General features: G+C 39.4%; 4 protein-coding genes across 8 annotated transcripts; 1 reads left to right on the plus strand and 3 right to left on the minus strand.

The window, feature by feature from the left end:
- Positions 1 to 32,558: 32,558 nt before the first annotated feature.
- Positions 32,559 to 72,418, minus strand: epb41l5 (erythrocyte membrane protein band 4.1 like 5). 2 transcript variants are annotated; one of them, XM_044365872.1, is made up of 26 exons: positions 72,224 to 72,418; positions 70,444 to 70,659; positions 63,661 to 63,765; positions 62,544 to 62,586; positions 62,219 to 62,297; positions 61,775 to 61,819; positions 60,404 to 60,456; positions 57,266 to 57,386; positions 56,670 to 56,757; positions 56,369 to 56,457; positions 56,188 to 56,257; positions 53,161 to 53,330; positions 51,559 to 51,665; positions 49,583 to 49,601; positions 48,620 to 48,665; positions 48,142 to 48,260; positions 41,331 to 41,482; positions 40,724 to 40,821; positions 40,319 to 40,453; positions 39,536 to 39,603; positions 38,474 to 38,596; positions 37,190 to 37,271; positions 36,786 to 36,866; positions 36,442 to 36,504; positions 36,047 to 36,189; positions 32,559 to 35,077 (listed from the first exon to the last, which is right to left on the minus strand). In XM_044365872.1, exons 2-26 carry the CDS (start codon positions 70,621 to 70,623, stop codon positions 35,008 to 35,010), a joined length of 2,349 nt encoding a protein of 782 aa, XP_044221807.1. In that variant the 5' UTR covers positions 70,624 to 70,659; positions 72,224 to 72,418; the 3' UTR covers positions 32,559 to 35,007. The 2 variants fall into 2 exon arrangements, with proteins under 2 accessions (XP_044221807.1, XP_044221808.1); XM_044365873.1 differs by lacking the exon at positions 36,047 to 36,189.
- Positions 72,419 to 74,506: 2,088 nt separating this feature from the next.
- On the minus strand, positions 74,507 to 156,810 carry ptpn4a (protein tyrosine phosphatase non-receptor type 4a). 3 transcript variants are annotated; one of them, XM_044365167.1, is made up of 27 exons: positions 156,273 to 156,810; positions 121,742 to 121,896; positions 111,047 to 111,154; positions 110,643 to 110,685; positions 109,717 to 109,795; positions 107,774 to 107,818; positions 107,304 to 107,356; positions 102,457 to 102,577; positions 101,917 to 102,004; positions 100,568 to 100,656; positions 96,242 to 96,305; positions 94,531 to 94,703; positions 93,209 to 93,277; positions 92,923 to 93,060; positions 92,417 to 92,578; positions 88,664 to 88,823; positions 87,660 to 87,743; positions 87,430 to 87,486; positions 87,045 to 87,201; positions 85,218 to 85,384; positions 84,747 to 84,837; positions 84,429 to 84,490; positions 83,000 to 83,146; positions 82,284 to 82,412; positions 80,452 to 80,600; positions 80,147 to 80,282; positions 74,507 to 80,039 (listed from the first exon to the last, which is right to left on the minus strand). In XM_044365167.1, the coding sequence occupies exons 2-27, from the start codon at positions 121,877 to 121,879 to the stop codon at positions 79,623 to 79,625; spliced, it is 3,126 nt and encodes a 1,041-aa protein (XP_044221102.1). In that variant the 5' UTR covers positions 121,880 to 121,896; positions 156,273 to 156,810; the 3' UTR covers positions 74,507 to 79,622. The 3 variants fall into 3 exon arrangements, with proteins under 3 accessions (XP_044221102.1, XP_044221104.1, XP_044221103.1); XM_044365169.1 differs by having other exon boundaries at positions 92,923 to 93,057; positions 156,273 to 156,809; XM_044365168.1 differs by lacking the exon at positions 156,273 to 156,810 and adding an exon at positions 144,074 to 144,174.
- A 2,095-nt stretch (positions 156,811 to 158,905) lies between these two features.
- tmem177 (transmembrane protein 177) lies at positions 158,906 to 162,818 on the minus strand. Its single transcript, XM_044366579.1, has 3 exons — positions 162,716 to 162,818; positions 161,325 to 161,589; positions 158,906 to 160,936 (listed from the first exon to the last, which is right to left on the minus strand). Exons 2-3 carry the CDS (start codon positions 161,523 to 161,525, stop codon positions 160,205 to 160,207), a joined length of 933 nt encoding a protein of 310 aa, XP_044222514.1. The 5' UTR covers positions 161,526 to 161,589; positions 162,716 to 162,818; the 3' UTR covers positions 158,906 to 160,204.
- A 16,974-nt stretch (positions 162,819 to 179,792) lies between these two features.
- mrasa (muscle RAS oncogene homolog a) lies at positions 179,793 to 206,015 on the plus strand. Of its 2 annotated transcripts, XM_044366033.1 has the most exons (7): positions 179,793 to 180,028; positions 191,200 to 191,471; positions 192,384 to 192,537; positions 195,973 to 196,072; positions 197,241 to 197,320; positions 198,977 to 199,044; positions 205,899 to 206,015. In XM_044366033.1, the coding sequence occupies exons 2-7, from the start codon at positions 191,279 to 191,281 to the stop codon at positions 205,976 to 205,978; spliced, it is 675 nt and encodes a 224-aa protein (XP_044221968.1). In that variant the 5' UTR covers positions 179,793 to 180,028; positions 191,200 to 191,278; the 3' UTR covers positions 205,979 to 206,015. The 2 variants fall into 2 exon arrangements, with proteins under 2 accessions (XP_044221968.1, XP_044221969.1); XM_044366034.1 differs by lacking the exon at positions 205,899 to 206,015 and having other exon boundaries at positions 179,803 to 180,028; positions 198,977 to 202,949.
- The last annotated feature ends 42,866 nt before the right edge of the window (positions 206,016 to 248,881 follow it).

Here is a 248,881-nt window from a genome sequence, read left to right on the forward strand (position 1 = left end):
TCAACTACAAATACAGAATTTGCATAATGGGCATCACCAACCCAAATAAACAAAATCTAATAAGTAAAATCCGAAATTTGCATTTGTGTAAATGCATCAACATTTTGGCCTCATTGAGGCTCCACATAACATGCTGAAGTATTAATGTTTCTGTGTGAGTTTATGTGGACTTACATGGATTGTGTGTGCAAAACACTGTTAAGTTTGCAGAAGCACAGTTGATTTGTTTATCTGCATTATTGCCACCTGAACTGCCTTCAGCTCAGATTGAATCTACCGGAGCAAATTAATGCACATAGCACAGTTCCTTTTATCCTTCTTTCCCTACATTGCTTTTTTTTTTTGCACCTGTTTCCTTTATACTTCCAGCCCTCCAAATTATTTTTCATTTACTGAAATAATTGTCTGTGTGGCAAACAATTTGGCCAATTATTTGTTTAATTTTTTTTCTCCCTCTCTGCCTTCCTTTCACTCCGTCTTTGCACCTGTTCCACATTTTTCCAATGCTTTCCTTACTTGCAGCTAATTCCTTCAAATTGATAAACTTATTTGAATGTCATATTGAATGTACAAAGCAGCACTGGTATTAGCAAAGAGGGGATGGGACTGAAAAGCTTTTTTTAAAATAATGAGCCAACGTACAAATTTAATTTGCTTGCCGTGCAGTGTCTTTGTGGAAAATATAAGTAAGCTAACTGCGAAATATCTCCTTCACAGACTGTATAAAATGCATTACATGTTTTTTTTTGTTGTTTTTTTTTTAATCTCCCCCACCTGGGTGGACGTCTGGGTGAGAGAGCCGCTCATGGTCTTGGCAGCTTCCAGCGCCCTGCTCTCTTAATGTCCCGAACTCACTGGTTGCATGCTGCTAAATCAAATTACATTTCATCAGACAAAAGCTTTTCTTCTCACTACACCAGTACAAATAAGATTGTTGTAAATCTAATCACAGCATAAGGTTTATTGCTTTCTGATTTCTGTGTTTTCATTCTTTTGGCTGTTATCCAGGTGCTGGCGACTGTCCATGAATTTTTGCCAAATTAAAAAGTTGCAGTAAAGCTGCAAGGTTCACCTGAAAAACTAGTTTATCTTATAATTAACTTTTTTATTTGCATCTTTTCTTTCCTTGACTCTCTTCTTCATCCATCCTGACTATCCTTTTATCATCCATTGTTCTTCTCTTTTTCTTTCATTAATCCTTTACGTTATTTATATTTCTTCCTCTCCGTGCCACTCTCCTCATTCAAACATCTCTTCTTCTTTCCCTCTTCTCTCCTTTATAATTTGCTCCCTTATGAAACATTTTTATCATTATACATTAGAAGCACTGTCATCCTTGCTTGCTTCTTTTCTTTTTTCTGTTTTTCATCCCTCTAGATTCATATGTAAAACATTTCATCACTCATCATCACAGCGAGAGCACATTCTGTTATGATGATATCAGTTTCTCCATTCAGTAGCTTTTGGCTTATCTTAAACGCTGCTGCTTAGCTACAAACACTTGTGCTTTTAGAGGTGGTTGTTGACATTAAGACTCTTGAACCATCCAAGGCTGCGAGTCCCTCCCGCCTCCAGTGGATTGTGAGTGAGTGAGTGTATGTGTGTATTGAGTTATGAAGATCTATGAGGCTTTTTTTTTTTCTTATCTTTATTCGAGAGCGTGGTTTTTCAAGAGAGCATGATTTATTGATTTCACATTCAGATTTTGTCATTCTTTCCCTCAAACCCTGCCCTCGCACTCAAATAGACCTTACTTGCTCTGCTTCTGCTCAAACTGTGTGCTTGCACTCAGATATATTGTTGCTTGCACGGATTTCCTGCTCTCTCCTCGCACTCAGGATGCTTCTTTGCTCTCAGATTTCTGCTCTGCTCTCAGATTCTCTGTGCAACAACCCTGTCGAAATTCCCCGACCAATAGAACGCCAAGTGTAGCGTTGACCAATGAAATGATCCCTGCCTCCTTGCGGGAGCATTCGCTTTACGTCTTAGAGCATCTCGTACGGGTGGTTACTCTTAAACTGGGTTCATCCACTCCTGCCCTCCAGGGCTTCATTAAATGTACTTCCCTTGTTTTATTATATATACCAGTGCCTGTACTTTTTCTTCTTTTTATAGTATAGCACAGCAGCCTCCGGTTTGTGTGCTATACGGCTATTTTAATGGTGCTATTACTTCCTTCAAATTGAATTGATTAAGTCATATTTGCAGCACAGGAATGCATCCATGATAATATGCTTGGATTTCAAGTGTTGTACAATACGTTTTGCTAGGTAACTAACAACAAAACAGACGCTGCTGTGTTTCCTTTTTTTTTATCTGTATTTTAGTGTTTAGGAATTGAGAAAAGTACCCACAGAAAAAGTAACCAGCTAACACATTAAGACAGTAGAGAACAAAAGTAACTTTCAATAAACAATGGTGAACAGCATTTGAAGAGAAGGAAGACACTTTGATATAACTACACAATTCACAACCTCAACAGTAGCTCAGTGAGGTCACTTTTCCAAAGAAAACTAACTGTCCTTTTATTCCAGGAATCATACAAGAAAACAAGAGAAGAACATTTAATAAAGCCCTAGAGGACGGGAGTGGATGAGCCCAGTTAAAGAGTAACCGCCCATACGGGACGTTCTAAGAAATAACGTGAACGCGCCGGCAAGGATGCAGGGATCATTTCATTGGTCAACACTACACCTAGCCTTCTATTGGTTGGGGAATTTTTGACAGAGTTGTTGCACAAAAAAATCCGAGAGCAGAGCAGAAATCTGAGAGCAGACGTCCGAGGAGAAAAGGCTGAAGCTGGAGCAGGAAATCTGTGCAAGCAACAATATAAATCTGAGCAGAAACAGAGGGAGGGAAGGGTTTTGAGGGAAAGAATTACAAATTCTGAATGTGAAATCAATAAATCATGCTCTCAAATTGAAAGACCACACTCTTGAATAAAGATAGGGAGAAAAAAAAACATCCAGCCACAGTGAAAATGAAAACCGTCACACAGGCACATACACACATTCTCCTCAGAAATGGAATATACAGTAAGTAAACATGAACACCAGGGTGTGTGTCTTACAGGAACAGACACAAAAACATACACTACATACAGAAAAGCACACACTGGCACTGCCTGCTGACTCCTTATCCCATAAATAGCAACAAAAGCCCTCAACAGGACCTCTAAGGGAGCTGCAGAGTGGTCTGCCACAGAGCTAACACTTTCATCTAGGTAGGTGGCATGAATGTGTGTGTGTGTGTGTGTGTGTGTGTTTATATGTTGCAGGGGGTGCTGGCACAGCAAAATGCCTGCGTTTAGTATTGTGCTCACCCACACAGAACACTTTAACTCACTGCAAAGACTCACACATACCTGTCAATATGAGTCGGATCAAACCCTACCTGCCTACTGAGCAACCTCTCCCTCTCCGTGCTCTTCAGCGTTACGTGAATTGAACAAATGTGAATTCACTATCAAATCTCCTTATTGAATCCACTTAAGTTTAGCTCTCAAAGTAGCTCTCAAAAAAAGGAGAAACACAACTGGGCGAGGTTGTTTCACTAGTGAAGATTCATTGCTTTGTTGGTCTCACTGAACTGTAAAGACGAACCCTTTTTGACGATTTTGCAAAATTTGGGATTACGTTCAGTGTCAGCTATGTTTTGTTTTTGTTTTTTTTGGTTTTTTGCTTTCTACAATATCTGCGCATAGGGTTAGGCAACTAAAACACTTGGGTAATGTTGGGGAAAGTTCTCTGTCCTCCTCTCCTTGAGGGCGTTTTCACATCTATAGTTTGTTTGCTCTGGTCCGAATCAGTTCATGAGTTGGTGAACTTGATACGTTTTCCCTTTTGGTTCAGTTCCTTTTCACGCAAAGAAAAATTCAAGCAAGTCAAAAACACCACAAACGCCACACGAGAACATTCACTTCACTCATTGGTCAGATGTGTCTGGGGTGGGAGGAAGAATCTGAACGCAGGAAAAAGGTCCTGAAGGAAGTCCACTGGCCAAATACGATGTATTACATTGTACTAGCCTAGGTCCCACCTCTCATTCTCCAGCTAGTTGTTAGCAACTGTTCAATTTGCTTATCCGCATCCCCACTCTGCAAAGCTCACCCGGCTTCGAGAGCTGTTTCGATCAAACTTGTGGAGTCCACCTAGTATTTGGCTCGGATTGAGGTCATATCACGTTCCCACCACAAATGAACCACTTCAGAGTTCGTTTGGGACGTTATATAATAATTTGGGAATTTTTCTCCATGGATGAACATAGACGAAACAAAACAACAAAATCCAAATTTCACATGTAAACTAGAGACTTCTTTTTAGGGTCATGATAGTTTTAGGATGTAAAAATGGACGACATAAGACTGAGTAACCTTACAGTAATTCAGTTTTACATTTTAACATCAAATGATTACATGATCACCTGAAAGTTTGGAGCTTTCTAATGCTTGATTTGATTTGATTTGATTTGATTTGATTTGATTTGATTTGATTTGATTTGATTTGATTTGATTTGATTAACTGTCTTCATAGGGAAAGGCTCACACCACTGATGACCTCCAATAATTACAAAATACTCTGAAGCCACATAAGCATCCGACCATCAGGAGGGAAGATAATGACCCACAAATTCACCTCCCCAAAAAAAGAAATACCAATCTCCAATCTCCTACACTAAAAAAGCACATACTGTACAAAACCCCGTCCAACATTTACACACACGTTGTGATCTGCCAGACGAATTAAGAGGATATAAGTCAGGTTGGAATATTTTTTTCAGGCTGTATGATTACAGACTAGTCATACAAAAGCCCTTTAAAACTCCAGCACCAGATGAACTCTAAAATGCAGTGTGGTCAATCTGCATAAAGGTGACTGTTGCCGCCTGACAGCGAAAATTAGCCATAATAATTCCCTTTGTTCTCTTTGTGGCATTATTTAGAGCAACAAAGAGGCTTCTGGTGAACTGTGATATTTCGTTGAAAAATGTCACATAATGAAACAGAAGAAAAAAACATAAGTAATGATGTAAACCAGCCCTGTCATGAGGTTTCTAATAATGCCTCTCTTTTCCTCTGTGTGTGTGTGTGTGTGTGTGTGTGTGTGTGTGTTGCACTCTTTACCTCTCTAAGGGATGAAAGTCCACTATCATTAATTTTCTAATAATGCCCCTTGGCTTCACATGTGAACAGAGCCCCAAAGAATCAATCACAGCTCAGGGTGTATGAGTGTACAGTACGTGCTCTCGCTCTCTTGTTTCTGCATGTAGAGGGGGTGTTACTCGTGTGTTACTCGTGTGTTACTTGTGTGTTCTTCTGTGCGTGTCTCGGAGTCGCATTTTTGTTGCATTTTCCAGGTTGGGGCTCGGGGGCAGCGTGTGCTTATTGGATTGGTGGTGGATTGGTGGTGTATTATTCATCACCTGATGGAGAATGACAGATGACTCCCTTTATGAGTGCGTGCACGTGTATCGATGTGTTTACTTTAACGAGTCGTAAAGAGAAGGTGGCGTGGATGTATTTTTGTTTTAGCTGTTGTATATCTGTGTACTTTATGTATTTTGTCTGTGCGGAAGGCAGAGACAAAGAAGAAATATATGTGTGTCTTATTATAGAAAAACAGAATCTACCCAATTAATAGCCATAAAGAGAAAGAGAGTAAACATGTGTTTCCTGTCTGTATGTAACTATCAGTGGTAATGTAGTGCATTCACTCAATTATTACACTTATGTACAAATTTGTGAGACTTGTATGTTTTATGTCAACATAATGACTAAACGCTGGTTTCTCTCATGAGACAAAACAACAAAAGGACGAGTCGTTTAAGCAAGTGCCCTAAAATGACATTACATTTATGTTCCAGTGACAGAAGCCCTCTAGCAGCCAAAGTAATTATGAGGGGAACAAAAGAGAAAATCATGTGAAGTTATCATAGAGAAACAAAGAATGGATGGATGGGTCTAAAAAAAAAAATCGGATGTTAGGATGGGATGTCATTGTTCATTTCCTGTTTACAAAGGCGAGACAAAATTGTATTTTTAAAGAAATTATAATATTTTTGTAACCATGATGACTAAGGTTTCCCAACATTAACAAAGTATTTACTGAAATCCAAACCATGATCTTTCCCAAAAACCTAATCCAGTTGTTTTTCTGTGTAAATCTAACCAGACTTTAATCATAGCGTTGTCATATCATGAAACCAACACACCCTCATAATTAAATGACTAAATTGGTTGATTGTAATCAAATCACTGTAAAAAAATAACGATGTTTTATGGTGTGACAACATTGTGGTTAAGGCCAGTTGGGATTAGGCACAAAAAAAACACTTGGTTCGTGTTTGGGAAAGATCATGGTTTGAGTTAAAATGATCACTTGAAACATGGTGTGGGTTAAAGTTACTACTTCCAAAAAAGTTAGGCAACCTTCGTCATCATGGCAAATACCACAACAATCACTAAGTGATTACAGTTTTTGAAAAACTGGGTTGGAAGCGTGACACTAAGTGATGCTAAGTCACTATCTATCTAGCCATCCACCCACGCTGCCACTTCCTGGGAATTTGTCAGCTAATATGGACATCATCTGAACTGCATCACTTCTCCAGGTCATAATTACTACGGCTTCTACATGGCGTCTGTCACACAAACATGACTAAAGGTTTGGAAAGCACAGAAAAATACTACAGATAGGGGCATCAGATAAGACACAACCCTTCAGAATCCACATCTATCTGATCCATTCAAAACCTTCACAGTTTCAACCACACGTACTGTATAACATGAATCCCTTAACAGTTTAAACTCAGCATCAGCACAAGTCTAGTAAATCACCTCTATCTGCTAGACTGGAGGTTCCTCCATTTCCTGCTGAGTTAAGAGAAGGTTATTAGACCCTGAGCACCTCCTGCACAGCATGATGTGTGCGTGTGTACGTGTGTGGTGTGTAAGCTCTGCTACATGGTGCATTTCTGTGGGTTTTTATGAGTGTGTGTGTGTGTGTGTGTGTCTATTTGTGTCCTTCTCTTGTCTCCTCTCAGCATGTAATAGTGAGTGGCAGCTGGTGATTTTGAGCAGCAACTGTTGAGACCTGAGGAACCCCAGTGTGCAGCTGTAAATAAAAGCTCATTCTGATTAAAACAGCGGCTCTAAACCAATTTGGCCTTGATACTTTATGTCCTGCTACTACTCAGCGGACAGCTGTTTCCAGCGTAAAAGCTCTAAAAGCCCACTATATCCTACCTGCCAGCACCGAACGGCAGACAGACAAAGTTAGCGACTAATTTGTGAACATAGTCGAGCATTAGCAGATATTTCCCCACAGCAGCTGATGGGAACGAATACACAGCTACATATTCTGTAAAATCTTGCCATATTTCAAAAAATATTGGTATTGATAGCTTTAAAAACTCACACATATAATTATAACATGAAGGCTATTCCAAAACTGCGACAGCACAGACAGTTGTTGGCTCATAATGTTGCACCTGACTATAATTAGACTGGATACATCCAACAGACACACCACCTGGGGTTACACATACACACATACACACACACACTCAAAAAGCTGCAAACACATAACAACCAACAGGTGAAAATACAAATACACACTGCACATAAAACTGTCAGAATAATCTATGAAACATGGGAAATGAAAATGCAAATTTCTATTTTGCTAAATTTGCTGGATGGCTTTTTTCTGTGGAACACAAGCAGGAAGAGTTGACATAAACAGGCAACTTTCTATTTTCTGACAATTCTTTGTCTTTTTATTTCAGCTGCACTTTGTCTCAGTGATTTTATGGTTCTCATTTATTTTTTTTGCTTGTTTAAAGATCCCCTCCAGACATGTTTTGGGACATCTAAAAATCACCTGACATGTTTTGTCCACAAAAAATGTTCAGTTACCTCATTAAAAATCCTTAGAATGACACCTACTGCTTCTCCCTCATTAAAAATACAGTGTATGAAAATGCAAATATGTTTAAAAGTGTTACCGCTGGACACAAGATGTCTCCTACTGCACTGTAAAGTCCATTCTCAACTCACTCGTGTAAGTTGTATACCGGACCATGATTGGCTCCAAACTAATTGTGATATCCCAAATCATGTTCGTAAGTCAGCTCCTTAAACTCAGATTCAAAGTGAGCGCAGAGAAACTTTCCTCCTTCGGCAGATAAATGAGAAAACAGCCTTCTAGCATCAAACTCTGCACATACATCATTCTGCACAGTGAAACTCAAACATACAACTGAAGGAACAAGAAGAAAAACATATTTTTGAGTGGCGGGGGACTTAGGTAGACTTTAAGTAGTATATCACTCAGACCTTAGAGAGCTTCATCTGTGTTCATAGAACTTGAATTATAATACATAATTATTTATTTCTCTCCTTTACCAGTACTGCGCTTGCTTCACACTCACAGGAAGAGTAAAAGTTCACACAGCCACAATGCTAGCACAGTGTATACGTGTATGCATGTGTGATGGTATGGGTAGGTTTTTTTTTACAAGTCAACACACCTAAACTACAAAATTGACTGTCTATCAGTGGCTTCTAAAATAACCCATATGACCAGTGCTTAATATTACCATTTTATGATCTGCCATCTCAGATAAGATTTAGTTTGTAGAGGTTGGGAAAAGATCATGGTCATTGTTTAAAAAAAATGTACATTTTTGCTTATCCAAATGCTTTTTGATAACTGTGAATGCCTGTGTGTTTCTTTGTGTGTGTCATTATCCCTAATAGAGCCACAGATGGCTCTATTAACCAGTGTAAACACGACAGCTAACAGTGTGTTGCACACTGCCAGCACTGAATGTATGTACATTATGTGTGTGTGTATAGGACCAGTCAAAAGTTTGGTAACACTTCCTCATTCCCTCGAATGAGAAAATGTGTCCAAAACTTTTGACTGGAACTGTGTGTGTGAGAGAGAAAATCAGAAAAACAGAAATGTAGAACACATGTGCAGAATACATCACTGTCCAAACTAAGTTGCTAACGTCTCAGAGAAGACTGACACTCTATAAAACTTTACGGTTTCATTTCTCTTGCCTTGAATTTCTTGTATGAAGTAATGTTCATACTATTTGTTGTCTTTTTGCCAATATTGTAAACGCTGTATGAGTTTCCTAACTGATGCACTGTGTGTATATTTCTGTTATTTGAAGGATTCACACTGGATGTGTTGTCGTTGCAGCAGCTGAACTCTGGCTCAAATCCTTTTTCTAAAGCACAAATCTAAAGTATTGTTGTTGTGGACGAGTTTACAGTAATATTTTAATCTTATTACATGTTTCGCTGTTTGCTCAGTTAACATTACACAAGCCCTGATCACCTTGTTCCAGTTCACATTGGACCAGGGATCTTTATTGCATATCAGTCCCAACTCTCTTCCCCATATTTCCTGTCATCTCCCCACTGTCATCTATCTAATAAAAGCATGAAAATGCCCCCAAAAATACTTTTAGACAGGCTCTTAATGAGTATCTGTCCCCAGTCTACCTGTCACCTGATGACAACCGTGATGATAGGTGGGGTTAGGCGTTCCACAGACTTACATCTTTCAAACCATATCTTTTATCTCCATTCAAGATTACATGTCTAATTACCATTTAAATATAGATGATTAAAGTCTCTGAAGTTTAGTCCTCAACAATCTGTAAAAGTGATAAATTCTGAATTCTCTGCTGTCACAACAGCATAATAGATCTTGTCATGGTTTTATAACTTTATTTCCATGTTGCAGTTCTCTTACTAAATAATCAATTTGAACTTCAATTAAACTTTGTGAAGTTCACTGATATTAGAAGCAACAGTTCAATTTTGCCATTAAGTAGACTCCCAGTGGATTAAGACCCGCCCTGACTGAATTGTATCATGCAGGTGGATTCAAGCTAAGAAAAAAATGAGATTTTGAAATGTTGGGTTGCATTTGGGTCTAGACCTTCACATTTTAAATTTAAAATGAAACACTAATTTAAAGCTTTTTATCCTACTCCACAGCCTTCCCTTGTTTATTATAAGTGTGAGCTATGTCTTTTAAAAATAAAGGATTGTTTATGGTTTCCATATTACTTGTTTTAGTTCTGTTGAAAATGCATCATTCCTGCAATAGGCCTTGTATTATTAAATATATATAGTTTTGCATTGTAGCAGAGATAAATTATAAGACATTTTTTCATTTGCCAAGACACCTACATTATTCATGACCACACACTTACCCGTATGCCTTATTTCTGCCACTCACCCTTGATTTTTTCCTTTCCTCGAGCTCTGTATAAATTTCTCCTCTCCCTGCAATCTCTGCTCCTCTGTTTCTTTTTCCCCTCACATACTTTTGTCCTCTCTGTCTTACTCTCCCTATAGGCTACGGAGGCCCTTTTCTTATGAGAACCCTAGATCTCAGTCGCTGCTTTACAGAGGCTCAATATTGTATCATCTATCACTCCGCGCGGAGCTGCAGGCAGCCTCAGCCTCAGCGGACGGGAAACAAAATTTACTACAGAGGACGACGCCCTGCGTGCACGGTGGGAGGAGGAGACAAAGGGAGATGGAGATGCAGATGGACAGAAATTAAGACTGAAATGTGGCAGAGACATGCAAATGAAACAAACATGAATACTGGTCAACAGAAAGAAGTGAAAAAAGGAAGAAAAGGTGTTTTTTTTTTGTTGTCAGGAGAAGGTGCAAGCTAGACACGGAAGCAAAGAGAAATGAATGTGAGAGGAAGAGAAAGATTGATGAAGTGAAAGATAAGGCTAATGAGCTTGAGTGATTGAGAGTATAATGTGTGTGTGTGTGTGTGTGTACATGATAGACGTAGTGCTTAAAGGCCAATGCCTGGCTGTGTGTCCATTAGGTGTTTAATAATGACTGAGGTTGTGTGTGTGTGTGTGTGTGTGTGTGCCTTCAGTAATCATCTGTGTCAGTGTGATTGGTGGTTGACCACAGTCGCTGTTTAAACATTTAAAATCTTTCAGGACAGAGGAACAGGAAGGGAAGGAGGAGAATGATGAAGAAAAGATGTGAAAAGAAAGATGGGGAGAGAGCAGAGGGTGTTAATGATTCAATTTAATCTTACATCAGCAAAAATACACGTCAACACCATCGCCGTCAAACCTTTCTTCACAAGCTCTGTTCACACTCCTGACCTATAAAAGCTGAATAGTCCCACATGTAATAATACATCCTGAGTTTTAAAGTGCTATATTTTGTTAATGACTCGCCACATTTCATAGTAGGAAAAGCTCTAATCAAAGCCAATTTCAGCTATTTAGAGTGTAAGAAAAGAAAAACTAGCTGCTGCCATATAATCCTGAGTCTTGTTTTAGTTTTCCGGCATGCAACATTACTTTCTGATTCAGTCTGACTGCCCTCATTAGTGTCATTTCCAAACACAACAGCTTTCTGTGGAAAAAGCTCTGATAAACTCATTGAACGCTACCTGTACAGCACCAAATAGCACAGAGGAGAGTTAACATGGTGGAGCGTTTAGCAGCTAAAGAGCCAGATATTACACTCAGAAGTTGGTGGAGACCAAAAAAGAGCTAAAAGGAGAGTGAATATTGGACTTACACTGATCGGGTGAACAGAAACACGACTCTTAAGGCTCTGTATCTGCTGGATAGGTGCTTTAATACATTCGCCATATCAACTTAAAAGATAATACATATATAAATATTTCTCAGTGTTTTGTTTACAGCTAGTTCCTGCCACCAAAACAGAAATATTTTTAGATTATTGTACTGACAAGATCTTTGTCTTACAGTTCTAAAAATTACTTAAATGTTCAAAACAGGGTAAATTTACTATGGAATCCAGTTCATGAAAATATATTGGCAGCCCTGTCATATTTGAACCCACCTGTATCAGGTTCATGAATATTGCTGGAGGCAAAGGGGGAGGCAGAGAGGTCAATTAATAGATGTTGTGTGTGTAGACTAGACAGAAATAATAATAGTAAAATTACAATATGATGAAACTAAATGACAATATTAGGTAGATAGAGTGCAAACATTTCTGAAGAAGATGGATCTGTGAAGATCGAGCAACTTCCAGGTGACACCAAAACAGGCAAGACCTGAGCCACATGACCTCCTCTCTACCATGAACACCTGGAAACAGGACAGACTAAATAAACACTATATCTTCAACAAAGTTAAGTTTTGCAGATAAATGACCTTTTACCTTTGACCTTGCCAACCCCATACAATGGAGGTTAATGGACTTGATGTTTGTGGTGTTCAAAGCATCAAAACCTATTTAAAAAAAGAAGAAAATTACCACCGACTGGAAAAATATATATTCTCAGTGGAGTTTTGGATTGCTCGGGCACCATAATGGACTAGAAGCTGTTTTCATGCACTGCAAGGGTGGTGAAACTGTTGTTGGAGGAGAAATTTGATCATTGAGTGTTTAGCCAACACTGGTGGAAAACATTGGATGTTATAGAGAAAGCTAACAGGTGTGGGACACAGAGGTGGAAACAGTGGGAGGACTGGGGGCAGAGGGGAGAAGTCACAAATAATAAAAGAAGAATAAAGGAAGTAAAAGTCGCCGTGGATGACAGATGGGTTAGGAAAAAAACAAGTGTTTTAGAGAAAAAAGGCATGAAGGAGAGAGGCGTGGAGAGGGGAGAACGAAAAGAGGAAGGGGAGACGGGCAAGTAGACTGTACGTGTGTGTGTGTGTGTGTGTGTGTGTGTGTGTGTGTTCATGTTCTAGCCCCAGACAGACAGTCACTCCACTCCACTCGAACAGTCTGGATGCTCGACTGTTCTCAGGCTTTCCAATATAATTCAGCCGTTCCGCCATGTCAAGTTCCCCATCGCGGCCCTGTAGGGCCCGCCACGCCTCCCTTTCTCCTCGCTTCCATATATGGGCATCCTGTCCCCCCACGGTGCTCAAAGGGATTATTATGTTTATGTCTGCACTGCTCCAGTGACCCTGTGACAGAATAGAAGAGAGATTGTTCATGCTATTTCCATCCTGCTTTCTGGGACTGCAAGCCGTCTCCAGGACTTCAGTGTTAGACAGATGTGTGTGTGTGTGTGTGTGTGTGTGTGTGCGTGTGTAGACATAGAGATAAAGGAAAGATTAAAATATCAAATACACACAAGCACAGACACTTTAAGCAATTGTTAAACATTTTGGGAAATACGCTTATTTGCTTTCTTGCTGAGAGTTAGATGAGAAGATCGGTAATCCAGGAAGTTACTGCGCCCGGCCAAGAAATAGTCCGGCACAAAACCCCTTGGTAAAACCCCAGCTGGTCTTTTTTATACTGTGGGTTTTGTATAAATTAAACAAACAAGCTATAACATGTTGATTAGTGACTTTTGGAGGTGCTGGAAGGCCGATTTTGTTACTTTTGGAAAGAGCCAGGCTAGCTGTTTTCCCCTGTTTACAGTCTTAATGCTAAGCTAAGCTAACCGCCTGCTGGCTATATAGGCTTATATGCAACAGTCAGTACAGACATGATATCAGTGGTATCTAACTCGCCAACAGAAAGCGAAAAAAATGTCCAAAATGTTGAGCTATTGCTTTAAGATACTGTTTGTCCTCAGGCTTTTGAGTAACTTGTTTTGTATGAGATACAAGTGTCTGTATTTTTTTTTTTTTATTATAGATATTGGTGATGATGTACTATTATATGCATTCAAATGAAATTACAGTATTTATGTGGTATGTGTTTGAAAGTTACACTCTGGCAAACAGTTTAAAGTGCTTTTTTTTTGTGATGTACAGTCATGCCAGTGAAGTAACTGAATTAAATCCGCAAGAGAAAGCGCAAGAAATTGAGACAACGAGCGAAGAAAAAGGGAAGCTTGAAAAGAAAAAAAAGAGGAGAAGGAAGACTGGGGGAGAGCAGGGTTTTTAAATGAGTCTGTAGAAAAGCAGCCTGGCAATGGAACAGACACGCCCCATCACACAACAGTCGAGACATTAACTTCTCTACTCCTCTGTTTTCCCGCCCGCCATCACTCTTTTCCTCCCTCCCTCTTTCCTTCTCTCCATCTGCTCTGCCACTGCACCTGGCCTCTTCACTTTCTCTCACTTCATTTCCCCCTCTTTTACTCTTTTTTTTTCTTCTCTCCTCTCCTCATCATTTCTCTTTCTTTTCAACTTCGCCCCATCTTACCCTTGCAACTGAATAGTCCTTTCTCTCTTGTGTATGCGTGTGTGTGTGTGTCTTCGTCAATCTGTTTCTTCTCTCCCATCCGTCTCTACTTTTGGCTCTTTTCACGACTCCCTTCTTCTCCCTGCATCTTTTTCCTTTTACGGCATCGAACATTATCTTTCTTGTTCTAACTCTTTATTTTTCTTCCCTTTACAGACCGCTCTTTTTCTACTTCCACCCTCCCCTCTTTTTCACCATATCACTATCTCTCTCTCTCTCTCCGCGTTGGCCCAGCATGAGTGGGTCACGTCTGGGCACACGGAGCCAGGACTACAGGGTGACTCTCCAAAAAATCCTGGAGGGGTCTGACACAGTGGCCATATGGCAGAGCACTGAGCAAGCAGCTCCACACACTCAGACGTGGAGACACATCATAGCCTCCGACAGACGCCCAGTGTGAAGGAATGGCTTGTGTCCCTTGTGGCCAGTGGGCATGTCCACCACTCATTAGTTTCCCATGGAGAATTGATATTATTCACAAAGCTGCTCGGCCTTTCTCGGATCACAACCCTGACCGCATGAATAGGTGGATGACATGTGTGTGTGTGTGTGTGTGGGTGTGTATGTTTATGTGTGCACAAGATAAGAGGAGGATTTAGTGAACTACTGCCATTGGTTCACCATTTGGTGTCGGCCTCACAGGAACCTTTGTACATTTGTTTACACCCACACTTCGCTAAAACCACAGAAATGGATCTGAAATTTATATCACTCCACATTTCATAGAGCAAAGGATAAAGAATAAGGAAAAAAATAATGCATTTTCATATTATTCACTCACATTTACAAGATGTGGAATCACTGCCTTCATATCAGGCATTCAAGCATCTCATTAAATAAATGTTTCAGGAGGAATGTAATTGTTTTGATTGGTCAAGTTTTATCTCTGGCATGTTTTTCAGATCCTGTATTGTTGTGTTGGATGTGATTGTTGTGACACCTATTGTGCGTTGACGTCTTGAGAGAGAGATTTGAGGTAAGAAAACAGTAAACAGTATTCATTGAAGGAGAAGCAAGAAACCCTAAAAGAAGATGTTCCTGGTCTCTATCTAAATAGTAAAAGGTAATATTCAGATGGACTAAGAGTAAATATTTGACTCCAATTACATATCAAGCAAGCTCAAAATGTTCAATTTGACTTAATTTGTGATTGAAATGTTTCTATGAGTCAGTTTGCACAACAGCTGACCCTCATTGTCTTATAATTATTCCATTTGTTTGATATTTTTTTGCAAATGTTACTGCAGATTCAAAGTGTTATGCATCTAAATACATTTTCTATCTCAGCTGTGACCACGCTTTTTTCTCTTCTCATTGTTAACAGTCAGTTTTCATTCTTTTCTTGGACACAGCTGGCATGTTATTTGTTTTCATAGAGAAAAATGATGCAATATATGCATATATGTATATATACATATATGTATATATATGTATGTGTGTGTATGCAATAGTAATAGTTTTAAATGTCACTGAAATATGATGCCTTATATCACAGTATGAGGTACTGGAAATGTAGTGATGTATTCATGTATTCATGCGTCTGATTCTGCTCTATTCGGTTTGTTCCTCGCCATTACACACACACTGACTAAATTAAAAAGATTATTCATTTTTGACTATTTCAGTGTTTCTTTTTTCACAGCTGGCCCATCACAGTCACAGTTCATGAGAATGATAATGTCTGCATCCAATAGAAACCTTGTCTATCTTGTTTATTTTTGTTTGTTTTGCTGTCTTCTAGAGTAATTGACAGCTGGCCTGATAAAAGATGTTTGATCATAGATAACCACCTTTTTTTGGCAAGATGCAAATCTTAATTATATAAAATCATAATGCTCACCGTAGGGCAGACTACCAAACCAAAGAAAGTGGAATGAAAATTGTGTCTTTTTTATTAGTTAGTGGATAAAGCCATTTTTTACTCTATTGTTGGTTGTGATATCCAAAGATGATCACTGAATGGAGGTTATAATTTAAGCAGTGGCAGCTGGCCAAAGGAAGCGCCCCACCAGCCATAAAGTTAATTCAGAGTCAGCAAGGTTAATAAATTATTTCTAAATAAGCATATAAATTAGTTTTTACTTTTTAAGCATGATTATATTACTTCAAGTTATACAGTATGAAATTAATCTAAAAAAAAAAAAAAAAACCCAAAAACAAACATGAATCTATTTTGTATTCCTCTTCCTCGTGGGCATTGTTCCAGCTGTGCAATACACACTAATTCAACATTAGCCTGTTTCTGATCCCACCTCCATGTAATTCAAGTAAATTGGTGTAAAAAGGGGCACAGAAGGAGGTCTGTTACTATCAAGTCAATTTGACTTCGCTCGCCCAATATTACAAATCACATATTTGTCTCAAGGGGCTTTACAATCCGTACAGCAAACGACATCCCCAATCCTTGGACTCTCAAAGTGAATAAGGAAGAACTCCCCCCTGAAGAAAAGCTTATTGATAAAGAAGCATAGAATTTTAGCCATTCTTTTAAGAAATAAAGTATTTCATTAGCTCTCATATTAACTACTGCCAGCTCCACTGATCCAGTTCAACAGATGTTGGCACCGCACCAAAAAGGAGCGGCCAATAGTGAGACGGCACGGTCGGCTGAACTGTAGGCTGCTGCCACTTTTTATACGTCCTATTAAATATTTGCATTGGTGTAACTATCACAGAAGCAGAAGGACTTTAAAAGGATAGGTTCACAATCTTTCAAGTCTATCCTAAAACAATAGTCAGGTGCCTGAATGAACACTGACAACTGTTTTTCTTGCTGTAATCATTTATCCTGTTCATACTGGCCATTAAGAGATTTCTTCATAATGCACTTTCAAAGTAAGTGATGGGGGACAAAAGCCACAGTCCTCCTTCTGTGCAAAAATGTATTTAAAAGTTTATCTGGCACTAATACGAAGCTTCAGCTGTCCAAATTAGTCAAATCAAGTCAGTATCTTTCAAAGTTACTGCCCTCTTAGTGCCAAATTTTCTTTTTATTATGATCCTTCCACTGTAGCTGAAAAGGAAAATATAGTCCATCAAGACACAAAGAGGTTTTTTTTTTTTTTACTAAGACTGTAACTATGAAAGATATCCACTTTATTTGACTTACTCAGATGGCTGAAGCCTCATATTATCTTGAGATAAACTTTTTAAATACATTTTCGCTCAAAACGAGGGTTTTGGATTTTGTCTCCCATCATGAAAAACTAAAGGAATTAATGTACTTTCACTATTGTCTGTTTTGTTTTCTAGAGGATCTCTCTGTTTGGTGAGAAAAGAGACAGAACTGTTAGACGGAGTTTGCTTTCTGATTCGATTGTTGTAACAATCTTCTATAGTTGAGTTAAAGTTTAGTGGACCAAGCCAGACAACAACATTGTTAGCGTGCAAGCAGCAGAAGCCCCTAGTGCCTGTTAGCAACACCCAGGTAAATAATCACAAGTCGCTACTAAATTTGATTCAGCGCGGGGTTGTACCTTGTAACACATTACCTTATAACTGTACTGCACTGCCATTTGATTTTCATTGATCAAATTACATGTACAACCAATCCAAATAGTTCTCAACTCAATACCTGCAGGAAGTTTGTGTAAAAGTAGCAATTTGCTCTGAACTGCACTGCACCATTCCTGATTTCCTGAAAAGAACTTATTATCAGCTTTTCAGAAGCCTCGACACAAAGTACATTTTATTTTTGATCTTAAGAGTAGAAAGTGTGAGTGGTAGGACTCTTTTTTTTCAGCTGCACGTTAAGTTTATACAGTTTGTTGTCTACATTATGACTTTTATCCCTGTTCTGTGGGTGTACTGTGTGTGCTTTGAAATGTTAGCTGTAAATTTATGCAGCAGTTTCCCAAAGTCCTCTGTATGTATTGCCCTTGGTGATTAAAGTACCTCTGAAATCCCCGACTAACGCTGTGTATGCAACCACATTTGCATATGTAAAATTTGTATGTACGAGTGTTGTTTTGAGACTCGCGCAGGCTCATAGTAGTTTGAGGAGCAAAGCGTCGAGTTTTAACTGGGGCATCTAAACACACAAACAAACACGTGACAAGGAAAACAACACTGTCTTCAAACAACAAGCAAACTCCACACATCTACTTCTTCTTTTATGCTGAACCATCAAAGCACATCGCCTCTAATTCCTGAGAACAGACTGACACACGCACACACACACACACACACACACATGCACACATACACACAGATGACAACAAACCAAGTTCAGACTGACTCATCCCTATCAGTCTGTATTTCTCTTTTGGGATCTAATGATTCATATCCTCTGCTCTTCCATCGAAATACAACATAATAAAAATACAACAGAAATGTTTTGCAACAATGCAAACATGTGTGTGTGTGTGTGTGTGTGTATAACTGGACCATTACCCATTTGATTGAACCTCAATTTCCTGTTCCAACTTTCCATCTCTCTCTCAAAGTCAGTGTCTCACAAAAGTTAATATTCCATGCACTTAGTTGGTTTGCTTTCCTACTAAATATAATGTCCCATTTCCTTTTTAGTGTGTGTTTTTTTATAAATGTGAGTTTTGCTATACATATATATATTTTTAGATTTATAAAAATACAATGTCCAGTTTATTTTGAATTCATGTCATTCATGAGCTACCAAGCCTAATCACATTATTATAGACCTTTTTCAAAGCAGACATTTTGACCTGAAAAGCACAGGTGTTACTAATAACATTTTAAGGTTCCCATTAAGCCCTGACAGTGAGCCAGCATGCACAATACAAAGACCCCGAAACCCAAGCAGCAAAATGTAATTCAGCCGTCACTAATTGAATTATTTACACTTGTGCTTTCCCTACTATGACATGTGAAAATGTCTTCCGTGAAAAAGATCTATTGTTAAAGGACCTGCACACCTACGCAGGTGTTTGTACTCTAACTGATTAGACTGCAGCTCAGGTTGAAGGTGGGCACAGTTGAACCAGGAATTACCAGTCAAAAGTTTAGAGACACTTACTCATTCAACGGCTTTTCTTTTTCTTTTTTTAGCTGAGCGATTCTTGCAATAATATGGATCATGACAGTTGTCAAATAGAGCTATTTATTGTACACCAACACTACCTTGGCACAACACAACTGATGCTCTCAGAAGGCAAGAAATTCCACCAATTAACTTTTGACAAAGCACACCTGTTCATTGAAAACCGTTCCAGGTGACGAGTTCGTGAAGCTGGTTAAGATGTTGCCAATAGTGTGCAAAGCTGCCATCAAGGCAAACAGTGACTACTTTGAGGAATCTAAAAAAAGAGACATATTTTGGTTTGTTTAACACTTTTTTGATAACTAAATAATTCCATAAGTGTGATTTATCATAGTTCATAGATCATAGTTTTGATATCTTCAGTATTAAAGTAATAAAGAAAAACCCTTGGATGAGTGAGTGTATCCAAACTTTTGACTGGTACTGTATGTACTAATATCAAATAGTAACACCGTCTGTACACTTCCTCATCATCCTGAGAAGAGTTCTAATCTTGTGATACTGCCAGTTAAATCTAAAGTCTATAAACAAAATTGCATTGCTGCAGGGTCTCACTGTGCTCCTCATGTGAATAGATGGGCACACAAGCGCTCCATGAGTAAAACGCCAAGTGCTCTATGTCTGATAACCATGGAAACGGCTTCTGTGCATTACTGTATCCCCGCTGGTACAACTGTATTTTCTTTATTGGCTCTAGCAACATATAGAAATATATCTTCTAGAAATATGGAAAGAAAGAGTCTGTAAGGAAATAACATAACTACTAACTTTCAAATTAGTTCAGTCAGTGAGTTCAATAGTGAGTTGAGTTGAGTTGAGTTGAGTTGAGTTGAGTTGAGTTTAGCTAGTTTAGCTAGCTGAGTTGAGTACGCTAGCTTGTTCTCTGTGAGTTGGCCTAGTGTTTAGTTGAAGAGTGCTGCTCCAGCTGTGTCAAATCCTTAGATTATATTTAATGCACCAGAGAAAGCAGTGAAGGTCATTGTGGGTACATCCTGTCCTGACTATGTCCCGATAACTGTTTAGAAAGCAGTGATATAGCTCATGGAACTCACAAACGGCAAGGATCTTATCCATTGATTTGCACTGTGCGTTGCAGAGAAAAGAAAAGTTCAAGACAATTCAACTCTGGCAGCAGGCGGGCGTGTGCATGAGACGAGCACAACCATGACAGTTTCATGAGATTGTCCCCATTTGTCGTTCCACCTGTCAGATTGCCCCCCCCCCCTGCACCTCCCTACTCACCTTCTCATTGAAAATGAATTACTTAGGCACATCAATCGGTCCCTGTTTGAAAAACCATTAGATGTAAATTCCAGTGGTCACCAAAGTCACTACAATTCAACCTGTGTTGAACATGAATGTCTGTATCAGATTTTGTGGTAATCCATTTAGCAGTAATGTGGTAGTGCACATATTTCCTTGAAAAATCTGAAAACTTTGATCTGTTGGTGCCACTAGAGGAAAAGTCAAGAGATCACAAAAGTCACTAAGATTCATCCTCTGAGGACTCTAAAGAGCTGTACCAAATTTTGGGGAATTCATGTGTTATGGATCCCACTGCTTTTCTTGGCAAGACCCACTCCGGTCCTACTCCGCCTCTGACTGGCTTATCCTGATATTCTTGCTCTAACCCTAACCAATCTCACTCCTCATGCCTACCCAAGCAACGAAGGCAACAAGTACTAGCTGATGAGAAGCAGACTAGGGTGTGTCTTGCCAAGAAAAGCAGTGGGATCCATAATAACCTGGAATTCATCCAATATTTTACTCAAGATGTATGAGTCTAGATCAAAGTTGTGGACCAACTGACATTGCCATCCTTTTGAGCCCCACTATGCTAACGTGTCTAAAATGGTGCTACAGTTGACATACAACTTAGGGAAAATACCCCTCAACTAATCATACTTATCATAAAACATGTTATGCTTCTTCTTACATTTGCAGATTGTTTCTAAAAGGTGCCCTGATGAAGATGCTCTTAGAAATGAACAGAACTTTTTTTATGAAGCTTACACACCTGCATGAGTCAGTGCCTGTTTTTTTGTTGTTGTCGTTGTTGTTGATTTTGTTGTTATTTTTGTTGTTTGATTACATCATTCATCTTCACACTTCATCTGAACCTCTGATGCTCTTTGTGAACAAACTCTTGAGCAGTTTCGTGTCTCTTAACGAGCTGTTGCTGCACAATGAACCCTTATGTCCTGTTTCCATATCAGTGTTATTTTTAAAGATAAAACTTAAGATAAACCAGTGTGTATGATTTAGGGGGGGATCTATTGGCAGAAATGGAATATAATATTTATGAGTATGTTTTAATTAGTGTGAGTTTGTTACCTTAGAATGAGCCCTTTATATCTACATAGGGAGCAGGTCCTCTTTCACAGAGCCCGCCATGTTGCACTGCCATGTTTCTACAGTAGCCCAGAGTCGACAAACCAAAAACTGGCTCTAGAGAGGGCCTTTCACATTATTCGCGAGTTTCGTGGCAGGGTGCGGGCAGTGGTTTCAGTTGGTTGCAATCTGTAACCTCACCACTAGATGACACTAAATCCTACACACTGATTCTTTAATATAAAAAATATATATAAATAATAGCTTCTCCTACTTTGCTGTTGTCACAGCAGATGGTGTCTCCATGGCACATTCACAGAGAGAGACCCTCTCTTTAGGCCTGCAGACTGACAGATCTGCACTTCGCTAATTAACTTGAATAAAGCAGCTTGACACTCTATCCAGAAAGTGATGCACTGCTATCAGTGAGTGTGTGTGCGTGTGTGTGTGTGTGTGTGTGCGCACATGTGTGTGTGTTTGTGTGTGTGTGAGAGAGAAAGAGTGAGAGAGAGAAAAGACATGATAATAAGTAACTAATCATTACTTTCTGGTTTAATTGGTGGAATAATAACATCTTCAGTTAAGCAAATGTGACCCATGCTGTCATTGAAATATTTATGTGTGTGTGTGTGTGAGAGTGTGTGTGTGTGTATGTTTGCAACATTTGCATGGACGTTATGTGTGTCCATAGGCTTGTGCATCTTTCCCTTTTGAGTTAATTGACACTCTGCACAGGCTGCAGTTGACTGTCTCAATAATGGTTGTCATGGAAACGATGTTTGGTGTGACAGATGCATTTGTGGCAATCAGGATACGGCAAACCACAAGGGACACACATGGATTTGGATGAAGTGCTGGCAAATAGATAGCTGAACAATACAAAAGAATAAAAACACAATGCAAATTCATCACAATGGACACAGTGAATGAACACATTCATAAAATGAAAAGGGATTATTAAATGCCAACAAACTGTTTATTCATAATATTGTTCAAAATATGTCAATCTGCATTATTATTCCACCATATCAGAGAAAGAGGCTTAATTAAGTATACATATTATGAATCATAGTATTAACCAAGTGCAATTAATGAAAATTTCAGCCATAAAAAAGGTTTCTCTTGTGTTATTTTATTTAGTTTGAGACATTTAGATGAGACGTGTAAATATAACCAAGGCTTTATTTTTTTTATCTGCCTTACAAACACTAAACACTGATAACCAAACAGACTTTAAATTGTGTTACAATGTTTGGCCAAATGCTTAGTTCAACTGATCTAAACTATACTTCTATCAGTAAGTGTAGCAATAAAGACGATTGATTGCATTTACTTCTTGATGTAAAATCAGGAAAAAAAGACTGATGGGGCTGGATATGAATGGAAGTTTTGACTTGAAGTTGTCAGTGTGGTTCTGAAAATTTTTGGAGTCACACAACTTCTAGAAAATACCTCTAACGAGGGGGGAAACGGAGAAAACTGGCTCACATAATTTGGCATGGTGTGACATCAGCTCACTACTTTCACCAGGTGCACCACATTTAATGATGAGGGCAGCAAACAGCAAAAAAGTTTGCCTGATATCAGACAGAATTGTCAACTCGTTACACTCCATTTCCATCTTCAGTCTGACATCGCCTCTGCTCTAACCGATTTCTATGTGGGAGAGGGATTCCAATCACGAGAGACCAACGTATCCGTCTGAATGTAACATCATTTTAAGTCGACACTGATGCGTAGCCATGACAACATTATCGAGAAGACGTGTCGTCTATGTAAAACAAATGTGTTAATCAAGGGGGTCATATCAAATTCAAGAATATTATTCAGCAGCCCAAACGCAACAGAGAGGCCATTAAGTGAATGTTTCAGAGATGTCGGGGTATTTCTCCCATGTAGACCGACTGGCTGTTGCATGAAACTAGTTTCAACTGGTTTCACAAAGCTGAGAGTTTAGCAACTGTTGCGGCTGAGTTTCAGACAAGTTTCAATTGCGTTGCACCATGCAACTCAAGTGATAGATAGATCAAATTATATAATTTTTAACAACTTAAACTCAGACACCAGGGCCTTTAATCAGATGAGTTCAACCTCCACATGGTACTTACTGTTAATATATAAAATGAACTTCATCCACAACGATATGGAACAGCTTCTCTCAGTAGATTTCAGCATGTTCCTCCATTTGTCGTTCAGTAGCCATGCCGCAGGGTGCCGAAAACAAGCAAGCACATCCCTGTCGCTCTGCACACCAAGCTGCATCGCCGTCAAATCACTATTTGTTTCTCCTGACCCATTTCTTCAATTACCAGAGGGGCAAGTCGGTAGATGAGACTCCTACCGAATCCAGTGGGGAGAACACAAAAAAACATCTCCCTTTTGAATAAATGCCTTCAAAGCAGAGTGCTGTTCGGATTTCAAAGTTATCGGTACTTTTAATCAATATAGAACAGCCTCAATAGCAGCATCTATCTTGTCTGTAACGGCCACCATTGTTGTTACTTGATGTTACATTGTTTCCAACGGTTCCAGCGCACAACTTGACAACAGTTTGACAATGGCGTTAGTCCTGCCCGTGGCGCTTATTGGCTCGATCGCTTTTTTCAACCAAGAAACCACTGTTTCATGTCATGATGCCAGACCAACTGAACTTGGTTGAGTGGGCGGATTCAAAGGTTTGGACCCAGGCAAGCGAAAAGCTTATTGACCGGTGCTTGAGGTTGAGCAAGTGAGTGTTACAAAGCGAGGAGAAGGTGTGGACAACACAGGGAGGAAGGCCTCTGAAAGTGTTGTTGTCGTTATTCTGGTGTGTGTGTGAGAGAGAGAGAGGGTGTGTGTGTTTGTAGATGGAGGGAGTCTCCCACCTCTGTCTTTCTGTGTGAGTGACACCTGCTCCCAGTGTGTGTGTGTGAATGTGAGAGAGAGAGAGAGAGAGAGACACACACACACACAGACAGACAGAAAGAAACAGACAGCAGCAGACGAGCATGCTGCATCACTTACTGTGTGTATGTGTGTATTCCAGTGTGTGCGTGCAGACTCTCATGCAGGACTTGCTGCCAGGTGTTTGTGCGTGTGTGCGTGCGTGCGTGTTTGTGTCTGGTCTTGGTGAGTAGAAGTATGGTCCCGTCGGCATGCAGGATGATTGGCAGCGCCCATTTGGGCGTCGTTGATAACACACAGGAGGGTGACTGCCACACATGAGCTCTGTCAAGCTGTCTGCCTGTCAGACACCCACACATATTCCTGTACTCTCTCTTTCACACACACACACACACACACCTACAACTCAATTTTTTTTGCCAGTGACTTTTGAACTGACTCTTGTTTGTGTTTAACACTGAAACACACACTCGCATGCCTAGAATCCCCTCTGTATCCTCTCTCTACACACACACACACACACACACACACACACACACACACACACACACACACACACACACAAGCTGTCAGCCAGCCCTGCCTGCCATTGAACCTGGTCTACTGATAACAGCAACAACAGCCCTCTCCTCTGCAGGGAGAGACAGTCTCATTCATATGTATCTTTTGATGTGCTGGGGAATCTCTGTCACTTGTTTGTCAATGTGGGCAGCTTGAAAAGACCAAGCTGACATTTGGAGGGGTGTATTTCAATACAGCTATTGAGACAAGGCAAATGGAAGTGCTGTTTTGATACACAGGCATCCATGTTAATACCGTATTGTCTGTGGTGGAGTTTTGGTCTAAAGTAGGAGAATTGCATCGGTGATGCTCTCTGGTCCTGTTGTTGTTATCAAACTTATGTAACAAAGAGGGAAACTGATAGAAGGGGTAAAAGTATCTGTGCTGAAACTGATTCCACAGCATTGGTTGACCTACGTTTACATTTTTCTTATAAGCAACCTCCTGTGGTCGTGAAAATAATGACTGTTGTCTGTGAGAGGCAAAGACAGTGACTTTGTTGTAACTGTTTAGTTTAGATGATTGGATGTACAAAGCTTCCAGCTGGAGACCGCTGTTCGCTTCTGGTCTCCTACCAACAATTAACATTTGTTGAATTGAACAACCACAGTCGTTCTTTAACTTTACCCATAGTAGCATCAATTTACCTAAACATTTAAACAGTGTTAGCTAAAGAACAAACTGTAAACACAGCATTAAAATACACAGCAACCAACAAATGATCTAAGAATAAGGGTCCATTAAAACAACAAACCTACTGTTAGCAGCTGATTTATGTGAGCAACATTAATAACATTTAACCACAGAAAATATTAAATTGCTGGCTATAACCTCTACAAACTTAGTTACTCAATAGTAGTCAAACTGTCTACTTGTTTCTGTTGGTAATGATGATCCCATTTCCTGAGTTGGGAAGTCATTCTTCTAACTTCAGTGTGTTCAAGAGCTTTTAAGTCGTACTGTGGAAACAACATGGATGCTATAGAGAAGATGTGTTTTATTTTGTCCCAGACTTGTTTCTGCACCATTACATTCTCTAAAACCACTAAAATATTGCTTTACTTGACTTATTATCAGGGTTAACGTTAATAAAGAACTTTTCTAACTAATCTAGGTCACTCTACGTGGACAGCAACTAACAGTTACAACCTAATATCATTTTACAAATTACATGTGAGCAAATAATATGATATGCAATACATGAATTAGTAAAAAGTTTCTTACCATCAACCAAACATTTACTTACATCCGCCATGTTTCTGCATATACGACGTCAGCTTTCGGCAAGTGGAGAACCAAAATTTCCTAGTATGAATATTCCCAGTTGGGAACTTATTTTTCCAGTCGTTCCAACACCACATGAATGCCACATCAGGCTCTGATGCTGCTGTTTTGAGTAATTTTGTTTCTAATAATGTCTGTGCAATGTATGCTATCAAATGGAAACTGTAACTACACATATTCTTGGTAGTCAAGTAGGTTGTGAAAAAACAAAACATAAAAAAACACTGCTTTGTTCCATTTTCAAAAATGGTGAGATTTTGAGGAATTACAAATGAGAAACGGAAAATCTACATATAAAAATAAAAAGTACCTTCCACACGCTATGATATTTTAAAAACACAACAAAACACACTGACATTATATAAGTGGTGAACTTGTTAGCAAACAGACTCTTTACCTGTCCAGCAGACATGGAGCAACATTAGCATTCCTTTGTTTACCACCCTTTTAGCTCTGCTTTGGTCTCCACCATCTCCTGAGGGAAATATTGTCTCTTTAGCAGCTACATGCTCCACCACGTTCACCTATAGTGGGTTTATTTTTCACTGGAGACAGCAACCTGCAGGAAACAGGGTTGATGAGAGCGGTGAGACTGTTCGTGTATTACGTTTGTGTGTGTACAACCGTCTCCAAATATGTGTGTGGTTGCATAAGTTGCTGCTTAAGTCTGGCTGCTCCGTAATAAACAATAATACAATGCTCAGTATATGACAGATAAATAATGAGCTATTCCTAAAGACAGACACAATGCTGACATGAAAATTGCCAATTAAAAGACTGCAGTGTGTGTGTGTGTGTGTGTGTGTGTGTGTGTGTGTGTGTGTGTGAGTTCTCCTATAAATAATGAGGCTTTTTACTGAATCTGGCACATCACCATCTCACCTGGCACACACATACACACACAAATGTGCATATACAGTACACACTTACTGGCACAATGCAGCCCTTTAGGGATCAATTACCGCTCACTCACATCTTTATCATCTCAAAGCTTTGACTATGAATACCTCCCCACACCGACCAGACACACACACTCTATCTTACACGCTTACACACACACACACACAAGCCAAGGATATAAACCCATTTTTGATAGTTGAGATGTATAAGCTTCTTTTCAAAATGCACTGTCAGAGAATCCTATCTCCCGCAACAGCTAGCCAAACAACACAATAGCCTTTATTGTAATGACTGACAGAGAGAATCCCATCTCTGTGTGTGTGTGTGTGTGTGTGTGTGTGTGTGTGTGTGTGTGTGCATCTGAGACGGGCTTTCCCTCATATCAGAGTTTACCTGTTGAATTTTCAGGACCTCTGGATACACCTGAGACCAGCTCTCTTGAGAAATGATAAAACATAAATGCACACACACACACACATACACACACAAAGCTGTATATTTAGCTCTCACTGTTTCTTCCGCTTCATATAATCCACCATTTGTTCATCATTTGTAGCATGAAACTTTTCATCAAGGTCAGTTTATTCTGCAGAAACAGGGAACTTCATCAGGATCTGACAGCCAGAACAGAGAGAGTGATAGAGACAGATTGTAAGGGCAGGAGTAGAGTATGTTTCATCAGCATCTGGATTTTACCCAGGATGTGAAAAACATGTTTTAATTAATGTGACTAGTGTGCTACACAGCAACAGGAACAACCTGCTCGATGCAGAATCTGGTTATTTTCACTAATGTCGGCTCAACAGATGAAAAAGCATTTCCTATCGCTCATACTTTCCTTCACCAGTCTTCTCAGATTTATGAGAACCTCTACCTTCACCTTTGTGTTTTAATAACTGACCATCACCTGTAAAAAATAGTTTTTCCAGTCTGTCTTAAAACAATACTCAGCTGCCCAAATGTACATTGAAAGGTTTTTCTTGTCATAATCATTCTTCCTGTTCATACTGACCAATAGAAGATCCCTTCATAACACACTTACAATGTAAGTGATGGGGGTCAAAATCCACAGTCCTCCTTCTGTGCAAAAATGTATTTAAAAGTTTATCTGAAGCTAATATGAAGCTTCAGTCATCCACATTAGTCAAATCTAGTAGGTATTTTTCAACGTTTTTAGTGCCAAAGTCCTTTTTGTTTACTATACTGCCACCACAGCTCAACAGGGAAACACAAAGAGGGAATTTGATGCTAAAAAGACTGTAAATGTGACAGATATCCACTTGATATGACTAACTCAGACTGCTGAAGCCTCATATAAGCGTCGCATCGACTTTTAAAAGCATTTTTGCACAAAATGACTGTGTGGACACACTGTGGATTTTGGCTCCCATCACTTACATTGAAAGCACCTTTTAAGGGAATCTTTTAATAGCCAGTATGAACAGCAGGAATGATTACAGCAAGGAAAACCTCTTTCACTGTTCATATGGGCACCTAACTGTTGTTTTAAGACAGACTTGAAAAATTGTGAACTTATCCTTCGTCTCTCGTATTAATTTAAAGAAGCTGTTTTTAAAAATACACCGTACACTAAGCCAGGAGATAATCATGCAAATAGATTTACAACTTTCCAGCTCCGGTAGCCTGTCTGGACAGTTTCCTACCATTGGTCGTAAAAGAGTGAGTGAAAAACTAGCAAGAAAGCAGCAAAGTTAAAGTGGACAGCTAAAAGTTCTGGATGAAAGTTTAAAACGTCCAGCTTCTGCCACTCCAAGTGGCAGTATCACAAACTTGATCAAACCTACTGAAAAAAGTAAAATGAGACAAAAAAATCAAGAATTCCACAATCATTATGTCTTGTGTGGATCCACCACAACCACTGAAGCCACCTCGTCTATTGAAGAGGTATGGGTGAGGTTACTTGAGCCCATCTGATAGGGATGTGGGACAAAAAGGTTGGGAACTACTGAACTGTGAACACTGTGCCTGAACCCTCACTTTGTCAAGTTACAGTCAATCACAAATCATCTCCTGACACAACACAATACAACATGTTCCTTTAAAATACACAGCAAATGGTCCAAGAATAAGAAGAAGGCTCCAATAAAACAACAAACCTACTGTTAGCATCTCATTTATGCCAGAAACATTGATAACATTAACAGCAGAACATATTAAATTGCTGTGTGTAGCCTAAACAAACATGTTATGCCACTAATCAATGCAATAACTGTTTTCAGTTGTACTTTTGTTTCTGATGAAGCCTTCTACAAGCTGTGATATTTTAAAAAATGTCAAGTCACAATTTGGGAACGCTTTGTGAGCTTGCAGAAAATTTGTAGTTACGAATTCTTGAATACCACATCAGTGAATTTCTTTTTTTAATGGCCTCTTCTCATGAAACACTTGAATGCACTCAACATCCTGTAATGTGTAAATAACCAACAAATAACCTCCTACAAATGCCTTAGGAATGTTATTACTGAACAACAGATGCAAAACTGACATTTTGCTTTTTTCTTTTTGATTTAGATAACAGTTCTGATTTATTTTTTTTTCAGTTTTATGTGCTCTGCTATTCTTTAAACTTTGGTTTCATGAATCTCTCTAATACCAGACAGCTGGTCAACAAGCTATAAAAAAGGTTAGTAGTTTAGAAAGAAACATAAATTTGCGTTTCACCCCAACCCCAAACAATAAAAATCTAAGAGAGGACACATAATGGTAGCTTTCAGATGAATCTGAGCTGGTGACATCAGGGCATGGGCCCTGCGCCAAAATATCCATGAATCCACCCAAAGCTTTGAGCATGCTTAAGCAATCATGACCTGGCATAAGGTCCATGTACGTAATCAATTATTCATTTGGAAGGCGGGGGAAAGGCGGCCCATCTGCTGAGGGGAGCAGTCCTGGCTGAGTTATTGAGCTGTAGGCTGCACTGCTGTTTAATAATGGTCCATCTATGTACTGGTCTGTTGCATGGACCAGTCGGAGTCAATCAATTTCAAATCTCTTCATTCCAAATGTAAACCAGTATGGCAATTCACAAATACCAACAGAGTTAGTGGTTTATTTGTCTTGCCTTTGAGGAAGATAATGAATTTTTGTTTTCTTGTTGATGAAGCAGCTGAAACAATGACGGGCGGCTCATTTGTAAAAAGTAGCCTAAACTACATGGAGGCAGAGACCCTCGAATACCGATCCACTCTCACAAATACCTCCTGCCGCAGATCCCTCACATCAAATCTGATTAACAGATTTTCTTGAGCAAATGAGACACTAATCTAGAACCTGGAGATATTAGACTGTGATTTATAGACATGGCAAAGTATATCCAGGGGGAAATATCCACTGAAATCTGTGATCAGGTTTGTGTAGATGTTTAATAACGAATCAGATAAGACAATAATTCCATATGTGGATAAAAAGAAAGATCCACTTGTACTGAGAGCCGGCTCGCTCACTCTGGAGCTACACTACACCCTAGAGGTTAAGACAAGCACCATGCAGTCAGCAGGTGCTGCTGTTACAGTGGTACTGTATCTACTTGATCTGCTTTAACTCCTGGCCTATTGCAGGAGTTTCAAAGAGGACGTATTTAGCAACAATATCTGTAAGTAAACGAATGAGCAGGAGGGTCAAACGCTCCCTCTGACTGTTAAAAACAAACATTTTGGCAATTTCTTTGTCATCATGTCACAATGCATGGCAGTATTGCAATAGTATGGGTGATATTGCACCATGATTACATACAAATTAAGCATTCAGCAGTGCTTTTTCATAGCTTACAATTTACAGTTTCATTTAGCAGACGCTTTTATTCAAAGCGACGTACATCTGAGAGCTGATGCTGCAACGACTTGCCTGTTCAAATTCTACAGTCACAGTTATTCAGTAATCCAACATTTTTAATGCCTTACAAGTTTGATGGTAGTGGCATCACTTAAAGCACACATAGTTTTTAGTGAGGTTGAATTCTTCATTGGAGCGTCGATGGCACTGAAAGAAAAAACCCTTTGCTCAACTGGTCTCCACCAGAGGTGAAAAATATTACTGTGCTGCCATCTTGTGGTGAATTGGTTAATATACGGTAGAGACTGAATCAGTTTGGTGTAACTTGACTTTGGTTTCTTTACAGCACAGAGACCAACACAGCTCTCTACGGTATTATTCTTTTAGAGCTACATTACTGGCAATTTAATTAAGATCCCTTCACACTGCTGAGTGAAAGTCTCCTATTAAAGTGCAAAAGTTAAGAGTCTAGTGCCTGTCAGAGTAACGTTCTTTCATCCACTTTATATCAAATAAATTAATGTTGAAAAGTCTGGTCTGAAAAAGGACTTAAAGGTGAGAGGTAATTTCTCATTCAGTAAGCTTTCCTGCTATTCACACCATTTCTGCAGACTCATTTCATGTTTTTCATCTTTTAACTTGTGTATTACCAAGTGTGTATTGACATGTTTTATGCCTCCTCACTTCTCAGGGCTATGTTAGTATAATAGACCCTTTTCATAGATGACATTTTGACACGTCACTGTAAGACGAGCGCAGGTGTAAATAATAAAATTCCACATAGCTGCTTCTGTTTCAGTTTGCTGACTCACTGTCATCATGGCTTAGTGGGACACTTAAACAGAACAGATCCATCGTTCATGTTATTAGTAACAACTGTACTGTCTGTTGTCTGAATAAAACAGCCTTGCAGACTCTCTTCTAAACCCTTTTCTTAGTTTTGTAGTTTTGCTGCAACACTCGCTTAACAAATACCAGATTCAGACACCTGCTGAGTGTCACTTTACACCTCTACAGTGTTAGGTTGTTGAAAACAACTGACATACTTCTGTCATTTCCGCAAGGATTTTTATAGAACTTGCATTGTACAAAATATCTACCTAAAATACAGTATATTCAACACATTTCTGGATAGTAGATGAATATACAGTATGTGAGCAAAAATCTACAGTACCAAAAGGAAATCTCCCCAAACATTTAACTTTTCATGTTGTTTTTCTAATCAATAACTGATGGAAAGCTGAATGTATGTTGGGCCCCGTCAGCATCACATTTACTATCAATGAAGCCTGATGACTTTGAAAATTAGCTCTGACTTTACTGATCATCTCAGATTGAACTAACAAGATGTAAGAAAACTATGTGATTCATTTTGAAAGCCGAGGTTTTCCTTTAGACTTCAGTGGATGAATGATGCTATAAAAAACTATAAATATATTTAAACCTTCTGAGTGTCGCTCTGGGAAACAACAAACAAACAAACAAAAAAAACCCTCTTTGTTACTTAAGTAACATACTTCATTGGATAACAAGGTGACAGTTCAGATACAGGCGATCACTTAAAAAAACTGCTTGAGTCAGTTATTATTGCTACATTTCTGATACAGACACAAGAGCTTTACTTATCACAGAGCGAACAGATTTAAAACAGGAACACAGAATCTGGTGTTTTACCTTTCATAGCTGGATTAACAATGAAAAAAAAAAAAAAAAAAAAAAAAAAATCACATCTGGTCCACAGTAGCAAATCAAATTGTCTGGTCTTGCATAATTCCAACTGTAATCAGTAATAACCTTCTTTCCAGGCAAATTATTTCAACATTATCCAAACAGTAAAAACAAATGAAAAACAATTGACTCCTAGCAAAGCTTTACTGAATCATGATCAGGTATTCCAGGAAAAAAAAAAAAAAATTGTACAAAATTGCATTTGAGACCTCACAATCTCAACGTTTTCCCCATCAGTTTGATCAGTAATACTACTTCTTTTGTAATTAGAAAACACCTCAATGCTGAAATTATGTGTGTAGTAACAATACTGCCAACATCATTTTCAAAAAAAAAAAAATTTTTTTTTTATAAATCTACTTCATATCTACAGCCAGCTGACACGATCATACTGACAATACATTATAACTGTAAGCTAAAAAACACGCTTTAGACAACATGTAATATCTGAGCAATTACACTGAGTGGTAGCATAACTAACTGTCACTGCTAAGAAGACGTAAAACAGTCAGCTTCCCTTGTTCAAGACAGATGAAAGAGACATCATAATGAAAAAAACAGATATAACTTGAATGAGGGTCCAGATTTAGTGATCACAGGATTTCTTATTTGTTTAAAATTCATGAGATCTACATCTCTACCTTTAAAGAGTCAATGCGATACAGTATACTTTATTAATATACTCAGAAAATGTAGAATTAGGCCTCAATTTCTCAAGTACAAAAGAAGCTTTTAAGTTTTCCTCCAGTTACAAACTATATCAGCAATTGTGGATTTAACATCGACGGTTGTAAAAACGACGTACTGTGGCATCTCCAGCAATCTCAGGTGAGACTATTTGAATACATTCATTTCCATAAGGCAGGGTAGTAGCTACAGCATGTTACTACTAGGAGCCGTTTTCTACAACAGGGTGAAATTACAGTGTAAAATTAATTCAGATATCCAGTTAGATGAACCCCCAAAACCTGCACACACCCACCAGTGTGTACACTCCAGTGATCACAGTTAACTTGATGGTTTTTCAACAATTGAAAGAAAGAAAAAAAAAAAAAAAAAAAAAAAAAAAAAAAAATCGACCAGCTTTCACTTGTGCAATTTACATTCCTACAGTAATTTCAAAGTTAACATTAACGTGGATGAAAGCTGCCACACATGGAAGCAGTGGTTTCAAGTGGATTCATAGTGTAGGATCACAGTCTAGGCAAAAAAAGTTCAAACTTCATATTGAACATACAGTAGATGGTCTAAAGACAGTAACAGAATTAACTCATGATGCTGGTACCAAAACGTGTGAATTCACAAAGTACTGCGATGGGAAAAATAAAAACATTAAAAAAAAAAAAAAAAAAAAAAGACAAAACAGTAAAAGCGGGATAATAAAATCAGTTGGTCATTTCTATCGTCATCCGTTGGAAATAATTCCTTATTAAAAAAGGTCCAGTGTTGCAAAGATAATCCAGTGATTCTTGGGAGATGAGGGAAAAAAAAAAAGTTTTCATATCCAGTGGCTGCAAACAGACGAGTTTCACATGTAGTACCGACTGGGGTTTAAAAAATATTTGTAGTGTGCTACAAGGACAGTAGAGTATCATATCCATGTTATATAAGAGTCCAGGTGTTTTTATCTCTTGGAACCAACACTTTAAAAAAGTCACTGTCTTTTTAAGTCTCTTTTTTTTTTAATAGACTCTTTTCAGTCCGTGATTCAGCAGCTCTACATGCTGTGTGATCTGTGAGTGTACAAAAAAAAAAAAAAAAAAGCTCAGAGTAGCAGATATCCAGTGGTATGCATTACTAGTGATAAAACTTACAACCCCGAAAAAGGGGGAAGAAAGCAGCACTAAGAGAGAGACAATCTACCATTTAAGTCATAAACTGCTGGTGGATGCACTGTACCTTACAGCATCATAAGATCATACATTTTTAGTGTGTGAGCCCCGACTTGACCTCTGCAGCAAACAAGTTGGATAAACAGCTTCAAAAGAGATGGTGCTGGTAGTAGAGACCGAGGTTTGGTAGACTGGATGGATTCAGTAAGCGGCAGGTCAATTAGGTGCTCTAAAGAGGTCAATACTGGAGCTTTTTTTTTTTTAAACAGTGCCATGTTATCATGAAAAACTATACTCAATATTCCAGTTTGTCAGTGTGGGTGCAATTAAGAGTGTGTGGTTGTGGTGCTTGTAAGCTGCCTCTTCCCTGGTTCCACCTTCTTCTTTTAGCCCACAGTGTTCAGCTTAAGTTGTGTGTGAATGGGTGAAGGCGGGAGAAGCTGTCAGGGAGACTAACGTTGTGATGGCTGCTCTCCTCGTTTCCTCCATCAGAGCTCAGTGGTCAGGAGACCTCTGGGTTTGGCTCCATCTTCTGAGGCCGGCTGCTGACCCACAGTGCTGTGGGACACGAGAGAATCACTGCATTAGAGGATGACACGTGTAACATCTACATCAGTGAACATCAGTCCAGGTTGAGCTCAAAGGGTGGTCAAGCTTTTGCTGTACTGGCTCCTCTATCTCAGCTTTTAAATCCTACAATAACACTTATTTGTTTACATAATACCACCAGATTTTTAAGCCTATTTAAATTGTCTTTCTTGTTTTTACATTAAGGATGATTTTATTTCTAAAAATGTCTTAATGTCTTTTTGAATGTGATTGTATTTTGACAGTTATTTTGAGACCACTGCTACATGATGAGCAACTTATGCAGTGACCAGCAGTGTTTTAGGCCTGAAACTAACAATTATTTTTATTATCAATTTATCTGTTGATTGTTTTTTTGATTAAACTCATTAGTTGTTTGCTCCATAAAATGTCAGAAAATGGTGAAAGATGTTTATCACTGCTTCCAAAAGCCCAAGGTGACGTCCTCAAAAGGTCTTGTTTTGTCCCGACCAACAGTCCACAACCCAAAGATATTCAGTTTATTATCATAGAGGACTAAAGAAACCAGAAAATATTCACATTTAAGAAGTTGAAATGAGAGATTTATAGTATTTTTATGTATTATTTTCTTTAAAAAATGACTCAAAATGATTAATTAATTGTTATCAAACTGATTAATGGACTAATAGTTGCAGCTCTACAGTGTTTTACATACAAAAACAATGTTGAAGCCTCAAAGTGAGCTCATGATTTCTCAAAGTAACAAGGCAACGTGATTCCAACCAAGTGGACAAGCAGCTTAACATCCTATTTCTATTTCACCTGCTGCCCACCTGAAACTCTTTTGCATCGGGATTGCCGCCGAAGGAGACGTTTTCCCGCTCAATAAGCAGGACTCAGCATAACTACCAAGCGCTTGCTTTAACAACAAATGTTCAAATCTCTTCCAGCAAAGGTACATTTGCAAAGAATTTTTACCTGGCGGAGATGGTGTTACGTGTGTGAGCGGGGTGGTGGGGGAGGGCTGGGGTGAGAGCTGCTCCCCCATCTGCAGGGAGAAGAGGGGTGACCTTAGCAGGGGGGTCAAGGTCGAGCAGGCCGTTAGTAAAAACGCCAGGAGGCTGCATTAGAAGGGGATGAGGGAGAAGGAAGGTGGTCAGTCTCTACATAGCTTTCTACATCAGCCGACGTGTGCAGCAGCTATGCAAGTGCACATAAAAAAAAAAAAAAAGTTCATCAGCTCTAGGAAACAAATTAATTTAACTGCAGATCAAAAACTTCTAAAAACATTTGACAAAGAACCTGTGGAGGACACGAAAGCCAGATAAGACAGGTAGAGTTGAGCAGGAGCAAAGTTAAGACTCGTCACTCACAGCAGATGTAGGAATGATCCAGCGAGGGGTGATGAGAGGTTTGGGCTGCTGCACCGGTGGTAGCTGGAAGCCGACCAGAAAAATGTTATTACGCTTTATCGATGGTACAAATTTACAGGGCTGAGTCACAGAAAGAGACTTGTGACTACAAACCTAGTTATAGACACATAAAAGTACCCAATTAAATTTTGTTTTTCAGCTTGGTTTCATCTTCATGCTCTCTCTCTGACTCAATATGTCCTTCCTTGAACTCTCGGGTTCTTCCTCTCCTACTGCAGAGGAGGCTCACGCAATTATCGGGAAATTCGATATTTATATTACACATACAGAAGACTTAGACCTACCACAGGAGTTGGATCAGTGAAGTCGATCAGGTTGTCAGACAGCGGGGCGGTGTTTGGAAGGTCAACCTCCTCTGCTTTAACCTGCAGAGAGACACAAACAACTGTTTACCACAACATACAAACAATAAAGAATCGGTTCACATCGAGTTCAACGTGACACATTAATCAGTGGAGACTGTAGTCAGCAGTCGGTAATTAAGATCATCTGGTACAAGTTCAGGCCACCTTAAATATTAAAGCGTGTGACTTTCATGTGAGTCTGATCAGGTGATACCTTCATATCATTCAATACAACAATATTTATTCTCATGCCTTCTTACAACACTTTATATTTGTGTAAAGGGGTTCATGTTGATTATTTCCATGACAACCGATAAAAATGCACCACAATAGCTAATGGTTACCTTTAGTGCCATGCCCTCGCTGGTGCACTCAGAGGGCATCTTGGGAAGAAGGGGGTTCGAATCTTCAGCTAACCTCTCGGCACTGATGAAAGAAGAAGAGAGAAAAAAAAATGAGCAAAGGACAGAAAATGTCAGATTTCTTTTCCACTTGATAGAAAAAAAAAATTCATAGAAATGTATTTTAAGTTCCTTGGCCTTGAGATACGGAGGCATTGAAAACATATTTCACTTTGTAAATTGTGTTTTTTCTTGTTCAAGTGATTCAAGAGGTCATCATTATCTGAGTCCAACACAAAAAACAACATTATAAATCACAGAATAGTAGAATTGCACATTTGAAAAGCTGCTTCATAAAGGACTTAAATGATTAATTGAGTATCAAAAATGGTTGCCGATTCATTTTCTGTGATTGACTAATTGATAAATCAATTTACTGTCTCGGCACAGCATCGGTCTCCAGTCTGTAGTAGGAGGACAGTCTGGATTTTATCACCGTTTTCTGCATTGATGAACATACGGCTCTTGTGAATTGCCTGGTCAAGCGTCTACCTGTTTTTTTTGTCATCTTACTGTAAACACTTATTGAGCACGAACACCGGCAGTATCCAGGCAGAACTTAAGTCATGTGACTCAACACACCCAGACACACGCACGCACTCCTCGAATATACCAACAGATGTCAGCAAAGACTATGAAAAGAACGAGCATCACTTCTGTGTGTATTATTCATATTTTGTCTTTTTTTTCCCTCCCTCCGTGAGCCATCTTAACGTCCTTACTTCTCTTTTCTGCCTTCCTTTAATTTTTGTTTTTCTATCTTTAGATTTACATGGTAAAAGCCTCTTTTTTTCTTCCTGCTTTCAATCCCTGACAGCTGAGGTATGATCATTATGTTAATTGATTTAAAAATATGGGTCTACTTATTGATAAAATAAAGACAGGACAGTGAAATACATCAATTTTGGCAAAACTCATCATAACTTATATAACTTACACAATAATATCTGCAGGATTTAATGAAGACAAAGTCATTTAAACTTATGGTTTGATATAAGAGAGGAGAAAAACAATAACGTGAGTTTCTGAGTCATCTCGGAAGGATTAAAAATCAGCAGCTACTGTCAAAGATTCCCTCCTCCGCTAATCTGTTCTCCCTGTTTCTCTCTCATGTTCTCAATAAGCACACACACAGTGGTGTATAATACCATACATACAGAATTTTCTATTTAAAAACTGCACACAGAGGAAGTATTTACACACACACACACACACACACTGCCTGACCTGGTCCCTGCTGATGACACCAGTGAGGCTGGTTTGAGCAGGTCCCAGGATTCTTGGATGTCGGGGCGACTGCTGACAGTCAAAGACGAGTTGCTGCCCATTCGGCCTGTACGCACCTTCAACCTGGAGACAGACAGTACATGTTTTTATTTGCGCTGAATCAATACTAATACACTGAGTAAAATCTCCCCAAAGTAATAAAAAAAAGGGATCACAATCACATCACAAGATTAGAATGGGGCACAGGGGAAATAAGGCAACATTTAAAAGGTTTTTTTTTTTTTTTTAAATCAGACTATTAACAACAAGAAAATATGGTTTATATAGTATGATGTATTACTGATTTATTTTATCAAGGTTTTATTTTAAGTTCATTCATTTCTAAACATAATGGATTCAGTAAATCCTTTCTATTTTCACACAGTATCTTGAGGCTATGAAAAAAGAGGTAACTTTGTCTAAAAATAACTGAATTTATGAAATCTAATATGGCTCGTTCTCCGGTTATCATCCCGAGCCATTTACTGCCTTTCATACGAGAGACGGGGACTGTGGAGCCTCGCCTGCAAGGATGAGCTGCAGGTGATGTAATGTTGTGAGCTATGCTAACAATACTCATGAATATTCAAAGAAGTTAATCAGCTCTAGCAGCAGGGAGTGGCTGTGATTGGCTGAGACAATGCCTTGACAGTTGGCATGACTCAGGAAGATGGAGGAGGAGGAGGAGGAGGAGGAGGGAAGATGCCCAGTTTCAAGACAATGAGACATGAGCGACAATGGCTTTTCTCCTGTCCATATGTGCTCTGTACTGACAGACTGTACTGTGCTGGTTGCTTAAAAATGACCTTTAAGATGAAACATATTAAAAAAAAAGAAAAAAAAGGTGTATAATGCTGCAAAAACCTATGATTTTGCATTTTTGAAAATAATTTGGGAGCCAGAGCAGAAATATTCTCTAAAATTTTTGAGTTAAGTTAAGAAATCTTGTTTTTTCTTTTTCTTCCATTCATTCATTATCATTATTACAGAGTTGTGAACTTCGTAATTACTGTTTGTTCATACCTGGTGGAAGCCTCCTGCAAATTACAGTTTTTATCTCCAATCATTGCAACATGTTCCTCCAAAGATCCCTACAGAGAGGAACAGAGAGAGAGACATGATACATTCAACTTCATAGTAGAATAACAAGGACACTGACATGGATATTTTCTTAAAACGTATGATATATCTGTGATCGTTTAACTGTGCTGAGACACAGATACTGTTAGGACAATCTCTAGCTTTAGTCCTATCACAGGAGTTGGGGAGGTTTAAAAGGCAGATATCTCAGACAATAACTAAAACAGTTTGCTCTTTGCCAGTGTAGGAGAATTATGGGAATACAAGCTTTCACGTAAAAAATGTTGAACGTGACAAAAGTTACTGATGTTCAGTGACTGAATAAAGCAGCACAATCATAAACGACAAAGCAGACGCAGCAACTGGAAGTCCATTTGATTAATTTAGTTTCACTAATGTTTTACATTCATCACATTTGAACACAAACTACCTGGAAGTACTAATGTCACTGAAAACAGCAAGGTGCAACCATTTCCAAAAGCTTTCTGATATTATATAATTTGCTTTATTCACTGTAGTTAAACTTGAAAAGCAAACTGTTACCAGTGATTTATTATAGACATGTTAAATATGATCACTAAACAACCCAATACAACACTGAATCTCAATGGTTAGTGCACTGCAAAGTAAACATACTTGGATAATTATCACATTACTGTACTATCTTATATATTTGCTCTTCCTTATTTCCCTTTTTTGTCAAGTTGTGCAGAATTTGTTCGTCACCTTGAGGGCTGCAGCCTCCGCTTGTGCTTTCAGGATGTTGCTCTTCAGATCCTCTGGGGTGCGCAGTGGAGTGACAACTGGACTACCGCCTGTACTGGTCAGACCACATTTCTCTGTGAGCTTCACTATATCCTCCTGTTGGAAGAGGGTTGAATGGGGCAAACATGACATACAAACAGAGGGAGAGAGAGAGAGAGAGAGAGAGAGAGAGAGAGAGAGAGAGAGAAATGAGGTTTACAGTTTCTTCACAAGCTTACATTAACTTCTCCATGTTTCACTACGCTGGAGTTTGGACCAAATACAACATGTGTTACTAGTTTATATTATCCAGAAGACACAACAAAAGTTTTCACTAGTTTTGGTTTTAGGTCCTGGGATAAAAGTAGAAGATTAACAGAAACCCACCTGATTATTCATAGCCATATTGATATTGACGTTATTTCTTTGAGTAGCAGGAAGCGGACTGCTCTCCAACTCTAACTGCTTCAGACGAGCTGCTGTTTCTGAAAAGACAGATGAAGTCAGATACATGTAATTATTCATGTTGCTCATCACTCAGATTCAATGATTTCAACCCATCATGCACACAAAATACCCATATCTAACATTATTACTGCAGCAAAATTACAAGTGGTATTTATTACATTTAAAACATTACTGCACCTCTCTAGTTTACCAAACATTAACAGCATTTTAATTAACAGCATGTTAGATGTTTGTTGGAAATAATGTGAGAATGTGAGATGTGTGTAAACCACATGTGAGTGAGTGGCGGTTGGTAGATGACAACCTTCTCTTAAAAACATAGCAGGATATCATCAACCACTGTTGCCCGTCACCAAATACATTATCATACATGCATTGGCGATGTAGAGGACTTCAGTGGCTTATTTTACAGATAATCTTCAGAAAATAGACATTAAGTATTTTGAAATTGTTGCATCTGGAAAAAAAAGTTTCCAATAAAATGATCTATTTTGTGGTATGTTTTCTAGTTTTTATGTAGCCTGACCAGTGAGGCTGAGCGACTCTTCCCCGGTGGCACTGGCAGTAGAATAGGCGTTACTTGGTCCCGGCTCCTCTGTAGCGGTCACCGCGGGAACAACCTGAGCCCTGAGGACATCATCGATGCACGTCTCCATCAGGTCAGCAACCATGGGCAAACTGGAGCCAGAGAAGAGTAGAAGGAAGAGGAAGGAAAGAAAAAGGGAAGGAAAATAGAAAAGCAATGGCAGATTAAGATGATGATGATTACATTTCAAATAGAAACACAAACAAATACAATGTCAGTGTTTAAACAAAATGACACCAAAAGGAATCAGGATTATACACCTGTATAACTTACCTGTGTAATCCATAAAAATATGAATGGATGCTGCAAAGATGGCAAATCTGTCCCATGTAGTATATTAGGAGACATTTTAGTGTAACATACTGAACCAATATACAAAAAACTGACATCAAGTTCCCATGAACAGACAACAAAGTGAGTATATCTGAAATAATAACTCTTTGAAAAAGCTTCTGGGAAAAGTGAATCATGCAGGTTCGTAGGTGCTCCAATGTATTTCTTTGTTACAGAAAAGAATTACAAAGAAGAACAAAACAGTTATTTATTACTTTCTAGTGTATCAGTAATATTCTGGAGTTGTGTTTCCACTAAATAAAGAAACAAGATTTAAAGAAGCATAATTCAACCCATGACAATAAGTCTTCAAACAAAGTAATAATTTGTGTGGGAAATGATGCGGTGTAATATTCTCAGAATATTGAGGTGACCTGAAGCAAAACATTTGATACATGGATTTCGGTGGAAGCTTTTCCAACAGCCTGGTAACTACTTCATATTTCTGTAGCCTAAAGACAAAGTAAAACATGAGAAGTATATATGCGTACTGCCCGGAGAGACCGGCGGCTTAAGTTCAACATACAACAAAGATGTAAAGAAAGGCACAATGCTTCGCCTGAGGACGCACAAACCAAAATTTATATAAACACTCCCACATGTTAAGTAATCCATGAAGTAAAACCGAGAATGGACAGTGAGGCTGAATCCAAAACCCCCATGTGGGCAAGAAACAAAAACAGGAAGGGTGAAAAAGCATAGAGACACATACCGAGGATGTACGGTCTCCTGCCAACCAGATACTAAATAGCCACACTTATTCAGTCCTCACACACACGAGCATCCAGAGTTCACGAGGAGGCCAGTTACACTACTTGCCTCCTGCTCTTCCACTGGTCACTCATAGTTACTTTTTAAGGAATTAATGTATGTACATAAAAATGCAAATATAAGAAAAATGTGCTTAATGTGCTTCATAGTCAAGAGCAAATATCTGTAATGTCTCAAACAAGACCCCAAGCTCCTTCTACAAAAGTACATAAAACACACATGTATACACAACACATATACTGTAGCGTAGCATGCGGCTCAAACAATCATATGTCAAGAGTAATCCAGACTTTATTCTCTGAAATGATTTTTTTTAAACATACAGTTCAGAAAGATATACATCCTTTGGTCACACTTATGTTGTAAACATTCAACTAATTATTCATTTTATGAGATCATCTTCATTGGTTGAGCTGTGCAAGGAAACAGTTATAATGGGGTAGTTAAGGTGTAGCTAAGCGTTCAGTGAATTTTCACCTATATACACATTGCTCCACATATTCATCAGCCAAACATATCATTAACTTACACTGGATGGCTAGGTCACTGCATAATAACCCTTTCAACTGTGACTGCACCGCTGCAGTTGTGTTTAAAAAAATAAAACAGTTACAGTAGTACAATAAAATAGATAATACATTTCCATTAAAATTCGATTCAGTTTTGAACTATTTCATGGAATTGTGCTTATTAGATTTCTTGCCAGAAGTTGGATAAGAAGGTCGGTATAAATTTCATTTCTGTGAGATCAGCACAGAGTCCAGCATGTGTTTAGAGTAGCTTAATACAGGAAGCAGGGAGGAACAGCTAATCAAAACAAAAGGGAAAAAAAAAAAAACGTCTGCCAACTTTTCTAAAATCCTTCTATTTACATCTATCTTGTTACCTAGAAATACATCCAAGAGTCAGGTGGGTTTGGTCCAAACTAGAGTTATGACACAGTGCAAACATGGCAGATGAAAATAGGACTTCTGAGATGCTGCGTGCATGCATTAGGCCCAGTCGATGTTGATCAAATCAGCTCCGGTGTGAAAGCTAAATGCTCATTAAATCACAATGTTTCCTTTGGCATTTCTACATGTGTTTAACACACAAGAAACAATGTGCAAATATAACAGATATGGAGTTTTTGGAAGGCACCTGTGACAGAGGTAAGGTAGCTCTTTCCCCTTGCTTCTGTTCTTTGTGCTGAGCTAGCAAAGAACATAGTGGATGAAAAAAAAAAAATGAATGAAAAATAGACAGAGATGAGAAATATCTCAATCTTCTTGTCCAACTTCCTTTTAAACAGAGAGCGACAGATCCATGAAATTTGCAGAACAGATTAAATACAAAATAAAGAAAATCACATTATTTTTCTTATAAAAATCATTTGATGGAATTCAAACTAAATGAATACAGAATACAGTGTTAGCAATATGACAAAAAACATGAAACTATTTTTTTTGAAGAATGAAAATAGGGAACAGAGCAGGACTTGGTCGAATCCTCGCGGAACTATGTGACCTATTTGTTGAGTCGAGAGCACAGCCGAATTCCTAAGACTCACATTGATACCACCTCACCCCCGCCGGTCAGTTTCACCGTGTGACGTCAGGAGTCAAGGGCAGGGGAAGGACAGAATGAACAAGAGAGACACAGAAAGAGTGAAGGGTAAGAAAAGGGGGTAGAGGAGAGAGGGGCAAAGGGAGGAATTGAGGGGTATAGGAAGAGGCAGGAGATATAGAGATGGACACTCAGAAGAAAAAGGGTAGTACCGAGTGTGACGGCAGTGTGATGGCAAGTTCAGGGGAGTTAGTCAGTCTGTGAGGGTTGTTATCAGACTTGAATGTGTGACACTTTGAGTGGATTGTGTTGAGGAATGCTTCACTTAAAAAAAGGCATACAGTATGTGCATTCACAGCGAGTGTGTCCTTCCATGTGGTACAGTCACTACTGCAAACACAAGACGTTTTTTTTTCATGGCAGAGTCACTGCTGCTGAGCCTTCCGCGTTTATTAGTGTGTTGTCCAATTCATGTCAGTACAGAAGGTGAGACCGTTGCCGGTTGCTTCGGATCTGCCCGACTCTCCTTGTGGGGAGCTTTGATGAGACATGAGCGAGGAGGATGGAGGGAAGAAGGGGACCTGAGGAGAACGAGGTGGAGGTGAGAGAGAAGGACAAGCGGGATGGGCAATGATGAGAGACGGGAGGTAAAACAAAAGCCAGATTGGAGGGTAGCGATGAATGAAAACAGCGTAAAACGAGAGGAAGATGTATGCGAATGAATGACGGAGAGGAGGATAATACAAAGAAACAGCTTGTTTAACATGAAGAAACGTAAGAAAACAAGGGGAAAGCAAAAGCAGCAGAGGAAAATTGGAGGCAGCTGATAACATGGATGTGAAAGAGAGAGCTTCATTCTTTGAAGTGTCATTCATTGCATATGGACTGACATGCAGGTTGACTTTGTAGTCTGGCCCCGGTATGTTGAGGGTTTTCTACAGCTGGGTCAAGAATAAGGGCTCCCCTTTTACTCTGTCATAGGACATCATGTGCTCATTTAGCCAGGTAAGGGCTTTGCCAATGATAATCACAAAAATGTTATAGTTAGTGGACAAGAAACAACATGAATAAATAAAAGGCCCGGCAGTGTCAGGGTAATGAATAAGCCATGCAACTTATAGTACATTGCCTTTGCTACACTGTACGCTAGTGTGCATTTAAGTGTGCTGTGACAAGTGTTGTGACATGAGCACTTGAGTTAAGTGAAGTGGACGGGATGTCTCTGGAGCGTCAGTGACCTGGCTTTGCACCTCTACGGGCTGAGGTCTGATGGCTTGTGTCAAATCTGTGTTTATATATTCAGCACTGAAGGGCCCCGAGTTGGAAACTTTTATTCATGATGACAGCTTTACTGGGAGCGTAGGAGGCGAGGGGGGCATTACAGTTTCCCATTGCCATTGTAAAACAGTGACTTACTTCATGATCTTTGGCTAAGATGGTCTGCAGATGACCTTTTCTATTATACTATAGATAACAATAAAGATTTTTTTTCCCCCCCAATGGCATTGATCTATTAGCTATATAATCTAACTTATGATAATATTACAGAGAAGTAGAGAGAGTAACACAGGAATGAGAGGCAAGCGTCAGAGAGAAGGCAACATAAAAGATAGGGATGAGGAAATATATTGCGCCATTGCAAAAAAAGTAAAATGTATCAAAATTAACAATCATTTCTACATTTACATTTAAGTTTGGTTAGGAACTATTTGATGTTGTTGCACATATGTCAAATAGAACATAGCTCTGATTTGGACTATTTCTATAAATAATTTGTCAGTGGTTTAATAGTTAAGTAGTATATATTAACCCATTGGACCATATTGTAAGCATTAAAGCATCGTGTCACGACTTGAAATGTATATGTAACGGCTGTATGGATATATTTGCTTACATTATCAGGAGGATAGCTCAAGGTCTGAGTGCTCCATGCAAAAATCAACTGTGAAATTGTACTAAAAGCAAGAGGAGAAAGGCGTAGGAGGAGAAAAGGACGAACACCAGGGATTAGTCTGAAGATATAGCAATGTCTCTTTCGATGCATCCTCCTCATGTCAAGTGAGTCAGTTGTAAACTGTTGACATGGATAAATAAGAACTCAAGAGGTCATCTGACGGTAACATCTTGTGCTGATACACAGTGTTGGTAAAACATTCTTTTTTATCCTCGGAGAAGTTTCTGAAGGCTCGACAGCCTTGAGAACACTGGATCAAGACCTCAGAGCAATATGGGCCTCTACCTGTCTTCTCGAAACATGTCTTGAAAAGCCTAAGAAATGTGTTTTATGGAATGGTCAGCAATTGCAGCCTTTAGGATTAAATTTTACCCTTTCAACAACAAAGTCTGAAAGATCATTAGTGTGATAGGTCGTCACTCTGTATACGCAACGGCCTTATCCAAGGTCATGCCTGTGCATCCTGCTTTTAAGTGTAATAAACAAAGAAAACAAAGAGCCTCTGCTCTACGGTGATGACAGGCAATCCTCTTATTTCAACTGACGAGAAATTTACTTTACTAGAAGCAGGATCAGTCTGAGCTGTAAATCTAAATGAGCTTTTTTTCCCCCCCAGAAGCCAGAGTAGTCTGGTCAGGAAATAAGAATACTTAATCTACGCTGGAAAAAGGCATGTAGGGGGAGTAAGGTTTTCTTACCATCTAACCACAAAAAACCTGACATTTTCTTGGTTAAGGCTATAGTATCACTAATATTTTGGCAATAAAATGACTCATTTTTGAATTTTGTTGCAGTATGTTGTACAGCAGTTTCCAGCTGGAGGATAGATAAGAGTTTTAAAAAGGAGCAGGTTGTTCACAGGACGTTAGATGACTGAAAGAAAAGACACACTAGAGTGCACCAAAAGTCTTAAACGGAACAGATCCAAAGCTGAAATCGTATCACATCACTGATTCATGATGCCGAGCATAAGATCCCCACATAGCATCCAAAATCATCACATTATTTCCTCCACCGATTAGGTTGACATTTCATGCTGATCAAAAAGTGGACAGACAGCGAATCACAGGAGACGATTCCACCGCAAGAGAGCCCCTTTTCCAAAGCTGAAATCATAAAGACCGCCACTGCACGGAGGATTGATTTGTTAAAGCAAGAGCTACGGCGAAGCTCGATGTTTGATGGTACCTACCTGGCCTGCCTCCAGACATTTCCTCAGTACATGTTAATACTGGAACACACAGGGGAACATTGCAGGTTTATAACAGAAGATGCATACATACCAGTATGCGTTTGTACATATATGTATGGATTTGCTTGTTAAGAGCAAGGATATAAACTGTTCAATCCCCTCAGCACATGAAAAAACAAAACAAAAACAAAAACAGACATATGGTACATTTACACACACTGCTTTTTGACTGAGGGGACTGACGACTGAGGGAAACAATACAGCAGAAAACAGGAGACAATGAGCTGTGAGATACAAATCTAAAAAAACCCAAACAAATAGCAAATACAGGTAGTACTGAGGAGAAGTAAGCTGATTACTTGGATTGTTTTTGTATCGAATGAAAGGCAGAAAATCTGTATCTGTATAGCTGCCTACTGCCCGTCTCTGTCTGCCTTTGTATCTGACAGCTATCTGTACATCTTTCTTGTGTTTGAGTCTCTTCTTCTGTTATGCTGCAGTATATTACACACACATGCATGCATGCAGACACAGAAGTGACTCCTTCCTTGGATAATCATGTTTGCGAGAAATACAACAGCCAAACATGGAAGGTATACGCAGGTGCAAAAAGAAAAATGCACAGTTTCTCTCTGCCTCCCTCCCTCCTTTCTTTCTTTCTTCCTGCCTGCCTGCCTGCCTGCCTTCCCTGGGCACAACCAGGCCGGGTCAGTGGATAAGCCATATTAAGCCAATGTCATGGCACCTATCAGCCTACTTCCTACAGCACTCAACAAGTATTAGTCGGCCTGCCCTAACTTTTCCTCATCTGATGTTGTTTTACTCATCATTACTGAGCGGTTATAAGCTGCCTTTGGTGAAAGGAGATCCCAAATTAAATTAAAATAAAATTTATAGCCGTTTACAAGAATCAACTCTGAACCAGAGGGGAAGACTTAAATTATCCAGGTACCCACCTCCTCTTTTCTCCTCCGGGACTCCTGGGTAGAGCCTCTATTTCCATCGTTCCACAGGCAACAGCAGGTACCGGGTTGACCACAGGCACGCCTGACCAGGCACCTCTACTGGGAGAAACCTGGAGGGGGATTGAAAGAGAAGAAATACGATACTGAGCTTACAAGTTGAAGAGTAGGGACACAGAGATGGGCTTAAAGAAGGATGAGATTGGGAAGTATTTAGGAGATTTAGGAGAGGAAGGAAGTAATTACATAAAATAATACATAGCTGAAATCTTCTAATCATTATACTTTACTCTCACTTTCTACTGTGTGTGAAAACATCTACAATTGCTGGCTTTGTGTTCTAGCCTGTAGTTTGATTCTCACTTGATACTCTGGGTTTCAACTGTGGTTTCAAACCCTGCTTTAGTTTGTTGCACTGTTCACTTTTGTACAATGGAGGAGGGATTTGAAAACAGCAGTTGGTCTCCCTTACCTTGTTGTCTTTGCTGGAGCTGACTCCGTTGCCTGAGGAAAGAACCCTGAGGAAAGAAATAAATTGAGATTTTATTCAAAGAACAAATGGGCCAACACCTCTGAAGAATTCTTAATGATGTATATGGATTTATATTATAAAGAAATGACTTTGATGGTCAGATTTTTGACCACACTTAAAAATAAACTCTGTAAGTCTCCTAACTGTGTCTAGCATTAAAGCCATAATTAATGAGCTACATTTTATGCCAATGCAAATGGACAACTTTCCTAAATTCATTATTATACTTACTGATTATGCTTGTTTTGTTTACAGTCTACCAGATTATCCATGAGCCAATTTGCATTTCCCCCCATCCTTATTTAAGACACCACTGCTAAACATTTTCTACATGGCATTAAATATTGTTGTTTTAAAAAAAGACCTGAATTTTTACTGTGTAGGTCTGTTCAGTCAGATTGAATGAAAGGTCATAGGAATGCTCTCCTTTATCGTCGAAATGCTTTGACTCAACAGATCCCATGACTGCTTGAAAGTACACTGAGATCATGTCTTTAGCCCACACACATATCCCTGTAAAAAAAAGGCTAACTCTGTAACAAGATTATAGCCAAGCAATGTGTGAGTCATAGTACTCTAGGCAACAGTACTTGATACAGTACATGTGAATACATTCATATTTTGTGATTTAACTGAGCAATTTCCACTGAAAACATTCCACTGTTGTTTTTTAATCACAAAGTGAATGTAAAAAGCTAAAAACCTCCCCAAACAAAAAAACAAACAAGAAAAAACAGGATTACACAGCAATCAATGTATAAAATAAGATACTATTTCTACACAAATCAACTGATATGGATGTAAACACTAGTCACCCTGGTGTTTACATCCACAGATAAAAGACAGAAAGTCATTGAAACACTCAATGGTGCAACAACATTGTTTAAATATCAGTGTACTCACTCCTGGGGGTTGAATGGTCCTGTAAAAACACAAAACAGAACAGACAGTGAGTGTTATGTCCAGACTGATACTAAGATGTAAACATGAAAAACATCTGCATGCAAGGGTAATATGTCAGTGTGTGTATAATGTATACTGTGTATACATGAGCTATGTTGAGCTATGAAGAGGTGAAAATCACAAGGCCACAGATGTCTGGTGTGCGATTTGCAGTTTGTTTATACTTCTTTTTGTCTGATTTCTGGAAGTACAGCCTCTTATTGTTTAATTCATGAACAGATTCTTCTGTTGCTCAACTGTGGCTGACCAACATTCGGACTGGGCTTTCATGGCTTTGCTCACAATCACTGATTCCTGCATTTGTACCGTTAGCAGAATCTGCTGCTAGCTAGCAGTGGCTTGTTTTTAGCCAAAGTAGCTAGCTTGTGCTCCGAGACAGAGACTTTCACTGGGTCGTATTTCTGCAAGACTCTGGAATTATCTCGCCTGTGTCAGTCGAGGTCCGCCACTGACATGAGATTGACATCCTTCTCCCTCACAAAAGTCGGATTGTATCTGGATCAGATACAATGCCCTGTGAAGACTGCCAGCTGCTCTAAAAGGCAAACAGGACCGCCTCTGCCCAGGCTAAAAAGATATCAGCGATGATCTCCGCTATATCTCACCATTCTGTGAGATCCAGTAACCCGTCTGCAACCCTCCTCCTGCCCGACTCCCAATCACCTGGCTACCTGGACCGAGGTAGTGGTCAGGGGCTGCGAGAAGAGTAGTCACCAGGCAGTCTCACCACCTCCCCTCAATCTTTTAAATTGCTTCACTGAACGAAGCACCAATGCTTGGTTGTTTGGTTAACCTGCAAAATGCCTGTCAGACGGTCTGAGACAGTCTATGCCACCATGAGGTAATCCGCACACACGATCAAAATCATGCTCACTGCCACTGTAAATTTACTGGTAGGGTCCCTGTTACAAGTGAAATTTCTGCAACATCTGGCTAAATTCATCCCCTACCACTCATGAGACATGGACTGTCAAACTCACATTCAGCTGCTGTACCTGCAAATCACATCCCAATCTGTCTAAAACTCAGACTCCTTGAAAAGGTAGTTTTCAAGCTGTCCCATCTGGCTCAAAACTGCATTTCTGAAAAATTCCTAATTGGTTTCAAAACTCTTCACAGTACTGAATCTGTATTAATAAGAATAACTAATGACTTCTATCTAGCTGCTGACTCAGGTAACTGCTCCTCCCTGTTTCCTAGCTCTAACTGCAGCCTTTCACACAGTAGATCATTCAACCAATGGGCGGGGGTCTCCGGTTCTGCCTTAAACTGGTTTTCTTCATATTTATCCAACAGATCTTTCAATGTCTCTATTAGAAACTCTTCTTCTTCTTCAGCCCCCCATCTCCTGCGATGTCCCCCTAACTTGGTCCAATCCTCTTCTCCATCTATTTGCTTCAGCTAGGCCATATTATTTAAAAACACATTTCTTTTCACTGTTATGCAGATAATACACAGATCTATCTCCCCCTAGAGCCTAATAACTACAACAAACTAACTGATCTCAATAACTGTCTTCAAGACATCAAATCCTGATGTTTGTTTACAAGGTGTTAAATGGTTTCGCCCCCTCTTACATTGCAGAACTTCTGTCCTCATATCACACTGTTAGAGAATAGCTCTGGTATTTCTCCTGAAGTCTCTGTAGGTCTGTGTTGTCACTTTGGACTCTCTGTGACCATGTGCCTTTACTATTATTATCATTATTACCATCATCATTTTCTCCTCTATTGTGTTTCTTTCCTTCTTTTGTTTTTGTTTTCCTGTGTGTGCGCTGTGAGGAACTTTGGATCAACTGTATTTTGTAAAGTGCCATATAAATAAAGTTGAGAGTATGTGTATATATGTTGCTATATAATGTTGATTGTTATGTACATGTATATATTTACTGTGCAGTGTTTGACGGTTGTGCTCACCTCTGTTATGCATGGTTCTTCTGGAGTAACGTCGACTGGGTCTTCTCTCAAAGGAGGCTGACCGCCGTGCTTTATTGGCCTTGGTTGTCTGATACTCTGTATTTCCACTGGCCACACAAACACAAAAACATATTTTACACTTGTAAGGCTTTCTAAATGCTAACTGTCAGCAATACAGACCAAACCATTAAATATAAAGGAGAACTTTTCCTAATGATTTCTGGATAAATTTGTCCCAGAAACAGCAGGGACAGGGATGACCCTTGCTGAACTCTGGAACCATCCAGGCGATAACCTTCTACTAACAACAAACTCTGTAACCCCTGTGTTAAACCAACATTACTGCCAATGCTTATCCAACTGGGTAATGTTTAAACACACAGAGAGGAGAACTACTTGGCTACTGCAGTATGTTGACACTGAGTGCCTGTCCTGTACCATTGCAAGTATCTATGTGTACACATGTGGGGTATTTTTTTGTATGTACAAGGAATGATACTGTACGTCAAACTGAGATTATCTCTGTTGGTACGTTCAAACACACGGTACAGAAACACACGGCTCTAAATTTGTGGGCCTTAACTTGTCCGCTTCCCCCCTCTTCTTTTAAACAAACCCAACTGCATTTGTGCCTGACACCAGTTTCATCTGCATTTCTATTGTCCCTAAAAGTCACCAGTGCTCAAGACGTGCTGCCCACAACACACCAGACGCAGAGTACTCATGGTGACTACACTAATTTTTATAATCAGACTCTGAAATGTCAAATTGCAAACAAATCTCTACAAAATTAGAAACAAAATGGCTAAATATAAATAGTTATTAATTACATATGAAATAATTGATTGCATTTCATCTCCTTTGATGTCAATATTTATTAGCAGCACCTATAGTAGCAGTTAGGTTGTAGGAGCTATTTATTAGTTTGCTTGTTGTTTTATTAACAATAATAATACTACGGGCACCTGAGGTTATGTACAGTAAGTAGGCAGGCAGGTGGTGGACCAGCATGCACCTGGGTGGGCCTATGGTTTCTTACCAGAGAAAGAGAGGCAGTAGGAACCACACTCTATTTGTTTTTTTTTTACCCTCACTCTCCTTGTAAACTGCAGCATGTTTTCTTCCATAATTTCTTAAAGGTTTGCTTCAGTGAATTCAGGCTTACACTAAACTTACATCTCATCAATAAAGGAACCTTTTCCACTTCTCACATTTTCTATATTCCTTCTAGCAAACTTTAACCAAGACATCATGTAAACATTTTTCAACAGTAGCCTTCTCTTTGCTACACCACCATACAGCTGAGACTGGTGAATGCTATTTTATAGGCACTGTAAGCACTCTCACCTGTACGGCTTCAGACATACTGAAATGTTGTGCCGCAGGGCTGAACATTATTAGGCAAAACTCATTCCCAACAAAAACTTGTGTTCTTACTGTTGCCGTGGGCATAAAGTTTATTTTGTAAATCTAAAAAAATTGCCAGAAAAAAATTTAAGCCCTCTGTATTTGATACCAAAGGATATTGGAACACTTATGTACTCAGTCTGCCTAAAAAAAAAAAAAAAAGTGCCTGATCTTTCAAGTACATCCATCTGTTACCTATATCTGAAGCGTGATCCCATGCGTATGAAACCAGAGCGTGCAGAGTTCTTTTGTACCGGCCCTCTCAGCCTAAAGAAAGCATGATGTTCCACCGCACACTTCCAGAGGTGCTTACAGGCCTTGGGGTGGTCCATCCTGAAGACAAAGGTGTGCTCTTGTTCTTTGCCCTGGAGAAAGTTGGTGTGGGGTTAGATTTGATTGGTACAGAGGAGAGGAACATACAACATGTACTGTTAATACTGGACATCTCCGGTCAGAATGCAACAGTGGCACAGTTTTTGTATCATGCTCCACTCAGGTATAAAAGATCAAATTCAACACAAACTGAACAGTCATTTGAAACTCCTTCAGTGCTAACATTTTCAGTAAAAACAAAACTAATGTGCTAGCTCCTACTTGTGGAAGGAGGCTGATATGTAAAGAATGAATGGCTGCACTACAGTGTGCAGGTGCTGACTCATTAATCTGATTTCTCATTGTGGCCTAGATAAAAGCCTCCCTGGCACCACAGCCAGTAACGAAACTAGCGCTGGAGCCGTTCCAGTGTCACAGTCATATTTTTTTTTGTACAGTTCTTTGTTTCCCTCTTTTCATTGGTTTTCAGGAATACTTCTTGTCTTCCACAAATGCACCAAAACACAGGGATTAAACTATATCCAGCTCAAAAGAGACCCTGCCCTGACCATCTCTCCCAAAGCTGGAAAACACCCCCACAGACTTTTACACAAATTAAAATGACAAACCAAGATTTGTACAGAGTGCCAAGTCCACAAAGCACTTGCAGTTTTCTTTTTTAAATACTTTTAATGAAGTTCTAAACCAGCTAGGAAAACCTCTAAATAAAAACTGGTGAATTTAAAACACCCATGACTGCCTGGTTAACTTCAACAATTCTCACTTGTAACAGGTTGGTTTTTATAAAGCCCTTCAAAATTTCAACAAGGATGGCTCCCTAACTCGACCTAGCCACAGTAAATTCAGCAATGTCTTGCATCTTTACTGTTCAGCTGACAAGGTAACATGTCACTCATACCATCTGATCCCAGGTCCTCTCATACCCTTTTATGTCTAAAGTAGGACCTGACCACTGCGGTGAACTCGAAACCAAGACTTGGTTCAAGTTAGAGATGCAACAATTACTCAAGTAATCGATTATTCCATTGAAATAAATCGCCAGCTGTTTTGATCATGGATTAATCGTTTTAGCCGAGCAAAAATGCCAAAAATTCTCTGGTTGAGCTTCTCAAATGTGGAGATTTGCTGCTTTTTTGTCATATATGAAAGTAAAATTAATATTTTTGGGTTTTGGACTGTTGTTAGGACAACACAAGACACTTCACTATTTTCTGACAACTCATAGACTAAATCACTAATCAAGAAAATAAAGATAAATAATTGATAATGAAAATAATTCTTAGCCCTAGTTCCACTTGGGTCCTCTGGTTTTTAGGGAGTTGAATCTTCCCAAAGACCTCTAAAAGTAATGCTCAAAACCACATTTAATACCCAAACAGAGAAAGAAGCAAACAAAAGCCAGACAAACTGTGCATTCTGTGACATTATTATTAGTCACCTGTTTGTAGAACTTTTTTTTTGACAATGGGACATGACCATTTCACTTCCTCCATCTGATGTTACATAGAGAAGACAAGATTTACTCTCTAAATAACCAACAACTCTCAATGCAATGAAGCTCTGACAAGATTCACAACCAGTTCTCGCTCTGCTGGTTTCTTCAATGAAGCCGCTGCTGTATGTGTGACAGACAAGCATCTTGTTAGAGAATCCAGGTATGTACAGTAAATTCCTGTGGTGACAAGACTAGCATACAGTATATAACAGCTGAAGACAGAGTTAGGAGGCTAGAACTATGTGTGTGTGTGTGTGTGTGTGTGTGTGTGTGTGTGTGTGTGTGTGTGTGTGTGTGTGTGTGTGTGTAGGAGACTGGTGCATACCAGAAATACCAGAGGGGGCAGGCTTCTTTATTAACCTCACACACAGACCTCCGGGATGGACAAAAACAACCTCTCCTGCTCTCTCATATACACTAGCCTCTGGGTACTACAATACCAAGTCTTGTTTCATTTTGATTTGGAATAAACCTCTTTTAGGCCTTGGGCACTACTTCAAACAAAAGGTTTTCAGAGGACTATTCCTTTTATTAAGAAACAAACAAAAGAAAGCTCTGTATGTTTTTTACATGAGACAAGCCATCTCAAAAATGACTCGCACGGTCTGAGACTAGAAAGCGAGAGAAGGAAGTCATGAAGATCAGATCTGTGGTTTTACATCTATTTGTTTAAAGTTGTAAATAATGTGGTGGATTGCAGCTGTAGTCAGTTTGGATTCACAGGGGTACTGTGGTGTGTATGTTTACGATTGTTGCACATGCTTTTGTTGTTTCAGCTCAGTGCACAATCAAACAAAATCTGTGCGTATGTAGACATAATTTGTCATATATTCACCAATATTTGAGTAAATGGAACATACTGAACATACAGATGGAAGACAGAAAAGTTGATACTGCTATAGGAGTGATTTGAGAAGTCCCTATGCACATTTAATGTACTTTTTTTTTTGGTCATGAAACTGTGTCAATATTGGAATCCACTGGAACGACCTTAAATCCAATCTGACTGAACCATTTATGAACTATTTGAGCCTGGTAAATGTTTGATACGTGCATAAGATGGTTAGGTGCTCTTTCAAATTTCTTCACAACCCCACACCAGCATAGAAACTACCACAGTGCTTATGATACAAACCATAATTAACTGCAATGAAATGGTAATACACTGCGGTGTGGTGTTCATTTTTATGGTCCTGACTGCAACAGGAACAAAGTGAGGGAAGTACAGTACATCCATAATAATTATGAGGTGCTGTGTATAGGGAGTACTGAGATTGGGTCATTAATATACTGATTTCAAGAGTGATTACTATGAGAGATTGAACGTACGTTCTGCATTTTCAACATCACACCATATGGCGAGTATCTGAGTGTGTGTGTGTGCTCATGTTCACCTGTTCATCATCCTCCACTACCACAAGAGTCAGTTTGCTCTTCTTGAAGTCCAGACGAGTGATCTTGGGCCTAAAACAGCAAGAAAGAAAACAAAACGTACACACAGGAAGGAATGAAAATTCAAAAGCTGCGTCTACAAGGCATTTAACAGTTCATTACATGAGGTCATAACCAACATACCAGAAGAAGAGCCCGATCTTGGTTTCTCCTTCAAACACCAGAACTCCAGTGGGTGTCAAACCCAGACTGTACTCATTTCCATCTCGTGCCTGCAGGGCAGAAATGGAAACGAAGATGGATGAGGAAAAGAAAAGGAAAGAAAAAAAGAGACATCAAATAAGACAACACAATGACTGTGTAACATGTTTATGTTGTTATACACATTCACTCTACTCCCTGTCTTTCATTAAGTGCACTTCCTGTTTGAAATCCCAGCTAGGATACTGGTATGCAAGAGTGTGTGTGTTTGTGTGTCAATTACCTTGACCATATGCATGTCCACTCCATACATTTCTAACCATTTTGCTTTATTCAGGTAGTTGATCTCAGCTTGCGCAGGTGTCTGACCCCTGAAGAAGAGGAGGGAAAACTGGCGATAATATTCTTTCAAGCAAATGCCTACCACTATTAGGTTAGCAGTTGTTAACAGGTATGACTAAGGCTACAGGAAGCTGTAGCTACATTGCAATAAAAGCCTTACAATGGTTGGCCAATGGAAAGCTTTAATTGTGAGGCAGTGATGGGAAATGTTACAGTATGTTAGCATGAACAAAAACAACTTCAGCTCCAAGCTGAGAGGATGAAAATAGTTTGCCACCAGTATTATTGTTGGAGATTAGCGGGCACTTGGTTACAGTTAGAGGGAAAAAAGTGGTGTTGAAGGCAATAAGCTATACTATAATATTACTGCAGTGTTACTGGTAAGTGTCCAGGCCCAAACCTGTACAGCACACAGACTACAGAATAAAGCAGATTTCTACTATCTGTGGTCATTTTTTAAATACATTCCTCCTCATTAACATTCGGTTTAACTGACCGTCCAAAGGTACAGTAGTTTAGTTACAATGAAAAGCTCACCTGCACTCTTTCCATGCGTTGTATATAGCCAGCTCCACATCCTCTGTCTGGTTGGGGATGAAGCGAAATTCTGACACCAGGTCCAGACTATGTTCTAATGGGTCACAATCACCTAGCTCAGCTGAAAACACACAGACACACACATATTTATCAGTTCATGGTGTGAGCAACTTATAAAGTCATCAATAGTTCCCTGTACTGTGCATTTAACTGGTTAACTGTTAGTTAGAGACAGTATATATAATGGTATGTGCCCCAAGGAGACAGAATACACGATCAGAAACACTTTTATATATAATAAAAAAACTACAACCTTCAAGAAGTTCCCAATGATTGCAACAGCTATTTGATACTATGTGAATAAAAAGAAAATAACAAACAAACGCTCCCCAAATGTCACCACACAAAACCTTGTGTAGCATCAGCTCAGGGACTGATGGGTATATCTCATCTGTTTCTGGACATGAGGTCATAGATTTTATCAGGTGAAAAAAAAAGAGAAAAAGGCAAGAAAAACATAAATAATCACTAGGTGAAAAAGAAAATAACGTGTTCAGAACAAGACAAAGTGAAAAAATCTTATCTCTGGAAGTGTAGTCGAGGTTTCCATCCAAATCTCTTTTACCACAATTTCAGAAAATTGATAAAAGAAAATGTGAATTAATGTGCGTTTCTAAGCACTACAGTTTTGTGAATATTAGTAGTTTTTTGTGGTGCTGATTCTCCTATCGGGTGCAGTAAACCACAAAAAGAAGATGGTGCAACACAGTGATGTAAGTAATAGTGACAGTCAAAGCTGAAGTGATGGAAAATGTGATACAAATCCCAGTGATGAAGAGCATAATGGACAGCAGAAATGGAGAGAGCAGCCAACATCACAGCTTCTTGCTTTTGGAAAGGTTTTGACAGCCCTGTGTCAGTTGCCCAGAGATGAAGAAGAGCTTAGGGACATTTAAGTCACATGCCTCCTGTACCGCACCATTAATTTGCTAAATCTGTTTCCATCGCACTCTGTCGCATTTACTTTTATCAATACATCAACTTTTCCACTTCATTCAAGCGTAAAAACTTTTTTTTGCCATATTTTGACTTTTCCAAATTTCCAGCCTTTTCACTCACGGTTTTTTATGCGCAAATAGAAAAACTGCATAAAAAAAAGGGTGGATGAAACCCATCTAATGTTTAGCTAGTCCAGCTGTGAGTAAAGCCTCAGGATGTAGAGGAGAGAAAATATAATTTTATCCTCTCTTTATCCTGGTAAATGTCTGTGGACCAACAACATAACTCTGAAAAAAATGGAAGATAAAGAGAGAAAGCTCAACTGAAGTAGAGAGAAGAGAAGACAGAAAGGGAGCTGGATTAGGGGGCCTCTGAAGAGGATGGAGCACTAATGAGCTGGCATTTACCCCACAGTGACTGTGTGTGTGTGTGTGTGTGTGTGTGTGTGTGTGTGTGTGTGTGTGTGTGTGTGTGTGTGGGTGTGTTTCCAAGAGTTTGGTTTGTGCACGCAATCCCATTCCATAGACATCTCCACCAACTCAACCTTTGTTCCTCTGAAGCAGCATTCTTCATATTGCAGGTAAACATTGTCGATTTAACCATTAAAACCATTAACTGTAAATATGCGTAGTCTAAAAGGTATGGGCTCTTTGCTGCTCAACATTTGGTGACAGAGACTGCTCCACTAGTGCATTCCTAAATGTACTGTATGAAGCTAATGAAACATTAATTTCCCTGAAGTGGACACTAGACTGTCACACTCTTACTTTAAACTTCCAAAATAAGCAAATATTGCCAGAAAACAGGTGACATTATTCCTTACACAGATATATGACTGATGTTACCTTGAAGACTTAATGGAGGCAAGAAGTACAGTAGCAGCAGAGATGTCACAAACAAATTTAAAAGTCTACAAAGAGTTTCTCTTTCTTTAGTCAAAGAGTTAAGATGAATTACCCTTGGATCCAGGATCATCTAAATACGTTCTCTAATTTCCACTAAATTTCTGATAATTCTCTAGTTTCAACTTCTTAAATGCGAATATTTTCTGTTTTTTTAGTAACCTGAATATCTTTGGGTAGTGAACAGTTGGCAGGGGCAACCAAAGACATTTTGAGGTTGCACCTTGAGCTTTAGGGAACTAATTGATATTTTTCACCATTTTCTGACATTTTACAGACCAATCGATAACCGAGAAAATAATCAACACATAAAGTGATAATGAAAATAATCCTTTAGTTGCAGGCCTAAACATATGATTGCACCAGCAAAGGCAGGGAAGAAGAAGGCTGCAAGCCAATAAACATGATGTAAACAATGTAGGTTTCAAAATGGTCAAAAAAACAAAAACAAACATCATTGCTAATGTTTCATGAGGAAGGAAGTGCATTCAACAGGTTTGTTAGACCTCAAGAATACACACAATTCGTTTTGGTGGCTAGCGCTGCATGTAAACATAAACTTTGGGTACCTTGAATGCAGAGGAGCAATGGTTCTTAATGTTATATGTCACATGTGTCTGCAATCTCACGCTGTTGTTAGTCAAAGCTACACTACTCCTTGATTTGCAATCTTATTGTAGTGGAGGGGTTAATGTGCCTCTGTGACCATGTTGCCAGGAGTGAAGGGTCACCCAGAGCAGATGGTGATTCACAAAGACAATCATGACTGGTTCAAAAAGATCAAAAATACATTTGTGGACCAGGGAACAGAAGGTTCCACTCCTGCAGCCGGGCTAGTGAGTGCATGGTGATGTCAGGTGAGCGTTTGGTGAGACACAGCTCAAATGAGATGTGGGGACATTGTTTTATAGGCTCACCGGTTATAAAGTAATTGTAGAGGTTGGCAGCAATGCCTGTTGGGAATATGGGTGGGTTGGAACAGATTTAAGCTAAAGCTAATAAGCTAAATAAGAATTTAGTCACTGCAGCTAACTAACTAACTACATGTGTGCTACACAGGCCTTTTGGGGTCCTGTGCAACCAAGACAGTACATGTCTCAATTCTGCAAAGCAGTGTATGCTGCAAATAAAGCCCCCCCCCACACAAACAATGGACAAACAATGGCAGCTGTTACAGAGGTGATCCCAATTATCAAAAACATGGTGTGAGAGATTCCTGGAGACCTGCTGAGCTTACCTTGTAGTGAGAAGGCAGCCAACTCCACCGCTGTTTCAAATGGACATTCTAGCCTGAAAATACATGACATGTTAAGAGTCAGTCACAGCTAATTTAATGAAGCTAAAACACTGGCATAAGACAGTCAAATTTCTCTCTGACTCCCAGTGAGACCTACTGGTCTCTACCACATCCTGTTAGTATTTAGCCAAACATGACTCTGACTACTGACACAACATGTCATCATGTATGAAAAAATGTTAATTAATACACAAAATTCTCAACAGGAAAAACAACTGATAAAGAAAGATATATTGTTTTGTTCAAGTGATTTGCAAGTTAGTTGTGAGAAAAAATAGAATAAATAATAAGATAGCAGGGCTACTTTATTATGACAAACGCATTAGTCAGCAAAAATTAATGTCCAAGTGGCCAGTAAAAAGTTCAGGCCAGTGATGAGTTGGCTATTTGGGCCAGCGGTTGAGAAAAAAGTTGAATTGTTAGTGTTTCTAAGCTTACTCTCTGTTCCTGTCTGCTCTGACATTGGCTCTGTGAGTGTCGGCTCTAGCCTAGGTGGTGCCCTGGTCAAGGTCTGTGCAACAATATGTCTACTGACTGATCATCCGAGCGTGCTCAGTATCAGCTTCGATCACCTGATACGTCATAATTACCGTGGGAGAAAATATTCTAGGAAATAAGTAACCTATATTTAAAATGTATGTTATTAAAATTCTATTGCCTAGTTGACTACTGAAGTTTTAAACTGTTGGTACAAGCATATAAATAAATCATTTTTTGGAATTAGTTTCTATGACTTAAATTATTTGTAGGACATTATTATGAACACAACTTGACAGCTGTGGCTGCTTGTTAATTGATAGCGCATCACATTGCTGCTGGCGTCGGTGTTTTATCTCTATTATTGTCTATTCAGGTTGACCGCATTTGGGATCGGGTCTAATTATCCTCGGATCTATCCTCTAGACCCCTAGCAGAAATCATTACTTGTTTTTTTCTTTCTAACTCTCTGCTGTCGTGCATCCCTACAGTACTTTAGTGCCCCAAACACTTGCCTGTACTGCCTAAACCAGCAGCCGGCTCTGGGATCACTCTGATCTACACTTCCAATTACTTATGCATACAGTAATCGCTACAACTGCTGGGAGCATCTAAACTGTTACATATGTAGCTGGTGAGCCCTTGTCAGGTCTCTTTAATGATATGGCGAGTATGATAATAGAGAAACATCAGCCTTAATTTAATTGATCTGTCTATCTTTGTTAATGAATATTTATTTGGAGTACTGTGACACCAAGAAAGAGTTTTTTTCTGTATACATTACTTCACTGGAGGTGGATGGTATTTAAATTGAAATGCAGGAAAATGACTTACTTTCCACTGAGGATGTCTTGCTTTAACTGTAACACAAATAGGTATCTGAAAGAAGAACAAAATGATACTGTTAAATGTGGTGATGTGGTGAACCTTAATGAAATATAATGACAGAAACAACCAACTGGTAGCAAGGAACACTGGATCAATGGGCAAATATCTGACAAAATGCTTACTACAATGCTTAAGTAGTAGCTGATTCATGAGTTTGAGTAAGCAGGAGTCCTGCATGTACTTAGTCAGCTCACTTCATTCACTTTATTCATATATTTACTCACACACACCAAAGGAACAACCTACTTATTTTTAAACCTATGTATTACAAATCTCTTCTAGCAGATTAACAAAATAAACAGCCAGAAACCCCCGTTACACAGGGGTTTTTAAACATGTGAACATAAAGAGTAAATTAGCTAGAAAGTTCACGTGTATGTCTTAACTCACCTGGTGAGCTCCTCGTGTAGGTTGTTCGGTTCTGAGGAGTAGAACTTAACTCTCATGTGAAGGCAGTATGGTGGGCCAACTAACAAGAGATTTCAAAATAATAGTTTAGTGTGAATGTTATTAAACTTTATAATCATATACTACATATCGTAAGAAGTAGCTGAGAAAGGGTAAAAAATAAAATGTAGTAAACTTGTCTTAAAGAACAGATGCACCACAAGCACACAGACACACACTAAATATACAGAAGTGTACAGAGAAATGTACTTTACAGGATGATGTATGTGAAGTGTGAGAGGAGTATGTGGGACCTCTGTATACTTACTTTTCACTTGCTTTTTGATACTTTTTGTAACGTCGATCCAATGCTGAAACAAAATGAAGATGGTAACAACTTAAAAAAAAAACACAACAGCTCCAACAATGCAGAGACAAGTTACTTTCACATTTGAGCTTTCACGTCTGTTTCTCCACAAGGATTAAAGTATTACAAATATTTATGTCATTAAGATGTGTTCAACTGAATGAATGAACAAAAACTTAAGTCCAGGAGGTCTTTTGTCAAGATGTATGCACGCATGCGCGCAAACATACACACCAAAGTCAGTCTTCTGTTCTGTGCTGTAATTCTTCTTAGAAGTTCAGGCTCTATGAGGCATGAACAATGTCAAGGAGGGTTGGTGGTGTGTGTGTGTGTGTGTGTGTGTGTGTGTGTAAATTAGAGAGAGCGAGTCAGAGAGATAACAGAGGAACTCTAGTCTCCTCTCCCCCACATTCCTGGTTACAGCCCTCCCTCTCTCTCTCTCCCTCCCTCCCTCTCAACTTCAGCTCCCTCTCCAACCCTTTTGACTCTCCACCTCCACCCCTCTCCTATGTGTCCCTCCCTTCTGCTACATCAGTCCTTCAACCAGTTCTCCCTCCTTCCATGGCCTTCACAGAGTATCAGTGTGAAGGAACAGGGTCACTGGCAGACCGGTAACTTAAAACGGTTTGTCTCGGAGCACAGCCTGACTCCCAGAGCTGACAAGAGTCCCATAACCAATCCCTTTAGCCCATTCACTGAAAGGGGAAACGTCCCTGCCTCAAGATTTACTTCAAATGAGCGAATAGTGATTTGGACTGAAATCTGATGAGAAAACTACTTGAAACACTTCAAGCAGGAAGCAAAAGTACCAACGACATACATTCACAATTCTGATTATTTCACTACAGTAAATATTGTGATGAATTAATTACCAGTATCAACAATCACAGGGACATAAGTGCATTGCAGGGTATTTTTGATCATATTTATTTGTCCCTCATGTTTCCATATTGTCTAGGAGCCAATTTTCTCGATCATTAATTGTGGAAAAAAACAACAAAAAAAAAGAGGCTACCTGCGGTATGGCATGAAAACAAACAAAAAAACAAACAAACAAAAAGAAGTAAGGATCTCTTACCGGCACTTGTGCCGAGTCCATGAAGCGCAGTCCAAAGTAGTCTTTCTCTACAATGTCCAGATGGTACATGATCTGGTCAAACAGCTCCTCACCTTTGGCTTTTTTCTGATAATGGAAGCACATAAACAAACAAATACAGGACTTCAATAGCGACAATTTTTCTGGGCAACACAGTCATTAAAAACTACAGAGCTGTTATCTAGTGATGGTGTTTAATTGGGCTTAAAAAAAACCCCAGACATTCACAGTGAGAATCTTGATACTCATGAATATGGTCGTGTATTGTCCACACTAATATTGGATGAGGATGCAAAGGAAATCTCAGGAAGGTTAATGTATCAAAAGAGTCCTGAAGAAAATGTGATTCAAAAGGTTACATTAGGAATCTGCTATATGATTTTGCTGCTCTTGTTGACAATTTTTCTTCCATCATAAATGAGATCTTCTGAAAGAACTAAAGCAGGGTTAATAAAAAAGTTTACATTTGATTTGTCTGAAGAGGCACTTAAAAACATTGAAACTCTTCTTCTTCTCTAAAATGTTGCTTTGAGTGCAGTGTTCTGTGTTTGGTTTAACTTTCCATGCTCTGAGTTGTGTTTTATGAATTTAAATACAGGTCTGAGAAAAATATTAACGCGAGTACAAAAACTTTGAATAGGTGCCGTCCTTTCTAACAAGGCCGTACCAGTTACTGCCTGGGTTCTGCCTGGGACTGGGAGATCTCTACCTCACATGTGCACTCACACTCACTCGCTCTCTCTCTCTCACACACACATACACACACACACACACACACACACACACAGGCGTCCGTCTTCCAAACCCCAACATGAGGCACAGCGACAGGGTTGCCATGGTAACGGGGGCTAAAGTGCCCCAGACGCCCAGGAGCTGAGGGAAGTGGGGTAGCTGGACACATAATGTGATCATCTGACTCTGTTAGGAAAAAGACACCGTCCAAGATAAGTCTGCAGCTGCATTTCTTCCTCCTGTCTTAATTTTTTTCCCCCCCTCTATCTTTTCTCTCTGATCAGTATTTTTTTTAATCTATCTTTGTTCTTGTACTGAAATGAGATTTAACTCTTTTTTTTTCCCCCTCACAGCAGCTACAGTAGTAAAAATATTTTCAACAATCTTCCTGAGAATCAGAAGGGTATTAGTCAACCACAACATCTCTAATTTATTGCCTCTTTAAGCCATCATGTGAAACATCAACAAGTCAGGAAAAAGTATTTGCACACTGAATTATAGCTCCCAAAGTCTTTTTCATCATTGACTGAAAAAAGGCAACATTTCAGCCTTACAGGATCTTCATCAGGCTAACGGCTGACGTGACGGAGAGCGAGACATATAGACACCAAATTAGTTACGTCATGCCAACGTCATCACAAAGACGGTTTCTGGCAACCATCGACACATGATCAGCTCGTTAACCGTGACTGAAGAAGGTCACAAAAATAGTCCCCACAACGGTATATATCTAAAAAATGCCCCTATGTTAATTTTTCAAAATGTTTTTAAACAACATTGTATGACCAAATAACAAAACATTATCAATTCCAAAAGAAGGAAAAAAAGGGGGGAGCAGTCACATTTAACTATTCAAAACCACTCCAATACATATTCCTAATCTCCTTAGTCTAACCGTTAGTGTCACTCTGAAAGATTAAACCGATCGATCTATCAAAAAAATAAATAAATAATGTTGTAAATCAATCGAGTAACAGGTCAAGGGCTGAGGCTACAGGAGGAGAAGTTTACAGAAAAGACTTTATATCAAAATCCTGCTAAATAATGCTAGAAAAATGATAGAGTTGCTGTTGGTAGTGCTTAAATAAAATAATGGAGTGTTATCAGAGCAACATAAAAACAAACACTGAGGATTTTTATATGCTTATTGAAAAGTTGCACTGACCACTGTAACTCCTGTGCCACCAGGTGAACAACACACAACTACACAGCCTCTTTGTAGCTCTTTTTTTCAAATGAACATGAATGAAGACTGTTTCTGTCTTTCTATAAAAGACATATTTGATGCATACTGTATGCAAATCACACAACTCAGTTCACCGAGCTATAACGGCGGACCCCATGCTTTTATGTTTGCAGCTCTACCTTCAACTGCTTATAGTTTACTTCTTTGACTTCTAAAAAAAAAGGTTCATTTAAGTGATAGGGACCATGGGTGCCGTAGAGGTTTCCCCTGCGTCTCCTACATGCGCACACTCACAGTCCAAGAGAGCTCCTGGGCAGCTCAGGGGGGGCTGGCCCCATGCTAGTTGGCATAGCTGACAAGGCATACCGCACCCCTACAGTACCCTGGGAGTGAGAGTACAAAGGACTCATTGTGAATGTGTGTGTGTGCATGTCTCTGTGTGTGTGTGTGTGTGTGTGTGTGTGTGTGAGCGCAAGGCCTTGTTATAGTGCCTGCAGTATTGTTCAGCTGTTTGTGGTCTTTCTGCCTGCGAGCATACGGTTCTGTCTCTCAGCCGCTGTGTCCTGATCTACTGCTGTGCAAAAGTGCGTTAAACCAAGAAGAAGTGCGGTAATGCATCGGTTTTCAAGAGCCAAACCACAATGGATGAGACAAGCAGAAGTCTAGTGGATTATAAGAAGGAAAATCATGCTGTTTGGTGGATGTTTTTATGCACTTAACTGTACTGTAAACACACTTAAAATGGGAAAAAAAACGGGAATAACAACCTTAACCTCTAATTTCAGGCCCATTCCCCATTGCACTGTAAACTAGAAGTTAAAGAAACCTTCTGCCTCACCTCACATGCCCATTTAAGTACTTTGTGTGACTCTGCAGATACCAAACTCATCTAGTACAGGGACACAAGGTGACCACAAGCTTCAAAACTTGCTTTGAATTATCGCAGACTAGCCACAAGATTTAAATGTTCTCCAGAGAGTCCTGACTCCATCATGACTGTACTTTACAACAACGATGCTGCATCTCACAGGCACGGTTCAACCATGGCTATATTAAAAAATTGGCGGGGGGTATCTAAACATGGCTGCACGTTCACCCTCATGAAAGCTGCTCAACCAATGCATAGACCTATTTCTATTTGATAATGTAACTAAAGTAAACTAAAATGGAGAGTAAGGGGTGAAAGATCAAAACAAAAGGCAGAGAGGTATAGAAATGAAATGGAAGGAATGTGAATGTGAAGGCTTTGTGGATTTATGTATGGTCGTTGGTCATGGATGCGGGCAAACAGAGGTATCCTAGGAGACAACTTTGGGTGGCCTTACATATTAGTGACACATACACACAGTTGGAAAGCCAGTAAAGCATATGAATGGGCCCTATTCAGTTTTAGATTATGCCTTTTTTTTATTTACAACCACTTGAACATCTTAAAAGAAAAACAAACTGCGGGGGTCCCCCCCCAAATTTCTGCCAGCTGGAGTTGCCTTGACAACTATTTAGCAGACACCTGGTAGTATAGAAACCATATGATGGAACCAAATGCTTAACTGTGTAACAAAAGTCTTATTGAGCCAAAAAGAGGCAAAAACATTTTTATGTGTTTTGCAGAACAATGTGAAGTAAGACAAAAGATCTGCACACTGTCCTGATAGAGTGAAACGTTGCTCTGTTCATTTAAATGTCGCTGGGAGCCATCAGTTAAATATGGAAATATCTTTTGTCTGGCCTTTGTCTTAAGTTTGCTTTTTGATCCAGCACCTGCCTGGAAAAGTTTTTTTTGGATGTGCACACTCCACATTCAGGTTGTCTTTTGCAGAACATTACATTATTAACTCAAACTACAACAAAGCTATAGTCTGTAATTGACGACCAAATTGTGTGCAATTTTTTTTAATAGATATAATCGCTCCTCCTCCATCATTGCTAGAGACATATGTTATACGTAACGCAAAGACAGACTGTCAGCAAAAGGCTGTAATGTGCACAGTTAACTTTTTTCCCCCCTTTCCAGAGTCTGTTTAACTAAATGATAAGTCTGGCAAATGATAAGTCTGGCAAATGATAAGTCTGGCAGAAAAGCAGATAGTGGGAAGCTGCAATGTTTCCCTGCAACGTTTCTACTACTATCACAAGATTTGTTCTGTATGTTCACACTGGTCCTTCAGTGTTCTTCATGTTACCCAGCTAACAGAGCTTAGGAACAGTGGCTGTTTCTTCTAGCACAACAAAGATAAACAACGACTTGAAATTAGTCTAAATTAGAAACTCCAAGTCACACACACACACACACACACACACACACACACACAAAAAAAATCATTCAACAAGGCTTTGATGAACAGTCGAGTTCTTATTTTATTTATTCTTATTTTTCCTGCACTGCTTCTAGCAAATGTGGCAGACCCTCACCCACGACTTCAGGAAAGCCAAAAACGCTGAGCATTAAATTTTTCTGAATGGTGATGCAAATGTGCTGCCTTAACAAAGTGTTCCCTCCCAGTTTCAGTAGGCACTACAGTATCTGTTGACACAGGCAGGCTTTAGCCTGATGAAAGGAAAGAAAACTGACACAACAGAGAAGAAAAACCTTTGATTATATCTGATTAACGTTGAAGGAGAAACTCGTTTCAACCAGACTTACGACATCCGAGTGGGACTGCCTGTTTTTAAAGATGTAAGGGAAGCTGCAGTAAAGGAAGAGCTGAGCTAAACGAGGGATATTAAGGAATATAGTGAGCTCATATCCATCAAGTGTTGTCTGAGTTTATTTTCTAATATCATTTTCGTAACCGTCTTTAACTAAAATGAGTCGTTTTATCGATGTCTTATCCTCACTTCTTCCTTGGTTGTGTTGAAATACTGTTGGTGATGTTGACATTAGTGTGATGGATGTCCAGAGGGCAAAGCGTTCAAACAGAGCAAAGCGCCAAACAGTAGCAGAGATACAGCTGGATGATGAGACAGAAGGGGAAACACACAAAAAAAGACAATTATGAAAGCTAACACAAAGCCAGGTTCCTCCAGGAATGCGTCAAGAAATCCGAGAGATTTTAAGGCATGAAAGTAAACTTCAATAGAATCCATCAATAAAATAAGGAACAAAAAAAAAAAAAAAAAATCACAGCTAACAAAACCGACACTGGGAAAGAAAAGGTGGTCCAAGCAGATGACACTGAACTAGAAGAAACACTTAATAAGAATCCAACCTCTCTATGCACACAACGCTCAGCTGACAGAAAGGGTTTAAATGAAAAGGATTTTCAGATCTTACATTTAGACTCTAAGCTGAAAAACGGTGTGACATCACTGGTGAGACGTGCTGAATGAAATATGTTTACACATTCTTGTTTACTGAGCCGGTAAGGAATTCTGAAATGCTGGTTGATTTGTTTTCATTCACCAAGTCTTAGTATCACTGCTCGGTCTCAGGCATAAAATCGGAATGATCTCCTTTCACTTTTAGGAAAATAAACAAAACCGGAAAAGGAAGAGAGTTTTTTTGTGGTTGTATAAAAGTGAATCTGGAGACAATGACATGACGGATGTAGTAATAATGCCAGACAATAATCTCTTCAGCACATAATCTTTATAATTTACGCCAGACGGCTCAATTTCAAGATTAGATTAAGTCGTACAGGATCCTTAGATACCCGACTAGCCTCACTGGAAAGCTGCAGGTTTGACACCTTGAATGCACAAGAAACACAAACTCAATGTCCAGGGAGAATAAAAATCAATCACCTGGAATAAAATATCCAGATATTCATGCCCTCAGCTCTAAAATGACACTAAAATGTTACACACAAGTGTAAAACAACAGCATGTTTTTTGACTCAGGAGTATCACTGGGTGTGTGTTTGTCTCTATAAGAAGTCATAGACTGAGAAACAAATAGAATAACATGAGAAAGAGGGAAGCAAGAAGAAGAAGAGAAAGATTTGGTGCCTGTGGGAGAAAGAGGGACAGAAGAGGAGAGGTTCTGCTCTGTGTCCACTCAGTGATGAGCCCTACGTGTCATGTGATGCTGTCATGTGATTAAGCGTATTCTCCAGAGAGGATCATGGAATTACAGGTAATCAGCAACACTACTGCACACGCCCACACATGTACATAAGCTTGAAAGACTGCTCTACTGACACAGCTACACTTTGGTCACTGGAGCAGCTCTTTTACTTTCTCTTTCAGCAGACAGACACTGAAACTATTAACCCAGACAGCGATTATTACTCCTAGAATGTATTTATGAGCCAAATCTCCTTTTACAGCTACAAAAAGCTCTGCTGGAATGTTTTTGAAGTTTGCTAATGTGTTGAAAATCCCAACATTTTACCAGTAATCATTACAACACTATCCTGCTAACCAGCTGCTTGTTTACTCTCAAACTAATTTTATTGCAATATCTATCTAATTCAAAAGTAAGGCTGCAACTAACGATTATTTTCACTATCGACTGATCTGTTGATTACTTTCTCGATTAATGAATTAGTTGTTTAGTCTACAAAATGTCAGAAACATTGAAAAAATGTCATTTTCCAAAAGCAACAACAACCCAAACATATTCATTTTACTGTCATAGAAATCAGAAAATATTCACATTTGAGAAGCTGAAACCAAAGAATTTGGACATTTTTTTCTTAAAGAATGACTCCAAACGATTAATCGATAACCAAAATAGTTGGCAACTAATCAATTTATCAACTAATCGTTGCAGCTCTAAAGTCCAAATGTTGTGACACTCTGCTGTTCACAAGTATAGAAGAATGTGCAAATGACCTAGCTGATGATCACTGGGAACAACAAATAAGCAAAACCCGACAGGCTCAAACTCTCTGGGTCCTCCTTACCGGCAGGTCAACACTGACGTCCGTCCCGTCCAACAAGGATACACGGCAGGTGATGATAGACTTTGCATCCCCAGCAGCAGGGATGTGCGTCGTGGCACGCTGGGCCTCCCGTAACCGGGCTTTCTCTGCATGTTTCCGGATGGAGCGTCGCCCCAGCGTCCTGCGCAGGAAACTCAGCATGATGGGGGGGGGAGAGGGAGGGTCAAACTACCACACCTGTGAGGAGACAGGGAAGAGAGACAAACAAGTCTTAATTTTCTATTTGTAAACTGAACAGGCCTTCGGAAATGTTACATATTTATAACATGGTGGACAACAGGTGTATACTAGTGCCAACTAAATTGTTGCTCCATCAGATTGTAGGTTATTATGTCAGCTGACATGTAGAAAGTTATCCACCATGAATAACTGACTCAGACTGGAATAGCATTACTTGTGGTTCATATTATCATAAATATTGTCATAATTAGGCTCTTATTTAATATTTTGGGTTCAGATGCTGAACCTAACCACTATTTATTTGTCTAATTTGGTTATGTTAGCTTTGCAATGTTACCTCTGGCTGTTACCCGACAGCTGACGTCAGAGGTGAGTCTTTTTGTTTGTTTTCTAAGTGAATATTTTGGTGGTTTTTGGGAATAATTTGTGACACAATAAAACCTAACCAAACCAGAGGCAACTAGGACAGTGGTTACCATCTTTTGCTTTTAGATATTTTATTACAAAAATGAAACCAATAACCAAAATAGTCATACAATCTGTCATTGTGTTACTTATAAATGGGATTATGGTGAAAATAAACGATTCCCCCTTTATGCTGGGGACCCCTGGAACCCCCCAAAAGGATCCTGTGGGGTCCCAGGACCCCACTTTGAGAGCCACAGGACTAGAATATATGTTGACTATCCAACTTTTGTCAACTTAGCAAGTTAAAAACCTGATGAAACATCACTGGATATCACTTATTATCAGCTGGGTAGAAGAGGAATCAATATATGGAGTTGACCAGTAACCCTAACGCATGCTTGTCGCTATCTCACAGGTTAATGCTTCATATATTATTAACAGTAACGGTATGTGGTTGAATATACTATAATTTCAGTGCTAAAATGTTACAATAACATAGCAAACGTTAATATAGCAAGAGTAACAACACCTGCCTGGCGATAACGTTATTGAAAAACACTTATATTGAACGATAATTAAGCAAAAAAAAACACATAAAACTAAACCAAAACAAAATAAGGATAAAAGTGTGAGAGGTCGTTAATGATATTACACTAATTAACGCTAAATGACTGAAAAAGTTAGCTAGTAGTTAGCTAGTTTAACGGTTACTTCAAGGATGTTTGCTCGGTGGCGTTAATTGTGGTTTCAGGTCAGCCAGGAGAGGAAACCGCTGAGATGGACTAGCTTAGCTCCAAGAAAACCTCAAATATTAAAAACGCGTCAGAAAACAAGTAGGATATTTGCTGGAAACATTTTAGCAAAACAAAACAATCAGTTTAATCCTTCGCTTCACTTGTAGCCAGCTACGGCCCCGAAGTACCTGGTGTAAAGCAGAAAGCAACAGGTGTGCGCTCGATTTCAACGCAAGAGCTAACCGTTAGCGGTTGCTCGCCTAGTATACTTCAGGCTCCGACCGTACAAGCGAGGTCCAGTGCAGCAAAACAAACGCCGCCTCTAGCTCTAATGCAAGCTGGATCCGACAAACACTTGCTCCGTGTAACAACAGCCACTTGTGGATCCGAGGAGGAGGTGTGGATGAAGGGATACTTACAGAAACCTCCTCGTATGGGGAATTCACCGCGAAAGCACGTCCGCTTGCATTGCAGACGACTAAACGGCAACGTCGTACACTTCCATGGTTTGTTAAATTGTCCCTCTATTCCTTCTGATTTTCTACTGCGGGATAATTTTCTCTCCCAGGTCCCAACAAAAAAAAAAAGTAGGAGGCAAAGCTCTCCTCAGGATGTGACGTCAGGATAAATCCCTAACAAAAACTTGATTAGCATTTTTAAAGCGACACACGTTTTCTGAACTGGTGTAGTCTAATTAAACTTCTCGTACATGGTATTATGTTCTCACCTAAAAAAAACAAAAAAAAACACACACTTAATTATACTTACATCTGGTAGTTTGCATTCAATGTTTTCAATTATTATGTGTAATGTGTTAAAACAAGGCCAGAGAAAACAAACTGCTATACTTTTGTATAATCAAATATGTAAATAACCACACATTCATGAAATAGTTGTAGTGTTGCTGTTTCAAACTTCCAGTGGTAGAAAATTGGCCTTCTCATTCATTTTCTGGTTTTCAAGCAAACTTTATAGTCTCCCACTTCCATTTGACAAAGGCACCACCCTCTGGATACTTTGGGAATTAAAAAAAAAGTGTATAAATGTGTCCCAAAAGACAACCAGAAGAGCTGTGGTGCATTTAGGTTTCAGGGGTCATTAAGCATTTATTGTGTACAGAGGCAGTGTTTTAAGTTCCTGCCCCATCAGCAAGTATTTAAAAAAAAATATTTTAAGTGTCATTTTGAAGCATACTGAACATAGACTCTGCTTTGAAGTGTATCCTGACCTCTCTCTGCTTATTTTAGATTTTTTCATTCTGACAGTCTGAAGCACATCGGTTCATAATTGTGTGCGTTGGAAGCTTTGCCATCAATAAAACCCCAAATCTGAATCTTTATGGTGCAAGAATGGGATGATCAGCTGTACTAAAATGTATACATGCATGTTTTTGGCTGTTTCCTCTTTGAAATGTCTGGTTACGCTGCCTACAAAATGCACTGTCTTAATAATCTCATCCTAATGAAGTAAGCCTATCATATAGTGATATACAACACAACTGTACTGTAAAAATGATGGAAAGTACAGTATGGAGACTGTATTATATTGTGTGGGCTGCATGTACAGTAGTGTTACAACTGTGTGCCTGTGATCCTCCTTTCAGGAAGTACAGTAGCATGCATGCATCTTTTATCTGCTTTGGGGGCTTTAATGCACAGTAATAGCTACCGCTGTGGCCTCTGTGAGTACTCTAATCTATAAATATCTATAAATCTTGGGCTTAAAATACTATTATAAAAGGAGATGGTAGATCCAAAGTGCCTTATCCATCACTTCATCTCACATTATCATAAATCTTTAAGGTTTAAGGCTTATTGCAAGACAGCGCAGAGTTGTCTGTTAGGCAATTTATTTTCCTAGAAAATCCTATTTTCACAGTGTATCTTATTCTTTCTTTTTGGACAGCCACTATAGTATAAAAAGTGTTTTTGCCATTTGATCTGGAGTTTGATATTGCAGAGATTGAGCTCTTTGGCCACCTCGTGACAAGTTGCTTCACTTAACTGTTAAATCTAACAAATTTAAAAAGGCTAAATATGTTAAAAAATAAGTGATTCTGGTCATCCTAACATTGCCAAACCTCACTTTTACAGTGTGGAAAAGCAAGGTGATCTGAAGCCACGTCTCCATGCTTCGACAGACAAGCTTTAATTGTTCACAATCAAGCTTATAGACATGTCCAAAGCACCGTAAAACCATGATACCAGAAAGAAACAAGCAACTGAGAACAAAAGTTGTTTTTTTTTTATGACACAGGTAGGAGTTAACCAAGGGTATATAAGGTAAAACATTTCTTATTATTTTGTGTTTCATTATATATACACTCGCTGTTATAGATAACGTTTCAAATAAAAACAAATTTTTTTTGAAATAGCAGTCTTGAAATACACACCATTTGTGTCACATTTGAATCATCCAAATGAGAAAAAAAAAAAAAAAATTAAAAACAAAAAAATATTTCTGCTCACAAATGATTTTCCCTTTTATTTTAAAGATTTTTTTTTCATATACAACATTGTATTTACATGGTCTAGTATTATTTACACAAAATTAACAAGTGGCACTGTGTAGTTAGGAGTTCTTTTCTTTTTCTTGTTCCCTACAGGTGTCTTTATTTTAAAACAAAATAAAAAAAAAATGATAAATTAAAAAAAAAAAAAGGAACAACTCATTTTTTTAACAATGTCTCCAACTTTTTTAAAAATTTTTTCAGTAGCACTACCTGCCACTCAGCCTTCTACAAAGTGCTGTCCTTTCCCTACCCAACTAGAACTGTTTTCATCTTTGCAAAAATACAACTCGACTAACCCGAACCCTCCCTATTTCTGGTCCCCTCCATGCTACCTTTGATCAGTACCCTAAACGCACCAATTATGTGTCAACGACAAAACACTTTGAACACAGACAGCTCGTTGCTGGACATTTTGTGCAGATGGAAACTCTTGGCAGCCCTGATTGATCAATTATTAACTTTTCTCTGCAGGGCCAGTGTTTTATTTTCTCGTTAGAAATTGCCAAGGTTTTTTGAACTTATTATTGATGCCGCTATCAGGAGGGCTTCGATGTTAATTAATTTAAATTTGGTGGTAATTTGATTTAGTTGGCCCTGCTGCTGAATACAAAAATTGCTGGAAAAGAAGCCACTGGGTGTTGAATGGTGTTTCTTTTGATTACAACCTCATACATGTAGAGTCTGCAATGTATTTGTAACTGTCAATATAAATGTTTAAACCAGTTATTCGGTAAGTCATTCACTGGCTAGCCTCAGTTTGTCCCCCCTGTGGAGAACAAGCTTGTTTGATACTGCGCTACTGTACCAGTGGTATTCTGCTCAGATGTGTCATTTGCCTGGAGGCCATGCAGAGAGAGTGGGATCCATGAACAGAGTTGGAAATAAGTACTCAACATGTCAACATGTTTTTCATTTAACATATTTCCAGTGCAGCTATTCATATGAAATTAAGACCAGACATTGGTATTGACTCAATAAGACAACACAGCTAAAGAAATCATAACATTGCAATCAATAAAAGTTATGTGGATTAAACTGGAATGACACAGGAAAACAAAGTATTGAACACGCAGTAAGAAAAAGCACTGAACCATGTAATTTCACTAATTAGTCCTCTAACCTGTGCTGATTAGAATCAGCTGGGTTAGTGCATGTGGCTGTTAGTACTTCCACTCTTTTAAAAAAGGGTTTGCCATCTGCGAATCCATCATTTCTTACCGAGCATTCATGCAAGAGGTAGAGGCAAGGAGCTCTCTCAAGACTTTCGCAACAAGATTGTTGAGCAACAGAGGAATGGCACAGGTTACTGCCTTATTTCTCAACTCCTAAATGTTCCCGTAAGAACCGCTGGTGCCGTTAACCACAAGTGGAAGAAGCATCACTCCACTGTCAACCGGCCAAGCACAGGAGCTCCTCGCAAGATTGCTGACTGGGCAGTAAGTAAAGAAGAGTGGCCCGAGATCCAAGGACCATTAGAGAAGGGCTCCAGAATGACCTGGAAGAAGCAGGTAATGCACTCCACTCCGGTACTGAAGACACGTTGAGGCTCGTTTGAAGTTTGCGGCACAACATTTGGAGAAGTGTGGTGAGACGAGACACCAATTGAAGTTCTTGGCAATAATACTACGCGCCATGTTTGGAGGAGAAATGGTTCTGCATGACCCTGTAAGTCCCATACCTACAATGGAGTTCAGAGATGGAAGCATTATGGTATAGGGGCTGTTTCTTCTTCTCATGGTACCGGCAGAATCTAAATTGTCGAAGGAAACATGAATGGAGCTGTACATCGGGATATTCTTGAGATGAATCTGTTGCCATCCACCAGGACAATGAGGATGAGATGCGGGTGGACCCTCCAACAGGACAACAATCCAAAACATACTGCAAAGGAGACTCACAACTGGTTCAAGAGAAAGAAAATAAAGGTGTTGGAATTACCCGATCAATCACCCGACTTGAACTTAACAGAACATTTGTAGAAGCAACTGAAGATTCACCAGCAGCCCCCCCCCCACCCCCCCGAATCCTCAACATTTGAAGACTGTCTGTTTAAAAGAATGGGCCAAAACCGCCCCTGGACAATGTGAGAGATTAGTGTCTTCATACAGGAAGCGTCTTGAAGCCGTCATTGCAAACAAAGGCTTCTCCACCGAGTATTGAATACATTTCAGTTAGCGTGTTCAATACTTTTTTTTCCAGTGTCATTCCAATTTAACGCACATAACTATATTTATTTTTTTATTATTATGACTTCTACACACACTTCTGTGTTATGTTGAGTTAACACCAATGTCTGGTCTTAACATGTGAATAGCTGCACTGGAAATATGTTTACTGAAAAAAAAAAAAATGTTGACGTGTTAAATACATTTTCCCCCCACTGTATAATGATATAAAAGGGACATCTGGGGAAGAACAATGAGAACGGACTGTGGATGTTGCGTGGGCTCTACTGAAATGACTGATGTTGCCTGAGAGAAGGAGTTAAGCAGACTTTTGCGAGAGGACTGCAATACAGAGGAGATTTTAAAAAAAAAAAAAAAAAAAAAAGAGTGAAGAGGAAAGCAGTTTCTGGGCTCTTCTTGATCCCACCTCTACATGTGGCCAAAGTACAGTATGATTCAGCTGTTAAAAAGGGAGGTATGGTTTGAAATGTTGTTTCGCAGGCAAAGATTCAGCCTGGTTCTTAGGACAGTCCTACAAAAAAAAAAAAAAAACTCTCCAAGAGCGCTCCGTCCGCATTTCTTTAGACAAAACTTGAGATCAGGTTAGATTAGGTTTGTGGCATTATGTCACAACCTTTCATTCCAGTTAACGGACAAGCAGGCTTTAACCAGACAGCTAAAACAATGTTAGAAATGGCGGCGGAAGGAGTGGTACACAGAGAGAGATAGATAAAGACAGAAATCTGAATACGCAAACACACTCTCTCTCTCTCTCTCTCTCTCACACACACACACACACACACACGCAGCAGTAGGTTTATCCAGCAGAATCCACTGAAAGAGCCGATGACAGCAGGTACTGAAGCAGCCGATAAGAAAAATATATCTCAAATTATGACGAGGCTACACTCCATACTGCTTTTGAAAAGTACAATGACAAAGTAGCCTGTACTCGGACAAAGAAAAAGATAACAAGCAACCTGATGCTGGGTTTTGTGAATTCAAAATACAAGTCAGACATCATCATCATCATTTAGTCACTTATCACCCATAACATTATCCCGTAACATCATCATTATCTCGGCTTTTAAAAACAACATGTGCCTTTTTAAAATGACGAAGTACCATTGGAAAAGATCAAATAAAAAAAAAACAAAAAGTATTGGTTGAATGTTCTGTTTGGGCTGCTTCTTTGAACTGTCAGCTGTTCAGACAACATGGAAAATAATTAAACAGCAAGGGTTCGTTTAAAGCTCTGCTCCAGTGACCTCTGGACCCCACTGAAAAAAAAGAATTCCTTGAGGAAATTTCCTCTGAAATGCAAATTATTAGTCTTACAAAATGTAATGCTGGGGTCACATGATTGCTTGCACAAACAGGTGACAGTAAAGTCCACCAATCTCAACTGCAAACGTGTAAACAGGGACGTAAGGTTTGCTCCAATTTACAAAATCCAAATGTCTTGACCCTCTGGATATTTAAAGAAAAAAAAAAAAAATAAGTGGGGAGGTCAGTGGAGGGAGCCGTTTAAGTTCTGTTTTTACCATTTGCACAAAGGTTGAGATCAGTTCACTGTCAACTCTGTCAACAAAGCAAGCAAATTTTCTAAAAAAAAAAATTGGGGGAAAAAATGTATTGCATGAAGCTACTAGCAGATTTCAATCACTTACTTAATGTCTGTTGAACAGTATGACCCCTATTTGTTTCTCAGGTTCTATCATAACGACCTGTTGCAAAGCATGGAAGAAATATCTGGGTTGTACGACGGCGGTCATTCAGATGATGGAAGCCACAGCTGTTTGCTGTCAGTGTCTGGTTCAAGGACACTTCAGCAGGGAGGATGCTTCAAGACCTGGGGACACTCTCTTCCCTGCTCTGTCCTTTGCAAATAAACGGCAGGTTTGATTTAAACACTGAACGGACTGCGTATGAATTTGAAGAGAGAAGGGAACTGACCTCAGCCTTGTTTCCTAGCTTCATCAGCCACAACAGCTGGGAAACAGCTTAGATTGTAACTCAGTGAGGTCGTGTGTTTACCGAGCCCTCTCTTTTATGACAACGTCTTTGTTCTCGTGTTGAAACGACCGTGCCGTCGAGCGACGTGAGAGTTAATATCAAATAATCGATGCTGAAAAGTTTCGATGGGAGATTTGCGATAACGCAGCGACAGTAGCTGCTGTGACGAGCACGAAAAAGTGAAAGAGAGGTGCCCAGTGAACACAGGCCCTGAGGATTGTAAACCAGTTATGTTCTTCTACCACGCCAAAACAATGGCCACTTCAGAGTATGTGTGTCTGTAAGCTCAAAAACACAGCACAAAGCAGGATAAAGTATCCAACTTGCCACAGCATTGAACAAGAGGTGAGACACAAAGTGCTTTCGGCTGTCCATCTGTCAGTCTGTGCTGTCAGAAACTTAGACAAGAAAGCTGAGAAAGATAAAATCAAGTACAATAAATTAAATCACTGTTTTTTTTTTGTTTTTTTTTCTCCACAAAAAGCAAAAGAAATAAAGAAGTAGTTAGAAGAAGAGGAATCACACTACTTTACTACCTAAAATTTAATCAGGAAAGCATGAAGCTCTAGACTCATACAAACAAACATACAACTTTTTTTTTTTTTGTTCAGTGGACAGGGTTTGACACAAACTAAAACACAATAAATACTCTTTCTGAGGAACAAAAGATAAGGTATATCTCTTTATCAGCTAAAAGGACACTAAAAAAAGGCAGGTCCGTCTGGCAGACTCGCTCAGAAGGGGACAGGGCGACCCTTTTGGGAGAGGGGAAAAAAAAGGGGGGGGTGAGGGGGGAGCTTTTCATCCGTGGGGGGAGCCCTTCCCCTTCGTACTTATGGCACTACAGCAATTCCCCATCCACATTTTATTCTCTCATACTTTTATCTTTTCATTCTTTGTATACTTTTTTTCATTACCCTGAACATACAATATCCTCTAATGGTACCTAGTCAACACAGCTGGATTTCTTTTTTAAATTCTAGTTTGTCCTTGATTTTCACGTGTGTGTTTGTCTTTTAGTTTTTTTTCCATTTTTGTCAGCATAAAGTGCAACAGTGCTTTTGTTCTCTCCTCCGGCCACCTGGCCTCCTCCTGGTAACCCCTGATGACCCCGAGGGTCAAACGTCACGGGTTAGCAGGATCGGGGTCAGGGTTCGCGCTGGTCTCGCTGGTCACGCTAGTGGCGCTAGCGACGCTCGGCTCCTCCACCTCCTCCTCTTCTTCCTCCTCCTCCTCCTCCTCCTCCTCCTCCCCCTCTTCTGTCACTTCTCCAACGTCTAGCACCTCCACCTCTTCGTCGTCGTCGTCCTCTTCGTCCAGACCTCCTTCCAGCAACTCCGCCGCGACGGCCGCCTCCCCGTCCTCCGCCGCCGCCGCTGTCTCTTCTTTCTCTTCTCCTGCTTTCTGCTGTTCCTTCTTCTCCTCCTCCCCCCGCTCCTCATCCACCTTTTCTCTCTGCTGGTAGAGGGTGATCTTGAGTGGTTTGACCAGACCCTCTTCATAGACTTTCAGGATAGCCTCACATACAAAGCGGTACTGACTCTGATGGAGAGAGAGAGAGAGAAAGAGAGAGAGAGAGAGAGAGATTTTAGCTGATGGATTAAAGTGGGTGGAAGAAGCTGGACAGACAAATGGATGCGTCTACATACGGGTGTCTGTATCATCATAGCCCTCTGGTCTCTCATGGTTCTGACGATATCTAGAGGATACACTGGCTGACCGCACTCCATTAGACACAATGCCGTCTCCATGGTGATCAGAACCCCTGTCCGACCAATCCCCGCGCTGGAAAAAAGCGGCGGTGGGGGGGGGGAAGAAAGAAATGGATGTTTAGTTACAAAACAAATGCAAACTGTGAAAGTGTGAGGCGACAGAGAACGGAGGGAGAGAGGACTGATTCAAAACACACAAAACAGTTTCAGGAAATCAGCTGTTGTAAGAACGCCGGCCATACCTGCAGTGTACCACCATCGGCTGGTCCTGTCCAGCCCGTTTGGTCCGAACCAGAGCCACAAAATCCAGGAAATCAGTGGAGTCATCGGGGACGCCGTGGTCTGGCCACGCCAGGTACTGGATCTGTGTAAGCTCTCTCTGCTGCTCACTCTGAACAAGCACACACACACACACACACACACACACACACACAGAGAGGGAAGAGAAGAAAACACATTTAACATTAGAGAATCTCTTTCAGAAAGGCTTCTTTAATATTCGAGGCCTCGGAAACAACAACACGATGGAATTAATTATTCTTTTATAACACTCAGAGACCAAAAAACAGGTATTGTATTTCATGTGGGCGACCTCCAAGCATGTTTCATCAAACTCCGTGTCCTACGGGGAGAAGATTGCACGCAACCCCGTTTGCGTAATTATGACCTTTAAAGATGTTATGAAATGAGCAGTGTGGATGATAAACAGTGGTTTTATTCTTTTCAGTCCCTCCCCCTCCACTGGACCACTTGGTGATCCACACGATGCTATTTCCCAATTTTATGAATCACCAGATACTTCAACGATCAGTCGATTGACAGAAGATTAATTGTCAACGATTCTGATAGTCAGTTGTTTTTAAGTCTGATTTTAAGAGAGGCCAAAATTCTCTGGTTCCAGTTTCACAAATGAGTATAATATCATATGTATGAATGTTTTCTGGTTTATTTAGTCTTTAGTGATAGTAAACTAAGTATCTATGGATTTTTGACTGTTGTTCGGGACAAAAGAAGACATTTGATCTGTAAAGATAATTCAAACTTTCTCTGTTGTTTCATTAAAAGGGAAGTGTCGCAACAGAACGCACGCTCGACGATAAAAAAGTTAGCGAGATTTAAACCCCACAGGGATAAAATGATGACTTAAGCATAAACACACAGGATCTACAGCAGATAACACTTACTGACCACTGTTTCATGTGCAAGTCAGAGGCTCTTCAATATAACCCTCGCTGCATTGCCATGGTAACACATCTATCTCCATAGCAACAATCACAGGCAGAGGAGAATGCTAATTGCCTCCTCCTACAGCCATATATTTTAAAGGTCATGATACATAAGGCAACACGCAGGGAAGTAATCAGGAAAACACAGACTGCAAAGAATTTGATCCTCCGTTAAAAGTCAATTTTATGAGTTCTGAAAAAAAACAAAAATAAAAATAATACTGCCAAAAAAAAAACCCAACATTATTACAGCAAAGACTTATTACAAAGATAAATTAACCTGCACTATTCTGCATCCATAAACAAACAGAAGTTCTTTCATTTAGAGGGATGCAAAATGTTCACTGTGACATGTTGGAAGTTAAGACTGCAAAAATAAAACAAACTTGCTCTTCTCCCGTTTCTGTTTTTCCATCGTCCCACTCTCTGTTTGGTCTCTCTCTCTCTCATGCTCTCTTTTTCAGCAATGTGACTGACTGGGGTGGTCTGGTTGTCATGGTAACCAGATCCCAATACGTGGCCCGCATGCAGCAGCGGGAGCCAGAAAAAGAACAGCCCACACTGGTCACTATGGCAACACACCTCCTCGGGGTCCTCAGCGGCTCATCCTTCCTGAGACACTGGTCCCTGTCTTTTTTTTGATTGGACCGCGAGCGCCTTTCTCTGCGTTTCCTCTCCTCTGGCCTCCTCTCTAACCTGCTCTGGTAATCAGCGCGAACGATCTGGCTTCACACTCCTCGCTCCCTCGTTTCTCTCTTTTTTTTTTCGGCCTAGCTTTCCTCCTCTTTTTTTTTTTTTTTTTTTTTTTTCATCCTCTCTTTTTTTGAGCGTGTTAACAGTCTGGTTACCTGCGTGTGCACGAGAGTCATTTCCCGGACCAGGAAGGCAGAGTTGCCCTCCTCGTTGTGGCACGTTACGGTAAAGTCTCCGTAGGTGGCGCTGCTGTCCGGGTTGGGCCAGTACTGGTGGCACTTCACCTAAAAACAACACAGATAACGGATTATGTTTATTTACTGAACAGGTTACTACTCTTATTTTCAGCTCAGAGGTCAGAGGTCAATCCCCCATTACTCCTACTCCAAGCTAAATAATGCATATTCTTACTCTTCAGTCCATCTGGAAATAGTGAGTTGCATAATAAGAACATCCACTAGTATACTAAAGGTGATGATTCTCATATTTTCTGTCACAGGACAATATAAACATATTTCCTTTTGCAACCAAACACTGTTCCTATTGTAAAACTGAAAGTCGCATCATTTTCACAGTAATTTCACTTCCTTATTTCATGTATTTAATATGTTCAAATTAAGAAAAAAACATGGCAGAAGCCTCTTTCCCACAGTGTGCTGTAAATAATAAAATATTTTGATCATTTGAAATATTTTGACAGCAGACAATCTGGAATCTCTACTGATGGTTAAAGCTGTGTTTTGCCAATTAAGCTCGATTCAAAAAGGGGATACAGTAACGTCACGCATGGATTCACTGACAACCTAATTTTTTTTTGAACATGCTGCAGTCAGTATGTTGTTTCCAGTCTTTGAGGGATACTTCTACGTACCCGCCCCCTCTCGACTTGTGTTGTCAGCATGACCACCATAGACGAGCCCTGCTCCCAGGTCATTTGCCAGAAGTCGGCGCAGGTGTTGGGCAGGGGGCCCTGGCATGCTATGTAGCGGTTTATCAGACTGGAGGCTGGAATCTCCATCTACAAAGAGAGAGAGAGAGAAACAACAGACAGATTGAGATTCAGAGGTGTTCGGTTGGTTTGCGAGGATCTTTTTCTTATTATTTTCATCTGAGAGGATGTGATTTTTGTGTTTTCGGCAGCGCGGAGCTAAAAGGTACAGACCCAAAAAATTATTTAAGCCCCTCTTTATTACTTAAACATGTGTTGGCGATACTACTTGAAACTTATCCTGTTTGAATAAGCTTACATTTACAAGGTCAGACCTGCTAACAAATTCTGTAAAACTAAAGTCTGAATCGAACACAGCCGCATGATGGAAAGACTAAAAGCTCCATAAAGTCAAATAAACTAAAATAAAAACTACATTTGCATCTTGCTTCAACTTCTTAGGAGCAGGGTTAAAAATGTCTCATGTAAGTATAATTTCTTGTTCACAAATCAAGTAAAGTCAGCTAATTTTAAAGTTGTCGAGGAAGTTTTTCATCAGCCTATAAAAAATGTGTTTTCATTGATATTTTTTGCCTTGTGGTGTGCCAACTGCTCAATGCCAACTGCTTACGGTATGAATATCAAAACACTTACACTACATACAAAGCAAATAGGAATGAAATGATAAGCAAGAGAGTGTATTCTATCTAACAAAGGATGATATGGATGAGAAAACTCAACAGCGAATGTGGAGGGTTGGTTAGACGAGTGAGAAGCAGGCGAAGTATCCATTCGGGCTACAAATGGTCGTTATTTATATTTGAATATAAACAATCATTCAACTGTAAAAATACATTGTTCAAGTCTCTCACTGATGCAGCCTGGGAGAAAGCCAACAAAACTTCTTCTTCCTTTATAATCATATATTATCCATCAGTGCTGTTATTGGTAACTCTGTCTCTAACAGTCCTGTCATGTTTGAATAAAGCAGATAAACAACATATGTGTAACAGAAACCTGTGTTTGAATGCCAAAAAGCCAAAACCCTTAACAGATGGATGAAGCCAGTAATGTCTGAAAATGGCTTAAATTAATAAACATCACAAAAAAAAAAAAAAGAGTAGCACTTCACCTAAAACATCTGCTGACAGCTGTTTATGTCTGGATGACTCAAAAACATGTAAAACATTAACTCGCAATGTTTTTAACTTTAGCTCGTTAAACTTCTTCACTATGGTGGTTCATACATTACTTCACCAGCGTGTTTCAATATGTGTTTTGATGGTTGGCAAAAAAAAAAAAAAAAACAGACCACCCACCGAGCCTCAAACAGAAACATGAAAGACGAAAATACAAGGGGAAACCGACTCACATTGATGTAATTTGCATTGATGTAGTCATCTGTGCTTTTCAGAATGACCCGTGTGGCATCATCTGCAGAGAGAGAGAGAGAGAGAGAGAGAGAGGTTGGTTAGATTATAGATCGAGAATGATGACATAGAGAGAGAGAGAGACAGACAGCGAGAACAGAGAGAAGAAGAAGAAGCTCAATTGACAAAGGAAGAAACAACAGATCAAGAAGAAAACGGGTGAAGAAGAAAGAGAGCGTGATGCGGTGATACATTTTTAAACACACACAAAAGCTAAACAGAAATAGACAGCCGTATAATCCGTATAAGCGAGCACGTACAAGGAGAGATGTCTCTGTAGCGATTTTTGGAAACGTTCTGAGGTAATTTGGCACACAGCATGGTCATCCCCGGCCTCTTCCTGTACAGTTGCTGTAAAGAAAAGGGAACACAAATTGAAATTTAGCTTACAGTAATCATAATAACCGTTTCTTTGTCCACTTTGTACATTTACACATGTGAAAACACACTTCTAAGTGTTTTTGAGCGCATGAGAGCTTGCATTCAGTGACCCGCGTTTATGTGCGTGTTTGTTTTTTAATATAACATTCCTCTTCGCTAATAGCACAGTAAAAGAGTTTGAACAGGAAGCTGTTAAGTGACGATGATAAAAGACAGGAAGTTATTGGAATGCGGAGGAGGAAAGAAACGTGTGAGAAATCCTCAAAAACATCTCGTTAAAAAAACCTGCAATTCCTCAAGTTTTTTGTGTATCCACCCCATGAAAAGTGTGTTTTTTTTCCCCCCCTCACATCAAACTGTGCCAGTATGGCTCCGCTGCTCAGGCCTTCTTTCAGGGTGACCATAGAGTCCCTCAAAGCATGCTGGTCTAGCTGGGCGGGATCCTGAGGGGACTTCTCTGGGATGTACTGAAAATCTGGCTCCGAGTCCGCCTTCTCCTCCACCACATCATAGATGGCTGGACCGGTAGAAGAAAGAAAGAAAAGTGTCACAGTTTACACACACATGGCTGTTTATGTAGGCTGAAGGCCTCCAGGGATGGATTTATTTAAGCGCCGAAGATAAAGAAATATTTACTGATGCACCGGACCATAGGAAATATAGTTCACCGATGGGATGGAAATATTTATATGCCTGAAATACAAAAATACCGCAAAACACAAAATGTGAACTGACAGGCGTTCAATACATTGATGCAATCTTATATGTGCTTTGATGTAAGAGAGGATATAATGCATAAATCCCTCTCTGACCCAGTTAAAATGTCAAGAATTTCAATGTTTCATCATCTTCAAACGCTCCCCCCTCCCCACCTCCCTGATGCTGATTAAAAGGAAACGCTTTGCTTTTCATTTTCGACGCCGTGGATACATATAGCTGAGATGTACAGAAAGCAAAAAAAAAAACCTACGACTCATATAAGTGAGATTTGAGCAGTCAGGAAAAATACCAGAAGTAGAATCAAAGCTGGTGACCAGATGTGTAGCTGTTAATCTCCAGGAGTGGCATACACCAGCTGTTCACATGTTCAAATTTAGCCTGGTTGTAACGGAAATGTTTACCTAAGTGAAGATTTGTTGTTACTACAGAAAATATTCACACCCAGTAACTGCCAGGAGCGACTATAACACAGCAAAGCAAGTGGGAAAAAAAAATTGCTTATTAATAAGTGACCTTATTTATGACAAAGTTCAATATGTGGGTCACATGACGACGACTAAGATACAGTAATCTCCATGACAACGGAGCAAACTATCAGCTGAGGAAGACCGTGAAATGCGGGTCATAACTCGCATTTCACAACAACATAGCAACATGCTATAAGGTCAACACATCTGATTTGATTGAAAGTATTTATAATATGCAGGCTCCACTTTCAAACAATGACAAGTAACCTTCATTAATTATTAGTAATTAATTAGATATGCCTTATATTTAAATAGAAAAACACTAAGACAACAAACAAAATACTCCTCAAATTGCAAAGCATTATATATGTAAATATATATAAAAAAAACCAAAGTCATACCTACATCTAAGACTGTCAGGTGAGTTTAATAAATCACTTTATGTTATCTTTGTTACAGCTGCAGCGACTTCCTGTTTACACCATTGTCTCGCTTTTAATCGGGAAGATGCTACAGATGTTTCCCAGCAAAAGATTTGCACATTACTAAAAGGCCTTTACAGTACAAGCCGAGACATTCCTAGTAATCCCGTTTAGTAAATCACTAGTATGGAACAAGGTAGTTCTAATTAGTAAGCAAAAAACAAAGAAGCTTATACACTTAGTAAAGGAAACTTGGTAAAGGATTTATGAATAGCTGGTTCACTAGTAAATGGATTACATTTCCTCCTGCAATTCCTCACACACTGGATAGTGTTTTAGTGTGTCAAAGCTGAAACATACAGGAGGCGCACAAAATAACAGGTAAATCAAATTTGATCAAATGCTGTCTGATAAAAAAAAAAGCAATAAATACAACCCACTTATGACGTAGTAGTGTTGTGTTGCATTACACTGTTAAGACTTTCCAATTATTTTGTCCGTCCTTTGTATTTGTCAAAGATTAAATTTAGAGTAGTTACAGTAGATCCAGCCAAAAGGTACGACTCACCGTTTGGTCTGACCAATAGGATGAGCTCCCCAGAGTGACTCTCACAGCTGGCCTTGATGAACATGACCACCTGGTCATGAGTGTGGTCAGAGATGTCCCGCCCATTAATTAAGACCACCTGGTCGCCCTCGTTAAGGCGAGGCACACACAGGTCAGCCTGAAGGGGAGGAGAGAGAGAGAGAGAGAGAGAGAGAGAGAGAATGTTAGTAACATGTTTAATTTAATAAAATGTTTCTAATAGGAGAGAAAATGTCTTCAAATATGAAAATACTAAAATAGTGGATATTTGTGGAGCTGCATTTGTTTTTTTATAAACTCAGCACCAGTTGTAGAAAATATACTGTAGTAGTCATCTACTGACTATATGGTGTAGTTCTTGACTTACAGATGTTCCCGGAGCCACTCTGGACACGATGATGGGCATCTTCTGGTCAGCACCACCCTGGAAAACACCCAGTTCAAGATCAGTTAACAGCAGAAAGACTTATACAAATGCAAAAGGTTAAGAAAGGTTTTGACTACTTTGCTTAAAAAACAAAGAAAAGTTAGATGGTGAGTTGAGCCAAGGAACCAAAAAGACAGACGGGCAGTGAACAGACTAGTATCCCTCTTTACCTTAACATTGAAGCCGAAACGTCCATGTTCATCAGGTCTCATCTTGATCAGGACCAGATTATCATGAGGGACAACTCCATTTAGCTGGAAGAGCAAAGTTGAACAGATACATCAAATCCACATCCTGTTTTCTTCCATATAATCCTCCTCTGGCACATTAACTACACAAAATCATTTTATAAAAATAAAAGTCATGTTTCTGGCCACCTGATGAATGTAGGACCAATATTTCCTTCCTTTAACGTCTCCAAATGGTCCATTATGTTAACCAGGATGCATTAACTTTGTCTATTGTTTGGTGCTGGACAGGAAGTGTACAGTGTGTTTATCAGTTTGTTTGCCGGAAATAAGTGACGGTTGATGGCAGCTGCTAAGACTCAATCATACGGAGGCTCTTTAAAACCAAAACAATGAGCTAAAGGAGGCTAAAAGCTTCCTTAAAGTTGAAGAATTTGGTGTTTATTCTGTGTTTTCAACATTAGGAAGCCTTTTTACATTATACAAAGTGGTTTTGTTCAACTTTAATATCAAAAGTAATATTGATTAATGCAGGTTTGAGATGTAGTCTTTTTCCTCAATAAAGAATTGTACTTCAGCGAACTGCAAGAAACATCTTAAAGAAGATTTGTAATCGACGATTGCCATGGTAACAGTGTTCTAGCTCAGATTAATCAAATCTTTGCAAACCAAACCATTGTTGATTCTGCTGAGTGGTTTTTTTTTTAGAGTGGTTATATAAATGTTTAGCTACAAATGAGAAAAAGTGTACTGAGAGAAAGAACATGATTTATTTTAGTTCCTAAGGATGTTTGTGTACTGAAAAAACGGACTTCACAACGCACTCCTGTATACAACCATCCTGAGACCATGTATCTGAATTTGTGCCAAGAAAGATTTTCGAGGAAATGAAAGAGGACTACCGAGAAGATGTTTGAGATTCTTACTGTACTAAATTTTCTTTATTGTTAATCTCATGTCGTGAGTGTTTGTGTCGCCTCACTGACCGTGGTCTTGTCAGCGTTGACGGGGACGTCGTACATCTCGTTGAGGTGGTTGTCCAGGAGGCTCTGTTGAGAGTGGGCCTGGATGATCTGGCTCAAGGTCTTCCTGCTCAGCTGCTTGGGGGGCAAAGCTGGAGGTTGGCCGTCCACCCCCTCTGGAGACCTGAGAGTGGCGGAGAGAGAGAGAGAGAGAGAGAGAGTAGAAGGGGGCGTGGGAAAGCAAATGTCAGGGACAGAAAGAGAAAGACAGAAAGGAAGAGCAAGAGATAAAAGTGTTTATTTCGAAAAATCTGAGAAAAGGAATGTTCTTTCTGTGGTGCAGATTTCCCTTTTGCATCCCTATTCAACATTTGTATCCAGTGAGGAACAAAACATGACTTCATTATAACTGTAAAAAGTAGAAAAATAATCTCACAAGTTGCTGTTTAGTAGCTATGACTGCTGATGAAGGAGGGGTCATGGCCTGGCACTTAAAAGATGGAGGGAAATCAAAAGCACAAACATACAGGTAAAGAAAAACACAAAACAATTAATGGCCTAAGCTGAAGGTCTGCCTGTTTGTTAAAGAGCTGAGCTTCGGAAGAAAAAACAGAGAAGAACGGAGAGAAACGGATAAAAAGGGGAATGAGACAGAAAGAGATTGCAAGAGACAGAGAAGCTTAATAGCACTGTGTTAGTCACAATGCATTAACCTCAATAAAAGAGCTACAAGAGGAAGTAAAACACCCCCCCTCCCCTCCATCATCCAGACAATAAAAGGCAGTGTGTCTCAGTGTGTATGGTGAAACAACATGGTCCATCAGGTAAGGCTTTCGTGTGTGTGTGTGTATGTGTGTGTGTGTGAGAGAGGTTGCGCACAGACACTCCTTAGGGGCGGGAGCACCAGTCAAAGAGCATTGACTTTATTTTGGCTGCTGCTACTGGTGCCACTTTGCGTCTTAAACACACACACACACACACACACACACACACACACACGCAAACTAACATTTATTATGGGTCAACACCAGGTCAGGCTTTCAGAAGGAGGGCAGAGTGCACACCGGGCCCGAGCCAAGACTGCACATCCTCCTACATCCGTACTATGTTTCACAACACGGCGCAGATGAGTGAAACGGATATCTACATACCTTCACATACGTTAGCTAAGGGCCCCGGGGGTAAAGAGATTTAAACCCTAGTCGACATCAGACACGAGCGAGTTCTGCTCTTAGTCATCCTTTAGTCAAACGCTTTTATTGTAACTAAATCATAAATGTCTACTTCTGCTTAGAGAAGACTTTAAAAGCATCACAGAGGACTGAACTAAATGAGTGCGGACAGTGATGGAGGAATCACATGCGGCTACGCGGGGTGACCCGAGTCTAAAACGAGCTGCAAAACAACCACCATGTTGCACTAAAAGCCATAGAGTGACACTTTCAACGCACAGGCTTTCAGGCACAGTGTTTCAGTATGAAACACCGTATGATTATAGCGTACGCAGTCATTTATCATAAAATACCATACAGTTGCATGCCATGTTGTGCTACACTATTCTGTATAATTGTAGCTTTCTGCTACTCTGAGACTGTCATGGAAATGACTGCGTTTTTTAAAACCATCACTGTCAATGCGCCGGGATTCGCTTAACAGCTCAATTTCACCCTACACGACTTAAAAACAGGACATTTTACAGTCAGGTTGTCAGAGACTTATTGTTTTGCTTTGTGGAATTGACACGACGTACAGAAAAACTGCTGCTCTGTAGGAAAAACAGTAGATTTTAATTTAGTTTTGATGGAGACTGGAGGAACATTGGGGAAGGTGATGCTTATATGTAGTCAATGTATATCAGTCTTTAAGATTAGGGATGCCTGATTCTCACCAAAGACAATCCAGAATTAAGTCTAGCTGGCACAAAGAGGTGGTTATTACATACAAGGTTTAGGACTGATAGCTCCCCAAACTGTAATCTGGATTTGGACCAAATCTTTTAAGTAGACATCACAGTGGGGATGGCAGAAGAGGTTATTCAGAGCCACCGAAGCTAAAAGAGATGATAAAAAAAAAAAAAAACATCAATTTGTTTCTTTTGACACCAGTATACTTTAGGAAATTGTAACCAGTAAAGTATTTTTTCAACATTTGCAGCCAAGTGGTAATATTTGAGATTAGGAAGGTCCAGCAGCCCGCCCTTTTTTATTTTTCTTATCCTTGAGTTTTTCATGGTTTGAATAAAGCATAAACTAATCTTCTCTAGTCAGCAAAAAAAGTAGGCACAAAAAATTGGGAAATTGGGGAAGTGGGACATTAAAACTGACACAAGAATTGGAAAAATAATAACTGCCACGAAGGACAAAACATACACGGGGCCAATAAAAGCCAATAAAATAACACGCATGGGTAATGTCTGAGGATGAGAGAGCAGGTGATTATGTCATCTTTTGGCTCTGTAACAGACGGATGAGCCAATAACTCGGTGTGTGTGTGTGTGTGTGTGTGTGTGTGTGTGTGAGAAGCTTTGCCACTGTATTGTTACTTAACCACTCTGCTTTCCAACTGAGAGATGTTCCTTCTTGCCATCTCTATTCTCTCTCTCTCTCTCTCTCTCTCTCTCTCTCTCTCTCACACACACACACACACACACCTACTAGAAGAATGCATGCCATGTCTACAATGCATTTTTTGCCTCATTCAGAGAGAAATAAGCACAAAAGCACACACAGCCACATGTGTGTGCGTTTCCAGCTCTGCAGAGCACACAATGGTCCAGCTGGAAAATCTGGCTAAAATATAATAACTTCATATTTTTTGTTAACACTGATTAAACGACTTCACGACCAGATTCTTACTGTCAGAATGATAACTTTCCAGCCTTTGAAGCAATTATAGAGTCACACGGGCCAGTGAAAACATTCTGTCACTGAACATTTTTTAAGCATTTTAAACATATTTTAAAACACTTAAAGCACCATCCGACTGAGTCAGAGAGCAAAATGACTACTAGCACAGTTAAAAGGGTTATTTTTAAGTGTTTCCATCAGGTGTGTAATAAATAAACCAACAAATACCAAAAGGGCCATGCTACAACATTTTGAGACGGCATTTGTAACAAAAACAATCAGAATATGAGGCATAACAAGTAAAAATAAGATTTCAGATACCAATGAGACGACAGTTTCAATAAGACTTTGATGATTTTTTGCATCTAGAGTTTCAAAATTCACTCACACTCCATTTAACTTTAATTCAAAGGCTTTGAAAACACACACACACACACATACTGATTCCTAGTTCAGCTCTGCTGTACTACCAAGCAACCCGCTCCAAACATATTTTACGGGTTGTTTTTCCAAAGAGTTCATCTTTCCAAAGGGGCCAGCTAAGTGACACTGGGAGAGGGTGTGAACTGTTGGGAGAAGCCACAGACACAGACAGAAATTTAAAAAAACCAGTCAACTCAGCACTACAGTCAGACAGAGTGGCACTAACGCTGATGAGTTAAATTAAACTTGAAAATTAAAGGGCGGCTGGTTTTTTTTTGATGTCTGCTTTATATATGAGGCTGTGAATTTACTGTGAAATCTATTATGCTGCCACCGAGTCCAACGTTGATGTCCCCCCCCCCCCCCCCCCCCGAGAGAAACAGCTTTAAAGAAACATGGGAACGTGCATCAAAAATATAATGAAAGAAAAAAGGAAAGAACAAGACGAGAGCGATAGTAAGACGGTCGTGATTTCATCGAGCGTCACGCGGGGGAGAGCGAAACTTACGGGGTGGAGTCCAAGCTGATGCTGTTGGCCTGCGTGGACGATGCCGACTTGTGATTGGAGGAGAAGACGGGCAAGCTGGGCGAAGCGTGTATCACGTGATCGACCAGGTGGCCGACGGACGACGGGCGTAGTCGCGTGCCCTCTTGTACGAACAGCGAGTTCCTGAAAAAAACACAGACAAAAAGGACTGAGTATTCAACCTGAAAACCTTTTATGCATTTATCAGCACCAAATATATGTTTGTCATTACAGTCCAGACGTTAGAAACATGAGGAAAAAACTGTATCAATCAAATATATTTGCTATAAAACTATATCATACCTCCTTTTTAACTGAATGAATGAATCACTTAGTTGCTGTGATTCATTTGCTGTCAAAATCATTCATTTTTAAATACACCTCACCGTGCTGAATATGATTACATTAAGAAATCCACTGCCAGAAGTGTTTGAAATTAAACTGATGTGAACTCCTGGCCTGCTATGAACCCTGGAACATGGACTCACTGATTGGGTGTCCCAGGTGGCGAGCGGGTGGGCAGGCTCTGGGTCTCCAGTCTCTCATCTGATAGGCTGTTCCTGCTCACCGACTCCCAGTCAGTCCCGCCCACCAATTTCCTGGCTAGTGGCTTGCTGGGAGATCTGCTCAAAAGGGATGAAATGCAAGCAAACGAGACATGAATTTCGATTGTGGTGAAATTTAACAAAAAAAAAAAAAAACATATTACTATTCCTGTAGTTTTTATTCCTCAGAGGCTTCTAACTGCTAAGCCAAGAAAGTCATGTCTATTACCTGGCAAACACTCGGTCCTTGATGCCCTTCTCCTTTCCATACTGCACAGACTGCACTTCTGTCCGCCCGCTACAAACAGAAACAAAAACAAAACTGTCAATGGACTCATGAGAAAGAAAACTTGAGTTAACTGTAAATGAAATGAACTCTGAAAAGGCCTGACAAGATTAGGATCAGCATTAAAAACTGTTTACTTGAAGTTCACTTTCACATCCCGGTATTTACTGACTATTTCCTGAAAATAAGATACACGGGGTATACGGTTCTCCTTTATTGTTTCACTCCGCAGAGATAAGAACTACTTTGATGGCATCAGTCCCTGAAACCTTTTCTGAAACTTGCTGCCTAAAAAAATGACCAAATCATTCAAAACTAACACCAGCATGAAGAGTTGAGCTGTCATCAGGTGTTGTCTGTAAGCCAGAAACAAGCGCAACATATTCAACACGGGCATGTTATCATTCAATACACTGTTAACAATATGTTAAGAACACAAAGTCCAATCTAAAAGTGTTCTCTTATGGGAAAGTCAGTCAATATTCTCGAGGGCCAAAACACGCCCACACACACACACACACACACACACACACCGTTGAGCCAAACATCAGAGCGGGGCTCAGTCGCTGCAGCTCAATAATGCATCACAAGACCTCCGACTCACATCTCTCACTCACGTTTCATAGAAAAAAAAAAAAAAAAGGAGATAAAGAATTCTACAAATGAAGTTAAACTAAGTTGTCACAAGGCGATGTCATCATACATTATGGAGGAAAGTCTCTTGAGAAGTTCTTTTATTTTACTCACAGTCCACCTTCCGACTTTAAAGTTGCAAGGTAGAACACAGTTAGTTTCCCTCTTTTTTTTTTTTTTTTTTTTTTTTTTTTTTTTTTAAAAGGTAAACCATAAATAATTAAGTTGTGGTGTTCTGGGGGAAATTGCCTTCCAGTGTTTCAGCTTCTAAAACCAAAGTGAAGCAACTGCACCGACTTCCAAGCGAACATGTACTTCTGTGATGTTTCCCAAACTGGGATTAAAGGTTACGTTCACATTGCAGGCCTTAACGCTCAATTCTGATTTTTTTTTTTTTTGTCAGATTTCTTTATTTGTGTTGATGGTTCACATTCATGTTTGTAAGTGACATGTATCTGGCTCCAGTGTGATCACCGTTGAGAGGGGGATGACCACGAAAAAGAAGACAGAACCGCATCTCGAGACTGTGGACGTTTGTGTTGCGGTTTCGGTCTCTGTTTCAGAACCGTTACACCCCTTGTGAACGTAGCCTAATACATCTGATTCGTACGTGTGTGTTCTCTTCCTCTTACCAGTATCTGAACTTTGAGCCCAGGGTGAAGTAGTGGGCGAAGAAGTTCTTCTGTGGCGGGATGGGTCTTTCCAGCCTGAAGAAGGTGTGGTGCTCCACGCAGGCCTTCCATAGGTTCTTACAGGCCCGGTAGTTCACCATGTTGAAACCCAACAGCGTCTCCCGGGTCTCGGTCTGTTAGCGTTAGGGAGGAGAAGACGACGGTTAAAGTAATACGCTGAGATCATCTGAAATTCAACTGTAATTTATTCAACATGCAGTTAAGACAAGCTTTGTGTATATTAGCTGAAATTATATAACATAAGCACAATGTTTTAAACTATCAGGGATGACGTTTCCATGTTTTTTCTTTTTAGATGCGAAACAGTTCATGTACTTTGCAAAAGCGGCCTGTGTACAGATACAAAGGTCACAGATCCAAAAATAAACGTAGCAACATTAACTTTAATCAATTTATTACATTTAATTTGTTTTCCATTTACAAATCCCCAACTTATATGACTGAAACACATGACATACATACATTTGTTACTTAAAAGTTCAGTCATTCTTCAGTGTTAGCAGAGATTCTCACCACTTATACAGTGACCAGCAGGGCAACATTCAAACAAACATACTGTATCATTAAGATTAGAGGCATTTATTCTGGACCAGAGGAGCATTTACCAAGAATGTTTATTTAATTCAACTGACAGAGAAAAAGAGAAAAAGAGGATGGAGGAGTAAAAGGGACAGAATGAAATTCTTGGCATCAAATTACTAGATGCAATCTATTTATTAACAGTTAAATGAAACATTTAACAATAACAGCCAGCCTCAGCTCTCTAGATGCATAAAGAGAGAAGGCAAAGAAGAGAAATTAGAGAGAAATAAAGCACCATATCATTTAAATATTACTTATAATCTCAATAATGACTCCGGTATCAGAGGAGATGAGAGGAAAAAAATTAAGGAAAGCTTTTTATAGAGATAGATTGATGGCAAAATGACTGAATATTTGTGGTTGACTCAGTGATGAACTGTCTGTAAAATTGTTTGTTATGTTGGGAATAGAACAGAGATCCACTTGCTTAAACAGGAGATACAGGACACAGAGGGGGATTAAAGCAGAGACAACCAGGACACAGACAGCAGGGGGTTAATCTGACACAAGCCCCTTTTACAAAGCCTGTTCAAGAAATGTTGCGCCGTTAGTCCGCCTCGCCGTTCTGTATTAAAGGTAAGAACAAAGAATGAGGAGGGGGGGGGGGGCATTGTTGTTCTGCAATTAAGCCAGCAGTGGAGATAGTCACATTGCCGGATTGACGTCTGTGTAAAAAAGGACAGCCGGCATGGCAGGACTACACACGCTAGACGCCAACGCTGTTGTGTTACACGTCACGCTTTTGATTCCAGAGCGCCAGCATGCTATCTAAAATTGCACATGGGGCGGCGTTATGCCAGCTTTGTCTTCTTTACAGCAAGACTGCAGGATCTCTGTATAAAAAGGGGCTATAGATTACACACACACACACACATATATGCAGACACAGCTAAACTATCATCTATGGACCTGTAAATACAAACATTTAAACAGGATTTTAACAGAAAAAGGTTAGAAATAGATTCAGGTTAGGGTAAAGGGGGGCTAGAGAATGCGTTACGTCAATGAGAGTCCTCACAAGTGTAGAAGTACGATCGTGTGTGTGTGCGTGTGTGTGTGAACAACCTACCGCTTCTCTTCTCAGCTGGATGAAGAACTGTTTGCACTTGAAGGAGATTTTCACTATTTTCAACCTGGAGGCGAGAAAAGACAAAAATGCAAAAGACTGCTTAGTGTATCTATAATTAATATGCCCATCAGCTGCATTGAATCCATGATGTTTACATTTTTTGTTAGTTAAAGGCCGGTCTTTGTGCTAAAATACCAGTAGTAGTCACTCACTAATATACAAAACTGAGTGACAAACTTGAAGAGGATTACTATAATAATACATTTTGATAATTTTGCTAAAAAGGGAATAAAAACCAATCCTGTTCTTGCTTGCAGTCGGTGAACACTGTGCTAAATATTCAACACCGGAGGAGCAAATGTGCTGTGGCTATAATTGGGTACAGTTAAGATGTTTTCAATCCTGACTCTGATTCTGCTCATAAAATTCTGGTTCTTATCAAATCCCAGTTGTGATTCTTGTCATATCATCTGAGTGAGTAAAATAAATCAAATATGTTGAAAGCAAAAAACATCTTTATTTCAACAGGCCTCATAAATTATGACATATTTTGAGATTTTTTTTTTTTTTTGAGTTAATTCCCTTTACATCTAGTTTTCCCCCTTAAATTCCCCTTATGTAGCTTTAAATTTGGAAAAATCATCTTATTCCAAACTGTCAGACAGAATCATATATTTTTTATCAGCTTGCTCCAGCTCCTCATTGGAGATATATGATGTTTTAACTCGATGAAATATTAAAAGACAAAACCTCCCAAGACTCCATGAAGTTTTCCATGGCTGCACCGTTCCATCAAATGAAAAAATATTTTAGATGTGCATCACTGCGTACACATTTGCCCTCGATCTCATCTTAAAATATTTGGTATCTTTGCAAACTTTGTAATCACAACTAGAATTTAAAATTAAGTTTTTGTGGGTTTGAACCGTGTTTGCTCCGCAGCGTGAGTTCAGGCTGAGTTGATGAGCCGGCGATGTAAACGGAAGCGTAACTAATCCAAACGTCACTTTCAGGAGTAAAAAAAAAAACAAAAAACTTCCCAAAAATGTGGAACCTTTCGCTGAATTTCAGATGTCAACATTCTCACCAACTAACCCATGTGTCACACCCTGTTTGACCTCTCACCCATTCCTTCGTCCATATCTGGAGGAGAGTACGGCAGCGCCGGTTCTTCTCTCATTGATCTATTATCTAGTCACGCGTCTAAAGAAGCTGAAACATTATAAAATAATGTTGAAATAAGAAGACCACACACACAAACACGGCCACGGTAAGAGGTCTGCTGACGAGCGGCAGAGTAACATAATCCTTTCCTAGAGCTCTGCTGCTGCTGCTGCTGTGACTCATCGCTCCCTGCTAAATATATTTTACGTACTTACTCACACACACACACACACAAACACACACACTTGCATGGACAAACACACACACGCGCATGCTTATGCAGAGTGTGAGTCATGCCCCATCTAAGTGTGGCTCATTTGTCAGGCTACTGTGAACAGAAATTGGGAAAGAGGCAAAAAAAAAAAGGCAAAAAAAAATCTGCACGTCAGTCTACAGAAATCTACACACAAGAAGAAAAGAGGAAAAAAAAAAATCAGAAGCAGAGAGAGAGACGGCATGAGAAGTGACGGGATCAGGGAAGATGTAGAAAGAATTCATTAAAGAAAGAAAGACAGAAAGAAATAAAGAAAAAGGGTAATCAGTAACTATAGGACTGAGAGACACTGTTGACTTCTCTCTCTCTCTCTCTACACATGGTAATGGACAGCTGTTGGGGACACCACTGTTGGACTCTAAATTTAGTACAGCCGACACACACACACACACACACACACACACACACACACAAACACACACTTGCTTTTGGAGAGTGTTTTTTCTCCATTTACGAGGCCTTTGCTCACATCCTGGAAATTCATCAAAACCCTAAACAACAACAAAAAAAAAAACAAATCTTAACCCTTATATTTTTGTCCCGAAACGGGAGGAGAGTGTCCAGATTTATTAATCATGTGTAACTCAAGGACACACACACACATTTCAGTCATTCTACACACTGGCACACACTCAAAACTCATCTTATCACAAACATCTTTCAGTCATCGGACATATATACTCATGTCCACACGCATACTCGCACACACACACACACACCAGCTGCTATGCACATTTGGTCAGGGTGTGTGTGTGTGTGTGTGTGTGTGTGTGTGTGTGTGTGTGTTAAGCCTACACATGAGTGAATTATCTTGCCGAGTTACAAGGATTTGAGTAGTTACTATCCCACCCCCGGCACCCATTAACATTTAGCCTCCCACCGTGCAACGGCAGAGTACGGGAGATTTCCAAGAATCGATGCTTTTGAGCGAGAACGAGAAGCAAGATACATTAAGAGTGATGAGAGTAAGAGAATTACACGGAGAGAGAGAGAGGTGAAAGGAGGACAAAGAGAGAAAAGCGAGCAGATAGATTTGATGTCTATAATATTTCCAGGAAAGCTACTTTAACACGAAAACCCGTCCCCCCCAGAAACATCTGATGGAATCATCTGCATAATTCTGTAAAAGATCAACTGGGGCTTAAACATTAATATGCCATGTCAATAATCACTATGTGAGAGGTTACCAAAATATTACACAGTGCATTTCTCAGCAAAAAGGGTTCCTGGAGGCGGTTCAAGTGGAGCTGGCAGTAGACTGATGGCAAGAGAGGTGGGTTTGTGACTAGAACATCCACAGTTTGATTTCCCAAATGAGGAGAAATCTGGCTAAGGGAAACGATAGAGACGCGCTTTTCAACTCTCGTCAACAATCGCAGCCTGAGCTGCAGAGAGCAGAAGCAGCAAAGATTTGACTGTTCGAGAGGAGCTGCTAACACTGGCCCGCGGTAATGTGTGCTGTGTATGAATATATCAGTGGAGAATGCTTGCAATGTCCTGTTCCTCATCCACGCAGTTCCACTCGTTCTCACCTGTGAGCTGCCAGAGTTTCTGTTGTTGGCCGCAGAGTAGATTCACTAAAGCAGCTGGTTTTCAGTAACCTCGCTCGTGAGCTCCCAAGCAAGTGTAACTGAGACTGTTGGCCTTCTGATCACAATCTTCTTTAAAGGGGACGTATCATATGCATATTTCCAGGCCTATATTTATATTCTTGGGCTCTAACAAGAATATCTGCTTGAATTACAGTTGTAAAAACTCCTTATTTATCTTATACTGGCTCTTTATGTAGCCCCTCAGTTCAGCCTCTGTCTGAAACAGGCCGTTTTAGCTCCTGTCCCTTTAAGGCCCCGCTCTGTTCTGATTGGCCAGCTTCCGGAAACTGCCCCTTGGCAGACTTCCGGAGGCTCGGGAGGCCACGTAAACAAACAGTAATAGTAGGATTTCACTTATTTTTCTCCTTTAATCAAAATGGAAACTTCACAAATACACCCATATATATTAAGAGTCGAAATTCAGAACGGACGGCCACTGGCGGGCATGCACGAACATTGTGATGTCATCACGAGGAGGAAGTAGTAACTTTACAAATGAAGCATTCAGAGCAGATTGAAGCCCTGGATTTTGACTTTCAGGGAGCATTTTTACATATGTCAACTTTTGGACCTTTAACCATGTTTCACATTCACATCCGACATCAAAACAGTATAAAAATAACAAAAAAAATCACAAAAAGCTAATATGTCCCCCTGCAGTTTGTTTGCAAGTATACACTCTTGTCCAAAAAGTATGTTTTGTTTCAGTTGTGATCTCTCTCTTTTAATATTTCATAATAAAACATTTTATTATTATATTATAAGAATTTTCCCACTGGCTATTAACTGTTTAAAACCTCAGCATCATCAGTACAACTCTCTCTATCACCACTGTTACTCTGTCTCGAGGTGTCCCTCAGGGTTCTGTACTGGTCCCGTTCATCCTTTATGTACTCCTGCTCATAATTTCATCCGTTGTCATCGTCTCCACTTCCACTGCTATGCGGATGATTACATATTCACTAAACCCAACTCCGCTGCAACTCACTCCACCCTGACCAACTGCCTCACTGAAATTAAATCATGGATGCAAGCCAGCTTTCTAAATCTGAACTGTGACAAATCTGATATGATCATCATTGGTCCCGAAGTAAGCTCTCGCCAAAACCACCCACAACTTATCCCTCATAATCAAAATCTCTACTCTAAATCTTCATCAGTAACATCTCATTGGAACAACATGCAAATCACATCACAAAAACTGCCTTTTTTTCCACTCGGTTTGGTTCTGGTTTTGTAATTTCAAATGTAATTTTATGGTTTTTGCCTGTGTGTGTGTGTGTGTGTGTCACTCACCATGGGAAATAGTTGATCCGTACCCTGTTCTTGTAAACCACAATGCCGGCGGACATCACCCCGATGAGAATTTCTGTGTTACTCTGGTCCTGAAAGAGGGAAACAGGAGTGTTTTAAAGAGTGTGTTGACTGAGCAGGTGAAGGCACGGGGAGCCAAGCAGAATGGAAAACCAGTCAGAGGACTGTTAAGTTCATAGTGACGATTTCTCGCTGGTGAACCCATTTCAGGAGTGGCTTTCATGTTTTTGTCTTTAGTGTTAAACACTGCTGCATTGCTCTCTTGTAAATGTTGATGTTAAACTAAGATTCGTAACACATATATGTTTTATAAATGTTTTTTATTCTACTGTAGAGCTGCAATGATTGGTCAACTAATTGATTGTCTTAACTATTTTGACAATTAATTAATCTTTCTGAGTCATTTTTGGAGCAAAAATGTCCAAATTCTCTGATTCCAGCTTCTAAAATGTGAATATTTACTGGTTTCTTCTGTGATAGTAAACTGAATATCAGTCTGGACAAAAAGAAGACATTTGAGGATGTCACCTTTGGCTTTGGGAAACAGCGACTGACATTTTTCATTGACATTTTTGGCCATTGTATTGGCAACTAAGATGAATTATGACAATAATAACTAGTTGCAGCCCTAGTCTACTCCTTTGCAAAAGTCTGCATTTTGAAACTTCTATAGAAAAGGTCATAACATAAAAAGAAAAGCAAGCCTACTCCTCACAAAATTGTGCAATAAATCTGAACTCAAACGTCATCTCATGACCTCTGAGCATGTTTATGACAGTCAGTTTGTGGACAACTGTTCTTAAAGTGTCTCCAACTTAAAAGTCACGATTAGAGTCCCAATCCATAAAAAGGTTTTAAGCATCCTTTCCATCCCACCATGACATCATGGTTGATACCGCACGGTTCACATTTCCTTTCGCCAGCTGAAGGGCCAATTGCTATAAGAGGAGCTGGAAATGATATCAGGGTGGAGCCACGTTCAGCTCTAGATGTGACAGGTGGTCACTTGGCTTCATGTGATCTTTTCACACAACTGTATAAAAGAAATATATCAATAGGATGGTATGAGGGAAAACCTTTTACAGATTGGGACTTCCTGACTGAAGGTGGATATAGACTAAATCATCCTGTTTTGGACAGGTTTTTGTGGGGGAGGGGAGGAAAAAGTGATGTCACAGATACAGTGACATGTCTAACAGGAAACATTGCTTTTGCTGGGAAAGCATCATGAGGAACTAGATAAACAGAAACAAGCAAACACAAGCACAAACTATACAGTAGTCTAACACACACAGAGGCCTTCACCAGAAGCACAATCAAACCTTACTTACCCTTGCATAGTGCAGCTCTACCCCGTAGAGCTCCAGCGAGCGTGCTGTGTTCAGATAATTAAACTCTGACTGGGCAGGAGATAGACCACTGAGAGAGAGAGAGTGAGAGTGAGACAAATAGCAGGTTAAAGACACAGACAGGGATCGGTGGTGTGTGGAAGCGAAAGGAGGGATGATGACGGAGTAGGTAAAGAAAGAGAGAGTGTGTGTGTTAAAGAGACATATGGAGAAGAAGAGTGAGAGAGAGGGAAGGGCAAAAAAAAAAGAACATGAAATGGGTAATAAAAGAATGTAATGGCAAGGAAAATGTCACATAAACTGTGGTGTACTATGAGCCATTTGAGTGTGTTTGTGTGCATCTATATGTGTAGGCGCAAATGGCAGAAACCATTATTTTCACTGCAACAAACGGTGTCATAATAACAATATTTGACATGACAGCAGCACCGCACATGCCTGAGATGAACAGACGCTCAATTTTCAGTGGCTTTCTTGCACATGCATGGTTCCATATGTGTATATGTGTTCCTGTGTGTTTACCTGTGCTGCTGGTGATGTTTGGCGACCTCTTTGTGGAAGTCTTGCGGAGGGTTGGGGATAAAGAAGAACTCGGACAGATAACCTTGAGAATGCTCCGTTTCATTGTAGTCCCCCAACTCAGCTACACAAAGAGAGAAGGAGGAGAAATTGATATGTTCAATGTGTCAACACTGTTTCAATCTGCGAGCAAAGAGGAGGAAAGAGAGAGAGAACACAAGACGGAAAGGTGTCATCCTGACAGAGAGGATAACGCTCGCTGTGCACAGCTGCGCTTCAGATTTATCCCTTTATGTGTGACGCACAATTAGTTGAATTTTTTTTTAAAGGTAATGTCGGATATACTGGAGTAAATGTGCCTAGTGCTAGGTGTTTGGCTGAAAATATCCACAATAAACTGCAACTAATGATTATTTTCTGTTAATCAATTAGTAGTTTAGTCTCTAAAATGTCAGAAAATAGTGAAAAATGTCCATCGCAATTTCCCTAAATCCCAACGTGACGTCCTCAAATGTCTTGTTTTGTCCCGATCAATAGTCAACAATCCAAAGATATTCAGTTTATTATCAAAGAAGGTTAAAGAAACCAGAAAATATTCACATTTGGAAAGCTGGAACCAGCGAATTGGTTATCAAAAATAGCGATTAATTTTCTGTCAATCGATTAATCGATTACTCGTTGCAGTTCTACATACGATTATGATGTTTAATCATAATGTTGAATTTAATTCTGGTCAACATTATTTTTCTCTATAAAGATGAGAAACTGATTAATCTAAATTAAAACAATGCGTTAATAAGAAGAAGTAAAGACTAAAACAGCATAAGCAAATTTTTGGTTGTGTAAACCATTTCATCATCATCTAAACTGTCGATAACAACTTTGTCTTTCGGTAATTCAGTCAGTGAAGTGTTCAATTTTCTTTCCTTGATTTGAAAATGTCTACAGCTGACAGCTTATTTGTGGCCAATTGGAAATGAAAACCATTTACCCAAATCTACCCATAACCATCTTCATTGATCTCATCTGACAGCTAGAAGAGCGTGCTCAGTAGAGTGAAGATCTCCACCAGGTGTGTGCAGTCAAGATCGCGGCAAAGAAAACAAAAAAGGGATTTATTCATCTCGTATCGTGCCGAACTTTAGAGGATCGTAACATATCAGGCATGAGATTCATCAGTAGATGCTCCGGTTCAATATGAGACCAAACATTTCTATGGATGTCAGTTTTTTTAGCCATGACAAAGGTCAAAATGTGGTCTACACCAGACAGGTACAACAGGTCAGCCTTGTTTTTAGCCTAACCGACTACTGGAAATGCCTTTTGCTATGTCGAAACGCATATCGAAAAATGGAAAGGACTGCTGAAAAGATGACAGTTTAAGCCTTACTATAGGCTCATAAGGGATGGCATAAATTGTAAATCACCGCAGCCACAAGAGGTCCTTGAGCACACGGTCATAAATGTGCACAAAAAATATTAGGCTGATGAGTCCAGTAGTATGCAAGATTAGCTGTGGACAGACACACAAACACACACTCACACAACCAAGTGCACAATCCCTATAGAGATAATGAACGGTTTGGTTCATTCTTAATATCTGAAATAACACCAAACTACTGACATACAGAAACATTTCTGTCATCATCTTTCGTTAAATTTGCACTTGATGGTTGACGGTCTCTCTCTACACTTCCTCAAATAGTCATCATCTCACACTTCACAATGTTCCTGCCATCTTATTTACTTTGTGATGTGCATTTTCTTTTATAGGAAGGAGTTGGAACAAATAACCAAACAACAGTGAAGAAAAACTAATTAATCTTCACACCTTGGCTGCATATTTTCTCATTTTCTCACAGCCTCTGACAATCTTCTTCTATTAAGAAAAGTGTACATTATTACTTATTGTGAAGACGTTGGATATACACTCAGTATTAAAGAATATTTACAACACCAGGAAATTAGAAGTGCTTGCCATATGGTGCAATAACACCACCATTATTTTAATTGTGCATGTGAGTGTTATTACAAGAGATATTTTATCCTATTATCAGACCAGCTAAGATTCTTTAATGTATGAACAGAAACCAGGGTGGTCTGATACATGTCATGCCACACAGCCACAGGCCCAAGAGCTGGTAAGACTGTGTGTGAATATAACAAATATGTAAAAAAAAAAAAAAAAAAAAGCAAACATAGATAAATTGGGAATTAACATTCATATTTTGGCCATTTTCTAACAGATTATTTCATACAGCAGATGGCCAGAGACATTTAAATGTGGATAAGAAAATCAAAGAATAAAAAATAAAGATGTTGAAAGGAGTGATTGTAGATAACAGGCGGAAACATAAAGAGAGCGAAATGATTCTTAGATCTCTGGTCACTTTCAGAGCCCTCAGAGACATGGAGCTCAAAGCAAATTCCCAAAGCCATTAGCTCACTAGCGAACAGTTGAAGCTCAAAAAGCATCAATTCACTCAAGTAGTCCCTGGACTAACCTACTAGCCGGTAGCCTAAGCATATTGACCAACGAATCAATTCCAGCTCACCCACTTATTGATGTGCACACGGCTCCAGGGAGAAATGAATGTACAGTCGATAGCTTAAGTCTAAGAACAGTAAGCTAATGTTGGTTTTATTTTATACTGCAGTTATTACTTTAAACACAGCTCGATGTTAAAGGCATTTTAGAGCACAAACCTGATCTTTCATTTTAGATTTTATCTCTTGATGTGAAGTCAAAGGTAGATTGGCTCAACATAGGGGAAGACTAGCTTCAGCTCAGGCTTCTAATAATGACCAATATCTCTCCATATTGGATGATACATGCAGTGAAGGTAATTTAGTGCACGTATGTATTTATGCTTCTCTTTTCACGATTAACACTCGACTTTACTCACACACAATCCACCGCTGTCAATATAAATAAATGACAACACCATGCAACTCGATGATCTCTTAAAGATGGAAAAAGTGTTTGCTGATGCAACATTTTTTGTAGACATGAAAACCTGCAATACACAAGTCAACTAATGCTTTAAATTAATAAACAAAAATGGGTTATTACATTTTTTTTTTTTTTAAACCAAATTGTTGTTATTTCTGTCAAGAAGGGGTTGCTGCAGTTTTCAGACGGTATTTGGTCCATTTTAAACAAGAAGGTAATCCACTGCAATGGATTTGTGGTGTTTTGAGAATGCAAGCTTTAGTGTGGGATTTAGAGTGATCAGTGCTGGCACTTGGGCCGAGCTAACTGAATTAGCAGCATAGCAGCTGCTTCAAGCCCGTTTTTTTTTTTTTTTTCCCAAAGCAAACATTTATCTTCATAATCTGAGCTGGCAGAGAGTGAAGTGACAACCTAGCTATAGAGTGTGTGTGTGTGTGTGTGTGTGTGTGTGTGTGTGTATTTGTGTTTTTGTGTGTGAAAGCAGTAGTGTGATGATGTTGGTAGTCTAGGCCAAATCTCCTCTCTGACCTATATAGTGTAGCAGTGCAAATTCCCCACAAAATACGGCAGAGAGGTGGAGGACAGAAAGAACGAGAAAGAGAGCGGAGAGGAGGGGGGGGGGGGGGGGGGTAATGGTGAGGGGGACGTGAGCCTCCAAAAAAAGGGATAAGCAGAAACCTATCAAAAAGACTAAACAGAGATAAAAGAAAGGACAAAACAACAGGCTGCGTGAACACAATGAGCAGCAGTAAAAGAGAAAGACTGAGTGAGACAGACCAGTGTGTCGGGAGTCATTATTCTGACGACAGAGGGGCCCAGTCAGCATTTAACCCCAACGTTAAATCACAACAGTAGATGAGATCAGCGGTGACGCTGAACGTCCACAGACGGACTGGTCTGCAGGTCTGCAGTAACATTTTACAACCGGTGGGTTTGGTAAATAATTAGGGAACTACAGTAGGGTACTATAATTTATTCAAGTTGTACAGCTGCAGCTAAATTTGGGGTTCATATCATGCTAATTTCCAGATCTATATTTTTATTCTGGGACTACTACGGGAATATCTTTGCCTCATTTACAGTTCAAAAAAACTACTTATGTATGTTATACTGGCTCTTTATGTAGCCCCTTCAGTTCAGGCTAAAACAGCCTGTTTCAGACAGAGCAGGCTGTTCTGCTCGGACTTGCGGCGGCTCCCGAGGCTACGTAAACAAACAGTAGTAGTAGGATTCAACTTCTTTTTTTTTTTTTGTTCTTTACTCGAATCGGAAGCTTCACAAATACATCCGTACACGTTCGAGCCCAAATCTGATCCGAAATAAGCGAGTGGACGATGTGAACAACAGAGTGGACGGCTGTTTTTGGGGCATGCGCAAACAATCTGACATCATCATGGTGGAGGAAGTGGAGGTAACATTCAGAGCAGGCTGAAACCTGGGCTTTTGAGTAGCAGGGCAGCATTTTAACATATGTTCCTCTCAGGGTTGTTTAACATCCAACATCAAAACAGTATGAAAAACAACAGAAAGCATGATATGTCTCCTTTAATAGACTTTACACCTAAAGCATTTACTTATTCATCATTTCTGCACATGGACAAGGAGGCTTAATGCATGTCTGCACCAGTTACCCAAAACATCCACTAGCCTCTTTGGTTTTCATTTGCCTTTGTACAATATTTGGACTGCGAAACCCAAGCACGCTGAATATTTATATCACTGCAGTTAATATCACCGCGCGGCTTAATTGAATTGTAATGGCTTCAGAGTAGCAGCTATAAATACACTGGAGCGACCACAGTCATTACATTTAACAGTGTGAGTAGCTAAAGGGAGGCCTAATGAATTGTATTTCCATTGTTATGTAGAGTGGGTGTACCCGGGGAGCGCTACTTACATTGAACAGCATAGGACGCCAGCAGTGCGGCCGTGTTGTGTGGACAGGGCAGTCTGGAAGCAACAAGAACACACACACACACACACATAAACACATTCACAAGTAAACAAACACTCAGCTTTGAATCAATACAAAAGATATTATAGCTCTTTTCAAAACAGCAGAGGTTGCTCAGTAATTATAGTAACAGTGATATAGAAATGTGACAAAACAACATGACCACAGTGTTTTTATGTGAAGAACCAAGAAAGAAACATAAGTCATGCTTATTGTCATTAACAAAAAAAGTTAGAGGTGTTTATATATCTCTATATATTATTTTCTCCGGATATACACCTCATGGCAGAATTTAAAGCCACCAACGCTGATGCAATGATAATAATTCTGTGAGGCCGTCTGGCAGTTTTATGTGATACAGACTAGGCCCACTATACAGCAAAGATCTAATACACAAGGGACGACATGCTCACCTTCCAGTTAATATATCCTGCTTGATCTGGAGAAAATATTGGTACCTGAGGGGGGGAGGGAAGAAAAAAAAAAAACACACACTGCATTAAAATAAGAGACCAGTGAAGCGTTCCCTTTGTTTAAATGGAATATATGACGGCAAAGACGAGCGACAGACAGATGCCTGGAGGTCAGATTATGATGGTGACACTTCTGATGTAATTACCTGTTATGTAAAATGAATGGACACCTGTTAGAAGAGGCCTTTGTTTATTTGGTAGTACAATAAGCTCGTTTAGCACGACAGAATTAATGATCTTCTAGAAATTTTAGTCATGTATAGAGTCCTTTTATAACAAATATTTAAGAAAATTAATAGTAGTTTTAAGGCTTTGTTTTATTAAACTTCCAAGAGAGGAAAACTTACCCTCCAGGTATCAGATATAGACATATTCCGACAAAGCTCTCACGAGTGTGTTTTGTTCGTGACTTGAGTGTACAATAAAATCAGATCAGCGTGTCAGATCTGAGGCTCTCTGTTCAGCGTCACATGCTGTATACAAAGTGTTGATAAGGCTCAGGGAGTGAGGCCATGGCTGAGAGGCTGACATAAATACCAGGCAGAAAAAAAAAAAAGGGCTCTGCGGTGCCATGACACCTCCTCTGCACCGCGTTAATGTTAAACGCAGAGTTGCAGACGTTATGTTTGCCAAACCGTGTGTGTCGGATTCCGTCTCGTGGACTTGTTACAGACATACCGGCTTCTAATTTTCTTTAATGAGGGAGGAAATGAAGATCTGGTCCCGGAAATCATTTGAAACAGTTAGGTCTCAGAAGCCGTTTTTATAAAAACCAATTTATATATCGTTTGTTATTTAACTTTAGATCTACAGAAGGGGAATATATTTACTTTTTTGTTTTATTTTTATTGTGTATTTTTATGTAATAAAAGCTTAAGTCAACAACTATTATATTTCTTTTCTCTTGGTTCGTTATACCAATAGTTTCCCTCAGTGACAGGTAGGCAGCTGTTTAATCTGATGAGAAATCTGCTATTCAATAATCCTACAGATACGGTAGACTTTACTGGTTGTGATGGTTGTAAATCTACCAGGAGTTTTGACATATTGGACAACGTTTTGCCATTTTTACCATGTCCTACACTGAACTTTATTCATAGTAAGCATTTAAATACTTACCAATAAGTATTTTAAGGTTTACATTATCTTACAGAACGCCAATTGCTTTCTCACTGTAAAGCTGGATTCATACTTGTGCGTTCAAAGGTTACACCAGACCTAGAGCTTCTAACATGCGCAGGGTCTGAAGCTATACTTTAGGCTACGCCGAAGCTAACACGCACTTCCTTGAAAAATTACCTTACAAGTTGGGACAACGGACGGCGGTTAGAGATACCCCGCGGGGACCGCGAGGACTGCGATTGGCTTGCTTGTGTTCGTGCTACATGTTTCTGATGCCGGTAGAGATTGTTCACAGTGAATACAACAAAAGACAAATTGAAGAAAAGACTCAGCAGTTTTCTCCTTTTCAGTAACAGTAATCTAGCAAAGCCATCTGTACCGCATATCTTCTGCTCACCATGACACCGGGCTCTCCATTTCTCAATGAGATAACATAAATACAACAACTGCAAGACATTAGTCTCGTATTGTGAGAGTGAAACAACACCGCTGCTTGTATGACAAATAGGATGAATTAATGTGGGGGATATAATTAGAGCACGATAAGGCCTGATCATGTATCATACACCCGTTTAGTGATGCTGTGGTTCTATAAATGGGTAAACAACGGGGTCAAATATAGATCCAAAGATCATATGCTGTAGGTATCTACAGCGGGACTCCCATAAATCCTTTGTGTCAAGAATAAATCCAGCTTAAAACCCTTCCATCGGATAATACTGAACATTTACAAGGATAATAATCAGTATTAAAACTCTTACCGTGTGTACTCTTCCTGAAGTTTACCGGGGTCTGTCACAAAGAATTTGACTCTGAAGCTCAAGTTGTGGGGAGACCCTCCTGGAAAAATAATGCTTAACAGTTAAGAGGGGAAAAAAAACACAAACTAGCAGACTTATGAGTGAATAGAAGTGCAATGAAAGGTTTTACACGGTAAGACCGGATTTCATCTGAAATTCAAATGCCTGATTGAGAAAGCATGTGGGGCTATACGAGCTGAATACTTGATTCATTTCATTCTATTATGATTATGTAAATACTGTACGTACAAGGTTATGCAGAGTGTGACACAAAAAAAAACGTCTGAAAATGAGAAGCTCTACCCCTTTATTTTATTTATGTAGGTTCCACACTTATTTCTTTTTTTTTGGAGCCGTTACTGGATATAAACAGATGGAATAAAAGTGTTAAAATAAGCAAGCTTACATGAATACAAACACATCCGAATATATTCATTTACTGTGTAATCCTGATAGTTATTCCTCGATGAGTCAATCACTCAGCACAAAAGCGGAGTTGAAATACAGTTCAATAATTGCTGGAGGAGGACTGCGGCTCTCACAAGGGCTACTTCTTAATTGTTCTGCATGTTGCAAATTCTATTACTCATTGTCGAACACGAGAGCACGGTTGAAATGAAGTTTAATCGTTGCTTAAGGCAGATGCAGAATTTGAAAACACACGCTCTGTGTGGACTTCTCGCTTGAGGTGAAGTGTGGATTTTTAACCGTCACTGAGGCCGGACTACAGTCTGCTGCTGCTCCAACCGGCCGGTAAATTTGAAAATTCGAGGCAATTAAAGACGGACTTGAGGTGAACTTGCTTTAGGACTTTCTGATGGATTGCTAAAAAAAACGGTCTTGGAGTGGTTAGTTAAGGTTGTGTATGTGTTGTGGATTTCACCTACTTTTTAACTGTTTCCTGATGGGCTTGTTGGGATCGAGCCAGCGCTGTAAAATATTGATTAAGAGACACTTAGAGACACCATAGCACTTCCAGGGCATGACTACACCACTTAAATTATTCACCGCTGGCCGCACACACATACACAACTGTCAGAAATACTCAAACACTGCACGTACGGATACAAACACACACCAATATACTATATACACAGACATAAATGGACAATCTAGTTGTAATTTATATGATTTTATGATTCCTGTTAAGGAGAAACACATGCATCCTCATGTTTAAAGATGACCTTTTGTTTGGACTATAAGATATGTTTTTATGGCTGGAACATCCTTCATTCCCTTACAAACACACACACACACACACACTCCTGGAGAGTCGAAATATCATACTGACCGGGGCATCTGAGGAGTCATCAGTCAAGTGCAGGCCGAAGTAGTCTCTCTCCGTCAGCTCCAGGTGCTTATAGACAGCATCCTGCAACACCTGGCCAAGATCCGACTTCTACAAAGAAGAACAGAAAACACACACACGTGAATTAGAATTAAATTTCCACTGTAAGAAAAAAGGTAGAAAGAAGGGAGGGAGAGAGACGGGGAAGAAACCGGGCGCATTCCTTTGCAGAAACATCACTGAATCACGCCCCTTGTCCGTTTGATGTTCCTGAACTCCTCGACGAAAGGTCACATGAGAGACAGCGCGAGGGCAACGAGAGAGAGGAACCGATTAAAAGCGTGGAACGTCACCGCTGTGTGTGTGTGTGCGCCATATCGTAGAGGAACATTAAAGCGTGGTGGCGGCGGCGGCGGCGGGGACTCCTCGCAACACAGAAATCCCTTTTTTTTTTTCCTTCCACACGTCTAAATTATTTAAACGGTCACATTTCAGCAATTAAGATTCATGTGTGATTCATCCATGCTAAGTCCTATTTAATATCGCTCTACCACAGGGGGAAGAACATGTATGAGGAATTATGTTGATGCGTGCCTGAGGGCTACTGTCATATATTTATCTAGTTTGCAACTTGATTTGTGCAATGACCATGTAACGCTATCTGACATCTTTCTAGCAATGAAGCAAAGTAAGATAAAAAAAAAAAAATAAACAAAAACATGAAATGTCAGCATGAAAATTTAACAGAGCGTCTGACAAACAGTAGCGTCTCCTGACGACGTGCGGCTTCCTATAAGGCCGTGTGTCCCGTTGAATCTGAAAGCCGATAATAAATAGACTTAATTACATATCAGCTTGTTTAAATGGGATCTCAGTTCCCACGTGGACCAGCTGTCTTCATGTCTTCTTGGAAAAAAAACATTTGGTGACTTGGCTTGCATGTGAGCATCTGATTCATAAAGCAAATCCCCGTCTTAACAATAGAAATATTCATATATATATATATAGAGAAACACTACAGAAATGATTCCTGCAGGAGTTTGTTCTCTAGTCTGTGCAAGTCGTTTCCATGTGAGGAGAAGGATTACATGGCTTGTAAGAAAAACCACCGCTGCGGAGTGAAGATGTATTTTACGACGTTTCGCTCTGTTTAACTAATAACTGTTCAATAAAAAAAGACACCATGTGTGCAGAATAACTTAATGAAAGTTGTGGTAGGATTCAGAAGAGTCAGGAGTTAACTTATGAGAGACACTTTTATTGTTTATTGTTTTATTAAAAAAAAAAAAAAAAAAAAAAAAAAAGTCACTGTGGTTAAAAAAAAAATGGAGGAAACTGACTTCAGTGCAACTCCGAGCTTGCATAAGGCAGATGCTCGGAAAGAGGAACGTTTATAAGAAAGAGACAGAGTTCAGAGAAGTGATTCAAGTAAATCAATGAGCATGTGATTTAATGAAGTTACGTCATTTAACATCTACAAGGTCTGCTTTCAGAAAACTACTACGCAGAATTTCGACAGGAAGTAATTACTGCCGCTCGGTGTTTTATCTTTTTTTTCAATCGGTTACTAACAAAGACTCTTTATACAGACGATAATCCTCGTTACCATCAAACAGGTGGAAAGAGAAATAGTAACTCTCCTATCAGTTATGATCATGTTTGACTTTAGTATTTGAGACATGCAGCTGCAGCACTAGAGACTACTTTACAGCGAACCACCACAGGCCCTCACAACACATGCGATCCAGTCCAGTTGAATCCGGTAATCCAAACCACTTTTTTGGAAAGAGGAAATGAAGATAAAAGAAAATCTGAACCTACTTTATTTACCACCAGTTAAATGTGCAAGTAGTCTGACATAAATGAATGACTATAATGTGCATGTTTGGGGTTTGGTAACCTTTATCTTCATTTCCAAAAACATGTGGGCTGTCGTTGTACAATTGCAATGAAACCAGTGACTAAAATGTCACAAAAATAACAATAGGAACAGTTGACTAAAGCAACAAAACGAAGGCCGAGGTTGTTATTATCTTAACGTACTCTGTGATAAGAGCCGCTGAGAGAGAGACAGGGTGGAAAGAAGAAGAGAGAGATGATGAGATGAAAAAAAAGGGGAAAAAGTGAGAAATCGTTTATCGAATACGTCATCGATACAAATATCGTTTCATGAGTAGAGTAGGTGGAGCGAGAGGATGAACCGTGGGAGCGCACGTGGAACGGAAATTCACACCCGATCCTACTACGACTTTTGAGAGGAGGAGGGAGTGTGAGCGTGTACCTCCATCAGCATGCAACACACACACACACACACACACACACACACACACACACACTGCTGCTGCTGCTTTCATCCACCTCTCCTGGTGACACACTTTTTACAGCCCAGCGAGTGTGAGTAAAGAGTGTGTGTGTGTGTGTGTGTGTGTGTGTGTGTGTGGAACGAACGGAATGATAGTTGACAGTTGACATGTTGACATGGCAGTCCTCTAGGCTCACCAGCAGTCTTTTAGCACTGTGTGTGCGTGTGTGTGTGTGGTCTGTCATAGGCTACTTCTGGGGACAAATTACAGACTTACTACCAGTTAATTGGGGACGGCTTGTCCGACTGGGGACAAAAGCCATGTCCCCAATTGGGGGAAAAAGCTGATTTTTGGGGTCAGTGGTTAAGGTTAGGGTTAGGTTAAGGTCAGTATCCAGGAAATGAATGTATGTCTGTGTAATGTCCCCAAAAAGTGAGCATGATCTCATATGTGCGTGTGTGCATGTGAGCTAGCGATCTGCTGCTGTCAAAAGTGTGAGTCAAGTTTGATACCCTCCGTGGGTCTTGCTTCCTTCTCTTCTTGCTCACTTCCCTACAGCTTCACCATGAGAAAACCTTTAGCTTGCGCGTCTCAGGATAGAAATCTCATACTATATTGGGAGCGTCGGTGGAGGAATTTTACTAAATCTGATGAAACGGACGAGCAGACTCACTGGCATGCAGGCCATGTCCACACCAAGTTGGCTCGATGTGAAAATGTTGGACTTCCAACACACTAAATTGACTGTTAAATATGCAGCTTTGTTAAAAAAAAAGCTCCCCGATGTGGCTAAATCTGAAAATGTTATTGGTCTTGCGTCGTACTGCGGTCGAAGAAAACAGACCTAAAGACAAGCTCCTATTCCACTGTCATGAGATCTCTGTCGTCTGATTGTCATGTGATCTATTCTTGATCGTGCTAATTTGGTGCGCTCCGAAAAAACACCAACACTTAAAAAAAAAAAAAAAAAGGCATGAAATCAACTGGAAAAAAAAACAACAACATTTTTCTGTTGTTTTAGGTTAGAAAATCAAATATTCAATTTTAGACAGTCATCTCAAAATATTTGTGTGGACAGAAAATGTCTCACTTGACGTTTATGTCACAGAAAAAACTAAATATGAGCGGCTGGTTGACTGACTGTATGATGAATAAAATATTAAACAGACTGGCTTGAAGTCAAGTTGGCAACGCAACCAAAAGGGTGACAAAGGATGACAATGTTACCAGCTGACTGATCTGTGGACCGGGGTCACACTGACAAAATGAGGAAGTGAAGTAACATGCAAGCTAATCCATGTTTCCCAATGTAAGACTATTCATAGACATGTCTGAGAGACTGTGTGTGTGTGACCACTGCTTCCCCCTTTGTATGAGGCGGCTTTTCAAGTTGGATGTGGGAGCCTTCTGTGCACTTTTTATACTTTGTTCCCAGGAAAACCATCACCACTATGTGTATATATATATGTGTGTGTGTGTGTGTGTGTGTGTGTGTGTGTGTGTGTTGGTGCTAGCCTCCTCTGGTATTCTAAAAGCATGTGCGATTGGGAGCAAACAGCCATACATTGTTAAAACCGAGCCGGGAACATAGGCGCAGGCAAGCCTTTCCACGCGCACACACTCGTGCACGTTTTCACACATTCTTTCTCTGTTCTTTTACACGACACACTACAGCAGTAAAACTCCATATTGTGGATAGTTCACGGGCTGGACGCTGAGTGAGAGAAAAGAGTCACAAAGACAGAAAGAGTAACACAACACACACTGAGAGAGAGAGAGAGAGAGAGAGAGAGAGAGAGACCAACAAAGAGACAAGAGAGTAAGAGGAAGACAGAGAGTCATAGAGAAACACAGAGAGAGAGAGAGAGAGAGAGAGGAAAAAAGCGAGCAGGGAAGAAGAGAAAAGGAGTGATTGACGATTCGGCCCGGGAGAGACAAACGCTCTTTGTGTTGATCTTCATCAGTCCACCAGCACCACTGACTGAAATAGTGTCTGTGTGCGTGAGAGCGAGGAGAGGAGATGGAGACATGGTGATAGAGAGCAATCAGAGCACAAGAGACCGGCTGATAGAGAGGGAGATGCTCTAATAAGTTTTTCACTCTGAGGGTTTATTTTCAGACCCCCGTACATCAATAACACCGAGGAGAGCTCAAGTCCAAAGTCGCACTCGAGGGAAAATCCCGGTGTTTTTACGATAGGTCAACAAACAACACGAAATGTGACTTTTTTTTTTTTTTTTTTTACACGCTCCTTCTTTCTTTTCCAATCACAGGAAACACGATGTGAGTGCGGTGGGGTGTACGTGTTTGTGTTAAAGAATGATGGAAGTTCAGGAATGTGTGAGGCAGCTTGTCCAGGCAGGAAGAAAACTACATGAAGGAGGAGTAATTTGTTTTTTTTTTACCTCCGTCTCCCTCTCAAAACACACAGACACACACACACACGCAGAATTGTGTAATAAAAACTCATAAAAACCAGAACGGTGACTTACAACAGTTTTGGGCCTGAATGGTAGAGACATGTCCCTACCAATGTCAAGGTGTTGCTGGATTGTTCTTACTGGTCTCGAACAATCTAGCCGCATTTATTCTACGTAACGTTAAGATCTCTGTGTAGAGTTGCCAGGTTTGTGTGTTTCTTAAAAAAAAAAAAAAAGTGCACTATTATGATGAAGAGTGAGAGAGCAGGATATGGGGGGATACTCGACCTGATGATCTGGCAACCCTATTGTGGACTAGCAGCAGACCGGCAACAACAGCGGTAGTGGAGTCGGTGAGGTGGAGAAGCTGAAGCGGTTAGTATTTATAGTTTAAACGATAGTTGAAAACGACTTCACTGGACAAAACTAAGATCATTTAATATTATATTGAATTTCAGACTGTAGGTGTTGTTAGCTAATTTGTGATTGTTGTTCAGACAGAATGTTTAATTAAACAACTTCATTACTGTTGGTGAAAATTCCTCCCGAAAGCAAATAAAGACATCTGGTACTTTTTAAAAGAAGAACCAAAGTGTCAGTAAGTCAGCTTGGTTAATGCTCAGTTAATAAAAATCAATCCAAACGTTAATCTTTGAAATTAGTGCGAGAAATATTTACCGTTTAACGCCATCCCTTCCCTTTTCCATGAGCGGATCAAGAGCTGAGTTATTCTTGCATATGTGTCATTAAGACATGAATATTAGAAGCTAAATTAGCCACAGCTTGTCCGACAGAACTGTTGTGACTGTCAGGCATCATTTAATTATGAAAATCCTGTCAGCAGCAGCAGCCTGAGCAGCACAGAGACACACTGATAGGTGAGCTGCAGCCTCTATCTCTAGCAGTGAAATAAAATCAGAGAAAAAAAAAAAATCATGATACAAGTCCGGTTTCAGGCAAGTCAGTAAATGCATATTCAGTCAAGTAAACATTTTGCAGAGTCAGGCTCTTTGTCTGTGTACACATGTGCCAATGAAAGAGAAAAGAATGACAGAAAACAAGTACACTTATACAATTATTTTGGCCGTCCGACAAAAAAACGTCCCTACCAAAGTTAAAACCAAACCGAGGCCATTCCTCACCGGTCTGATTAGTAACTGTTCTGAAGTTTGCTATTATATCAGATAATTAGATGATTGGCAAATTGTAATTTAACCAATCCACAATTCCAACTGAGCAACAACTCCATCTGATGATAGAGATCATGCGATGTGATCGAAAGCCTTAGAACAGCTATTAAACGGACCCTGAGGTGAGATTGTTGACTTGAAAGACCATCTTTAGTATTAAACAGTCTCTTTGGCCTCCATCTACAAAAAGCAGCTAAACAACATAAGAACCAGATTTAGAGTTTTTCCTTCCTATGCATATGACACCTTCACGCCTCCCCTGTTTCTGGACGGAGAACCAACTAAGCAAGCAAAACACACTCACATGCCCACAACCATCCCAAAACACAAACATGCTAAGCTATTCTCTGCAATGTTTTCACACAAATTCTAACTCGGACTCTAACACATCATTAAAAAGAAATAATTTCACACGACACGGCAGATATAGAAGTCTGCGGTCTGCGTTCTCGGCTATTCTGGTCACAGAGAGGGCACGCTAACTGTCGGAGCGTTTGTTATTGCGCTACAGGAATAAGTGTCTGGGTTAGTGGGTCACTGGTGAACAGAAAGGGGAAGTAATGTATGGAATAGAGACATGTGCAGCTAGGCTTAATACAGTGTTGTTCCTCACTTTTGAGATAACGGTCATCACTTCTCATCACTCATCATACTGTCTAGTGTCACCTTAAAAGGCCGACATCTGTACTCCTCCATGACACCCATTAAAGCTGCTTATAGTGGTAAAGAATGATAGATTTAAGATGGACTAAGACTGTTTTTTTTTCTGTATTTGGTTGTTATTGGGGCTGTGTATCAAACCTCAATACTTTATGTACCAACCAACATGTGATTTGTGATACTAGGCTACACAAATAAATAAAAATAAACTGACATGACCACATATGTCTGCAACCCTGAGTATCAACAACTGTCAGGTACCAGAAACTGTCTCCAAACGTCTGATGAAAGTCATGCAAATTGCAAATTCAGCGCAATGAACTGCAGCTTTTTTTTGCAGGATTATTTATGCTTTGCCTCTTGCTGCTTTTTCTTGCACGTTATTAACAGCTACTCGATTGCAAAATAGCTCTTGCAGACAGCTGAGTGTTTATGTGGTGTGTAGTGGTTACTATGGTTACTGCTGCACTGTTTCCCACAGGTTGAGAATTTACTTGTGGTGGTGGGTGGTGCGGCCTGTGACCGATGTGCAACCAGAGATTCATACAGTCTAGAGAGGGGTGAGAGTGTAACCCGGGTTGTTTTCTGTAGCTACAATTTATTAATTTTCTCCTGATCGCCTCAAACGCAAGACTGTTGGTGGACGCTACGATTTGCAGATGTCACCTAAATGCCTCACGAGCAGGCTATCGGTAGACGCTAGCTTAGGCGGCTGCGCACGGACACGCTTCTAGTCCCCCACTCAGTTACTGCAGCACGCAACTCAGACAGGCATGTGGCCAAAAATTAGTTAGTTTGAAAAACTGAATTTACATTTTATCTACCTGGGTGGGTCTTAATCTATCTGGGCAGGCCGGCCAAGTGACGCCGATGTATAGGAAACGCTGTGCTGCAGTAGATCTGTCCCTGCTTTTGTATTGATGGAGATGTGCAGAGGTTTTGTTTCTTGTCCTCTATTACAATTTCAAGCTACAACAGATTCCACTAGTATAATTTCAACAAAACATCCTATCTTTAAGATCATCAAAACAAGCCCTCGTGTGCACCCCCCCATCTCCCCCCACCCTCCCTCCGCTTCACCACTGGCACTCTGGTTCCCATGACAATAAGCGAGTGCTTCTGGATTTTCGCTCTCTGCTAGAGTGAAGGCCAGTCGGCCAGTGAGAGGATCAATAGAAGTATTGTTGCTCTCAGGATGGCTTGTCTTTCCAGGAAGTTGCTGCTGCAGGGGTCTGATCAATGACTCTGACAGAGACCGAGTCATTCATTCAGCAAGTGGCGGGGGGGGGTGGCGGGGGTCGAGGGGGGCAGGAAGCAGAGAGCTTGAGAGGGAGAGAAATGTGCAGGGAGAGAAAAGCAGGGAGATGAGATTTTATAACAGAGATTGTATGATAGGGATCCACAATACGACCAAAACAATAACTCTGATTATTTTGTGACTGTGGTTCATTCATGTAAAAATACTTTCATTTGAATGATTTAGAGAACAGAAAAGACTTTATAGAGTTGCGAAGTGGGATAGGCCACTGGTTGCGGAAATGTTTTTCCCCCCATTCTGTATTCCCATTCCAAAGTTTTCTACCAACAATATCCTCAATTTTACTATGATTGAATTACAAACACAGGGCTTTCTCATATAATGTAACAATCATATCGGTTTATTTTATGACCACAAGTTTCAGTTATCTCAACGTTGTTTCTGAGAAGTCACGTTTTGAATTTGGCATGTTGGACGACTTATAATACTACAATACCCATTAACCTCAGCTGCTATATGGAGAGGAAGCCAATCAGAGGCACCGATGAGACCTGTGATGAATTCAAAATGCTTCGTTCTTGAAGCTGTAAACAAAATAGTTGCTAAAGTCACTCAAAAGTGACCCAGAAATTCATGCTGCAGATAGTGAAATCAGTTTTCTCAACACAACAATCTTAGCAGTATTTGGCTGTTTCTTGGTGAAATGCACACTGGGAGTCGTAGTAAACTGTCTTGTACCGTCGACTTTTACCGAACAACCAGATATTTTCTAACGCGGTCATTCGTCTTTTGTACTGATGGTTTAACCAGGAGACTTTCATGCAGATCCAAGCAGTAGAATTGCTCAAACTGTGAGTCACGTAACGCTGTCTACGGGAAAAATTAATGGGAATTTTACTTCCAGAACCAGGGGCGCCCAAAAGCTCCACCAGCTGTACACAATATCAGGTATCAACTATCTTCTGATTTATTTGGGATTCATAAATAAATGTCAAGACAGGTTTTTTTTAATTCTCTAACAATGCTCTTTCCTCATTATAGTATGCCATTACAAAGAAAAGCTTCAAAATATCATACTATAGAAGAAAAACTAAAATATTTGTGGTGGAAACCAATGAAAGAGCTGAACAGCAGAGAGACAGGAAGTGAGAGAAGATTCTCATGGCATGTGTATACTACTTCTGCTTTATACAAACATCACCTCATTCACTACTCCCTATATAACAGACACTTAATATTACTCAATAGAAAGCCGCATAATTGAGATTTCAGACACTAGTCATAATCATTTTACATCATCGGTGACAGCTGTAGAGTCACACGACAGTAATATTTGCATCTAAAAATGCAGCACATTGCATTGTGGGACATTTAAAGTAAAGTGATGTACATGTCATGGACATTAAATATCTAAAAAAGTGCTCTCTACCCCCAACAATCACCTAGAACAAACTAGCTTGTGACAAAAAACATACAAAGTCTTTTTTCTTTCTCTTTATCTTCTTGTTTAATCAAAGCAAAAATAGCAAAAATAATTTTCTTATCATCGTCAGCACTCAGTGTGACTGTCGTAACGTGCATAATACGGTATTTGCATGCACACACATGTATCCATGCTCACATGCATGCACCCTCCCGGAAACCTCAGACACATACATACAAACCTCAACGCCAACAGGATGTGATCTGTCAGAAGGGATGTTATTAGAGGAATTGTACTTTGTGAGTCACAAAGGGAATTTCCCTTCTGATACTGACAGTAATATACTGTCAAACGCATGGTGACAGAAAGAGACATAAAGACAGACACAGAGAGAGATGAAAAAGGAAATGTGGCATCACATAAAGTGACAGACGGCTGTTACATCAGTCACAAGACAACGTGATGTCTGGTTTTGTACAAAAACATGCAGTACACACACACACACACTCAACATAAGCCAGACACACACACACACACAGATACACACTATCTGTCTATCCCCTTAAGGTGTGACTGAAAGCTTGTAAGACAAGATAAAGACTGACTGTGTCTGATCAACCAAAGAAATCAAATCTCAGGAGCTTGTAAGACAGCGTACTGAGTCAGGAGACCAAACAGCAAAAAGCTAGCATGTGTTAGCTAGCCTACTGAAGTGCTCTTAAGCTATCTGTTGACTCCCCAGGTGACTGTGTGAGGAAAGAAGACTGAACTTTTAAGGATCATTACTATATGACAGGAAAAAAAAAAAAAATACAGAGTGGGCTGATTTTTTAAACATCTGCATGCATGTACAGACACACAGAGGCGTTTTCCCCTCACCACATCTCCAGTTAATTTGAGGTGGGCCTGAAGGGAAATTCATAGTTATGGAAGAAGAGGAGGGAGGGTTATGAGTAGGAGGAAGGGGTGCAGTATCAGTCTTCTCGATTCTATTTTTGTGTGTGTGTGTGGAATTTATGCGGATTCATGTATGATTTTTTTTTTTTTTTTGTTCCTCTACTTCATGACTTAATGAACAGACGATGCCTTCTCTACATTATTTTTTCAAATTTGAGTCATTTGATGGGTTGAGGTGAATCAATGGGTTACCTAACACTCAAAACAAAAAAAGAAAGAAAAACCAGCACATGAGATTAACAAAAAGTTGATTAACATGTATTAGTAATTACTGGACAAGCTGATGTATTCTAGTAGAATTTCCCAAAAAATATTCTGTGTAATATCATGACTGTAAAACACAGACACTCTTGTTTTATGTCAGATTAATCATACCAAACCCATAGTACATCTGTTGTTTTGACAGGTGCTGAGAGGCAATGACCTTTGTCTTTTCTATTAGAATTAATCAGAATAAGATACTTGAATGGAAGACCGTAGTACTTACGCTGACTTTGAACGCCTGGACGGTGTTGTCCAGCAGCAGTACGTTGCACACAACCTGTGTGTGCTGCCTGTCTCGCTCCAGCTCCGTCGCCCGGACATTGTAGGATCTGCCAGCAGGCAAGCGGAAGCGCGCGCTCATCACGCTCCTGCCAGGGTCTGTGACATCCAAAGACAAAGCAGAGAGGAGGAAAAAATTACAATGAGAGAGAGAAACAGGAGGTGAAACCGTTAAAAAAAAAAAAAAAAAAAAAAAAAGGGGAAGAACAGACCAAAAATAACTGGAGCACCGCTGAGACATGATCTGTGAAATTTAGCACATTTGCCTGTGATGTATACATACTACGTGACACTTGAGGTGTGCTTCGGGTAACAGAAACGCAGGTTAACATGTAAAAAAAAAAGGCTCAATCCATCTACAGAGAACACAATATGCCAATGTACAGTATGATATGATGTACTTTTTCTCCCCGCTGCAACGCAACAAGGCAAGCCTGTACAAGCAATGACGACTGACTGCTTCATGAGAAAAGAATGTCAATGAGTAGGCAAGCGGCGGATTCTCTAGAAGGGGATGTGGAAAGTACACAGAAGACCTTAAAAATGTTCATCCTCGTTTCGTAATCTCAAAATGTGATCTTTCAATAGCAGGAAACAAGAAATGAGTGAAACTTAAAAACTTGATCCATACTTTTATTTTTAATCACATCACCATACTCATGCCAGGCTCCAGTGATCGGTTGGCAAATGACGGCAGCGCAAACGGTGGGGGGTGAGGGTGCCCTGTCTGCTCATCAGCGGCAGTAAATAACAATAATTCAATCTGAGGCCGCTCCGTTTAGAAACAAACCTCTTACTACTGAGTCCTACTGCTTTCCTCGTCTCCATGATCGCAAAAAACTGCTCGAATACGGCTTCGACTCCAGTTTACACTTGGAAAAAAAATGGCCTCTTATTCTACTGTGGTATATATGTTCACTCTGCTCCACCAGAATGAAATAAAAAAATAAATGCAACATACATGCACTGAGAATTTCAAATGCCAGCTTCTTCTGTGTTTGTGTAGCTGAGGCGGTGTTTTTTTTTTTTTTTTTTAATATTTTTTTGTTGGGTAACATATGCAGTGGGGTTTTAGTGCCCTTCCTGTGTGCCTCCTGCTTGTTTTTATTCTTAGGTGATCTGTCATGACAGGAGACATAATAACCCCGCATGGGTCACGGCCCCGTCATCAAGAGCTGCTGTATCTGTAGCGATGGCTCTGTGTGAGTGTATTTGTGTGTGTATAGTATATATGGAAGGCTCTCTGCATGTCTGAGTTGCTTGTCACTACACATCAGCACAAACCCCCCCTCCCCACCCCCCCCCCATGACCACTGGCAGATGGTGCACACACTGTTTATGTACACACACACATATACACACACACATACAAATCTATACTTGAGGCTGCAGCTAACTGCAGCAACAGCTCGCCTTCTCACCTCCAGATATTAAAGCTTCAAACATATTAATACATCTTGAACAGGTGTTTGTCAATATAAATCCTATTAGTAGCTTTAAATTCATGTATGTGTCGAGTGATTGCACACATCTTAAACACTTTATATCTCTGTCAGACTTATATTTTTAAATCTTCAATATTAGGCTGTTTTGCTGATCTCTGTGTCATCTTAACATTTTTTTTTTTTATGTGTTTCTGCAATACCATCATGTGTCAACTCCAGACTTTACATCGCTGCGTCACACACAAGCCAGGGTCCGAAATTAACACCCGTGAAGCAGCGAATGCAGGTAGATTTTCCGTTTGGCGGGTAAATCTCAGAAAGGCTATCCGCCACACTGACGGGTAAATGTTTGTACTGAAATAATCATGTCATAAAACATCTTACACGACGGCTAAGAGGAAATTACTCATGTTTGTCTCTACGCGGTGTAGACTCACGCACCGTATGTGTCTTTTATGCGCATCTAAACAGTGCCGTGAGACTGTATAAGCACTGGAGACAGTCTGTCTCCTGGTTTTGCAGCACTGTTTACCGTACGGGGACGTCACAGCTCTCAGCTCCCCGGTCTGCAGCTAGCTACCGTTAATTAAACAGCTTTTATGTGGCGACATTTATTATTTTGGCCGGTGGATTTTTTTTTTTTTTTTTTTTTTTCCATCTTCCGGTCCCCTTTGGCAGGTGACTCAACTGTTATTTCCTGTGTGATCAGGAAATAACATCTTTTTTTTTTCACATTCAACTGCACCTCAGATCTCACTACATAAGTCTGTGAAATGCTCGACAGGCTCGATAAACACATCTGTCCTGTGTTTTGATATGACATCCTCAAAAGCCTGAATGATTACCCGTTTACCTTAGGAGCGAGTAGTAGTGAAGAAGTACATGAAAATATGTATAGTACTAAAATATTCCAAGTGTTCAACTACTCCAAAGGGAAACAGTTTGGTGGAAAAGAACTGCAGGCATTTCTGTGTTTATTCTACGTTTTGCTCCTTGTTTTCAGTGCAGATGCAAGAAAAAAAGGCATTCCTATCATCTTCTGAAAACTATTTCCATAACAAACTAATTGATGACTACATATTAAAATGTGCTCAGCCTGACACTAACACTTTCAGAAACTCTGAAAGAGATTAAATGTCAAACGGCCGTACGCATTGATTGCAAAACACATTTTTAAAGTGAAGTCATGGGGAGTACTTCTCAGCCTGTGAAAACAATCCTTTAATGACTTTTCTGCTGTGGAGGAAGCTGAGAAAATAACCCTGATGATGTCATTAGGGCTTGGAGACGACACATTTTTTTAACGGAAACCCTGTAGCGCTTCCTGCAGTGTGTTATAGCAGAGCCGTCTCCTGAATCACCTCGCCTGATATTAAGCCTGCCCCCGCACGAACATCAGAAGAAATTTCTTATTGTTATGAAATATGGCGTTAACCTACAAGGGGGTAAAAAGAACAGAGGCGCTTCATCACATAGAATATTTAATAAGTGAGGCAACTTTTCATGCTGTCATCTTGCGCTTCAACTGATCAAAAAAAAAAATGAATCAGTATTTGTCTGATGCAGCTCAGGAGGTGCTTACCACCTCCGCTAACAATTTCCTGGGGAAATCCTGGTCAGTGTTACAAACTAGAGGCGTGATGTATGAAGGGGGTGAGCATTTACAAGGCAGAGGGGTCTAATAAAGTAAAGCTATTGAGGTGCATTACAGAAACTGTAAGATCCGGTGGTTGACAGCTGGCAGGTGATATCTAACCACGCGTGAAGCTAGTCGTTACTGTAGGTCGTCCTGGAGGGATCGATATATTCTGACAACTCACATACACAATCAGGCACACATGCTACGCACACAGCCGCGGATATACACGACAAGCGTCTTGCACAGGACACACGCACGCGCGCACACACACACACACGGATGCCAGCCGCAGGACTGTCAGTTTGGGAAACAGAGCGTATATGGAGAGGAATGCACAGATGAAGCCACGCAGAAGGAGCGAAGGGGAGGAACGCTCTTCTTATCACTGGCTCACACCGAGGAGGAGCTGCGGGACACACAGATGATGAGGTCTGACACACAGACTCTCCCCCCTCCACACAGGCTGGCTCGCCTAACCCTCCTCTCTCTTCCTGTCCTAACATGTTTCTGCCATCCAGCTGAAGACAAGCGAAAGACCACGGACCACGACGCCGGTTCATCGCGTTTCTGAATCCGATAATACTTCTGTGCATGATTTGAAATTATCTTAATTTTAAAAAGAAAATCCTGCGTATAAACACCATTAAATCAGCTCTAAAATATTGTCACAATATTGTTATGAAGGTTTACGGTCACTACGGCCGATGTATTAAACAAAAAACATACTGAGATGTTTAATTTAGTCAAAATAGCTCAGGGCTGTTGCCAAGCCTGCAAAAAAAAAAAAAAAAAATGAATTAACTTCTTTCTACTACTTTATCTTGGCTCAAACATTTGTGAGTGCTCATTTTTCTTGTTTTGTTCTGATAAATTTTTACACCAATTATTTTAGATGTTTATTCTGTTCAGCTTTGCTTTAGTACAATTTATTTCTTTTTTTTTTTTTTGCTCTGCTCTTCTACATCCCAATTTCACCGTTTTCTTGTTTATGCTTTGTTACGTTCTGCCTTATTCCATCGTTTATTGTCATTTCTGTCCTGCTCCGGTGTTTTATTCACTACTCTATTGTACTGTACCATGTTCTATACTACTCTATTCTATTTGCAGTGTTTTATAATTGTCTGCTCTGCTGTGGTCTTTTCAGTTGTGCTCTGCTGAGCTGGACAGGACGGCCACACTCCCCTGAGAGAAGCCTCCGGAACTCCGGAAGCACGCTACCATTATTACTTCCTGCAGTCAGCAGAGCTTACAAACAGGCACAAGTGTGTTTGTGTGCATGCATGCATGTGTGTGTGTGTGTGTATATCCCCTTGACCCTAAAGCTTCCCTCACTGGTGGGCTCCTCTGGCTGTTTATTGCAAACACAGACGGTCCTGCAACCTTCCTGTCTGTACACAGGAACACACGCCCCTCATATAAACACACCTACTGAAACACTTAAACCAACATAAAAAAATTTGCGGTCCCACTGTGTTAGCTTGCACACATACCTACATGCACTAACACACACACACATAGAAAGAGAGAAGCACAACAATAAAACATCTAATCACCCACTGAACTATGATTCTCCCCCATATTTCTTATTTATACTAAAAGTCTTCAAAGGAAAAACTTACACAACAACAGTTCGAATACGGGACAACTACTGAACTTCATTTGCCCCATACATTTCTATTAATACCCCGATTCCTTCAAAAGATATGCTACGCATGGTTTTTCTGTCCCATTGTGTTGCTTTGGAACATCTGAAATAAGAGGATAGCGGTTAGGAATCCCAGAGGAATTGTACATCACCGCTCCGCACTGTTTCATAGAGCTTAAACTAGGCCACAGGCAAACAGGTGGTCAATTACAGATGTGTGCCTGTGCATGTACGTCTGCGTGTTGTGTTTGCAGACAGCTTGTGATCGCTATGAGTTTTCATAATTAATGACTGCAAAAAAAAAAAAAAAAAAAAAAAAAAACACAAAAAAAAAAAGCTCATAGATCTTTTTATGACACTTAAATATGAAAATAGAAATGAAACAAACATATGGAAATACAGCATAGAGGTCTGACTCAAACCTGACCCGACCCCAGCGCTACGTTTCAGTTATTCAAATCTTCGGAGATAAAACGAGATATGCTCGGACACGCAGTAACGCTGTCACAGAAATTTAAATGACAAATATGGAAACAGACATAATGTATATGAGGCCGACATAAAGTAAGGCTCAGCGTCCCACTTACAGCCTTAAAAGAAAAAAAGCCCACGAGCGACTATGTCTGTTCCTGTCAGACTCGGACCTGGAGACATTCACACGTGTAGACTCACAGACCGGAGAAGCGATGCCAGTTATTGTGAATTTAACACATCGAAGCTGGCCGCCAAGACTCGAAGACTCAAACAGGGGGGTTTCAACATTACTCAGATGTCCTCTGATGCACGAGAGCGAAAATTGTTTTCGATTTCCGCAAGAAACGGAAGTAAAGTTGTTTTCTACTCCGCTCCGCGATGAAAGGGAGGCTTTAAACTAAATTAAAAACTAATTATGGTGGTCAACAACTTCCCAGTACTTTACCATATAATATATATATAACATACTGCTAATGAACTTCTTCTTTGAGCAATGCCACGTTGCAGTGATGATAAAGTGTGTTCAGTACAGCCTGATATCACTGATATCAGTTTGATGTTAAGTTGGCAAACGTTAGCGAAAATGGCTTCCTGTTCCAGGCCTTTTTCCACTACATCCACAGTCACTCATCCACATCCTATCTGTCTTTTTTTTTTTTTTTTTTTTTTAATACCCTCCCTCCATCATTCACCTTCCCCCAGGTTACAAACACCCCCCACCTCCCCCACCCCCCGGCTCTTTTTCTCCAACTACCATCCACCCTCCCCTGCCTACATCCCTTCCACCCCCATGATCCCTTTAATTCTACTTATTTTATGTAGGGCAACAACAACAACAACAACAGCAGCAGCAGAGAGCTGTGTGTGTGTGTGTGTGTGTGTGTGTGCGTGTCTGTGTGAGGGAGGTGGGGTGCCAGAGAAGTTGCAGCTTAAGGAATGCGGGCAGCAATTGACCTCTGACCTTTAGGGATAGCCATATGTGGCCCTGGCTGATGGTAAAATCATACAGCGCTGCTTGTAATCTGACTGCTAGAGTGTAGAAGAAGAGAAGAAGAGAAGAGAATCATTACGTTACATTTGGAAAAGTGCTCGAGTCCTGTCAGGTCTCTCGTCTATGGTCTGAAATTCATCACAATTCAGTTACACGGATTTGCAAACATTTGCAACCCTCAGCTTGAACTTCACTGAACCCTTATGGAATAAGCTTCTCCAAGTGCATGAATGAAAAGCCTGAGTCAGCGTGCCTGACTGAACTGATTAGAAAAACTAGACAGTCCAACCCAATTCTCAGCTCCTTACAGCCCTTTTTCATTTTTTTCTTTTTAACATGAGTCATAAAATATGTTTGGAAAAACTAAAGTTAACGGAGTATTTGGCACTTTGATTCTTATTTTTATTTAGACGAGAGTTTGGCGTTCTTGTCGTTCGCCAAGTCTCCCACTGGACGCTGCTAATAAGATGAATTTTTCTGAGAGCAGATTTAGTCCAACAGAAATTAAATTGTACTTTTTTTATTCTGCTATGGCTAACAGATCTGCTTTGTGCTCTCCTTTGAGAAAGACAAATCCCTAAAAGAAATGTAAATGATATATTCAGAGTTTGTACACGTCTGTCTCATCACAATGCCATTGTTTCTCTATTATTTGCACATAGCCGATTATTTGAATAAAGCAGTAACTTTCGCAATTCACTGGCAAATGATGACACTGACACAAACAGCCTGAGATGCAAATTATAAAAAGCCACAGACTTTGATCAACAACTCACATTAGCTTTCTAGTTAGCTTATCTTATTTGACATTTAACATGAAAGTGACTTTTATTTGTACTGTTTTTATTTGTATTAACAACTTTAACTACTTTTTTTTTCCCTCTGTCTGCATTCCTGCCACATTATATGCTACAATATAAACTATAGCCCTGTCGATACGGGATGTTAAGGCCAAAATCAGTTGATATAACTTTTCTTTACATAACCCATATTATAAATAAACATTTTTGTTAAGGTTCCTTTATTTATTTATCTTTTTCTAATAGCTGTGCTAAAGAAATGCACTACTCTCTGGAGGAAAACTATAGCATGGCGACACATTTTTGGCATTTCTGTGCATCAATCTCTTGTCATTTATCAGCTGATACATATATATTTCCAATGAGCTAATATCGGCTGATTTATGACACTGAGCTCCTTCTATATCACTTTTAATTTAATAAAAACTGAAATGCTGACTGTCATTTTCAGATCTATACAGCTGTTGTTGTATCCTGTATTCATCCAAATGAATGCCACGATGGTCAAACTGGGTGAGTCAATTAGTAGAAATATGGTTAAATGTGTGTAAATGTGTGGGCAATATGGATTAATCTATCACAGAAGGAGTTTTAACACAACCATGTTGGTTTATATGTGTATGTAGGGAAACTATAGTAGTAGAAAAGGAGAATTGAACCGCACATTTCTTTTCACACATGATGATAACCTTGTTAGCATCAGAGCACCCTTTTTTTCTTTACAGTGCACTTGACTTGTCAAAGCATAGGTGGAACAAATAACATTAACGAGGGCTCTGGTCCAGAAAGTATTGTAGTTAATTATGTTACTATTTACAGAAGAAAAAGGTCTGACAAGTAAAAGGACTGCTGTGAAAATGGTCAAAACCAGAGATGTTAAAAGGACAATAGCAAATTGAAAGAGGCACCGCTAGACTTCCCTTTATTACAGCTTTCTTTGAAACACATTTTTTCTCCTGCCTTGCTTTTCCTTCTCCTCTCATCCTGTCTTTAACTGTCAGTATGGCCTGTGAGTCCATTATGCAAATTATAGTCATCAGCGCCAAGGAGCAGCCGCTTAGCTACTTACACACATAGAAACACACACACACACACACACACACACACACAAACAGAGCCATTAAGAAAACTTAACACCTGCCACAGAGATTTCTACTGAATCAAGGACATAGATAAAAGACACAGACATTTTCAGCGGTGGCTCTTTTCAGCTCATTTTGGACAATGCCGCTATTGCAAAAATTTTCTCTGGATGCATTTCTCACCTGACCATCACGACATCCTTATTATAATGTCCTCGTCACGCGCTTTTACAAGCCTACACCTGCTTATTAGCCACGTTGCTCTAGTACCCCCTCATCCCTCTGCTCCGTTTTCTTTGCCTTTGTTTTCCAGAGATGTGTCCCTCACCCTCTACTTCCCTCTTGACCTCGCTAACGTGCATTTCCTGTAACCAAGGAATGCATGTGGAAAGAGTACGGTTATATCACGATTTACGTGATTTACCACTGCGCACAAAGTGGTTACAGGTGGACATGAGAGACGGTTTTACTGCTTATTCACTCTTTAGGACTTTTTCTAGCGAAAGCACCTTCTGGCTAGAAGCACAAAGGCTAACTCTAACCAGTGAGACTTCCACAGATATGCTAACTAAGTGTTTTAGCATTTTATAATCTACGCCATTTCATACTTATCTGACAGAATTTTGGCTTTTGTGTCTCTCAATCAAGCAGCAACTACTACGGCTTGAAGGCAATGCTGAAGTACCTTAAAGTGTAGTGCTGCCAACGGCCGCTAGATGCTCCAACTGGCTTCCATTCAAAAAGCGTTTTCTAGAAATACTAAGTCATCATTTTTTTCAACAAGTCATTATGGCCTCAATTGCTAAATTTGGGCTGTCTAATAAGTGTGCTGGGGGTCATTTTGGAAATGATTACTCCATTAATAAGATTTGAAGACTTATAGTAGCTTTGATGTCTACCCTGTGGGCTCTGATTGACAGCCGTGATTGCTCGCTTGCTGCTCTCCCCAGCTCTGGGACTATTGTTGCAATATATCAGTGAATTTAATGTTACCTGATTATGATACCTGCCCTGTTATCATTATTTAGCTAAAGTAGTTAATTTTAGCCCAAATATGCCTAGCTCGGTGTTCCCACTAAGCTAGCATTCACTTCGGTCCAAGGTAGCTGGGTGTTTCAAGAGTGTGAAAGGCACCAATTATAAGCTAAATAATGTTAAAGGCTGTGGAAGCAAAAGATCTCTAAAAAAGGTTCCTAATAAATATTTGAAATATGCAAAAACAGAGAAAGAAACCATCTGAGCAACACAAACATACAGCTGTGCTTATAAAAACATGCAACACAAAACAAAGATAATGCAATTATCTCCACTGATGGATTCCTTGACTGTCACTCACTTCAATCTAAATTCTTACTTATAATCTGACAAGGAAAACAGTTCCAACTATGGAAACTTCTGTAGTATGTAAACATCTTGTTCTGGTTACGTCAACAGAGATCGTAACTGCTGTGAAAAAAACAAACACACACGCCTAGATTTTTCCTCAGGGCATGTAAACCCATAGGCTGGCTTCACTTGCTGTTTTGAATTTACATATAGCACAAAGGTCATTGAGGCGGCTTGAGTGCAGTAGTGCAGAAAACATAACATATATTTAGATTTCCTGCTTTTAGCTCTGTGTTATGTAAACTCATTAATACAAAACACACAGAACACATACAAAAACTATACATTTCACTGTTATTTACTTTGTGGTGCTACAAAAAATCCTTGCCTTGACAAAGGATCCACATCACCATTGTGTTTGCCTGGAATTAGTTCATATTGTCAGTTTTAAGTGAAGCACTTAACACTGATGGAAAATCAGTTGGCTATGACTTTGTAGACAACAAACAACTTCGATTGGCTGCTCCGCAAATAGCAACTCCATTAACTTTCCTGTTTAATTGGCCGCTTGAACGAGGACATGTCCCAAAGAGTTGGAAACATGCCAAACTTTGTCCCATTCCTAAAGATAATAAGCAACTTTTGACGGTGGACAATAGCCACCCTATAGGCTATAAGCATTCTCCCTGCAATTGGTAAACTGTTGGAATTAGTGAATAAACAATCTGGCATGACTGTAAATTCCAACATTATGGTCTCCAAGAAACTGCACTAAACTGGGTGAAATCTTACCTAACAACAAATACAATGCGGTCTACATTCATTAATGGGTCATCTTCCTTTTCACATCTTGTAAAGTGTGGTGTCCCGCAAGGCAGCTGCCTCGGCCCACTTCTCTTCTTCATTTATACAAATGACTTTCCACAAATACTATCTAAGTCCAGCACTACAGTATTTGCTGATGACACTACAGTGTATACAGCTGAACGTTCAGCAGCACAAATAAAGGAGGTCCTCCAAATGGACCTACTAAATATTATGTTGAATGCCAGGAAGACCAAAATTATGGTGCTTGGATCTAGGAAAAAGGGGCTTGAACAGATCTGTATCAGTCACTTGTCAAAAAAAGATCACTAGCACAGAGTGTATGATTTGACTGATAGGTGATTATTTGCCTGTGGAAGTATTGAAGCAGTCAACCTGAGTCTTAAACGGCTGTCAGGTCAGATATTACTCCGCCATTTGAGGCAATACAGCTATCTGAGATAGAAAGGTCCCAAAATGCACAGAATAAGGCGGCTGGAATTGACTTGAGGTGTGCATATGACACCACAGTACATAGTACTCTAGGTCTCTAGGTGGTTCACTGTGAATGACACCATTGACAAAAGTCTTTTGAGTTTAACTTACATCATACGAAGAAACCAAGAACTATTTATAACCGACCTGAATTAGTGAGAAATAGACATTCAGTCAATATGAACAACAACTACAGGCACAAATTGTCTTGTCAAAGCCAAAATTAGAGCTTGGTAAAAGATCGTTCTCTTCTCAGGTTTGTAAAAGGTGGAAAAAACTACCTGACATCACTAGGGTAACGGCTACAAATAGTTTTTAAAAATATCTTAAGTTAATGTATGTGAGACAATAGAAATATGTAATGATGATATAGTATATAAAGGTTGGTTCCCTGCTGTATACAGGGCATCAATTGTACTGTTGTTTTAATGTTATAATGTTATTTTGTGTGCTGTACAATGTATGGAGCTAACTGTAGTTTTAAGTGTTTTACTTAATAAAGACAATCTAAATTAAATCAAAAACACTATTAGAATAAGTGCTGAATAAATCAAGCTTATAATAAAATAATGACAATCACCAGCAGCAGCTTTATATAATATCAGACTGGAACATTTAAGATTATTCATTCACAGTAAGTAGAAAGTTGGGCTGTGTAACAACAGTCCTTGGAAACAGTCTAACTATTAAAACAAACACTGGAAAAACAGCATACAGCTTGTTCAATAATTGATTCAATTCACAGCTCTGAATCAGGCCACAATGTCCAAAAAGGTAAGAAACTGACTGCTGGACTTTTCAGTGCACATTATAAAAGAAAGATACTTTCTAAAGAATGTTATACTACCAGTTTAATTTATTTAGGTTACCAATGGTCCTCAACAAGAACATTTTGGTTAACTAAATGTCAACCTTCCCTGGACTCAGTCATTAGTTCAAAGAGATTAAAATATCTAGGCTTGTCACAGTGGACAGTGATTCTTTCAAACACAAACAAGTCAATTAAATGTTATCAATTTGCCATATGGGCTCAGCCATAAGGTTACGGTTATCTACCTCCACTGCCACATAGTTAAGGATTTCAAATGAAAAGGCTAAACTGAACATACGGATTGGAAATATGAGAGGGGTGGTAGTGGGACAGTGTTAAATCATTTATAAAACAAGAGGCCCTCTTTTCTACAGTAATGTGCCAACACACACACACACACACACACACATATATATATATATACATAGTAGAAACACATACTCCAGTGTGCACACAGAAAAACAAAGCAGGGAAACAGAGATGCAGGTTTGATTAAAGCAGCACATTCCCCTGATTTTTTCCTTTCCTGCTGACGCTGGCACCTTTAAATGTTACCAGGGGTCGTGTTCTGAGCGCGTTGCAAATTTCCACCCGCGTCACCTCAACAACCCTGCACATTCCTGCCCCACCAGCAGGGAGGCCAGGTGTTCTGCACCAAGCAGCCCCCACCCCCCCCCCCCACCCTCCCCCATATGTTATGTCAGACTCCTCTATTTGGGGATGACTCCTCAGAATCTATGGAGCACCTAACAGGTGAAAATATCTCTATTTGTCCACCCAATCAAAAGCCTTGTCAGATAATAAACAAGAGAAAATACTAAAGGAGAAAGAGATAAACTTAAAAATTATAGATAAAACTAAAAGACTCACTATGTTGGAAAATAAGCAAGAGAAAACAGCAAGATGTATGTGTGTAATTGCCTACAGTCACAGGATTTGTGCAAATATCAAGCATTTTTGATTTGTGGGGATTCTCGCTGGAGCCAGACAGCGGGGTGTCGATCACCTCACAGCAGGTGATAACAAAGCGCCGTCAGGTGTGTATTCTATTCTGGGACCAGAATAGATCAGTCGAATTGACTAGTGGGCGGTCTCCTTTAGCGGCTTAACAACTCTGCTGTACGGCTGAGGACTAAAACCATATTCACACATGATAGTATCAGTAATGTATGCAAGTCTGGACTGCGATTGAATTCAGAGTCGACTGTATCTTGTTTCTGGGATTAAGAAATGTATTTAAATTTAATTTCCAGCGTATGAGAGCATAAAAATGAGTCTGCAAGCAAACAACCGTAGACAGTTGACTGTTGTCATGTTTCACCAGTCAGAAGTACAAATGTACTACAGTCAGTGCTTCTGTGTTCAGCTTTACCCCCCCCCCCCCCCCTCTTTGTACCTGGTGAAGATCTATGTGGATGGTGTAGAAAAGTAAAATAAATGCAGAAAGTATGAAAAGGCCTTTGGGGGTTTAAGACGTTGACCGTAAACCACAACACCACAGGTTCACTTCTGGCTGGGGACCTTTTTTTTTTTTTTTTTTTTGCATCTCTCTCTCCCCCATTTCCTGTCGTCTCTTCGCTTTCTGCAATGAAGGCTTCAAATGCCTCCCAAAAAAAATACTAAAAGAAAAAAAAAACATTTAAAGTCTGAACATCAGGACACTGTTTTCTTGAACATTTGCTGAGTGTCAAGTGTCAACACTCCGAACATTAAATAAAGAATGGAATTACGCAGCGTTAAGCACTTTGATGCTGATCATGTGAATACAGCTTTAGTGTTGGGCTGAATGCACCGAGGCACTTTTACAGGTCTTACAGGTGAAAGAATCCAATTGCTGTAAAGTATGAAACTATTCTAACATATTATTCTGCTTTGTGATTCAGTGGCGTGGAGTGCAAGGCGATGTCACTGATGTTTCACAGATTTTATTTCTTGAAAATACTCGATTTTCTCTGTAAAATAATCACTGTTGAAGAATCAAATGTTTAATAGCATAATATAATAGTATAAAAAAAAGCATAATCATTGATAGAATAAATTAATTTATCAATGCAAAAAAGTGTTAAGTTACTCTTTAATCACATATAGTGATGCATGTTTGTGGTGAGGCTTGGATATACACTGATTCTGTCATGTTTGCAATGAATTAAATTTCACCCTGAGCTGTATCAACTAATAACAGGTATGCATGACTCTACACACGACAAACTGTGCACAGAAAGAGGAGGAAGGACATTGATGTAAATAAATCTAATGTGTAACAGAGACCGCAGAGTAAAATGAAGTGAAAGAAAAAGCTGCAACCGTTGTTATTCATGAATTAATCGACTAGTTGAAGGACAGAAAATGAATCGCAAACTATTTTGATAATCGATTCATTGTTTTGAGAGAAAAGGCTAAAAATTGCCTGGTTCCAGCTTCTTAAATGTGAATATTTTCTAGTTTCTTTAGTCCTCTTTAATAGTAAAATGAATATCTTTGGGTTGATCAACATTTTACAGACCAAATGATTGATTAATCAAGAAAATAATTGACAGATTAAAATATAATTGTTAGGTGCAGCTCTATAAAGTTTTTTTTAACAGCAAAACAACAAAAATGTGTCACGGAAAAACAGTAATGATATGGAAAAACAAATGTTTATCCACCTCCAGTTCTGACATAAACACTGTGCTCGTACCGTAAAGTTTTGCAGTTTGCTGTGCGGAAGTGGATTCAAAGATAACGATGATGCTTTTGAGGTCGGACGTAGAGAAAACGGTTTGCTAACAAGGGACCAAACATAGTGGAAAGCGATGTTTAAGTGAGTGGAAACAATCCTAATGCTCATTTTTGAGCAGAATCGTGTAGCCCTAAAGGGTTAGCATGTGAAAAAAAATCATGATGACAATATAATTTAAATTGCTCCCTAATCCCTGTATTCTCAGGATGATCCTGTATTCCTAGAATCTGTTCAGGCCATGATACTCAAACACCGAATCAATCCGAACTCATCTCATCTAACTGTCTCGTTCAGCACCCGTCTCTCCTCACACCAGGGCTCCACCGTCCCTGAACCACAGTGAATGTTACGGACAAACACAAAATATGAGAAAACTTCTGTCTCAGTCCTGAACTCACTACTCCACCGCTCGGTCGCTGCTTCCACTGAGTCACAGCGCTGTGCAGGAGGGCCTTGAACAGAGATTTGCAGCATATTTGTGAGGTCCTGCCAGAGAACCGTTTGTGACTGAAGGGATAGATGGACCGGTATCAGAGGAGTAGCCAGCCTGTGATAGTGATTGTAGTAACAGCATGAGAGGACGCACTCCGTTTGTGATCAACTCTCTGTTCAGTTTGTGATTTGCTAAGTTTAAAATAAATAAATAATTAGCTATTAGGCTGTTAGTCTGGAGTCCTGCCTCACACTTTACTCCTCAAGCCTTTTTTCTAGGAAGCCTCGGATATGCTATTCTCGCTCTTTGCTGAGAAACGGTATTAGGCCGGGTAAAGACATTTAAAATGAGAGATAGGCGGCAGGTAGCTGAGTAGAGAATACCAGGAAAAGGCTTTTATCATCAGCCTAAATCCTCAGAGGCAATACAACAGTCATTGTCCTGGAAACTCCTGTGGCTGATGGGAGTTTTCACTAAAAAAAAAATGTGTCCGTATTATCAAAGCTGTACTGAACGTCATCGAAAGGTCAGAGAGGCCGCCTGAGTCATTTTATCACAATGAGTTCTCAACGTCTCTTCGGAGTAAGGGGATAGGCCTATGTCAAACGGATGACTAACAGATGCAGATTTGTTCGAGGTGGTCTGAGGTGAGGTGAAGAGGTTTCCCACCTTCTTAAAAATGTTAAAACTTTCACCTACTTTTGACACCAGAATATGAGTCATAGTTTGATTGTAGTCAATTTATAATATAGACATTCAACCCCTCGATGAATGATATTCACTGTGAAGCACCTGCGAACACCCTCTATGTACAAAAAATGTGTATCAGCTGCACAAAAATGTTAAAAAGTTGAAATATTACACATTTTTGTATATTCTGGGTCATTTTGGACTAAAAAGAACAGCGCTCAGGGTGTTTTTACTGCTCTCAAATGTAAAAACAGGATTTGTCAGGGGTTAACAAACAATACACAGGACACAATACCATACACAAAAGAAATTAAAAGTATTCACACGCATTTAGACAACTCCTCCCTCTGTCTACAGATGTACAGCAGGCCATGTGAACTCAACACCCTTACACACATTATTTAACAACTTTCTAACGCTGTCCTTAAATAAAAAAGTTCATTGAAAGCGGAGCGGTTAACACATAATATCCAACAGCCCTGTGAGGACAAAGAGACATGATGTCTTATTCACACCTAAACCTGCAAACTCACACTTCGCTCACGCCGCTGCACGTTATGACAGAAACACATCTGCTGCTTTAAAAACATCTTAAAATTATCTACGGCGTAAAAAGGTTCACTTCTGAGAAAAATACCATGTTTTATAGAGCTGTAACTGGCGGCCTGTGTGTGTGTGCACGTGTGTGTGTGTGTGCATGTGCAACCACGTATGGGACAAAGTGTAAAGAGTCAGCTCTATTTTGCTGATGAAAGGGATTCTGTTTGACACATGATTCAGGAAACTTAAAGCTGTGCCACATCTCCTCCTCCCTATATGTTATTTTGTGATGATTCTAAGTCAAAATGACTTTAACAGTAATTTCTTAAAAACAAAAAAAAATAGTCCGCTTGTGACTTTTGTGACTGATGTATGATGTTGCTCTGTTTGTCTGTACTCTCACGCACACGCACACACACACACACACACAAATGTGTTTATCCTACCATGTTGCTCTTTATGTCACATTTACATGTCTGACAGCAGTATGGTTTGACCTTACAGTGCTGTGGTTCGAGCCTTTTCTGTAGGAGGGGAAAAACAGATGTAATATTTTTTTTTTTTTTTTACATTTCTCTGGTGTTAGACAGTGACAAAGGCAGAGGGGGATGCGGTGAGCGCGACTGTGGACGCTCAGGATAGAAGATAAACAAAATATCCAATAATAAAATGTATAACTTAGATACTGGGTGCTCAGCTGCAAACTATTTAACCACAAAGCTAACCGTAAGCCCTGCTGCAACACGGGCCATACAAGAAGAGGAGGAGGTGTAAATTAGAGTTGACGATTAAACAGCTTGTTTGACTGTATTATATGGCTCATATAACACATAGCATCTGTGTGGGAGAGGTGTTAGGGGATGTCTCTGTACCACTGGTTGTATGAAGAGTTGAAGATGAAGAGATGGAGGTGGGTGGAACACATTGTGGTTGGTAAACAGGGCCAAAACAGGAAAGCGTGGGCCTACCTGACAATCACCTCACAGCCTGTACAATGTTTCCACGCTGTAGAAAATAAGGTTAGCTGTTGGGTGAAAAATACTGAGAAAGCAATTTGTCGTTCTTTTGCATGTCCTGAGGTTCAGAAGGTAGAAATTCTCATCTGGATTAATCCGTCCTCTAGGCCACGGTTTGCTTTGTACAAATTCCAAAGGTGCATGCGCGGCTTAATGTCTTAAACTCAAACAGCTGATACAAATCTCCCCAGCATCAGGCTTTCTAAGTGAAGTTTGATTTTCTGCTAGCGCCGTTCAACCCAGTGCGACGTCAGAGTCCTGACACAGCGGTGACGGCCTTTATTTTCATAGAGCCTGTCTGACTGTGGCCGGAGCGTTATGATGCATCACGGTTTTCACAGTCTGTCAGCTGCCCCGTATGAACACTGAAAGAGGTTTCGCTTGCTGTAATCATTCTTCCTGTTCATACCGGTCATTAAAAAGATCCTAAAATGTGCTTACAATGTAAGTGATGGGGGACAAAATCCTGTGGAACAATCGCAACTAAGAGACAGAGGCCTTAACTTTAAAAGACATCCACTTGATCTGACTAATTTGGACAGCTGAAGCTTCATATTAGCTTCAGATGAACTTTTAAATATGTTTTTGCATTTTACATGGAAGGAGGACTGTGGATTTTGTCCCTCATCACTTACATTGTAAGCATATTAGGAAGGGATCTCTTAACGGCCAGTATGAATGGGAGGAATGATTAGAGCAAGCAAGACCTACTTCAGAGCTCTACACTAGGAGCACATGTGCTTCTAAATGAAAAAAAAAATGAGGAGCAGAGTGAAAAATGTTCAACTAACACAGAGTTTATTAACTTCTCAGCAGTTTATCTTTCACACTACTGTAGGCCAGCTATCACCTGCTGCTGTCTCTGCTGTGTGTGGGTGTGCTTAGGTCTTTGTCAAACAGACTCTAATTTAAATAACCTGAGGCCAGTATCAATGAGAGAACAGGAACTGAACTATCATTCACCTTTTCGCGTTGGACCGCAGTCAAGAAGTGAATTCATTAAGAAAGAAACGATTAGTCGATCGACAGAAAATTAATCTGCAACTATTTTGACAATCAAATCATCGTTTTAGTGATTCTTTTAAGTAAAAATGCTAAATATTTGCTAGTCACTTGGGGCCACTACCCTCCACCTCCTTATGGAGGCGCTGTATGGACTGGTGACGGTCAGGTGACAACGAAGAAGAAGAAAACAAGCCGTGAGCAGCTGCTCTCCGTGTCACACGCTGGAAACACAGAGAGTCCGCTGGAGCTTTGACAGTCAGTAGAAGCACGTTCAAGGCCCTTTGTCGAAGTTTCTGTGTTGCAGCTGAGCTAGCGGCTCTGCTATGAGAGGCTCTCCAGAGTCCTGCTGTTCATCATGTTAACGTTACCGTTGTCAGCCCTGAATATCTTGTTACGCTCTGAATATATCACAGTTAGTTATCGACGGGTCATGTGTTATGTTTACTGCCGCACAGAAAAGGAATACATCTTTGCTTTATTAGCACGACGTCGCCTCTCTGTTGTCTCTTATCGGGCTCGCTAAAGCTACCAGCTGCTCTGTGTGAGAGACACACAAACCGAGGCTACAGTTAGTGTGCTGATATTTATACTCGGTGGCATTTCTGTTCTGTGAAACGAAATGTACCGTTAATAAACATTGCACATTATCTGACTATTAAATACTGGCTTTTGAATGAATAGCAGCAGGTGGGGGAGAGAGAGAGAGAGAGAGAGAGAGAGACTACAATAGGTTGTAATCTTTACTTGCACACTGTGCTCGTAAATTATTTTTCCGGTTCACACATCTGTTTTTTTAGGAGCAAATGCGGGTGACATACTGTAGAGCTCTGTATTTCAATGTTCATTTAGGCCCCTGAATATTGCTTTAAGACAGAAAAAATGTGAACTTATCCTTTAATGGAGGTTGAGATACAGAGGATAATGTACACACACACTGTCTTTTCTGATGAGCTAGCAGTGTATTTGCATGTACAGATATATTACCGGACATCAGCCATAGAAAAGCTGATAGAATCTAGAAAACATTTGTTTATGTATTCTGCAGCATTAGCTTTATTAGAAACACTGGTAAGTGACATAAACTACATGTTCTTTATAGCTTTATCACGTTATGTAGGCCAGTATAGGTTTGTGTGGGCTATAAGTATCTGTGTTAGTGTTTGTAGGCACGACAGCGTTTCCTCTGCAGCATTGGCCTAATATACAGCAAACCAGGTTTCAACAGCATGAGTTAAACACTGCTCGATTTTGCCCGGACTGTTCTAGATTAATCTGATTTCACAAAAGAAGATTAGCGAAACCCCAGACCTAAATGAAGGCTTAAATGAAACAATCAAACAGATTTAACTTGAGAGTAATGGTGCTATTGTATAGAATAAAAAAGATCCACTGAAAACAAGAAGGATGCACACTAATACGGAGACTGACATGATGAAATAAATACACATTTCAAAGTATTTTTTAAAGTATTATCACATTTATGGCATGCATTAGTTGTGTCAAGTAAAAATTACTTTAAAAACACAAATTGATGTCAAACTTCTTCTGATATTAATTGATTATTTGGTGTAAAGCATCTCACCAGAACCCAAAATTATACTTTCAAATAGCTAATTAAAAGTGAAAAGTGACTAATCCTAACATTTGGGAGGCTGTAACATGTAAACAGACAATATTTTGGCTGATAACAAATGATTAATCAGTTCTATAATACTAATAGATTAATCAACTAATTGTTGCAGCACTAATGATGTTACCATGATTGGCTGGTGTAACCACATTAACACCTCTTCTTCTCATAATCTGAACTCTTAATGTGAAATGACTCTAAATGCTTTTATATTGTTACCTTGCTCCTGCGGGGCATACACACAACATCTCATCCCCTTCTAGCCTGCTTAGTTTTTCAGTTTCTCAATGGAAGAAGCACAGAAGCGCTATTGCTACGTTCTTGTAACTATGACAACTCCTCTAAACATCAATACCAACACAACCAGACATATACCAAAGATATTTAATATCCGAATAACGGCCAGTCCTCAACTGTAGCATCTGAAACAGGCCCTGAGGAACAAACCTGACCTCCTACACTATGAAGTAAAGTTATTATCACCGCTCCAGTGGTGGGTTAGCCGGTGTTAATCAGTTGCTAGGTTCATTCTTAAGTAAGCAGTGCTAAAATATGCACTGATTCATGGTCCGGTGAGATAAAAGTGTCCAAAGAAATGTCATGTATTGTCCTTTTGCTAGCAGCTTCTGCTGGCATTGAGGCTGCGAGAGAGAGAGCAGGCAGAGCAGCCGTGAGTCAGCCAGAGCCAGCCCCCTGCCTCATGCTGAAATCAGAGAAACCACAAGAATGTAACAGCTTCTGTTATTATCCCTCCCTGCTGCCTCACTGCCTGATAGCCTGCCCCAGAAAATAGCAGCAAGGCCGCCTGTTTCTCCCTCTCTCTCTCTCTCTCTCTCTCTCTCTCTCCCTCTCTCTCTCTCTCTCTCTCTCTCTCACACACACACACACACAATCTTGTTCTCATGTTCTCTTGGTCGTCTCATTCCCATCTCTGACACACACACACACACACACTGATTCTCCCAGGATATGGTTGTCCATTTTGCTCACTTTCTTTCTGCATGCACAAATACTGGATATAAGCGCTCACACACACACACACACACACACACACACACACACACACACACACACACACACATACACACACATACACGCGGGACCTGACAGTGCAAAATCACATAGGCTGTAATTTGTTTTTCCGACTGATAATTGCAGCAAACACAAAGCTGTCAAACACGTAGAAACATCTAGACAAATGCCCAGAGGGAGACCGAAGCTGATACAGTACAGAACTAGCAGGAAAACACCCAGTGAAATAGATCAATGGATTGAAGGACTGACATATTGATTGTCAGTCTGTCCCATTTATTGTTTTGAGAATCAGCAACTCTCTGCTAGCGTGGCTTAAACAGGGTTTCTGACTGTGTTGCTACTTACTAAAGTGCAAATTTAAGAGCAGCACAAGATCTTGACACAGTTTCCATCTTAGTTGTGTTACTTGTCAGCACTTTTTTTCCATTTTTTTTTTTTAAAAAGTTAACAATACTTTGGTCCTGATATTGTTTTTTGCTGGACCACAACAGTGGAGCCATCCGTTCACACGGGAATGTCTGTCCGTCACTGACTGACTCACTGAGTGATGGAGGTTACACCATTGGTTGCCCGGCCGAGCGTTGGAGTTTCCCCATTGGCCGTAGTTCAGAATGATTCAATGAGAACAGTTTTCTGTTACATCCTCAGGGGACGTTTACAGCGGTTCCACTGACTGCGGCTCATTCTGAATTTATCGCACCCTAACGGCGCCCTGCAGCCGGGCCAGCAGACGCCCTACCTCGGTCGTCACCTGGACTCCTCCCATATGCATGATTACACAACTGTTGGAGGAGTGTGTGGATATATAGCTGCGGCGGACCCGGCGTGTGAGGTCCGCAGCCTCGGTGCCGGCGGGGAGCGTCATGGATAATGTTGGCAGCTCACCCAGCGGTGGTGGTGGTGGTGGTGGTAGTGGTGGTGGTGCGCCTGGGGCTGCTGCACATGAGAAACCTCCAACGTTTGGTTCTCGCGGCTTCGGCCGCATCCGAGCCGGGACAAACAAACAGCGTGAGCTTGCAGAGTAGGAGAGAAAACAGCTCTCCATACGCCGGGAGGCACGAGGGAATTAAAGCGCCCCGAATAACAATCAATCTGACAAAACACTCAATGCAGAGTGAGTCTGAGATAGAAACAGATGAAAGAGCAGATAATTACAATAGTTATAATTAGAAGTAAAATAAGTTCTCTTTCAAATCAAACATCCTGAGATATGAGTGTCTCAAACATAGCAAAACCATGTCATGTGATACACTGCTTCAGTACACTTTACCAATAAATATTACTGGGACCACTACAGACAACTGCCAATGAACATTTAATATCCAGGAATTCACATTATAGACACTAGCACTGACTTTCCTTGTAACAAATTGGCCACAATCTTGTACATTGACCATAAACGGTCCAGACATAGACTAGCTTTTAACCAAGTCTTGTTTAAAGTCTTGAGTTTAATGCATGCACCGAAAAAAAATCCAGTTTTATAAAATGTAAAATTACTTGTCATTCACTCTCTGCTAATAATGTATTTTACCTTCCAAGCAAAACAATCAAATAAGTTTTTAAAAAAATACATAAATATTTTTACCGTTTTTAAAGTGCAAAACAAAATAATAAACCTGCAGCAAAGAGTTGCACTGTATGTTGTTACATTGCATTCATTTTGCAGATGCTTTTGTCCATGGTAACTTACAATAAGTGCATTCAACTTCCGTAGAAACAAGCCTCTTGAGTGTTCTTGCAGTCAAAATGAAGAAAGTTGCGTGTGTGCTGTTCGCTTCAGAAATGTACTGTATGTGTTACAGAAGGCTGACTCTGCAGTTCCTCTGCAAACTTGTTTGTGATAACTGTCCTGCAACCTTGTTTTGCCTTTCCTGTGCTGTTTTCCCTTCTCTGCCACTGAGAACAGACTGATGTCTGCGTGTTTTTCTGCTGGTTTTTGATTCTCACACCAGAGACAGACGGGAGGGCTAATGCAGAGAGAACTACATGTGGCTAATAGCAATAAAAACAAATCAAACAAAACACTAGCTTGATAAAGGTCAGCTGATATTTCATGCTAACATTACAGCAGCAGTGCCAGTTAATTGTGAAGCATCACAATTGATTAATTAAATGTCTTTTTTGCTGATTACACAACTTATTGAGTCACTTCTCACACTTCAACTGAAAGCAAGCTGGTTTTCTGTGTGTAACCAAAGTCTGTTTCAAAAACGGATTCTGTAACATTACTGGTTTCCGTTTTTTTTTTTTTCTTTTTGCTTCCAAAGATAGATCTCCTTCACATAACTGTTCTATTCAAACATGTATTTGCTATATCATGATATATATATATATATTGATACTGGGAAATATCCTAATAAATATCCTCATATAGATTTTAACTGATCAGCAGTTCTCTCCATTCTGGTGTCAATTATAAGAGGAGTAAATAGGTAGATGCACCTATCTGCCTGGTTTTAGTTCCACAAAACATGAAAAATGAACGTTTTAAGTGTCCTCGTGTGCAGCTCTGGTTTGCTGGGAAAAAGTTAGCCTGAGGAAAAGATTACTCCTATCCTGAGGCAGTGAGTTAAAGTTTAGAAATGTTAGGGCAGGCCCAGATGTCAACAAGAGAGCAGAGGGAGGTACATGTGAATGTGTGTGTGTGTGCTTGTGTGTGTGTGTGCTGTTCGGAGCAATCCAGCTCACGTGGGTAGACACACCCTCCAGAAAAGCATGCCCACAAGCTTTTGTAACCAGATATCTCTACGCACGCTGACGATCCTTTACCCCCCCCCCCCCCCTTCCCTTTCTGCATCATCTAACATCCACGGTGCCCACATTTTCACAGCCCCTATTTACATTCAGCACCTGTCTATTAACTGTCTAAAACTGAAGAAATGACGTAGAGAGAGAGAAATTACACAGAGTTAATCGTGATCACTGTGATTCACTACTAGTAAGGAGGTGGGATGACAGAAAACAAGCCTGACAGTGGAGAGTTTTGAAGCAGTATGAAATAAAAAAATAAAAAAAAACAGCAGTGTTTTTAGACTGTTTTTTCTTGCATCTTTGTTTGACTTGGATATAGAATTGCTTTTGCGTTCCCTCCACCCATCTCCAAGCAAAACAAGCAGCGGATAAAACTAGGTTTTTTACCGTGTAAATTGTTGATGTTCCAGAAATAACCCTGTCAAGTGTCACACACACACAAAAAAAAAAAAAAAAAAAAAACACACTGCATGTCTGGAAAGGAAGGCAGAAAACTATGGGGTTGAGAGTCCCTCCTACTAGTCTTTTAATAAATGATGGAACCAAAATATGACTCATTTACTGTCACTACTACTGCTGGTTGGTAAAAACAGGTCTATTTCTGACTGGCAGAGCTGAGTTCTTTGATGGTGGAAACCATCAAATAATAACCTAAAATGTCATCACTTTTTAGATACATAATTGCGAGCAATTTGATCGAGTTAAAACTCTGGAAAAACATTTGTAAACCAGTGTTTCTTTAACACCACCTGGTCCTACTTAATCTCAGTTTGAGATCAACAACAATCAGTGTGTTTACATGCACTGAAGTGACCTGGTTACAGCCAGCTTTCTCCAGTATGCTTCTTTCTTAAATGTCATGTAAACAAGAAACCTTGTAACCGTAAGCAGGTACAGAAGGTTAAAAAAACCTGGTGTCAGCAGAAAGTTATGCTAGTTTCTCTGCCATGTATACACGTAACCAGATTTCTAATTGACTATTTACAAGTACCCTTATGCGTAAAAAGAGAGTGCAGAAAGGGAAAGCCCAGCAGAGCGGCTGGATGAAAGGAGAGATCATGACACGGAGTGATGCATCCTCTTATTTCAAATACTTCCATCCGACGACTGAAACCAGGGTTCCCACACCTTCTTTAACATCAAAATTCAAGCACTTTTCAAGGACTTTTCAGGCCCGGTTCCCTCGAATTCAAGGACCCGACACGGCATAGTATGAGTCACGGATCAAGGTTAATTACTGTTACGACACAGACTTTTTATAATGAGAACTAGCAGCTTTATAGAAGCTCACAGCACAACAAAACCATATTCTGTTCTTGCACAACATATATCAATCCAAGCACTTTCAATGACCTGTGTCTATTTATGTCTGCTTTCAAAAGCTTTCAAGGCCTTGTTTTTTTTTTTTTTTTTCTCAAATTCACAAACTTTCAAGGATTTCAAGGACATGTGGGAACCCAGTCAAACTAACACAAAGTAACCTGTAGACGTCTAAAAAGTCGGTTTCCACCTCTGAAACATCTGACTATTTGTTAAATTCAGACACTTTGACACTATGTGGGAAAGATCTGCTCTGTCTGTCCTCCTCCGGTCTCCTATAAGGCTGTGTTCACACCAAATACGGCGATCCGGTACTATGACGCTAGGGGCTATAATGGTGGGGGTGTGTGAAACAATGAAAGGCATTGAAGTTACAGATGAATGCATTTAAGAACTTATTAGAAGCCAAAACACCACGCAACGATTTGTAATACTCACAGCCACGGAAGCATGACGGTGAGTTGCGTTTTGGCAAAAGTTGAGTCTGGTTCAACTTCTTAGCCGGGCAGCTGCTGCGTTTTTTTTTTTGTTTTTTTTTTTTGCTGAGCTCTACTCCTGCAGCATAAACATGCTGTCCCCTTTTAAATGAATGGGAGGATTGCAGCGTTTCATGCATTGCCAGATTTGGTTTTAATGCAGCCTAACACACACACACGTCAGAAAACAGCATCTTCGGGGGGGGGGGGGGGGGGGGGGGGGAGAAATCCAGTTACTGATCTGCTGCAGGTATCCACAGTGCATGTAAACTCGTTCTCTGATTAGCAGCTTAGCCTGGTTTCTCAGAGTAACCAGGTTACTGAAGTGCATGTAAACGCACACTCGATTCTCATGAGGGGGACGCAGCAGAATAAGGAGTGCAACCCATTTTTGGCTCTGACCCACTGTCCTCGAGCAACTGTGTCCTTTGACCTCCTTTGGTATTCGGGGCTCATTAAGCAGCTGTTTCAAAGGCAGACCTGAGGATCCGAAGTTGACACACACACACACACACACACAACCACACGCTAAGCTCAGGTTGCACAAGCAGCAGGTTAGAATGGGACTACAAAAATCTCTGCTGAGCACATCACATCTTTAGGAGAATGTGTATGTGTAAACGTGTATAGATTGGTGCGTGTGTTGCTGTGTTCGTGCATTTTAGGGGGGGGGGGAGAATGGGAAGAATGATAGTGAGGGGAAAGGACAAGCCGCGACTCGCGCCGGAGCATAACTCTTAAGTAAAGAGTTAGGAGCCAGCTGTACTCACATACCTGAGGTGTGTAAAGGTGGGGGATGGGCTGCAGTGGATGGGGGAGTCCTCTCTCTTTCAGATGAAAAATGTTGAAGTATACTCATATCATCCAGTGGTTACTCTATAATAATATAATGATATGTTTTCCTTGAGCAATGATGGAGAGGAAGGACTGATTTCATTCTAGCCTCATCTGAAAGACTTTCTCTTCATTTAGACCATCGATGCACTAATTCCCAACACTGGTGCAATACTTCACTTTGTCACGATATCTCACTACATATTACTATAAATCGAACCATATCATATGAGAGAACGTATGCGACCGCGAGCGAACCTACAATGTTTAAACAGTTAAATAAATTAACGATGTTCAGCGACTGACGGCGGCACCGACTGCTCAGAGTTCAGCAGTAATTTAAAGCTGCTTCTTGGTACCGATCCCTAAAGACCGCAGAGGTCTGGGTGGATGAGATGGGTAAGGAAGTGAGATTGAAGGATATCTACGTGTTGAGGAAGAGAAAAGGGACTGAGAGGAATTCAGCAGCTAAACCGACACCGACAACTGACCGAGTAAACACATTTCAACAAGCTGAATGCAGAACTGAGAACAGGCACGAGTACATTTTATTATCAACTTATTTATCAGAGACGATGCTCGTTGATCAACCAGAGTTAGCCTGGAGGGCTAATTTTCATCCCTTGTCCATGGCCAGATTTCAACACCACTGCCACATTGGATATCTTTTGTTTTGCAAGTTGAGTTTCTTAATAGACGTACATGTACAAAAAAAACTTAAAGTAGTATTTACACCTGTGTTTGTCCTATTATGACATGTCGAACTGTCTTCTGTGAAAAAGGCCTATTGCCTGTTTCTTTTAAAACAGCAGTAAGTGATTTTTTGCACTAATAAAGGTAAAAATCTGCAGCTCTTTGAAGATACTTGACATCTAAAGCAGTATAGTCATCATCATGGCTTCACTTATTCAATCTACCCATTGAGATGCCGATCACACGTCCAGTCAACCCTTTTCTCTCCTATCCCTTCATTTATCTGATGGCCATCCCTGCATCTATCCATCTCATACCCGGTGATGGTCAATGATAATGTTAATCCTTTAATACCTTTATGTTGCTATGTCTCAATCCAACCTCTGCAGGGCTAACCAGGTCTAACACACACAGGCCCCTAAACTATAATCTAGCTATCTTTATCTCCTGGCTCTGCTGGCATAATCTAGTCCTGCAAACTGAGTTAGAACACACGAGTGACTCATCTCAGGGCTGATACAGGATGATGAATTATAACAGATATCTAGAGCAACTATTTATGTTGCCAAGGCCTACAGGCTTGTGGGCTAGTGGAGTAAAGAGTCAATTTCCCCTTAATAAATCAAAAGATTGAGTCAGAAATGCATTTTACAGATGTAGGTCACATAAAAATAATGGACCCAGTGGTCTATTGATACTCCATACTGGGGGAAAAAAGTACCGCCCCAATGCCAATTTGTTAATGTGCTTGTTGCTTCTTGACAGTTAAACCCTATTTTTTTTTATGTAGAGAGATATAAATGGAAAAAACATTTTATTCAATAAACAGCTGGTTAATATCTGTGAAACACTGGCTATGGTTTTTGGACAAAACCTAATTTACGGCTATGGATTGATTGCCAGTGGTGAATTTGAAACAGCAAGATGAACTTGTTTCACTTCTTCAGTATCATCCCTTTTAATTTCCCAAATCCTACAAATTGTCTTTGTTGTATGCTACTCTGAGAGAGACTATCTTTATCACACACTGCTCCCAGTGGGACAACAAAAGGGGACTGTCCTTACCGCCCCATAATCTGGGCTGTCCTCATGTGCTGATACAGTATGATTGCCACAACTGGGCCTAATCCCAACCTCTTACAATCACAGAGATCTCCAAGACATCAATAAAAGACATTGTGTGTGTGTATGTAGGGTCACATTTCTCTCAGGTGTTGTCTGAATCCTGTATACCTGAATGTTAACTGGTGGATTCAAAGCATTTAGTGTGTGTGTGTGCATAAGAAGTAGGGGTTCGGTCGCTCTCCTCTCTCTAGCTGGATAGCATGCTGTTTCAGCTAATCAAACCATTATGACTCCCCACTAACTGAGAACACCATTAACATATTATGCAGTTTCACCTGATTGGTTCTGCATAATCCAGATACACCAAGACTAGATACACAGAAAAAGAGAGAGAGAGAGAGAGAGAGACAGAGGGGGAAGGGAAGAGGTGATCCTGATCTGACAATAATACATCTATAATAAAATCTTAAAAATGGAACAAAGACATTCAGACAATTTTTCAGAAGGAGAGCCACTACGAATTCATGTTTCATAAAAAGGTACTTCTGAGTGATTTAATGGTTTTTTTCTGCCTTTTTTTAGTCCGCGTGTCACAGAAATGGCTACTCACAAGACTACTTAGAACATTTTTATACGAGCATAAAGAATGACTATGATCTGACACTACTATGACTGTCTAACTATGAATAAACGTTGTCAATTACTTCACATAATAAGGTTTTTTCCCTGCTAGAACTGAATCCATCTACAATTCACAAGGCCACTGTTATTTTTGTCCCAGTGTTCACAGGCAGAAAATACCGTAATTATTTTTAGTCTTAAAACTTAAAAAATTCATGTAAACATGCAAGTCTTCGTCTCTGCTTTTCCAATATTGAGACTAAAACGCCTGACAGACACGTCTACGTGATACTATTATTTTGCTACCAAATGTGTCGCAACTAATATGGCAATACTTGATTTAAATTTTTGGAAGTCTAAAACTGTCAAAGCACCTTTGTTCTGGCACTCTGTCACTGTGGTATCTTGCACAGAATAAACACAGCTGTGTTTGGGGCTCCTGAGATGATTTTTTGCTAAAGAGTTGTGCCATATCCGCCCCAGCAACAGACCACTAACTAGCTCACTTTCTGAGACCTATCTGGCTGGATATTTATGTGAATGGGTGGCTGGTTCACTTAAGGACTGCCAGTCAGTAGGAAACTGTAGCTCAGGAAAATGATGGTGATCTGAGAGCGCTAGCAGCCTGTGACATGTTAGGCCCGAACTGTAAATGTATGTCGACTGTTTTACCTCCCACTTTAGATTAACGTGTTGGCAGTAATTATCCTTCATGTAATTACTGATGCAAGATGCACAACATTCTAGGAATAAGCTGGCACAAAATCCCAAGTAACTTGGCAACAGTCTTGTTGGTGTGCAGCCACTGTAAAATAAAATGGCCAAACTCCGTCTATCAATAGCTCCGCTTACAGCGCTTCCCAACTACAAACAGGGCTGTGAGCTTTCCAAAGGGTTATAATGGAATGGGCAGGCAGCTGGTCCTCTTGGTTAAACATGAACAGGCTGCTCTTTGACAGGGCTGTCACCAACAGTCAGCATAGGTCACAGGGAGTCCGGTCTCACGCAAATAAATAAGAGGGTTTTATGAGGGGTCTTAAAAAAAAAAAAGGTACATACCACTCAATTTGAAACGAGCACAAGCGTTGGTCTTAATAAGCAAGTATGAATGGATATAGTGATGCCAGAAGTTAAAGTTCATTAATACTAACAGGCTTTTTTTCACAGCACTTCTGGTGATGAATGCGAGGCTACTAATGTAAGATACGTGAATACTAGCATCTTTGAAGCCTGATAATGTATCTTGTCTGCAGCAGCCAGCCAGCATACTTCTTACCAACACTGTGAGTTAACACCAATACTGAGCTGTCAGCACTATTGAGCACCATGCTGAGTGGTATAGGGTGTGTCTTTCCAACGTTGAGACTAAGCAGACATAAGGTGTCAGACAAAGATAGAGAGGGAAAAAAAAAAAAAAAGTACAAAACTCAGAGAGTGACAAAAATGACAGCTGCGTTAAGTTCCAAAACACATTACATTCACAAGGAAATGGCATTTTGCTTGTTTGTTTCTTCTAAGGAATGCCTGCAAAAGATCTAAGAATAAGTGACTTCATATAGGAAACAGAGGATCTTTGGACATATAATGTTCTACACATTCTGCTCTCCTAGCCGGTCCCACAGTGTGTACACATCTCAGCCTTTAAAACCGGCAAGAACAATGGTTGACCTTTGACTACTTTGCTATGTGGGCTGGTTTATGATGTTTAACCAGGAGGCTGTCATCTTTACGCATCTTCTCCGCAGGTACCGACTAGACCTGTGGAGACACATATACAAAAATGGCATGATAAATCAACTACTGAGGGCCCTTAGGATGTCAAAGAGGACATAAATTTGCTGCCCCTCCTGGTTTACCACATTAAAACAAATGAAACAGCCTAACGTTTGCAACCGTCAACCAAAACATGTAAGTTGTAGTGCTGCCAGTAAAGTTGAATTATTTAACACTGTTCCTCAACCATGAGCTTCTTCAGTTCCGATCAAAAACAAAAGGATATCATCAAGGGTTGAATAAAGAACTGCTGAACTAGGTGGGTGTAATACTGGATAGGTGCATGATGTAAAAAACATTAATACAATAACCGTCCGAATTGTCTGAAGTCCCTAAATAATCATAATGGAGCAGACTTTCCACACAAAGCTCTCGGCCCTTTGTGCCAGAACACATTTTCCGTCAACATTTATGGCCTTTAATCTCAAAATCATCAGGTTTCTCTGCAGTCTGTTACAGATAACTTTCAGTAAATTCCCTTTGAAATCATAGAAAAAAAGTCGCTCTATATAACTTGAGATTTTGCTTCATAATCGTCAAACTTTTTTCTCCAGTAAAAGGAACCGAGTCGACCTTTTCACAGCTACATCTATGTCTGTGTGTGAACCGGAAGTGCAGTGCAGCACTAATAGAGCACGTAACTCCGTGGACAGATTCACCAGAATATTTTTTTTTAAAAAAAGGATTGTTTTCTTCCCTAAAAAGATGATATTACAACTTGATATCAATCAAAATAATGTCACAAAACGTGAAATAGCGTATTCAAACCTTGCCGGCTGATACAGAACAAAACAATCAGACCGATAAAATAAATGAAAAAGGGTTTTCTGTAATTTGTTCATTTGGCACAATAAATACATTATTTGATATCACTAAGGCTCACAATGTCCCATCAACATATCACTGGAGCCCTGACAATCTTCTCTGTCCATTCATATTTGGATATTTGTGCTGTACTGAAAACTTTTCAAAAAAATCTAGACATAAAGAAAAAACATATTGTCTCTTTTTGACAAAAAGTCTCCTACAGTTCATGTATAGTACTACTCACATGCACAATGATGACATTTCTGGATAGCCTGATTTGTAAAAGAAAAAACTATATATGTCATATATTGTGACTACACCATACACCTATGAAGGAAATGATGGAAAGAAATTAAAGGACAACATTTTGAAGCAATGCCGATTGCAGATCTCACCACTGATTCCAATGAAAAGGATCCTTTTATGGTGTTGTTTTAAGTCTGAATCAATTGTTTTATTCACATTTTTTGCTGTTACTGTCAATGCTAATCCTTATTACAGGCAATACTGACCAACAACTTCTGAAACTGTTGTACACATACTACAGACCTGGAATAAACTGCAGGCTAGGCCACATAAAGAGAGTAATTTCAGCTAAGGTGAAGACAAATGACATATACCCACCCCAACAGTAGGAAATAAATGTAAGGTTAAATAACAATTCGCCTATGTGCTACAGCCACAGTTAAATTTAAACAAGTTGAACTGGGATGTGATGATAATATCTACTAACTCCTAACTTGCTCCCATGGGATCCCCCTGCCCTGTGATAGCAGGTGCAATTTATCCCCATTACCCAGGCCACACCTGTGCCCCCTTCTGTCTTCCTCCCTCAGTCTTTCTCTACTCATATCTCTCTCTTTCCTCTCCTCACATCTTCACCTCTTTTTTCCCCCTCTTTTATCTGTTCTCTCGCTCCATCTCTCTCTCTCTCTTTCTCTCACACGCTTCTGTTGTGCACCACTGGGACGGCAGGTTCAGGTGTGCTGCTCAAGTAAAGCAGGGTCATTGCCACAGGCGATTTGATCTTCACCAGCTGGGTCCATCCCCTCTTTAAACTCAGGACTTCTTGGAGGTTTACGCATCGAGGATTCTCCTCAACACATCATTTCTGAACTTGCGATGTGCACAGTCAGAAACAAGCGTCCCCTTTTTGTGATCAGTGATTGAACCTCTCAAGAAACCCGGATGCTTGACTCTCCTATTGTCACTGAGATCAAAATCCACAGTTGCAGGGTTTTATCTGGGCTTTCAGTGTAATTCTGTTCGGTAGGGAGCATTTTGGGCAGGAGTCATGTATTTAAGCATTTTAAAAGAGCCAATAACAACCAGCAAATACACTGATGCTAGACACTATCAGTAGGTGTGTAAAAACAAAAAATAGTTAGGGCAAGATGAATATAAATGTAGAGGAAACCATGTGATTAAAAGGATGAAATTACCTGGAACCAAGTTAAAATCCTTAATCTATTCCTCATGATCAAACAAGCGAGGGACTGTTGACAATAATGCACCTAACTTTAACCAAGCTCTGAAGAGTGTATCTCACTGTAAATAATCGCTTAACATTTCATCAAGACTGGTGTCAGTGAGCCGTCAAGTTACATATCATTCACATGAGTAACAAGCCTAAAAACAAGTGCTTTACAGAATGCAAAATAATCCTTACTAACACAGCTTTAATATATAATATGGTGGCAATCAACAGACTAGAATGGTGCCCCAAATAAAAAATGTGCAACATGGCAGGCCTAATTCCCAAGATAAGTAGTTCAGCTTCAGCAACCAACCATCCGCCTGTGACAGGGATTCCCAAACGTATTCAGGTCAAGACCAACCAACTAAAGACACACATTTTTTTGGACTCCTATCTGCATTTTTTTTTCCCATCAGAAATGAATACTCATGAGTGAAAATCATACTGATATGCATATTATTAGGAACACCTGTGCAATCTAATGCAACAGCTCTGCCATAAATTCTACTTTTACAAAGCTTATACCGTTTCAGTTTTTGTTGACATTGTCAGAAAGGTGATAATTCCTCTTTATGTTTATTATAGGGGTCGTAGCGGGTGGTGGTGGTGGTGTACTGGAGTGCATTTTATTGAAAAGTGTTCCTATTAAATATTAGGAACACAAGGTGCTCAGTGAGTGTATACACACAGTATGTCATCAGGGGGTTAGGTGCATATAGGGGGGCTTCAGGTGCCTCCTTCACTGATACACTTTTGGAGCTGCTGATTTTGGGGGAATATGTGAAAAAAAAACGATCCCAACTACTAGATTTCATTCATAATCCCTCCCTTTGCAGCCCCTAACAAACTCAAATCCCATTCAGACAATACAAAGCATGATTCTTTCTTCAAATAGACACGAAAGAGACATAGATGGTAGGGGAGGGGGGGGCTGGAGAAACAGGGTAGAGCAGGGTCCATATGATCTGAGCAGCGGCAGCAGCAGAGGAACCGACTGCGACCCAAAAGATGTGGCACGGATGGTGGAGGATTACGTCATCGAAAAAAAGGAGGACGCCTCACCACAGCTAACCCTCACATCCATTACTTAACACCACACAGTCAACAGCTTTTTTCTGTCAGCAAACACGAGCTCTCTTTCCAATCAATTATTATGAACAATTAATGATGCACGGGGCTACTTAAAGCAGGGTCGCGATAAGCAGCTTACCTACAGTTATACAGGGCCTCCGGTGTGACATTTCTAGGATGTGACACGTACATGAGAGCAGTTGTAACAAGCGGTGCGTCAACAACGATGTCGCAATGAATGAAAACCCCACATCGGTTATATTTTTAAGGGTCTGAAACGGGGTTTTTTGCTTCATCGATGCACTGCTAAGCGCTCGCTGTGTGCTAAAGCTCAGTTAAACAACACTTGCGTTGAAACACGACAAAGAAATAATCAATAATCACCCGTTAACTGCTATCGCTTATGATAAAGGAATGTCATCTTTGAAGGCATTTAACTGCCGCCGCGCTCGTCCCATTGAACGTCAACTGTCATTAAAGGGCTTATTGTGCACTGTGCAAATGAATGAGCTCTTAACGGCCTGTTTAACTAAATATAGCTACATGTCGACTCCTGCAAAAAAAAAAAAAGCTGAACAAAGTTTCATGAATTCAATAAATCTTTTCAATGCATGCCAATACTGCGCACACTTGGTTAGGTTAGCTACTGTTTCGGCAGCTACGTAAAAGTAAACTGCGAGGTATTGAATGGGCTACGAAACAGTTAGCGTTAGCAAACAAGCAGGCTACACCAACCACTGGCGATAAAGGTTATAGAATAAAATGTATATTATGGCTTTCTGTTTCTTTTTGTGAGATCCCATTCAAACAGAGACAAGTGTAATGACAAAACAGGCCATTTGGAGCAGCGTTATCCCAATGTTATTTCGCAATATTAGCCATTTTGGCCGTGCGGGTAGCAACTTGGATAAAAGTGACAGCACTAAGCTAGCTAGCTAACGTCAGCTGGCTGTAAGAAGGAAAAAAAAGCTGGTGGCCTGTGAAAGAGTGTATTTTCTTACCGTCATAAACTGCTCCAGGGGCGTCCAGTTTTTAAGGAATATAATTTTTGCCTTGTGAGGAAATGGTATGTGTAGGGGCGATATAGCCCGAACATTCAAGATCAGTTCACCCGCTGCCGATGAAACCCAAGCATCATCATTATCACAGTCTTCATCAGTACTCGGAGTCCGCCGCTGATTCACACACATCCATCCAGCAGAGCGGGGCCTCCACCGGGCTCGACCATGCGACTGCCTCGGCGACGACGGATAATCCACAAGACAGGAGCCCCCGCAGTAACCATTGGCTAGACACGGCGACTAGCAGTCATTTCAGGTCGAGAGAATAAGAAATATAATCCCACGCATGCGTCAAAATAAAGAAAGTATGATCGCCAAAAAAAGGTTAGAAGTGAACTATTTTGGACATTAAGTCATAGAGAAGGCAAATGTTGCGTTTCTGACTTTCCCAACATGAGCCTGTTCGTTGTTGTCAGCGCTCCCGGTCTCACTGCAGCTGCTTTGCTCGCTGCCTGCCTTGCAGCACAGTAGCGTTCAGCATAGTGACGTAATGGCGCAAACCGAGCGCGCAGGGGCGGGGCCAGAGAGCGGGAGGCGCGCTGTTTGTTTTTGAGCGCACCCAGGTAGAGCTGCTCCAAAACTGTAATCTGTTGCTCCTACATTTATGATCAACACAATGACAGTTTTTATATCTCTATAGACATACGTGTGCGTGTGTGTGTGTGTGTGTGTGTGTGTGTGTGTGTGTGTGTGTGTGTGTGTGTGTGTAAATCAAATGCTGCTTTCAAAATATTTCCACCATGTGATCACATTAAACTGACATCAAGAGTTGACAAGTTATCCTCATTTTAATATGCACTGAAAAATGGATACTGGGTGTACTGAATTATGGTTCAGCACATGTAGAACATATATATATGTTGCAGAATATAGTAATTATTTCAGTTTTTCATAAACTGAAAAGTAACATTACCATAGCTGACAGTTATCAGTTATTTTCTACTGTACATACTGGCCATCTGACTGAAGAAAAGTAGGTGCTGTATTGCATGTATTTTGGTATATATTGCAAAATCCATACCATCTGTATACCTTTAATGTATTTGAATATGCTTTCTTTACTGTATTGGTCAAATGTGTTGCGTAATGGATATAATACACTCTTAAAAATTAAATTTAACATTAAAAAAGGCCACCGAAATACAAAAGAAAATCTGCTTTCTCAAGTTTATTTTCTACAGTGTCTGCAGACAGGGCATTAGCAGTGGGGATTTATGATACTGTAATTTAATGCAATTTTTTTTTTTTTTAGAGAGCTCCATCCTTACAGAGGTCTTAACTTCAGAATGAATATCATTGCGTGAAATGAATGAATGTAATTATGAAAATTACTTTTTCTTGTTCTCTTTCACTTTGAGTCCAAGCCTGTCCATTCAGACCAAAATGAATCTGCAGCCTTGTCATTCATACATACTGTAAAAGGAAGATTGTAACCAATTGTGAGAGTGGTAATGTGGGCTGTACTGACCTCAAGTGGCACAAAAAAGAAACAGTCTACAATGCAACAAACAATGGGCCATTGTACTGTTGGCTCTGAATAGCTACAATGAAGTAAGCAGATGAAGCGTAGTGGTGAGAACAAGACAATGAGAGACAGTATTATCGATGTGCTTATCCAAAAGCAACTTTGTAGTTGGGGAAATGATGAAGTAGACCGAATGATTCAGTCAAAGCTTTTTTTTTTCTCTTATGTTTGACAGGAACTTTGCTCAACAGTTGTGTATGTGCAAGATTTTTTTTTTTCCATCTTTACATTTGAAAACACCTGATTTTATCTTTTTAAAAATAGTTTCACCTGATGATAAGGGGATTATTTTGATAAAACTAAAAATATACAGTTCCTGTTTTTGGGGAAAGCATTTCTTAATACAAAGAAATAGAGTGTCAAACACCCACAATTGACTAAATAACCATGGAACTGGAACAAATTCATCATCTTGCTCAAGGGCAACAATGCAGACAGGATGCTTGCTTTACTTTAAAGGACACTCAACCTAATCTGTCCTGATTAAGAACTGTTCCTGTATCAGTTTTTCTTGTCTTTATGCTCTCTATATCCAGATTTCATCACAATATGCACCCTCTCACTTCAATTTCATCCACCCAATGGAGAAAAAACAGCACATCTCTGGATTTTTCTTTTTGTATCTACTCATGCGGCTTGGTCTACCTAAGGACAACAATGTAAAAAAGCGTCAGTGTATGTCTATCTGCAACACTATTAATTGCATGCTTCTATATTTAGTTCAGTCCACAGGGCACAAGACTGGAAATGTAATTAAAACACCACATCTGAACCTTGTTAATATGCAGGCAAGATGACCTTAGGGAACCTGAGTGCTATATGATGAGTACCGAGTCCCAATAATATGGATATTAAGATTATTATCATTTAACAAATTAGCTAGGGTCATGCAAATGATGTGTGGGTACTTAAGAGCGTTACTCGTCTCAAAGGTTATTTTCTTGACCTGAGAGGCATAAAGGAACACTGTCGATAATTGTTTGTGAGCACAATTACATGTTATTCATTAAGGAGGCATAAAAGGACTAGAAAAAAAAGAGCACAGGGAAAAAGAGAAAGATGGAGCTTTTATGTAAATGTACTGGGAGAATACTGCATTAACCAGTTTCACATTATAATGGCTTTCTTTGGACATATGGATATTACATACAACTGCCTTATGGAAAGGTTAATTGGTCACATTTCCATGTTTACACACCAAAACACATACAGTGCTTATAAGTGCTAGTCCATTCTATAATAATCCAACATATTTTTCTAGATAAAGGCTTTTCCTTCCTTTCATTAAGTGGTGACACAGCTTAAGTTACTGTACATGAGGTTCATGGTGCTTCAGGAGTTGCAATTTCACTGCAGGAGGTAGAAAGAAGCATTCAGCTGGGCAGCCAAACAGTTAAAAATCAAGAGCAAACCCACGAGTTTGGATGAAAATGTGTGTCCATGCTGAAGATCTATAACAGAAAACCTCAGCGGTGTTGAATGATTATCCTGTATTGTGGTGTTTCACTATAGATTTTCGGAAATGCAAGGTTTCTCCACTTGAAATATGAAAACTTTCATTTTCAAAAATTGAAAAGCAAATTTTAAAAAGCAAAAGCAGGCCTTCCAGAAACTCGGGATAGTTCACGCAACACACTGTCAAAGCTTTTCATAAGGACTACTTCTTTTGTGAAAAGTATTTCCAATAAGAAAAGCGTTCACAGTAAAGTAAGTGGATTATTCAGACTAACTGGAACACTGTTTCTTCATCATTTTGGGGTGGAGGCAAAAATCTCACAGATAATATTTGCATGTCAAGAAACTAAGGAGCTGTGTGTTTTTTTTGTAATTTGGGTGAAACTACCTCTTAAACTTAGTCATTTTTAATGTTGTTCACCACCAACAAATCGTCATTGCAACAACTAATACAAAAAAAAAAGACATACACTGTTCACTCATGTCTATTCAACAACATATTTCATGCTCTGAACAAGCTTTAAAACTGTTTATTTGTACATTGGGTCCAGAATTAAATCCCAAAAATCTTTGGATAAATACATGATCGGTCACACTGGCTGCAAATAGACTGTCTTGTAATTGGAGTAGTTCTGCACTTCAGGGTGAATCAAACTGAACAAAAAGGAACATTCAGCACACATGGGATTACATATTTCTATAAAAAAATATGTTTATTCCTTTGGATAGGTTTTTTTTTTTTGATTAAAAAAAGCACAGGAACTCTCCCACCCCACTATTTTTTTAACAGTCTTCAGAGATTGTTGAAAAAACAGTAGATGATTACAGTTGTTCAGATGAGGCCTGCAGACATTCATTTAATCTCTAAACACATCCTCCCTCCTGTTTCTATTCAAACCTTCTCCTCTTTCATCATAGCGTGGATCCACTCCCTCCTGGATGTGTACGGTGTGTGTTTCAGCTGGAGGAGGTGAGCAGGAAACAAGTTGCCACTGGGAGCGTACATCTCTTCTCCCTTCTGCCCCATGAGTGAGCGCAGTGTTTTGTTTCTGGACAGAATCTTATCATAAAACTCTAACCCTCCCTTGGCATAATCACGGGACAGTCCGGCTGCACGCTGGTCTGAGTTATAATCAATCCACTGGCTGACAGAATCTGAAATGAGAAGGTAGGACACGGCACCGAGCCCCAGCGCCACAACGTTCACAGCCCCGCGGAACAGCGCAGGCCCGACGTGCAGCCCAAAAACCTGTTTCAGCAACACGCTGTACACCCAAACCCCACCCAGGCAGACCGGGGCGACAGCACCGCTCATAACCGGTCCTCCGGACTGCAAGCGGGCGACCTCTCGCGCTATGGCGAATTTCTGTGCCTCAAGGGAAAACACTAGCGCGTCCTTCAGTGCGGTGCCGGTATCGCTGTCCCACTCCACTGTTTTGCCGTTGATGAAAATGGTGCGGTTCGTGATCCCGCTCGGGTCATCGACCGTGCTGTTGAAGTTAGCCGGGATGCCGATTTGAGCTCCCGCGGGAAGCCACGGGACACCAGCACCGACCGGATGGAACCCAAAGGAGGCAAAGGCAGAGAAATTCTTGGATGAGCTGACATCATAGTCCTTCAACACCTGCAAACGACACGAAAACATAAAAGATTTTGATTTTACGCCCCTTTTTCTTTCACTGCACATTGTGATCCTGTGATTGTTCCTCCATGAATTATGAATTTATTGTTTTATGAATGGGATTGATGCCCTATAAATTGTTAAATTGAAAGGTTTGTATTTTTCTTCAGCTATTCTTATTACTTGCACTACCGCTAGTTCCAATAACCTTGACTGAGTGTAGAGGATACAGAGTTTTTTAACTGTTCTGTGGTTATCGATAAAGTGAATTTCTAAGTGTAATGTGCTTTGAGTCTTTTATCTTATCTGTTATTTTAGTTCACAAAAAATATATATTAAATTAAACTACTGCGCGCACACACACACACACACACATACACACATGCACTACCTGCTGGAAAACATCCTCTAGCTTTTCAGACAGTGTGACTGGCTCTCCTTTGTTCCAGGCCTGATACAGCTGACGGTACGACAAGTCAGGAAAAACATGGTAGAACATGTTGGCTGCAAAGACCCCGCCACAGCTTGCGATCAGGATCGGAGTCCTGTACTTCTGAAGAAGCACTGAAAACTTGAGGAAGCGAGACGCCATATTTCGTTTCTGTTCTTGACTGATTTAACATCTGTTAGGTGCTGCAGACTTCAGTAGGCGGCATCTGTGAAGACAGACAAAAAAAAAAGGCCTGCGTGTTAGAGATGAATGAATTCTTAATAGAAACATGACTCTTTGTTGATTCCCGTTGGAAATTTCACTCCTTTTCATAGAGGTTAGGTAGAGTTGAACTGTCTGTCTCAAGAATACTAGAAAATGTGTTATCCTGCTGAGAGAATATCCTCTTTAACCACCAGGCCCCTGTGACTACCCATTCATCACAGACGATGTTCAGTTCATGACAAACAGAGCTCACTGTGTCTTCAAGGTTAACAGGGCAGACGGGGACATCACATCGGGAGAAAACAGTAAAAGTAAAAAAACAGCCAGCCGTGGATCAGGTGGAGGTAGAGCGAGTCGTCCACTAATCACAGGGTTGTCGGTTCGATGCCCGGCTCCTCCTATTGTCCGCATGTTTAAGTGTCCTTGAGCACGACAAATCCCATGATAGCTTTCTGCCAATCAGTGTGTGTGAATGAGAGACCATCTTACTATAAATGAGCAGCAATTATTGGGTTACATTCAGGTATCACTAGAAGGTGTATATCAAAACAGTTTACCATAATTTGATACGATTGTAAGGCCTGGGATGTTGTTAAGGCTACCTTGTCCAGGTCTTTAAAGGTGCAGTTCACAACAATTTTCTGAATTTATCTGACTATTCAGACTTTGTGAAATAACCAATGAATCCAGAAGTCTGAGTTTTGTCTTTTTATGGCCATGTGACCTACTCCTAGTTTAAATGTAAATTGTATGAATGGACTAACAGTCATTATGCAACATATAGTTACATTATAAGTGCCCAAAATGCTGCTATATTTGCGTTTTCCTAATACTGCCGAATTGAATTTAGCCTAGCAGTAACTTTACGTGATAATCGCCACTTCCAGACATGTTAACGTCGCTAAAACACTAGAAACAACTATAACATTAACCTAACCTAGAAGTAACTTGAACTACAATGTGCAGGCTGTAACAATGAGCTTGTAATTGTTAACTACATATTAACCGAGCGACACCGTCGGACCTCATATGAGAAACCGCTTCACCTCAACGAATCCAAACAGAATAAGACTTAAAACAACTGTATTTAATTTCTGCGTAGCCAAGAAACATCTTTAAATACTCACATGTTGCCCGCATCGTTACAAGGGCAGCCGCTGCACAGTCAGTACATAACAGCTCCGGACCGTAAAGCGATTTAGCTGTCGTCGTCGTGGTGTTGCACGACAGTTTTACGACAATTATGTTTCACAGTCTTGCCTTCGGGTGAGACCTAACCTCTGACTGCCTCACGTTAATGCATTTAAGCCCTTTGTACAATGCAAATAGTTTTTTAAAAGCATCATAAACTAAAGTAATGGCAGCAATAACCGCAGCACCGTGACTCCCAGCAGCTGACAGGAAGGATGCAGAACACAGTCTCAAGAAAAGAGAGTAAAAACTATAGTGTGCACAGTTTATATTTATTCTTGTATTATCTTTCAGTCTTAGTAGCTGCATCCTTGATGAATACAGAACGTTAAATGAAAGGAAGCTCTCTTGAGATGTTATTTCTTTTGCAAAAATGCTCAAGTTGTAGTTGTTTTTATGTTTGAGCATCATATGCTGGAAGTGGCCTGTACAGAAAAACACAAATGATCACAGACCTGTGTGTCCCCTGATGGATGACACTGGAAAATAAACAGGGACTGAGTTGTCAGACACGAACCACTCTTGGTTTCGGGGTGATGTTTCAGCTGAGTGGAAGTGATTAAGTTAACCGTGTAAACCACATATTAGCATTATTAGTTAACATAGTTGGAAATAATAGAGCAATGACTTGTTAGAAAACAATAGCAGAATGCACCTGTGAAGAGACAAAAAGAGGAGGCACAGGAAAGTATGGTAGGTACGGTAAGTTACAACCCAAGCTAATCTATAACTCAAGAAACTCAGCACTTAAATCAATAAACAATAAATTAACTTAAATACTTGTTTGTCTCGATTAAACCTTGAATGCAGATGTTGATGTAACAAAACAATGCTAAACACAAACAAAACTCAGGATAATATGTAACAGATGTTAGATGTTAAACTGGCAAAAGAGACAAATGAAATATGGAAAGAAATACAAAGTGTAATGTGGACAAAATGGTCTCACCCACTTTGTCCCAGCCTCTAAAATCTATTCAAATAAAACAATCCAAGAACTACAACTTAAGATTTTATACATTTGATAGTGAAATAGTCAAAACTGAGGGGTTTTTTTTAACCAGGAAAAATTCAACTAAATAGTTTGGTTTTGGATATAAATAGCTTGACTGAACCAGTAAATACTGAACTGTGGTAATATTGAACATATTGTATGTTTGTATAGGAAGTCCTTCATATAACTTATATCTTGTCATTTATCTTCCCTCTCAGGCTCAACAGGAAAGTGAGCGCTGAGGTTACTTGAACTTCAAAGAAATCTCGGTATGATGTATGTTGAAATAGTGTTGGTGCTTGAATGTTTGATGTTATTAGCCGTGTACCCGAGGCTTCCCCCAACGCTACCGCTTCAGTAACTGGTTGCTTCATCTGAAATCACTACTGGTCTTTAACTTGAAAGTTTTGAAAGGATTTCAGTTTTTCAGTTGTTTCAGGCAAACATTTTCAGTATTTTGAAGACCAAATAAATTAAAATGCTGACAACTTAAAACTAGGGCTCGATTAACAATTATTTTCTTTATTAATCAATTAATTGTTTAGTCTATAAAATGTCAAAAAATGGGAAAAAAAACCCCACCAATTTTAGTGTCATTTGAAGAAGTCCTTCTTCAGATGTCTTGTTTTGTCTGACCAACAGTCCCAAACCCCAAGATATTCAATAACAATGATATAAAATAGAAAAGCAGCAAATCTGGATATTTGAGAAGCTGGAACTTACACATTTTTGGCATTTTTTCTTAAAGTGAAACAATTATCAATTATCACAATATAATAGCTGATTAATTTTCTTTCGATCAACTTAAACATTAATTGACTAAACAATGTAGCTCTACTTCAAACCCTGCCCATATTACATTTATGATGTTTTTACGTGGCTGTTATTTTGTAAACTTATCAAAAGTTCACATTCATGTAATTTATACACGTCTAGGACTAAATCACCTGACTCACCAGAAAGCAGCCACTGTATTTGTAGTCAGATAAATATTTACATTTTGTATTTAAAAAGTAATTTAAGCATTTCATTGAGAAGTTCTTGTTAACTGGAATAATTGGCAATTAGGACTGTAACACAAATTATTTCATATTTTTTGTTAAAACACAAATTGCCCTTTGTACAGCAATCAGAGGTTTGTTTTAAATTTGATTTTCTCTGCATCAGGACTAATATATTTGTATTGAATCTTTCATGTAGACTCAGTGCTTTTTATGTACTGAGCTATTACCAGATAGAAAATCTGTCTGAACTCTGTTCAGACCAAAAATGGTCTGTATTAGTGTTGGCATGTTGGTTCAAGTAGTGGTAAGATGATGAAACATGATACAAGAAGTCCAGTTGGAGGGATAGATCCATGTGTTTTGAGTCTAATCAAATGCCAAAACACTCCGTAGTACTTTATAATACTGCCAGTTAGTATTTTACAACTCTGGCAAGTTTGTAAAGTCTGGAGATGTGACAGAAAACATTTTTATACATATATAATTTTGCCAACTATATTGTAATATCGTTGGCAATCCCAAACACTGGCTGTGGGTGTTTAAAAAATAGAATCATCATAATTATTTTATTTTTTACAAATTACATTGGTTGAACTGTTACATTGTTTTGTGCTTGATGTGCATGTGATGTACAATTATTTGTGCAATAATTATGTTTTGATTGTCAATCTAGGAGCAAAATGATATCAACATGAGATGCACTCTGGTCCTTCGAGGCCTTCCAGTGTATCAGTGTGAAGAGTCTCTTGAGTTCTTCAAGACCTGTACAGTCAGTACAGTCAGTACAGTGTTAATATAACATATTTTATGGGAAACCAACTTGAATGCCTCCTAAAATTCAAGTAGATTCAAAGATAGGTTTGGACTTTTTCAATCTATCTCAATACAATATTCAAATGTCAAATGTATAATGACAAAGTTATTAATGGGTGGAAATTATTCCTCCTCTCCATAGTAGCTAAGTTTAGTTGAAGCTAATATGTGCTCCGTCCTGTCAGTCCTGTGTAGATTAATTGTTGGTGTTTTGTCCTGGCAGCAAACCTACATGTGATTACAGTAAAGTATTCCTCCGCCACAGCTCAGCAAGGCAACACTGCCTATTTACTAAGCCTGTCGCATACTCTTGGGTCACCGCAACTTTTTAATTTAGTGAGGTATTTACTAAGACTTGACAGGTAAATGAGCCCAACCACAGTTCATCTGCATGGAGTGCCGCTAAGCCAAGCTGTTTTGATGCACGTTGCACATGTCTATAAAGGACTGGAGCACAAACAAAACAGTTTTCTGCTGTTGGACTTGCAACATTGGTTGAAGAGAAGAAGACACTTGTATCTGCAGGCACTTAGCCAACAAAAAGATCAGTAATTGAGTGTGTTATGAAAAATCAGTGGAAGATTTTTGATTATATTGCACTGGACTGGAGCTGCTGAGATATTGAAAGTCAGGGAAATATGCAGAAGGCACCTGAGGGTGAAATTGTGTGAAAATTAACCGACTGTTGCGTTCCTGCTCTTTGGTCTTGTGTTGCTAAGCAGAGAGCTCCGCTAAAGTAAGCACTTCTCCTCAAACAGTTAGAATGTATGTTCAGTCCTTGTATGTAACAAGGACTGTGAACTTGGTCCTCCAATCCAGGGAGACCCTGCACTTAAAGGTAGCAAAGTGAGTGCGTCTCATGTACCCGGTGGACACAAATACACCGGCTAGTGGATCACCTCCAGCAGCCACAATGTGGCTACATCGCAATGACAGATGCTGTAGATATTGTGGGTGGAGACTAAGCCCCCAGGAGCAGCACTGGGCTTTGAAGCCAATTTGACCTAGTGGCCAAACAGTGTAATGACAGCTTCTGCATCAGTTACATGATGCACACTGACCCAAAAGGACTTTTTCATTGTGAAAGAGACACCTGTAAATCAGCAGATAAAAAACGGATAAATCCTTGCAAAATGACTTGTTTCACAATCAGAATTTGATCCATTCAGTCCGATAATATTTGGAAAGTCTAAAAGAGCCACACGATTGAATTATTTTAACCCCATGCAAGTCAGTGGAGGGGTAAACCAGAATTTAGCCGGCTCGGTCAGCGGAAGTCTCTGGTGTGTCTGATCTACGGGTCAAATGATCCTGGAAGATCCAGGTAATTTTATACCTGGAAGTTGAATTTTTTTTTTTGCTTTATGTGCCACTGAGCAACTGTCATAGGAATGAACGGGGCCCTAGCTTCAACGCTGTATCCAGTTCTCTTTATACTTATACAACAGAATATTGATTCATGTTGATCATCATTGCCTTGCTCGACAGTTTGATCTGAGTATTGTGAACCAGGTGCATGGCGCTGGAGGTTGAGTCGTGATTATGCAAATTAAGATACAGCAAGTGGTCTGTCAACTCGTTGTGGTGTAGCCATCATGCACTGTGCGACCGGATCTCCTGCTCTCCATAGAAAATGAATAGGATCTGTCATCTTGACATACATCAACAGATCCAGTGTGTTTGCACCTTTACACAACCACTTTAGACAGGAAGAATGATTACAGGCACCAGTAACTCTCAACATACATATTGGCATCCAAGTGTTGTATCAAGACAGACGTGAAAAAATACAAGCCTATCCTTTAAGTGTGTGTGGAGCACAGATAAGCAGACGGTGTACGACTTGCAACCTTTCTTCTGGAACCATCCCATAATTGTATTGTTTGTATTTTGCAGTGGGAAGGGGAGCCAGATAAGACTGATAATCCTGTTGCTCTCCTCACTGTGGTCACTGACAACACTACTGGTGCCGTCCACTTCAGCCCTTAGAGCGTCTCTGTTGTTGTCCAAGATGAAATTGTTGTGAGTGGTCTCCCCAGGTTGGCTGATGAATTTGTTTGACTTAATGTATGCATTGCATTTAGACTATCCTAAGAAACTTGTTCACATGTTCATCTTTATCCAGAAAATACTGTCTTGATGATAGTAAACCATTGAAACAGTGCCTACTGAAATATACTTGTTGAAAGAGTGAACCAAGCAAAAAGTTTGAATGTACGTGTGTGCTGTAATGGTACATATATGGATCTGCCTCTGTTAGTCTGTTATTAATTAATTTCTTTTTTTAAAAAAGAGACATTAAATTAGTTTAAAGGAATAGTCCTGTAAAAACCTGTTTCGGTATCAAAGACCTTGTGAGCTTGAAAGGTAGCTTGGAAATGTTTGCTCCTACATAATGGATTGTTCTGTTACAATAGAGGCCATCGGTTATACAATTTCCATAGAAACTTCGAAAAGCGTGATCCACTTCTGAATTGTCCATCCATATTATGTTTCCTACAAGCTTACAGTGGGTGATGGGTATTCAAAAGGTTTTTGCTGAGCATTCCTCTTTATATTCATCTACCTCACCTGACAATTTGCACTGTTTGTGATGGTTTATTTTAAGCAATCACATTATGATTGGGGATTTTTATGCACTTCTGAGTCCTTAAACTTTTCTTTTATTTATTTATTTTTTTTCTTTTATTTGTTGTTCTTAAGACACTTTTTTGAGACTCTGAAAGTAATTGTGCTGCTAATGGAATTATATGGTTACCTCTTCCATCAGCATACAGTGCCGATAGTAAGGGCGAGTAGTAAGTGTTGTCATTCAGCTTTACGGGTGTTGCTGTTAACTAGAATTTTAAGAAGTGTCTGAGGTTCTTTAATAATTGTTGCCTCTTAGATAAATCAGGCCATTACATTTTAGTTTTCATTTCTCATTTTAATGGCACCACTCATGTGAGATTAGGGCTGCAACTAACAACTGTTTTTTTAGTATCAATTAATCAGTGACATGTGACTTTCCGTGAATTTTAAGATGTTTAACTAATCAAAAGAAACACCACACTTTTGACCCAGGCATGAGCATGCGAGACTGTAAAACTCACAAATGTATATACAATGTGTGAATGACAATATTTTGTGAAACAGGCCCCAGGCACACAATAGCTGATTAATAACTGTATAACTGTATAACTCTCTGAGACTAAATTTTCTTCATAGTTGAAACTAGACTTATCTGGCCAAGACGAAACCCTGGATTCCCTTAGCACTCCATGGGAAAATTAAAGAAAATTGTTGGAATTCATAGTCAGGCACATTTTTTTTTTTTTTAAAGTGAATAGAACAGAGGACAATATACAAGAAATAAATATAATTTACAGAAAAAGAAAAACCTATATGTAATTTCAGGTTACTGTAGGGACCTCTGGATAAAAGAGAACAATTTTATGTAATTTTATTTTATTGTATGTACTGTATATTATGTGTTATTGTGTCCGTGTAAGAGAAACAGATAAAGCAGAGTAACCATACAGAGCAGATCAAAAAGTATCACACCAGAGTTAGAAAAGAACCAATCAGTAGAGGGCAACCTAAAATCAGAGTGATTGGACAAGAAAAAAGCAGAAGAATATTGGCAGATCTCAACAGAATAGAAATAAAGCAGAGCCCACCCCACCCCTTCTTTTTTTTTTTTTTTTTTCAAGTCGCTGCTGTCATCTGTGGGTGTGATGAATAGATGGGAGTGGTTCATTACAGCCCTATTGGTGTTATGCATTCTCTCAAGAGATGCTGGCCTCTTCACTTACTGTGTGTTGTTGAACATGCATATGTTGTACGTTCCACATTTCTCTTACAAATACAGCACAATCAAACATGCATGCTGTCAAATTAGAAAAAGAGGGAAGGGGTGAGTATGGCTGCTTATCTGTGATGGTGTGTGTTCGTTGAAGGAGCTTCGAGATGTGTCTACATGCGTGCGAGCTGTTGTTAAATTGCAGTGATGTAGCTGAGCCTTCTGCTTATGCACAGGATGCAAATGACAGCTGCAACCAAATTTGCAACATGCAACTTGCAAGATGAGATCATTCATCTTAAGATTAAGACTAATCAAAAGAAGCACCATACTTTTAACCCATGCATGAGCGTGCAAGACTGTATGACTCAAAAATTTATATGCAGTTTGTCAGTGACAATATTTTGTGAAACAGGGAACTGGCACTATTTGTGATCTGCGTGTAAGCAGTGCTCGCAAATCGCTTTTGTAAAAATGGACCCAGGTACACAATAGCTGATTAATTACTGGCTGCACACTGCAATGGTGTCATTATAGGGGAGGAAGTGAAAGTTGTGCAGTTGCCGAAGACAGTGGTGTGAAATATTTCACTGTCTTACTGCATGATAAGGCAAACCCGAAAGCGCTCAGAGCAAAAGGTGTTTGCGAGCACACAGCAGGGACATTGAGAGAGGGCCAATAAGTAAAACTCACTATGCACTTAGATGGGTAATAACAAACATGTAAATTCATTCACTGAGGAAAAAACGGATTATTGTGTGCTAAAATTAAATGTTTCTTTGTCTGATAATAATTTCTCTGCAAAATATAATTCATCTGCCTGCAAATTATCTTCAAAAAATGTTTCATCACATGCTCAGGAATGAGGCACAAATATAACTCCATAGATTTTCACAGTCTGATACCAAATATGTATGTTGCCAGATTTGAAGGGGAAGTGTATTGGGTTGGGGAAGCCTAACACCCTTTTAAAATGAACATACTTGAGTATATCCCAGCAGCACATTGAGTACTTCTTTTCATTTCAATTCAGATCTAATCCAGTCGACCTAAATGCCAAAGCATGGCAGAGTGGGTGAACACCACCCTTGACAGCTTACCTCAACCAGTTCACTCAAATAACTTTTTTATTTTCATCCCCAGTACTTTATCCAACACACACTGACTGCTGCAGTCATCAAACACATCTTCAAAGGACCCAAACTGTGTTTTTTCACAGTTGTGCCCATTTACTTCATATCACATATACCTTAAATAACTGTTTACTGTGCCCCAAAATATTATTGCATAATTTAAATAAAGCACAATTTAAAGTCTTCAGTAGTCTCTTTCATTGTATCTGCTGGGTAGAGGAAAGCAAAACTCTCCCTCATTGGGAAACTTTGCACTAAAGTAATAGTGGCTATCATGTGACCTCTGTCATCTGTTTTATACAAAACAACAAAAAGAGCAACATTATGCAACTATTTTCCCTTAAAATAACAGCTTAAAAATCATTTTGATGGTAAACTGACTTGTAATAAGGAGAATGGCACCTCCTTGCCACTCCATGCCCCGAACGCCTGTTCTTGTATTATGTAACCTGGATTGAGCAGGTACAATCACCTGCTAGGAACAGTAGTTACCTGGGTGTAACTCCAGTTCTATGAGTATGTGCACACGGGTCTTCAGCTAATAAGCAATGGCTGACTCGTCTGATGAGCCCCTCGGTGAATTACAATCACTTGTTATCTTAGCAATATGTAACTATATCGTTATCAACAGAACTAGGATACATACTAGCAGCCACTGGACTGTATTTTCTGTGTGTGTGAAGACGATGTGGATCACAATGTAAGTCAGTCAGTATAATGCTAACTGTTAGCAAGTACATAGTTACAGTACATCTCCCACTGGACCGAAAGCCCATAGTTCAATGGCCCGTTATCCAGAAAACAAAAGTCCACTTCTCCGAAATCCCATTGCTCCAAAAATACACACTCTGGAGGTGGAGTTCAGTGACTGCCGGCCTTACTACTTTCCAGACTTGGTTAACATATTGCTCAATTTAACAGACTTTGTATGACTCCTAAAGAAAGACCTTTCATTTCGGTTGATATTTATCTTTAACAGCTCTTCTGTGAACTGAGTTAAATAAGATGTGTAATGTTTGACATTCTGAAACACAGTCAGTCCACACAATTTTTATAACATGATTTCATTAAATCAGAGTTCTGCTTTGTGAAACATGACGTCAAATTTGTCAGAACTGAGTGAATTGTGAACATCTGTAAACATCTACTCCTTCTAAAAGATAATTTATGATATCGTATTACTCAAAAAAAGACACTAACTCATTCAGTGAACATTTAACATAATTCAGTATTAATTTTAGGTCCATGTAAAGTGAATAATCATGTTTTCCAGATAATGTTCATCTGCCTTAAAGATGCAGTTTACACATTTTTATAACTGCTGATTAATTAAATTTCCACAGAGTGAAACATGATGCCAAATTTAGCAGAAGACCTCAGTAATATATAGAAAGTCTGTTTTGTCAGGTAATAAAGATTATAAGTGTCTGTTAACCAATAACACTGCCATTATTTATGGTCAGGTGTTCCGATTAGGCACCTCTGTCGTCTTTTGCCCATAATATCTTAGTGTATATGATGTGCTTGTTAAAACATAATTATGTTTCATGGTGTGACATAAAACATAATTACGTCTGGTTAAGTTTAGGCACAAAAACCACTTGGTTAGGGTTTGGGAGAGATCATGTTTTGGGTCAAAATGATCACTTTCACATCAAGAGAAAATGTGTATTTTTTGGAGCAACAGGCCTTCGGAGCAGTGGGCTTTTGTTTTTGGGATAACAGCCATCCGACTATGGGCTTTCAGTCCAATGGGAAGTTTTTCAAGCTATTGAGGTTTCAGAATAATGGACAGTCGGACCATTGGCATGGCACCCACTGAAATAAGATCAGCCAGAAGCACAGCGAGGGATGTTGCAACAGTAACCCCATGTCTAGGCCGCAAGCGTAGTGTGAATAGCAGCAGCAACAGTGAGTGCTCCGTCTGTGTGTCTACACAGTTGGCACGTTTAGCAGAGCAGCAGCAACAGTGAGTGCTCTGCCTGTGTGTCTACACAGTTAGCATGTTTAGCAGAACAGCAGCAATAGTGAGTGCTCTGCCTGTGTGTCTACACAGTTAGCATGTTTAGCAGAGCAGCAGCAATAGTGAGTGCTCTGCCTGTGTGTCTACACAGTTAGCATGTTTAGCAGAGCAGCAGCAACAGTGAGTGCTCTTTCTGTGTGTCTGCACAGTTGGCATGTTTGGCAGAGCAGCAGCAGCAGTCAGTACTCCGTCTGTGTATTCTACACAATTCGCCTCCTGTGTAGACACACAGATGGAGCACTGACCGTTGCTGCTGCTCTGCTAAACGTGCTGCTCACACACACTTGCGGCCTAGACACAGCATTAGTGTTGAAGTCTGTTCCCCTTCAAAGTGATCCCTCATGTTAGAACAATGCAGTACCCTGACTGCTCCGATATCAACAGAATTAAATGCACCAGTGTCTTGTAATTAGCACTTGTGGCAGCAGATGCCACTGTTGCTGCTGCTCAGCAGAAGTTACATAGTCTTGCTTTAAGACAGAGACTTCTCCCATCCACAGAGAGGAATTGTTTATAGATTACTATAGGCATCATTTAAGACCTGTAGAGTGATGATTCATAATATAACCTTGTACATGTAGGGATCATTTCTGTGTGACACAGTATCACACAGCCATTGTAGTACAGAACTAAAACTGAAAAAAACCCCATCACTTTAGAGTTTGGGGGCTGTATGTGTGTGTGTGTGTGTGTGTGTGTGTGTGTGTGCACATGTATTGTGAGCAAGTCAGACGGTCTGATCCTAGTGGAAAAAACAGCTCACATGGTGTCTCCATGGAAACAGGCAAGAGGTGATGGAAGTGTGTGTGTGTGTGTGTGTGTGTGTATGTATGTAATATGTGAGCAAAAAAGAGACAGAGAGAATCCCCTATTCTATTTTATTCTATTCTATTTTATTCTATTCTATTCTTAAAAGCTCAAGTAACTAAGTACACAATAAGCACATCATAGGGAACATCTGCAATGAGTGTGCCATTATCATGATTAACATACATAGCTGTGTCAGTCCTGTGATGGACTGGAAGCATCTCCATGGTGTTTCTCTCTGCCTTCTGCACAATTCATGCTGGAAGAAGCCTCAATCCCTGTAACCGTGGAAAGAATTAAGCAGGTACCAAAGTGCATGAACAGTTTGATTGGTATCAGTGACCTCTTGCACTTGCACTCTTTGGTCCTTGGCATTTTAAACAAGCCCGAAGGGACTACATTGAACTACTGCCAGCACCTTTCACTTTATGTAATAAACCAAAACTAAATTCAAACCCATGTGACCTTGTAGGATCCAACACATGTGTGTTTAGTCAAGTGGCGAAGGAGGTTTTCGAGGGCAGCTTCTTACACATAGAGGTCAAGGAGGCTGTTTGCTGGACATTGATGTGCCTTGTATTCAGTGTGTGTGTTTTTTTACACATGGATGCATGTGCACAAATATGCGCTCTGTGTGTCAGTGCATCAATACTGACACACTCAGATGTCACGGGTGCTTAATGATTGATGACACTGAATGTCAATTACATGCTTTTCAAGCTGGACATGATAAACACTGTAGCCTCTGGATGTACCTTAAAGGAAATAGCTAGAGATTTTCTATACTTTTCTTGTTGTAAACAAATCACACGTGGAGAATCAAATTAACAATGAATCGATCCTACTTACAAGTATTGTGTGTGTATCCAAAGCCTGATATATCTTGTTCCTCTGTGCCATAGACTGCTGTTGTTTATGAGCCATATCATTGCACTGGGTGACATGTTCTTTCACCCCAAAGATTACGATCATGTTAATTTGTTTAGAAACAGCTCCACAAGTCTACACCACTGTGCATGTGCTGTCCTGTTTACAGAGCTTTGCTAACATGCTGTGCCTCTTGATTTTGTATTGATGTTCTTTGAAAAATTAACAATGTAGTACAAAGTCAAGAAGTTGTCATATGTAGCACAACATGCTAGCAAAGCACTGTAAATGTACCATGCATGCGTAACGGCGTCTGCTTTACATGGAACTACGCACTGGAGACTGAAAAGGTGAACGCTGTCATTAGTCTTTGGAGCTGTTTCTAAACAAACTAATGTGACCGTAATCCTCGGGGCAAAGTAACATGTCACCTAGTACAATGTTGTGGCTCAATGATGTGTTTCTAATAGTTTTTGGACAACAGCGGAGGTCTACAGCACAGAGGAATAAGATATATCAAGCATTGGATATATGCACAATACATCGGTTCATTGTTGGTTTGGCTCTGCACATTGTTGACAATAAGAAAAATATAGAAAATCTTATCCTTTAGGAGAAAATCATACTAAAATTGGTAGAAATGCTAACAAATATTCCTGTGAGAACATTTGGTTTAGTATAATGTGTCCATGGCTGTCCTGTGACTGTACAGTAGGTGTAGGACTGCCATCAGAATGGCTCAAGCTGCACTCTGTCTGACCCTGCCCTCCAAACGCCAACAGCATCTAAAGAAAAACATGGACTATGCATGAGACCCAAAGCAATCAATTCTCAAATTAAGATCCCATCAACTTGCCATCCAATCCAGTGGAGTGTCCCCCCAATGAATGAATAAATCAGTCACCCACTCAATCAATTCACCACCTCTTGATTGCTTCCTGTAAGTCTCCCGAAGCCTGAATCAATAGATCCTTACGTCAAACAGGGCAATCTTTTAACTCCCTGATGAACATACTGGAAAAAACAAAAACAGAATTCGTGTGTCATTGCTGACCTGCATGCCCTGTTTACTTTTGATTTATCATAATGTCTTCCATGCCTGAAAACATCATGTCTTCCATAAGGAAAGTGTAAAGTCAAAGTCTGATAATACATTACCACAGTACTCAAATATACTGGACAGATCAATTCCTATTTCCATTTGTAGAAAAGAAGACTGAATTAGATACAGTTCTACTTCTGTGACTTTATCTCTGGGATTTGTACATTCAAAAGTATTATGCATCCGAGACCAGAATGTACTATTAAATAAAATTTAGCCAGTTTTGAGAAAATCAATATGCTAGCTTTCTTTTCATTCTCCTTGTTACTGCTATAACTCCCTATTCTTGTATTCTTGAGTGTAGACAGTCATGCATCTTTGAATGGAGTTACCAGCAGCTTCTTTTTACTTCAGTGAGAAGCGTGCACAGGCTCACCCTTTCAGATCCTTACTCTGGCACTCTGACCAACCAGTAATAACAAGAACATGATCCTCACCAGCTTCCCACCAATGAAAACTGACATTTGTATTCATTGGAGCACCCAGCCAAGCCAGAAGTTCCGGTGCTGGGAATTGACCTGACCAGGGTGTCTGCAGTGGTCAACTGGCTTTAACTGTTGATTTTGTCAGGCGTATGTGATTGAAATTGTTTTCCCGGAAATACTGGCCAAACTTACAAAGAAAAAGAGAGACCATTTCAGTTAGTCACTGTATCTGTAGAGGTAAAGCGCACATCAACCCTCCTCTTTCTCACTTCAGTCAAATTATTTACATCTTACCCTCCCTCACACACACACACTCTCTCACACACCTTCACATTTCTAATGGTTACTGGTAATGGACAAGTACATCATAAATAGTCTTGCCAGTAATGTGGAAAATGAGTGTGTATTGTTTTTGTGAACATACTGTATACTTGCATTGGTGGGTATGTGTGCACACGAATATTTACTACACTATGTGCTCACAAACAGCGTTTTTATTGCCAAGGTTTCCAGGAAACAGTTCTTTAAAGTGGCTTGATATTTTTCCAATAAAAATGTATCAAGAGACAATGTGTAATGTGAGAGGCGTTGCTCATACTGATGAACCTACAGAGAATTATCACCCTAATCCGCAGCTCCACTTGGCTTTATGGACCTTTATAGCAAGTATCGGCTCATTGTTTAGCCCTCTGGCTGCAACTTCATTGTTTTGGTTCACTCTCATTGCTCTCATAGTGTTGTTTTTGGCTGCAGAAGGCAGCTGTTTCCAGTGAAAAAGCTCTAAAAACGCACTGTACGCTACCTGCTCATCACCTAATGGTTAACAGACACAGTTAGCGACTAGCTAGTCGAGTATTTATCAGCTAAAGTAGATACTTCCTGCAAGAGTTGGTGGAGACCAAAAAACAGAGCTAAAAGAAAGTGAATCTTGGACTTACATTTGCCAGGTGGCCAGAAACATGGCTCCCTAATGAATGATAATGTTGACATGACATCATATGCTAACAAGTAGTAAGTGCATTTACTCAATTGCTGTACTTAAGCACAATTTTGAGGTACTTGTACTTTACTCAAGTGTCTCCATTTTATGCTACTTCATACTTCCACTTGACTACATTTCAGAGGGAAATATTGTTCTTTCTGCCCCACTACATTTATTTCACAGCTATAGTTACAAGTTACTTTTCAGATGAAGATTTGACACCATAGATAATATAACAAGCTTTTAAAATACAACACATTGTTAAAGATGAAACCAGTGGTTTCCAACCTTTTTGATTTTTGACGTCTTACAAAAAGCAGTGTGTAGTCAGGGTCACATTTCAGATGTCTTTGAGTTGTTAACAGCTCCACCATTTGTATATCAGAACTTTGTTTTTTCTTCTTTCCTCTCCCATTAATCATCTCACAACCCCTCAGATTTATCTGGTGACCCTTTGGAGGGACCCGACCCCTAGGTTGGGAACCACTAGACTAAACTAACTAACTGTATATAAAGTAGTTGAAACTAGCTCCACCTCCAGCAGCTACAACAGTAACAATCTGCTCTAACACTGATACTTTAGTATTAATAATCTAATGAGGTCATATATAATAATATATCAATCAGAGGGACGAAATGAGTACCTTTACTTTAATACTTTAAATACATCTTGCTGCTAATACTTATGTACTTTTACTTAAGTAGGATTTTTCATGTAGGACTTTTACTTGTAATGGAGTATTTTTACATTGCAGTATTGGTACTTTTAAAGGATCTGAATACTTCTTTCACCACTAGAAAGTTTGCCATATCAACATTAAGGTGATGATATGTCAACGTTACGTTCACAACTTGTTCACTTATTTGCTGCTCACCAAAATTAAATAGTAGCCTACAGCATCTGCCTTAATCTATTCTCAATATGACCCTCTCTCTCTTTCTTTACCCTCAATCATTTTCCATTGTATGTACTTACACACACACACACACACACACACACACACACACACACACACACACACACACTTTACTCTTGATTGATCAGATCCTTATCTGTCTCTTTGACCTCTGGCTAAAACAAAGGGGCCATTGTCATATTCTTTTTTTCTTGAACATATTCACTGGAAAGGCAAGAGCACAGAATTGTTAATGAATACGCTCTGTCAAGTGATTGCCTTTGATCTTTCAAAAAATGTGTGAAATTTGTGTTTTAACACGTGAAATGTGCCTGCATGTTTTTTTTTTTACATTTGAAGTGTCAGAAAACCTACAAAAGTGCAATGCATTCCTCGAAAAGAGAAAAAAGGAGATGTGGTTTTGTAGATATGACTGACTTCTGTATCTCGTAACTTTGACTCAGCATCTCATGACTGTATCTCACATTTAGTAGAAAAGAAAAAACTATCTCATAGTTATGAGAGCTCATCATTATGAGATCTTTATTTTGGGTGAAGAAATGTGCCTCTGTAAAAAAACGCATGTCCAAAAACTACATATGCCTATACTGTATGTGAATTCATGAACTGACATGTGGTATTACATGTGGGATTGTTGTTTTAACATGCAGTGCCTTACATTTCACACATATAAAAACCTGATATCCTTATATCAGGTGTGATCCTGATCTGAATATTTTACATTTGAACTGGTTTGTGTGATAAACATGTGTATTACATGTGATAAATTCACAATGCATAGACCTTTTTTACAGACATTTTGACATGTCACAGTAGGAAAAGCATTGGTGTAAGTAGTAAAATTAATGACGGCTGAATTCCATTTAGCTGCTTTGGTTTCAGATGTCTAGTTTTGCTGGCTCACTGACATGGCTTACTGGGACACTTGAATAGGACAGAGCATCGTTAAAGGACGGGTTCACAATGTTTTAAGTCTGTCTTAAAGCAATAGTCAGGTGCCCTGATGAACAGGGAAACAGGTTTTTCTTCCCATAATTATTCTTCCTGTTCATACTGACCATTAGAAGATCTTTTCACAATGTATTTACAATATAAGCAATGGGGGCCAAAATCCACAGTCCTCCTCCTGTGCAAAAATGCATTTAAAAGTTTATCTGAAGCTAATATGAAGCTTCAGCCGTCCAAATTAGTCAAATCAAGTAGATATCTTTTAATGTTACAGTGTTTTTAGTGCCAAAGTCCCTCTTTTTGATACTATAGTTCCACTGCAGCCCAACAGGAAAACACTGTACAAGGGAACATGATGCTAAAAAAACTGTAAATATGGCAGATATCCACTTGATATCACAGACTTGATATGACTCAGACTGCTAAAGCCTCATATAGTCTTCAGATAGTCTAGTCTTCTCACTCTGAACAGTCTTAGTGCATGCTTTATTTTAGTCATCGATCCCTATCTTTCATTTTAAAGCACGGTGTCAGTGAATGAAAATGGTTTCTTTGTGGAGGATCACTAAAGAGCCACCCGGAGAAAAAAAAGAGGATATAACGGTGAATCAGAAAAGTGAATAGATCAGTGACCTCGATTCCAACCTGGCAACATGAATTAGGGCCCTGTGCTGAACAACCTCACTTCTTCACATCTTTCATAACCTTCACCTGTTGTTGCGTTACCTTGAGAATGTATGACTTGCAGGTATCTGGGTCATAAGCCTTTGTACTGACACACAGTTATTTACTGAGAGCTAATCAGGTGTGTTCATTGCACAAATGGCAAACAGGAGAGAAAACAATTGTAAAGCATAAAAAAATAGCACTTTGTGTAGGCTATTGCTGATATAGACATATAAAAAACAATGTCAATTATTTAACTTACAAAAACAAACAAACATAGGCTACACACACAACGCAATTAATTTTTTTTTTTAATAAATGATTTCGACTCCCCCTAAATTAGGAATTTGACAGGACTATCCCTTTAAAAAAAACTCCTTTACCATAAGGGAACAGTCCATTTCACCAAAAAGGGGAATTCTTCCACTGCTTCGTGAGATTTCAATATTTTAACACTAGAAAAACATTTTGAATAAAAAGAAACACGTTACTTTTCATCTTCTTCTAAACCTCGATGGCATATCACACTGAAAAAACAACAATTTAATGGTTGAATGTTTTCACGAAAAACGGCGTTCACCCCTTTGGGGCTTTTCTATTTATAGCATCAGCTGTTGCAATACAAAGATTAGCTACTCAACGTATTGTTTCGCAGATGTGGAGAGCACACTCCCGTCTGTGGCGAAAGGGCGGCGGTGGCTTGAAGGAGAGAAGGAGAGAGATGAGGAGGAATATGTCGGTGTGAGGGCATTTTTCTTTGTGTTCACAGACAGCGGAGCTCATATCGGTAAGTAGCTTTCCCGCTGAGAAAGAAGAGGGTCGTGAATGCGGACGACTGTGTCCGCGGACAGTGCAGGCAACACCGACCGTTAACGTAGCTAGCGTTAAAATCCTTAACTACTTGGTGTGCAAACAACTTACTGTAGCCGAGCTAACTGTCACCTTTTTGACTAAATGACACCGTGATAAACAGTCAAGGGAGATTAGCTCCTTTAAATTGAGAATATGAGCGACTGAATCCCGTTTGCGGAAATTCCGTTTTGCTGCAAACTTCAAGAGAAAGATGAAGCAACCGAAATCCGTTATTCAGGGGCGGCTACTGTCGGTTTTCCATACGGCCGCTTATACACACACACACACACACACACACACACACACACACACACACACACACACATACACAGACACACGGAGACATACACATAGACACACACATACGGGCCTTGCCTGTGTGTCAAAAATTCTCCCATGGGGACGAAACAAAAACATTACTTGTCTTTCCTCGTCTGTCAAAAATGATCACTTCTACTACACACACACACACACACACACACACACACACACATACATATATATATACACACACACACACACACATATATATCTATACATATATTATATAGTATGTATGTATGTATATATATTAACACGGAGTATAGACACATCCACTGTGGTGTCCAAGTCTGAAGCAGAAATGGTGTGCAGATTGAACCGCTGGACAGAGAGAGAACAGAGAGATTCTTCATGTATCAAATCATAGGATGAGATCATTCAGAAGCACCAGTCAGTCTGCAGTAAGACAGATACACACACACACACACACACACACCCAGACACACACACACACCCACACACACACACACACACACACGCTAATCACTATTAATAGCAAAGTGAAATCACCAGATAATTTAGCTGTCCAGGAACCGACCACCCTTATCCTTCCATCATAACCTCATGGAAATGTCAAACCCTGATGATGATGATGATGATGATGATGATGATGATGATGATGATAGTGGTGGTGGTGGTGGTGAAGTTGCTTGTGAGAGTAGTAATGAGCTGACTTTTGCATGTTGTTTCACATTTTCCCTAAAACTTATTGTGACCTTAGATCAAGGGAAATTACCCTTTGGGTGATAAGTTGATGCTTGGTTTAAAATGAGCCCCAGTATTACTCATTATTTAAGTACATGCGAGATTCAAATTGGAACATGCTCGCATGGAGTATCACCTAGGTCACATTTCCCATATTTGAAAGTACAACAGAAGGTTGACCTTAAGTTTGGTTTGCAGGTTCAGTCTAGGGCAGCAACTAACAATTATTTTCATTATCGATTAAACTGTAGATTATTTTCTTGATTAGTTCACTGTTTCCCAAAGCCCAAGATGCAACCTAAAATGTTTTGTTTTATTCTGACCAACAGTCCACAACCCAAAAATATTCAGTTTACAATCAAAGAGCACTTAAGAATGCAGAAAATATTTACATTTAAGAAGCTGTAATGAGAGAATTTTGTTGTTTTTTTTTTCTTAAAAAATTACTCAAAATGATTAATGAATGAACGAAAAATAGTTGCTAATAAATGTTCTGTCTATTGACTAATTGATTAATCGACTAATTGTTGCAGCACTGGTTCAGTCATTTGACAGCCAGGACGAATCCAGGCAGGGAAATACATGTAATCATAGGAATGTTAATCAGGGCATGAATCTGACTGGATAAATAGAATTAATGTATTATCCTAAACCCAATATTATTCTCCTTTATAAGCAGAGACTAGAGCAGCCAAACCACAGCTGAAATAGTGTTTCACCGCTCTACAGCAGCGTATTCCTTGTCCTATGCTAAATTTCCCTTATTGATGTTTCTTGTAGTCTATGTTTCAAACTAAATGGATGATACTTCCTTTTAATAACAATAAATCAGAATAGAAGTTCTCCAGGTTTTTTTTTTTTTTTTTGCAAGGAAATTCAGATGAATAGTTGCTTTGTTGCTTTGGGTTTGAGGCCATACTTTCTGTCGCAAGGCTGAGGACTTTCACTGAATTCTTTGCCCATTTAGTTTAGACCTCAGTATCATTCCAACTGATGTATGTAATCTGATGTACAGTATGTATGAAAAAAACCCCCAAAAAAACCAGTAGTGTTGTTGCAGCTGTAACTTGACCAGTGGTGCTGGGATTCACTAACATCCAAAGTCACAGCAATAACCGCAATGTAAAGTTCATGAAGGTACAGTAGGAGGAAATGCCAATCTGACGAAAACAAAACTCCACCTTTTTTTTTCAGTAGAGCAAAGAACATGAGCAGCCATACTGAAATGTTGACATTGCGGCAATGTAGTTGATGAATAATGATGGTTGCACCGGATACAGCTGATCTTACTTAAGTTGGACACTTTCTGTAAAAAATAATAGGACTTTGTGTAACAACCCCAAACAAATTTGATTGTTTTGATCCTTTAACTTTGACTAAAGTGATTGATGAGTAGGTTCATTTTGTACATCCCCAATCAAGATGTGTCAATATCATCTTTTATATCTGGGCTAAGCATCATTATCCTTATGTTTTTAAGGGTATTTTCCAATATAGATCAACATCGTAGCAAATACAAAATGATATATGAAAAAATCAAATTGGTTTTCAAAGCAGTGAACTACAGTATGTTCCTTTAGTGATGCATAACATGACACTAAACTCTTTTTACATTTCTTAGTTTTTAATCACGGCTTGCTCAGAGTTATTCATTTGGACGACAGAATTTTCTAGATTTCCTGGAAGACGATAAACAGCAACACGTATTTATCACCCAGCCCTGAAGACAGATTTATGGCAGGCTGCTCGACACTTTCCTTTCATGTTGTGCACTTGGAGAGTTTTGTTATGTCATGGACACTGTCATATTTTGTTTTGCGGTGTGATTGGGTAGTCTTACTAATGTCGCCATGGTGATTGTAGTTTTCGCTCAACTTCCTGAGTGATATTTTGGTCTGTAACTTTAGAAAACGTCCTTGTTTAATTAATCCAGAGCGGGATGATGTAATGTAACTAAACAAGCTGGCTGGAGTCTGGTTACCATGGAGACAACTGAAACCTTACGCTGAAACATACATTTCATAAGACATCGCGTGACTCTTTCATTTCTGTCAAGCGACCTATTATAAATCAGACTTAAGTGATAGCAGTGAAGTATCTTTATTGTCTGGCTGTACTATTGAGACAGTTTGCTCACTATTAGATTTAAATTACTGCTCTAATTTTTTCACTTTTGGCTGTTGACTGCTGTCTGCAATGACTAATGTACATTTTACTGAGAAATACCATAGATTACTGGGAAATGACGTGGTTTCCTTTGTTCCAAGATATCTGTATCATACCTCAAATAAATTGTAGTACTTTATTTTATGTCCTTTGAATGATAGGTATCTAAAACCATACCATATAATTGGCTCAATGCACTTCTTTCTTTCTCCCAAAAGCAACTGCAAATGAGTTGTTCATACAGTATACTTAATCATTCACTGTCATTGATGCCTGGGAGGGGTTCGGTCATGACATCCTGTGCCTGGGTTCAAATTCCCAAACAGCCAGAAAAAAAATGTAAAATTTTCAGAATGAATGAATAGGAAGGTCAGAGTAGAAAATGCCCCCAGCAAGTCACAGTACATCAGTGAGACATTTGGCTTGTGTATGTGAACTTTTTTGTGAATAGCAGCCTTATCCGCAGAGAAATTCTCCAAATGGTGTAGTATAATGAAAAAGACATCAATGCAATTTATGGCTAAATGCTGCGAGACCGGAGACTGTGCTAAGTTAGTCACTGGCGATGATTCACAATCATGTGATCAGCTGCGCAGCCAAGTATTAGGCTATTTGCACTTTGTCCTCCCTGCCAGATGTCACACTGGGTGTTGAAGATCTCAGTATGAAGTCTGTCATCATTTTCTACCATGATTTTCTATTTATGTGTATCTGATTCAAATTGATTGTCAAAATGGTTTAAAGGATGCCAAGTTTAAAGACATCTGAACACACTGTGTCTTTAGCATAACCTACTGCTGCTCAAATAATCTGTTTTGAAACACTGTCTCAGGATAATAATCTTATATATTATACTGTCTATAATAGAAGACATTGCAGTGTTTCCTCTAGGTTGACTGCTCTGGGGTGGGGGATGCTGAGCAAAACTCAAGAGGCTCAGGAGTCACATTTCTCCGTTCTGTTTAGGAGTGACTGAGATTGAAACTAAAATGAGAATGAGAGTCCACTTTAAGTGAGCCTTGTCAGGTTAGACTAACCCATTGTTGCTAACTTCAGAGCTAACCCCCTTCACTTTTCCAGCAGTTGGGGAAACAATAGATGAGACTTTTCTTTTCTTTTAGAAGCTGCAGCATTTATTAACTGACACTCTGTATCCTGTACTGTTCATTTACTGCCAGATTGACAACTTACTGCTAACCTTTTTCCTCTGCTCCGCTCACATTCACTGTCACTTTTCTGCCGCTTGTCAAGCACACACTGGCTACGCTCACACATTATGCACTGTCCTATTCCTTACTACTCCTATAACAGTACCTTTCACATAGATATCCTTTGAACAATGAGGAGAGGGAGGATTCTGGGATTTGATGCACTAGTCAATGACGGGGAGTTCTCGTGGTCGCACAGTGTGTGTGAGTGAAAATCATTAGTAGCCCGTTGATATTGATGATCGTGTGAAATTTTAGAAGTGGCACTCATGAATTCATGAATATAAAGGAAACACTGCGGTGGCTCAGTCGGTCAGATTGCATCTTACTGCGCTCTGAATTTGTACTTGTGTGAAGAAGATGCTCGAGATGTTCATCTTAATCCAGAAATTATTTTGTACATAAAAACAAGTGAATGTGATACCATGATGGCAAACATGGTGAGCTGATTAACACTATAATCATATATTGATATGCATTAATTATTGTAGAATATTGCCAATATTCATGACTGTTTATGGCACTCTGCTTCTCTTGGGATGGCACTTGGCTGTTTCTTCCAAAATTCAACATTTTGGAATAATATTTTCTGGTTTACAAATGAAATGATGCATCTCTTCAATGAGTTTCATAAGCTGAAAATAAACAACCTTCAAACAAAAGATAAGATCATCTCTCAGTCAAAGAGAGAAAAAAGTTGAAGGTGGAGTTTGAAGTAGGTTTGAGAACATTTTGAACTCGGTGAACCGTGTCTTAACACCTGCTTTGAGTGATCGATGAGTGTTGATATCAACGCTACAGTACAGACCGGGGTGTGCACCGCTGTGTTCCTTCTTATTCTGTGAGTTATGTTGCTGCTTTGTTCCCATGTGAAGAGGGAAGTCCCTTTTATCCTTTCCCAAGGCAGCAACTAACCACTTCTTAAGAGGCCAGAGTGACTTAATGGAGTCCCGTTGAAGACAAAGTATTAAGCCCAAATCACACCAGCTGCCCCTGTTGTTATTTTAATATGTAAAACCACACACCTGTTGAGTCGTGTCATTGTAGGGGGGGGATGTGCTGCAGATTGACAGAATATGTCACTGGTTTGACACTCTTCTTTGGTTTTGTAGCTGTCACATGATGATAAGAAACTTAGTATGTTTCCTGGTTAACCATAACCGTAGAGATAGGCTCTTAAGGTGACAAATCAAGTGAATCAACACACAAATTATTGCAGAGCAGCACTCCAAATGAATTTAAGATGCTTTATATAGCACTTCACATGTTGTCCAGTGAGTGCTACAAGCCGTAAAGTTACCGTGTATGTCTGCTGTGCTGATGGCAGTGTGTGTGTTGTAAATTTGTGGATTTGAAATGATAGTTTCTCTGATTTTAATGATTGCAAAATGAAAAGGAATTCAAAAATGAGGATATGTTTCTGTCTTCATTAGCATTTTCAGAAAAGCTTGCTGTCTGCATACACAGGCCAAAACAACAGGACAAAGGTTAAGTCTTTTCTTCCTGTTTTTGTTTGGCTTAAAACAAAAAAATGTGCTTTACAACCAGTAATCTAAGGAGTAGAGAACAGCTTGAACATTTTGACAGACATGGACAGATACACCACTCGGTGTCAGCTGATTTATTCTCAGTTTGTTGCATCCCGCTTATATCTTATGATTCGTCGATCAACAGAATATTAATCACCGACTACTATTCATTTTTTCCAGCAAAAGTGCCACATTTCTCTGATTCCAGCGTGTCATTGTGGTCATTTGCTGTTTTTCTTTGTTATATAATAATAATAACTTGAATTTCTTAAGGTTTTGGACGGTTAATTAGACAAAACACAATGAAGACATAGCCATGAGAAATTGTGAATAACATTTTTGTTTTTATCTTCTATTTATTTTATAAACTAAACGATTAATCAGGAAAATAATTGCAGATTAATTGATGAAGAAATTAACTGTTATAATTTCATCCCCTATATTCAATACGGGTGTTCTGTTTCATTCACATACTATAAAATAATGATTTGATGCATCTTAAAAATAACTATTAACCAGAGTTAATAGTAATTTGTGTGTTGCTGCATGTAGGCCCTTAATCCAATCACAGTTTTATGCTTGAATTTGTGTGCCATAATAAATAGATATGCAAATAACAGCACTTCTGTGAGTAACTGTATGTTGACATACAAAATGAGTGATTCCAGAGAGAGTTGTAGTCATCAGAAAGTTATTAATGTTGCTACTACATAACATCACTCAATTATTCCAGTGATTTGTTTTGAAAAGCTTCAATTTTTTCTGTCCACAACACATGATATTTTCCAATTTTTATCCCCTTTTGGAGAGTGTTTTTTTTGGAAAGCACCACTTTTAGCAATGGAAAATGTCAGCTTACAAATTTATTGCCATTATTGTGGACATTGACAAGTGTTGTTGTTACAGTAACTATGTTTTTTTTGCAGCATTCATTGGTCCTCTGTTTAAAACATCATGGTTTGTAAAGCCCTGTAGCCACACTGGCCAGATTGGGCCAATTTTGGTTGGACACAGTAAAATTTCCTCTACCAAGCTTGTCTGTGGATTATTTTTGTCTCACAGAACAGTTGTGTTTCAGAGGTTTGTGCACCACACCGAATAGACTGTCAGTGGGAAATACTGACACACCCTACAAGGTTGTGACCTGACTGCTTCAGCTAGGCCACCCCTACGCATGACTGGTGTGAAAACCACAACTGGTTTTCCTGATATCAGATAGAAATGTCAAATCGTTCCAACTCGACTCGGTGGAGTGGGCAGATTCAAAGGTCTGGATGCAGACAGACAACTGGTGGCAGGAGCTGTATTGTGATTTCATGGTGCTTCTTAAGCTGTAGTGCTTTTGTTTTTTTCTGTCCAGCACTGAAACTGTCCACAGTAGTAATTCAATGAAACGGTATAGTGTTATATACTCCTACTACTCCTATTTTGTGACTTTGTGACAGCCCGCCAAGTAACTGACTGTCGGAGCTTTTTCATATCAGGATTTTGGCTTAGAAATTCTTTGTCCAATGTGGCTGACTGACTGGTTCAGACTGACTGATTGGCTGTCCGGCTGGCTTTGGAAAGGAAGGAAACATCTTCCTTCCCTCCATTGTGTTGGGCAGGATAGGATGGACTGTAGCCAGCTGACAGCTGTTTCCTGGTGGATGAAGGAGGAATGGGTGCGTGGGTGGGTGGGTGGTGGGGGAGTTGTGCTAGTAGTGAGTGACTGTTTTTTTTAGTTTTTTTTTTTTTTATTATCTGCTTTTGACTGGTTCTACAGTTTAATGAAAACTATAAATATGATGGTTTCACAGTAAGATGGGATAGATTAGTTTAATTTCAAATAAAAATTTAATTTGTATTAAGTGTTGATGCTTTGTCTTAAATGATTGTTTTAACCTATTCACTACAAATCAAATATACTCCCACATTTTTAGATTTCCTACCTTGCAGTCTCCTTCCTGCAGGGTTACTACCATAGACTGTAAAAAAAAAAATATGGACGTAGCCACCGTGACGTCACTCATTCATTTCTGAAGAGTGGTTTTGAAGCTGATGGTTGGCAGCTCCAGCCGTCGTTATCTTGGCAGTGCCTGACTCTGCCTAACTCCCGGCTAATCCAAAATGGACAAAGAGGTGAAGCTGAAGCAGACCGAACGAAGCCTAGTTGCTGAAACAAGCCACCTAGCGGCTAGTGACCTGTTACTCAAAGCAACCACGTCCTTAATTATTCATAACTTTACGGCTTATTAAAGTTGAAATGAGGTATAAAAAAATTCACCATCCTGTACAGTTGTCATGAAAGTGGAAATTAGCTATAGAGACCAAAACCATTTTTTGTACCAGGCTGTAAACATGTTTATTTCTGCTGTAAAGTTCAGCATTTTAACATGGGGGGTCTATGAGGATTGACACGCTTTTAGACCCAGCCTCTAGTGGCCATTTGAGGAACTGCAGTTTTCGGCACCTACGCATTGGCTTCATTTTTCAGCCCGGAGGTTGCCGCTTGGTGACTATATTTATCTGTGTGTTAACTCCACCAACCGTTGATCTTGGGATAGCATGAACCCTACAGCAGGATCTATTTCATCACCATCTCCTCCGTAACATTATCTTAAAATGTAGTCTATCAGGAACAACACACGGATCATAATTAGGCTAACTAAAGGTGGGATATGCTTTCTCATTTATGGGACGATAATGGTTATAATTTGGGTGCTACGACTGATTTGAACAAGTTGGACTGAGTCTGTTAACAGTCAAGTGATAAAATTACTCAGTAAGTTGTGCTTACTGATTCTAATCATCTGCTTACTGATCAAGTCTTAAGTTGCTGCTCGTCACTCTCAGATTATTTTAAACATGTTTGAATTTGATGTATTTTATGTAGAAATAATGATAAAATAATTGGACATAAACAGGCAGTAAAAGAGAGGTGTCTATGAATCGACTCAACACCATATTTATACCATCTCTTTCAACTTTGTCCTCATGTGCCCTTGCTTCCACCGTCTCACTCTTCTGTTTCCGATTTCTCTCACCCTCCTCTCCTGCTCTCGTATCTTGCTCCCCCCCCCCTCTCTCCGTCTTTGTCGCCAGCTGTGGTGTGAGCTTTTTGCCATAACAGCACGAGATTGCATGATGCATATTAAAGCTCCTATGTCATTGCCCTTAGTGATTTGAACCATACAGTATTACTGTATTAATGTAAGTCTATATATGAGTATGTTGAGTACTGTACAAGCTGTTTCCCAGAGTATAGAATACATCTTTATTATCTGTAAATGTTTAAACAGGTTCTTTTTACACGGAGCCTCTGCTTCACTTGTATAGAAAACATACTCATATGTTAAACTGCTCGTATTGTTGCAAGATAGATGTTATTTTCTAATGTTGTCTTATTTTAGATGTTGTTTTCTAAAAGCCATAATTACAAGCTGCAGTTATCCATCTGTGTCTCAGCCATCGTGTATCTCTGCTGGCTCTGTGGTTACAGTGGGAAAGGGAAAGTAGACAAACATCAGTCATTAGCCTGATTACTGCTACAAGGCTAAATGCACGCTCATTAAGCCTTGCTTAAGACACTTTTCCCATACAGTTGTGATTCCCCTTGCTGTGAGTGACTGACTGGAGCCAGCGGTGCAGGCAAAGCACATCTCATTTGACCAGGTTTACTGTTGCTGCTGCTTCTTTTACCATTCTGCCTTATATTTAAAATGAGCTAACTCACAAAAATGTGAAAATGCTGATAATATCTCAGTAGACCAACTTTAAATCACCAAAGCAGTAAGGTGCTGACCTTGGTGACAAATTCCGCTGCATTTCCTGTAGCCGCTCCATAATAAAAGCCTTTTGTGGTTTGCCATTGGGAAGCTCGTGTTATGAAGCAGCAGCTGGAGGAAATATTCGGTTTTGCATTAACAATATCTTAAGACGGCACATACAGCTCCGATTCAACCACATCAGTTGATGAGAGTGCATCAGTGAGGCCGATATGTGTTTGACAGTAAGAACAAGTAGTGAAACCAGAGAGACCAGAAGCAGAACATAGCACCTTTTTTAAAAACAACTCTTTCTTCAGAGACGCCTCCATAACCACAACCAGCCTGTTTTAATGCGATGATACAGATTGGTCGGGGGTAGAGACCATCATGGTTTGACCTTTGCAGAACCATGATATCGTCAGTTTGGTTATCCTCCGCTTTGAGGCCCAAGTGAAAAGGCATATGATCACAGCTTGAAACGCTACATTCAGGCCAAAGCTTGCTGTACTGGAGCTGATGGAAAAAGGACAGCAGCAACAGCCCCATTTAAACCAGGAAAAAGGAAAGCGTCAACTCGTTTCAGTTTTTTGTTCATACTATAAGTGCATTTGTTGAATTTTGCCAAAATGTGAAGAAAGCCATGTACCCCTTTAGCACAGTGGCACAGGCTTTGTGTTGCTGATTGCCCAGTCACAGGACTGTGCAGGGATCTGTGGTTTCATTTTTGCCCATTTTGCATAACTTCTCAAGTCAATACGATAGTCCCCAGAGAGGCAGTTCCTGTAATGGTAGCTAGATATTCGCTCTAAAAAAAAAAAAAAACTGTATTTAAGAGACTGGAAAACACCAGCTTCCCTCTAAAAATAGAAATTGTTTCACTGTTTTAACTTTTTTCACTTGAACATTTTCACTCTTAATTTCACAACTGTTGCTTCACTGAGAAAATATTACTCAGTTTAGTTCTCCTGCTTTTGCCCGAATTAGCATTTTCAGATAAAACCCAAATAGCAAATTAATCAAATGCATCCACACAAAAAAGATAAGTAGGTGAAATACGACTGGATTTATGATCTCATCAATTTTAAGTCCATTATGCCATATTACTGTATATAATAATGTACAGTTGTTATTTATGTTGTGGTCTGTCTTTGCTAGGTGTATCTAAAGTTTAAAAGTATGTGCTGTAGGTGGGCTTGTAGTGTGCTGAACTTGGCCTCTTTCTTTATTTTTGTACTACATATATTTTTGCAATCTTTCTGCTTTGATCTACTAGTTGTAGCTGTGGTCTCCATGGTGATGAAAAAGCAGCCGCAACAAAAAACCTTAACACCTCACTCCCTTGTTCTCTCTCCCTCCCCCCCTTTTTATTATCAATCGCCTTTTCTTTCTTCCCCCCCCCCTTCCTCTCTTTCTCTCTGTCTGTCTCAGTCCTCCATTACAACCAGGTGTGTCTCATCCACCACCTACAAGCCTACTTCCCACCTTAACCACCACTGCCGAGGTAGCCATGGCGACCAGTGCTGTGCCAAGTGACAACCTGCCAACATACAAGCTGGTGGTGGTGGGGGATGGTGGCGTTGGGAAAAGTGCCCTCACCATCCAATTTTTCCAAAAGATCTTTGTGCCAGACTACGATCCCACGATAGAGGACTCGTATCTTAAACACACAGAGATCGACGGACAGTGGGCAATACTGGATGGTGAGTAAAAAAAAAGTTTGTGCATGTGGAATTAGCCAAGCAGCTGCTGAGAATGATCCTATCTCCACATGCTGATCTTCTTAAAAGGGTTTATTTTTTTTACTTTTTACTCCTGGTTTCAATTATACATGTCCATCACTGACCAAAGACTGCACATTTGAAATCTTTGAAATCTTTTTAAATTGCTTCAGACAGTGGGCCAACTATACTATAGCAGTTCTGTGAAAGAATTAAAGACATTTAGAAAAAGGCATCACAAATATTGTAATATGTGGGAGAAATGTTCTCATTCCATGGGTTCATCCCTTCCCTCCATTAAGTTTTCCAAATTATATTGGAAACATAAAGCTCTGGAAGGAATTAAGAAACCACACCAAAAAAAATATCTGTTTTACAGTTGACAATATGTGATTATGATTTTGAGCCAAATGAACTCTGTCATGGCCCTAAATCTTCCTAGTTTGGACAGAAAAGTTACATAAAGGGAGTGTGGCCTGAAGGTGGCACTCAGGGAAAAGATCATTGGGTCACAAGGTCACCAAAATCTAAAAAAAAAAAAGTTACTGTGTGCATAAGTGGAGGTAATCATACAACTTCCCACGACTTGGTGCAGGAAACAAGAATATCCTCATTGCAGACCATTTTGCTTTCAGAAAATTGGAACAGGTCACCATAACAATATTGAAATCTTATTGTGCAATGACTACTGCAAACTGGGTCATTGTATACTTGTTAGATCTAAGAGTTTGATTAGAAAGAAGCGAGGTTATAAGAAAAGTAAGAATAATAGGAATACTATACAAACTCTCCAGAAAGCCAATGTCAAGTATATCATCTGTGTGTGTGTGTGTTTTGAATGAAAAGGTCAGTAAAATCCTGTGTATGATCATTTGTGTCCTTTCATCAAACCAGTGCTGGACACAGCCGGACAGGAGGAGTTCAGTGCGATGAGGGAGCAGTATATGAGGACAGGAGATGGCTTCCTCATCGTCTTCTCGGTGACAGACAAGGCCAGCTTTGAACACGTTGACCGATTCCATCAACTCATACTACGGGTCAAAGACAGGTAGGATACAACAGCTGAGCTCAGAACACATGCATAAAAACCCACAAAGGAATATTGAGATATGATATGGATATGGTTAGGAGTCAATTACCGTGAGTTTAGCGTATGTAGGAATGTCTCAAAGGATGTTATATTACGATTTGATAGAAATTACTTATTTACACTGTGGCTGAATATCAAATAACAGAAATCCTGGTCAATCTTCACTAGTTTCCTTTAGAGAGAACAAACTTCCAACAATCAAGCACAGAGAAACAGTTTGCAGAGGGTTGTGTGTGTGTGTGTGTGTGTGTGTGTGTGTGTGTGTGTGTGTGTGTGTGACATCATGCGCCATAAACATTTTTCTGATGTGAGTTAAAAGTGAGAAATCAATCCTACCTGAGCTAATGTGGTTGAGTGACCAGCAGTAGAGCATTGTGTGTTAGAGATTATGATGAGTAAACAGTCCGTGTACCCTCCATCCAAAGCTGCATTCAACTTGTTTGATAACAGCATAAACAAATATATAATGCGTTATTTTTGTTTTTCTGTTTTTCATGTGAATTTAAAAAAATAGAAATTCATATGCTTTTCCCGTTTTGAGTTTAAATACCTGCAGCAATCCCCCACACAGAGAGACGTGCGCATTTACGTGTAACTTCATTGACCGTTTAAATCTCCCGACATGCCGACAGGATCACTCAGGATCTAATGGTAGTTAGCGTTCTGTGTGCATCCTGAGCTGTCTAAAAAAAAAAAAAATTATTTCAGAAGCTAAAAGTTTAATTCTGTTTCCCCTGGAGAGTTTCCTTTGTCCTTTTTTTAAGTTTATAACTACAGTTTTTAGTTTTGCTGCTTTTAAACTTTTTATTCATGCTGCAGCATCCACGCCTCCAGTTGGCTGGCAACCTATGGGCCCATTTGTGGAGTTGCAATAACTTTTTTTGTGTGTGTGTGTGTATGTGTTGTGTGTGAGCCGGTCTGGCAAAAATAGTCCCTGCACGTAAAGCTATGGGAGTGGGGGGGAAGAACCGGGTGTGCCCGACAGAGCTGCTTACTGTGGACATTTCACTCCTCCTCTACTGGTCGCTGTAGGCTGTATCGCTTTTAAATCATGTCAAGCAGTGCAAGCTTTCCAGGTGATTTCTTTATTATGTGTTGTATTGATGTATGAGTGTTTTCTTTAACGATTTACTTTATAGATTAGAGCAACTGCTTTCAGTAATTGTAATTGTTTCCATGGGTGCAGTAATGTCAATGCAGTAAATATTGTGGGATATTTAAGCAGCAAAACTAAAAAACTGTAGTTATAAATTTGTCAGGACAGAAGAAACTCTCCAGGGGAAACACGATTAAACTCTTAGCGTCTGAAATACATTTTTTAGACGGCTCTGATGGAGCTCGGGATTTATCAGGAATTTCACTGTATGAACCTGAACGGTGTGTGTGTGTGACCTTTTTGGATGTGTAGAAGAACACACAGAGCATTAATTAACATTAGATCCTGACTGATCCTGTCGGTGTGTTGGGAGATTTAAATAATGCTGCTATGCTTTGTGCGTAAATGCGCACAATGTCTCTCTGCACGGGGGATCGCTGCAGGTATTTAATAAACTCAAAAACTTTTTGGGAGGTGTTTAATAGTCAGCATCCCTAACTGGAATCATGTAGAGATGCAGTAGGGACAGATAATAGAGCTATAACAATACAGCGAAAAACAAGTTGTTTTTCGGTTTTGGTTTAGTTTCCGATCGCCTGTTTGAAGATGGAAACGGAAAAAGCATGTGAATTTCCATTTTTTGTTTTTAATTCACACGAAAAATGGAAAAACAAAATAATGCATCATATTTTTGTTTATCCTGTTATCAAACAAGTTGTATAATGGAAAAGTAACGCACACCAAGGGTTGTAGTGAGGCGCTGATCACTGGAAGTAGACTTGAGAGTAGGAAAAAGTGTCACACACTCTGGCTCCATATGCATTTCTGTTTTATTAAGATGACGTTTCGGCCTTCGGGCCTTCAAGATCAACAGTCATAGTAGAACACAGGCGCTGGTATGTTATATAGGCCGCACCCTAGTAACACATCTGATGGTGATTAAATAATCATGTTCCATTATAAGGTGAGAAAAAACAGTTAAGAGGCCTTCAGTGAATCCAAAACCTTTAAATCAAACAAGTTGAACACAGCTTTGGATGGAGGCTACATGGACCATAAACATGTTCTTAATGGACCATCTGCTGAGCTTCCCCTTTCTGTTTAAGGACCATACAGTTGTTTTCTTACTTTCATTCCTTTGGTTATACTTTCTATTGGTTATAAAAACATTGTGCTCATCAGGATAACAACTGAGATTTAGGAACACAGCAACATCACTATAGCGAGTTCATTTTCAGCATCAGCAGTCAGATAATCAGACTGATTGTAGCTTAATAACCAGTCAGTCAAATTTATCTTTTAACCAAATTATTTGGTTTTGAAAACAAAATGGAAAGCACCCAAAATGCCCAAAACAATCAACCATTGCATTGAAAACTGTGTGTGTGCATAACCGTGTTAAATATAGTAAGTCCCGGAAACCAAAGTTACCAAAAGAGGAAGTTGCTGTTTCACATGTAAAAGACATTTACAATATGTTAAAACTGTGGATTTGCTTACAGCCTGACTGATATTCTGGCTGCTAATGTTTTCAGCCCTTTATTAAGTTTGAGAGTAAAATGTTATAATGGGAACATTAATGACAAAACATCAAATCTTGCATGATATTATTACCTTTTTTTAAAGTCCAAATCAGCTCAGTCACATCATCTGATTCCACAATGTGCATACCTTTTTAAGAAAATACACTAAAATTCAGAATATTACAGGTATTCAGAAAATGCCGCCTTGTTACTGTGGAGCTTTTGTCAGCCTCAGTCTGGCTGAGATTTGCAGGCTCAGCAGAAATCATCGGTGCGTAACATTGTCATATCTTACAGGGCGACAGTGCTTTGGGATCTCTTCACTGCTTCACTTTCATGACACTGCAGAGGCCCAGCGTTTCATAGTCGCTTCCAAAATTCAAATCTGTCATGTTGCGAGTGTCCGTTGTGAGGGAAGAAAAGAGTCTGTCCGTGACAGTGACTGACAGTAGCTAATAAAACCGAGCTTGAGATGGAACAAAAATAGAAACTGGAACTGAGTGACTCGCTATCTGTCCATATTTAGTGGTATAACTGTAGCTCACTTTTGAGTGAGAGAGTTAAGTGTTGCAGAAATATGACACTTCAAAGACAGTTTGTGTAGCATGTGATGCTCCTACTAGGAGTTCATATAGCGTTTGTTGGCAGTATTGATGACATAATATATCCTGACCTGAGCTAAGCCTGTCAGGTCAAAGCAATAGTCACTAATCACTATTCAGTTATACAGAAATACTTGATATTGTATATGTGTGTGTGTCCTTTTCCTCTCAGGGAGGCCTTCCCCATGGTGCTGGTGGCAAACAAAGTGGACTTGGTCCATCTGAGAAAGGTCACCTCCGACCAGGGCCAAGAGATGGCTGCAAAACATAATGTAAGTAGTGACCCTCTCCTTAAACACCTAAACTTATCGTTGGCTAACATGATTTCTTAACATGGGTAAGGTGTAAACATATCAATCTGAGAAATCATGTCAACACAGCCAGATTTCTACTGGAGAAACCTGATTTCTTGGCCATGTACATCTTAAACCAGGTTTCTAATAGGTTTGTGAGGTGTCCATGTGCACTACAGTGGTGGAGGAAACAGCAGAGAAAAGAAAAGTCATAGCTCATAGACGCATGTCCTTGTATCTGAAATAATTAAATCCAAAACTGAGAACTAGTTTAATTTGATTTCCCCAACTGAACAGTAGACTGTCTGTAAATTCAGATACACAGTATTCACTCATAGGATGCATCTAATGTGACAATACCTGACTATTGAACCAGGCAAACATGACATTACAGAATACACCAATCACACCAGAAATCACACATGGTTTAAGAAGTGAGGTTTAATATTTTTGGAGAGATTACTGCTTAGTGAGTGAATGATACCACTCTTTATTACCTAGGAGTATTAATTGTGGGCTATTACAGTTTTATGAAAATATCTATCGGGTTATTCTGTAGGGCATACAGTATATTTTGTTTTGATTATCGTTGCGTGTTTTCTTACAAAACGTACACATCGATTGTATTCAATGCTGTGTAATTTGGCAATAACGTAACCTCAGCTTCCTGGATGAAGAGAGGGCTGACTTTGCTCTCTGTCTGTGGTGTCGAATGAGTTCTGTCCAGAGGGATTCGGGGAAAATGACAGCTCACTGTGCCACACACATACTGTAACCTCTAATTCCAGGGATGTGACTTCATGGGACTGTTATGTCATGCTTTTTTTTTTCTTTTTCTATTTTGGATTCAAGGGGCCTTTTTAAATTTGGAAGTTTTTGAAGTGTTCATAAGCAGTCCGGCAAATAAGTGCGCTTAAGGATGTTTACACACTTACTAGCGTCAGATACGGCTGATTCATCACTGTCATATCCCTGACTGGTAGACATATGTAACCCCTATTGTATTCATTGTATTAAGTCTCCCTGTTCTGTATTTTCCTATGATGAATACAGTATTTTTATGTAGTTATTCAACTAAATTGATTATTCTATGCCAGTAATACAACTCATGTGCTTAAACTTGGAATATTTCTGCTTGTTTCTTCAGATAACTTATATTGAAACCAGTGCCAAGGATCCTCCGATGAATGTGGACAAAGCCTTTCATGAACTGGTCCGTGTTATAAGGTAACTTCAGGTTCAGTTTTGTTGTTTCCTTTTATTCTCAGTAGATAAAAACCTTTGAGATCTTTGCACGAAACATAGCGTACGTAAGAAAGCTTCACCCATAGTAACCCCCACACTCCACCCCTTCCCCTTTTAAAAAAAAAAAACATACCAGTGTGTATTCCTCTTCTTTAGAAGTTTATGGTACAGAGTGTTACGCTGCTATGTGAGGCCAGTGAAAGTGTTTGTAGGGAGTGGAAAAGGAAAGAAAAATTCCAGAGCTATTTCCTGTCTTAACACATGTAATTTCAGAAGAATTTGGTTTGTGTCCATGTTTTGTATGTGGTCATATCCTGTTTTAGGGCCTTCTTTTATTGCTACGACCAAGTCAACAAGTAGTCATGTCTCTGTATTTTAGGATTTTTACCCAAATATCTAAATCCAGTGCAAACTCTCATCTCTCCATTGCTATGAGTCCTAAACTGAAGAGAGCAGACTGATGAATCAGCATTGCCCTCTTGTGGTCAGATTATAGAAAGCCAGTCAAATGGGGGGTTGGATGATGCACTAGTGGTTCTGGCAACAACTGTCTGTCCTCCTTGTGCTTCTCTAATTGGCTGACTTGAACACTCACCTATGAAATGCTTAATGTAAAATCTCTAAGAGGTGACAAATAATATTTACTGGTTCTAAACTTAGTATGACTCACTTGTATAGTTGCCATTGTGATTTATAATAGGTGCTGCTGGAATAAGTGGTGCATGAATCACAGACTCTGTAAAAATAAGTATTGTGGAAAGAGGAAAAGTAGAGGTGGAAAAAAATGTTCACAAAACAAAGGGCGACTGGCACATGTTCACCCTCTTGAAGGAGGAGGACTGAACACAGACTTCTGCTTCATTCAAACAGCATCACGTTGAATCAGCCCAACGTTTTGTCTTCTGCCGTCATCAGGCGCCAAACTAATAATAGGTTGAAAACCACTTTATATACATTTTCAAATATCACACAAGAAATCCAATAGGAGAATTACATCATTCGGTAATCATGCTATCATCATCTGCGTCACCTGTCACATGTTCACCAAAACTGACTGAATGGGCATGTAATGGGATAGTTGCTTAAAAGAAATGGTTATAGACATGTCGGGAAAAGATCAATACCACCGTCATGTCTGTATGCTACATTTGAAGCTACTGTCAGAAGCCTGTTAGCTTAGCTTAGCTTGCCTTCATAGTGATAACAAGACTCCAGTTAAGACAGAGGCCGGCACATAACCCCGTAAAACCACAACTAGTTTTTACACTTTGGTTTTATACGGATTAAACAAACTAGACATAACATGTTATTGAGCTTTAGAGGGTGCTGGTAGGTGGATCTTGTTACTATTGGACAGACCCAGTCTTTATGCTAAGCTAAGCTATACTAACTATCTCCTGGCTGTAACATCATATTTACTTCCCAGACATAAGAGTGGTATCAGTCTCCTCATCTAACTCTTGCCAAAAAAATTCCTTTAACACTATCTTTGACTTTAGAAATAACCACTGAGGTGAATAAACTTCCCTTAATCTCATTGTAAATTAAACATTATGAGCCAGTATGAAAAGAAGCTAGTAAGTGAACCTTGAGTTAAGATTATTTTCTCAAGCTATTTTTCTTTTTCTACACCTGCAGACAACAGGTCCCAGAGCGAAACCAGAAGAAGAAAAAGAAGATGAAATGGAGAGCAGAACGTTCCACAGGTTCTCACAGGTTCCACTGCGCCATATTGTGACCTCCCTCATCCACCTTTCATCATTCTGAACATACACACACCCAACACGCACACCCACACACCTTCTGGATGTCAGGGAACTCCCCAGCAGTCGATAACTACTGGAGCACAAAAGGGAGAGGGGGGGATCGATGAATGAATGGCTGGACGGATCCAAGGAGGGAGAAGTGAATCTGAAATGTTCAACTGAAGTCCCCTCTGCCCTTCACAACGCCTTGGAACGAGTGTTATGTCCTCTTTCCTCAATTTATGGTCCCCCTTTTGAAGGTTTTTGATCTCTCTCATCCGTATTCAACCCAGAAGTACAGTAACTCTGAACAGTTTCTCAATCAAGTGTATTTTTGAATTCATTTATCAAACGTGGCACAAGATAAGACTCTGAGGAACCATGAAAACGAGCCAATATCATCTTGATATTGTAAGTTTTGTCTTCATAAGAAAGGGAAGGAAAAGGGAGGAGTTGGCTCAAAACGGCGCCCCGTGTTTTATGGACTAACTCCAAAAAAAACCTGCTGGTCATCACCTTTCTATCCTCACACTTCCCCTCCTACAACTTCTGGAAAAAAAAAAAAGCACCTGTGTTATTTCTAGATTGGTTGTTGTTAGTTCCGTGTTCTCTCTCTCTGCAGAGCGGACATCATAAGGGCACAGTGGATAAATATGAGAGTGGTGACAGTGATTTTTTTTTTTTTTTTTTTTGGGAAACATATGAAAATAGATGTTGTGCGGTGTTGTCGATGAGTGAGCTGTGAGTTCTTGCGTGTACCTCGTGGTCATGTGACGCTCTGGTTTTTGGAATGTGAGTTCTGACAGGATGGAAGGACGTGTTGTAGCAAGCGAAAGGAAATGTGACATGATGCTGAGAAAATGTGTCATATCGGTTGACAAGTGAACGCTACGGTCATATCAGCTCGTTGAGTAACGTTTAAAAAAAAAAATTGTAATTGTGAAGGAGGAGGAGGAAGATGGGTCGGTGTATGTGGTTACACTTGTAAATGTAACAGGGTTCATACCAACACTGACGTGTCAACGGCCATGTTTACAGACACTCTTATAAATTTATTATTTTCTCATCAAAAAGACAGACAGTATATCAGAGCCACTTTTCATGAAGTGTCTGAAATTAATTACGGTTAATTTAGTTTGCCTCTACAGTCACTGTCTACGGCATGACGAGTAAAAACTTTGATCAGAGCTGTATGAACAGTAATCCTGATATTTTTTATTTTATTCTCAGCAGAATCTTCAAAAACAAGTTACTTTCCATGTTTTTTTTGTATCTAAAAAAAAAAAATAGAACATTAAAGTATATTTGTTATATAAAAATCAGATTATAGGTGGCAATGTAAACAAATGTCATGCTGTTTAACAAAAGGATCTGTAGGAAACAGTAGATAAGGGATAACGAGAGCTACATGTTTCAGATCTGAAACAGGCTGGAGACGCTGTTTTGCACTGGCCACTAACCAAAATAATGTGATGTCACTTTAATACAAGTCTTGGGGCTTTTCAAACTGCACAGCTGAATTCAGGACTATGTTCGAAGATGAATCACGCTCAGTAAAGGACAATACTCCTTTTAGATTGGGGATATATATATATATACTGTAGCCCTGGGAATACGTCAGAGATTGAAAGCCTTCCTGGATGAGGCAGTGTGATGCTCCCAGGGCTCAAAAAGCCATGTTAACCTAGCTACAGATGAAGTTTTAGTTGTTGGGAAAACCACACACTCAAAGCAACAAGACATTCAGTATATTCATGTTTGTAGTCGTGAGGTTGATAGGAATGTACAATTTAATAACCTATGAAATGGCTTGTACTGTTAACGCACTAAAGTTTTGGTGGACAACTTTTTTTGTCTGGACGAATACTGTCTCTTGAAGGAATACATTTTTGCACTTTTAATACGATTTCTGACTTTCCTATTGGCATGTCGTTTACTTTTCGGATCTGTAAGAGAAATGAAAGGCACGGTCAAAACGATTTGAATGTAAAAAAAATCAAATAACTAAAAACAAGCAAAAGGGAGATTAGTGTTGTAGCCCTGTGTGCCTGTGTATGCCTGTTGCCTTGGTGATGATTGTAACGAGATTAAATAAGTTGGAATTTAATCAGTCGAAAGGAATTGACAGAAAATAATTCTATATCGCTCAGTTTTGAAATGAGATGGTTGAGTGTGGAGAAAAAAAAAACTTCATTTATTGAATGGCACACAAATTCACCTCAGCATGAAAGTGGAAAATCAACCTCAACAAATGAAGGAATACAGTATTAATCTACATCTACTGTTAAAGGGACTTCACAAAGAGTTTCCAGAGAAGGACTTAAAAACATTGAAGAACTGATCATTGAGCAATGAAGCAACAGACTCTGGATCGTGGGAGTGGAAAAAAAAAAAACAAAAAAGGAAAAAAAAAAAAAACAAAAACTGAATGTGTTTGAAGAAAATGTTGCATCATGTATGTTTGATACCATTTTGTATTATTGATATGAATTATTGATATGATTCTTGCAAAGTGTTTTTTAAACAACGGAATAATTTATTACTGTCTATGTTACCTCAGCGTGTCCCAGACCTGGACAAAAAAAATCCCCCCTCCCTATTTTTTTTTTTTTTTTTTTCTGGACTCTTGATGGGTCATTGGCCTTTTTGCCTTTGAGCCCCCTTATGAAGAGACTTGTAATGTGTCGTGGACCAAGATGAAGAAACAGAATATGATCCTGAGCTTAAACAGTATAAGGACCTCTGCTTTACTGGAGCTCATGTGGATCGCCTCTCTAGTGAAAAATATAACCATACAAGGGTAAAAAAAAAAAAGAGAGAGAGAGTTTGTTGTCCAACTTGTAATTTTAAATATGTTTCATTGTTCAATGTGAAATTCCGTCAAGGAATAGTTTGACATTTTGGGAAATACGCTTATTCGCTGTCTTACATAGAGTTGGATGTCTGTTCGGTTAAGCTGGAGCTAGCAGCCGGTTAGCGTAGCTTAGCATAAAGACTTGAAACAGAGGGAAACAGCTAGCCTGGCTGGTAGGAGGTAACACAAACCACCTACCAACAACTTTTAAAGCTCACTAATTAACACATTATATCCTGTTTGCCATGTAACCGTTTCCTCCTGTTTCCAGTCTTTATGCTAAGCTAAGCTAATTTAACCGTCTCCTGGCTCCAACTACCTATTTACTGCACAGACATGAGTGGCATCAATGTTCCCATCTAACTCTGCGCAACAAAGTGCAGAAGCGTATTTCCCAAAATGTACAACTATTCCTGTAAGCAGACCAAACTCATGTACCAGCCAGGTGTCTTCTAGTTGACTATTTGACAGTTTGACAAATTGGATTGTTAGATTTCTTGGATTAATCATCATGGCTGGTACAAAAAAACAAAAAAAAACAAAAAACCTGCTGATTTGTTGCGTCGTCTTCACATTTCAGGCAGACCAAATACAAATGCTGAAAGTGAATAAATTATACCGATTATCTGACCCTGGATCATATGTGAGCTAAATTGAGCACTTTTGTTTTCAATTATTTGAAAGGTAGCTTTCTTTGTCAAATAGACTCCAAGTATTGTTGAAGTTATGCAAATGATTTGAGTTGTGTATGTCCTGAAACATTGTTAGTATGTAAAGGGCCATGTAAACTTTTAAGTTTGTATTACAAAAAAAAAAAAAAAAAAAACAAACAAAAAAAAAATTGGAGTTGTCACAGCAGTTGTGTAATGTGTGTTTTTTGGACAGGTCTATTGTGTTCTAACTGGCTGTGTCAGACTGAGGAGCTAGACGAGGCACAAACTGTGTGGCCTTTTTATCTAGCCTCAGGGGTCGATTATATTTCAATAAAGAAATAAAAAGTATTGTGACTTTAGACATATAATATTTGAGTCGTTTATTTTTGGTCAAGGGTGGGTGGACGTACATGGTACTAAAATGCATGCCAGCTCTTTGTCAGCAGAGTCCCACACTACAGTAACTCACCGCTGAACGGCCCGTGTTCAACAGCCACGGTGAACATGGCTACACGTGTTTTGAGAGTCGTCCTGCTTGTTCAGCAGAAGTTTCCCTCATTAATCTCCAGAGCTGTCAAGGCCCATTGGGCTCAAAGATACGAGACTGCTGAAAGCTCCATTTTTGCCTCATTGATTTCAACCCCTCAGGGAACCGAGGCAGGCTGGCACACAGAACAGGTACTGCATCTCTTCTATTGATTTACATTCATGTTCCTTCTCAGAATAAAATTGGTAAGCAGAGGTGCTCAATATGAGATGAAGGAACCAGAGAGCTGCAAGATGTTGTCCAGGGTTAGTAGGAAGGTGGATATAATTTCTATCTTAAACATGGACTTACATGTACATGTAATCAGCTGAGAAGATTTGGAGCCAATATCAAAACAGCTTAAAAGATGAGACAGTGATTTTATTTAGCCTTCAATTGATCAGGAGAGTTACACACATTAGTATAATCAGCACTAATGTAGGGTATGCAAGAAAAAAACTACACATTTTCCATCAGAAAATGCCTGAACCTCAAAGTTTCTGTACTATGTCTGAGTGCTGTTCGCAGTTCTTACCATTGGGAGGCAGCACTGCCCTGATTACTCGTCCTCACTTGTTACTTTGGTTGTAGAAGCCAAACACCAATGTTTGCTTTTAGAGCAGCAAACCCATAAGAGATGTGTCAGAGAAAACCTGCTTGAGATAAAACATTTTCTGAAAAACAATGTCTTGAACACTCAATTTGCATATTAAATGAAAAAAAAAGTAAAACAAGGTCAGTAGATTTTCTGCTAGAGCTTTTTTTTTTTATTTATTTATTTTTTTTATACATGGTTCATTTAAATGGAAATGGGGTGTCCATGGAGACAATTGATGACTGCTATTTCTTAAGTGTCACTGACCGGGTACGGCCACTTTGCTGCCACTACTGATTACATCACCGTTTAGTCATGTTAAACCAGTGGGAAAAGCTAATGTTTTCTGCTCCTTCTGACTTTTGCCTTTCAATTACATGGCTGCTCACTGTAATTACTTACAGATGCATTTAACTCATCTCGCATGCAGTGCACACCTCATGTTTTCCATTCTGTTTCTCCCATCAACACGCAGGTACCTCCTCTTCTCTTTGTATATAACAACCTAGCACAGCTTCCTTACCAATCATGTATATTTCATGTCTTGTACAGTATATTTCCTGCAGTGAAATCCCATTTATCAGGAAGCTGGGCGCTGATCTGTATACCAGTTGGCTGGACTGATTACACTCATGCACAACATCTTTCAAACTGTCTGAATTCATTTGAGCAGCACTAATCAACAGCAGAACCTTTACACTGAGTGCAATTGTTATTTTGGCTGCAACCAGTCTGGCATTAATTTTAATGGCATTTCAAAGGAGCTGTATCTTTTTTAGAAGATGCAGCTCCTGTGTGATTACATAGCGTCCCTGTGAGATGCTATGAATGCTATGTGCATGAATTAAGCATGTATCGATGCTAAAATGTGCTGAGGGAAAGGTTTTGAGGCTCAAATAAAAAAAAGAAAGACAAGCGCTATAAAGTGTAACTTCTACCTGAGTGAACTTCGGCTGATTTTATGTGCAGATTGATGCCTTAAAAGGTTTAAGTCTGATTCAACAATTATTCATTCAAAGCTTTTGTGTGTGAGTGTGTGCTAAAGCTCTTAATGTGTGTCAAAATGCACAATATGATCGTAGCTGCTTTGGCATCAAGAAAATCAGAAATTTTTCACGACCAGCTGTTTCGCTGTTTTAAATTGTCACATTTAATAATAGCTTCATCACATTGTAATTGCAAATGACAGATGTAACAGTTTTGTACTTAAAAAGAGGTGGTCAGGTTGTTGTGGTTTTCAGGAGAGAAGTGGAAGACAGGTGAGAAAGCGACAGAGGGAAAGAGGAAAAGAGAGGTAATAAGGCGGAAAGACAAAGATCAAATCAAAGAGGAGAAACAAAGATGCAGGAAGATGCAGTGAAGCCAGACAGTAATTGTGCTAATTGTAATGTAGGCAGAGGATTAAAAGAAAACAAGGAAATGAATGAAGGGATGAAAAGGGATTTAAAATGGTCCGAATGAGAGAAAGACGTGCAGACAGGAGGGATCGTAGGAATGTGGAGTGAGACAGTGAGAGAGGCTGGCAGGATGGACAGAGGTGTGAAGGTATGACTGTCAAACAATTCTTTGGAGAAATTTTTCTCCTGGCAAAGCTGGTAGAGCGAAAAGAAAGGAACAAATGAAAAGAAGAAACGCAAGAGAGAGGGCAAAAAGACGGAAGTCAAGACCTCGTGTCGGTCTATTTGTCACTGAACAATTCAAATCTGAAATCACATTTGGGATTCTTAATCAAAGAGAAAGCGTGAAAGCATGAAATACAAATGTAATGAGGAAGAGAGAAGAATCGTTAAACTCAGGAAAAAGCCAGAGGAGAAAGATAGAAAATGAATTCGCTGCAGCAAAGACACATTTTTTCTGCTCATTATCTGGAATTTGTCATTTTTACACAAATTCATAAACAAAATTTTGAGGGGTGCTCCACTGATTTTACACATGCTGGTTAGGGTTTAATAAAAAAATGCTATCAAGTTGCATGCCAGGAAGTGTAATTCAGAGCTTAACCAAAGAGTAGCTGTAGCTCGCTACGCACATACTGAAAACACAGAAGTTTGATTTATGTGGATTGAAAAGAGAATATTTATCTTTTCTCTGACAAAACAACCTTCATCTGTATGTAACATTTTGTAATTCGAAGGTGTGCAAACTGCAGTTTCACAGGATTACATTTTTTCTGTTTTTTCATGTCAGATTTGGTGGCATTTTGCTTTTCATATCCTCACTGTGCATCACTCAGGAGCAAACAAGAGACAGTCTGTTCGTCTGGTTGAGAGCTCTCCTCCATCCGAGAGAGACGTCTCCCCGGGGTGCAGGCAAGTATTCTCACAAATCTTCCATCACCTTGTCCGACCTCTGCTGCTCTCTTAACTGTAACTACCGCAACAGTTACGTAACACAACTACTCTGACTAAAATCCTGAAAAGCCTGTCACTGTCTATAATAATTAAGATCTTTAGCGAGATTCACATTGTTATCACTGCAGAGGAGCCTTTCTATGTGGTCCTCGTTGTTGCAGGATGGAAAAACAACAACAATCTTTCAGAGCACCGCATGAATTACTGATTACATGTGTGCAATATATGATTATAATCCTTTAATCCTACCTTAAAATGATATTACTGTTTGAGTCAGAATTCTTTCAAGAGTTTGGTTTGAACAATTGAGACAGTGGAGCTGAACGAGACAGACTTTGCCCGACTCATTTTCAGGTATGGTGACCCGGCCTGAACCCGTCTGAGCCCAACAGAAGACTGAGCTGAAGCATTCAAACGAAATGTTAGACTGTGGAGAAAACACCACCTTCGTCACACAGTTTGAATCACCCATTAATACATTTAAATATTTTGCTTCTGCTCTACTAAACACGCAGAAAAAGAATTTGGCTGATGTCTCCCAACTCCGTAATTTTAATCTGTTTTTGCATGTAATGTGGGGATGTTTACAATCCTAATGAAATATAATAATGTTGTAGAAAGCAGGCCATCAAACTGAATCACAGGAGAATAAAACTATATCAGGCTTCGGTTACATTTGTTAGTAGGATGAATGCAGTGTTGGTTTTGCTATTTTCATGATATTGACAATGACAATATAGACAATAATGTCTCAGAGAAATAAATAGATACTACTGGATATATTGCAGCAGTAAAGAAGGATATTGGCATTTCAGTGGAAACCTAACACTCTCTGTCACTTTGTTAGTGTTGTGTATAGATAGTGTCAACATCACGGTGGACCTATAAGTGACTGGGATCAATGGGTTAATTTAAGATGTGCTGAGGACCCTGAGGAAGCATTTGAAGCAGCAATATATTTAACGCTGTTGCAGCAGTAACACATATCGATCTATTTTGAGACGTTTTGTTGTGAATGTTTACATTTACCTCAGAGTGTTTGTATTTTGTCCCTGGTATGCAGTGGTGGAAGAAGTATTCAGATCCTTTACTTAAGTAAAAATACCAATACAGCAATGTAAAAATACTCCATTTCAAGTAAAAGTCTTGCATGAAAAATCCTACTTAAGTAAAAGTACAATATTAGCAGTAAAATATTCTTAAACTATTAGTAAAAGGTACTCATTTCATCCCTCTGACTGATATATTATTATATATGACATTATTAGATTATTAATACTGAAGTATCAGTGTGTGTAAGCAGCTTGTTACTGTTGTAGCTGCTGCAGGTGGAGCTAGTTTCAACTACTTAGCTAGTTTAGTATAGTGGTTCCCAAACTAGGGGTCAGGCTCCTCCAAAGGGTCACCAGATAAATCTGTGGGGTTGTGAGATGATTAATGGGAAAGGAAAGAAGAAAAAACAAAGTTCTGAAACACAAAACCGACTACACACTGCTTTTTATAAGACGTCAAAAGTCAAAAAGGTTGGAAACCACTGGTTTCATCTTTAACAATGTGTTGTATTTTAAAAGCTTGTTATATCATCCGTTGTGTCAAATCTTCATCTGAAAAGTAACTAAAGCTGTCAAATAAATGCAGTGGAGTAGAAAGTACAATATTTCCCTCTGAAATGTAGGGAAGTGGAGGTATACAGTAGCATAAAATGGAAATACTCAAGTAAAGCACCTCAAAATTTTACTTAATTCATCCTTTTTTTCAGAGTTTATGCAATTTTCTTCATGTATTGATGGTCAGTATCACTGTGTACTGTGTTCTGAGTTTTTCCCTTTTCTTTTTACCTGCAGTCAGACAAACAGATGGATTCCTATGTTTGCAGGTATGTGGAAGTGTGAGTTTAACTGAGCTTTAACTCAAGAAATGATGTAGTCACTTTAATGGTGTAGGTGATGGTTACCATGATGGTGTTAATGATGATGAATAACTCCAATTTTTTCATTGTGCATTGTGTAATCTGATACACAGTATATCCTTTTAAAAGTGCATTTCCTCACACATGATCCTCTTTCTGTTTAACTTTCTGTTTGTTAAATTTTATGTGACACTCGTACACAAACCAGTATCGACAGTACAACAGACAAAAGACAAGGTCACATTTATGCAACCTCTTCAGTTGTTTTAATCACTTCAAGCAGCAATGTCTTAAAATATACTAATTCCTATTAAATGATTTGAAGGATGTTTAAATCTTTCTAGAGATGTATGTGTACGCTAACTTAGTGTTTTATCTTGTACGCATACTGTACATGGTAAATAACACTTATTTATGTATTTCAAAGTGGGAGAGATGTGTTATTTAGTGTTTTGCTTTTTCTTATGACTTGAAAAATAAAAATGAATATTCAAACACCAAAACAAATAATCTGTTAGTCAGTGGTTACAAATCAAACTACCATTAGAATTTAATTTATTTTTCGTGGTGCAAATCCAATTTATTCATTAAATATTACTGAAATGCATTAATGTGTGCTTGAGATAACATTCTGGCAGACAGCGGAGACACAGGAAAAGAAACACAAAGTGGTGTGTGAGTGTGAGTGTGGTTATTTATTACATAATAATTAGCTACAAAACTCAGTGGAGAAGGTTAGAAAGCAAGGGAAGGAAAAACTGCCATGTCATATAATTTACAGTAGTCAGCAGTTGTATTCACAAGTAGTCATTTTTATTTAATCTCTAATTATTGACCTAATTTTCTTTAATTAGTTTAGAGAACATTAGAGCTGTTCAGGGAGTTTAAATGATTGACGTATTTCACAGCACAACCTTCATTTTACATCACAATAGGGAGCCAGTAGCGGCACGATGCCCTTCAAACCTATTTCTATGCAATATAATGTGTTTCTCAAACAGGGTGATGAATTCTATCTAGATGATAGGAGGTCTGTCACACTTGTGGTTCTGCATGACGTCACAAGAAGTCACTTCTGCTCAGAGACGCAGGCAGGTGTGTGTGTGATGAGAAATCTGGCTCCCGCACGCGTATGAGCACGAAGGTCCAAAATCTTAAATTCAGGTCCAAAGACAAGTCAAGCAAAAAACTACGAATTGAAATGGGTGAAAGTGATTCTTGGCTCGTTTGGACTCCCTGTTTAGAAGCTTTTGAGGGTGATTCATCTTCATTTTATTTCAGAAACAGAAAATCATGATCCATGCCAGAAAAATAACAAGCCTGAAGGCTAATGAAAGGGACCTTCTAATTGAAGACGCTTTATACGTTTTTTGTTTGGTCTATGACGGCCAATGGCAATTTCCTTTTTAATTTTTAAAATACTTAAGTGTATAAAGGTATCCTGATCAGTCCCTCCAGGATCTCAACATACTGGCTTATAAAAGTGGTTTTGAATTTGATTATTTTTATGTATGTAACAAGAAATTGGTCAAAATAAAAACTTTTTCTGGGATTTATGGAAAATTAGCAGATTGGAAAAAAATCTGCAAGATCTTGCTAATATTGTCTGAGACTACCAGAATGTATTTAGCATTTCTGGAAACGCTAACCTATAAAACAAATCAACAGTAACAGTATGGTGTGCATTTTAGGAAGTTTATACATGATTCTGGGGTCCAATTTGATGACACTGTACAGATCTGTGGCCTGGAGTCTTTTGATCAAAGGAATGACGTTGTAGAGGATGTAGAGGTCTAAGGATGTCCTAAAATAGACACTATAGCAGACTGGAAAGACCGACACTTCTTTGTCAATGTCAAGTGATGTTAGAGATATTGAAAACCACCGGTTTCCACGGCAACCGGGCTAATATCTGACTCCTGATGAAAACCACATGTAAGAGCTCGATCTTTTCACATAAGAGAAAACTCAAAAACATATACTCCTCCCTAACTGCACGGTATGTATATCTGAATGTAAAAGTGCAGTAAACAGCCACTGACTGATAACGACAGCTTGAAAAGTTTGAGTGAAATGTGTATATTAGAGTGCAAGAACCCCATATCAATAAAAGACAGAGAGACAGAGAGAAGGCGTCTAGGAGGGCATAATTGACTGTTAGCTTCCATTAATTGCAGTTTTTAACCTGTCAAGCTTTCCAAGCTTTCTCGCATGGCACATGTGCAGTTTACAATAATAGCAGGGGCAGACTAGACAATTATAACAACAACAACAACAATAATAAAGAAGATAATTCCAGGGAAAGTTTATCGTTGAAGTTGCTGTGAGAGTTATGTGCTCTTCACTGTATTGAAAGGTGGACTGTTAAGAGATGACAGGAAAGAGAGGAGGAGGGAGGATGACATGCAAAGGTCCCCGACCACAATTGAACCCGGGACATCGACTATAGGCCACCATGATACCCAGACCTCATGTTTTCTTATGTGCCATGAGGTCTTTTTGTTTGGAAACGTACAGTAGATGTACTAAAGATGAATACCTAAATCATCATACCTAAATCTGATTATGTGATCCAACCGCTTCTTACAAATACTCCAGACAATGAACATTTCATGCCAGTAATGTCAAGTTAATAATTAAACAGACATAATTTTTAGAGAGACCAACCCTGAGGAGGTGCATGACGAATAAGCCTCTCCATTCTCTTACATGTCACATAAATTCCCATCTCATTTTATGTTTTAGTGTTTCTTTATTAAAATCCATGAATTAACTATGACTTAACCTCAATTTTCCTTTAGTGAAAGGTCATTTTAAAAGGAATGTTAAGTGTCTATATAGTGGTGACATGAAGTCCTTCGGTAGGTTACTTCAATACGTCTGCAACTATCTTAAATAATTAAAACTTGAGTAACTGCAGACAATAATATGATTTGTTACCACACTCCCCCTGGTGTAAAAGATCTAGTTTCAGACTTCCAGACTATTTGAGGTGTGGGTTCAAAAGCTAACTGCACAAAAACCAAAACACGTCACCTTCGTCTTCATTGAAATTGACTCTCAAATTTCCTCCCACACAGCATTACACTGACGTAACTTCCACTCGTTATACTGAAATAACTTTCCCATAAGAAACTCGCTCCCATGTTAATAAAATTGTTTGGTTTCAGTTGTGTTGAGGAGGTTCTCACTGATGTGTGTGTGGTTTTAAGAAGGCATGAAAGAGTTAAATTAGGAGCTCTATCCAGTAGAGCCCCAGTTTGACTTATTTTTCTTCACCACATCTAATTGAGCGACTTCAAAGAGGCCCAATAAAATCCCGTCTCTCACTCTTCTCCAGAACTTGAAATGGTTCTGCTAACACCTAGATCTTAAGATATCTTGGTGCAGGTCTGCATTAACAAAATAAGCTGTTTATTAGGGATATTGTCTGAGCTAGATGTGTTCATTCTCTAGTTTCCGTGAGCAAAAGAATATCATTTATCATCATTCAATTATCGTAAGGGTGACTGCTTAGTCTTAAATGAAAAGGGTATTTGTGTGTGCGTGTGTCTGTGTGTGTGTGTTTGTAAGTACTGAAAGCTATGATTGCTTACCACACAGATTATCTGAAAAGTGAAAAAGTGTTTGACTGACTGTCAGTCAAGTTATTTGTTATTTAACAGTGCACAGACAGTAAAGCAGACACCCAGAATGGATCTCCAGTAAAGTGCAGAAGGATGGTAGGATTAATCTTTCAGGGGGCACTGGGGGCACAAATTACCTGTTGACCTTCTGCTGCTCCACTGGGGCTTTATGTAAGTACCTCATCACCTCCATATACCCATCAAATACACTGGACACAGCAGACACTGAAGGCAAGGCAGCTTCATTATATTTTGCCTAGATCTCCAGAAACCAATCAGTTAGTTTGTGGTAATCTGAATTTCTTTGGGAATATGCATCATGTAAGCAAAGTATCAACTGAAACAAGTCGGCTCCTCACGAGTGGTTAATAATGCAGCACCTGATGTAAAGACCTAATCATATCAGCTCATATTCAGCTTTGTGCACATTCCCAATTAGCAACTAATCAAGTACCCACCAACCAATTGACACACAGTGAACCTATGACTTTAATGGCCCCCGGAGGCCCCAACCGCAGCGGTTGTCCTGTTTGCCTAGTTGGTAATCAAGCCTTGAAAAACATAAGTCAAGGGAAATTTATTGACATGCATGCTGTAATTGTCCTGCTGCTTCACAGCTATAAATAATCTAACTGACGTCACACATCCTGGCATGCCACCTGCTAAACACCAACCACTGACTAATACTGTAAACAGCAGTGTAGAAGAGTGGTTGTTAGATGTGCTATCTGGTAATAATCATAATCATCCACCAGATTAGACGCAAAGTGAGTTTTCCTCTACTGACATTGTGAGACAGTGAAGTGAGATGCAGCAGCTCAGGGCTTCACTGTTTTCAGTGAAATGCTAATAGTTGCTCTAAATGTGTTTGTGGTTTACAGTAGAGACGAGCCAGTAAGCGCAAACTTAGCCTGGTTATAATATTTACTAAGTAAAGATTTATGTATCACTAAATTAAAACTGGTCATATCACACAAACTAGTTCTTATGTGGAGATGAGTTGTTACTGAATATGTACTATGGAATATTATTGATATATCTGACCTAAACCTCAAATTATAGAACTTTATATACCAATAACATTAAACCTAATTACCAAATGATGACTGTTAGTTCAGCATAATCAGATATTTCTCCATTTAAGCAGATATAAATAAAACAAAGTCAGACCAACATTCACAAAGATTGGCAATTAAGTTTATTTGATCTTTTGGCCCCTAAAACAGTTATTTTTGGAGGTTATGTTACAGCTTGTGATGCTACAGTGACTTCCTGTTTACATAGTTGGTTGCTTCTTCTTGGACAGCGCTACAGATGTTTCTTCTTTTACTAGCTGACACATTTCTTAAGTTTTAATGGTGCCACCCAGTTTAGTCAATCTACTAATTTGAGGATAACTACTAGTTGCAAAGAATTGTGTGACTTAGTGATTGCGCTGTTTTGGCAGCAACATACTATTAAACTTCATCAATCCTTGTGAGAATTTATCGGCTTATTTTTGTTTTTAAGTTTGTGTCCATTCACAACGCACTCAAAGATCTGCCAACTAATTAAAAATTTGGGTGTGTGCCAGGCGACAGGAGGAGGACACACATGCAGACATCAAAGCTAAATAGTAAAATGAAAGCAAACTTAATAAGTGAAAAAACAGGTGTGACAGCCCTCTCTTGTTGTCTCCCTCTCTTGCTTTCTTTCTCTCTTTCCCTCTTTCTTTATTTGCCCTTTATTTCTCTCCAGTTACTCTTGTTGTTTTTCTTCCAGGAGTGGGAGGGTAAGAGGTCTGTCAGTTGATCGGCTGCACCTGAGGAGGGAGTGGCCCAAAGGATATAAAAAAAAAACTCTCTTTTTCTGCTGAACACCAGTACCCCATCCACACGGCTTGCACATTAGATTAAGTTGTTTCGAACTTGTTTCTTTACTTTTGCACTCAATATTTCATGCATCCTTAGACCACTGATACAACAAGTCCCGTATTTAAGTATGAGTTATGTTTAGTTAAATAAATATCCTTTTTGCACCATTATTCAGTATGGACTCTCTCCTTTGTTACAAGCCAGAGCCAGGTTTGTAACACAGGTTTACAGGGAGGCAATGAAAAAGCAGTCCAAACAGGCAAACGCATCCAGAGGGCAAGACAGGCAGCCAGGTCAAAAACAAAGACAGCAGATATCTGGGAGAAAAATCAGGAACAGGTAAACTTGATTGGGAGACAGGTAACAGAAAACAGGATAAGATGGGTATAACACAAAGGTATCAAGACAATCATGGCAGGGAACGGATGGCAGAGGACCGGTATACAAGCTTCGGGGGCTGATGAGGTAATAAGCAGCAGGTGAGGATAACTGGGGAGTGGCAACAGGTGAGGAGGTGGGTGTGGGAACCAGGCAAGAAAAACTGGGGGGAATCTGTTGGACAGGTAGAGAACAGCAAAACCAAGAGAAGAGTATAGGGTAGAGGCAGCATGGACAAAGGAATCAGGGACAAACTTATTTTTGCTGTTTTTTCCATTGTAGAGTGTGTTGTCCACCAATCGGATGATCAGCGGTGTGTGTGTGTGTGTGTGTGTGTGATCAGAAACTCCTCCTGATGAGCAGGTACCTTACATGGCAGGCTCTTCCATCAGCTTAAGAATGTATGTGTGAATGAGTGTATGTGATATGTAGTGTAAGAGCGCTTTGAGTGTTCAGAAGACTGGAAAGGTGCTATAGTAATACAGTCCATTTACTGTTTGCCTCTTGCTGTAAACACGGTTCGAGCTATTATGTAGCTGGGTGAGTGCATCCTGTATACTATCACTAGGGTACATACAGGAAGAGCTGCACTCTTACTCTCTTTTACTCTTATTCTCTTTGTGACCTGGGTTAATATGATATGGGGATCATCCACTTTTAATGTACACTGTCCATGTAATTGAACTGAGCGCTGACCATAAGTGCTGGTGAGGTTAAACATATATTGGAGTTAGATGCTGACTAACACAGTAACGTGGCAGTGTTCAGCATACATCAGACTGGAAGTGGTTGTAGTCATGGAAACACTGAAGTACACTTGCCTGTATTCATTTACATAATTTTAACAGCATCATTGTATTTAGTGAAATGTTCAGTGAGCTTGTCTGAGTATAAATCCATTCAGCTTGCTTATTAAATCCCACACTGAAAAGACAGTCAAGTGTTTTTCATGTTAAGATGGTTTTCAGGAGACTAGACTCTGGAGCTGAGGGAGCTAATCTTAGCTACATACTTTTGTGTAATTAAATCTATGATAATGCATCACATTTTATAAGCTGATATGTTTTGCATGTAAAATCAGAAACGGCAAAGTGACTCGAATATATAAATGCCAAATAAATGTTTTAAAAACTATCATATATTCATTTGAAATATAATAAATTATAAGTGTTAAGTTGCATAAAAAGATCTTTCAATATTTTCAAAATTAGACACTGCGTTAAATCTTTTTTCCAAACTTTCCCTCCTCGCCTTTGAGTCAACTGTGGGTGAGTTTCTGGGAGTTGCCTGGGAGCGTGAACTGGTGCTGGATCTGGAGGATAACTGGTTGGACGTTGCTCTTAACAAAATTCACACAAGCTCAACTTGCACTTGTCTCACACTCATATCAGTGAGTGTCATACAGTTCAAGGTGCTGTTTAGGACAAAGCTCGATTCGAGTTCATCCTAATATCACTGACAGCTGTGACAAATGTAATTCTTCATCCTGCAACTCAACCCATATGTTCTATTCTTGTCCATTATTATTTTACTTCAATACTATGTCAAAAATACTTTTGATAACTATAAATATCTCTCCCCATATTGCCATATTCTGGCTTCCAGAAGACTACGACCAATAGAAAGATATTGTTTTCAATTCCTTTCTGGCCAGACGCCATCTTCTTCTTCGCTGGAAGTCTACTAAGCTCCGGCACTCAGTGGCTCAGTGATATCATGTCCTTTCTAAAGCTGGAGAAGATTGAATATTCAGTGAGAGGTAACTGATTTTTTTTGGTTTGTTTGTCTTAATTAATAAATTCACTTATTTATTACTTTTCTATACTCATCTCCCTTTCTGGAACATTTTCTTTTGTATTTTGTTTTTTGAACTTTGAATAGTATAAAAACATCTTTAAAAGAGCAGAAAGTTTGGCTTGTTTCTCTTTTGATCCATTGAGATGAGCAGTACTTTGATTATACTACTATTATTATTATTATTATTATGCTTCTGTTTTAACTGTAACTCACACTGTTTTCTCTTCTCATGCGCCATATTCCTTGATAAATATATTAAACAGCAAAGTATTCAAGAAATATCCAAAGTGCCTCTCAAAGTAACTCAAGTCATTCATTGTTTGAATGTAATGAGAAAGCGGCTGATTCAATTAAAAAGGCTTCAACAACTGTAAGAATGACAGACAAGCCATTACAAAGAAAAAAACAACACTTTTAAAAGGCCATCTTGACGCTGTTTGCGTTCCATGACATTCTGCAAAAGGTTATTATCGCTGTGTGAAATGTAAAAGCATATAACATCCAACAAAGACTGCAAATTACATTCAAACGAATAATTGTGAATGTCATGTGGTGTTTCAACAAGGCCAGTGTATTTTGAGTACCTCTTGAATACAATGAAACATCTATTTTTTTCTTACTTCCTCCCTCGTCCATACAGACGTTCCTCATTTTTAATAATCAGTAAAAGGTGACGTCCCTTTACTCTATTTCAACTGGTGAATGATTTATTGAGACACATGGGGGATGATTGGCAGGTAATGTTGTTTTTCATAATATTGTCATGTATTCCATAATGGAAAGTGCATTTGCGTTAACGGTGTCGTTGTCAGCCACAGCCGGTCGTAACGTGAATGCGACTAGTGCACATTCATAAGTTAAAGAGTGATACTCGAGTTAATCGGTCTGTAAATTGAAAAAGTTTGAAAACAAAACAGATAGATGATAAACGATTTGTGTCAAAAGGAGATTGTCAGAAAATTATTCCTACAACATGTTTCACGTTTTCTCATTATAGAACAATTTGTCATTATCTCCCCAGTGATTCTACCTTTCAAATCAAAGTCATTACACCAGGTTTAATAGTCTGAACTGGTAATATAATGGCTTCACTTGTGCCTTCATACTGGGGACAATATTATGTAGTTGAAAGTCAAGTATCCAAGGTGTTGAGTCCAATTTGATTCTCTCTGTGTGTCTGCCAGTTTAACACCCAGACCAGGAAGCAAGGATAAATCTTTTGGTTTCTTTCTTTATTTTGTTTTCTTTTTTACATTTTAGGCCACAAAAACCACTTGGTTGGCAGTATGTTAGGGAAAACTGTAGTCAGGCTTGTGTAAAAACATTAATACTGATCACTAGTATGACATGGGGCATGAACTCTTTTTAAAAGCTGAAGCTCGTCTTTGTGCTCTATGAAATCTCCCACTACTTCCTGAATTGGCGCTGAATTTTTGCATCTTAGAGTTTGATCATTTGTAGAGTTTAATCATTTGTAGGAGGCTGGTCTAGATGAGCCAACCCCAAAGCAAACTGCTTCAACCAGCTAGAATCTGCAAGGCTGAAGGGGAATTAAAGCTTGTTTGTCACAATTTGAAATACATACTTTTTTCTTTGCTGTGTATTCATATTTAGGCAGCCTTCATTTCAACACAATGATATGAAAAATGTATACAGTGATGAAAGACAAGGATAATTGTTTAATAATCTCAAACTTCAATAATACTGGAATTCATCTTAAAATTGTTTCTTTGAAAAGATGTGGGAAAACCTTTTCCCCTGAACTTTTGTAACTTATTTTTACACTGTTACATTGCCACTTGTCCTTGTGCCAATAAACCACATCATCTTGCTTTGCTTTTCTCAATGTTCCTTTCAGAGCTGAGTTTATGATGCAGCTCCCTGTTCTATGTCCTCAGAAAAACTGGCTTTTACATAAATTCATGCCTTCTATCTTTGTAGCAATTGATAGTGTTGTTGACAAATCCCCAGTGGTGGAAGACAGATTCAGATCTTTTACTCACATAAGAGTAGCAATACCACAGTGTCGAAGTACTCTGTTACAAGTAATAATAATAATAATAACTTGATTTGTATAGCACCTTTCATACAAAAAAAATGCAGCTCAAAGTGCTTTACAACAAAAGAAATTACATGCACCAAGTAAAAGTCTTGCATTAAAATTTTTACTTAAGTAAAAGTACATACGTATTAGCACCAAATTATACTTAAAGTACCAAAAGTAAAAGTATTCATTATGCGGAACTGTCCATTTCAGAATTGTTATATGCATTAATGTGTAAGCATCACTAATGTCACAGCTGGTAAAAGTAGGGTTAATTTTAATAATTGTAAATACTGCTGTGGAGCTTAATGTATAAAAATACAATTATTAATCTGAATTTGAAAAGCAACTTATAACAAAAGCTGTCAGATAAATGTAGTGGAGTAAAAAGTTCAACATTGGCTTTCAAATGTAGTGGAATCAGAGTATGTTGTAAAGTAGCATAAAATTTAAATACTCAACTAAAGTACAAGTACCTCAAACCAGTACTTAAGTAGATGTATTTATTTACATTTCACCACTGCAAATCCCCAAAATTCACCAGTATATTTACTGTTATAACCACTTTAAACTTCACACTACACACTGCATGTGTAGTTTTACAATATGGGTGCAAACATTAACAATGTTTTGTTAGACTTTGAGTTCAAGGTATACTGATGGGTGAAATGTTCAGTTCGGAGGTTTTGGCAAAATTACTTTGATATTGTTCTTCAAGCCATTTAACGCATTTCGTGAGATGGAATGGTTAATTTGCCATTTTGTGAGCTTCAACCTCATTCTGGATAAATGTATTAGTGTTTTGAAGCATTTTTTCAGTGTGACACGGTGCCAAGGGATAAAAGGAAATCTACAAACAAATCTGAAACCTGTATTATAGTGGTGAGTGCATCAAAAGGTATTAAATGGACTGGTCATGGCATGTTTGAGTATTTTTTTTTCACACTTGTCTTTCATGTCCTTTTTTTATATCCATGTGTGTGATTACTGGTTTGTCACAGCCTGCTAGATGGCAAAGCATTGTAACAATAACAGTAAAATTGCAAACAAAGTGGTTGAAGTGTTGGAATAAAACCAGTGAGGCTTTCAGTAAGGTTTATAGAGTTCATACAACTGTGACAGAGAAAAATAAAAGCATTCTCTATCTTGGCAGATTGACGAGTGTTTAATTTATATCATCACAACACAAACTCGTGACATGCTGGGAAGTGGGCTGGCAGGACTTACTGCACTCTGCCTCAATCAGCCCCTCTATCATCTCAGGCACTCAGGAGGGAAACAGCAGAGCCTGGGCTGTCTTTGAGGTGTGATTACCAATTTACCAGCAAAACACGTGCTTACTTGCTTTTCTACAGTAGCTACTGTACACCTTTGTTGTTTTTTAATTTCCAATACAAAGCAGTAATTGAATCATTTGTTCATTTTATCTTTGACATTTAATTGCACAGCGAGGACAATTAATTCTTATTTGCAGTATTCTGTAGTGTGTCCAAAATGTGTCCAAACTTTTGACTGGTACTGTACTTACCATATACTTCAATATATTGTATCACTAGACAGATGCTGTATAAACAGTTTTAAAAATATAACTTGCCACAAAAAACATTGTCTCTTGGCACCACATTCACCAGATGAAAGTCAAGTTGAGACAAAGCGGTAGCGACTCCTGGTGAAAAACAGGTAATATAATGACATAACTCACATTACAGGCAATAAAAGACCTTAATCTATGGTTTTATTGATATAAACTATAGCTGTACAGTTAAATGTCAATTAGCTATCAAACTGAGCTTCCTAGATATGAATGAATACCATTTTGTGATTCATTGATGAAGAAAATCAATATCTTTTTTTATGTTTTATTTAAAAAAAAAAGAAAAAAGAAGCATGAATGGTATTGATTTCCCTCTATGTGTTTTGGGGATTTTACATATGCCAATAAATTCTTCTGACTAGAAATAAAACCTTTTAATTTGAGAAGAGCTAAGATGCCTTTTATGTGTCTTTCCTGTTCTGCTCCACTGAGCAAATTGTGAAGCACTGTACAATTACAATGACCTCTACAGGAATTGGAGCTAGGAAAGGACATGAAGCAAAAGGAGGAATCAGTGGGAGAGCACAACAAAAGATATCACTGGAAAATTCAAGAGGGCTGAAAGCCCCTGTGCAGAACAAAACGCTGCACCTTTTTTGAAGCCATTAGTTAACCATGTGAGCTCTATAAATTAGCCGGCATTCAAAACCACAGTGAGTTTCTCCCTGTTTATTACTGACTCACATGTCTGTCATTGTCCACAATTTGCAAAGTCAAACATCAGTATGGTGGAAGTCATATCTCCAGTATGACAGTGGGGTTCTAAAATTAGCATAAATGAAGTGACATCCTCTGAGACAAATGTGCTTCTGAGATGAATAACAATGAAAATACACTTGATTGAAGCAGCAGAGGGAGGTGGGGAGAGTGAGGGGACCTTAAATATATACATTCAAAGCCTGTATACAATATAACATCACATTCAACACAATGAGAGTGATGCCACTAATGCAAGACACAACTTTTAAATTGCTAGAACCTTTTGTATTGTCAGTGTTACGATACTGCACTGACAGTTCTCTTTTGCTTCAAGATACTGTAAGCAAGCAGCTAGAAGCAATACTAATTTGAGTCTGAAGTAAATAAGGTTTAGAGAGAATTTAAAATTTGACAACAGGTGGTTACATATGAGAACTTGTACTGATTTCACAGCTTCTTCAGGTTTCATCGGGGTGGATGGATCGAACTCACTGGCCATCGCTCCAGCAATGTCAAGAGGCCTTTGTGGGATGCTAAAGAGTACTCATGAAAATGCAATTGGATGACCTTTTCCATTAACTGAGCCAGGGAAAAATGAATGCTTGAATCTAAAATTATACAGAAATTATGCCTTTTGATTTCTGAAAAAAATGCCTTTACTTACAGAAAGTTTATGACAAGGAAACGTATCAGTTCTCCCTCTTGTCTCTTTTTTTCTGTATCTTCCTTTCCATTGTTACACTGCTAACATAAGGTTGTAAAATGGTTTATTTCACACATATTACACGCTGGGACACAAATGTCAATATGACAGCTGCATGCCATCAACAGTCACCATCTGAACATGACTCTCTACACAGTATGTGATATCCTGGCATATGCGCTAAATGCATTAGCTCATTAATGAGTCACCAGGCAGACTCTGCTCACATATGCATTGTGCTACAGGTTTTTCATTTTCTATCCAACATAGAGATTTGTGCTCAAAGTGGCTTATAAACAGTTTAGACCTGTTAAAGAGGAAATGTACAGGGATAGTTTTTCACCCCAAATTACTGTTGGCAAGGCATGATAATAATTTGAGCTAATAAGTGACATACCATCCAGTCTCATGCCTTCTTAAAGCAAAACCTGTTTAGAGTACAACAAAATACCATGAAATAAAGTGGCAGGCTTGCCTTTGAATTGGGTTGCTGCCTTATCCTTATCATGCCTTGTCAGCACCGCTGACTCCTGCAGCGCTATGACCACTTCAAATACTGAAAAAGTAAAGAAAATGTTTAAAAAGTGGTTTTCAACCCACTATGGCACCTGATGAAGGCGTAAACTGAAATGGTGGGCTTTGATTCAGCACAATGCTGTGTGAATAAAGAAGTTGATGACATGAGCAATTCTGTGTGTAGTCCTCCTCCTTCAAGCAGTTAAGAGTTCGAAGGCTACCAGCGCAAGCATAAATTTGATGGGGTTGAGGTGCTCCTTCATTACACACTTAAAATACTGAACCAAAAGGACATCCTGTAAAAAATATCACAATGACTCATATACTTCTCATGACTCATCATTTATGAGTTTGGCTGCCATGAAAATGTAAATGGATCGGGAGGTTGTGAATAGCTGGGTGAAAACATGTCAGTTTATTGATTGTAATAATTCTAATAATTATGTTAGTGCGGCTCCGTCTATTATTTTAAAATGCCATTAAACTAGTCCAAAGTACAAAGAATTTAGTTGACGTGTATTTCATTAAAACTCTGTAGTTCATGTTCTTCTTTTCTGACATTTATTGAAGCGGTCTCAAAAATTTACAATAAAACATAGTTCCACAATAACACATTGGAAGTACATTATACATGCAAAATGTGGTCAAAGATGGTCTTAATTTGTGCTCCTATAGGCTCAATGGCTTCACCTAAACTGACCACACAAGTTCTTGTTAACCAATCAGAAGAAGGAGCTGAATAAACTCATTATTTGGTATTCCAAAATATTTCATTTAATTTCATTTCAACCTTTATTTAAGATTCTCTGAAAACCATTGTGGATAACCTTCATTTACAATGATGCCAAGATTACACATGGGAAAACCCAAAAACAAACAAACAACAAAGAAATATACATGGTCAACACAATCAGTTAAAACAGTAACAGACAGACAGTGAATGGTTATTAATTATATTCCTGAGGTGTCCAAGAAGGATGAGAGTATTAAGTTTTAGGTCACATTGCAAGAGTTTCTATGAGTTTGCTGCACTAACACTAAAAGCAGTCTTTCCAAGTTCAGTCCTGCCATGAGATATCTGAAGAGCCAGACAGTCACTGGAGCGGGTTAGAAGTGGACCAGAGTTTCAGTGCAACAGAGATGTGATGTATGATGGTAATTTTCCAGTCAGGGCCTTATAGATGTACAGATACCAGTGATTATTGCGTCTCTCAGTCAGAGAGGGCCAGCCGACCTTATCATAGAGGATACAGTGGTTAGTATTGAAGCCATCACCGGTAATAAATCTCAGGGCTGAGTGGTAAACTGAGTTTAAAGGCCTGAGTGTGGAGGCAGCAGCATTTCTGTAACTTACATCCCCATAATCTAAGAATGATAAGAGAGTTGATTCAACAATCCTCTTCCTACAGATCGGCAGGAAGTCTGATTTGTCAACAAGGTTCTTGATATAGTGATTGAATGTGAATTTTTCGTTGAGCCAGATGCCAAGGTATTTTTATTCTGACACCATTTCAATATTTGAACCATTGATAGTAGAGATATGACATATGACTGCTGTAGTTTGAGTTTTTGGATCTTATTAAGTATCAGTCTGAGATTAATGAAGGGAAGTTGCCGTTTCTTGATGGCTAATTGAAAAGAATCAGCAATACAGTATAAAATAGTATCATCTGCATATAGATTGGTTTGGCAGCCATGTAGAAAAGATACAATTTCATTAATATGAATGGTGAACAGGACAGGGCCCAGAATGGATCCCTGTGGCACGCCGTTAGTAACAGGCAAGAATCCAGACGGTGCTCCACCCATCCTCACACACTGACGTCTATCACACAAGTAACTCTGTAACCATCGGCGAGCATCCCTATCGAAGCCAGTGGTGAGCAATCTATCTATAAGTAGAGAATGGTCGACTGTGTCAAATGCTTTCGCTAAGTCTATGAATATAACAGCACAATGTTTCTTGTTATCTAAACCAGTGATGAGATCATTTAATACAAGTGTGACAGCTCAGGTGGTGCTATGATTAGCTCTAAAATCAGATTGATGTGAATTTAGGATGGAGTATTCAGAGAGGAATGATTTCAGCTGGCTATTCACTAATGTTTCTAGGATTTTTGAGAGACAGGACAGTTTTGAAGTTGGACGATAATTATTAGGATCATCTCTGCCTTTGTGCATAGGGACCATGAGGGCTGATTTCCAAACACTGAGGATTATGCCTGATGAGACAGAAAGGTTGAAAATACGTGTGATGTGTTCCTTAGTAATAGGTGCAGACAGTCTTGTCTGCACCTATTATTAAGAAATGGGTCCAAATTATCCTCACCGACTGACTTCTTGATGTTGGAGGCTTGCAGTGCTTCCAGAACATGATCAATGAGGGAAGGTTGAATAGAGAACTGAAACTTTGAGTTGGTCGTATGCACACAGTCTGTAATTGTGAAAGGAATCTTTGTAAGTCTGTCCCCAGATAAGTGGGGAGTAGCAGCAAAGTGATTATTAAAAGCTGAACAGACATCATTCAGTCCAGCCACAAAACAACTGTCAAACTTGAGATTTAGGGGAAGAGGAGTGGCAGCTTTGTTTTTTTTGACTGCTTTTCAGAATTTTGCCGAGTCTGAGTAAGAGTTAATAATTAAGATTAAAAAGACAATTACATCTGATTGACAAGAGCCGTGACACTGTTTACATAAAAGTTGGTAAACTCTTCAAGTAAAGGCGATAGTTTGCTGACTTGGCAGCTCTAAATGCAGCTGTACATTTGTTTCAAAGACGCCTGAATGATGTCCAGTGGATTTGATTCCCTGTATGTCTGGTTAGTGACCAGGCTTAAAAAGAGCAGATAAGTCAGGGGATAACCAAGGGTTAGCCTGGTTTTTATTCTAAATTATTTAAATGGTGCATGTTTATTGGCGATGGAAAGGAGGGATTTTCTGGAGTTTTCTGGGTCAAGAGCCAGTTTGACATCAGGGATAAAAGAGGTGCAGTGAATATCACTGTGAAATATGTAATTTAAATTATTCATTAAAAGTTTTAAAATTTCTTTTAGAAACTACTTGTGATTGTGCTCTTTTCAGTTTTGTGTTTCTAACACAAGCTGTCAAACAGTGATTGCTGATAACCAGGTCAAATACATCAGAGGCAATAATTTTGTAAGCAGTAATCTCTATTGGGGAGGATTAAATCTAATAGAGTTATGATCTTTTGGATTTGGCCTTGTAGGATCAGTGATTAATGTGTTAAATTAAGGTTACACATCTTTCTGATGGTTGGATGCAGTACTCAGCCAGTTCAGGTTAAGGTCACCCAGCATTAACAGCTCTGAGTTACAGAATTGAGAAATTAGATGGGCCAGTTTGTCAATGGCAGAATGATGTGCAGATAGGGGTCCATGCTCAACGCATTTTAGAATGGTGGCTGCATGTAGTACTGTGACTCAGAACCGGTATTTTACATAGATTGCCACCCCTCCTCCTCTTCCAGATCTGTCAATCCTGTACAAGTTAAAACCATTCAGATACATCAGAGTCACTGATAGTCTTCTTTAGCCAAGATTCAGATAATATTAAAATATCAGGGTCTGCCTGCAAAACCAGTATACTCAGATGGTCTAGTGGCTGGAGTAAACCTCCAATATTTAGATGAAGGAGTCCTAACCCATCCCTGGATTTAAATGAATGGGGGGTATTAAGGCAGTTTGAGGTGGATACAGACTCAGGGGGCATAGAGACAGTGGAACAGAGGGGGACTGATAATAATTCTGATGGTAATACAGAGTGTTTAATATACAGTCTTGGAGTAATCTTGACAGGAATGTTAGAGGCTGTGGGTTTAAGTGTGTGCTTTAAACGCCAGTGGGTAGAGCTATTGAGCTGAGATGCACAAGCAGAACTGGCCACCTAAAGAGTTGTTTTGATGGCGTCATTTACTGCTGGCAGCAGACACACGTGTGGTGAATACAGTACATGATGTTGTCTGTTAGCACACGGGACCCTCAGTCCGACCTGCAGTCCGTCTTTAGCAAAAATGGACCCAGTTGTAATCACCAAAATAAATAATAGAAAATGCACATATTTCTATTTTTTATACATGTGTTTGTCAAAAAATGTACAGTCATTTGGACAAGTATCATAAGTTAAGTCTACCATTGTCTTTGTTTTAAATTATTGTATCACAGATATTTTCTTTCCTTAACACATAAACTTGTGTGAATACATCTGTAATTCTAACTTTACAAGTGGCAATTCTGGATAAAATGCATGCTTGGAAGTCTAAAATCAAGCTGCCAGAAAATGCATTTCGTGCGGAAAATATGTGTGAATGATAACAGCTGAAGTAAATTGCAAAGCATTGCTGAAAATCCGACAGACTTGTTCAGCGTTCCAATCTGTACAATTTTGCTAAATTTGGTTACCGTGAAATGTTACATTTAAGAGATATGGCAGTTAATAAGCAGTATGGTGGGCCTTCTATTATTGACCACAAGGTGGGGCTTATTGGTGCCATACGTGAACTTGTGTACCAAGTTTCATTTCATTTAAGACAACAGAATTGTAGAAATATCATGTTATAATATTACAGTAGCACACCCTATGAGTAGAATTGTATCAAATGTTACACACTTGTGTAGTGTGACTGTATGTAGGCCTACAACATTCCCAAATTTGGCTGCAATCTAATTTAGCATTAAAGTGATACCCAAAAATGAACTCTTAAGTTTTATTCTTGTGGTATGCACCAAGTCTGGTGAAGATGAGATGAAAAATGTGCCAACAGAAGCAAAAAATGCGTATACCAAAAAAATCCAAAATGGCGGAAAGTTTTTTCTAGGCGCGAATGGGCGTGGTCAATATCAGTCAATCAGCATTTTCCAAGGAACACACTGTGCAAATTTTGTTTTGCTACGCCTCAGGGTGGGTGAGTTATTAGCCGAAACCTAAAACATGTAATAACTGACCACATGGTGGCGCTAATGGTACGATGTTTTAATATGTCAAGCATTTCCACATTGGGCACCTGTTCATGAAGTATGAATACTTCAGCACTTTTTCAAAATTCAAACATTCCTCCCACAGACTTTCCATTATAAATTTTAATATTTTTTTAAAAAAATATATAAAATCACTGGAATTTGCCAGAAAAAAAAGAAATGTCATAGCTTTCATATTTAGTGTGAATGCTTTTCAGCGTACACACTAAATATTAATATTTAATATTAGTCTTTAACCATTTATTTCCATAATGCATGTCCCCTTAATGGCGATATGGTAAGTTAAAATTCATAAACATATATTGGATATTACTGTTACAGGTGAGACAAAGCTCAACTTGAAGGTGTGTACTCGACACTCATCTCACCTTTATCGTGACAAAGAGAGATACTAATAATATTTCAACAACATGTTGAATTTTATGTTTATGTTAGAGTGTCTGAGCGTCATAAACAACAATAGCGCGTGCCATGAATTAATGAGCGAGCGAGGGGTGGCGGTGGCATCTTAATCACAAATCACATGTGGTTAAAAGGTAGGCAGAGACAGCGTTTACGCACCAGCTCCGTGGTAGCGAGCGCGCACTGACTGAGGGGATTTCAGTATGACACTTGAACACGAAGCTCCCAAGAACACCTCCCACGCCCCCTCCCATACCCTCCCTCCCTGCGCCCAGGTCGAGCTCTGCTTGTCGTTTTCATTGCGCGCCACATCACAGAAAGGAAATCTCCAGTGCCAATGTGCGTCCTGGACTGTTCTTGCGCAGCGGCAGATGACACTATACTCATTTCTGGGGACATTTCTGAGTCTACAACAAGAGGATCTGAACGGGGAAACCCCGGTGGGATTTGTAATCTGATGAAGTCCGGTGCCGCGTCCGTCACATTGCGCTGGGCACCTCAGTTTTGGATCACAACTTGCGATGAAACTTTCCATTTATGTGAACCTGTTACCCAACGATGCGCCGACAACAGAGAGGATGTTTATCTCAAGCATGAGGACGTTGCTTTAATCTGAATGAAGTGTTATTTTTACACTGTTTGGAGATGCAGGCAGACAGACGAACTATGAACTTGTTCATGTGGATATTAAACTTTTTCCTGTGCAGGACTTACGTTGACGCACAGGTAAGGAAACATTATTTATCCACTTGTTTATTTTAAGCAGTTGTGACACCAGCACTTGCTGTTTTTTTGGTACTGGAGTTACAGTGTATGTTTACAACAATATTCCCACCTTCAGCTTCTTAAAGAAGAAATTTCCCTTTGTCTAATATATTTTGAAAGAATATTCAGTGGAAAAGCTGAAATTTGCATATGAACATGAAGCTCACTTTAACTCTGACTATACAGATAAAACAGTCGAGCTGTAAAGAACGACTATGTGTGGAATAATTCTCCATATTCTATATATCTTTCCTGTATATTACAGTGTTGCTGAGGTATTTGCCCTCTAGGATATGGTACAGCTGGGGGATGTATGAGTCATTTTGTGGTATAGTCTTCTCTGATAGCAGTAACAGCAGAATCGTTGACGCTCGTATAGTGTCCTCAGCTCTGTAACACCTGGGGCCAGATGCATGAAACTCAGTCATGATGACAACTGTGTTCACTCACACAGCCAGAAATATGCATACACAGTCTTTTAGTCAGATTCACAGAGCTGTGTGTACGCATGGTTGTGTTTTATAAATCTGTCATTGTGGAACTGGGAGCACGTGCACGAGCCTCATTTCCACTCCCACAATTATCCATAAATGGATGAAGACCCACCCTTAACCAGCTGCTTTCATATCAACACGCTGTCTTCTCCACCAATCTGTACACCTGTCAATGAAACAAACAACAAATTAGACGTGCAGTTTCACAGATTGTGTTGCACCGACAAGGTTCTCCAACAGCAGAACAGCTGTCATTACGCGCGACCATTACGCGTGGCCATGCGGCGCTTTATAGCGTCCATAACATTAATTCATCACATGGACCTGTAAACCATCGACATCAGTGATATCTCAGAAATATAATTAATGATCAGCTTGTAGCGCTCATATCTAAACTGACTTTACAAGGTGTGACTCAACTAAGGATAAAAAAAAGAATATTAACAGCAAAATACAATGTTGACTCCTATGTAAATTAAAATAATGTTGAAATGAATCTAATAAAAATGATAAATCAACATTACGTTTGTAAATGCGTCTTTGGAATTTTACAGATCTCTGTGTAAACACAAAAAAATCACACAATCAGTGTAGCTGGTTGTCAACCTAAACAAATAATGTTTTACTAAAAGATTCCGTCTCTCACCTTATATTTCATCTCCACCTCCTCACATCAACCTCAGTATACTGGTCTGAAGATTGCGTGAGTTGCGCACATTCTCACCGCACACTCTGTGTTTATAAATACCGGTTTATGTGTGGGAAATGGCGTATGCATGGGTTGTGGGTGTTTATACATCTGGCCCCTGACCTGTTGATATATGACCAACATTTCAGTGTACTTTTTTTCCACAGCTGACGTTTTATCCATCATCACAGAATCGATGCGACCCAGAGTGTTTCTCTACGTTTATCGCCAGACTTTTCAGGAGCGTTTTTTCCCTGATTTGACGATCGTCTCTGAATTTGTCTCACCCTCTGCCCTTACTGCATGCTTTACAGACCACAGGTCTCCTCAGCATCAGGTGGTACAGCCTACATGGTTTCCATTCATGCGTGTTACTGACTTGGCATCTTCCCCGGAGTTTTGTGCTTTCCGACCTTCGGCCTGCTGTGCTCCCCTGTCTCTCTCAACACAACCGCTCAAAGCAGAGACGCCCACCTAGAGACCGGTTCAACTCGAAATTTCTTAACGTTAAACGGGAGCTTTTCCTTGTCCTTGCACATAGGGGAATGTTGGGTCTCTGTACATTAAAGAGTACGGTTTAGATCTGCTCTATGTTAAAAGTGCCCTGAGATAACTTCTGTTGTAATTTGGCCCTATTTAAAATAAAACTGACTTGATTTTACATTGTTTCCAATCAAAAATGAGTAAAACCGGGCAGCTCCTCTGAGTTATGGGAATATATTATGGTACATTTTTTAATTTTTTTTTTAATTTACCATGAATGATGACAGTAATGAGGGACAAAAAAGTGCCTTGGCTGAGTAAAACCTGAGAAATGACTCACCAGACTTGCAGGGTTATTAGTCACTGACTCGTGATCAAGAACGGTTCAATACGGATTGCAACCTGTTAAGTTGTTGTTTCTGTATTATTTTTTTTGAATTGGGTGCTAGGAAGGACCTCCTGCATTATCAGCACTACGGACAGCGCCTTAAGCCACAGGACCACTAAAAATACTGAATGAATGAAAAAAAAAAAAAAAAAAAAATGGGGTGATGGTGGTGTGTCTTCCTCAAGCTCGGGTCCTCTACCAGAGGCCTGGGAGTTCGAGGGTTCTGCGCAGTATCTTAGCTGTTCCTAGGACTGCGCTCTTTTGGACAGAGACCTCAGATGTTGTACCTGGAATCTGGTGGAGCCACTCTCCCAGTTTGTAGGTCACAGCCCCCAGTGCTCCTATTACCACTGGCACCACTGTTGCCTTTACTCCCCACATCTTTTCTAGCTCCTCTCTCAGCCCTTGGTATTTTTCGATCTTCTCGTGTTCCTTCTTCTTGATGTTGCTGTCGCTTTGGATTGCTACGTCTATCACCACTGCTTTCTTCTGTTGTTTTTCAATCCACACGATGTCCGGTTGGTTAGCCATTACCAGTTTGTAAGTCTGGATCTGGAAGTCCCACAGGATCTTGGCTTGGTCATTCTCAACCACCTTAGGAGGTGTCTTCCATTGTGACCTTGGGACCTCCAACCCATACTCAGTGCAGATGTTCCTGTACACTAGGCCAGCCACTTGGTTATGCCGTTCCATGTACGCTGTTCCTGCCTTCATCTTTCACCCTGCTATTATGTGCTGAACTATCTCAGGAGCATCTGTGCACAGTCTGCACCTGGGGTCCTGTCTGGTGTGGTAGATCCCCGCCTCTGTTGATGTTGTACTATGCGCCTGTTCTTGTGCTGCCATGATCAGTGCTTCTGTGCTGTCCTTCAGTCCAGGGGCTTGTCCCTCCATGATGGCACCTCTTCCTCCTCTGCATCATTGGAGGAGGAGGTACCATCATGGATATCAGCATATATATATATATATATATATTGCCGCCATTAAAATGCAAGCAAACATATCAGAAATGATGTAAATAATAATGTAGTTACTCCCTCTGGTGAAGGAGGATGAGTTAACTGCCATGTCAGTTCACTTCATTCATTCAGCCTGACATCTTGATGACTTCTTGTGGGCTTATTTTGTTTTGTTTGTTCCCTAAATAGTCAGTAGCTATAGTGACAAATCTGCAGACATCATTTTCTGCAGATACAAAAGCTAACACAGCTGGCATAAACTGGAATTATGGTTCTTTGAAGATACATTTAAATGAAAATTTAAAAAAAAAGTATTTCAGCGCACACCAGGATACTAGGATAGACACTATTTTAACAGGGGATTACATTAAAAAAACTGAGAACTATGTGTGACAGAGCAAATCTGATGAAACAACATGCGAAACGTGTAGTTCGCTCCTTTTGTTTAATGTAATCCCCTAATAAAATAGTATCTATCCTAGTATCCTGGTGTGCGCTGAAATACTTTTTTTTGATTTTCTGTATTTTGCCCTGCATCAGCTGGCACCCAAGAGAGAGGTATTACTGTGCACGGGGTATCTTCATTTCTTTGAATATATTTAAGTGTCTCTGTGAATCTACGCAAGTTGTTTGCTGGATTCAGTTGCTTTCGGGAGGTTGTTTCAAAATGGAGATGAAAACAAACATTAACATCTTACGTGACTGAGTGACCCCTGTGCACATTCGCCTACATGCAGCCTGGAGAACCTTAATTACAGCTACAGAGTATTGGTTGCTAGAGGCAGTTACTGTAACTTAATGTTTTTCATGGAAATTGAAAAACATGCCATTTGAAAGTTTCTATTTCTGTATTATTGTTCAGAACGGATCAAATTATGATAGTGAAACAAGTCATTTTGCGAGGGTTGTGACACTCAAAAAAATGTATCCACTGATTTACAGACGTCTCTTTCACAGTGTAAGTCTATGGGAAAAAGTCTTTTTGGGCCAGTGTGCATCACGTGACATAAAACATGGTTTGGCCGCTATGTCAAATTTGCTTCAAAGCCTGGCGCTCTTTCTGTATCCAGTTCTCTTTATACATCCATTTTTCCACACTCTTAATCCCACCTGCTAGGCTATGATTGGTCAACTGTTTCTCCATCCTAAATTCAACGGGCACACAACCAGACCTTTTTGAATTGCTGAACAAGTCGAAAGAGTCAAAGTAACTTGACAGATTGTGCAGTTTTAGGATTCTATCCAGCGCAGGGAGCTTCTGTCTTCAATTTACAAAGTCAGAGTCTTGTGCTGAGACAGGTATATCAGGGTTTTATTAACAAAGTGAGAAACTAATATCTCAAAAGTGAGCGTATATCATGCAAATAATTTCCAAAGTGGCTTTGTAGTGTTGGTGCTAGCATTACCAGTCATTGCTACTAGCTGAATGCTGGCTGTGAAATGGGACAATGTATAGTGTAAGAATATTATTACTTTTAAAATATAACCTTGTCTGGGCACCACTTCCTTAAGGGTAATCTTTAATGTCTGGAGGAAATATTAAACCCTAAATTAAATGCTCAATTTGGTCAATTAATCAGTCTTATACCTGTAAATTCTTTTCATAGCAGTGACCTCTATCTGCTGTGCTCAAAGAAATCACAATAATAACTTCTTAGGATAAATGAAGACATTTATTAATAGCGAAACGTCTTGAGGATACTCGATAAAGCATAATATAATAAAGAAAAAGAATAATAAGGCACATACATGATAACAAAATAAATTGTTTAGAAATAATGGCTCGAAGTGTGTGACTCAAGGCTAATGTATTACAATGGGGAATGCTAAGGAAAAGCTAACTCAACTTCTCTAAAGATATTGAGTTAGCATGGTTTTGTGATCAAGGGTTGATCACAAAGCCATGCTATGCCTTACTGGTGATGAGTTTTGTTGCTACAGAGATGTCATCTCGGCAGGTACGGCATTGTTTTGGCATAATCTGGAGTTATTCTGTAGTTGTACAGCTTGGGCGGTGCGGCCATATTGAGTTTTTGCAGTCCAGCAATGTTGAACCACCAGTGAAGAGGAGTCAAGCTGTGTTTCAGGCTGCGCTGTGAAAGTCTTTCTGTCGGCTTAACTCCCAGTTTGGCTGTACTGCTCTCAGCAGGTAGGGTGAGATCCAGTTTACGTGTTGCTGTCTTCTTCAAAGCGACGTTTCAGTTTGAGTTGAGGATTCAGGCTTTGGCTGGCTTCTTGTAATGATAGTTGAGTGCTGAATAAACTTTCCTGACTACACTCAAATCTTTATTCAGTAGTGGTGTAAACTTCAAAAAATGAAATACTGTGGAAGCATAAGACTTAATGTTACAAATAAAATAAAAACAAACTGAACTTGTCTCAATGAAAGATAAAAATACACATATTCTTGGTCAAAAAACAAAGAAAAGAGAAGTCTTAACTGAGGAATTATGTCTCAGCTCAAACACTCAATATGACTTTTATGTCATAATACAAGAAAACAAATAATGTGTGAAATTCTTCACACATTATATTCTTACATTCCTGTAACTTCAGAAAACTTAATTCATTCAAAACAACTATATAATACAACTTCATTCATTCAATCTAATTTAACTATTAAAATATGATTGTCTATAAGTTTAATAGAGGAAAAGTTAAAGACTTTGGTGATTTTAAAATACCATTGCATAGTTACAATATAAACACTAACTCTTTAACATTTAAAATTCAATATGAAGTTCTAACCTATCAATAGGGGGCAGTATTGTCACATGTAGTAAAAAATGTAATAAAATCAAAAAAATAATATCTCCCTAATAGATTGTAGCATAGTTATCAAAATTAAACAGTTCTTCATGAATTTTTATAACAAACAACATGATATGATTTACATAATAATTAGACATTTAATTCACAAAAATTCAGATTTGGCTCAGATTAGCAGAGAAACTCAATGAATGTCTTTCAGGAATTAGAGTTTATGACTCTGGTTTATGTAGATAAGGAGCAGGGTTTTCTGTCCATGGGTGTTATTGGTCCTTTCTCCTGGTTTGAATGACCCCAAAGTTAATTTATGCTTTTAGTTGAGGTCATAATTTAGTTATTGGGCAGAAATGGTCTCTCAGGGGGTCTGTATAATTTCCATTTTGTCACAGTGTTTAACTTTGGTCAGTGTCATGTTGTCACACCCCCCTTGGCAAAGAGGTCAGTGTGGGGGTCCGGGGGGGAGGCAACTCTCCATGTCTCTGTGGAATTCACTCACCTCTTCAATATGAGATTAAAGAAGGGTTGTTTGATCCATGAAATCAAAGAAAAAAGGCTGCAATGTGTCCTACAGTAGCTCATATGAAATAATGTCCTAGATGTTTGTCTCATCTGATTTAGAATCATTTTCTGATGTTAATCCTTTTAAACTAACTGCTAATAAACAATTCCTTGTTGACCGTGCAGACTACATGCACAAATGTTTGATTTAGCTTTTCTTATATGATGCAATAGCACAGGAGATGAGGTGACTTGGGAGGGTATGCTTCTAAAATTAGACTCTCAGCTCATATCTGAAAGGACAGACATGGGTAAGATCAGCACCTTCACCACTTGAAATAATATCTGTGGTTTGTTTTGCTGCAGGAATTTTAATATTTACACATGAAAGATTGTAGAATTCTCAGTGAAAGAGGAGGATAAATAAATATTCTCGGTTTCTTTTAAAAAGAAGCTTTAACCCAAGTTGGGACTCTATTTTCTCTATAGACTCTATATGCTTGCTCTAAAACAAATGCAAAATATTAATGCATATTTTGTATGAAAATATAAAGTATTGAAATATACTAATCAATATAACTGACAATACATTTTTAAACTGTACAAATTGAGCAAGGAGATATGCCATTTCCATGTTTTTGTTTGGATAGGGAAAAGAGGCACAACATGGGAGAGAGGTTAAAACTATTTTTATTGTGAGGCAGATGGATATTATTTTTATCCAGATGGTTAGAAAAGTCTCTAAAGGCTCCAGAATTAGACTCAGGACTTCTTGATCTCCTTGTCACTGAAGATAGTTCTTTATGACTCTGGTTGTATGTTTGGGGTCATTGTCATGCTGCAGAATAAATGTATACTGTATATACCTTGATATCGGACAGTGGGGTTTGTGCAATGTGTGGTAAGGTATAAGCATAAAGTGTGGTTAGGTATGAGTATGATTTGTGATATGGTATAGACGTAATGTGTTGTTAGATATAGCCATAAGTTAGGAATAGGCTACAATAACAGTCAGGGAAAGATTGTTAGGTGAAGATTATGAGTAACAGTAAAAGCTTTGCAGATATGTTTGCTATGAATATTTTTCAACTTTGCTGATTGGTTCATTGAAAATGTTTCGTCATTATGTTGATAAAAACATTTCATTTCAAAGGATATTTGACTGGAAATCTTTTGACAGAGATATTACGATAATAAATAGAAATCAAATCCAGTCAATTTAATTTTAATATGTTCAGGCATAAATCCAATATTAGTCCAACGTTCATTGCCACAACAGTTCTGGTCCTCATGAAACTGGGAGATGCCATTGAAATTAATTTACCATAATTAACACATGAGAACCTTGGAAATGGCAGACTCTTCAGAAAACATCTTGCATTGTGTCTGCTGCACACCCACTCTTAAAAGCATCTCAACAATGGTAATACAATCCATCATAGACATTCATTATGCCTAATTGGCCTGTTTTGGTTCTATAAACGACTTGGTATTATAAATAAAATGTTCTCCTCAACAGGTCGTCAGGTTACGAGACAGAATTAATCCATATTAATGTATTTATTCAAATTTTCAGTGTGTGTAATATATTCTAAATACCCGGAATAATTGCCACTGCTACAGACAAGTAGAGGTGGTGAACTTAGAGCCAATGCCTACTAACAAATCTGGGGGTGGCACAGGCTCTCTCCTCTCACTTGTGGTAACAAGGGAGACTTGTGATGTTTGGTATTACAGTTTGAACTTTTGGCCTCAGGCACTGACAAAATGTTCTGTATTCTAGCATTTAAGTAAATCCTACCTCAGAATGGGTCTGAATAAAAACAAAACAAAAACCAATCCCTAACTTTCTTTGCATTTGTTAATAAGAAAAAGCAGTGTGGGTTTGTTGGTCTGCTATATAATTAACTACTACTTCTAATAATACATTTCTATATCACCTCTTATGCAAAGATTATTTATTTATTTATGTATTCATTTATTTATTGGGACCATGTACAGTGTTAAACATAAATGTTACCATTTGATGTACTGCACCAGCTAATTTTCATCTGCAGTCCCTTCGGCAGGTCACAATTAAAACATGTAACAGTACAATAATATCACAGTACAAAGCAAAAAACACACGGGACACCTACCCATAGTTTTAGAGAAAAACACAACTTTTGTCTTAACATTTAAACTCAGACATGATTGATCAAGCCAATGTGTGATCCTTTCCAACACAATTATTACCTTAGCAGCTGCTAACTCATCTGTTTTTGCATGTGTGCATACAACAGTGTCATCTGCATACATTTGCAATTCACATCATGACACTGTTGAGGTGAATGATTAATATATAGGCTAAATAATAGGGGACCTAACACTGACCCTAGTGGAACACCCATTGTGCCTTTCTTCTAACCCACAGCCATTCACTGGGGCTGGCTTCAATATCTGCTATGTTTTTTACTGTCTGCTTTAGGCCCTGCTCTATTATACCAATTCAGCTAACGGCTAACAAAATTTATCTGCCAACAAAACCCCTACAGCCAACCTCCACTGGGTGGACATTAGGTTTCCAACCACACTCCTCTGCATCTGCTGCCAACTCTTTATACCTTTTTTCCTCCTATTTTCTGTAATTTCTATTCTGCAATTTCTACTGCATCCTCCCATGGTACTGCCAGCTCCAGAAGAACTATAGGCTGTTTTCCCTAAACCTCTCATTTTCCAGTCGCTCCCTGCCTCTAGCTGCCCTGCATCATACCTGTTCAAAATTACTTAATGTCTGACCTGTTCACCCTCACAAACAAACGAAATTCTTTTGTCCATTTTAAGTTTGATGAATTTAATTCTAAGTGCTTGCTCTCAATGGCTACTGCTTCAGCACTCAAGAACTTTTTGATGTCACTTACTGATTATGTCGTCAGGTATATTGCTGACTGTACTGAAGTGGAGCTATACCTGAACACAAATTACATGTCAGGTCTTTGCCTATCCATTTACTAATATTTGGGGGGGAGATGGAAGTCCATTATAAGTTGCTCCTAGCATGAATCTAATCAAACTTGCCTTCATGCCCCACACTTCCCTCAAGCTATGTTTTTTCTTTTCTACATTTTTACCAACTCACCTGCTGGCTCTGCTTTGCAGACAGTTTATCCACATTTTGCAGCCTCCTCTTGCCTCTGAATCTCCTCTACAACCAGTTTCCTCCTGCCTACAGCTATTGCTGTCTTGCTGTACCTGCCCTACAACATCCCTATGTGTAAGTGCTGCCTGAAACTGTAAAACTGCCTCCCTTGGTTCCACTTCCTCCCTGCTGAGATTGTTGGTGCTTCCCTAGACTCTGAAATCGTGATCTCTGGTCTTGCCTTTGCACATTTAAATACTCCTCTGTTAAACTGGTCATAGGCAGCTCCAAAGTCCCATTTCCATACAGGGTGACATGGCAATTTTGCAATTCCACTCTGACTAAGAGGAAAGAGACAAAGATCTCTTACAATATTGTAACACTTTACTAAAGCTCAGACCATCGTGTGTGAAAACGGGCTCAGTGTCTGTGTTAGACAGAGAGCGAAGAGGCAGAGTGAATCATGCATGAAAGCTACAAATCATTTCATCATTCTCAGAAGTAATTAAAAACTAGAGATAGTCCATTGTCTGTAACTTATCATGTTTCTCTTTCATGGGGAACTTCTTGCAGCTGCTGAGAAGCCTTGGATACATTTTGCATCCGCTGAGAGCAGCATACTGGACACCTTCTCACATTTTCTTGCCTACTCCTTTAGCCTTGGATTTTCTGAATCAGTCATTCTTTGTTCACACTCTCAGTGGCTATGGCAAGAGTATATGCCTAAGACTCAGAATAATCAAACATAGAGAAAATTAAACGTGATTACATAGTAAAAATTAACTGTATAAGCAGATGTGCAATTAAAAATATTCAAACTTGATTATATGTGTTGTATGTGCAATTTCCCTCACAATCCCCCCTTTTGATTATTCTTAATCAACCATAAAATTGAACACTCAAAGGATAGGGGAACCCCACTCTGTCAGGGATCGGACCGAATAAAGTCACTTCAGCTGTGTACCAAAATCATCTTCATCATGATATGAAGGGATCCAGTCTGGGATGGGGTGGAGGTCAAGAATGTAGGCACGTCTGTCAATTTGTGTATCATTAACAATGGCTTTAGCGCATTGTTTGCAGATCAGACAGGTAATGACAAAAATAGCAATGGGTAACAGGAGTATGATCATGATCAGTGGTTTAGGGTCTTGTCAGAGATGAAAACAGGGGAGAGCAGTTATACTGACATTGGCACTCTTTTTTTGTTTCAAGAATCAATACAACTGGGACAGGAATTGCAAGGACTAAGATCATAAGACAACATTTTGTTCCCCTGAGACCACAGCCTGTCATCCTGAAAGGATGCCAGAGTCTGTTGTCAGGCATTGTCCTCACAGTATTACGAGTCAGTGTTAAACCAAAATGTTCTTATCTGTTGCCTCTTCTGTTTTAGCTGTGACTCTTATTTGTACAACCTAAAGGTTGTATCAATCTGTTTTTTAAATTTAGCAGTATCTAGTAACTCTGTTAATTCTGTGCAGGGATGTGTGGACCAAATAGTAAACCCCACTTTAAACTCAGTTATTGTAATAACACCTTTGAGTGAGTGTTCTTCAAAACAAGCAGGTGCTTGGGGGTTGTTGATGTTGCTCACTTTACCTAGACCACTGTATATCAAAGTGTGTACAATCACTTGCACACCTATTGGTGAGTCATATATTTCATTTGTATATGTCACATTCAAGTCTCTTATGAAAAAAATAGTCCTCTCAAATCGTTGTTTAAAAACACAGTGTTTGAATGCTGGAATATCACTGTATTTCTGGACCACCAGACTCTTTCTCAGAGCCTGGGGCATTTATTATTGCTCAATTGTGGAGCACTGAGGTGCTCATTACTTCTTTTTTCTTTCTTCTCCCTTGTTTGTGGCAACTGTTGATTCTCTGTCTCAACACTTTTCCACACTGTATGAAAATATCACATATTCTGTTGTATAAAAAGGTCACATTATGTGTCTTGCTGGTTGCAGCACTTCATTGAAGCTACACCACACTGATAATGCTGTTTATATCAAATAATTTCCAGGTTACTCAGCTTAGATACCTCTTCAAGGAAAAATCTACTAACCGATGCTCCTACAATATTAGATTTTAATTTGTGATGTTCGCTGAACATGTGAATGTTCATAGTATAATGAAATATTCAAAGTCAAGATGCCATTGTTTTATGGATTCAGCATTACATCAAATAGAAAATCAGATTTCTTGTGCATCATTTTATATACATTTCCCTGTAATTAATATATTCAGGACATATTTGGGAACTTGTGCAATAATGATGAACCCATTGATGGTAGAGTTGGAGAGGTTACTCAGAAAGTGCCTTCAGCCACATAATCAGAATCAAAACAGTCAATGCTACAGTATCCTGCAAGATCATTTTCAGAGTAGAATCCTTACAGTTTTCCTCTCTGCTTACATCCCCTGTAGCCTTCAAAGCCTTTGTAAAGAGAATTGCACTGAATGCAACAGGAGATTAGATACAGAGTTCTGTAGGTCCTTCTATACTCCCCTGAAATGCATTACAGTTCACCACATCTGATGTCAAAAGAACAGAAGGGGTCATGTGTAAAACGTAGGTTCAGATCTTACAGAATAGGCTTAAGATTTACCCTGTAAGTGCATTATGAAGGGATCTTCTAATGGTCAGTATGAACAGGGGGGATGATTATGGCAAGAAGAACCTATTTCAATGTTAATTTGAGCACCTGACTATTGTTTTAAGACAGACTTAAAAAGTTGTGAACCTGTCCTTTTTAAGTATTTGTACTGTATACGCTTATATAAACTCACATCTTCAAGTACCAAAAGCTTAATATCCTATGTACTTATTGGATAGATTAGTTATTCACCTCTTGCATGAGTCTTTTGACTCTGTCCAGCGTATCTTCATAGCCTTTCTGCCTCAGCTCACTCAGGCTCTCATAGTACTCCTCAGCGTTGTTGCTTTCAGAGGAAAAAAAGGGAGAGGATCTTCCAGCCGCAGGTGTTCAGTAGGGATGTGCAGAGAGCCTAGTATTTGTATTTGTATCTGTATTTGTTGAGGCAGCAAAATTATTTATATTTGTATTTGTCTTTGAATAAAAGTGGAAATAGTTTTTGTTTTTATTGCACTTTTCATTTTAGGAGTGTTAAAAGTGTTAAAATAAGCATTTATGAATAAACTATCTTACGAAGGAGATCCTCACCCTGGTTCTTGAACTCGAGTCTTCCAAATCATAGACTACTGCGCTGACTACTGAGCTAAATTGAGTGCATTACCAATGTGTGAACAGACCTCTACTTATTTATACACCCATAACACAGAGATGCACAGCATGTAACGTGTAGGGAGGAACTACAAAGGTGATTCTTGCTTTGCACTTTTCATGTATTACCTATTTCTTACAACCTAACTTTGTGGAGAGGAGAATGGGAACGATTTAAATGGTTATCTTGGGGAAATATTCTCACCACTGTCTCTACATGATCTGCCATCTTACCGACAACATCTTTTGACATCTTTTTTTGTGTGGTTCTGTGTGACCTGGACAACTACAACTAATGCCCCTTGCTACAAATTACGCAGTCCGCAGACAAACCCCCATCACCTGATGGGGTCCCGTCCATCTAGGCTTCCTCCAGTTCTTCATTTTCATGTCCTTTATCAGCACCCAGTCTTCTTGTTTCAGATTATGCAGCTGGCCCTCTGTCAGCTACAGGAATGCTGCTTTCACCTGTGCATGAATGGAGCTCAACATTTTGGCTAAGTGCACACAGTAATTAAGCATTACATCTCCTAGGAGGTTTGATCAAATGATTTGCTTTTCTCAGGGGAGGGCCATTGCTGTGTTCATAGGTCTGCCAGTTAGAATTCAAATGGTGACAGACCAAAAATGTTTTGGCCCTTCCCTTCATGGCCATTAACACTAATGGCAGTTCTTTTATCTATATGAGTCCTGTCTCATCATTTCATCAAATTCAAATATCAGTCATCCTCATAAAAGCATTTTTGATCTTTTGACCTCCTTAATGAAGTAAATGGTCTCTTCAGCATAGATAACATTACCCCCTTTGACACATGAGCCACACCACATGTCAATTTAGCATAGAAGGAAAACATATTTAGGTAGGCATAGATTGCCATTAGGACCTATCCAGATGCCATCTTGGTTTTCTGCCAATTTCCATTGTTCTGCCCTTTAGATCTGTGAAATTTTCAGGTGTCGTTTCTGTATCTGCAAAGACAATGTAGTTAGAGTTGCTGCGCGTTTGGCTGCTGCATCCTCTCGAACATTATCTAGTAAAACAGGATCAATAAAAACAGTTAATGTTTTTACTTCTGCTAAAATGCAAACTCTGGCTAAAGTACATAGTGCGGCTGCTTGTGCAGTGTGTGTCTGGAAGCTGTGGTGGGGTGCAGAGTAGCAGTATTTAGTGCTATGTAACATTTGATCTTAAGCAAAGCAAAAAAAAAAATGTTACTGTATCTCAGCCAACATGCTGGAGACAAATAAGCTGTTTTGTTTTGCTCCAGCAGCGTAACTGTCTGATATCCCACAATATCACATGAAGCAATTATCGCTTTTCCTACTGCAGCTACTGCTCTCAAACAGAGAGGCAGACCTGATGATACACTGTCTAATTTTGAGGAAAAATATGCTACCTGTTATTGTTTTCTGGCATGTTCTTGTAGCAATACAGATGTCATAAAATCTCCTGTCTCATTTACAGTCTACGTAAATTAACTGTTCGGGTCTAATAGGCCCAGTGTAAGTGTGGCAGGTGGAGTCTGTTTTAGTTGGGTGAATACTGTGTCAGCGTCTCCTGTCCATGTCGCATTGCCAGTTGGTTTCAGTCAAGTGTAGCCTCCAGGGACACATAATCATAGATCCACTATCTACAGTAGCCTGTTATCCCTAAAAATTGAAATGTATTGTCTTTTGGTACATGGTTTAGGAATTTTGAGGATGGCTTTCACTTGTTTTAAGCTCAGTGTTTTACCACTTTTTAAAAAAAATCTCTTGACCAAGGAAAGTTACATTTTCCTGGACAACTGCAGTTGAGACAGACTGGCCTTGTGGCCCTACTCTTCTAGTTGTTGCAATAAGGCTACTGTGTTGACTTAACAGGCCGTTCATCATCAAATCGTCAATATACTGTACACATGCACTTCCTGCTTGTAAGTGCAACTTCTCAAGGTTTACAAGTAATGCCTCAGAATAAAAATAGGGGGACTTGAACCCCTATCGACAACCAGGATCAAGTCCAAGTTTTACCCTTAAATGTGAAAGCAAACTGAAACTGAGAGCCTGGGTATACTAGGACACTGGATTGTCTAGCCTTCTCCTTTCTTTTTTTTAAATAGGCTTTTAAATAGGCTCTGTGTCTGCTCCTTCACTAACTGTGGCTGTGCAGTGTAAATCCTACATGAACATGTGCTGTGTCTCAAGCAGTTTTTGAGGTTACTGACTTGGGCCCTGAGGGTAACAGGTCCCATCGGTACATGTACAGTGGTGACTTTAACTCCTTCCTCAGCACACTGTATGAATGTACGGTATCTACCACTGACTTTTGGAGGATTTTGGGTCCGCTGTGCCCTCTGAGATTGAAGCTGTGCCAGCTGAAGCTTGTCATTCTGTTAAGTTTTGCTCTGCTGTTCTTTTTTCTCTGGCATTCTCATGAAGCATGATCTTGTGTGAGTGATGGACATCGCCTGTCCCAGCCTACGCAATTTTGGTGTACCTGGTAGTTAATTTTCTCATCCCTGCCTTCCAGGAAACAGTTATTTAGCTGTTGTTCATGTGGGGAGTCATCCAGTGCATTATTCCCCCTAGACCCCATTAACTCCCCCAGTCCTCCCTGTTTAGCTCAAAAATATTAAGTATGATTGCTGTGTTCAGACCTGCCCATACAAATCACACCATGGGGAAGAATGAACCAGAGTCCAATTTGACAGGACTAAAAAGCGCAGGCCTGAAAATGCCTCCTGTTTTGGATGAGCCCACCGATCTCCTGTTGCTGCTGAAACTTTGCTTCTGCTAAAACTACCTTTTTCTTACTCTCACAAACATATCTGATCCCATATGTCCTTCTCACTAGCCCTAGATAAATTCACTTTGGGGGTTTCTGCCCATCACTCCTCTATCCTTCCTCCTTCCTTTCACCACTCTCCTGGAGCTGCTGTTCGGTGCTATCTTCTGCCTTCTCCTCAGTTGCAGGGATGCTGATATCCTGCAAACTTTGGGCGGTAGCCTGTCACTTGACTTTACCTGACAGATTTGATTGACTTCTTAGGAAGCACTGATCAATGCACTACCCTCTCGACCGTCACTGTAAGGCTGTATTCAGACCAAATCAGGTGGTGCGGTGAAAATGCCAGTCTTTCTATTCATTTGAAGGTGGGTAGTGCGTTTCAGCTGCAGGCGTTTTGGCTGCAACGGCGCTGCACCAGGCTGTGGCTGGAAAGTTGAGCCAGAGTCAACTTTTGGAGAAATGAAACCCGACATCACAGCAGCTGAAGGCTGCGGTGGCTAATCACAGCCGGAGATCAGACTGATCAGAGCTCTAAATCCCTGCCAGGAGGGAGTAAAAGATGTTACTAGGATAACATTAAAAATTAAGGTGGACTTTGCTGTCTGCTTCCCGACTCATTATAAAAAAGACAAGAGAAAAAGAGAGAGAGAGCTGAGAGCACCAGCGGTGGGAGAGAGAGAGCAGCTGTGGTCCAGCAAGCTGGAGGGTGAATGCAGAGAGGGAGCGCTGGTAGTGAGAAAGTCTGCGAATCAGATCAATTAAACGTTATTTTCTTATTTTCTGTTTCACAGGGGTTACTTTCGAGAGCACAAATAAACACGCCCACACCCCTCCGTTCAACCCTGCGGCGGTGGGCCACACCGTCTGATTTGGTCTGAAAACGGCCTAAGGCACCTTCTTCCTGCCACAAGGGCATATCTGCAGTTGTCTTTCCTATACCTTTGATATTGTGGCCTCCACTGAAGTGCTCTCCCTGCTCATTGTCAGTTCCACTCCAGGCCTGGTTTCCTGCCTGTGAGTCATCTTGCACCGTTGCTCTTGCCGACACTCAGGGTACACTCTAAATAAAGTGCCAAGGTATTCCACAATTGAAGGGCTTAATAACAAAAAGAAGCTTCACAAAGTAGTCTCGTGTGAAAAAGAAAGTGATTGAAAGACGAGAAAGGCAGCAGTGGATCTTACTGTTGCTTGGACTTATAATGAAACATATTCTTCTATATATGGAGGTCAATTACAATATAGATAACAGAAAAGATTAGAAAGGAGTGATTACTGTCAATGATGATGTGAAGCAAGGCATAGAAAACCAGAAAAAAACCCCAGTAAAATATGGATTTAACAGGCAGTCCTAATCAGGTTAATATCCTGAAAAAGTGAATTGCCATTTTGCTGTAGATGTGATTGGTCTTGATTGGTTATCTTACAGTGTCTTCTGGTATGCATCAGAAGGGGATTTCACTAATTTTACAAATCAAAGGGAGTATTACTCACAGTTGTTTAATGTCTTCTATGGCTCTGAAAGCATTTGTTCAAGTCTGAGAAAATAAGTCTAATGATGTCATCAAGCTGTCTTGGTTTGTGCTGTGAGACGATGGGTGCTTTTCATTATGCTATGTCTATGCTTCCTTGTGTCTTCTTTCCTCCCTCCTCCAACCGTGACCCGTAAATCGATCTCCTTCCACCCTCATGGAGGGTTTAAGGGATCTTCTAGTCCCTTAAATGCACCCAGAGGAGACGAGGAGTGAGGAACTACAGGTGTTTACTAATTGGTCAACTGATCTGATGGGACAGTAAACAGTCGAGCTGTTGTTGTATTACAGCGGATCGGGAGAACTACCTGTGGAACAGGAATGACGGCACCAAGAGCAGCTGATCATCTTTATTCATAAAATAAAAATTACAGAATTATGACTCAATCACAAAAAACACTCTTGTAACTTTATTTTTGTTCTTCATAAGCCGAGAGGCTTCTCCTTTCTTTTCTGTTTCAGTACGTCCCTGCTCCTTCAGGAAAATATGACGCTGCACAGCTGCGTGTCTCCCATAAAATCATCCTGAGCCCGAAAGGGATGTCAGACTTTCCCAAACTAAATAAGCAGCATTTTATTTAGACATATTCTGCAGGCTACAGCTGTTTATAGCTGCTTTCAGTAATTAACAGATTTAAATTGTGTATTTGTATCTTTCTCTGTGACAGACAGACAATGATATAGATCTATAATCAATTGATAATAATTGGCGCAGTTATCAGGTGTTTTCCTTCCAGCTATCACTATGTAGAAATGATTAAGTAACAGTTTCAAGTCTTAATTAATTGTACATGAATTTTAAGTTAAACTTTTACTTAATAATTTATACATATTGATTGGTGATTTCTACATATTTGGCTGTTGAGGTGCTGTTCATCATGAGTAGTTGCTGTGAATTAAATTCCTTCACCCTTGCGTCTCTTCCTCACATCTCTCTCTCACATCCTGGCTGGGAAGAGCTAAGACGTGAGGAGGAGATGTGAGTGAGAGAAGTGAGGAGACATGTTAGCCATTCCTCGCTGTTCGATCTTCGCTTGACTTTGAAATCATTCTAGTCCGCCACCATGAAGGCCGAGGATCGAAGTGCAAGGAGAGATCCCCCCGAGGAGTCTTGAGCGAGGATATATGAGGCCGACAGGAAGTCTTTTTACTAGCAAACACATCTTTATTGGAATTCTGTTAGTGATTGGATGCTGCAGCTGATCAGACTGACATCACAGCTGTTTTATACTGCAGTGGAGAGACAAATAACAGATACAATGCAAGTGCAATACTCGAAAATGATGTGTTTTTTCATTCACTGTCTAATTAAAAATGGTTGATCTGTGTTAATTATGATGAATAAAAAAACAAAAACAATTTTCTTCATTGATTAGAAGGATTTTTCTTTTCGTGATCTGTCGTCTCCCCCATTAACCTTTATCATGGATACAATTACAGACAGGGAGAGGATGAGAGTCTGTCAGCAAGAAACACATTTTAATTGTTCATCATCATTTTCATTCAGTCACTTTTGAGACTGAAAATCCTAACTACAGTTTGATTTGAGATGTGTTTATATAATTTCTACTTTCCCTAAAACTCATAAATACTTTCTACAGTTTAAAAGACATACTAATCATAACATGGGTTATTATATAATTAATTTACAATCAGAATATCAACAAATTAATAAATAAAATGTTCAGCAGCAGTTTGCTGAGCAGGACTGATCTGAACATAGTATTTATGCAGAATGCAGGTTTTTATTAATATTTACCAGTTTAAGAGAACATACAGAGGGAAAACACTGCCTTTATTATTATTTAGACAGTGCATATACATGCAGATACTCAGCAGAAGTCACTACAGGCCTGTTAAAGCCGACTGACAGCTGAACTACCTGTGCCACCGTTATCAGAAACTAAGATGCAGGGAATTGGCAATGCCTAAAGCCATGCTAGCAGCATGGCTTTAGGCATTGCCAGGTGTCTTGTTTGGTCCATCTCTTTGGTCCAGACTCCAATATTAAAAACTATCAAAAACCTTCAATGGATGAACCTTAATGACTTTGGTGATTCCCTGACTTTTCCTTTAGAGCCACCAGCTGGTCCAAATCAGACTTTTTCCAATAATTTGGTTTATGACCAAATGGCCTACTTGTAAAACTCAGCTGTACTTTGTGTTTAGTGCTAATTAGGAAACGTTACTATGCTTACATGCTAAACTAAGATGGGGATCATGGTAAAAATGATACCTGCACTGTCATTGTGAGCATATTAGCATTTAGCTGCTATGGCTAAATAAAGCCTCACAGAGCCACTAGCGTGACTGTATACTCTTGTTTAAGTATAATTTAAGAAAGTCTTCTTTAAGTATAATTCAAAACACTTGCTGCAACATTCTTGCCTGTGATGACAAAGTGGGTAGTTGAGATGTAAAGATACACAAAATTCTTGGTTCAGTAGGCTTATATACCTCGGTTTTGGGGTCACCGTTTGGTATGTTACTTCACTCCAGCCATTCAGAACAACTATAAATACAACTCGTCATAAGAACCAACTCTGAATGATCATAAATCGAACTTCACAGGGAAACCATAATGCTCCCATGCAGTTGTTCTCAATGTCATGGGAGGATCTTCATGCTCGGGTCTCTAATTTGTGTTTGTCATTCCGACGGCAGCGACAATGCATGAGCGTGGCTAACCAGGCTAACTTGGCTAAGCTGGCTAGCATACATCCATGAGCATGCTACAGCGGTGGTGCACTGCACTGCAAGTGGTGCACTGCACTGCAAGTGGTGCACTGCACTGCAAGTGGTGCACTGCCAAAACGTTCCGGGTGGAACTTGTGCTCTAGAATTATTGTTCCGCACGTCAGAGTAAATAAATTATAAAACTATTTTGACAGTTATTGTTCGGGTCACGAAGCTTACCGAACCGAGGAGGTTGTTTACCGAATGAATACACGTACCGTTACACCCCTAGTGGATACTATTAAAGAATATTTCAAATGTTCAAACATGTTTTTGATTTAGAATAGCTCTTACTTCAGGCATGTTCGTGAGATGCAAAACAAGATGTTTCATTAGAGATGAGTTTTTAAAATTAATGATTAATTAATGATGAAACCATTGAAATGTTTATTTTTGATGTGATACAACATCTGTAACAGTTGCACAAGTAGCAAAGAATCATAAAGTCAGTGAACTACCTAAACATCTATGCTACTGGTCATACCAGACCAAGTAAGACTCACAAAACACCTGAGAGCAGCTATTGAATAGAGCAACGGTTCATTTTGTTATTTATGAATTCAGCACTTGATTTTGAAGAGGAAAACTGTTTCATTTTTTCTTTCAAACGGGTTAGCCCGTTAAGAGATTCTTAAGAATAGGTTTTTACCTTGCAGTAGCAATTGTAATAGTTTTGGGCAAGATGCCTGAATTTAGAGTAGAGTTTATTATGTTCATTGTTTCCTTTGTGAGACACTGGAAGCTGGGTTTCTATGGTTCAGTCAGAATGTGGACAAGAACACGACTGACATCATCTTCCAAACGGGGGCTGCTGATTGCATCTTGTGTCCTCATATTAAAACAAACTTAGATGGAGGATCATGGACATGGAAATCCCAGGAAGTCATATAATCAAAGCAAGCTTTACTGACTCGGTCTATTTAATAAATACATTTAAAAAACGACAGGACAGTTCTTCATACTTTTTCAACTTAAATTGAGGTTTAGTTGTTTAGACTGAAAAACGAATGGATTTAGAAGACTGTCAATAGTGATAGCAAAAAAACTTCCATAAAGAAGCCCCTCTGTTCTTCCCTCCACTTTAAACTATGGTTTGACAGATGGGGTTGGCACAGACACAGATGGTCTTTTGAATTTCACAACAAATCACACCTTATATCCTTTGACTCTAACTGACTGCACAGTGACTCTCATTTGAATTCACACAGTGAGCAATCAACCAAAAAAAAAAAAAAAAGAATAGCAAAAAATGTTTTGAAGACAAAAATAGCATCCCTATAGAAAATGTTTTCATTTCCAAACCAGGAAACCAAATTTGGGCAAAACAGTATTGCCTAAATGATGCTTGATTGATGAAACTTCATCAATCACACACATAAATTGTTTGTGAAGTATAAAAATCTTCGATTAGCAAAGGCATTAAAATGATTCCTTTCATGCATAGGGAGGAATTAATCAACTTTTTTTAGAAGAAGTGAAAACTGTTGAGACGACTAATTAGAAATATCTCAGAAATATCTCAAAAAATTGTTGATCAATATATGGAAGGATAGAAAAGTTAAAATCCACAAGGTGACTTTGCCTATTTACCAATAATTTATTTATTTTTCTGATTTGTTATTCAACAAGTTTAAAATCTATAGCCGCACAAGCAGCTTTGTGAGACAGAAAACAAAATCATTGCATACAGAAGGTTAGGACATTGGAAGTAAAGCTTTTGTGCAGTGAATTTTACAAGTAGAATTTAAAGTAAGTGGAAAGGTAGCCAATTAGGATTAGCTGAGCAACAAATAAATGAAGGCATGAACATAAAGAATTCTCTTGGTAAGTGTTTAATTCAGTACAGAGTTTTAAATCCTAA

This window comes from Thunnus albacares, chromosome 11 (assembly GCF_914725855.1).
Source record: "Thunnus albacares chromosome 11, fThuAlb1.1, whole genome shotgun sequence".
Lineage (NCBI taxonomy): Eukaryota > Metazoa > Chordata > Actinopteri > Scombriformes > Scombridae > Thunnus > Thunnus albacares.

Bases quoted from the DNA above. Each gene is read 5' to 3' on its own strand.
- epb41l5 (XM_044365872.1), bottom strand. From the start codon at position 70,623: ATGCTGAGTTTCCTGCGCAGGACGCTGGGGCGACGCTCCATCCGGAAA. The intron at 56,458-56,669 runs GTAATTGACACA...TCTGCCCTGCAG, and splicing joins TGGACATGCATATGGTCAAG to GCACGAGATGGAAATGAGTA. The intron at 51,666-53,160 runs GTAACAGATGGA...TTGTGTGGCCAG, and splicing joins GGATCACGCTTCAGATATAG to TGGAAATACAGAGTATCAGA.
- ptpn4a (XM_044365167.1), bottom strand. From the start codon at position 121,879: ATGAGCGCGCGCTTCCGCTTGCCTGCTGGCAGATCCTACAATGTCCGG. The intron at 87,744-88,663 runs GTCAGTGAGGCG...TTGCTCTTCCAG, and splicing joins TCAACGCTGACAAGACCACG to CTAAATGGAGTTGTCCCTCA. The intron at 87,487-87,659 runs GTAAAGAGGGAT...GGTGTTTTCCAG, and splicing joins GTTTCGGCTTCAATGTTAAG to GGTGGTGCTGACCAGAAGAT.
- tmem177 (XM_044366579.1), bottom strand. From the start codon at position 161,525: ATGGCGTCTCGCTTCCTCAAGTTTTCAGTGCTTCTTCAGAAGTACAGG. The intron at 160,937-161,324 runs GTAGTGCATGTG...TGTCGTTTGCAG, and splicing joins TAGAGGATGTTTTCCAGCAG to GTGTTGAAGGACTATGATGT.
- mrasa (XM_044366033.1), top strand. From the start codon at position 191,279: ATGGCGACCAGTGCTGTGCCAAGTGACAACCTGCCAACATACAAGCTG. The intron at 191,472-192,383 runs GTGAGTAAAAAA...TCATCAAACCAG, and splicing joins ACAGTGGGCAATACTGGATG to TGCTGGACACAGCCGGACAG. The intron at 199,045-205,898 runs GTTCTCACAGGT...TTTTCATGTCAG, and splicing joins GAGAGCAGAACGTTCCACAG to ATTTGGTGGCATTTTGCTTT.